This window comes from Hyla sarda, chromosome 4, assembly GCF_029499605.1.
Source record: "Hyla sarda isolate aHylSar1 chromosome 4, aHylSar1.hap1, whole genome shotgun sequence".
NCBI classification, from domain to species: Eukaryota; Metazoa; Chordata; class Amphibia; order Anura; family Hylidae; genus Hyla; species Hyla sarda.
The window spans coordinates 316036315-316263748 of record NC_079192.1 but is presented as its reverse complement, the minus strand read 5'-3'; the positions used below and the strand labels follow the sequence as shown (position 1 = coordinate 316263748).

The 227434-nt window shown below is 43.0% G+C and overlaps 1 protein-coding gene across 2 annotated transcripts; it reads left to right on the top strand.

Annotated features, from left to right (window-relative positions):
• The first annotated feature begins 31913 nt into the window (after positions 1-31913).
• SH3RF2 (SH3 domain containing ring finger 2) lies at positions 31914-177491 on the top strand. Of its 2 annotated transcripts, XM_056574887.1 has the most exons (10): positions 31914-31932; positions 44024-44454; positions 100199-100468; positions 109103-109198; positions 111947-112267; positions 131283-131380; positions 132474-132644; positions 162258-162484; positions 169045-169388; positions 173535-177491. In XM_056574887.1, the coding sequence occupies exons 2-10, from the start codon at positions 44077-44079 to the stop codon at positions 173859-173861; spliced, it is 2232 nt and encodes a 743-aa protein (XP_056430862.1). In that variant the 5' UTR covers positions 31914-31932; positions 44024-44076; the 3' UTR covers positions 173862-177491. The 2 variants fall into 2 exon arrangements, with proteins under 2 accessions (XP_056430862.1, XP_056430863.1); XM_056574888.1 differs by lacking the exon at positions 31914-31932 and having other exon boundaries at positions 43587-44454; positions 173538-177491.
• Positions 177492-227434: the final 49943 nt, after the last annotated feature.

The window sequence follows — 227434 nt, the reverse complement described above, 5'->3', positions numbered from 1 at the left end:
TGCACACACTGATCTCATCCTGATCACAGGCATGTATTAACACGCCTGTGATCAGTGTTATCGGCGCTCCTGCCTGGATCTCAGGCACGGAGCAGTCATTCGTCAATCGGACACCGAGGAGGCAGGTAAGGGCCCTCCCGGTGTCCTGCAAGCTGTTCGGGACGCCGCGATTTCACCGCGGCGGTCCCGAACAGCCCGACTGAGCAGCCGGGTCACTTTCACTTTCACTTTAGAAGCAGCGGTCAGCTTTGACCGCCGCTTCTAAAGGGTTAATACCGCACATCGCCGCGATCGGTGATATTAGCCGCGGGTCCCGGCCGTTGATGAGCGCCGGGACCGACGCGATATGATGCGGGATCGCGCCGCGATCCCGCTTCATATCGCGGGAGCCGGCGCAGGACGTAAATATACGTCCTGCATCATTAAGGGGTTAAAAAGGCACTGATGACTGGTGACCTATCACAGGGAATAACAGACTATTGAGATGATGAAACATCTGTATGAGAATTGTTAGGGAGAGTAGGGCCAGGACAGGTATAAAGTCCCTAGTTGACCCTAATGGGGAGATGCAGTGAGGTCTACCCCTACTCCCACATGTACTGTCGGGGCACTCGCCCTAAAAAGAGCGACCCCTGCCCCGAATTACCCCTTGGACTACACCCTAGAAGTCCCTAGGTGATATTAATTCACTTCCTTGCACTGGTGTCACCCTCCTGCGGTGTTGCTATCAGTGTGTGAGGAGTAGGAGAAGAGGGTTGTATTGACAATCCAACACAATGGGCAGCACATTGAACACATTTTATAAGTGGTCAGAAACTTGTAAATAACTCATGAAAGAATAAAGTTACGTTAAAATCAAGCACATCATTATTTTTCTTGTGAAATTCCCAATAAGTTTGATGTGTCACATGACCCTCTTCCTATTGAAAACAAAAGTTGGATTCAAAATGGCCGACTTCAAAATGGCCACCATGGTCACCACCCATCTTGAAAAGTTTCCCCCCTTACATATACTAATGTGCCACAAACAGGAAGTTAATAATCACCAACCATTGTCATTTTATTAAGGTGTATCCATATAAATGGCCCACCCTGTACTCAGCTGCTGTATGCTCCACAAGGAGTTCTTTTCTTTTTGAGTTTCTTTTCAGCCTGACCACAGGGCTCTCTGCTGACACCTTTGTCCATGTCAGAAACTGTCCAGAGCAGGAGAGGTTTGCTATGCGGATTTTCTCCTGCTCTGGACAGTTCCTGAAAAAGACAGATGTCAGCGGGGAGGACTGTGGTCAGACATAAAAGAACGACTCAACTTTCTGTGAAGCATACAGCAGCTGATAAGTACTGGAAGGATTAAGATTTTTTCATAGAAGCAATTTACAATTTCTGTTTAACTTCCTGGAACCAGTTGATTTGATTAAAAAAAAAAAATAATCCTCCGGAGTACCCCTTTAATGCAACAACATATGTTCCACTTTAAAAATGAGCTTAAGATTTGGGATTTTTTATGTCAGGACTAAATCGTATGAATTGCTCAGTTTTCAAAATTGTAAGCAATTTATAAAGGTCACTGCATGATTTTTAGGTAAATGTTTGAGGTTGCTACCTTTTGACCATGCAGTCACTGGTGGTTCTCCTGCCTGAGGGCCATCTCTGTCAGACCCATGGGTCCTTCTGAAATGGCAAAACTTTCTGTGTCAGGGCCGATATACCAAATAAAACTTTTAAAGGGGTATTACACTGGAAAAGATATATATTTTTTAATCAACTGATGCCAGAAAATTAAACAGATTTGTAAATTACTTCTATTTGAAAATCTTAACCTTCCAGTACTTATCAGCTGCTGTATACTACACAGGAAGTTCTTTTCTTTTTTTAATTTCTTTTCTGTCTGCTGACACCTCTGTCCATTTTAGGAACTGTCCAGAGTAGGAGAGGTTTGCTATGGTGATTAGATCCTACTTTGGATAGTTCATAAAATGGATAGAGGTGTCAACAGAGAGCACTGTGGTCAGACAGAAAGAAATAAAAAAAGAAGAAAACAGCAGCTGTGGAGCATACAGCACCTGATAAGTACTGGCAGGATTAAGATTTTTAAATAGAAGTAATTTACAAATTTGTTTAACTTTTTGGCACCAGTGGATTTACAAAAAAGAGAAGAAAAAATAATAATAATGTTTTCCAGGGGAGTATCCCTTTAAGGATTTGAGAAATATCCCTATCCAAGCAACAGAAAAGGAAGGAAAAAGTTTTTTTTTCGATTTTTTTCTTTTATATATCCTATTTATGTATTCAGTTTGTGTTTATACTGAGCTTTTTGTGTGTTTTCAAGGTTGCCAAACTGCAAATCCACCTTTCATTTTGTTATATATGTAAATGATTGCTCTTCTAATGTCCTGTTTTGACAGGATAGTAACAAAGCACAATATGCTAGTCACCACTAGGGGCCAGTGAAGCTTCACGGCATTCTTTCCTGTTTGAATCTTATATATAAAAGGAGAAGACCTGACTCACTGACTCATCAACGCCCAGCCTAAACCCTTGGACCTAGAAACCGGAATTTTTGCACAGGTGTTGTTTTTAAGACGTAGACAAGGAATAAGAGAGGATTTTTCGAAATTCCACCCTTAGGGGGGTGAAAAAGGGGTTGTTTTTTTTTTTTATTTAAAGTCCCATACAAGTCTATGGGAAATATATGTTACTGCTTAACTTCCAAACGGCTGGAGATATTTCAATAATACTTGGTCACATGTTACTTATATGTACACTTAAAATATAGGATAGTTAATTTAACCCTTAACTGCCCCCATTTGTGAGGGTCAGGTTTTTTTTTAATGTCCCATGCAAATCATTGGGAAATCTATGTTCTCACATAACTTCAGTACGGCTGGAGATATTTCAATACCTGGTACACATATTACTGGTCAGGATAGGAGGTCGAGATAGGAAGTCGAGATAGGAGGACGAGATATGAGGACAGGATAGGAGGTCGGGATAGGAGGTTGAGATAGGAGGTCGAGATAGGAGGACGGGATATGAGGAGGGGATAAGAGGTCGGGATAGGAGGTAGGGATAGGAGGACGAGATAGGAGGTTGAGATAGGAGGACGGGATAGGAGGTTGAGATAGGAGGACGGGATATGAGGACGGGATAGGAGGTCGGGATAGGAGGTTGGCATAGGAGGTCGAGATAGGAGGTCGGGATAGGAGGTCGAGATAGGAGGTCGAGAGAGGTCGAGATATGAGGACGGGATAGGAGGACGGGATAGGTCAAGATAGGAGGTCGAGATAGGAGGATGGGATATGAAGACGGGATATGAGGACGGAATATGAGGACGGGATAGGAGGTCGGGATAGGAGGTTGAGATAGGAGGTCAAGATAGGAGGTCGAGATATGAGGACGGGAAAGGAGGACGGGATAGGAGGTCGGGATAGGAGGTCGAGATAGGAGGATGGGATATGAGGACAGGATATGAGGACTGGATATGAGGACGGGATATTTGGACAGAATATGAGGACGGGATAGGAGGTCGAGATAGGAGGTCAAGATAGGAGGATGAGATAGGAGGACGGAATAGGAGGTCGAGATAGGAGGTCAGGATAGGAGGTCGGGATAGGAGATCAAGATAGGAGGTCGAGATAGGAGGATGGAATATGGGGACGGGATAGGAGTACCGGATATGAGGACGGGATAGGAGGTCGGGATAGGAGGTCGAGATAGGAGGTCGGGATATGGGGTTGGGATATGACAACAATATATGAGGATGGGATAGGAAGGATTAGGAAGGAAAAACCAGGCAACGGGTACTCAGCTAGTATATATATATATATATATATATATATATATATATACCGTATTTATCGGGGTATACCACACACCGGCCTATAACACGCACCCTCATTTTACCAAGGATATTTGGGTAAAAAAAGTTTTTTACCCAAATATCCATGGTAAAATGAGGGTGCGTGTGTGCGCGTGTATACCCCAATACACCCCCAGGAAAGGCAGGGGGAGAGAGGCCGTCGCTGCCGGCTTCTCTCCCCCTGCCTTTCCTGGGGTCTAGAGCCCTGCTGCCGGCCCTTCTCTCCCCCTGGCTATCGGCACCGCTGCCCGTTCTGTCCCCCTGTCTATCGGTGCCGGCGCCCCATTGCCGGCGCCGACAGCCAGGGGGAGAGAAGCGGCGCCGACAGCCAGGGGGAGAGAAGGGGCAGCGGCACCCATTGCCGGCGCCGCTGCCCCGTTGCCTCCCCCCATCCCCGGTTGCATAATTACCTGTTGCCAGGGTCGGGTCCGCGCTGCTTCAGGCCTCCGGTGTGCGTCCCCTGCGTTGTTACTATGCACTGCACGGCGCGGCGCACTGCCGTGCAGCGCCGTGCAGCGCATGGCAATGACGCAGGGGATGCACACCGGAGGCCTGAAGCAGCGCGGACCCGACCCCGGCAACAGGTAATTATGCAACCGGGGATGGGGGAGGCAACGGGGCAGCGGCGCCGGCAATGGGTGCCGCTGCCCCTTCTCTCCCCCTGGCTGTCGGCGCCGCTTCTCTCCCCCTGGCTGTCGGCGCCGGCAATGGGGCGCCGGCACCGATAGACAGGGGGACAGAACGGGCAGCGGTGCCGATGGCCAGGGGGAGAGAAGGGCCGGCAGCAGGGCTCTAGACCCCAGGAAAGGCAGGGGGAGAGAAGCCGGCAGCGACGGCCTCTCTCCCCCTGCCTTTCCTGGGGGTGTATCGGCGTATAACACGCACATAGACTTTAGGCAAAAAATTTTAGCCTAAAAAGTGCGTGTTATACGCCGATAAATACGGTGTGTATATATATATATATATATATATTTAAATCAACCTGTGCCAGAAAGGTAAACAGATTTGTAAATTACCAATACAGGTGAGAAGTGAAGAAAAAACGGAGCACAGACCTTTAGTTGCTGACAATCAGGAACTTCTTTATTGAAGTCTTGGGGACAACATGTGCTGGGGGAGCAGGACGCCGGACAGTTCGTGGGCTACGACCGTATCACGCTTCAGCACTTCATCTGGCCCTGATGAAGCGCTGAAGCGTGATACGGTCGTGGCCCACGAACTGTCCAGCGTCCTGCTCCCCCAGCACATGGTGTCCCCAAGACTTCAATAAAGAAGTTTCTGATCGTCAGCAACTAAAGATCTGTGCGCCGTTTTTTCTTCACTTCTCCTCTGTATTGGTATAACCATTGGACTGCTCTGCACGTATTAGCACGACCGCACACAGTTGTTTCTCTGGGGATTGCCTGACCGAGGATATCCTGATCTGCTGCCACAGACCAGTGAAACTCCGTCCTTCCAGCATCATACCGAGGGAGGGTGCCCGGCCACACTTCTTTTGTGTGAACTGGAGATTTGCAAATTACTTCTATTAAAAAATCTTAATCCTTCCCTACTTATCAGCTGCTGTATACTACAAAGTAAGTTGAGTTGTTCTTTTATTTCTGACCACAAGTGCTCTCTGCTGACACCTCTGTCCATGTCAGGAACTGTCTGGAGCAGGAGAGGTTTGCTATTAGTACATTGCTCTTAGTACACGGCAGGGTGAGGGCCGTCGGGAGAGCCGGGCAGAATAGCGGTGGAAAAATTACTGCTTGTGCCATCTATTTCTCACGCTATTTATAAAGGTGCCTGGCGGCCCCCATAATTGTAAATGGGAGCTGCCATGACCCGTTGTTTTTTTTTACTTTGACGGCCGTTCTTGATGGGAAGCAACGGCAGTGTAAAAGGGGCCTAATAGAAGTTATTTACAAATCTGTTTAACTTTCTGGAGCCAGTTGATTTAAAAAAAAAAAAATTTCCACCAGAGTACCCCTTTAATAGTCAAGGAAGTGTAGTCTGGACTTTCCCCAGAAGACAGCAGTGTGGCTGTGAGGGAGAGGCAAGGGGTCCTTGCAAGGAGCACACATCCAGGCACTGTGAGCAACCCACACCAGTGAAGTGGACTGTGACAATACCAATTAAGTGGACAAACAATGGGTCTTAGAACACACGACAAAAATGGTACCAATAAAAACTACAGACCACGGTGCAAAAAATTAGCCCTCATACATCCCTGTATACGGAAAAATAAAAAAATTATAGGGTCAGAAGATGCCAATTTTAAACATACTAATTTTGGTTCATGTAGTTGTATTTTTTTTTATTAGTATAATAAAATGTAACCTACATAAATTGGTTATCCTTGTAACCGTATGGACCTACAGAATAAATATGTGTCATTTTTACCGAAAAGTGCACTGCGTAGAAACGGAAGCCGCTAAAAATTACAAAATGTAATTTTTTTTTCAATATTGTCCCGACAAATTTTTTTTTTGAGGTTTCGCCATAGATTCTGTGGTGAAATGACTGATGTCATTGCAAAGTAAAATTTGTAGCGCATACAATAAGCCCTCATATAGGTCTATAGGTAGAAAACTTAAAGCGTTATGATTTATAGAAGTTGAGGAGGAAAAACTAAAGTGGAAAGATGGAAAAACGCTGAGTCCTGAAAGAGTTAAAAGATCAGGAGCACAAGTCACAAAGCGTATGTCCCTGTAGACACGCAATATTTGGTAGACACACACTGCTATACTGCTATATAGTTCCCAAATAAAAACCACTATACATAGAGCAATATTCTCACATACAGGAACATATAGTGATAGATACCAGCTATATGCTGACACTCTGCAGACCGAATTAGGCTGGGTTCACATATATCAGGCATCCGGCACAGTTTCCCTCAATTGTGCACCGGAGGGAAAATGATGCTACAACTGATCCCATTCATTGTAATGGGACAGTTCACAATCATTCAGCGTCTCAATTTTGATGCTGGATGGTTGAACACGCCGGTGCCAGAAACAATGGATGCCGGATACCATACAATATATGTATATTCATACACTCATAAGTTTGAATTGCACCCACTAATATATACTACTGTGCATGTCTGTGTATGTATCATAAGAAAGAAAATTATAAATAAATATATATAGATAGATATTTTCCAACCAGAATGTATCCAGCTGTTGCAAAACTACAAATCTCAGGATGTTGGAATTTGTAGTATTCCAACAACTGGAGGCACCCTGGTTGTGAAACATTGATATGTACACACACAGATAAATAAATCAGTGTTTCCCAACCAGGATGCCCCCAGCTATTGCAAAACTACAAATCCCAGCATGCCTGAACAACCTATACAGCTGGAGGCACCCCGGTTGGGAAACACTGATTACGAGATTATATATATACACACACACAAATGTTAGCACAATGAGATTTTGCCACCGCTGCAATATTTGCTGCACTAGGGTTGGGCCTTGTAGGTTTAGTGACAGATGCACCACTGTATATCACATATATATATATATATATATATATATATATATATATATATATATATATATAACTATACATATATACACTATACACACATACATGCAACACATACATACCCACTTACACATATATCATACATGTGTATATACATACATGCATTACACATACATATAGCACACTATACACAAATACATGTAATAGACTGTTTACATCACACATGTACATCTACACATTACATATAACTTATACTTACTTTTATTGAAAGCTAACTGGGTGTAGTAAACACTTCAGGAGCTGCTAGATATTCATGCCTCCTGGTGCCTGCAGACTATCTTCCTCATCCTCAGCCAACAGGCCGCTAAATTGAGCAAAATATAATGGCAAAAGGAGGAGGAGATGGGGAAGGGGGGTGTTAAATGAGCCTCAATCCTGGATGCTGCTGGCTGCACTGCTTCCCTGCAGCTACAAACACTGTAGCAGCCGCAGGGAGCCCTCTGGAGAACGGGAGCCCTGGGCAGTTGCCTTGTTTGCCAACCCTATCGCCGGCCCTGATTGTAAGACATCACAGCTATAAATCTATAGAGGCCAGCCCCTTTAAAGGTCAATACAAAATAATCAGCCAAGAAGGTGAGTTAATAATGACTAGATCACAGAGGACATAGCTGTCAACTGTTAAGTGCCTCAACTGATTGTTTTTTTTTTTGGGTAGAGTAAAAGTTTAATAGGGGCAATTGGAAAACCTTACAGAAGAGTTGATACATTGAGTTTGGGCAGTGGTTTAGTTGTTGTTATCAATGTACCACGCATACATCACAGTGCATACATCTTTTTCAGCAATGTTTTGAGCTAGATGCCCTTCCTCAGGCTGGATGGAAGAAGTAGACTTCATAAGTGAAAAGGCAGCGGGTGTAAGCTGACTACCGCTGTGCTGAGTGTGATGGATGAAGGGAAAGGAGGGAGCATGTTGTGATCTCTGCACAGCAGATATAATAAGGATACACAAAAAGAAAGTGGTGGGAGCCCTCTATATTTGATCACAAAAGTAAAATGAAGGCTCTTAGCACAATTTTTGATCAAAAAGTGTCTCATATCCACCTCGCGGAAGTGGCCTCACTTCGGTTGAGACCCTAATGCGCTCACTCTACTTAACTCTGCTGGGCAAATAGTCTCTGACTGGATACCATTCAGGATCCCCTATCTGTTTTAAAACCTCTATGAGGAAAGGGAGGGGTGCATGGCGAAAAAGTGTTGCCACTCCCCCTCACTTGCAATGCAAAAAAAAACACAAAACAATAGCCAGCACAACTACCAAATAAACGGGTGCATGCTGCTGTGGCAAATAAAACGTACACAAAAAGATTTGAGGCTCATAGCACATTTACTGATCAAAATGTGTCCCCCATCCACCACACAGTTGTGGTCTCACTTCAGATGGGATCCTAACATGCTCACTGTACTCACCTGCATGTCACCCAGTCAGAGGCTATATGCCTAGCAGAGGAGATTAGAGTGAGCGTGTTAGGGTCCTAACAAAAGTGGGGCCACCTCCACATGGTGGATGAAGGACATGTTTTAATAAAAAAATGCACTAAGAGCCTCAAATTATTTTTTATGGATTACAGAGTGCTGCTGCAACTTTCTTTTTGTGTATGTTTTATTTGCCACATCACCATGGACCTGTGTATGTGGTAGTTGTGTTGGCTATTTTGGTGATGTGCGTTTTTTGCATTGCAAGTGAGGGGGGGGGGGGGGGGGGCGGTTTAGCAACCCTTCTTAACCATGCACCCCTCCATTTAGGGTCTCGTCCGAAGTGAGGCCACTTTTGCGTGGTGGAGGAGATAAGTTTTGATCAATAAGTGCTCTTACAGCCTCAACTTTACTTTTGTGATCAGATATAGAGTGCTGCTGCCACTTTCTTTTTGTGCATCCTTGTTACGCCTATATATGCTATGCAGAGCGCACAACATGCTCTTCCTTTCCCCCTGTCATCTATCACACTCAGCACAACCGTAGTCAGCTTACAACCGCTGCCTGTTTACTTATGACGTTTACTTCTTCCGTCCAGTCTGAGGAAGGGAATCTAGCTCAAAACATCACTGAAAAAGATGTATTCTGTAAAAAATGGAGCAAAAAAATCATAAAAATTGAAGGGGAAAAAATAACAAACAAAACATTACACACTTGATAAATCCTTCCCCAATTCAGCACCACTACCCATGGAACAGCAAGAAATGCATCAGTTGAGTTTTGGTTTATTTATTTATTTATTTTTTGCTCTAGTTTCCCAGGGTAACCTTTATTATCCCATGATAACCTTTAAACTGGTTTCACACAAATAATTTTTCTGAAGAGAATGGATGAGATTTTTTTTTATCTGAAAAAAACTATGGAGGAATTTACCATTGTTTGCTGAGTGTCAGACATGCCAACTGTATTGGGAGTGGTATATATATATATATATATATATATATATATATATATATATATATATATTTGTAGTCAGGGCTACATGACACGGCCGTCATATCCTAAACCCTAAAACTTACTTTAAGCAACTACCATTAACACCCAAGTGTGATCAACACATCCTGAGCACTAACTAAGCAGCCTGAGGTGTGCCATAAGTGCTGTGTGAGGGTACACCTAAAAGAGAGTAAATAAAATATGATAATTGAAGTAAACAGAAAAAAGGGAGGGTGGGCAGCTGTGACTAGTGATGTCATGAACATAAAATTTTCGGATCGTGAACGGCGAACGCAAACTTAGGCAAATGTTTGCGAACCGGGCGAACTGCCATTGACTTCAATGGGCAGGCGAATTTTAAAACCCACAGGGACTCTTTCTGGCCACAATAGCGATTTAAAAGTTGTTTCAAGGGGACTAATACCTGGACTGTGGCGTGCCGGAGGGGGATCCATGGCAAAACTCCCATGGAAAATTACATAGTTGATGCAGAGTCTGGTTTTAATCAATAAAGGGCATAAATCACCAACATTCCTAAATTCTTTGGAATAACGTGCTTTAGCCCCCTTTAGGCAGCACATAGAGCCCCCCTTTAGGCAGCACATAGATTTCCCCATATTAGGCAGCACATAGTTAGAGCCCCCCTTTAGGCAGCACATAGGTAGAGCCTCCCTTTAGGCAGCACATAGAGCCCCCTTTAGGCAGCACATAGTTAGATCCCCCTTTAGCAATCACATAGTTAGATCCCCCCTATAGGCAGTACATAGATTTCCCCATGCTAGGCAGCACATAGTTAAAGCCCCCTTTAGGCAGCAGCACATAGAGCCCCCCTTTAGGCATAACATAGATTTCCCCATATTAGGCAGCACATAGTTAGAGCCCAGCTTTAGTCAGCCCATAGTTAGAGCCCCCCTTTAGGCAGCACATAGAGCCCCCTTTAGGCAGCACATAGGTAGAGCCTCCCTTTAGGCAGCACATAGAGCCCCCTTTAGGCAGCACATAGTTAGATCCCCCTTTAGCCATCACATAGTTAGATCCCCCTATAGGCAGTACATAGATTTCCCCATATTAGGCAGCACATAGTTAGATCCCCCCTTTAGGCATCACATAGTTAGATCCCCCCTTTAGGCAGCACATAGATTTCCCCATATTAGGCAGCACATAGTTAGAGACCCCCTTTAGGCAGCACATAGAGCCCCCCTTTAGGCATCACATAGTTAGATCCCCCCTTTAGGCAGCACATAGGTAGAGCCTCCCTTTAGGCAGCCCATAGAGCCCCCCTTTAGGCATCCCATAGTTAGATCCCCCCTTTAGGCAGCACATAGGTAGAGTCTCCCTTTAGGCAGCACATAGTTAGATCCAACCTTTAGCCATCACATAGTTAGATCCGCCTATAGTCAGTACATAGATTCCCCCATGTTAGGCAGCACATAGTTAGAGCCCCCCTTTAGGCAGCACATAGAGCCCCCCTTTAGGCATCACATAGATTTCCCCATATTAGGCAGCACATAGTTAGAGCCCTCTTTAGCCATCACATAGTTAGATCCGCCTATAGGCAGTACATAGATTCCCCCATGTTAGGCAGCACATAGTTAGAGCCCCCCTTTAGGCAGCACATAGAGTCACCCTTTAGGCATCACATAGTTAGACCCCCCCTTTAGGCAGCACATAGGTAGAGCCTCCCTTTAGGCAGCACATAGAGCCCCCCTTTAGGCATCACATAATTAGATCCCCCTTTAGGCAGCACATTGGTAGAGCCTCCCTTTAGGCAGCACATAGAGCCCCCTTTAGGCAGCACATAGTTAGATCCAACCTTTAGCCATCACATAGTTAGATCCGCCTATAGTCAGTACATAGATTCCCCCATGTTAGGCAGCACATAGTTAGAGCCCCCCTTTAGGCAGCACATATAGCCCCCCTTTAGGCATCACATAGATTTCCCCATATTAGGCAGCACATAGTTAGAGCCCCCCTTTAGCCAGCACATAGAGCCCCCCTTTAGGCATTACATAGTTAGATCCCCCCTTTAGGCAGCACATAGGTAGAGCCTCCCTTTAGGCAGCACATAGAGCCCCCTTTAGGGCAGCAAATAGTTAGATCCCCCCTTTAGCCATCACATAGTTAGATCCCCCCTATAGGCAGTACATAGATTCCCCCATGTTAGGCAGCACATAGTTAGAGCCCCCCTTTAGGCATCACATAGATTTCCCCATATTAGGCAGCACATAGTTAGAGCCCCCCTTTAGGCAGCACATAGAGCCCCCCTTTAGGCATCACCTAGTTAGATCCCCCCTTTAGGCAGCACATAGAGCCCCTTTAGAGCAGCACATAGTTAGATCCCCCCTTTAGCCATCATATAGTTAGATCCCCCCTATAGGCAGTACATAGATTTCCCCATGTTAGGCAGCACATAGTTAGAGCCCCCCTTTAGGCAGCACATAAAGCCCCCCTTTAGGCATCACATAGATTTCCCCATATTAGGCAGCACATAGTTAGAGCCCCCCTTTAGGCAGCACATAGTTAGATCCCCCTTTAGGCAGCACATAGATTCCCCCATATTAGGCAGCACATAGTTAGAGCCCCCCTTTAGGCAGCACATAGTTTTCCCCATATTAGGCAGCACATAGTTAGAGCCCCCCTTTAGGTATCACATAGTTAGATCCCCCCTTTAGGGCAGCACATAGTTAGATCCCCCCTTTAGCCATCACATAGTTAGATCCCCCCTATAGGCAGTACATAGATTTCCCCATATTAGGCAGCACATAGTTAGAGCCCCCCTTTAGGCAGCACATAGTGGGATTTGAACCCAAGGCCCCAGCGCTGCAAGGCAGCAGTGCTAACCTCTGAGCCACCATGCTACCCTTACCATACATCTAATATCCACGGTTGCTAAAATGGACAGAGATGTCAGCAGGGAGTACCAGAAAAATTAGGCATGTACACATGGCTCAAAAAAGTGGTATTGTTGCAGCCGCAGCTGTAGCAGCGCCCAGAAAAATTGCAGCAGCAGAAAAAGTGCAGCACAGAGGCCAGAAAAATTAGGCATGTACACATGGCTGAAAACTAAGAACAAGCGCATATCCAAGAGTCCAGAAGACTCTATAATACAGGATGGAGAAACACACAAAGAAATTATTTTCTAAATAAAATGTTTCATCAAATAAAGAAACAGTTCTTCCCTCTCTGTATTTTACTTTTGAAAATTTAAGATAAAAAGTCACACGCAACAAGCGTTCCTTTGTGTAATGGTTAGTACTCTGGAAAATTTAATTTTAAATTATCATAAAATCCAGAAGACTCTATAATGCAGGACGGTGAAAAACACAAAGAAATCCTTTTCAAAATAAAAGGGTCCCTCAACAGCATGAAAGACCCCATTTGCACAAGGACGGATGCCGAGCTAGTCATGTCCCGTTCCTCGTCCTCAGTGATGTCAGGGAAGGTATCATCTTCTTCCCCCCCAGCCATGTACAACATCACGGGAACCAGATAGGTGACAAGGAGCACCCTGGGATGCCTGCTGTGGTTGGTCTTCCTCCTCCTCTTCAAAGCCACATTCCTCCTCTGACTCCTCTTCCTCACAATCCTCTTCCAGCGTTGCCGCAGGTCCAGCAAGCGATGCTGATAAAGCTGTTTCTGGTAGTAATGGTGACCACAACTCTTTCTCTTCACGCTCATCTACAGCCTGATCCAGCACTCTTCGCAGGGCACATTCCAGGAAGAAAACAAATGGTATGATGTCGCTGATGGTGCCTTCGGTGCGACTGACCAGGTTTGTCATCTCCTCAAAAGGACGCATGAGCCTACAGGCATTGCGCATGAGCCTCCAGTAACGTGGCAAAAAAATTCCCAGCTCCGCTGATGATGTCCTAGCACCCCGGTCATACAAATATTCGTTAATGGCTTTTTCTTGTTGGAGCAGGCGGTCGAACATTAGGAGTGTTGAATTCCAACGTGTTGGGCTGTCGCAAATCAAGCGCCTCACTGGCATGATGGACAGAAATGTCAGCAGAGAGTACCAGAAATATTTGGCATGTACACATGGCTGAAAAATGTGGTATTGTTGCAGCCGCTGCTGTAGCAATGGCCAGAAAAATGTAAGCAGCAGAAAAAGTGCAGCACCAGAGGCCAGAAAAATTAGGCATGTACACATGGCTGAAAAATTTGTTATTGTTGCAGCCGCTGCTGTAGCAATGGCCAGAAAAATGTAAGCAGCAGAAAAAGTGCAGCACCAGAGGCCAGAAAAATTAGGCATGTACACATAGCTGAAACGTTTGGTATTGTTGCAGCCGCTAGAAAAATTTCTGTTTGTTTCCCAGCCAGAAAGTGCCCTAAAACATTGCGGCTTGAAGCATAGTTTGTGGCCGATAAGTCATGCAAGTCATCCTTGGTCGCCACCTTACCCAGACGGAACGTGATTGGTCGGATTCTTCAAAAAAGAGTTGCCGCCGATGCCTCTTGGAATCCTCCAAAGAGGAAATACACGTCTCATCCCTGATTGGTCGCCGGCCGGACCTGCCCAGCAGCGATTGGTCGAATTCTTCAAAAAAGATTTGCTGCCGATGCCTCTAGGAATCCCCCAAAGAGGAATTATACGTCTTTAACCTGATTGGTCGCTGCCCGGACCTGCCCAGCAGCGATTGGCTGAAAGATTTGAAAGACATCCTGGCGCCACCAGCGGCAAAGACTTGCAACCTGAACTCATACGTCCCCTCTCTGATTGGCTCACTCGACATCCCGAACAGACAATCAGAGTTAAGCCTACAATCCCCATGCCCATGTTTGGGTGACGTCCCATCACGGACTTTTTCCTATGACAGCGTAACTGTACACAGCCATGTACGGTACGTTCCTGATTGGTGGCCTCCATACCATCCAGCAGCGAGCGACCAATCAGCTTCAAGAGGCCTGTCTTCATTCAAAATCCACCGCGGCAACCCTGCACAGCGTCACCAGGTTTACCCAATGCGCAGTGTAGGTGATATACCTGCCCTGACCATGCTTTGCAGACCAGGTATCAGTGGTCAGATGGACCCTTGCCCCAACACTGTGTGCCAGACATACCATTACTTCCTGTTGCATAATCGAGTACCGGTTGGGGGTTGCCTTTTGTGCAAAGAAATTTTGGCCGGGTACCTTCCACTGCGGTGTCCCAATAGTAAAAAAAAAAATGTTAGCTATTTTTTGAAATTTTTAAAATATTTTTTTACATTTTTCTTTCATTTTTTAAAATAAATTTTTTAAAAGCTGTCGGGCTATGAGTTCAGACAAGCCAGCTGTCAAACGCCGGGCTAGGCGGTGACCAGGGTGTCTCCAGCTGTTGCAAGACACACGGACTGATATCTTTCAGCCCTTTGAATACTGTAGTAGTTAGTTGCTTGAAGGAACTTAAGTTTTATTCTGGAGTACCCCTTTTAACCAACCAGGGTGTCTCCAGCTGTTGCAAGACACACGGACTGATATTTGAGCCCTAAAAAGGGCTTTTTTGGGTGCTGTCCTTAAAGCAGATGTTACACTAGTGTTTTAGGAGTAAACTGGGCCCTGAATACACCACCCAGCAGCAACCTAGCTATCGCTTTCCCTATACAGCAGGAGCAGCTTCTCTGACCCTCCACTTCCTAAGCCTGCAGCATGCCTAATGAGGGTTAAATGGCGTCCGTACAAGAGGTAGGAGGGTCTGGAAGAGAGGGACTGCTGCTGATTGGCTGTAATGTGTCTGCTGACTCTGACTCACAGGGTCAAAGTTTACCGCAATGTTAAAGTATAGGGGGTGGATCGAACTTCACATATGTTCGCCCGGCGAGGCGAAAGCGAACATGCTAAATTCGCCGGGAACTGTTCGCCAGCGAACAATTCGCTACATCTCTAGCTGTGACGAAGAACGTAGTGTAGCAGCCCAGCCAATAGTAAGGCTTATATGGACACTCTGCCCCTCCTACAAATTCAGGCTAACAAGTTAGCCTTCACACTTGTGGTCAGGGCTACATGAAGCAAACGTCGTATCCTAAACCCTAATACATACTTTAAGCAACTACCATTAACACCCAAGTGTGATCAACACATTCTGAGCACCAGTCAGACCTCAAGGCACAGTTAGAAATTGGTAAGTGTATATGTATATAATATAGGGAAATAAAATGTAAAAATATGTGGCTGGTATCAAATATATTATATTCTTTATTTGAATAAAATATGCAATAAAAGCGCTGTGTAATGGCTGGGGGTGCTAGAGAGCCGGTGTGAGGTGGAAAGTTGCGACCCGTGCAGACTTGCGAAGGCAGAGGACACGTCTGCACGGGAGAAAGAAACCACGCCCCCTCTTTTCCCCCTCCTGGAGGACGCTGATCTGCATGGCAGAAAGAAGGCAGGGGAGCGCAGCCAGGACGGCTTCTCAACTCCCCTCCCCCTGCTCTGCCTTCGGACAACGCATGAAGACACTATATAGTAGCTGAATGGCACAGCGTGGAAGTGTTGGCAGCATGAGGACACCATATAGTGGCTGAATGGCACAGCGTGGAGGTGTTGGCAGCATGAGGACACCATATAGTGGCTGAATGGCACAGCGTGGAGGTGTTGGCAGCATTAGGACACCATATAGTGGCTGAATGGCACAGCGTGGAGGTGTTGGCAGCATGAGTACACCATATAGTGGCTGAATGGCACAGCGTGGAGGTGTTGGCAGCATGAGGACACCATATGGTGGCTGAATGGCACAGCGTGGAGGTGTTGGCAGCATGAGGACACCATATAGTGGCTGAATGGCACAGCGTGGAGGTGTTGGCAGCATGAGGAAACCATATAGTGGCTGAATGGCACAGCGTGGAGGTGTTGGCAGCATGAGGACGACATATAGTGGCTGAATGGCACAGCGTGGAGTTGGCTGATGCACTAGCACACTACCCACCAGGGCTTCACAATCCCCCCCCCCCCCAAAAAAAAACACAATATATGACATTTTTGACAAAGATTTCTCATAGGTAGCACCCGCTATCCAAAAATTAGAAATTTCCAGACCCAGGCCCCACCTCTGCGGCATCAGGAACCCATTTATTGCCTGAAGGACACAGCCTGGAGTTGGCTGATGCACCAGTACACACCCGGGCTTCACAATCCCCTCCAAAAAACAATAAAAATTTTTAGAAATTATTTAAAGAAATACCTTTGTGTAAGAATAAGCGCATATCCAACAGTTCACAAGACTCTATAATGCAGGACGGTGGACCACCCAAAGACATTCTTCTCAAAAATAATAAACCACACAATGTTTGAAATTTTTTTACAAAAACTAATTCAATATGTGTGTAAGCGCATCTGTCTCCAAAAGATCAGATCACCAAAGAACTTTTTTCGCCCAAAATGATGAAGCAGAGTTAATCCCTGTCCGTATTTTTTTTTTATTTTTTTATTAAAAAATCACACACAACAAGCGTTCCGTTGTGTAACGATTAGCATTCTGGAAAATTCAATTTTATTACCGATAAAATTATCCTTAAATAAAAAAAAAAACACTACCCAAGAGTGTTTAATTACCCCATACATTACACCAGGAGCAGTCAGGAGTAGGCCTCAGCAGTACCCAAGAGGCTTTAATAACCCCTTACCTTGCCCGATCAATTGCGAGATCGAGCAATAACAGGTGTGTTATGGCCTCAGATGTCTTGGGCCGCACTAGCGCTCCACTGAACGGATTAGCGTGTCTCTATCTTTCATCGACAGGTGCGTGTTGCACGCTGAAACCAGTTCGTGATAGGGATCTGGGATTGCAATTATTTAACCTTAAAACGAGGAATTACCAGTAAGTGAGGGTCATAAGCTGGCGTTGATTAAATCCCTGCCCTTTGTACACACCGCCCGTCGCTATAAGCGATTGGATTAGTTAGTGAGTTGGTTAGTGAGGTCCTCAGATCGGCCCAGGCGGGGTAGGAGAAGGCCCTGGCAGAGCGCCGAGAATTTAACGATCATTGTTGAAATTTGCATTAAGCATGTATTTAGCTACTGCTAAACATCCAAAAATTTAAGGCCCAAGGCCAGAGGCACCGGGGAGGCAAGTAGTTCCTGAAAGACACAGAATGAGTCTGGACCATGCATTTGCAGTACCCAAGAGGTTTTCATAACCCCTTACATTTAAAGATCAATGTTTACATTTGCATTAAGCATGTATTTAGCTACTGTTAAACTTCAAAAAATTATAGGCCCCAGGCCTGAGGCACCAGGGAGGCAAGTAGTTTGTGAAGGACGGCTTGACACCGCGACGCATGTCTCCTCACATTCTTGGCTGCCCATTAGCTGCTGACTGTCCTCTATTACATCGTCCTCACTAAATAGTGGAGCTGAACCCAAAGCATGAGATACTTCTTTGGGAGAGGGAACAGCATAACACAAAGGCAATGGGATTACGGGGACTGCTCCCGGGCCATGCCAACTGAGGGTTGTGTCTGAGGAACCCACCGACTCTTGACTGGGGTTGTGAGATGTCGCTTGTGATGATGGGGATGAGTGTGCAAACCAATTGACGAGGAGAGATGGGTCGATGACACGACCGCTGGGTGTTAACAGGAGCTCAGGCCTATTGCTGCCACTCCTGCTGCCACTCGCCCCAAGTCTGCTGCCAACTCTGCCTGACGTATGTAGGCCTCTGCCCCTTCTCTGTGCACATCCTGGCACTTCCCTGCCTGACATACTTAGTGCGTTTATGAGGGTATAGAACAGCAGCAGGCGATTACTTACGGCTGTCCTTTCAAAGTATATAGGCCCTAGACAGAATAACAGTTACTAAATAGTACACTCCTTTGTTGTATGTATGCCCTTTGCAATGATGAGCGCACTGGTATGCGTATTTCTATGCAGAAAAAACACTTTTTTTTTTTTAAATACACCAGCAGGTGTATACTAATGTGTGGAATAGCACTGAATTTAGCACAGAGACAGAATAACAGGTAGTAAATAGTACACTCCTTTGTTGTATGTATGCCCTTTGCAATGATGAGCGCACTGTTAACCCCTTAAGGACCAGGCCATTTTACACCTTAAGGACCGGAGCGTTTTTTGCAATTCTGACCACTGTCACTTTAAACATTAATAACTCTGGAATGCTTTTAGTTATCATTCTGATTCTGACATTGTTTTTTCGTGACATATTCTACTTTAACTTAGTGGTAAAATTTTATGGTAACTTGCATCCTTTCTTGGTGAAAAATCCCCAAATTTGATGAAAAAAATGAAAATTTTGCATTTTTCTAACTTTGAAGCTCTCTGCTTGTAAGGAAAATGGATATTCAAAATAAAAATTTTTGGGTTCACATATACAATATGTCTACTTTATGTTTGCATCATAAAATTTATGAGTTTTTACTTTTGGAAGACACCAGAGGGCTTCAAAGTTCAGCAGCAATTTGGAAATTTTTCACAAAATTTTCAAACTCGCTATTTTTCATGGACCAGTTCAGGTTTGAAGTGGATTTGAAGGGTCTTCATATTAGAAATACCCCATAAATTACCCCATTATAAAAACTACACCCCCCAAAGTATTCAAAATGACATTCATCAAGTGTATTAACCCTTTAATGTGTTTCACAGGAATAGCAGAAAAGTGAAGGAGAAAATTCACAATCTTCATTTTTTACACTCGCATGTTCTTGTAGACCCAATTTTTGAATTTTTGCAATTGGTAGAAAGGAGAAAATTTTTACTTGTATTTGAAACCCAATTTCTCTCGAGTAAGCACATATGTCATATGTCTATGTTAATTGTTCGGCGGGCGCAGTAGAGGGCTCAGAAGGGAAGGAGCGACAAATGGTTTTTGGGGGGCATGTCACCTTTAGGAAGCCCCTATGGTGCCAGGACAGCAAAAAAAAAAAACACATGGCATACCATTTTGGAAACTAGACCCCTCGGGGAACGTAACAAGGGGTAAAGTGAACCTTAATACCCCACAGGTGATTCACGACTTTTGCATATGTAAAAAAAAAAAATGTTTTACCTAAAATGCTTGGTTTCCCAAAAATGTTACATTTTTAAAAAGGATAATAGCAGAAAATACCCCCCAAAATTTTAAGCCCAATTTCTCCCGATTCAGAAAACACCCCATATGGGGGTGAAAAGTGCTCTGCTGGCGCACTACAGGTCTCAGAAGAAAAGGAGTCACATTTGGCTTTTTGAAAGCAAATTTTGCTCTGGGGGCATGCCGCATTTTGGAAGCCCCTATGGTGCCAGAACAGCAAAAAAAAAAACACATGGCATACCATTTTGGAAACTAGACCCCTCGGGGAACGTAAAAAGGGGTAAAGTGAACCTTAATACCCTACAGGTGTTTCACGATTTTTGCATATGTAAAAAAAAAAAAAAATTTTATTTTTTTACCTAAAATGCTTGGTTTCCCAAAATTTTTACATTTTTAAAAAGGGTAATAGCAGAAAATACCCCCCAAAATTTGAAGCCCAATTTCTCCTGATTCAGAAAACACCCCATATGGGGGTGAAAAGTGCTCTGCTGGCGCACTACAGGTCTCAGAAAAGAAGGAGTCACATTTGGCTTTTTGAAAGCAAATTTTGCTCTGGGGGCATGCCGCATTTAGGAAGCCCCTATGGTGCCAGAACCGCAAAAAAAAACCACATGGCATACCATTTTGGAAACTAGACCCCTCGGGGAACGTAACAAGGGGTAATGTGAACCTTAATACCCCACAGGTGATTCACAACTTTTGCATATGTAAAAAAAATGTTTTACCTAAAATGCTTGGTTTCCCAAAAATTTTACATTTTTAAAAAGGGTAATAGCAGAAAATACCCCCCAAAATTTGTAACACAATTTCTCCCGAGTACGGAGATACCCCATATGTGGCCCTAAACTGTTGCCTTGAAATACGACAAGGCTCCAAAGTGAGAGGGCCATGCGCATTTGAGGCCTAAATTAGGGACTTGCATAGGGGTGGACATAGGGGTATTCTACGCCAGTGATTCCCAAACAGGGTGCCTCCAGCTGTTGTAAAAGTCCCAGCATGCCTGGACAGTCAGTGGCTGTCTGGTAATACTGGGAGTAGTTGTTTTGCAACAGCTGGAGGCTCCGTTTTGGAAACAGTGGTGTACCAGACATTTTTCATTTTTATTGGGGAGGGGGGCTGTGTAGGGGAATGTGTATATGTAGTGTTTTTTACTTTTTATTTTATTTTGTGTTAGTGTAGTGTAGTGTTTTTAGGGTACAGTCGCACGGGCGGGGGGTTCACAGTAGTTTCTCGCTGGCAGTTTGAGCTGCGGCAGAAAATTTGCCGCAGCTCAAACTTGCAGCCGGATACTTACTGTAATCCTCCGCCCATGTGAGTGTACCCTGTACGTTCACATTGGGGGGGGGGGGGGGAACATCCAGCTGTTGCAAAACTACAACTCCCAGCATGTAGGGTCTATAAGTGCATGCTGGGAGTTGTAGTTTTGCAACAGCTGGAGGCTCAGTTTTGGAAACAGTGGCGTACCAGACGTTTTTCATTTTTATTGGGGAGGGGGGCTGTGTAGGGGTATGTGTATATGTAGTGTTTTTTACTTTTTATTTTATTTTGTGTTAGTGTAGTGTTTTTAGGGTACAGTCGCACGGGCGGGGATTCACAGTAGTTTCTCGCTGGCAGTTTGAGCTGCAGCAGAAAATTTGCCGCAGCTCAAACTTGCAGCTGGATACTTACTGTAATCCTCCGCCAATGTGAGTGTACCCTGTACATTCACATTGGGGGGGGGGGGGACATCCAGCTGTTGCAAAACTACAACTCCCAGCATGTACGGTCTATCAGTGCATGCTGGGAGTTGTAGTTTTGCAACAGCTGGAGGTACACTGGTTGTGAAACACAGAGTTTGGCAACAAACTCAGTGTTTTGCAACCAGTGTGCCTTCAGCTGTTGCAAAAGCTACAACCCCCAGCATGTACGGACAGCGGAAGGGCATGCTGGGTGTTGTAGTTATGCAACAGCGGGAGGCATACTACTTTGGCTGGGGATGCTGGGGATTGTAGTTATGCAACAGCTTGAGACACACTGGTTTGCTACTTAACTCAGTGTGCCTTCAGCTGTTGCAAAACTACAACTCTCAGCAGTCACCGACAGCCAACGGGCATACTGGGAGTTGTAGTTATGCAACCAGCAGATGCACCACTACAACTCCCAGCATGCACTTTAGCTGTTTGTGCAAGCTGGGAGTTGTAGTTACACAACAGCTGAAGGTACACTTTTCCATAGAAAGAATGTGCCTCCAGCTGTTGCAAAACCATAAGTCCCAGCATGCCCATTAGGGAATGCTGGGAGTTGTGGTGGTCTGCCTCCTCCTGTTGCATAACTACAGCTCCCAGCATGCCCTTTTTGCATGCTGGGAGCTGTTGCTAAGCAACAGCAGGAGGCTGTCACTCACCTCCTGCTGCTGCTGATCGACGCTGCAGGTCAGTCCCGCAACCGCCGCCGTCGTCGCTCCTGGGGCCCCGATCCCAACATTAATGCCGGGGATCGGGGTCCCCAGCACCCGGGGTCGTCTTCCTGCACCCGCTCATGTCCTCCGGAAGAGGGGCGGAGCGGGTTGCGGGAGTGACACCCGCAGCAGGCGCCCTGATTGGTCGGCCGGGAATCCGACCGACGAATCAGGGCGATTCTGAGGTGGCACCAGTGCCACCTCACCCCTGCAGGCTCTGGCTGTTCGGTGCCGTCTCTGATGGCCCCGATCAGCCAGTAATTCCGGGTCACCGGGTCACTGGAGACCCGATTGACCCGGAATCGCCGCAGATCGCTGGACTGAATTGTCCAGCGATCTGCGGCGATCACCGACATGGGGGGGCATAATGACCCCCCTGGGCGATATGCCGCGATGCCTGCTGAACGATTTCAGCAGGCATCGGGCACCGGCTCCCCTCCGGCTAGCGGCGGGGGGCCGGGAATGGACAGGACGTACTCCTACGTCCTCGGTCCTTAAGGACTCGGAAACGGGGGCGTAGGAGTACGTCCATTGTCCTTAAGGGGTTAAGCGTATTTATACGCAAAAAAAAACTTCTTTTTTTTGTTTCATACACCAGCCAGTGTATACTAATGTGTGGAATAGCACTGAATTTAGCACAGAGACAGAAATACAGATACTGAATAGACAGAATAACAGGTAGTAAATAGTACACTCCTTATTTGTATGTATGCCCTTTGCAATGATGACCGCACTGTTAAGCGTATTTATACGCAGAAAAAAACTCTTTTTTTTTGTTGTATACACCAGCCGGTGTATACTAATGTGTGGAATAGCACTGAATTTAGCACAGAGACAGAAATACAGATACTAAATAGTACACTACTTGGTTGTATGTATGCCCTTTGCAATGATAAGCGCACTGTTAAGCGTATTTGTATGCAGGAAAAACTTTTTCATACACCAGCAGGTGTATAACGTGTGGTATAACACTGAATTTAGCACAGAGACAGAAAAAAAGGTGGTATATGGTACGCTATTTGCTTGTATGTAGGCCCTTTGCAATGATAAGGCCACTGTTAAGCGTATTTATACGCAGGAAAAACTTTTATCTTTCTTTCATACACCGGCAGGTGTATAACGTGTGGTATAACACTGAATTTAGCACAGAGAGTAACAGATGAAAAATGGTAAAAAGGCACTAAAGTCCACACTAATATGACTTATTTCTGAACAGCAGCAGGACCCAACTGGGCAGCACCACCATCTCACATGTGATTCAGGTCAGCCCGCCTACCTTCATTCCCGCCGCTGTTTCCCACCCTCCCATAATCCCCTGCCCCATGTACTCACATGTGGATCCGCCATCTTAGGTCTCCAATAGCCTGGAACGCTGTAAAATGGAGTTTAATGAAGCAATTTGCACGATAGAATCACGGCGATATTCGTTGCGATTCAAATTTTTCATGAAATTTGTAACGAATTCGGGTTCATCAACTTCAATTCGCTCATCTCTAATGTATAGCTTGGAAGAAAGAAGAGACAGAGGTGATATGATAGAAACTTTTAAGCAGAGAGCATATTTAAAAGAAAACTGCCACAAGAGGACATAGTTTTATTAGAGGGGCAAAGGTTTAAAAGTAATATCAGGAAGTATTACTTTACTGACTACTCCAGAGTAGTGGATGCATGGAATAGCCTTCCTGCAGAAGTGGTTGCTTCAAATACAGTGAAGGAGTTTAAACATGCATGGGATAGGCATAAGGCTATCCTTCATATAAGGTAGTGCCAGGGACTATGGATAGGATTCAGATTATTGGGCAGACTAGATGGGCCAAATGCTTCTTATCTGCAGAAACATTCTATGTTTCTATATGTTACTCAATACCTCATCCTGATCATGTACATATCATTTTTATGTGTTTAGAATGTATATATCCCTAACAAATTGCATTTATATGTTGCTCACTTGCTTTGTGTTCTTGCCCTCTGGAGGGGGCGTGTCCGTCTCTCCCTCACTGTGGATAACTCATCTGGGAGAAGCCTGGCAGTCTGCAAATCACTGCACTCTGTAACCCTTTCTTCCCTGGGCAGTCTGCAAATCACTGCACAGTAGTTTTTATGCATACATTTTCTATCTGTTTCACTTTCCCTGCTATTTACAATAATCCTTCATTCACCCCTTATGCTACTCATCCCACCCATGTCATGTGCCCCCCTCCCCTCCCATTCTGTCTGGTCCGTGGGCTCTCTGGATGCTAATCAACATAGCTGTCACTGTATGTGTCATTCAGCTTTCACAGATTCCTGAATGCTTTTTTGTCATTTAGGAGTCAGAGAAAGCTTTAGCTGTTCAAGCATGCTGGGAGTTGTAGTTTTGCATTGCAACAGCTCGAGCTGCAGTGTTTATAACGCACTGGGTTAGAGCAGTGATGCTAATGCCTTTAGCTGTTGCAAAACTATAACTCCCAGCATGCCCACACATTCTTTGTCTGTAGTTTTGCAAGAGCTGGATGGGAGTTGTAGTTTAGGAACAGCTGAAGGCTGTAGTGATGCAGCAGTGATCTTCTATACCGGATACCAACACACTTTATGGCCGGTATCCAGTATGCTGAAAAATACCGAGTAGTCTTTTTGCATAAAGTAGCCCCTAATAGCGGCTATTTTTATTTTAGATTTTTTTGTAAAATATACTTTTTTTTAAAATAAAAGTATATTTAAAAAAGTAATCTCATCAGCAATACTACAAAATATAAAACGTTTTTCATAATGACAGTGTGTCACGATTCGGCTTACAGGTAGTGGATCCTCTGTGTCAGCGAGGGATTGGCGTGGACCGTGCTGGTGGACCGGTTCTAAGAGGCTACTGGTGTTCACCAGAGCCCGCTGCAAAGCGGGATGGTCTTGCTGCGGCAGTAGCAACCAGGTCGTATCCACTAGCAACGGCTCAACCTCGCTGACTGCTGAGAAGGCGTGGGACAGAAGGACTAGGCAGAGGCAAGGTCAGACGTAGCAGAAGGTCGGGGCAGGCAGCAAGGTTCGTAGTCAAGGTGGATAGCAGGAGTTCGGGTAACACAGGCTTTGGACAACACTAAACGCTTTCACTGGCACAAGGCAACAAGATCCGGCGAGGGAGTGCAGGGGCAGTGAGCAGATATAGTCTGGGAGCAGATGGAAGCCAATTAAGCTAATTGGGCCAGGCACCAATCATTGGTGCACTGGCCCTTTAAGTCTCAGAGAGCTGGCGCGCGCGCGCCCTAGAGAGCGGAGCCGCGCGCGCCAGCACATGACAGCAGGGGACCGGGACGGGTAAGTGACTTGGGATGCGATTCGCGAGCGGGCGCGTCCCGCTGTGCGAATCGCATCCCCGACGGCCATGTCAGTACAGCGCTCCCGGTCAGCGGGACCGACCGGGGCGCTGCAGGGAGAGAGACGCCGTGAGCGCTCCGGGGAGGAGCAGGGACCCGGAGCGCTCGGCGTAACACAGTGCCTCATTTTACCACCCAAAAATGTACAGCAGAGCAAAAAAAAAAATTTTGAGGGGAGAAATTGGGGAAAAATAAGCAATTACATTATTATTTATTTATTTATTTATTTATTTTGGGGTGGGGGGGAAAGATTCTACTCAGTGGATTTTTCGATAAAAATAACATTATCATAATTCTTTATTCTTCTGACCCCCATAACTCTTATTTTTCCATTGGGGCTGTATAACAGCAAATTTTTTGCACCATGATCTGTAGTTTTTATTGGTACCATTTTTGTTTTGATTGGACATTTTGATCACTTTTTATAATTTTTTTTATCGTATATGAAGTGAACCAAAAATTTGCAATCCTGCTGTTCGGTATTTTTACACCATTGACCATGTGGTTTCATTAATGTTATATCTTAATAATTCGGACGTTTACAGACATGGCAATACTATGTATGTTTATTTCTGTTTACATTATTTTATTTGAAAATGGGGGGGGAGGGGGGTTATTTAAACCTTTATTAGGGGAGGGGCTTATTAACATTTATTACCTTTTCTTCTAACTTTTTTTTTTACAACTTTTTTGTCCCCGTAGGGTAGTGTTTTCCAAACAGGGTGTCTCCATTTGTTGCATATATACAACTCTCAGCTTTGAGTTGTAGTTTTGCAACAGCTGGAGGCACACTGGAAAACAATTGCATGGGGACTACTACTTGCAAACTTGTGATTGCATACACTGATCATTGCTGTGCCATAGGAGCCTATAGCACAGCATTGATCAATGTTATCGGCACTCCATTACTACAGGCTGCTAACGCCTATCGGACTGGAAGGTGGAGGGTAGGGACCGGCCTTCCTCTTAGTTGATCGGGAACCCACAGGTAACCCTATCAGCTCCACTGAGCTATCAGCACTTATTTTCAGCATTTTAGATGCCACGATCATCTTTGATAGCGGTGTCTAAAGGGTTAATGTGAACATCACCCAGATTGGTAATGTCCAGCATTATTCTCAATAAAGCGAAAGGGAACCTTATATTGAAGATATGATTAAAACTTCACTTTTAATAGTAGCTAATAAAATAACCAAAAAAACAAACAAACAAAACATCTAGTGCATAGATGTTTTGTTTGTTTGTTTTTTTGGTTATTTTATTAGCTACTATTAAAAGTAAAGTTGTAATCATATCTTCAATATAAGGTTCCCTTTCGCTTTATTGAGAAAATTTTTTGGGGGACCTAAACCTTTAGCTAGAAGCTATATCGAGTATAATGTCCAGCATTAGCCACTATAAAGAAAGCTTCGCTCCTGAGTTCGCTTCACAGACCCGCCGCACGGCTGCGCCGTATATCTACGCCAGCCAGTCTTCTAAGGGTTAAAACCTCCTCCCAGCACTTGGCACTGCTGGGATGACAATCAGCGTGCCCCAGTATGGAGAGGCCGGAACGCGCTGCATTGGATTTGGTGCACATTGGTTGCTAAAACTCAGTCAAGTACCCAGCAAATTGCGCTAAAATTGTGGCACATTTGCAGTGGTAAATCTGACCCATTGGCCCTGATTTACTATTGTAAACCCGACAAGCCTTGAATTTGCGCCAGAATTGAAAAAAGCCCGACTAACTCTCCATTTTATTCAGAAAACCCGATTTTCACGAAAACTCAACATAATTACTAAGGTCCCACAGAAAATGTTGTGGATATTAGCTGAGGAAAACCCGACATATCAGAGCAATGTGTAAAAAAAAGCAAAATGGAGGGAAAAGTGCAAAATGGAGGGAAACCTTAGTAAATACTGTGGGAAAAAAAATTGTAGGGAATTAAAACCCACAAAGGAAACTACACTCTACTCTTAGTAAATCAGGGCCAATGTGTTTTAATGTCAGCTGGGACTTAATAGCATTGTAGGTATGATATTCAATTTTAAGTGTTCTTTAGACTCTTGGCTGAAAATTACAGCTGACTGTTGACAGGCTACCAGGGAAAAGGTGTGGTCTGAGAGGTAGGATTTTATCAAGAATTCACTACTTATTATATGTTTGTGCATTTGCCAGCAAGTTATAAAGAATCATTTGCTTGCTTGTCTGAGCATGATTTTTTTTGTAGGCAAATAATTTGAAGGAGAATGAGTAACGTGCATTATAAAATTGTGCACATACAAGTCATCTGAATAGTATACAATAATAAGGCATATAAAGTCACTTCTTTATGTATTTTTAATTAATGTTATTGGCTAATATAGTTATCACAAAACCAACTGTCTGCCGAACCCATTATTGCTGCACTTCATTCCGTTGGTGCCTTTATGACTATATGGGACCTATGGCCTCCCCTAACTTGTCTGCTGTAGTTAATGAGAAAAAAGTTTCCACTTGGTTTTTTGTACTGTGTTTTTTCTTTGTCGCAGCGGGTGTCACTTCTGACACCTGTTGTGATCTGTCTATTAATGCAGGTACTACAGATCCCAGCATGGAGCAGAGTGTGCTCCATGTTGGGAGCAGTAGTACCTGCAGTTAAGGACAGATCACAGCTGCAATCGTCCTGTATAATGTGTAGAAGCGGGCGGCACTGCCACTCTTCTCTGGTCCCCTGCACTGCCGTATATCTATACCTATTATTCACATTTCCAGCAGACAGTTGTGATTGGCTGGATCCATCCGGCCAATCACAGCTCTCTGCGGGAAATATGAATAGGTATATATATATATGGCAGGGCAGGGGACCAGAGAAGAGCAGCAGTGCTGCCCACTTCTATACATTATATAGGAGGATCGCAACAGGTGTCAGAAGTTACATCCGGGGCGATCTGTATTTTTGTACAGGTACTACTACTCCCATCATAGAACAGTCTGTTCCATGCTGGGAGTAGTAGTACTACCTGAAAAATGTAAAACATTAAGAAAAAAAGTGAAAAAAGTAAATAACACATACACACTTTATTAAACACATTATTAAAATACATTACTAATAAAGAGTTTAACTAAATGAATTATAAAAAAATACATTATTTTTACATTTAAATGGCCCCTTTCCACATTTTTATTATTGTGGGCTACATTTTTAGTTCCCTGCCCGCCAACATAAAATGATCCCTGTTTAGAAATTAATTAAAATTTCAATATAAAAAATATAAATTTTGTTAAATAAATTTTTTTCCATACCTACTGTATCTTTTTTATTTTTTAATGGTACCCTACCAAAATTTAATAAAAAAGGTATCTCCATCCCTATTTTGGATCGCTAAAGTCCAAAAAAGAATAAAAACCGCCTGCAAAACACCAAAGTTAAAACTCCCATGGCGTTTTTTTACTCCCATAGATTTCTATGTGAGAAAAACTACACGGATTTAGGGAAAAAAAACGCCATAGGCTCAACATGCTGCGGCTTTGCAAAACCGCCAAGGGCTGAAAAACACCAAAAAAGAGTGAAAAAATGCCAAAAGGGTTTAAAAAAAACCAAACTGAAAAACGCAAAGTGGAGACATAGCCTTATTATTACCAGAAATGTATGACTAAATTGTCAATCGGGTGTTACCAGTCGTGGATGTGCCCCTACACTGTATGGCTCTGTCATCTTTAAATATTAGTGTCTGGAATTATGGAGGAAAATAAGTATTTGGTCAATAACAAAAGTTCATCTCAATACTTTGTTATATACACTTTGTTGGAAATGATAGAGGTCAAATATTCTGCACAAGGTTTTCACACACTGTTGCTGCTATTTTGGCCCATTCCTCCATGCAAATCTCCTCTAGAGCAGTGATGTTTTGGGGCTGTCGCTGGGCAACACGGACTTTCAACTCCCTCCAAAGGTTTTCTATGGGGTTGAAATCTGGAGACAGGTTAGGCCACTCCAGGACCTTAAAATGCTTCTTACGAAGCCACTCCTTCATTGCCCGGGCGGTGAGTTTGGGATCATTGTCATGCTGAAAGACCCAGCCATGTGTTGCCTTCAATGCCCTTGCTGATGGAAGGAGGTTTTCACTAAAATTCTCACGATACATGGCCCCATTCAGTCTTTCCTTTACACGGATCAGTCATCCTGGTCCCTTTGCAGAAAGACAGCCCTAAAGCATGATGTTTCCACCCCATGCTTCACAGTAGATATGGTGATCTTTGGATGCAACTCAGCATTCTTTCTCCTCCAAAAACGAGTTGAGTTTTTACCAAAAAGTTCTACTTTGGTTTCATCTGACCATATGACATTCTCCCAATACTCCTCTGGATCATCCAAATGCTCTCTAGCAAACTTCAGACGGGCCCGGACATATACAGGCTTAAGCAGGGGGACACGTCTGGCACTGCATGATTTGAGTCCCTGGCGGCGTAGTGTGTTACTGATGGTAGCCTTTGTTACTTTGGTCCCAGCTCTCTGCAGGTCATTCACTAGGTCACTAGGTCACTAGGTCCCCCCCCCCCCCCCCCCGTGTGGTTTTGGGATATTTGCTCACCGTTCTTGTGATAATTTTGACACCACAGGGCAAGATTTTGCGTGGAGCCCCAGATCGAGGGAGATTATCAGTGGTCTTGTATTTCTTCCACTTTCTAATAATTGCTCCCACAGTTGATTTCTTCATACCAAGCTGCTTGCCTAGTGCAGATTCAGTCTTCCCAGCCTGGTGCAGGTCTACAATTTTGTTTCTGGTGTCCTTCTACAGCTCTTTGGTCTTGGCCATAGTGGAGTTTGGAGTGTGACTGTTTGAGGTTGTGGACAGGTGTCTTTTATACTGATAACAAGTTCAAACATGTGCCATTAATACAGGCAATGAGGGAGGATAGATGAAACTCTTAAAGAAGAAGTTACAGGTTTATGAGAGCCAGAAATCTTGCTTATTTGTAGGTGACCAAATATTTATTTTCCACCATAATAAATTCTTTAAAAAATTTAATTTTATGGATTTTTTTTCTTATTATGTCTCTTATAGTTGAGGTATACCTATGATGAAAATTGCAGGCCTCTCTCATCTTTTTAAGTGGGAGAACTTGCACAATTGGTGGCTGACTAAATACTTTTTTCACACTTTTTCACACTGGTGTGATGCTGTGCGGCGTCCATTGCTGCCGTGGTGCTGTGTCTGTGGGGAGGTGCGGCCCAGGGACTGGTTTGAGTGGCTTTGGGGCTGCTCTGCCAGAGGGTCATTCCCCCTGTGGTCACTGGTATTGTGGCAGTGGTGGTCGCTGCCAAGTGCTACGCCATTTTATGCTAGGGATGTTAGGGACCCACTCTAAATAGGTCGCCTTTACATGGCGAGTGGGCTTGTACCTTTTGATCAAAAGGTATACTAACAACCTGTTAGTTTTTGAATTTATGCTGAGAAGCAATTAGATCAAAAAACAAAATGTAGATGTGCGACCATGTCTGTTTTCTCTACTTGAATTCACATATTATGGATCCATATTTCCATTATTTCCTCACTGTAGTTTCCATTCCTGGTTTTGGCTTTCAAACTAGAGGACTGCAATGAGATTGGGATCCAGCAGGTCCCGCAGGACCTGATATAAAACTTGCGGGAACTGGAGGTTTTTAGTCTTGAGTGGGCAGAAGTGGGTGGTCAAAGAACATACAGTGGGTCTTGCAAACCATTCTATCCCTGCAAAAGCTGTGATGGAATGTTAGATTTTTTTTACAAGCATCTTTAAATAGTTTTTCATTAGTGGTTTAGTCAGGTATGCTTCGGTGACTTTACAAAATGGTGTTTCAATCAGGTGTGCATCTGTGATATCACAAGTTTGTTTCCATCAGGTGAGCTACAGTACTATGACATCTTGAGAGGTTTTCAGTCACATAAGCTGTTGTGACATCCCAAGTGATTTAGTTTGGTAACTGCTTTTATATTACAAATAAGTCTTTATTAGGTAGGCTGCTGTGACACCACAAGTGAGAGTCTGTCGGGTATGCACCGGTGACATCACAAGTGGGTTTCATTTTTGTGAGCTGCTATGTAGTGTTGAGCGGCATAGGCCATATTCGAATTCGCGAATATTCGCGAATATATGGACGAATATTCGTCATATATTCGCGAATATTCGCGAATAATATTCGAATTGCGAATATTCGCGAGCAACACTACTGCTATGATATCATAAGTGGGTTTTAATCATGTTTTGATATTACGAGAGTGGTTTTCTAGATCTTCTGTCAGAAACATTGTTCATCAAGGAAGATGTCTATTTGAAACGGCCGGCAAGGAAGACCGAGGAAAGCAATGGGGGTGCAGCAGAGTAACAAATACATTTTTGGTATAGAATTTCAGATTTCTGGAAAAATGTACCCAACATTGGAAGACAACAATTATATAAACACCTCTGTATACATTTAAATGCTGTTGTACCTTGTAACACATGATTCAACTAAGTTTCTATGGACATGAGAGCCTCTACCACCAAAGCCTCTGCCAAGAAGTTCAAACCTATACTACTCTGACTGAGTTTTAATAATACTTTAAACGCTGACCTTTTATACAAGCAAAAAGTGAATGCAACAAAATGCAACCAATCTAAAGACAGCACTGAGAGAATACTAAAAATTAAACAAAGCTGGTACTCCGGTAGAAAACATTTTATTCAAATCAACTGGTGCTAGATTTGTAAATGACTTCTTTAAAAAAATTTTAATCCTTCCAGTACTTGTCAGCTGCTGTATGCCCCAGAGAAGGTTGTAAAGTTCTTTTTATTCTGATCACAGTGCTCTCTGCTGACACCTCTGTCAATGCCAGGAACCGTCCAGAGTTGGAGCAAATCCCCATAGCAAACCTATCCTGCTCTGGGCAGTTCCTGAGACAGACAGAGGTGTCAGCAGAGGGCACTGAGGTCAGACTAAAAAGAACTTCACTACCTCCTCTGGGGCATACAGCAGCTGATAAGTACTGGAAGGATTAATATTTTTAATAGAAGTAATTTACAAATCTGTTTATATTTCTGGGACCAGTTGATTTAAAATAAATAAATAAAACATTGTAACGTTTACTCTGTTCATCATACTGGATCACTAGCATAATAGTTTAATAGTTCAGATATTTTCACACACTGAGATACCAAATATGTAAATTTATTTAATTTTTTTTACCTTTTCTTTTTTAAGATGGGAAAAGGGGGGAATTACATTTTTTACTTACTTCTATTAAAACTTTTTTTTTTACACACTTTTAATCCCCAAAGAGGAATATTTTTTGCATATATTTTTTTTAAAAACCAAAGGAAAAAAAACACCTTAAAGAAAATGTGAGAAGAGTCCTGTGGAAATCCTCTCTTCCATAAGAGCTTGAGTTCGGTCAAAACTTTGCTAAAAGTTCAGTCCGGCTATATCTCTTACTTCAGGTGGTTTGGCTCAACAGAACCAGCTAAAATAACATCAGCCACATGGCAAAAAGGAGAAGGAGAAAAGGCTAAGTTTCCACTTGTTTATTTTTCTGGCAGTTTTTGGAAAACTGTCACTGCCATTTTTGAGCCAAAGCCAGAAATGTATTCAAAAGGAATAGGACATATAAAGGAAGGACTTACACTTCTCTTTCCTTATGGATCCACTTCTGACTATAGCTCAAAAACTGCAGTGGCAGTTTGCCAAAAACTGCCAGAAAAAAACCAAGTGAAAACATATCCAAAGAGTCACATGACCCCAGGGAATCCCATAATGCTCTCCCGCCAATCAGGTTCTCTATTGGTAAATCGGATGCCTGTTGTGTAGTGCGTCACTGAAAATTACTTTGACTATAATGAACAAATATATCTATTGCTACATAAGGAAAAGTGCTAAAAAAGTTTTTACTATGTGAAACTATATGATCTAAGCAGTTGTAAGGGTATGCTGGGAGTTGTTGTTTCACTAATCATAACTGCAGAACTGCCTTTCTTTAGGGAGCGCATCAGAATCGGGTTCCAAGCCCCCTTTTTAGGGGGGGGGGGTAGAGAACAAAGCACAAACTAGGGGAAATTGCCCCCTGTAACGACACCATAGTTGAACCCCCAAAAAATAAAGTGAATCATCTACCCCTTTCAATGTCTACAGATGTCCTGGACTCCATACCCAAATAAGTGCTCTCTGTAATTGGCAAAAATGATGGTATAATTTCTTTGTCTTATACATAGCATGGCATTTCAATTACAATAAAGAAAGCTGACAATACTGGCACAAAGAGAGCACATAGTGATCATTGCAGCCAGTGCACAGTATTCTGCAGGATACCTACACTGGCACATATAGAAGCTGTCACTACAAAAGAACTATAGCGCAAGCACTTGCAGGAGCAGTCTGGGGGCTTCCTGATCATCTGCACACACAGCAGTCTGTGTATACACAAGCTAGAAAGTTTTTGCAGAAGTTAGGGAGGACAAGTGTGACCAGAGCTATCTCCCAGCTGCAGTTTTCCCTGTACAGCCTGGAAGATGTGGCAGGCTTCTGCAGGACATCCTCTGCTTTCAATGCCTGCCAGGAATTTCTGCTCTTAGCTCAGGCCTTTCTCTTCTCAGTCAATATAGGCCAGCACAGGCAGTAGAACTGCTGGATATTTGCCACTTGGCTGGTCTAAAAGTACACTCCACCTTTTCTCAGCTGTGTCCTTTATATGAGTGACATCACAGATGGAGGAGGGCCAACATTGTGGACATTGGTTTTGTCATGTGGGTGAACTGGTACAAAGCATGCACTTCTCACCAGTTCCTGCAAACGGGTGAGAACTAGCTGAATGCCACCCCTGAATATAGAACTATGAAAACCTATGCACATAGCTTTAGCAACCATTTTAGAGATAGCAGTTGTTAGGTGAAGATCTCTGTAGGGGACACTAAGCAGTGAACAGCACAGTAGGACCACCCATATATAAAATAGTAGTAAGGCATCTTGTTCTTGCAAGTTTTAGTTGGAAATTAAGTGTGACAGTTTTTTTTTTAATTTGTTGATGTTTTACACTTACTGTGAAGAAGCCAGGCATAGAGTCACTTTTGTGCACTCTCTGGAATGTCAATCCTGTTGCTACTCCCCAAAATGGGAATCATTTTTCACAGCTTGTTAAAAGCCATTGCTTCTTCACTTTCCAGACACAAAACCTGTTGTTACTCCCAAAAAAGGATCTTCTTTTGATACCTCTGGGTGCATATAAACACCAGCAGGATACATTTTTGTACACAAAATTTTAAAAAGCAGTTACCAACAGACACCATCTGTTTACCCATAGTCATACATGTTGTCATAACTTTAGAATTACCTTTGCTTAACCCCTTAAGACACAGCCCATTTTGGCCTTAAGGACAAAGCCAGTTTCATTTTTGAGTTTTTCATTTTTTTTTCCTCCTTGCTTTCTAAAATCCATAACTTTTTTATTTTTCCATCCACAGACCAATATGAGGGCTTGATTTTTGCAAGACCAATTGTACTTTGTAATGCTACCTTTTTATTTTACCAAAATATGTACTTTACGGTAAAAATGACATGTTCTTTTTATTTGGTGGGTCAATGCGATTAAAATGATTACATGCTTTACTATTGTTGTACTACTTAAAAAAAAATCTGACTTTTTAAACAAATATTAGTATGTTTTAAATCGCTTCATTCTGGCCCCTCTAATCTCATTGCATAGGTATAGCACTGATCGGTATTATCGGTGATCTACTTCTCTGGTTGGCTGAACGGCAGACCAGAGAAGGAGACCCGGTGATGACTGCTGGAGCAGATGAAGGGACCTCCGTCTGCCATCTTGGCTAATCTGATCCTCACAGCCATGCGGCAGGCAATCACATCAGCTATTAGAAGCCACGCACTGCTGGAATCTGTATTGATCACTACATCAGAGGGGTAATTGGCGGACATCAGTGTGATGACACAGCAACTTACCTGTATATAATCAGTTTGTGATGTCACCAAAGCATGCCAAAATAAAACTTACTTGTGATGTCACAGCAGCTTACTTAACCAAACCCCACCTTTGATGTCACAGCAGTCCATTAACTGAAACTCTCCTATGATGTCACAGCAACTCACAAAACTGAAACTAACTTGTGATGTCACAGCAACTTACCTGTATAAAATCCATTTGTGATGTCCCTAAAGAATGCTGAAATAAAAATCACTTGTAATGTCACAACAGCTTACTTAAAGGCGTTAAATGGCTTTACATTTTTTTATATATTGAGCCCTGGCCCCTGTGGTCTTCCTGGTTCTTGGGCCCAAGATGTCATCCTGCCACTTAGCCAACCGCTGAATGAGGTAGGACATCAGTGCGCCCAGTGGCAGTCTGACGTGTCAACCGTCAACAATAAAGAGGACCACATTAGAGGACACGGCTGTGATACCGGATACACCAGGATGAGGCAAGAAGTAAGTCTGGGTGTTTTTCTTCTTTTTTCCAGCAGCTGGACATTTTATTTATCTATTTATTTATGTTTAAAGCCACATTACCTTTTTAACTGTTAAACTATAACTCACTTGTGATGTCACAGCTGCATTGGTGACAGAATCTCTCTTGTGATGGCACAGCAGCTTGCTGTACCAGAATATAACTCATTTGTGATGTCACCAAAGCATGCTGAAATAAAACTCTATAATGATGTCACAGCAGCTTACTGGACTGAAACCCACGTGTGATGTTGCAGTAAAAGAAACTCATGTGTGATGTCACTGACTCAGACCTGACTGATCTCACAGCAAAGCAACATACCTGATATGAACCCACTTGTGATGTCACAGTAACTTAGCAGATGTTAGTAGCAGTAGTAGTAGTAGTGGTAGTATTAGATTTACACAGTGTTATATTAATATAATTTGATTCTTTATGTAAGTTGCCGTAATTATAAGCCATGAATGATGATGGGATTTCTGGGCTACAGAACAGTACATTGCTAGGACATGTTTTATTGTGAATGGTACACAAAGAATCTAAGAAATCCTCATATCTAAAACTTAGGTGACTGTGCTGATACTAATAGGAACCGATCCAAGTTTCTCAACTTCCTCTGGGAGTCACGCCAATTATGTAGAAAAGCAATGCAAGAGTTAAAAGGGCTGTGCATGTTGGTAGTTTCAAAGTAAGTTGAAGTTTCATTGCAGCCGCAGCTCCGGGAGCGAAACAGGTTTATCCCCTGAGATCTTACCTGTTGAAAAGGAAAGGTCAGTCACTACAAAGATTCTAGTTTGGGGATCTTATTAGGATCTTCCTATTGTAATTCACACTCAAAAAATGTATTTTCGGTTTTTAATTTTGCACATGATAAACCTGGGTAGGATGTATTTTCTTGAAATGAGATTTTATTGTTTAGGCTTCTTCTCCTTACATTGAATTTAGATGCTGCGGCACAAAACTTTTGATAATATACAATTAGAATCAAACAATAGTCCAAAATTATGGGATTATTGCAATAAGACACAATGTAGATGAAATGGAAATGAAACCATAGTCAATAAAAGCAAAGGATTAGCTATTGTAAACATCTATGTCAGTTCTAAATCAACAGGGGTCTTAAGTAAACAAACAGTTAAGCGAGAAGGCAACATACATATTGATACACGTCAACCAACCATCAAGCCGTGCCGACAAGATAAGCAGTCAGATATCATGATTCTACATTTAGTGGGAAAATAATAGAAGAATGATCGTCATTGATTATTCTCATAAGATCACAATTATTTCATGCCTACTAAGAAATTTTCTTTCCAAGCCATATTTATATAGATAAACAGCTTAATATATTCTATCTCAAGGTCCAAACCTAAACTTCTTAATCATTTTGTTTCCATAGTTGTATAGCCTACAGATCTCTTCTCAGAATAATGTGTTGCGTTTTGGAGTGATGTTGTGTAAATTACATTGGATACCATATGTAGTTTCTATGGCCATCTATAAACTGCCTAGAGGTCAGTGGCCCTTGATTAAGATCCCAGTGCTGAACAGGGGCCCCAACCTTGGGCTCTCCATCTGCTGCAAAACGGTCAGGTTGCACTGTCAGCCTAGGACAGCTGATCTAAACTAAAACATTGCGAGAATGAAACTATAAATATTTTGCTATGGTTTATCTTCTCTTCGATATGTTTTATTTCCACTGTTGCTCATTGACAGATTTTTGCTTCTAGCTGTCAATGTCAATTACTCCCAAAATAAGGTCATAGTAATTATTAATAGGAGTTGTATATAGTCAACTTCTATCCTTGAAAAAGAACCCCTGGGCCGATCCAGAGATTTCCATCATCCTTATCCCAGTTTAGGTGAGAGGCACTTTTAGACTCGATGTACTCTTTAACCCACTTAGTGGGAGAGGGTAACACATTAGACACCATTCTGCGGTCTTGTTGTTCTTTTCTTTTAACCTATTAACGTCCAATCCTATTTACTAACCTTCTGGATTCTAATGATCTAACAAGAAAAGTTGATCATTAAAGGAACAACATAGAAGTCCCCTATTCAGGATCTTCCCCTATGAGCCTACCAGCTTTCACTAAGTTGCTTATTTGAATTACTACCATTCGGTGCTACAATGCACCACAGGCTCATATGCAGCTATAAGCTGTTGATGTTTAAATTCGGCAATTGTGGTGGTCTATAAATATGTTCACTCAGCGGAATGTCCGTTTGGAATTTTGCTGGAATATTCTGCATGGACATTCCATTGCAGCAGAGTCCCATTGATTTCTGAATGGTCCTAGTGCCATCTGGGACTTTCAAATGTGCAGAATGTCTGCCCGGGCGGACATTTTGCCCATTTTACTAATGTGTGAACATACCCTGGAAGTTTTTTTTCCTTTTCTGTGTTTTCTTCAAGCAAATAATTCTGATAACTGCAGATATCTTGAGGTGCCTCCATAATGACCCAATATATAAATTGAATGCAAATAGGCATGTTAATGGGCAGCTTAGGCAATGGTAAAATGCTAAAATCTAATTATTTGGGTGCGTCATACTCTCGGTCAAGTAGGTCAACAATGAATGCTCCAAAGGTGCAGCATTCCTATGTCCATGCCTATTGTAGAACCTTATGTCTGTCACATGGAATTGAAGAATTGTGGCACAATATCTGACATGTCTATGGTCTGGTTTATATTGTACAAAGAGACAGAGATTGGACTCATAAAATTGCAAAAATAAAAGCAATGTAAACACTGGCTTCATGTCTCATTTGGGCATTTACGCAGTGGATATACTATGTGACAATGCCATTGTTTAGAGTGTTTGCAATGTACAGATATTCTTGCATGTACTAGGCAGGGTACTTCCAGCTGTTGCAACTATGACTCCCAGCATGACCAGACAGCCAACGGCTGTCTAGGCATGCTGGGAGTTGTAGTTTTGCTAAATCTGCCACGGAAATTCTGATTCTCAGAAACGTATTGCCGTCTATGGAGATGTCGCATTTCCGAGTGGTCCAAGTACTGGATATTTCGCTGTGTGAACATACCCTACCCAAAAGACTGGAAGGATTAAAGGATGTTGTATTACCAGTAAATGGAACTCTGTGCTGCAGATCTTCATCCAGAATATAATTTTATGTGTATATATTCTATGTGTATTCATTTATCATTGTTTTGCACCAGCTTATTGGCGCACAGTTGTTGCACATTTTTGCTCGATGTTACGCTAATTGCTCAAAAAATGATAAAGGGGGGGGTTGCCTAAAACTTAACTTTTAATACCTATCAATAAGATACACCAAAATGATATAGTGCACAAAAGACCCCAACCAGATCAATACAAACATAGCCGGTTAAAAACCAAGTGCAATTCAGTCTTAAGCATATTAGTAGAAGTATGCAGCCAACCCTAAGGAAGCCAATCAAAATTGGCAGAAACGTGTTGGGATTTATAAATTGTTGGGAGTTGTGGTTGGCTGCATACTTCTACCAATATGCTTAAATGGGCACTCTCATTAAAACTGATTTTTGCTATCGCACTCCTTATGGTAAATGAAAAATATTTCTAATATACTTTGTTTAAAAAAATGAAGTTTTCTATGTTTTATTTGTGCTTAAAAAAGCTCAAGAGCACATTTTCCCCCAACTCATACACAGACTTTGGACGAAAGTCCGAACACAGGAAGTGCCGCCTGTAGTGCTGAGGGGGGGGGGGGGGGGGCGGCAGTCCAGGCAACAGGATATGGCAGTTATGTGTGAGACGAGCTATGATTGGATGAGGCTCGACACCCCCCCCCCCCCCCTCAGCACTCCAGGCGGCACTTCCTGTGTTCGGACTACTTTGGTCCAAACTCTGTGTATGAGTTGGGGGAAAATGTGCTCTTGAGCTTTTTTAAGCACAAATAAAACATAGAAAACTTCATTTTTTTTAAACAAAGTACCGTATATTAGAAATATTTTTCATTTACCATAAGGAGTGCAATAGCAAAAATTTGTTTTAATGAGAGTGACCCTTTAAGACTGAATTACACTTCGTTTTTAACCGGCTATGTTTGTATTGCTCTGGTTGTGTTCTTTTGTGCACTATATCATTTTGGTGTATCTTATTGATAGGTATTAAAAGTTAAGTTTTAGGCACCTCCCCCCCCCCCCCCCCCTTTTATCATTTTTTCATAAAATCTTTTTGCATCTCCTATGCTGGGAGGTCTGAATCATCAGCAAGTTTGTCTGTGTTGCTCCAAAATTCGCAACATTAATATTGCACAGTGAACACTCTCTCTTCCCCCAAAAAAATACAAAAAATAAAATAAACAAAAAAACAACTAAAAAAGAATTATCCCTCATACTGCTGTATCAACAAGTAAAGAAATTCTGCCTTTTGGAATGCATGAATGAAATAAATAAGTCCCATTAGGTCATTAAGCGGTTAAACAAAGCCATCTGTTTTTGCTTGTTGCTGTTGTTTTAATGATTTGTGGCACATGTAAACATTCCTATGAGGTGTGGCATCAAGTTAATTGTTTGCAATACCCAACTAGTTATAGTGTAGATCTAACTTGTAGCAGATAAATGAAACATCTTTGGTTCCTCAATTCATAGATGTTGTGTGCATAAAGGCCCCACATACATTACCGAGAACACCTCCAAAACTGGCAAACTATCTTATGCTTATAGAACGTACAGTCCTCAAATTATCCTTAAATCCTTATTATAGGAACCTAATCCACAATGGAGTATTAGTACTGAATATTAAATAGTTAATATGGCCAATTATAATATAAATAGCCAAATTATAGAAATCCTATGTTAATGGAGGTCTCCTGACTCCCGAAGTTCTCAAAGGGAATAGGCTATTGTTGGAGGTTTACTGTTGTGGTTTATTCCTTTTTGGCCATTGAAAACGAATGCATGTGTATGGGGGTCGGAGGAATAGCTGTCAGCCAAATGCTTAAAGGGGTATTTTAAGCATTTTGTTCCAAACGCTTGGAGGGGGCAGCAGGGTCGTGATGTCATGACCATGCCCCTCCTGACACCACGCCCCCTCAATGCAAGTCTATGGAAGGTAGGCCATCACGACCCCTTCCATAGACTTGCATTTAGGGGGTGTGGCAGGATGTCACGAGGGGTGTGGCAGTGATATCACGACCCCACCGCCCGCACCCAGCATTCTTAATGAACGCCGGGTGCTGCACAGATATTGGGACCCCCGAGATCAGACATCATATAAGATAATGGCCCTCATTTATAAGTTTTAATTAGTGTGAATGTTGTTTCAGACTTGCATGATTTCTCTTTAATTACTATGGGGATTCACAGGTCTGGAAATTTATTTTAGCTTTTTCTTGGTGGGAATTTCCAGCCATTTGTTCTGTGAATTTCTGTGAACTCAATAGTAAATAGGTCAGGTTGTGAGAACACTCCTCTTTCTTGGCCAACCATGCCCCTTTTCTGACTGACAACGCCCCTTTTTGGAAATTGTAGGTTCATTTTGGCAAGTTGCACCACAAATTCTGACGCATACAGAATTTGTGGTGCAATGCAACAAACTGTGCCGCACTGTGCTACATTTTGACGCACAACCTGACATCAGGGCCAATGTGTAAAAATGTTTGTTCCTGTTAGCCCCAAAGATGATGGGCTCTCGAGGAGTTGTATCAAAACCTGTGTAGGGGGAGAGTAGGGCAGTTGCCCAAAGCAACCAATCAGATCGCTTCTTTAAAAGAAGAAGCAATCTGATTGGTTGTTATAGGAAACTGCCCTAGTCTTCCTCCACACAGGCTTTGATAAATATCCCCAAGACTTTGACCAAGAAGAGTATTGCCCCTATTTATCTAACTGTGTGAGAGAAAAAGGGGAGGGATTTTTCCACAGCAACCAATCACAGCTCAGCTAACGAGCTCTGGTAAAGTGAAAGCTGAGCTGTGATTGGTTGTTATGGGAAAATCCCTCCACTTTTCTCTCTCACACAGTTTGATAAATCTGGGCCATACCGCAAGAACTGATTTTAGTTTCAAAATTTAATTCCTCAAAATGATTATGCCTTGTGTGTACATGGGATAGCATTCATGGTAGGAATAAAGGGAGACTTGGTTAGACATAAGAATATGACTAGCATGAATAACAAACTATTGATAGTTCGATTTTTGGGTAGTTTATACATTGTTTTATATGTTTAACTTTACTGGGTCTCAGGAAAGCAAGTCGGTTATTATATCTCTTTATTAAGGAGATCCCTTTGACTATTGCTATGTACATAATAATAGACCCCATTCACATCACATTTTTGGGGTACAATGCTGGTGTACCGGCAAAAAAGTATTATGATATATACCGAAACATTCCTATTGAACCTAGTATTTTTAATCTATTTCCTGCAGAATTTTAAAGAGTCCTCATAAAAGACAGTGGAGGAAATGTTATTAATTTCAGTCAGGACCATAAGATGTCCTTCCTTTCTCCACTGTCTTCTATAAGCTGTCCTCTGGATTCAGCTGCATCTTCATGCTCACTTGTGGACTCATGGCTGGATATCATCTGTGACCGGGACCCAGGCTACATTCTGTAAATGCATAAAATGTATGCCTTTTTCGGTGTTAAGCTTGTAGTGTGACCACTGAAGGTGAGTTGAACCTGTCCTGTGATTTACAAAAATCATTCACCTAGGCACATAGGGGGGGATTCATCAATCTATATAGAGTAATTTTAGGTGTATTTTCTTGCGCAAAATCTTGCGCAAGGATATTTCCTGCGTTCTTTTTGTGCGTCTTTTTTGGTGGAACTTTTTCTAAAGATGTCGTTTTTCCTGTAGACATGAATTTACTAACTACGTCTTTTCTTTTTTGCGCACAAAAAGAACGCAAGTGTAATTTTTTTGTGCAAATATACACCAGCTCTAAGCACACGTACAAGTCTGCCTTATATTTTCTTTCAAGAGCTCAGATGGGCTGGATTCTATTACTGCACATGATTCACAGAGACCCGTGCGCAAGTTTAGTAAATTTTGCGCAGCTAAATGACAAATACATGCAGCAGAAAGGGGTAAAAAAAAGCTCTACCATACACTGATGTTGATTAACCCCCCCCCCCCCCTCATAGGGCACACTTGTCTTTCTGCCAGTTTTCCCTTTATGCTAATCCTTTGCAGCCCTCATTTTGCATGATATTCAGAAAATAGACTAAACATAATAACAAACTACATTCGGTCTGTTAAAGTAAATTTGAGCTCCATGTATGCATCATAATACCTGGTGTCTTGAAGTATACTGATGTTCCCCAAAATGTAATGTGAATGGGGCCTTAAATACACATGCAAACCCATTAGTGTACATTAAAGAAGGGGGGGGGGGGGCATAGCATATATTGAAATGAGCCTCCTATTATGGCTCCCCCTTTCCCACCCGAGTCAATGTTTATTTCCCCTTCCTTTGTATTTCCCCATTGGTCAATACAACCATCTATTTATTTGCTGGCAGTGCAGTGCCCTGGAGAAAAAGGCCCCCTCTCTCCAAGTGCCACTTAGCAGCCGCATGGTCTGCCACTATTGTGTTGTGTTTTGTACTGTATAAACTTTATTAATTCTTTACGAATAGGAAAAAATGAAACAACGTAACTTATTCCTTGCAGTTAGGATGTGTCTAAACAGAAGCCTTGTAGTTGAATGCACAAGGGTAATAGCCATAGTCACCATGAGCAGAGGCTAGGATGAGGGGTCAGTGCTTCTTGAATCATCCTGTTAGCATCAGCTACCTGTTACAGCAACGCAACTTAGACCCTGACAGGCAGATGATGAGAAAGCAGCATTTTATAGCTCCCATTGTATTTGTGAATCACAAATGACTCACTTAGAACTGAGCTGTAAAAGTAAGGTGCACATCTGCAACTGTCTTGTGAGGCATTGCTGTGTAATGTCTGTGGGAAAGCAAAATGCTCTGAGGCTTGAAAATCCATCGACTGGTCTGCATTGAGCCTGCACATTTATATCTTAACTTTTTCCTTTTCCAGTGGGACGATCATGTGGACGTAATCTTCTGGTTCCAAATAACATCCTTGGAAACATGGATGAATTAGTTGTCCTTGACCTACTGAACTGTCCAGTCTGTTTGGGAAAATTGAATGCCACTGCCAAGGTGTTGCCATGCCAGCATACCTTCTGTCAGCCATGCTTACAGCGGATATTGAAAGCCCGGAAAGAGCTGAGATGTCCAGAATGCAGAACCCCAGTATACTGCAGCATAGAGGAGCTACCGGCAAACTTGCTCTTGGTCCGTCTTCTGGAAGGCATAAAGAGTGGGCAAGGCCTGGTGAGAAAGAACTCCTTTCAACGAGTGGGAGGACTGTTTACCCAGGATTCTTTTCGGAAGGGTCGAGAACAGAAGACAAATCATGAATCTTCTTATAGACTGTTTCCAAAGACAAGAATGCCTACAGAAGGGGTAAGGCACTAATAATTCACCATATATGTACTTTATTATATGTACTGTGTTTGTGTGTAAGATATGACTAAGGCTATAAAGGAATTTTCTGCTCGGGCACTGTGCATCTCTATCTATGTTGTTAAGCATATCTGTGTAGGTTTTCCTTCCATATGCAGTTATCTTCCTGTTGTGTATGCTGGCATACAAGATCAATCATTTCTACATTGACACTTTTTTCTTTCCAAAGAGTTTAGGCAATGTCTGATGTGAAAATGTGCCAGACTATGTTTGATTTGGCCCATACTTTAGAGAAACCATTGTATTAAATGGTATTACGTTTTTTTACATGTCTGTGCTTGGAAGGTGAAGTCACCTGAATGTGCAGGGAATATTTGTTTAAACATCAACTAGAATCTTATGAGAATGGGCTGAAATGTTTTTTGTTTTTTTACTTCCCTAATAAGAACAGTAGAATGTTATGTTCATGAACCACAATTTATTACCACACTGTACCTCTGTGAGATAAACCTGAACCAATGGGGGTCTTTGGGGCCTTCCCTAGGTTGTGTTGCAAATGCTAAGTTGTGCCCTGAATGCAAACTTGACAACAGTCCCAATTTTAGCAGGGCAGTCCCATAAACTGGACCTACTAAGAGTTTGGTTCACTGAAGCACTGACCAAAAATGGGCATTTAAGGAAATTTTAGGGACATTCCAAGACATCAGTTGAATGGGGCTTAAACATGCTATTTTTGTCATATTAAATGTTGATAAGCATGTAAATGGAAGCATAGACAAGGAAGGATCGGACCACACTACAGGATGAGTGAGCGGGGCATAGTCCCCATATGACTATATCATTACACCTCTCCTAGGATTACATGGCAGAGCATTATCACACTGCTTGCTATAACCTCTTACATCTGAGAACACAGCACTGTTTTGGAACTGTACAGAGTACTTTTCTCCACAGGAATACAATAAGTACAAATTGCTACATATTAGCACCCTATATCTACTACTGAACTATTGGAGCTGTATCTAGTAATCCCCCCGCACACACACAGGAATACAATTAGTGCAACTGCTACACACGTAGCATCTCTAGACTTTCTTTATTTGGCACCAAATGCCCATTTCCTTTACAGGTTGCCACACAAGGAATAAGCACTTTTTTAAAACTATCTGGATATTTCTAAATTATATTGTTTTTGTACCATGCTTATTTTTGTTTTTTTAAAGGGGACATGTTTTTACATTTTTATAGTTTTTTATAGTGTGCCATTTGTACTTGTAGTGTAACATCATTATATAGTATATAAGTCTATTTGGGAATTTGGCCACAGTCCATCTACCCACTAACCCATCCTATAGTTTATAATAATCTTTACCCCCTTTCTTAGTGGCCAAGTGATCTCTTATTCCTCTTTCTTTTCTTTCATCTTCCCTCTCCTACCCACATCCTTCTACCCATTCCCACCCTTCCATTTACCTTCCCCCCACCACACACATCCCACAAGAGAGAACTTGAGGACTGTCACCCCTATGGTCCTTACACTAATTGTCTGTCTTTAGGCACTCTGGGTACAGTGCCCGGCAGTTAACCTCAGTACTCCCTATAGTAGTTGTGAGCTGCACCACCTCTCCACTTTTCTCTACTTTTAAAAAGCAGACTGACCTCTTGGGCATCTAACAGGTGCATGAGGTTAGTATTTATAGACATCCAGATAATAGATCTCTGATAGTAGATAACCAATGCCTTAGGTCAACGATGGGAATGCTTACTAAAAGATGAAGTGGAAACCAGTACCAGTTTGCTTGTTAGCATAAGGACTGATACATCCCTCAGCTCCAGTGAACTAATTCTTCTATAGAACTATTGCATGAACCATATCAATATAAAAAAAAGTCTATTAGGAAAATTAGTTTTAAATGGTGAGTACCCTATGGAAGTACAGTTTGGGTCCTAAACAGATAATATGTATCTGTATTAACACTGTAGATGCTTGCCTACCTTGTTAAGGTGACCTTCACCTGAAAGAATAAAGAGTAAAAAAAAAAAAAATATATATGTATATATATATATATACTTGTTTTGCTATTTATATCTGAAGCATTTGATCGACTTCAGCATTTCACTATTTCCAATTATGGATAGTATACATTTTAATGAAGTGAGATAAGTTTTTAATTCACTTGTAGGTTGACCTCTGGTTTTATTTACTTGTTGTATACCTAATTCTACTCCACTAGCAACATTAGCTAACTATTTAGTGTTGTTTTTATAAGGTTTTTATGGAAATAGGTGTATCGTTGTATAATGGTAACTGTGTGAGGATCTGTGAACTACTAATTTCCTTAAAGAGTACCTGTCATCAAACCATATTTTCTAAACTAACTCAGAATATGTTCCCAAACTACTCCTAACACCCTTCCTGCCATTTTTTTCCAAGCTTAAAAAGCTCTGTATCAAACCTTTTCCCTTGCTCACATTGTGTGAGCTCCTGGCAGGAGAAAGTGGGCGTTCCCCAGCCGATTCGATGTCACTGAAACCTGCGAAAGCTGTGCCTTGCCATGCCCCTGAGTTTTGTCTCCTGCCAGGCCGGAAGGAGACCAAACTAACTGTTAGACTTGCGTAGGGAACAGAACAGAGCCACCTAGTGGTTGTTTTTTCAATTACATTAAAAACATATAACGTTTGAGAATTTTAACAGTAAGTAAATAGCAAAGTGTCTTATTATTACATAAGGAACAATATATTAAAAGTTTAATTTGGTGACAGGTAATGTTTAAATTATTTTTCATCTTTCAGGGGAACATTCTGCCCTCTTTGCTATCTCTTTACCCACCCCTTTTATCTATATTTTTATTAGTTACTTTAAGAAAACACTCCCACTGAACTTTAGAGAGAACCTGATTTAGTTTGAATGTTTGTTGTTTAGTCTTTAGTAATTCAGTGGTTAAGGTCATTGTGAACAGTACAAGATTATCCATGAAATGTATTAATGAAATGACTAAATTTTTTATGGGTTATATCTCTATATAAATATATTCCTTTGAACATGATAAAAATGCTTCCTATGGATAGACATCCTTTGCACCATGAAAAAATCTGTTGCTTACTTACATCAGAAATGGTGCACATGGCTTCTATTTCAGTATGTGAAATGCCCCCCTTTTTTATTTTATTTTTTTTTATTTATTTTTTTACCTTAAGCAGATTTCGAAAATCCACCTTGAAAAAAGTCCTCTTCCTATAAACTATGGCATAGATTCCCAAGATAATGGGACAAACAAATGGAACAAAAGTGAAAATTTATAAAAGTATTTTCACAATAAATAAGATAAAATATGTGTAATTTCCATCACCAATAACCAAGACCATGGCCCTCATTTACTATTGCAAACCTGACATGTTTTGTTGGGTTGAGCGCCAGATTCTGGCACATTGCGCCAGAATTTGCGCCAGAATTGAAAAAAGCCAGACTAACTCTCCATTTTGCTAAGAAAACCGGGAAACAAGGCCGTGGTCGCCTGGAAAGGGGTGTGGTCACATAAAAGGGGCGTGTTCCTGACATTTTCACCAAAAAACTACATATTTACTAAGGTTTCCACAGAAAATGTGATGGATTTCAGCTGAGGAAAACCAGACAGATCAGAGCATGTGTAAAAAAAGCAAAATGCAGGGAAAGTGGAAAATGGAGGGAAACCTTAATAAATACAGTGGAAAATAAAATGTAGGGAATTAAAACCCACAAAGAAACCTACACAACACTCTTAGTAAATAAGGGCCAATTGGAGATTTCTCATAACCTGTCCAGAGGAAAAGTTGCCCAGTTGCCCATAGCAACCAATCAGCTTGCTTCTTTCATTTTGCATGGGCTTTGTTAAAAATAAAAAAAAGCAATCTGATTGGTTGCTATGGGCAACTGGGCAACTTTTCCTCTGGACAGGTTTTGCTAAATCTCCCCCTTTTGGCCCAGATTTACTAAAGCTGTTGCACCCGAATTTTGTTCTCAAGTGTCCCAGATAAACAGAATGCACCTAAGAAAGCAGAAACTGCACCTCACCCAAAATGGGGTGGGGCTTAGCACAGAAAGGGTGTGGTGTGGGTAGAAAGGGCATGGATTAAACTTCAACGTTATGGACCACAGTTTTAAACTAAAGCAAGCAAGGAAGAAAAAATAAAAAGCGATCTCAGCTTGGATCAGAAGTGAAGGTGGTTGGCATTTATCATGAAGCCTGCCCCTTTTAATAAATGCCAGCTAATGTCAGCTAGCCTGGCACAGCTGCCTTGCCCTTCCTTTTGTAAAGGTTGCACGCCATAAAAAAGTGTGTAACTGCCATATGCACTTTGGATTGTAAATGCAGACAAACGCTGTGCACTGTACACAAAAATATAGGCTTATTAGGGCCTCCTAAGGGTGTGTTCACATGTTCATTTTAATTGCAAATCTGAAACGGAGTAATCTCGGTCTTTCCTTGTCCCTCATTAATGATCTAGTCCTGCCTTTAAATTCAATAATTGCAATTAAAAACCTGAACTCAGCCTGAGTCTAACATAATTAATAATAATTGGTAATTAGAAGACATTTCTTTCTAAGGCTGTGTTCAGACATTGTGGCTTATTAACAGTACCAGAATGAGTTTCCTCATGGATTTTTGCAGCAAATTACTGTAATCACGGAAAAAAATGAGCATCTTACTGTGATTTGAAGAATTTGCATAATTGAAGTAAAACGCGCTAATTTCCCTGTGATTTCGGTAATTCGAGACAAAACTGCATCTGGTAATTAGTTGCGGTACTGATAATTAGCCGTAAGGTGTGAACACAGCTTTATTCAGTATTTGTATAAATTAAATGATGTGTGTGTCACAGGATACCAACATAGAACAACATTACTTGCCCTGCAGCAAAAACAAGTGCTGGGGCCATTTGCAGCTATATCAATCAAAACATTAAAGCTATGATTACTAAAATGCTCCCTTTCCCTTTGAGCTGAGCTAGATTGTAGAGCAGGGTTTCCCAACCAGGGTGCCTCCAGCTGTTGCAAAACTTCAACTCCCAGCATGCCCGGACAGCCAAAGGATGTCCATGCATGCTCGGAGTTGTAGTTTTGCAACAGCTGAGGCACCCTGGTTGGAAAACACTGGTGTAGTCATAGGGGGGAATTCATCAAGCTGTGCTTACGTACACTGTTTTCCATGGTGTAAGTGTTTCTTTGGCATACATAAGCAAAAACCAAGAAATGACTTCAGAACACTTTGTAACACCACCTCTTCTCCTCTGTGACTTTTTTGCTCTAAAGCCGCATTTGTGACAAAAATGTGCAATATATATGTGTTTATTTCAATTTTTGTTACCACTTTTTTTCCCCTAAATGTACTAAACCATTTCTTGTATGGTTTTTTTTCTCATTTCAGTTCCGTGTATACAAAGGACTACTTCGGACTATGGTGACCAGCATTTTTTCTTGACAGGCTTAGTAGTGGAAGCTGTCTAATAGACAGAATCCATTATTAAGCTGGGCTTAATGTTAGCCCCAAAAACAGCTAGCGCTAACCCCATATTATTATCCCAGTACCAACCGCCACATGGGTGGCGGGAAGAGCCAGTACCAACAGGCCCGGAGCATCAAAAAGGCTGGGGAGGGCCAGTAACAATGATCCTAGCTCACCCTGGTAATGTCAGGCTGTTGCTGCTTGGTTGGTATCGTGCTGAGAATGAAAATACGGGGAACCACACACATTTTTTGCATAAACAATTAAATAATAATAAAAAATGCATAGGGTTCCCGTATTTTCATTCTCAGCCAGATACCAACCAAGCAGCAACAGCCTGACGTTACCAGGGTGGGTTAGGACCATTGTTACTGGCCCTCCCCAGCCTAAATAACGCCAGCCTGTTACCGCCTAGGCCCAGGAGCCCCATTTTTAATGCTCCGGGCCTGTTGGTACCGGCTCTTCCTGCCACCCCTGTGGCATTGGTTATCAGGGTAATAATTGGAGGTTAGCGCTAGCTGTTTTTGGGGCTAATGCTAAGCCCAACTTATTAATGGATTCCGTCTATCAGACAACTTCCACTACTAAGCCTGTTAAGAAAACTAAAAAAAATAAAAACACAACACGTTTAAAAAAATGTTATTCCAATAAACACTCCCCCACAAGCCCTCATTAACAATTTTATTAATATTAAACAAAAAAAAAATGCTGGTCATCAACATAATCCACCGAATCAGAAGTCCTCTGCATACACGGATCTGAAATGAGAAGAAAAAGACACGGAAAATATGTTAATACATTTATGGTGCATCCAGCAGTTGCTAAACTACAACCCCCATCCCATGGCGGGAGTTTTCATTTAGCAACAGCGAGCCTACAGTTTAGCAACAGCTGGAGGCACCCTGTTCCTAAACTACAACTCCCATCATGGGAGTTGTAGTTTAGCAACAGCCAGGGTAGCCCGCTTATCTCCCATCCACCTGGCCCGCATGACTACAGCTCCCAGCATGTCCTCACTGTAAAGGCATGCTGGGAGTTATAGTTGTGAGGCGCGGGCTGGTGTGAAATGTGCGAGCGGGTAACAGGGAAGCTCGTCATCCACTCACACATCTCCCACCCGCCTGAGCTACATGACTACAACTCCCAGCATGCCCTTGCAGCAAGGACATACTGGGAGTTGTAGTTGTGTGGTGTGCGGGCGGCGGGTGATAGATGCAGGCAGGCAGTGGGGAGCGGAGCCGGCCGGGAACCATGAATATAATACTACGGCACTGTAATTTCATATTCATCGCCCGGAGCTGTAATTGGCCAAGGGGTCTCGGCCAATCACAGCTTCAGGAGGGAAAAATAAAACTACAGTGCCGTAGTTTCATATTCCTGTGAGCCGGCCGGGGAGCAGAGTGCTTGTCACCTGTGCGCACCACACAACTACAACTCCCAGCATGTCCTTACTGTAAGGGCATGCTTGGATTTGTAGTCATGCGGCACAGGTGACAAGCGCTCCGCTTCCTGGCCGGTTACCATGAATATGAAACTACGGCACTGTAGTTTCATATTTCCCTCCCGAAGCTGCGATTGGCCGAGACCCCTCGGCCAATCACAGCTCCAGGCGGGGAATATGAAATTACAATGCCGTAGTATTATATTTAAGGTTCCTGGCCGGCTGACTCCACTCCCCAACGCCCGCTCGCATCTATCACCTGATGCCCCTCCCCATACACCCACCGCCCGCAGTATGCCACCACATCGCCCCTGCCCCCCATATACCACCCGCCTCCAACATATACCACCCGCTGCCCGTCCACATTTACCCCTGCCAGCTAGCTACTGCAAGACTACAATTCCCAGCATGTCCTCATTGTAAGGGCATGCTGAGAGTTGTAGTCTTACAACAGCGGGTGACGGGTGGTATATGCGAGCAGCCAGTGATAGATGCGGGCGGCGGGTGATCGATGCGGGCGGCCAGCCGGTGTTTGATGTGGGCGGGACTTTACGCTACTTTTTCTAAGCCAACTTTTTTTGGGTGTAGATTTGCAACTTTTTATGCCGTTTTTGTGACTTTTAATCAAAAATCACAGTTAGAAAGTCCCTGCCTACAGCTAAGTAAAAAAACTGATTTTGTGTAAAACAGCTGGATAGTGAGAAATCGCGCAGGCCATAAATCCCTTGATAAAATCCCCCCATAATGCCACACTGTAGAGTTCAGAGCAGAGTAAGGGGGAAGTTCTCCCCAGCAGGGCTTTAGATGATGTCACACCTGCTGGGGAACGCCCCTTCCCAGTCTATGAAGCTGACTGAGACTGAGCAGAATATAAGCTCAATATCAAGGTAAAAAAATAACAAAAATAAAGGCAGGTGGGTTTTTTTTTTATGATGGGGGAAGTTAACTGGGAGGATTAAAATTGATCAAGATCATGGCAAGTACTCTATAAAGTCAAATATGACTAGATCCTTGAGTTGTTGAAATGCTAACAGGCTGAGATGTACAACATGTGATCTATAAGGCCAGATTTGCACTTTGTAGGTATTTTTATATACAGTTTTGTCATAATCCCAACGGTATTTCATTATACAGTAAAATCTCCCTTAGCAGACACCTTCCAATAGGGGACACCTCCCAATAGCGGACAGTTTTTTATTCCCCGGCAGAGTCCCATAAGACTTAATGTACTTGCACCCTCCGAATAGGGGACACTCCCAATTACAGATGCAGACACACCCAATAGGGGACAAAGCACTCCCAATAGGGGCCAAAACACTCCCAATAGGGGACAACCAGGCTTATGTGCTGGCCCAACCTTGTAGACAGGGCCACCGTCAGGAGTACAACCAATACCCCAGTAAGGGGCTCGGGCTCCAAGGGGGCCCTGGCCTCCACTGCACTCCCCCTGCAATAGTGGTCTTCTGTATGTCCACCTGCTACATCATTGGTGCTCCCCCATCCCCCCCCCCCCCCGTGTAACTTTATTCCCCTTGTGTGAATTCATCACCCCATCTTTACCACCCACTGTGCCATTTCTTTCCCCCCTTTATCCCACCTGTGCCATTTCATCTCCCTTTATCCCCCTGTGCCACTTTATTCCCCCTGTGCCAAATCATCCCCCCCACCCCTTGTGCCACACCACTTTTACCCGTTCCTTCTCCCCCTGTGGTTCTTCTTACCTGGCCAGCAAGCTCAGGTGCAGGGACGTTTTCCTTACATCCTCTGTACTGCACTCAATGAGGGCTGTGAGCAGCGGCAGCTGCCAGCAGTGAAGAGTGAAGCTCCTGACGTCACTCGTCAGTGCCAGCAGCCACCGCTGCTGCTCTCAGTAAGTGCAGCACAGAGGACATCAGAAGAACGTCAAACCTGCTAAGAGTTTCTGCACCTGAGCCTGCTGGCCAGGTAAGAAGAACCACAGGGAGAGGAGGGAAGGGGAAAATGATGTGGCACAAGGGGTGAGAGGGGGATGATTTGGCACAGGGCGATAAAGGGGGAATGGAATGGCATAGGGGCAGAGGAAATGGAACAGGGGGTGGTAAAGAGTGGGTGATGAATTTGCACAGAAGGTAACAAAAGGGGAATAAAATGGCAAAGAGGGGGATCAAGGGGAAATTATGTGGCACAGAGGCTAAGGAGGGGATGATTGGACACAGGGCACAAGTTTCAAGGGGGGAGAAATGAAGTGGCAAGGAGGGATCAATAGGGGGAATAAAATGGTACAGGGAGGTGATAAGGGGAGATTAAACAGCACTGGAAGATTCTACTGTAATGTTGCTTTTTATCGTGTTTTATAAGTAATAACACTCTGGAGTGAGTACAGTACAGTATTCATTCATTTAGAAAGATTTTGAGCCTTTTTTCCTAATAGGGGGACATCTCTCAGTAGTGGACACTTTTTTTCCCCCGTGAGTGTCTGCTATTGGGAGATTCTATTATAGAATAGCCAGGGCTGTAGTCTGAACTTAAAAAGGTTCATGTAGTAAATGCTGGTCTTATGTCGCAAGTGAAAAAAAACATTGGTTACATCATAAGGAAGAAAAGTGAGAGAAACTTCTCTGCACCTGAACAAGGCTCTCAATTCATGTCATGGGAAGAGCAAACCACATTTATTTTCTCTGAACACCGACAAGTGCTTGTAAAATCTATTGAGAGGGCTCTTTTTTTCTCAGATCATACAGGCATTTAGACCAATTAGACCAAGTTCTACTGATACTGTAGAACGACAGGTAATGGAATCAGACAGGTAGCGGACATGCTGCTATGGGAAAGCCTCAGTCTGAATTCCAAAGCAGCAAAAATTATTCATATGTATGTTTCCCATCGCGCAGATTTTACTAGTGCTTTTAAGCATAAAATTAATTTTATTGAATGACTAGTTTTAAAATACAGCTTTTCAATGTAATGTCGGCTGCTCAATTTCCACTCTAAGGATGTATTAAATAAGCTGTGGAAGATTTCTTTTGAAGTGGCCTCTCTCTCAGGAGCAATAATAAGGGATATATTTTTAGATGAACACTTCTCCAGAGATATTTCAATGAAAAAAAAAACAACAAAAAAAAACCAAGGTTTGTCAAGCAGTAAATTAACATGAAGTGTAGGGACTTACATAGTGAAGAATAAAGTGCATTTAGGTCAGAGTTTCTACCTATTTATCCTTATGATTATAAAGAATATTAGTTTGAAAAGATAATATAAATATATCAATATAAAATCTCATAAAATATACATGCAAAGAACTTACTCATGCAGTAGTCATACAATGAAACCACTTCAAAAGACCACCACATGGAGAAGACACAGACTTATCCAGACCCCCCCTTATCCATTTTCTGTAAGAAGACTACCACGATAGAAGACCACTTTTCCATGCAATTGTGTCGGCTTCTCAAAGGGGTTTCACAGTATAGTACAAGATGAAGCTCTTCATTGGTGTATCTAATATATACCCTACCAAATGGTGTTATATGTAGGTATTACAGGTTAAATTCTACACAAGGGCGTAACTACAGGGGGTGCAGAGGGTGCAGAATTGGGAATGGGGCTCCACAACTTCAACTTACACCTCTGTCACACAGGGCTACCTATCTGATTAGTGGTTCCTCATCCTGGCCACTGATTAGTGGTTCCTCATCCCAACATATTTATAGTCCTCAGCATAGCTCCCCCTGACATTCCTAGCCCAAAGCATGACTCTTGTCTCATTACCAATCCCGAGCATGGATCCCCATCTGATTCATGGTTCCCAGCATGGCTTCTCATCTTACGCATGGCTCTCATCTAATTCCAGGTCTCACAAATGGCTTCCCATCTTATTCCTAGTCTGAAGCATGGCTCTACATGTCATTCTAGGTCCCCAGCATGGCTCCCTATCTCAGTCCTTATCCACAGCATTGCTCTACATTTATTTCTTGTCTTCAGCATTCTTCGTTCCATCTCATTCTTGGTCCCCATTATGGCACCCCTTCTGATTTCTGATCCACAACATAACCCCCGTCTCATTCCTTCTTACCACTGAAGAATCTGGTCGCAAAAAATGGTCTTTGTTTAGAAAATGGGGTGCTTTGCTTATAGTGGTGCAGCTTCCATATACTACAATGGTAATAATAATAATGATACTAATTAGTCACAGAAAAAAGTGGTCAGGGGGTGGGTATCTTCTTAAAAAGTTGATCTTCTTGGGCAGTTTCACTGTACACAAAGGCCCACATTTATCAAAATGTGTGGGAGAAAAAAGAAGAGTGATTTTCCCTCAGCAACCAATCGGAGCTCAGCTAACAAGCTCTAATAAAGTGAAACCTGAGTTGTGATTGGTTGTTGTGGGAAAATCACAATTTTTTTTCTCTCACACAGTTTGATAAATCTGGGCCAAAATGACTAGGTGTAGTTGAAAATAAGGAATATGAATCTGATTCGTTTTCTGCACACATACTATGATTTTGCAGGCCACAGTATCATGTGCTGTGCTTGTGGGTCCTGGGTGTAACGATGCTGGATGTGGATCCACTTACCTGAATGGCTGATGACATGGGCTATATCCGGGAGCGGAGTCTAAGGTGCCGCTGGTCTTCACCAGAGCCTGTCTCTGTATAGGAGTTACTGAAAAAGCCAAGCAAGCATTCATGTAAAGCATACCCCACACAATACCAATATCCCCCAAAAAATACATCACAATACATTTGGACTGTACAGGTAAAGGAGGTCGTCTGAGGACAATTCTTTTTTTTATAAAGGGTCCAGGTGCTGCAAAAATTAAAAAAAATAACACTTAAAATAACACATAAAATACTCACCTGCTGTGATCCTCCGACACTGACTTTCCAACAGCTCCTGGTGGGTATGTGTTATTTTTTATCTTTTTATTTCGTTTTTGCTGCACTCAACTGTATGCAAACAAATGTATACCTCGGGATGCCAATACTGCTGCATCTGTTTGCTTTTATTCCCTTTATTCACTGTATAAAAAAAATCTTGTATATAGTTGTATAATGTAGATTGCACTTTTTGGGGACACACAATGTACACTTCTGACATTTGGTCCACAGAAACCTATAGGCACTTTACACGATGTTTGAATACTTTTTTTTTTTAATTCTCCTGATGTATCCTATAATCTTGATGTGACTACAGCTTCAGTTACAAGGATAGACCGGTTGAGACTAGAGATGTCGCGAATTGTTCGCCGGCGAACAGTTCCCGGCGAATTTAGCATGTTCGCGTTCGCCTCGCCGAACATATGTGAAGTTCAATCCGCCCCCTGTACTTTAACATTGCAGTAAACTTTGACCCTGTGAGTCAGAGTCAGCAGACACATTACAGCCAATCAGCAGCAGTCCCTCCCTTCCAGACCCTCCTACCTCTTGCACGGACACCATTTTACCCTCATTCAGCATGCTGCAGGCTTAGGAAGTGGAGGGTTAGAGAAGCTGCTCCTGCTGTATAGGGAAAGCGATAGCTAGGTTGCTGCTAGGTGGTGTATTCAGGGTCCAGTTTACTCCTAAAGCACTAGTGTAACATCTGCTTTAGGGACAGCACCCAAAAAAGCCCTTTTTAGGGCTCAAATATTAGTCCGTCTGTCTTGCAACAGCTGGAGGCACCCTGGTTGGGAGGGAACCGCTGGTTAAAAGGGGTACTCCAGTATAAAACTTAAGTTCCTTCAACCAACTAACTACCACAGTATTCAAAGGGCTCAAAGATATCAGTCCGTGTGTCTTGCAACAGCTGGAGGCACCCTGGTTGGGAGGGAACCACTGGTTAAAAGGGGTACTCCAGTATAAAACTTAAGTTCCTTCAACCAACTAACTACTACAGTATTCAAAGGGCTGAAAGATATCAGTCCGTGTGTCTTGCAACAGCTGGAGGCACCCTGGTTGGGGACCACTGCTTAAAAGGGGAACTCCGCTGGCAAGCTTTTTTTCTTTAAAGCAACTAACTACTACAGTATTCAAAGGGCTGAAAGATATCAGTCCGTGTGTTTTGCAACTGCTGGAGGCACCCTGGATGGGGACCACTGCTTAAAAGGGGAACTCCGATGGCAAGCTTTTTTTCTTTAAAGCAACTAACTACTACAGTATTCAAAGGGCTGAAATATATCAGTCCGTGTGTTTTGCAACAGCTGGAGGCACCCTGGTTGGGGACCACTGCTTAAAAGGGGAACTCCGCTGGCAAGCTTTTTTGCTCATTGTCACACTAGTGCAAATCATATGTGCAAATAAAAAAAAACAAAAAAATGTTTTGGCTGTTAAATAAAACCAGTCACTGTCAGTTCACGTCACAGTTGCCATTTTTTTTGCCTGCAGGGCAAATTGTGTCACCCTAGTGCAAATCACATTTGGTGTGACAGTTGTGCAAATTAAAAAAAAAATACCTTTTTTGGCTGTTAAATAAAACCAGTCACTGTCAGTTCACGTCACAGTTGCCAGTTTTTTTACCTGCAGGGTAAATTGTGTCACCCTAGTGCAAATCACATTTGGTGTGACACTTGTGCAAATAAAAATAAAAAATAAACCTTTTTTGGCTGTTAAATAAAACCAATCACTGTCAGTTCACGTCACAGTTGCCATTTTTTTGCCTGCAGGGCAAATTGTGTCACCCTAGTGCAAATCACATTTGGTGTGACACTTGTGCAAATTTATCCCAAAAAAATGACAGGCAGAAGAAGGCCACCCCGCAGGGGCCGTCGTGGTGCTGGGATTCCCATTGGCCGTAGAATGGCCAGTGTTCAGAGGCCACGTACCCTGAACCCCCAAAGTTCTAAGGACTTAGTTGACTGGCAAGACACCCAATCTACTACAGCTTCCGCTCGGAACCTTGACTCACCATCCTTCTCCTCCTCTAGCTTAGCTTCGGGCACCTCTCATGCTACCACTTGCAGCTTTACTTGATCCGTCAGAGGAGTTATTTACACATCAGTTTGAAGACATGAGTGATGCTCAACCATTATTGCCAGAGAATGTAGTTAACAGGGATATGTCTCAGTCAGGCAGCATTACACACATGGACGTACGGTGTGATGATGATGTTGTACCCACTGCTGCTTCCTTTCTTGAGGTGTCAGATAGCGGTGAAGGTGTTGATGATGACGATGTGTCCGTGGATGCCACGTGGGTGCCTGCTAGAAGAGAAAAAGAGAGGGAAAGTTCAGATGGGGAGCCGGAGAGGAGGAGGAGACGAGTTGGAAGCAGGGGGAGGTCGTCGCAAGGAGCTAGTGGCACAGTCAGACAGCATGCATCGGCACCCGTGGTCAGCCAGACGGGATGCCAATCAACGCATGCTGTTGCCACCACCAGAATGCCGTCATCGCAGAGCTCAGCAGTGTGGCATTTTTTTTGTGTGTCTGCCTCTGACAACAGCGAGGCAATTTGCAACCTGTGCCAGAAGAAACTGAGTCGTGGGAAGTCCAACACCCACCTAGGCACAACTGCTTTGCGAAGGTACATGATGTCACATCACAAACGCCTATGGGATCAACACGTCAGTACATGCAGCACACAAAGTCAAAGCCGCCAACCTCCTCCTGGTCCAGCATCTTCAGCCAGGTCAACCACTGCTGCCCTCCTTGCCCCCTCTCAACCATCCGCCTCTCCGTCTCTCGCCTTGAGCAGTTCCTGCTCATCTGCCCACAGTCAGGTGTCTGTCAAGGAAATGTTTGAGCACAAGAAGCCAATGTCTCAAAGTCACCCCCTAGCCTGGCATCTGACAGCTGGCTTGTCAGAACTGCTAGCCCGCCAGCTTTTACCATACAAGCTGGTGGAGTCTGAGGCCTTTAAAAAATTTGTAGCCATTGGAACACCGCAGTGGAAGGTACCCGGACGAAATTTTTTTGCACAAAAGGCAATCCCTAACCTTTACTCCATTGTGCAAAAGGAAATTATGGCATGTCTGGCACACAGTGTAGGGGCAAGGGTCCATCTGACCACTGATACCTGGTCTGCAAAGCATGGTCAGGGCAGGTATATCACCTACACTGCACATTGGGTAAACCTGGTGACGGCTGCCAAGCATGGAATGCATGGTTATGCAGAGGAGATGGTGACACCGCCACGACTTGTAGGCAGGCCTGCTGCCACCTCCTCTACTCCTCCTACTCCATCCTCTTCCATAACCTCCTCGGCCGAGTCCTCTTCCACTGCTGCGTCTTACTCCACATCAACGGCACCCCCCCCCCCCCCCCCAGGGGCTATTCCACATCCCGGATACGGCAGTGTCACGCCATCTTGGGGTTGACTTGCCTCAAAGCGGAGAGTCACACCGCACCAGCGCTCCTGTCGGCCCTGAACGCACAGGTGGACCAGTGGCTGACTCCGCACCAACTGGAGATCGGCAATGTGGTTTGTGACAATGGAACACATTTGTTGACGGCATTGAGGTTGGGCAAGTTGACACATGTGCCGTGCATGGCACATGTGTGTAATCTGATTGTACAATCGCTTTGTGCTCAAGTACCCAGGCTTACAGGATGTCCTGAAGCAGTCCAGGAAGGTGTGTGGCCATTTAAGGCGTTCCTACACGGCCATGGCGCACTTGTCAGATATCCAGCGGCAAACAATATGCCAGTGAGGCGCTTGATTTGCGACAGCCCGACACGTTGGAATTCAACACTCCTAATGTTCTACCGCCTGCTCCAACAAGAAAAAGCTGTCAACGAATATTTGTATGACCGGGGTGCTAGGACATCATCTGCGGAGCTGGGAATTTTTTTGCCACGTTACTGGAGGCTCATGCGTAATGCCTGTAGGCTCATGCATCCTTTTGAGGAGGTGACAAACCTGGTCAGTCGCACCGAAGGCACCATCAGCGACATCATACCGTTTGTTTTCTTCCTGGAGCGTGCCCTGCGAAGAGTGCTGGATCAGGCAGTAGATGAGCGTGAAGAGAAAGAGTTGTGGACACCATCACCACCAGAAACAGCCTTATCAGCATCGCTTGCTGGACCTGCGGCAACGCTGGAAGAGGATTGTGAGGAAGAGGAGTCAGAGGAGGAATTTGGCTTTGAAGAGGAGGAGGAAGACCAACCACAGCAGGCATCCCAGGGTGCTCCTTGTCACCTATCTGGTTCCCGTGGTGTTGTACGTGGCTGAGGGGAAGAAGATTATACCTTCCCTGACATCAGTGAGGACGAGGAAGGGGACATGAGTAGCTCGGCATCCGTCCTTGTGCTGAGTCTTTCATGCTGTTGTGCCTGTTCAGGGACCCTCGTATAAAAAGGATGAAGGTGAACGAGCTGTACTGGGTGTCCACGCTACTAGACCCCCGGTATAAACATAAAGTGCCTGACATGTTACCGCATTACAGCAAGGCGGAAAGGATTCAGCAGGTCCAAAATAAATTAAGAGGTATGCTGTACACAGTTTATAAGGGTCATGTCATAGCATAACAGGAATCTAACAGGGGAAGAGGTGAAAGTAATCCTTCTCCTCCTCCCACGAACACGCCGGCAAGGACAGGATGCTTTACAAACATGCTGTTGATGGAGGACATGTGGAGCTTTTTAAGTCCTAAGCATCGCCACAGCCCTTCGGGGTCCACCATCAGAGAACGACTTGACCGACAGGTAGCAGACTACCTGGCCTTAACCGCAGATATCGACACTCTGAGGAGCGATGAACCCCTTGACTACTGGGTGTGCCGGCTTGACCTGTGGCCTGAGCTGTCCCAATTTGCTAACTGTTTGCTAACTCTAACTATGTGCTGCCTAAAGGGGGGCTCTAACTATGTGCTGCCTAATATGGGGAAATCTATGTGCTGCCTAAAGGGGGGATCTAACTATGTGATGCCTAAAGGGGGGCTCTATGTGCTGCCTAAAGGGGGCTAAAGCACGTTATTCCAAAGAATTTAGGAATAATAGGTGATTTATGCCCTTTATGGATTAAAACCAGACTCTGCATCAACTATGTAATTTTCCATGGGAGTTTTGCCATGGATCCCCCTCCGGCACGCCACAGTCCAGGTGTTAGTCCCCTTGAAACAACTTTTAAATCACTATTGTGCCCAGATAGAGTCCCTGTGGGTTTTAAAATTCGCCTGCCCATTGAAGTCAATGGCGGTTCGCCCAGTTCGCCGGTTCGCGAACATTTGCGGAAGTTCGCGTTCGCCGTTCATGAACCGAAAATTTTATGTTTGCGACATCACTATTTGAGACTATTTTTTTATTTTTTATGAAAGCACTCTTTCTGGTGAAGTCAGGGCAGATAATTTTTCAGAAGGATGTGAAGAATGATAATGCTTTGAGACATTGACCAGCAGTTTAATGTTCTTAGCATTTGTGATTAAAAAGTGTCAATGCACACAAGTTTGATTTATTGTGTAAACATCTAGACTGATTTTGTCGCACATTTTATTTCTGATTTGCTGCAGATTTAGTGCAGCTTTTACCTTCCCCATTGACATAAACTGACATGCTGTAGATTTTAAATCCACATTGCAGGCCTTCTACTGTCAGGAAAATTTCTGTTGTGTGAGCCATGATTAAGAGCTCTCCTGTAGCTCGAAACACGTCAGCGTGCTACTTTTAACTCACCCGGGTGACTTTTTTTTGTTCACCTATCATTTTAACATGAGTTAGTAAAAGCTATGTTTTATTTCTATTTTTGTGAGTTGGATCTCCTCTCTCCTTGTGGTCTCTACATACGGGAAGTGGCCCACACAGTCCAAGCTCCAGTTGCTTCTACACAGCCAAAGTCTTTGCACTACGTCTCCTTAGTGGGTGGTGAGCTGAGCACATTTTTCTTTTCCTTATACTGCACATAGGCTGATGTGGCTGATGTGTGTGATCATAGCAAAAACATAAGAAAAACATGCAGCAAAAAAATGCAATGTGTGAACACAGCTACAGGAGAGTTGTATAACTACTATATATCCTGACTGATCCCATAGGAATCACAGATGTAGCTTGGAGGGTAGGAATAGGGGGGGATCTGCTTGCTAGTAGAAGGGGATCTGGTAGGTGATGGTCATCCTGTAATTTACAGAAAGTTTCTGTCACATTAAGCATTGGATGGTTTGGATTGTGATCACATGACCAAGTTACGGTAGTGAAACGTATAGATGCAGCTGTGCTGGAATAAAACAAATTAGACTGTATGTCGTGATGGTCAGTGTCCATAATATGGTCAGAAAAGAAAAACCTGGAGTGCTTCTTTAATGACAGTGGTCACTTACAACAATAACGTGCCCTGCTTTACTGCAGAAATTGCTCAGGAATGAGGAAGAGTTCAAGATGTTGACTTGTCTTCCAAATTCCCCAAATCTCAATGGCCCAGATTTATCAAACTGTGTGAAGAAAAAGGGGAAAGATTTCCCCACAGAAACCAATCACAGCTGAGCTGTGATTGGTTGGGTGCAGCTCTGGAGGCTAGTGACATCAAGGTCACGCCCACTCGTGACATCACTCATGACAGAAAGGCGTGGCAGTGACGTTTCGAGCCTTCGCCTGGCATTGCCAGTCATCTGGCACGGAGCAAAGTTCACTCCATGCACCTGATGTCTGGGGTGCCACAGCCGAGAACACAGGGGTCCCCAGTGACGGGATCCCCCCGATCAGACATCTTATCCCCTTTCCTTTGGATAGGAAATAAGATGTCTAAGGGCAGAGTACCCCTTTAAAGGATCTGCTGCTAATGTTTTAGTGCCAGATATCCCAGGACACCTGTAGAGGGCCTGTGGAAACCATGCTTCTTTGGGTCAGAGATGTTTTTTGGCACAAGGGTGGCCTAAACATTATAGTGAAGTGGTTGAATGTCTAAACCTTTTTTTTTTTACTTTCTCAACTTTCAAGCGGAGGATTTAAAATTTAAAATATGAAAATATGTGCACAACCAATCTCGGTTCACAAAGCCATTTGTACGTCAATTTCCAAAAGGTTCCCAACGACCACAAAAGGCCAGCTATAGAGGGAAGACCACAATAACAGTTTGTTGCCAATCTGGCTTCACTAAATTGTTATTGAATGTAAAGATACCAATTTGTCTCCACAGCTTAGTAAAAATAGCTTCTAATAGGGTTCTTTGTTGTTGTTGAGGAAAACAAATCTGAGCTCTCTCTATCCACCCATAATGCTTTAACGCTGCTGTTAAATACATCTATTGAAAGTCTTTGATGCAGGTGGTGTGCATGGTCTACGCTAGCGATGATTCATATATCGACTTGAGTCATATTCATAATGACAGGTACACCTTGTTTTGTGCCAAATAAGTGCCCTTTATAATTACTAGTTTGGGTGGATATATCATTAGAAATCTGTCGAGGAGACTTCAAGCTGGAAAGTTTCTAGGTCAGCTATTTTATATGTAATTATAGCACAATAGAATATCATTCATGTCAATCTGGTTTTCAACATATTTTTAGGTTTATTCAATGTAGTCACCAAGACTAAGGAGATACAGGCCTTTTTGCTTTCACTAGATTTATTTTTCACCAAATTAAATATTTATAGCATACTGTTCCAATGAAAGCAGCAATTCCTGCTATGCCAACAGCAACACATAGGGGGGCATATAAAAATGTTTGCATCAAAATTTTGGCACAAAACAGTCATGCTAAATTTTTTAAGGACTTTACACTAAAATGAACAAAAGGTTTCACAATGTACTCCCGTTTTTGTGCAGTATCGTCGGATTTTGTCTAAATTACATGATATTTTCAAAAGTTTTACATGAAAATTCTAGTGGAAATTTACACTACCTTTTGGTAGTAAATTTACTTTACTGGAGGTATGTCTGGCTTTACAGTACCCACCATGGTTTTTACCGTGATTTAGGTAAGTTTACTTAAAAGTACTGCAAAAATTCATGCTGTACCGACTACTAAAATAATCCATGTGTTGACAGTCTCTGGTTTCTGAAGAATGCAATAATAATACCTTGCATATCTCAGTACGTGTGATTTACATTTTCCTGCCAAAATTTCTGGGAATTTTAAATTGCCGCAAAAATGTAAAATTTGAGCCTTCTTTACATCATATTTTAGACAGTAACAAGAAAGTTGGATGTACATGTATTCTAACAACTGTGGTGCTTACGGCAGCTGTTCACCTATCTCTCTCTGTCACCCCATACATAGAATGTGCATATGTTCTGAATGGAGGGAGACTAGTTAGGCTACTGCCAATAAGCTCTGGTTGTAGCTTACCTCATAAAAAAAACAAAAGAAAAGGATCGGGCAGTTGAAAACAAACATGTCTAGTCCTTCTCTTTTGGGTTCTATGTCAGAGGGAGACAATGTTTTGCCAATGTTTACCATGGCTTACTAGTGACTATGTTCGGTCCAAGTTCTGAAAATATACTTTTATTTCCCAGTGTTACACCTTGCACTCCGACCACTTCCCCTGGCCGTGAGCGCACTGTCTCCCTCTCCCCTGCTGCCGGCGGGACTGGGATTCACATCGCGGGACACGTCCGCATGCTAATCCCAGCCCATCACTTCCCATGCTCCTCTGCTGCTTCCTCCTCTGCCTCTCAGTTCTGGCAAGCACGTCCCCATCTCCTAGGACGCGCGCACGCCGGAGCTCTGAAATTTAAAGGGCCAGTACGCACAAAATTATGTGAAACACCTGACACTATTCAATAAGTCCCTGCACTTTCACTCTTCCCTGCCGGATCTTCAGTGCCCCTAGCCTGAGATTAAGCATTCCATAATGTCTGTTTGCCTTGCCCATGTTCTGACCCTTCCACTACGTTATTTGACTACGCTCCTTTGCCGCCTGCTTTGACCTTCTGCTATGTCCGACTACGCCTCTGCCTCATCCTACTGTACCTCGCCTCACCCAGCTACCTGTGTGGTCGAGTCGTATCGGGGGTAGCGACCTGGGTGTCGTCTGCCACAGCAAATCCATCCTGTCACATTTATTTCTTCCAGCTATAATCACAAACTCAAGTGAATTTCCCTGTAACTAAGGCTCTAGTCACATGTTTAAAGGCTTCGTCAGAAGGATATATTTGGTTAACAAATAAACTATTTCTACATTCTGTGGAATACCCACAGGCACCCAAAGTGTGTCCTGGAAAACAGTTCATTTTTTTATTCAGTAAAAGTCAGTGGCTGACAGATCACCTGTGCTGGCACATAGTTTCGTACAGTTCTTTTGCATATAGTTGAAAATACTTTTATCTGTCTCAAGAGTAAAAATAAACAGCAAATGTACTCCCCAAATATATTGTGATGTATTTATGTCATGTATTTATGTCATGTATGTACTGTGTATGGTATCTTGTCAAGGGTAGGGTCACACGTATAGCATTCGCAGCGTATTTTGCTGCATATTTTCTGCTGCTCATTTTCCTGCCCATTGAAGTGGAATCACCAGCAGAAAATATGCAACAAAATATGCAGCACATGCTGTACGTGTGACCCTAACTTAAAGGGATATTCCTGTATTTAAGCATTTATGGCTCATCCACATCACTAATTGCTTGTAACTCCAAAACACCTAAATAGAGAGACTGCATGCAGGAACAGTCTCCTTTCTATTGACCTGTATGGACATGGCAGCAGCCAGAAACCAAATACGATGTGGATATGCCCTATATACAATACAGTCAATGATGACCATGACAGTTATTATCCATGATAGTTATTGAGCCCTCCTCTTTAGCAGAATGTCTCAATGGCACGAGAACTATATGTATGGGACAGATGAGATCTTATTTCCAGTATTGACTGTGTAAAATACTCACCCAGCCATGCTCCAGTTCTGAGACTGGCCTCTCTTTTCTTATGGCACTGATAATGTTTCTGTGTTTCTAGGGCCAGACCGGCCTGGTAACCGGCATCTCCTGCTCCCTAGTGCGCGTCTGCTGGCTACAGTTTTCTCCTGAGGTTTCACTTGCGTTTGTCTGTTGATCTCTGGACCTGTCTTATCTGCCTCTGGACCTCCGGTTGTGTTTTGACTCTGATGTCATTTCCTGCACCTGGGCACTGACCTTGGTATTGTTGTCTTTGTCTCTGACATTGCCCTTTGGCTCTTACCTTGACTTGTTTCCTGCATTTTGCATGGCCCTTACTTTGTCATTGCTGTGTCCTTCTGGTTTTGACCTGGCCTGTCTGACTCTTATTAGCTAGGTTCTGTGCTCGGGACCATCGGTCAGTTTGGGGGCCACCATTTAGGGCAGATCATCCAAGTAGGCAGGAACAGTGGTGCGGGTGGAGATTAGGGCTGCACAGCCCTACAAATTACAGACTGCATATTTTTTTAAACTAATAATATACAATGATATTCGAAGTAACAATTTTTAGTTAAGATGTATCTATTAGATCTAAATCTAATAAATCTAGAATAGATGTAACTATTCTAAATCTCAAGTTTAAATTCTGCTCTGGTTCACTTTATGCTATTTTATGCTATGAAGCTCCATTATCCTGTTACAGTGCCAGATCTCATGTTTCCCTTCATATGTTGCAAGGTTAATAATTTCCAGTGATGCCGGGCTCACTGTTAATTCACTCACTCATGGGAAGACGTGGGTATAGATATTAGGTACTTAATACGCCTTGACAAAAACGTTAATAAACAATTACCAAAAGATATGGGAGCGGTCCTGAGCTGTCACAGTGTCCTGGTTATATGTGATTGGATTCATGTACATACTCGCAGAAAGTAGGCTCTGGGCGGCTTGCCAGTCAATATCAACAAACAGTGATATTTCAGTAGTGTTTGACAATGAGTCACTATTGGGATTCTGTCTGGCCATATTGTTTATTCCATCATTTTTAATCAATATTTATGACTCATGGAAGTTCTTACAATCAAATCCAGAGTTTATAGACATCAACATATGAAAGAGCCACTAAACCTGTATTAAAAGGCTTGTACTATAGAGCATATAGAAATGAGTTAAGGTACCCGGGCACATGGGTTGGTTGTTGACCGAACTTTTGTTAAGATGACTGTTATCTAGTTTGATCCCAACATACACGCTAAATGTTCATGTTCGATGGCACTTAGAACTTCAGAGTGTAAAAACCTGATAAGCACAATCCCCAAAAGATATGCTATTGTTAGTAGTGTCTTTATACAGTATATTTTTCATTAAAGTCAGTATACCATGGCACCAGAGCCATTTAATGTAATAAAAGTATAAATCAATATTCATTGCCACTGCTCCTTTTTTGTGAAAGCTTGTAAAATCAAGCTGCAATGGCTCAGTCCTTCACATGTAATGTGGTGCTGAGAATTAGTTAAAAGGGTATTCCAGGAAAAACATATATATATATATATATATATATATATATATATATATATATATATATATATATATATCTCAACTGGCTCCAGAAAGTTAAACAGATTTGTAAATTACTAAAATCTTAATCCTTTCAGTACTTATGAGCTTCTGAAGTTAAGGTTGTTCTTTTCTGTCTAAATCCTCTCTGATGACACCTGTCTCAGGAAACACCCAGTTTAGAAGAGGTTTGCTATGGGGATTTGCTTCTAAACTGGGTGTTTCCCGAGACAGGTGTCATCAGAGAGGATTTAGACAGAAAAAAGCAACCTTAACTTCAGAAGCTCATAAGTACTGAAAGGATTAAGATTTTTTAATAGAAGTAATTTACAAATCTGTTAAACTTTCTGGAGCCAGTTGATATATATATATATATAAAAAAAAGTTTTTACTGGAATACCCCTTTAAGCCCTTTTATCAGTGATTTTACAACTCAATGTGTACTATCCATCTAGTAGTAGAAATTCATGGCACTTACCAGTCCGAGAATTTTAAAAATGCCTGTTTGCATTATCTATGGGGCATCAGAAAAGCCAACTTTGCAGTAACATTTTCATGGAAAATGAAAATAATACTGGAGGGAATCGGAGAGTAATACTGCCCCAATAGTGGTTAATAGAACAAAAAGCCCACTGGGGAGCTAGGAACCCTTATGATGGGACTCTAAACCAATAAGTGGGCCTCCCTCTTCAGATGCTCTTCACAGGTACTGGCACTAACACAACCCTCCTTCTTTCCCTTAAATGGGTACTCCGCCCCTAGACATCTTATCCCTTATTCAAAGGGACCCCACGATCTCCCTACTGCACCCGGCATTCGTTTAGGGCCGTCACCCCCCCCCCCTCCTATAGACTTGCATTGAGGGGGCATGGCCGTGACGTCACAAGCCTCCGTCCCGCATCGCCAGTCATCTGGCACGGGGGGGCCCCAGCCGAGATCACAGGGGTCCCCAGCATCAGGACCCCCGCCGCGATCAGACAACTTATTCCTTATGCTTTGGATAGGGGATAAGATGTCTAGGGGCGGAGTTCCCCTTTAAAAAGCAGTGCACACCCTACATTTAAATTCTTGTTTAGTTTGCTTGTTTTCACCATATAGTAAACAGGGTAGTCTATTTATTAAGTACTCAGTTTGAGTTGACTATATAGGCACAGCTGGCAGAGATAACATCTTGTATCCTGCGTTGGCACAGTGGGTCCAGTCTCCTCCTACCGGGACCCTGTCCACTGAACTTCTCTGCGGCCCTTCTTACAACTAGAGTGCAAAGGGTGCGGTTGCACCGGTGCCCAGGAGCCTGAGGACCCCAAAAGGTATCTCTTTTCTATAGGAGAAGACCAGTGCTATAAATAAAGCATTTTTAAGTTCTAGCGCTGCTTACAACCTGCTTATGAGAATTGTTCTTTATAATCATTATTGGGGAGATTGATCAAAACCTGTGGAGAGGAAGAGGGGTGTAGTTGCCCATAGCAACCAATCAGATTGCTTCTTTCATTTTCCACAGGCCTCTTTAGAGGCCTGTGGAAAATGAAAGAAGCAATCTGATTGGTTGCTATGGGCAACTGCACCACTCTTCCTCCGCACAGGTTTTGATCAATCTCCCCCTATACGCTTTGCCATTTGAGCTTTTACTCTCTGTATCACCCTTATCAAATATCTATTCAAATCTTTTGGGAATATTTCTGTTCATGCTGTAGTGTCCTGGAACTGAAGTACTTTCTAATCTGACTGCCAACGTATCAAATAGCAGGAAATACATAGATAATATAATGCAGTCATGATCTATTAGCTTTCTCATAAGTCATACTCAGAAGATATAAATGCACCTGTCATAAGCTGCCAGTCATTTCTAGCACTGCCATAGATTTTGCTGTGAATCCAATTATCCTGCAGAGGTCCTGTACGCTAGTAAATGTGTCATGTAGGAGTTTAGCACTGGCTTGAGGCCCTTGCGCTCCATAAATTAGTAGTATTCTACATCATGTCCAAATGCCTCTGGCACCGGTGTCAGACGGTAAAACAGGTATTCTAGCTCCTACATTGTAACCCTTCTCTCATCTGTAGTCACAGCACAAAGCAATAAAACATTTTTACATGCCCCTTGGCAGCAATCTTTTCCATAATTTAGAGGATGCTTATTAGTAATTCTGATAGTAACAATTGAATGCCTTCTGCAATAAAGTCGTTGGGAAATTTTCAAAATTAAAAGCAATTATATAGGAACTTTATTAATAATTGAGGAGATTTCACTTGCTCTGCCAACAAAAGAGTTTAACAATTTCAGGCTTTTTAGTCTCTGCTCAGTTTTGGTTTTACTTTTGCAAAAAAAAAATTGTGTTTAAATCATGTACATAAGATATTAACCCCTTCCCGACCCACCGATTTTTGTTTTGCTGGAACCTTCCTCAACAGGTTCCGTGAGCAAAACGTGAAGCTGAATGGATCATTAAAGGAAATGCTTTGGGCCCTATAGTGGTTAATAGGAGGAATGATCGGCTCTTATAGTGTTAAAACAGTAGTTATTATTTATGTTATTAGTGTATAGGTTGTCATTATTTCCTTACCTGTTTGCACTGGTACTTAGGCATATCTTGAACAGGGTTATGTAGTGAGGCTGGAAGAAGTATTGTGATGATGTGAAATGGGCCGTCGCCTCTACCAAGCCCCCTGCACCCACAAAACTCTCCCTTTCTAAGTCATACTGCTTCAATATGTTGCGATAAAGAGGGCTTGTTGTGCCTGACACAGGGAGTGCTATACTTAAAGGGGATAAGATGTAAGATCGCCGCGGTCCCGCTGCTGGGGACCCCGGGGATCGCCACTGCGGCACCCCGCCATCATTACTGCACAGAGCGAGTTCGCTCTGTGCGTAATGACGGGCAGTACAGGGGCCGGAGCAACGTGACATCATGGCTCCGCCCCTCATGACATCACGGCCCGTCCCCTTAATGCAAGTCTATGGCAGGGGGCATGGCGACCACCACGCCCCCTGCCATAGACTTGTATTGACGGGGGCAGGCCGTGATGTCACGAGGGGCGGAGCCGTGATGTAACGATGCTCCGGCCCTGTATTGCCCGTCATTACGTGCAGAGCGATCTCTCTCTGCGCAGTAATGATAGCAGGGTGCTGCAGCAGCGATCCCCGGGGTCCCCAGCAGCGGGACCGCGGCGATCTAACATCTTATCCCCTATCCTTTGGATAGGAAACTTTAACCTGAGTGCCTAATTGTATTCTTTGTAGTTGCCGTCTTATTATTGTTGATTAGACTTATCCAACCTGTACAATGAGTAAGGTTTTTTTTTTTAATTAAGACTATATAGAAGGATGCTTTATTTTGCATTCAGGAAACAAATCAACTTAAAAAAATAAATAAATAAGCATTATATCACTCTGTAGACTTTCTGTAGATCAGAACACCTTACACTCGGCTCTCTAAGAAGACCCAGGCAGAACCAATTAGAAACTTTGGGGCATGACACCGAGTGCTTGTGTCTCATCGTTTCAACAGTTGATGATGATCTAAGTGCCTTTAATAAAGTTACACACAGATCTTCTTATTGGCAAACATAGATCTTAAAATGGCAAACAATTGAAACACAAAGTATAGTAGAAAGCTGACAATTTTTTATTATACAAGGATTAACCCTTAAATATGAAGGAAATCCCTTTTAAGTTACACCTTGTCTGCTGGTATCAAGTGATTACACCACTGGCCCAGAAAACACCCAGCTTAAAGCTTACATAGCTACTGTATGTCATTTACATTATTGTGTACAGGCTTCTGTGTATAGATGCTTACCTGCTCAAGAATGAGTAATATTACCAGATACTGTCACAGGCTAGATGGCAGGCATCCAATGACTGCAAACCATGGAATGTTTATATATATATATATATATATATATATATATATATATATATATATATATATTTATATAAACATTATGGGTACATTAACATGGGTCACAATTTCTAAACATCTGTTGAATATCTATATCAAAATCTGTAAGATACAGTACAGTGGTCCCTCAAGTTACAATATTAATTGGTTTCAGGACGACCATTGTATGTTGAATCCATTGTATGTTGAGACCAGAACTCTGGTAATTGGTTCTAAAGGCACCAAAATGTCATCCGAAAATAGGAAAAAGTGAGAATTAAAGAAAAATAAGTAGATAACTAATACAGATAAAGCAAATCCTTACATATAAAAGTAAGAAAGATCTGCTGGGGGCTGTAAATCACTGTCTGTGTAAGTGTTTCTCAAGCATGGAGCCCCCAGCTGTTGCAAAACTACAACTCCCAGCATGCCCGGACAGCTGAAGGCTGTCCGGGCATGCTGGGAGTTGTAGTTTTGCAACAGCTGGGGGCACCCTGCTTGGGAAACACTAGTCTATGTAGAGGACAGGAGCTTCTTCAGGGTCCTGTACAGTACACAGTGTCCTAAAAAAGTAACATGGAGCCGCCCGCACCTGATGTCCAGAGGAGCAGGTAACCCTGGTACAGGTAAAGTGTACAGAACATGTAGTACCTCCCTGTACTGTAGGGGGCGCTACCAGACACCAGTCAGTGCATACGCTTCAGTAATACAGGTGTTTTACCAGTGATTGCCCATTCTGATTGGTCGTTTCTTCCAGCCATTGACACGTTTCACAGATCTGGATTGTCCGTAGCATTGTATGTTGAGTCTGGTTTCAACTTACAATGGTCCAGAAAAGACCATTGTATGTTGAAACTATTGTATGTTGAGGCCATTGTAAGTTGAGGGATCACTGTATATCCAAACAGATTATGATGTAGGTTTCCCTGTGGTTAAAAAACAGCTGTTTGCACAGATTAAAAAAATTTACACACCATACCAATATCATGATGCTCCCATGCTGAGGCTTCTGTCTGGTCTTCTGGCTCCAGGGAGTCAACACGTGACTACACCAGTCATCACTGTAGACCAGTAAACATGCGCCAACTGGGGGAGCAGGGAAGCATTGCCGCATCAGCACCAGGGAATAGCATGAGTATAGTGTTTTTTTGTTACACTTATTTTTTTTATTATTAATTTTTATTATTTAAAGAGAATCAGATAGCTGTTCACCCACACTAAACCCAGTATACAGGTTATAGGTTATAGTGCAGGTGAATACCTTTAAAATGAAGGGTAGTTTACATTTTTACATTTGGCATTTCCATAGTTGGGCCCATTATAAGGCCCCTGCACTCCAGCGTGCATTGGATGCAGGGAACCAACTCATGCAGCTCCCCTGCCTCATCAATATGGCACCCCTGGCCCGCCCCTTTCCATGACGGGACAGCCGATTGTAGCAAAGAGCATAGCACCCAAACCTTCCACCACCGGTTCTCACATCATGGAAGGGGCGGGCCAAGGGCAAAATGTTGATGAGGCAGGGTAGCTTGTGGTCTTGGGCATGGAAGACCAAAGGAAGAAGAACCTTGTAGAAAAAAGTACTTCAGTCTTATAAGAGATCTTTGGTAATGATACAGTCCTTTACTTATCTGCACCATCATAAAATAGTTAATTTCTATTAGTGGAGGATACGTTGTAGCTGATATGAACAGTATGATGAAGTCATGGTTTGCCATACCTGCAGAAAGCTTGTGATTTAACCAGTTTTTCAGCTTTGTTGGCAAAGACAAGATTACAGACAGGTAGAATTGACTTGCCCTGACTCAGTCTGACTTTTAAAGAAGGGAGAGAACAGTGAGAGTATTGTCATAAAATAATAATGCAGGAGAATGAGATAAATGGAGGAAAGGAATCATGTAGGAGTTTCCACTTAATGATAACTAGCACATGCCACTTGGGAGTATACCTTGAAAACAGTAGATGCAATCTTAAAGTTGGAAACTGAATTGGTGAACTACGAACTAGCAAAGGAAATGGTACATCCAATAGCACACTATTTTTCATATAAATGAGCCATGATATGACGTGTTATGGGAAACTAGTTTTCTAGTGATGAATACTAGTCCTGAAGCTTTTATTTATTCATTCATTTATTTTTTGTTTAGAAGTAAAAAAAATATGAATTACGGTATGTTTCTGAAAAGTGGAATACAGTGAAAATAAGTAAAGTTCTCTGCTAGATAAATATTTGGTATAGATAGATAGCTATAGGTCTATGTCCTTTTTTGTTTTATTCAAATGCAATATGAGTAAATATTACTGCAGGTTTTTTTTATTCCTTTTTTTCATTGCTTTTATAGTATGTCCTTCATAAGATAAGAATAGCCTTTTTAGTGACACTATGATTGCATATAATATTATAATATTAAAGGGTATTCCGGCTGTTTAAAATAAAACACATTGTTGCTAGTTCTGTGGAAAATAGAAAAGACTATACTTACCTACCCCCAGTCTCTCACTGGTCCTGCTGCAGTTGCCATTCTTCATCTTCTGGTCTACACCACTCATATCTTCAGTACACTTCTAAAACAAGTGTTCAGGGTATGGCCTGCCTGCTCAGCCAATCACTGGCTAAGATGGGACCAATGCTAGTGATTGGCTGAGCAGCAGATCTTGCTCCAAAAGTTCTTCTTAAGAGCAGGTTGAGGAGATGAACAGTGGGGATTCAGAAGCACAGGAGCTGCAGCAGGACCAGGGTAGGTAAGTATAGCTTTTTTTCAGCCCAAACAACATATGCATTTTTGAGAGAGCCAGAATACCTCTTTAGGTGCAGATATCTATTGTCCAAATGACAGTGCTACTTGTAACAGAAGCTGTCGCACATAAATCACTCCCCATTTATTATGCTCTAGGCACTTTTTAGATACACTTCCACTGAGTCTGAAAAGGGGGAACAGCCTAAGTAAAAGGGGGTGTGGTTTTGGAAAATCTGGAACAAATACTGGTGCACATGCAGCCAACTAATACTTTGTCCAAACTTAAAGAAGATATCCCATGCAGCAAAGAAAAAAAAAATACCTAGCCATTCCATAGTATATTCACCTACCACCTCTCTGACATGTTTGTGATTTTTTTTCCGCCCCCCATTCACCGGTTATTCAGCTCATAAATTCCAGTTACTTCCTGGTTATGGTGGCTATGCCTGTGATCTCAAAGACTACATTTCCCTGCATGCACTGCTCACATTTCCTGCTTTCAGCTGCCTGAGCAGAGAACTTGTTACCTCCCCTAACTTATGTTAGTCACTCCTACAGCTCTGCTAGCTCCCTCCCACATAACACTGAGCTCCAATCATAGCCCTATACAGCAGGGTGGCCACATAACACTGAGCTCCAATCATATCCCTATACAGCAGGGTGGCCACATAACACTGAGCTCCAATCATATCCCTATACAGCAGGGTGGCCACATAACACTGAGCTCCAATCATATCCCTATACAGCAGGGTGACCACATAACACTGAGCTCCAATCATAGCCCTAAACAGCAGGGTGGCCACATAACACTGAGCTCCAATCATAGCCCTAAACAGCAGGGTGGACACATAACACTGAGCTCCAATCATATCCCTATACAGCAGGGTGGCCACATAACACTGAGCTCCAATCATATCCCTATACAGCAGGGTGGCCACATAACACTGAGCTCCAATCATATCCCTATACAGCAGGGTGGCCACATAACACTGAGCTCCAATCATAGCCCTATACAGCAGGGTGGCCACATAACACTGAGCTCCAATCATATCCCTATACAGCAGGGTGGCCACATAACACTGAGCTCCAATCATATCCCTATACAGCAGGGTGGCCACATAACACTGAGCTCCAATCATAGCCCTAAACAGCAGGGTGGCCACATAACACTGAGCTCCAATCATATCCCTATACAGCAGGGTGGCCACATAACACTGAGCTCCAATCATATCCCTATACAGCAGGGTGGCCACATAACACTGAGCTCCAATCATAGCCCTATACAGCAGGGTGGCCACATAACACTGAGCTCCAATCATATCCCTATACAGCAGGGTGGCCACATAACACTGAGCTCCAATCATATCCCTATACAGCAGGGTGGCCACATAACACTGAGCTCCAATCATAGCCCTAAACAGCAGGGTGGCCACATAACACTGAGCTCCAATCATAGCCCTATACAGCAGGGTGGCCACATAACACTGAGCTCCAATCATATCCCTATACAGCAGGGTGGCCACATAACACTGAGCTCCAATCATATCCCTATACAGCAGGGTGGCCACATAACACTGAGCTCCAATCATATCCCTATACAGCAGGGTGGCCACATAACACTGAGCTCCAATCATATCCCTATACAGCAGGGTGGACACATAACACTGAGCTCCAATCATATCCCTATACAGCAGGGTGGCCACGAGGAAACAAAATGTAATCTCAGTGCTCAGAGAGAGGGACCCTGGAGTGGAAGCTGCAGTTTTACACTGTAAAATCACTCCCTCCCCCTCCTGCTTTACAGTGGCACAATCACCTCCCCCCCTTCTCTGCCCTGCATTCCTCTCTCCCCAGTGCTCAGTGTGACAGGTCTACGCTGGCAGCTCCCTCCCCTCCCCCCTCTCCTCCGTTCTCAGTGTAAAAACATTAGCAAGGAGAGGGGAGAGAATCAGCCTGTTTGCTGACTCTGCTATGATCTGAATCAGCCGGCATATAGGCAGTGCTGCTCAGCCAATCACTGCAGAACAGAGGGAGGACAGTGTGAATATTCATCAGATGGGAGGGGCTAAGGCCGAGCACAGGGAGCTCTCTGCAGCACAGGGATTTTCTGGGTAATTGTCACGTCACGGCCCCGGGATGCTGCTGATAACAGCCTGAATAGGGGGTCGAAAGTCATGAAAACCTGGAACAGCTGAATTTCCTGTCAGACAGAAGAATGCAGATAAAGCTTGTTTCTAAGCAGCACTGGTAATGGAAGTGATTTACAAACCTATATAACTTTACCTTCTGCACTAAAAGCTGAACAATTGTTTACTGTGAGACTTGTCCTTTAAATTAGACAGTTTTCAGATTTGCCAGATTTATCAATTAGCCTGATACACCATGATAAATCTGAAAACTGTCTAAAGTTTACACTGCCAAAAAATTGAACTGGGCCATTGTGTGAACATAGCCTAATATAAAAAGCAGCAAGGCAAGCTCCATCCCTGAGCAGAAATAAAATAAGAGGCACTAGGAGTTCCAATGTGGATCTATAGCAGTCTAAGGACACTGTATATCATAGAAGCCTAACATAGCTGTGTGTATGAGGCAGAATGGTTTACTCTGGAATGGAAACGTCAAACTACCCAAGCTCGTAATTGGTGTTGACAATATCTGTACATAAAATGTGCTCTTAGACATTTACAGGCAGTAGTTTGTGTGCATTCCAAAGTTTGCCCAAAACACTGAATATTGCACTAAAATATATTACAGTATCAGATAGTGCTTCGACTTTGTATAGGCATGCTTCCCAAATGATATGCAAAATATGAAGAAATGCACTCCTAAAGCTTATTTTACAGTTTCAAACAGAAAGTGCTTGCTTAATTTATTTACACATTATGCCTTGGACAGGCAAAGTAAATTTTATTCCTAGTGCATGCTGGCAGAAACCCCATTTTCAACCTTGTCAGCATCTAGACATTCATTTTTAATGCAGGTGAGACATATCTTGTCTGTGAATCAAGAGGGATTGGCCGTGGTTTTCTAATGATGCGATCTGTGTGATTCTCTTCCTCTCCTGCAGTTATTCCATAAAAACAACAAAATATCTTGTTTAATAAATGATCTCGACATTTTTCATTAATAATCATTGAGTGTCTGTAAAATACCCGCAACAAATGTCTAGTTATGCAGAATGTAAAGGAAGGAATGCCCCAAGGCACTGAATAATGTATGGAAAATACACGTGTGCCGCTGGGATGCAGCTTTGCTCCATACAGTTTTTTCTTTGGATATTTTACTAGTCATATCAGAAATCTGCTTCATAAGACTTTTATGATAAAAAAAACCACTGTGGCCATTTTCATTTACAACATGGAAGATTAGCAAACTTTTTTAATGGGCACTATTGGGAACTTCGCAATGTTAGGCTAGGTTCATATCTGCATCGGAGCTGGCCAGTCCACTGCACAACGGAGCACAAGGGAACCCATTAACTGTAATAGTGTCCGTCGGGTTTCCATCTGGTGTCTGTCATTTTGCTTGATTTTAACCAGACAACTTTTTTTTTATTTTATTATTATTATTATTATTATTGGGTTAATAAAAGGTTTTCCGCAACAAGAACCGCCAAACTGAGCCTCTGGTGTTGATGTGAACCTAGCCTTAGACTATGGCCACATACATATGTCAAGGGACTTTACAAGGTTCTTATGATACAGAGTTCATGTTGGTTTTATCTCAGATTTGCTGACCATTTCACAGCAGACATTTTCCACCATATCTGAACATGACCTATTAGATTTTGCAACTCCAGATTTCTGTACAGTCCAAGGTGTTTGGTGTATTGACATAGGGCAGAAGTGTGCCATATGATTAAAAATGCATAGCAAAGCTGCACATGGTGAATGCTTATGGTTAGTGGGCACACTTTTTATTTTAGTTGAAGCACATTTTTAACATGTTTCACTAGGAAAAAAAATCATGCAGCTTAATAACCACAAAAAAGCCTAAATGTAGGATAAAACATGTCTGGATTTGTTGAGCGGTTCTTGATCACAAGGAACACAACCTTCCACAGGGAATATACCCTCATGGTAACACTCACTAGATTCCAAATCTACTCTATATTGTGGTCGCCCAACTTACAATGGCCTTAGTTGTCAATATTTCCAACATACAATGGTCTTTTCTGGAACATTGTAACTTAAAACCAGACTCGACAAACAATGCTGTGGACAGTCCAGATCTGGCTGGACTGACCAATCAGAATGGGAATTTTACTGGTAAAACACCTGTATTACTGAAGTGCATGCACCAATTGGCTGTTTAGTAGCGCCTCCCAACAGTACAGTGCAGTACAATACAATGTCCTGTACTGCTCTTTACCTGTGCCAGGAGGAGCATCTCATTTGACAGACCCATTTTGTTTTTCTGGTACATAGCATGCATTGTACAGGACCCTGAAGAAGCTCTTATCCTCAACTTAGAAAGTGATTTACAGTACATGCACTATAATGATTTAATCTGTATGCGTTATCTGCCTATTTTTCTTCAGTCATAATTTTTTCTTATTTTGGGGGCTATTGAATGACTTACTAGTTCTCCTTATAATTATGGTCTATAACAAGGGGGCATCCTCTACGTCTAGAGGAAAGAAGGTTTCTACACCAGCACAGACTGGGATTCTTTACTGTAAGAGCAGTGAGACTGTGGAATTCTCTCCCGGAGGAGGTGGTCATGGTGAACTCTGTAGAAGAGTTCAAAAGGGGCTGGATGCATTTTTGAGGAGTAATAACATTGCTGGTTATGAATTTTAGAACTGTACAAAGTGGCACATGGAGGTAATAGAAGTATACTACACAGTATTATAACTTAGTGTTAAGAGCTCAACAGCAGAACAAAAAATCCCGGAATAGCCCTTTAGTCATAAGCCATCAGAATTGTGAATTTAGCCTTATGTTGTAAATTAATACTAAAGCACAGTTTAAAAGGGGTACTCTGGTGGAAAACTTTTTTTTTAAATCAACTGGTGCCAGAAAGTTAAACAAATTTGTAAATTACTTCTATTAAAAAAATCGTAATCCTTCCAGTACTTATTAGCTGCTGAATACTACAGAGGAAATACTTTTCCTTTTGGAACACCGAGCTCTCTGCTGACATCACGAGCACAGTGCTCTCTGCTGACATCTCTGTCCATTTTAGGAACTGTCCAGAGCAGCATATGTTTGCTATGGGGATTTTCTCCTACTCTGGACAGTTCTTAAAATGGACAGAGATGTCAGCAGAGAGCACTGTGCTCGTGATGTCAGCAGAGAGCTCTGTGTTTCAAAAAGTAAAGAATTTCCTCTGTAGTATTCAGCAGCTAGTAAGTACTGGAAGGATTAAGATTTTTTAATAGAAGTAATTTACAAATCTGTTTAACTTTCTGGCACCAGTTGATTTAAAAATAAATAAATAAATAAATAAAGGTTTCCACCGGAGTACCCCTTTAAGTTAAGTAATACAACGTGTTTTACATTTTATATACATTATGGCTATACCTTATGTTCACTGTAAACCTGTGTTTGCTTTATAATAAAGCGGCAAAGGGTCTGTAGTCATTTCAGAGCCTCTAATGCCCATTTAATATTCTACTAATGCTTGATTCTTCTTGTTTATGGCTTTCTTTATAACATTAGCGGTAATGGAAGCAGCAATGCCGCCCAGTTGCAGAAAGTATTATGGAGAGTCTGCTAGTAAATGATAATATAAGCATAAAAGCATCAAATTAAATCTTGCTCCTAAACGGAGTATGTTTTTTGTTAAGGAGGTGATAGAGGAGGTGATAAAATCATCCCGAATACCATGATGTGTCCAGATCTTTGCATGCAGGGGGAGCCGTGCAGGTACATAGCACTTCTGGACATTTTACACAGAATAAATTGCATCGCATCGACTTGACGTACCAGCGCTTTGTTTCTTGCATGTGACACATAAATGAGCAGATTGCAAGCGCACATATAAATCATGTCCTTGATAGCAATTATATGGAGACACCTGTTATTCAGCCCAGGTGATGAATCAGACATGGTTTGCTTCCCTTTGGGAAACGTCTACATTTCATGGCAAAGCTATTTCGAGTGCTATGTCATTTTCTAAGCATGTGCTGTCTAAGCTTGTGATCACCATCTAAATTTATACGCATTCATTCACACACAAAATTGTTTAATCCACAATAATGTTCTGGAAACGGAGATGCTTTCTGGCAAAAATACACGGCTGCTTCATTTCATTAGGCGCGCTGCATCAGGATTCCTTCTGGAGGCGCTCTGTATCCTCACACCACAATGCCGTCCGCGGCACGCTAGATCAGTAGACAAGGCTTCATAGGGTACCATGCGGGGGGGGTATTTATCAAAGGATTTATGTGTTTTTTTTTCCTGTAACTTTGGCGCAATACTTTGGCGCAGTGTCTTTTTGGCGCATTTTCTCCACTGTCCTTTTTACAACTTTCTCAAAATCACACGGTCCTGTGTGTGATTTTTACTTTGGTCAGTAATTCATCATTTGCGCCAATCGAACTTTGACGCAATTTTGCACCTTTAGTTTTTTTTTTTTTTTTTGGCGCAATTCGCCGCCAAGAAATTTTGTACATTGAAAACACACATAGCAATGTCAGAAAATGTAAAGGTGTCAAAATACATTAAAACATTTTTTTGTGAAAGGATCGACACCTCCAGGGCTGCGCAATACTATCCTGCGACATAGTTGTCTCTGAGGGACCTTCACCCTCCATTGAGCCAGCATTGAACATGGCCACACAGGTTCAGGAAAGATAAGCACTAGAGCAGCGGTCTTCAAACTGTGGCCTTCCAGATGTTATAAAACTACAATTCCCAGCATGCCCGGACAGCCAACGGCTGTCCGGGCATGCTGGGAATTGTAGTTTTGCAACATCTGGAGGGCCACAGTTTGAAGACCACTGCACTAAAGTAACCAAAAAGAAAACACTCAAGTAAAAAATAAAATCCATTTCACATGATATATATAAACCCCACAAAAGAAATAACTCACGTCGCTTGCTGATATACTGCAGGAGGGACTCCAAAATGGCTGCTCTACAGGGTAAAATCCGCGTCCTCTGTGGTGGTAAGGCTGCATTCACATCACGAGTTCTCCATCCGACCTGAATACACGATTTTTAGAACTTAAAATCGTATGAAATCGTATATAAAGTCGGATCCATTGACCTCCATTAAAAAATCGGATCCATTACACACATCCGATTTGATCCGCATCCGATTTCACACGATTTTTCGGTTGACCACGATTTCAGACCTGAACAAAAATCGTGTGAAATCGGATGCGGATCAAATCGGATGTGTGTAATGGATCCGATTTTTTTATGGAGCTCAATGGATCCGACTTTATATACGATTTCATACGATTTTAAGTTATAAAAATCGTGTACTCAGGTCGGATGGAGAAATTGGAGAAATCGTGATGTGAATGCAGCCTAAGTTCTGTGTAAAAGACGCTGTGAACAGCTGATTTCAACATTTGAGCCAAAATTACTAACAACTTGCACCAAATGATAAATTTGGTGCATGTCCACGAAAACCAAAGTGAAAAAAAAGAAGAATAAAACAATATGGCTTATAACATTTTATTTACAACTTACTTTAAAAGAGATATATCATGCATAAAAAAGTATCCCCTATCCAGAGGATAAGGGATTAGTTTTAGACCGTGGGGGTCTGACCACTGGGACCCCCCGATCCCCTGCATGGGCCCCCGTGCAGGAGATTGCAGGGGTCACAGCGGTCGGACCGCCTACAAACTAAAACGTATCCCCTATCCTGCACGATACTTTAATGTGTGATACTCCTTCAAAGGGGTACTCTGGTGGAAAACATTTATTTATTTATTTTTCACATCAACTGGCTCCAGAAAGTTAAACAGATTTGTAAATTACTTCTAATTAAAAAAAAATCTTAATCCTTCCAGTACTTATTATCTGCTGTATATTACAGAGGAAGTTGAGTAGTTCTTTTCTATCTGACCACAGGGCTCTCTGCTGACACCTCTGTCTGGGTCAGGAACTGTCTAGAGCAGAACAAATCCCCATGGCAAACTTCTCCTGCTCTGAAAAGTTCCTGACATGGACCGAGGTGTCGGCAGAGAGCACTGTGGTCAGACAGAAAATAACTATAATGTACAACTCCCTCTGGAGCATACAGCAACTGATAAGTACTGGAAGGATTAAGACTTTTAATAGAAGGAATTCACAAATCTCATACACTTTCTGGCACCAGTTGATTAGAATTTTTTCCCCCACAGGAGTACCCCTTTAAACCTTCCGTTTACATTCAAATATATTCCATTGTAATTATGAAACTGTTTAAATGACTCCTTCGTGTCCAAGGAATCTGTCTGGTATTACATCCCAGCCTTTTCATTGTACTTAGATTAAAGGGATATTCCAAATTTTTTTTTTAATCAACCTTTGAGTCCATGAGGACGAGTTATAATGTGTAATATGCTTCTATTAGTTAAGTGCGCCAGTTTGTTCTGTTTTCATGCACAAGACCCGCACTCGGATGTCTCTTTTCCAGCATTCAATATGTCATAAGTCACATGGTCTCCAGGGGGCATGGCTATGCTGCATTGGGTGGGTGCATAGCATTACTTTAGTGAATCCCTCCCTTTTGCTATCTACTCACCCACTGCAGCATAGCTACAACACCTGAAGACCATGAGGTTTATGACATATTGTCTCTGGCTATAGCCCTTTTAGGGGGGCTCTGGTGCATTAAAACAGAACAATGTGGTGCAATGCTTACCTGGCATCATGAATTAAAAGGCTAAAGGGGGAAAAAATGGTATACCCGTTTAAGATTACTCCAAAGATAAATTTTGGCAAAAAAGCTGACCATTTATTCTAATTATAGACATCCCTTTAATTATATATTTTTTTCCTTTAAACTCCTATATTCCAGCTATGAGTGTAATATCATTTGTATCAGAACCACTTTGTGCTCTGTTTATTTATAAGCAGCTATTATCAACTCATTCTGTGTATCCTCTTGTATATCTTCTGGATTATCTCCATTGAATTTGTGCAGCCAGGTAATCCTTTAACCGAGCAAGTCACATGTGCCAACAAGTGTGTTCTTGCCTGTCTGAGCAGAGCCAAATGAAAATAAAGTGATGAGCTGGCAAAGCTGAAGGTTTTGATCCCTGTATATTAACAGGCTATATGCATATGCAAATAGTCATGTCTACAATTTTCTAAATGCCAACTCCAAAATCTACTCTAATTATTACTGCCATGTTGCTTTCTGTAGAACTTTACTGGAAATCAGACATTTTATTAATCCATCCACAGTTTAACCATTTTATTAAGATGAAGATTGGACCAACATGTCAACTCTTAAAGCTAACCATGCAAGCAAAACGTCCAAGCGATCAACTTACCAAGACTGGCCTGACCACTCAATTTTTTTTGTCTATCAGCTATCACAAGGTTAAAGGAAACCTGTCATCAGGGCCGGCATTAAGGCAGGGCAAACTGGGCAATTGCCCAGGGCCTCCATCCCCCAGGGGGCCCCCTGTGGGCTACTCAGTGGCAGATCCGGGGGGGGGGATCCACCACTGAGCAGCCGGCAGGGGGTCTCCTGTCACATTCGGGACATCCCTGTGTCCCTAAGGATCTTTTGGGGACACAAGGATGTCCCGGTTACCTTTCTGCGGCCCAGCGTTAACTTAAAATGCAGGGGCCGCCGGGAGGTTGCGCACTGACGTCCCGTGCATGTGCCCATAGGAACAGAGGATTGGAGTATCGAGGAGGAGGATGCGCACTGGCCGACATGGTAAGTTACCAGCAGCATGTAAGCTTCGGTGCTCCGACCACCACTCCTCCTCCTCCTATAGGCCATAGCAGTAGATTGTGACCCCTGACCGGAGGAGCTTTGAACGGAGCACTGAAGTGGGGCAGTACACAGACATACAGCCTCCAGCCATACACTGTATATGGCTGAAGGCTGTATGTCTGTGGAGGCCACTGCCTACCTAATGTGGGGGAACTACAACCTGATGTGGGGGAACTACAACCTAATGTGGGGGAACTATACTGCCAACCTAATGTGGGGGAACTACAACCTAATGTGGGGGAACTATACTGCCAACCTAATGTGGGGGAACTATGCTGCCAACCTAATGTGGGGGAACTACAACCTAATGTGGGGGAACTACAAATTAATGTGTGGGAATTATACTGCCAGCCTAATGTTGGGGAACTATACTGCCAGCCTAATGTGGGGGAACTACAACCTAATGTGGGGGAACTATACTGCCTACCTACTTTGGGGGAACTATAACCCAATGTGGGGGAACATACTGCTTACCTAATGTGGGGGAACTACAACCTAATGTGGGGGAACTATACTGCCAGCCTAATGTGGGGGAACTATACTGCCAGCCTAATGTGGGGGAACTACAACCTAATGTGGGGGAACTATACTGCTTACCTACTTTGGGGGAACTACAACCTAATGTGGGGGAACATACTGCTTACCTAATGTGGAGGACCTACAACCTAATGTGGGGGAACTATACTGCCAACCTAATGTGGGGGAACTACAATCTAATGTGGGGAAACTACAACCTAATGTGGGGGAACTATACTGCCACCCTAATGTGGGGGAACTATACTGTCAACCTAATGTGGGGAACTATACTGCCAACCTAATGTGGGGGAACTACAACCTAATGTTGGGGAACTATGCTGCCAACCTAATGTGGGGGAACTATACTGCCAACCTAATGTGGGGGAACTATACTGCCAACCTAATGTGGGGGAACTACAACCTAATGTGGGGGAACTATACTGCCAACCTAATGTGGGGGAACTATGCTGCCAACCTAATGTGGGGGACCTACAACCTAATGTGGGGGAACTACAAATTAATGTGGGGGAACTATAGTGCCAACCTAATGAGAGGGAACTATACTGCCAACCTAATGTGAGGGAACTACAACCTAATGTGGGGGAACTATACTACCAGCCTAATGTGGGGGAACTATACTGCCAGCCTAATGTGGGGGAACTACAACCTAATGTGGGGGAACTATACTGCCTACCTACTTTGGGGGAACTACAACCTAATGTGGGAGAACATACTGCTTACCTAATGTGGGGGAACTACAACCTAATGTGGGGAAACTATACTGCCAGCCTAATGTGGGGGAACTATACTGCTAGCCTAATGTGGGGGAACTACAACCTAATGTGGGGGAACTATACTGCCTACCTACTTTGGGGGAACTACAACCTAATGTGTGGGGGAACATACTGCTTACCTAATGTGGAGGAACTACAACCTAATGTAGAGTAACTATACGGCCAACCTAATGTGGGGAAACTACAACCTAATGTGGGGGAACTATACTGCCACCCTAATGTGGGGGAACTATACTGTCAACCTAATGTGGGGAACTATACTGCCAACCTAATGTGGGGGAACTACAACCTAATGTTGGGGAACTATGCTGCCAACCTAATGTGGGGGAACTATACTGCCAACCTAATGTGGGGGAACTATACTGCCAACCTAATGTGGGGGAACTACAACCTAATGTGGGGGAACTATACTGCCAACCTAATGTGGGGGAACTATACTGCCAACCTAATGTGGGGGAACTATGCTGCCAACCTAATGTGGGGGACCTACAACCTAATGTGGGGGAACTACAAATTAATGTGGGGGAACTATAGTGCCAACCTAATGAGAGGGAACTATACTGCCAACCTAATGTGAGGGAACTACAACCTAATGTGGGGGAACTATACTACCAGCCTAATGTGGGGGAACTATACTGCCAGCCTAATGTGGGGGAACTACAACCTAATGTGGGGGAACTATACTGCCTACCTACTTTGGGGGAACTACAACCTAATGTGGGGGAACATACTGCTTACCTAATGTGGGGGAACTACAACCTAATGTGGGGAAACTATACTGCCAGCCTAATGTGGGGGAACTATACTGCTAGCCTAATGTGGGGGAACTACAACCTAATGTGGGGGAACTATACTGCCTACCTACTTTGGGGGAACTACAACCTAATGTGTGGGGGAACATACTGCTTACCTAATGTGGAGGAACTACAACCTAATGTAGAGTAACTATACGGCCAACCTAATGTGGGGAAACTACAACCTAATGTGGGGGAACTATACTGCCACCCTAATGTGGGGGAACTATACTGTCAACCTAATGTGGGGAACTATACTGCCAACCTAATATGGGGGAACTACAACCTAATGTTGGGGAACTATGCTGCCAACCTAATGTGGGGGAACTATACTGCCAACCTAATGTGGGGGAACTATACTGCCAACCTAATGTGGGGGAACTACAACCTAATGTGGGGGAACTATACTGCCAACCTAATGTGGGGGAACTATACTGCCAACCTAATGTGGGGGAACTATGCTGCCAACCTAATGTGGGGGACCTACAACCTAATGTGGGGGAACTACAAATTAATGTGGGGGAACTATAGTGCCAACCTATTGAGAGGGAACTATACTGCCAACCTAATGTGAGGGAACTACAACCTAATGTGGGGGAACTATACTACCAGCCTAATGTGGGGGAACTATACTGCCAGCCTAATGTGGGGGAACTACAACCTAATGTGGGGGAACTATACTGCCTACCTACTTTGGGGGAACTACAACCTAATGTGGGGGAACATACTGCTTACCTAATGTGGGGGAACTACAACCTAATGTGGGGAAACTATACTGCCAGCCTAATGTGGGGGAACTATACTGCTAGCCTAATGTGGGGGAACTACAACCTAATGTGGGGGAACTATACTGCCTACCTACTTTGGGGGAACTACAACCTAATGTGTGGGGGAACATACTGCTTACCTAATGTGGAGGAACTACAACCTAATGTAGAGTAACTATACGGCCAACCTAATGTGGGGAAACTACAACCTAATGTGGAGGAACTATACTGCCAACCTAATGTGGGGGAACTATACTGCCAACCTAATGTGGGGGAACTATACTGCCAACCTAATGTGGGGGAACTCCAACTAATGTGGGGGAACTATGCTGCCAACCTAATGTGGGGTAACTATACTGCCAACCTAATGTGGGGGAACTATACTGCCAACCTAATGTGGGGGAACTATGCTGCCAACCTAATGTGGGGGAACTATACTGCCAACCTAATGTGGGGGAACTATACTGCCAACCGAATGTGGGGGAACTCCAACTAATGTGGGGGAACTATGCTGCCAACCTAATGTGGGGTAACTATACTGCCAACCTAATGTGGGGGAACTATACTGCCAACCTAATGTGGGGGAACTATGCTGCCAACCTAATGTGGGGGAACTATGCTGCCAACCTAATGTGGGGGAACTATACAAAAATATAAAATTGTACTATTCTTATCCCTATAACTCTTTTATTTTTCTGTATATGAGGATTTATGAGGGTCATTTTTTGCGCTGTGATTTGTAGTTTTTATCGGTACCATTTTTGTTTTGATGGGACTTTTCAATTGCTTTTTAGATATTTGTTTATGGTATTTGAAGTAACCAAAAATGTGCAAATCTAGTTAATGCACTATTACGGCTTTTGGGGCCCCACTTTTGATTTTGCCCAGGGCCATGCTAAGCCTAAAACCGGCCCTGCCTGTCATCAATTTCATGCTGTTTGAACCATGAGTCATTGGGTTGGTGCCTTGTGGCTTCTGTCTGCCTAGTTTTCCTCTATTGATAAACCTCTCCCTATACCCAACATGGAATCATCTATCATCAGTCTGCATTAAAGTGATCAACAAGTGGTCTAATCTGCAGGTGTCGTATTGAAGAGCAGGGGAAACTGTGCAGACTGATAAAAAAAAAAAGCATAACTATATATATATATATATATATATATATATATATGTCTAATCTAGGCTTAGAAGTCCTACAGTTATCTGTAAGCACATTGATACAGGGAATGCTGTCAATCACTTGGACTCCTAAGATCTTAATAAGCAGGGATTTCAATCTACAGGCTATACAAAATTTTCTTTACACAACCACACCCCCTAGTGATGTCATACCACGCCCCCTCCATTTATGTCTTTGGGAGGGGGCATGACGTGATGTCTGTCACGATGCCGGCTGGCAGGAGGTGGATCCTCTGTGCCAGAGAGGGATAGCGAGGACCGTGCTAGTGGACCGGTTCTAAGACACTACAGGTTTTCACCAGAGCCCGCCGCAAAGCGGGATGGTCTTGCTGCGGCGGTAGTGACCAGGTCGTATCCACTAGCAACGGCTCACCTCTCTGGCTGCTGAAGATAGGCGAGGTACAAGGGAGTAGGCAGAAGCAAAGTCGGACGTAGCAGAAGGTCGGGGGCAGGCGGCAAGATTCGTAGTCAGGGGAGATAGCAAAGTTCTGGTACACAGGGTATAAACACACAAAAACGCTTTCACTAGGCTCTAGGGCAACAAGATCCGGCAAGGAAGTGCAAGGGAGGAGACTAGATATAGCCAGGAAACAGATGGGAACCAATTAAGCTAATTGGGCCAGGCACCAATCATTGGTGCACTGGCCCTTTAAGTCTCAGGGAGCTGGCGCGCGCGCGCCCTAGAGAGCGGAGCCGCGCGCGCCAGCACATGACCGCAGGAGACGGGAACGGGTAAGTGACCTGGGATGCGATTCGCGAGCGGGCGCGTCCCGCTGTGCGAATCGCATCCCCAACGGCCATGACAGGGCAGCGCTCCCGGTCAGCGCTGACCGGGGAGCTGCAGGGAGAAGGGCGCCGTGAGCGCTCCGGGGAGGAGCGGGGACCCGGAGCGCTAGGCGTAACAGTACCCCCCCCCTTAGGTCTCCCCTTCTCTTTATCGGGTAACTGCCTCCCCTGGGATGAGGACACCGGGAAAGGAAGGAGGGATTCCTCAACGGCAGGCAGAACCGCAGGAGTAGGAATGGGGAGAGAGGGCAGAGGGCGAGACCTGGCACGGGGCAGTGTGACACCAGGACGAGGGCCATGAGGGGACACAGAAGCTTGCCTGGGAGGGGGGGAGGGGCATTTCCTGTGGCAGGCAGAGTCCTTAATGACCTTAGGGGGACCGGATACAGGAGGAACCACAGAGTTACGGCAAGGGTTACTGGGAACCGGTTTTAGACAGTTCTTGGCACAAGAGGACCCCCAACTCTTGATCTCCCCAGTGGACCAATCCAGGGTTGGGGAATGAAGTTGAAGCCAGGGAAGTCCAAGGAGAATTTCCGAGGTGCAATTGGGGAGGACCAAAAGTTCAATCCTCTCGTGATGAGATCCGATGCTCATAAGAAGGGACTCCGTGCGGAAACGTATGGTACAGTCCAACCTGGCTCCGTTGACCGCGGAGATGCGGAGTGGCTTGACAAGACGGGTCACCGGAATATGGAATTTATTCACAAAGGACTCCCGAATAAAATTCCCAGAAGCTCCAGAGTCCAGACAGGCCACGGCTGAGAGGGGAGAGCTGGCTGAAGTGGAAATCCGAACAGGTACCTTGAGACGTGGAGAAGCCGACTTGGCATCAAGAGACGCCACACCCACGAGAGCTGAGTGTGAGCGTGCGTTTCCCAAACGTGGAGGACGGATTGGGCAATCCACCAGAAAATGTTCAGTACTGGCACAGTACAAACAAAGATTCTCTTCCTTACGGCGATTCCTCTCTTCCAGGGTCAGGCGAGACCGATCCACTTGCATGGCCTCCTCGGCGGGAGGCCTAGGCGCAGATTGCAGTGGAGACTGTGGGAGAGGTGGCCAGAGATCTAAGTCTTTTTCCTGGCGGAGCTCTTGATGCCTCTCAGAAAAACGCATGTCAATGCGAGTGGCTAGATGAATGAGTTCATGCAGGCTAGCAGGAGTCTCTCGTGCGGCCAGAACATCTTTAATGTTGCTGGATAGGCCTTTTTTAAAGGTCGCGCAGAGAGCCTCATTATTCCAGGAAAGTTCAGAAGCAAGAGTACGGAATTGTATGGCGTACTCGCCAACGGAGGAATTACCCTGGACCAGGTTCAGCAGGGCAGTCTCAGCAGAAGAGGCTCGGGCAGGTTCCTCAAAGACACTTCGAATTTCCGAGAAGAAGGAGTGTACAGAGGCAGTGACGGGGTCATCACGGTCCCAGAGCGGTGTGGCCCATGACAGGGCTTTTCCAGACAGAAGGCTGACTACGAAAGCCACCTTAGACCTTTCAGTAGGAAACTGATCCGACATCATCTCCAGATGCAGGGAACATTGGGAAAGAAAGCCACGGCAAAACTTAGAGTCCCCATTAAATTTGTCCGGCAAAGACAGGCGGAGGCTAGGAGTGGCCACTCGCTGCGGAAGAGGTGCAGGAGCTGGCGGAGGAGATGGTTGCTGCTGCTGTAGCTGAGACTGAATCTGCTGTAGCTGCGACTGGAGTTGCTGAGTCATGGTGGTCAAGTACGACAGCTGGTGATCTTGTTGGGCAATCTGTCGGGCTTGCTGGGCGACCAGTGTGGGGAGGTCGGCGACAACAGGCAGAGGAACTTCAGCGGGATCCATGGCCGGATCTACTGTCACGATGCCGGCTGGCAGGAGGTGGATCCTCTGTGCCAGAGAGGGATAGCGAGGACCGTGCTAGTGGACCGGTTCTAAGACACTACAGGTTTTCACCAGAGCCCGCCGCAAAGCGGGATGGTCTTGCTGCGGCGGTAGTGACCAGGTCGTATCCACTAGCAACGGCTCACCTCTCTGGCTGCTGAAGATAGGCGAGGTACAAGGGAGTAGGCAGAAGCAAAGTCGGACGTAGCAGAAGGTCGGGGGCAGGCGGCAAGATTCGTAGTCAGGGGAGATAGCAAAGTTCTGGTACACAGGGTATAAACACACAAAAACGCTTTCACTAGGCTCTAGGGCAACAAGATCCGGCAAGGAAGTGCAAGGGAGGAGACTAGATATAGCCAGGAAACAGATGGGAACCAATTAAGCTAATTGGGCCAGGCACCAATCATTGGTGCACTGGCCCTTTAAGTCTCAGGGAGCTGGCGCGCGCGCGCCCTAGAGAGCGGAGCCGCGCGCGCCAGCACATGACCGCAGGAGACGGGAACGGGTAAGTGACCTGGGATGCGATTCGCGAGCGGGCGCGTCCCGCTGTGCGAATCGCATCCCCAACGGCCATGACAGGGCAGCGCTCCCGGTCAGCGCTGACCGGGGAGCTGCAGGGAGAAGGGCGCCGTGAGCGCTCCGGGGAGGAGCGGGGACCCGGAGCGCTAGGCGTAACAATGTCACTAGGGGGCATGGCAACGATGTCACTTCCCCATCTCAGAGGAAGCGTCCGGCACAGAATGCCGGATGCTGTACCAAGATCGCGGGGGTCCCCAGTGGCGGGGATGAGATGTATAAAACTGGAATACCCCTTTAAGATTATACCAAATGTTCTAAACAATGCAACAAATGCTTTTAGCTCGACAATTCAGCAAGTATCTCATGAGACATTAATGTCGGCTGCCGTGAATTCCAGCTTGATTATAGGAAGCCCATGTTACCCCTAAAATAGCTGAATTAGAATTTTCATCCTAAAAATGATAAAATATAACAACTCATGGTATTTGATGGTAATGATCAAATAAAATGATAGCCTTTGCTATGTGGTATGCAACACAAGTACATTATTGAAACAAGATTTTGATTTGAATTGTAATAAATCAATGTAGTAATAATAATAAGAGAAAATACCTAGAACTAAAGAAGCCTTTACGTTCTGCCCGTGTCATGGAAAAGTGCAGGAGAAAATTGGATGATTGGTGGGGGGCAGCGCTCTGTAATCTTTGCCCGCATCTATGTATCACTTTGAGGACACTTCTCTCACATATTCGCAGTAAATGCCTCCCACTTTCCATTTTGTGATTACACGGGCATGTGTCTGCCCGCCAGGTATGATTGCACCCTTGTCATAAAGCATTATTAGAGGGCACCAGTACTTAAGATGACAGCGTATAATATTACCCATCTCCTCTGCAGACTAAGCATGCATTTTCGAAGAAAACTATTTTTTAGTCTTTAGGTGAAACCCGACCAACACTGATGCTCCTTTTCTCTACAGACTTAACAAAATCTAAGAGGCCACTGGCACTAATAGGGACTTTTATCCATGTACGCTTGTAAAGAGCTACTATTCAGGTCAATAGATACTATGTACAAGAAAGGAGGATCAAACCATATGAAACCAAGGCAGAGATGCAGCAATAATCATGAACAATCACTTTCAGCAGGATTTATTAAAGGGGAAATTCATCAAAACCATCTCACATATTATAGCTGGTTATAGATAAAGTCTTCAACATTGGAACTAGCGCATAATAACTAGTCTGGATAGAGAACTTTTGAAATGTATTATCTGATTTTTTTTTATGGCAATATACTCCAATAAAAATCTAGATATGTGCTTTACTTCTGCAGCACTTCTTTAAGCATGGCTTCCTGATGTCTATTGTCATCTAGAGTTGTGTCTATTCTTGCACAATGCCAGGGCCTCATTCACACAACGGAATTTCCAGGCAGAGGAATTTGGCAAGGAAATCTTAGTGCAGCAGCCCCCCATTGTTTTCTGTAAAGAGATGCTCCGCCCCTAGACATCTTATCCCCCAGACATCCCCCAGTCTCAAGCCTCCAGCACTCGAAACGAACGCCAGGTGCAGTAGGGAAATCACGGAGGTCCCCAGCGGCGGGACCCCCACGATCAGACATCTTGTCCCCTATCCTTTGGATAGGGGATAAGATGTCTAGGGGTGGAGTTACCCCTTTAAGATTCTGCTGCACCGTGCACACTGCAGAATCTTCAGGCTCCACGGAAAGAACGAAAATTGTTCTAAGGCTAGGTTCAGACTATGGAATCTCCGGGCAGAAAATTTCCGCCTGGAGATTCCAAGTGCGGTCAGCGTTGACTGAATCAGTCGGCGCTAGAACCGCACGGACACTGCAGTCTCCAATAGACTGCAATGTGTTCCGCGCGGATGTCCGCCTGAAGAAAGAGCAACGCCATTCTTCAGGCGGAAATTTCCAAGCGTATTTTCCGCTCACAAATTCCGCTTCACAAATTCCGAAGTGTGAATTTGTGAACGGAAAACCATTCACTACACTATACATTTTAGCAAGCGGAATTTCTGACTGCAATTTCAAAGCGGAATTGCAGGCGGAAATTCCATAGTGTGAACCTAGCCTAACTGTTGCAAAACGACAACTCCCAGCATGCCTGGACAGCGAAAAGGCTGTGGATGTTGGGAGTTGTAGTTTTCCAACAGCTGGAGGCATCCTGATTGGAAAACACTTCTCTTACGATGAAGAAACAGGTAGAGTTTTATGATAGGATATATAAGTTAATAAAGTACCAATTAAACCTATTGTAGTGCGTCATGTGTGTTTATAACGTTAAATACTAGCTCTAGTAGATGGCCGTGCATGCTATCCAACGTTTCACTTCACGGCACTTTTTTGCATATCCTATTCTTGTGTACTTTATTACACTCGCCTGTATGAGTTTACTCTATATTTAAGCAGATCTATCTGCAAAATTGTCCCTGATCAAACAGATGATACTTGTATTTAATGTGCGAGTACATGTTAAAGGTGTCGGCTACAGCCAGCTTAAGAGTCATTGGTGTGCGCGCCTGCATACAATTCAGGATTTATACAAACTGAAGATAAAGTTGCACTGTGTGAACATGTAAAACCTCTACTGGAAGTAATCTGTCAGGACATGCCATGAGATTCAGTGTCAGGAATGTATTTATTCTTGGCCAGCTCTGCCTACATTCTTCCTTGGCTCTCCCATAACCTATTACTTTATTTAAAAAAATGTTTGCTAGTTCTTTGGAAATGTAATTGCTTTATTTTTAGAACATTCTGAGACTTCCCCAAAACCTTCTGCTTCATTTAAGTTTTACTATTGTTGTGCCTGATTTTTTTTTTCTTTAAATTTTTTTTTTTATTAAAGGAGTACTCTGGATTAGGGAAATGTATCCCCAATCCTAAGGATCCTAAGGATAGGGGATAAGTGTCTGATCTCGGGAGGTCCAACCGCAAATTCTTGGTTCCTGGTGATTACATAATAAATTTTGAACAAGAAAAACTGTGAGAGGGTGGGGGGGTTCCACTCAAGTTTGTACATTTATTAGATAGATGGCATAGTGATGGGCAGGATGATTACCTTGGTTCAGTTGGGCTTAAAAAAGCTATGTTAAAGGAGTACTGTATATACTCGAGTATAAGCCGAGTTTTTCAGCACGATTTTTCGTGCTGAAAACGCCCCCCTCGGCTTATGCTCCGCCTGTCAATCCCTTCTCATGTCATCGGCTGTCCGGGCATGCTTGGAGTTGTAGTTTTGAAACATCTGGAGGTCCGCAGGTTGAAGCCCCCCCCCTTTAGTTTTCTACTCACCTCCCCTCGGTGGGAAGGAAGGGTGAGCTGGTCCGGGCCATCTATGCTGCAGGGACCGTCCGGTGGGGAGGGTTAGTCGTTGCGGGCTGTACATTTTCACCGGGAGGCCCTCTTCTCCGCTCACTCCAGGCCCGCGCCAGGCTAGTGACGCTGCCTTCACGAGTACGCACAGGGACTTTCATGCACATGAACGTCCCTGTGCGTCATCGTCAAGGCAGCGTCACTAGTCTGGGGCCAGCGAGCGGAGAAGAGGGCCTCCCGGTGAAAATGTACAGCCCGCAACGACTAACCCTCCCCACCGGACGGTCCCTGCAGCATAGATGGCCCGGACCAGCTCACCCTTCCTTCCCACCGAGGGGAGGTGAGTAGAAAACTAAAGGGGGGTCTGGATGATGATGAAGGCCCGTGCAGTGGTCTTCAACCTGCGGACCTCCAGATGTTTCAAAATTACATCTCCCAGCATGCCCGGACAGCCGATAGTCTCATGAAAAAAAACGTATTCTGCGGATAGGGGATAAATTTTAGATTGCGGGGGGGGGGGACCAAGCCAGGGGGCCCCCGTGATCTCCTGTTCGGGGCCCCCGGATCTCCCCTTGAGCAGCGTGCCACACTGCCACGCCCCCTCCATATATCTCTATGGGAGAGCTGAAGATAGCCGAACGGCTTTCCCATAGAGATGGGGGGCGTGGAGGCAGGCGAGAGCCAGGGGGTCCCAGTGCTCAGTCTGCCCACTCCCCAATATCTCCTTTAATGGAAAAGTACATCAAATTAAAGGAGTGGGGATGGTAAGAATCAGATCAATTCCGATATATCAACCATGGGAGGTAAGGCTGAGTTTATCTACTTTAAAACAATGTTGGAAGTTGACTTGAGTTGAGGGTGCAGCTTGTTTAATAGATTTCTCTTATATCTATGGGAATGTAAGATAAACTGTAATTGTGTCAGTTGTGTAAGAACTCAGCCCTAAAAGACAATGAAAAATGAGCAATAATATAGCAGCAGAATTTATATCGTATTTATAAAGTGAGATGGAGCCAGCCAGGTATAAAATGGAGCAATTAGAATATAGGGTGGTAGTAAGGGCATGATGAATTGTCAGCTCTCCTTCATATTTCATATCCAAACATGAATTTTATTGCTGTATTAAAGCATGGAGCTCTCGTCTATCCCACAAGACTTATAGAGCACAATATAATTCTTGTTCAGAACAAGAGGAAGGGTTGTTACAACCTGTCTAGTCTTCACCACCCAGCACTTACGGTCCTGGGAGTACCCCCCCCCCCCCCCCCCCTCGCTTAGAAACCAGCCTAAAAAACCATCACAGCATTTATTTTTGCTATTTGCATTATTATGTTGTATATTTGGTAAACAACAAAAAGAGAAGTTTGTTTAATCTCTGGAATGTGTTCAATGTTTTTTCAACTGTCTTTCTCACACAGTAAAGTCAATATGAATGCCCTATTGTAAGCATAGCAGCCAATGGCAAGTGACATACCGTACTTGATGTGTTGTGTCTAGCACAGAAAATAATATATTGTAGTATCATGCATGCAAATCCATTATTATTCCAGGTATTCCGATGGAAAACAATCTTTTTAAAATCAACTGGTACCAGAAAGTTAAACGGATGTGTAAATTACTTCTATTTTACAATCTTAATCCTTCCAGTACTTATCATCCACAGTATACAGAGGAAGTTAAGTTGTTCTTTTCAGCAGAGGTTGCTCTCTGCTGACACCTCTGTTCTTGTCAGGAACTGTCCAGAGCAGGATATGTTTGCTATTTGCTCTTGCTCTGGACAGTTCCTGACATGGACAGAGGTGTCAGCAGAGAGCACTGTGGTCAGACAGAAAAGATATAAAAAAAAGCACCAATTGATATGAATTTTTATAAGAGTATTTCCAGAAAAAGACACTCAAGAGAACCAACTATGGGGCGATCTTTCAGTAGTCTACACAGACATTACTACTTATGTTGCTCCACTGGACACTCTATTTCTCCATATGACAGCTACTAATGATAGTTATTACAGTAGAATAGGGATAGTCATTCAGCTGTCCACTCACTTTGAATATAAAATATATAGGCACATAGTATTGTGTTCTACGTGAGGTTTCATTTCACGTTAAATGGAATCTGCTAAAAAAAAAAAAATACGGCATGTGTAGGGTCACACATGCCGTATGTTGATGCATATTTTGCATTGTTTGCTATCCATTAAAGTCAATGAGTAGCAAACTCTCCTGCAGAAAATACGCAGGCAAAATATGGCATGTAACTGTATTTTTAGACAGAGGTGTGCATGAGTATATTAAATATGTTTCTAAATATGAAGGTGTGAATGGCGCCTTTCTTTGCTCCTCTTGCTCCTTGTATACATCTGGAACCTCCTGCACATTGGTAGTTATGGAATTTTATTTATGGAAAAGCAATAGTGCATACAATTTATGGTTATGTTGATAGGGAATCCTACATTGCATAGAATCATTGAAGGACAAAGGACTTCTCATCACTCAGCGATACTGTCTAGTTGCAGTAGATCATGATTTGCAATTAACGCTAAAATACTCACCATGCAGATATAAGGCGAAGGCTATTTTTCCACACAGCTTATTTCTGGCATTCTTCTTTTACTGGCATTATGTGTGTCATTTTTTTAAGCATTTGCTTTCAGAATAGTTTTTTTACACAGAAAAAAGGGATCAAGTGTGAAAAAAGAGTGAAACTAATTTTTTCCTACATTTTTTTTATTTTTTTTTATAACAGTTCTAAACTGTCTGGTTTTCCAGGGCTCAAATCTACCATAGTTTATGTGGAAGCCTTGGTAAATATGTCAGGGACACACCCCTTTTGTCTGGGAAACACCCCTTTTGTCTGGGAAACACCCCTTTTGTCAGGGTCGTGCCATTTTTGTGGGGATATGCCCTCTTTGTCAGGGACATATAACTTTTTTGTTTTTGAAAAATGGAGTGATGGTTGGGTTTGATGGGTTCTTTTGGATGCAAATTTTAGTGCACATGACATACGCCTAAATTCAGCTGCAAAACCCCACACAAAAAAAACATCGGAAGCACAGTAAATAACCCCAATTGTGTTTAATTTTTTTCCTTGTAGAAAAGTCTGTGGGAGAAAAAATACCAAGATTTACAGATAAAACACCATAATCTCAATAAAAAAAAAAAAATTAAAAACATCAAAGGAAAAACATGCTAAGTGGATTTGGCATTTCATATTTTCCTGTTGGCTACGATTTTTATGTTGTTTTTTTTAGGGGGGGGAGGGCATTTTTGCCTAAAAAAACATGTAGAAATCCAGCATAAGAGCGGCATACTACCTGTGACATTATCTACAGTACATGACTTCACAGCCCAATGCCATCCAACAATTCATCCTAAACAACGTTGAAGATATTATCCAAACAATTATTTAGTATTTTCAATTATATTTTAATCCACTCCCTAACCTGGGAAGGATGGTAATATAGGAACATGACAGGTGGGGAGATAATCTCTGTAGCATTGGCTTTGTCATTCCAAGTGCAATGAGTCAAACTGTGACAAATCTGATAAAGTCCTACACTATGTTATGGAAATGTAAAATATTCACTGTTCTACTTCTATGCAGCTTGTGAAACCCTTGACAGGTACTTGCTATTATAAAAAAAATGACAATAATAAAATCCTGGCATTTTTCAGTCATAAAGAGTTCCCTGTAGTCATTGGATTTCTTTTAAAGGGGTACTCCCGTTGAAAACAATTTTTTTTTTTTTTTAAATCAACTGGTGCCAGAAAGTTAAACAGATTTGTAAATGACTTCTATTAAAAAATCTTAATCCTTCCAGTACTTGTTAGCTGCGGAAAACTACAGAGGAAATGGTTTTCTTTTTGGAACACAGAGCTCTCTGTGGACATCATGACCACGGTGCTCTCTGCTGACATCACTCTCCATTTTAAGAACTGTCCAGAATAGAAGAAAATCCCCATAGCAAGCATATGCTGCTCTGGACCATTCCTAAAATGGACAGAGATGTCAGCAGAGAGCACTGTGGTCATGATGTCAGAACATTGTGGTCTGTGTTCCAAAAAGAAACCCATTTCCTCTATAGTATACAGACCCTAATAAGTACTGGAAGGATTGGGATTTTTTAATAGAAGTAATTTACAAATCTGTTTAACTTTCTGGCACCAGTAGATACAAAAAAAAAGTTTTCCACAGGAGTATCCCTTTAACCCAGCTTGCTGGATTGACACTACTTATTCTTTGCAATGTTAAGGCTGAACCAGGGGAGTAGTGTGTCTCCTTGAGCCATGCAATGCTCCATGGGAAAAAAGTATGCAAAGTAGCTCATTTTCAGAAGGAACACTTACTCTCCAGTGTCATCTACTGGACATAGCTTTCCTATAAATCAATATTTGATCCCTAGAGAGCCTTAAAGAATTAATTATGTGAAATTAAACTCCAAAAGAGTAGTTAGGTGTTAGGCCACATTCACATATATCAGTTGTCTGGCAGTTTTTTTTCTCCGGCGTGCATCGGAGGGAAACTGATGGTAGAACTGATCCCAGTCATTTGAATGGGAAATTTAACAAGCATCCGGTGTCTCAATTTGGACGCCGGATGGTTGGACATTCTGGACCGTCGCATCTTGCTGTGTTCCCCCTGTCCGGCTTTTGGCAATAATGGACGCTGGATGCTAAACAACTGATGACAACTGATGCACGTTGTCATCAGTTGTAGCATTAGTTGCAATGAGTTTGAGGCTGGGTTCATGCCTGACATATGTGAACCCAACCTAATTTGCCATTCATTTTTTGGCTACAGACCTTTTTAGGGAATAACTCTAAAAGCCCTTAGTATAACACAGGTGTCCATTGTTGTGACAGAAGAAACAATGGAATATGCAATAGAGGCTCATGCAGTTTTGGCAGTTTTAACATGCAGTTTTAAAAAGAGCAGAAGCAGTGCCTCTTGTTGAATTTGTTCCATAGAAGGGCATAGCAGTGCATTCTGAAAATCCATAACAAGATATCCTTGCTACAGGTTCACAAAACTATCAATTAGTGGTATACAATAATGTAATCAAGTAGAATCCAAAAACATAATAAATAATATTATGGGTGGTGACGCATTTCATAGTCTTGGAATAGCTTGGGCAGATTATTATGAATGTAAATATTATGATTTTACAATATACAGTAAATGCTGCCAATGTCTTCTTATCCATGCTATAGATATTATTTGCCTTAAATGTATTATTTATTATCATTGCACAATTTTGTCTGAAAAAAATGTGGCTATTGGATAGGCTGTCCAGAAAAAAAACGGAAAAATCAGGTAATCTTAGTAATCTTGACTGCACATGGCAGAGTGATACGCCGATACAGCGGGGACAAGCAGTAATATGGAACATCCGCATCGTTTTCAAACCAGATTTTAGATATAGACTTTAAAAGCTGTGAAAAAAACTGAGAAACCATGAAGCCTCCTTGGATAACCTGTTTTTTTTTTCTGTTCTATAGGTGCCATGTGCTAAAGCTGTGTCAAGCTACAGAGGACAAACCCCATGTGACCTTTCCTTTAGTAAAGGAGACATTATTATCCTGCATCAACAGCTGGATGACCACTGGTATCAGGGAGTAGTAAATGGGGAATCTGGTGTGTTTCCAGCAAGATCTGTGAACATTTTACGAAAAATAGACAAGCCTCCAGCTCTTTGCAAGGCTTTGTACAACTTTGAATTGAAGGACAATGGCAGAGGAGAAAACAAGAACTGTTTGAAATTTGTAAAGGTACAGTATGGAAGGGACACACATCAATCTGAAGTATAATGCCATGTAATGCCCTGTTATAGTAGTATAGCTGTATACTATATGAAACATGTAGCCTAAATATAACTGTACTGTGAGCAGAGGCTTTATATATTACTAAATCCAAACAAGAGAAACAAACAGTGGAACCGATACCTTAAACCCTCTACAACCACGAGATGGATATACTCACACTAGGTAGGAGACCATTACAAACCAAACACGGTGGTGCTAGGACAATTCAAACAGAAGTCATCAATAGGAAAAATGAAGAAAAGGACAGTCGTCCTGCACTCACCGCGTAAGACCTGGTCAGTCGGCTCCCGGCCGGACGAAGCGCATTCATTGCGTGAAACCGCCGGCAGTTGCCTCTGAGCGCCCCACGCTGTCTTGAAGACCCCTCCAGAAGAGCAACCCGAGATGGGAGCTGACTGACCAGGTCTTACGCGGTGAGTGCAGGACGCCTGTCCTTTTCTTCATTTTTCCTTTATATATTACTCTCGCCAAATCTTGGCTTATGTTCAACCTCAGACACTATTTACAGTTGACATATACAACTTGAATGTTTGTTGGCTTTTTGCAGTAGTTGGGGATCAACTAAAACTTTTTTTGAATTGTTGCAAAATATTTTGCGCAATCTTACCCCAGCCTATACCCCATTTACAAACCTGCCTACATCTCAGCTACTTTTCTATTTTTGAAGAATGTGCACCTTTTTGATAAATGTGGGGAAAGTACACATGAGTTATGGTCAGGCAAACAGGGTAAAAAGAACTTGATTCATCCAGACGATGATAAATTCTCACTATTATGCCAAGTTATAATCCTGTGTAATATGCTTATATTACCTCCATGTGCTGCTTTATCCCATTTTCATGCACAAGATCCATAACTGGAAGTGCGGAAGTGCAAGAGTTTTTATTTTACTGTGTCTCTGACCTTCCCGAGCATTTCATGTGGCCAGAGACAATATGTCATAAGTCACATGGTCTCTCAGTAGGATGTGGCTATGGTGCAGTGGATGGGTGGATAGCAATATTTCAGTAAATCTCTTCCACCCTGCCATCCACCTACCCACTGCAGCATAGCCACGCCCCCTGTAGACCATGTGACATATGACATTGTCTTTGGCCACATGGAATGCTGGGAAAGGTCAAAGACAACTATAAAATAAAAAGACTTGAACTACAGCACTTCTAGGTTTGAGTCCTGTGCCTGAAAACAGGACAAAGTGGTGCATGAAGATAGCTGAAGCATCGTACACAGTATTATAACTTGGCATCAGGGGCTCAAAGGCTGGGGGGGGAGATCCGGAACACCCCTTGTAAAGGAGTCTGCCAGAGGGAGGAGTGGAACCGTACCTGTTGTCTTGGTCATGTAGACTGCATGACCAAAAATAATGTTTTTTAATGTCCCAGTCTGCATCCAGGCGGGAGACTTTTCCTGTTTGGAGCATAGAGTTCACTGTATTGAGAGCTTTTCCAGGGCCTCCTCTCAGATATTATTGACAGCTCCAGCTGTCTTCTGATTCAATGCTAGAGCTGTCAGTCATAGCTTAGAGGAGGGTCTGTGGAAACTCACTCCAGTAAGCCCCATGCACCAAGCTACAGAGCAGCCGTCTCCAAGGGTCTCCAAGAAGACCCTACAATCTAGACACTTCCTGAGGTGGAGGGCAGGACCATAAATATATTTTTCTCTGTCATGTAAGCTGCATAACCAAGACATGAGTAAATAATTGCACTCCCCTCCCCAACATCTGTATAGGGCTATCAGCAGTTTTGATGGCTCCATAGAGAAATAGGTTGCTATTATTATATTTAAAGATAAAATGCTATGAGTGTTCAGGTATATATGTCCCTTCTGATATGCTTCTGAAGTAGACTCGGCCATCATCTAACATGCGGGGAAATATGTTACAAAAAGAGTAGCCTCGGATTTACCTCACATACTTTTTTTAGCTGTCATGAATGCAGATTAGCTAATTGGTGTCTTGTGCTTTGTCTAGTGATATATTTGGAATAAATGAAGTGTCACTTATATGCAAAATATCCCCCACAATTTACAGTGTGAACTGCGCGTTGCATATTCCCACTGAAAATAATACGTCATACATTCAAAGCATTTTTGGTTCTCATTTTTGCGCATGATAAGTGCTGAAAACCCAGTGAACCCAGCTTTACAAGGTCTATTGTAAAGCTAAACAAAAGCGGACTTCACTTCCATTAGACGATTTTAAAGAACACACAACCAAAACTGAAACCAAAACTGCCTGGTGTTGTCCATAACAACCAATCAGAGCTCAGCTTTTATGTTACCAAAGCTTGTTAGGATGACACACCTAAGCTGTGATTGGTTATTATGGGCAAAGCAAGACCGTTTTGGTTTCAGGCAGATGGATAAGTTTGGGCAGAATACAGTTGTACAGAAAAGACATAGCAAATTTGCAAGGGAGTTAGATGCACAATTCTAAAGTCACTGAAATTGTGACCTGTTCACATGCAGCAGATTCATTGCTGAAATTTCTGCAATCCATTCTTTACAGCTGAATAAAGCTTTCTGCGGCATGTGAATAGATTTCTGCAAGCCCCTTCAGTTGAATAGAAGAGTCACAGAAGCTTCTACAAATAAATCTGCTACGTGTAAGAGCCACAGGCCAACATTAGCCCAGTATCCAGTGCTGATCAGCCATATCAACGCTCATTTACAGAGCCTTTACAAGGGGCACTCAGCCATAGGGCCCATTAAATTCATTGTTACCAGCCATAAATCCCCTGTATATGTCACAAGGCAATGTGTGGATGATAACTATAATTTTGGGGAATTTTGGGAACGCTCATTTGCCCAATAACCATCCTGTGTAAAAGGGCCTTAAAGGGTACCTCTCATCAAAAAAACTTTTGATATATTATAGATTAATGTATGCAGAATAACTTTACAATTGCATGTTATTAAAAAAAATATGCTTCTTTCTATTTAATTTTCCACTTTGAAGAAATGACCACTAGGGGTCTCCCTACCAGTCCTGGCAGCAAGCATTTCAGACTCATGCTGGAGTCCTAAACACTACGAGCTGCCAGTCTGCTTTGTTCACAAAGGAGAACACTCAGAGCTGCCAGCCTGCTTTGTTCACAGCCTGTTTGGCTGTGAACAAAGCAGGCTGGCAGCTCTGAGTGTTTAGGACTCCAGCATGAGTCAGAAATGCTTGCTGACAGGACTGATCGGGAAAAATACAATAGAAAGAAGCATATTTTTCATTAACATGCTATTGGAAAGTTATTCAACATTCATTAATCTAAAATATATCAAAAGTTTATTTGATGAGAGGTACCCTTTAAATATAACACAAGACCTCAATTAACATGAACGCCTAGGGGTGTAAATCTGTAAATCTTTGTTGTAAACAACCTTTGATACAATGTATTCATCGTCACTGATTTTTTAAATAACTTGTCTCAGATCTACTATATGAGATGTAGATATGCTATGCAGTTCATGAAAAGGTTCCAGCTTTTTAAGATTCCAGAAATCTATGACATGACCTACTGCGTAAGACATGTAGTTGCTTATTCCCTATATGTGCGCTAATTATTTATGTTATGGATGCAGAGTTTTATAGTGATTTACAAGATTAGCTACCGGATACATAAATGATGACGTCTATCCGTGTGTAAATCACAGTCTGTCTCTATGTATGTCTCATTTACTCTCTCATGCTGTATTTTGTTCAGAAAGCATATTTGTGCTAGTTCAGCAAGGACTGGAAGGGTATAAGTGCAAAGGAAATATGATCCTTTTCATTCATTGGGGTCTGAGTTGGGGGCTCATCGCAGATCCTGTCATATTTTACAGGATTACAGGAAGAGTAAGGCAGCGTACAGCATTATTCTTCCCATCAATATGCTGAACACCAAGAATCAATGGAGTCCATAGGGTGATGCTATTGTCAATTCCATTTTATGCTCTTTCATGTTGTTTGACATATTGCTTTTTTGTGCTACAGTAATAAATATATAAATAAATATATATTGTACTCACACCTTTAAAGGGGTATTCCAGGAAAAACTTTTTTTTTATATCAACTGGCTCCAGAAAGTTAAACAGATTTGTAAATTACTTCTATTAAAAAATCTTAATCCTATCAGTACTTATGAGCTTTTGAAGTTAAGGTTGTTCTTTTCTGTCTAAGTGCTCTCTGATGAAACCTGTCTCGGGAAACGCCCAGTTTAGAAGCAGATCCCCATAGCAAACATCTTCTAAACTGGGCGTTTCCCGAGACACGTGTCATCAGAGAGGACTTAGACAGAAAAGAATAACCTTTACTTCAGAAGCTCATAAGTACTGAAAGGATTAAGATTTTTTTATAGAAGTAATTTACAAATCTGTTTAACTTTCTGGAGCCAGTTGATATATATAAAAAAGTTTTTGCCTGGAATACCTCTTTAATCCTCAAGAGGTCCTGTGCTGCGTAGTCTACTGATTTTGTGGTTTTGTCAATCACTGTCCTCAATGATATAAAGCACAAAACCACCGACATGGAGTATATGTCACTAAAGGTGACTGGAGGAATAAATATAGCCTCCTTTTATTTATTTTTTATTTTAACTTAAACAAGAGGTAGGAAAGAAATTTTAAAGGGGTCCTCTGAAAAAAACAAAAAACAACATAGGGGCAGGGATTGGGGGTTGAATAAAAACCCCTATACTCACCCCTTCGGTCAGTGATCCAGAGATAGGCTGCTGCGGTCCACCAGAGAGGCTTAGGATTTCATCAAGTTGCTTCCACTGAGAACTCTGAAACAGTAGCAGTGCTGTGACAGATAGGGTGGGTATAGGTTCTATCCTCCCTTTTCCTGCACCTTGACAATTTATATTTGAAATTGGAAACCCTCTTTAACCACTTTATTTTTGCAGCGCTACAAATTTAAACCTTCACACGTACAGGATCTGCTGCAAATTTTCTGTGGAAAATATGCAGCAAAATATGCAGCAGATCCTGTACATAAGAATGTACCCTTAAAGGGGTTCTCTGGCGCTTAGACATCTTATCCCCTATCCAAAGCATAGGGGATAAGATGCCTGATCGCGGGGGTCCCGCCACTGGGGACCCCCGTGATTTTGCACACCGCACCCCGTTAAAATCAGTCCCTGGAGCGTGTTCGCTCTGGGTCTGATTACTGTCGATCACGGGGCCGGAGCATTGTGACATCACGGCTTCGCCCCCTCAATGCAGGCCTATGGGACGGGGTGTGATCACCCCTGTGATCAGGCATCTTATCCCCTATCCTTTGGATAGGGGATAAGATGTCTAAGTGCCGGAGTACCCCTTTAAACTTAAAGGGGTACTCCGCCCCTAGACATCTTATCTCCTATCCAAAGGGACCCCTGCGATCTTGGCTTTAGCACCCCAGACATCTGGTGCACGGAGCAATCTTTGCTCCATGCCGTATGACTGGCGATGCGGGGCAGCGGCTCGGGACATCACGGTCACGCTCCGCTCGTGACGTCACAGCCATGCCCCCTCAATGCAAGTCTATGGGAGAGAGTGTGACAGTCATCACACCCCCTCCCATAGACTTACATTGAAGGGGCACGGCCGTAACGTCATGAGTGGGCCAAGGCCGTGATGTCACAAGCCCCTGGCACTGCACCCAATGCTCTAAATGAACGCCGGGTGCAGCAGGGAGATCATGGGGGTCCATCAGCAGCAGGACCGCTGAGATTAGATATCTTATCCCCTAAGATGTCTAGGGGCGGAGTACCCCTTTAAATTTACTGTGTATGTTTATTTTTTTGTTTTTTGTTTTTTTACAAAGAATATATTAATACATTTGAAATGTTAAAGCTTGGAACCTCCAAATTTCCATAAGTAATGTGACAAACTCACATACAAGTAATGCTTACAAATATATAGTACTTATGTATCATGTAATGTTATAAATGAAATGAATGTTTTCAATCAAATATTAAAGTGTTACTGTCATTAAAAACAACTTTTGAAATGTCAATCATGTAAAAATTTGTTGAACGTACCGTGTCTCACACTGGCATTGCACTCCGCTCCCCGACCAGCCGAGATATCCGTACGTTCCTCTTCATTGACGTCTATACAGAGAAATGTACTCCTGTGTCCTCCTGGGCCATAGAAGTGTGATGAGGCATCTATTGTGACTTCTATTGGGAGTATACTCCAATTGTAGAGCATATATGCAATAAAAAAATGTCCAACATGTTTACAAAATAGGATATGTCAGGAGAATACAAAAAAACAATCTCTTCTTAGGCAACTGTAAATGTATATTAGATGTCCTGCAGACAGGCTATGCATCCCTATTACATATAATGCTTATTGCAAGTTCCCTTTCTGTACATATACATATTTATGATAATAACTGTGCTGAGTAGGTTGTCTATTCCTGGTGTGGATATAAAAGTGACTGTTGTCAGACTATAAAAGCGGCTTTAGGTTTTGGACTAGAAAGATTTTACTTTTTCGGGCATTTTAATTTTTTTACATACGGAGCGCTAAGAAATCAGTGTGTATGTTATAGTCTATAAATAGTTGCTTCCATATTGTTTGTTACGCCTGCCTGATATAGAATGTTATCAGCAAATTCCAACAAAACACGACACTTGTCTGAGGAGTCACATCATTATAAAGGGGTTAACAGCTTTTCAGTGCTCCGGAGAAATCTTCATGACCAGTCATGACCAGAAATGTCATTCAGACATAATAACTAGCTGCATTAAAAAACTGGGCATGGAAAACGTAAGAAAATGTCTGCAGGCTCAAAATGAGTCTCAAACCACAGTGTATGCACATAGCCTTACTCACATCGCCTATTCCATATATCAGTCTATCATTGACAGGATTTCTCTAGTGACTACGGCCAGGGGTGAAGCTATAGAGGTAGCAGTCATACCAGGGCCCTGGTGCCTAATGGGGCTGCAAAACACATCTGCCCCATAAGAGACCAGTACTTTAATTGGCACATGGGACCCTGTTGCAGATTTTGCATCGGGGCCCAAAAGCTACAATCTACACCTCTGACTGCGGCCACTTTAAATAAAACTTTTCCCTATTTGAAGTTTAAATGGAACCTGTCTTATTGAAAACACAGTCCAGTCTGCAGGCACCATGTTTAAGAAGGAAATGAGTTAAGCAGATTGATAACATTTATTGTACTGAGTAATTAACAGCAGTGTCAATCACTGATAGGACCACCCACTGGACTCCTAAGCCTATAGGTCGCACAACCTGTATACCAATCTGTTCACCTTGTCTTTAATAACTTTATGCCTGCATATTGAACTGCATTTTCAATTTGACAGGTTCCCTTTAGCCCCTTAACGAACACGGACGTAAATGTATTTATTATTTAAATATATTTACGTCCGTGGCCGGCTCCTGATCTGTGAAGCGCGCTCAGAAGCTGACCACGCTTCGTATCTGTGGGGTCCCGGTTAATACCGAACATCGCCGATCGGGCTGATGTCTGGTGTTAACCCTTTAGATGCCACAATCAAAGTTGATCACGGCATCTAAAACGGGAGAGTATGCTGCCGGTTAGCTCAGCGGAGCTGTCCGTGACTGCCGCGGTGAAATCGTGGCATCCCGAACAGTTGAGAGGACAGCGGGAGGCTCCCTACCTGGCTCCACGCTGTCCGATCGGCATTTGATTGCTCCAAGCCTGAGATCCAGGCTTCAGCAATCAAGCGCAGATAACACTGATCAATGCCCTATGGGGGCTACAACATTGCAAAAAAAAAGGGCAAAAAAAGAGTTAATAAGTGGGATTTAACCTCTTCCCTAATAAAAGTCTGAATCCCCCCCCCTTTTCCCATAAAAAAAAACTGTGTAAAAAATAAAACAAACATATGTGGTATCGCAGCATGCGAAAATGTCTGAAATATAAAAATATATCATTAACTGCACGGTCAATGACGTACGCGCAAAAAAATTCCAAAGTCCAAAATAGCGTATTTTTTATCACTTTTTATATCATACAAAAATGAATAAAAAGCGATCAAAATGTCCGATCAAAACAAAAAATGGTACCGATAAAAACTTCAGATCACAGTGCAAAATATGAGCCCTCATACCGCCCCATATGCAGAAAAATGAAAAAGTTATAGGGATCAGAAGAGGGCATTTTTAAACATATTAATTTTCCTGCATGTAGTACAACAAAATCAAACCTATAAGAAGGGTTACAAAATGATGTTTTTTCTTCAATTTTGACGCACAATGATTTTTTTTTCAATTTTGCCGCAGATTTTTGGGTAAAATGACTGATGTCATTACAAAGTAGAATTGGTGATGCAAAAAAAAAGCCATCATATGGATTTTTAGGTGCAAAATTGAAAGGGTTATGATTTTTAAAAGGTAAGGAGGAAAAAACAAAAGTGAAAAAACTGAAAAATGCTTGGTCCTTAAGGGGTTATAGAATGAAGATATATCATTTTTCTGGCTTAACAAAATATAGATGTCAGTCTAATTCCGTCACTGTATATTTACATATTGCTACTTATGTGAAAGGGTTTGTGTCCTATCTATTACACTTCCTTTATAATAATGTGTTTTCATTTTTGATTAATTGTTACTAATCTGTTATTACAGGACGATATAATCAATGTAATCCGACGAGTAGATGACAACTGGGCCGAAGGCAAGTTGGGTGATCAAGTAGGAATTTTCCCACTTCTCTTTGTAGAGGTACGAAACACAAACACGCATGAAGTTTGAGATAGTAGTAACATTGGGTCCAATCAACGGCTGGGTTCATATGCAACAGTAGTGGGCGTGCAGTTTGATTATTGGTCATGAAGATTTACAATAGCGCGTTTCACATTTGCAAAACCATTGCAAAGTGCATGTGGCTTTTCCACACAGTAATTGGCACACTAGGTACATGTGAACCCAGCCTTATTATTTCTACCAAATGTGAACCAAATGAAATTCTACTAAGCAATAATTTTTCCAATTCACGTATCATACACTCTGTATTATAAGTTAATTTTAGACTTTCGGCTAGAATGGACAATTTCGACATGTTGGTAATTTAGTAGCCAATAATAAATCTACCTCATATAGGTATTAACCATAATCCTACAAGTGGGTCTACTTCTCCCAGCTATGAATTACCAAAAATTAGTACTCAAACTATCATCTACAGTACAGAGGGGGAGGTGCCTAGGCCCCCCTCCCTACTGTACTGTAGATTATAGTTCAAGTACTAATCTTTGGTACTTTAGTAGCCAAAAATCAATTAACAGGCTCCTTTAAAGGGAACCAGTCACATTGAAAATACAATCTAATCTGTAGGTGTGGTGTCAGCGCGGTGCAATGCAGGGTAGCTGTTATAACCCTTGGGGCAGATGTTATTAACCCCTTCTTGTCGTGATGCCAGGGTGTGGTTTAGCCTTAACCACCCGAACGTAATACCGCTGGTCCTCGGCTAGGCACCCCCTGTGAAGACACCGACGCCAAGTTACGGACAACGGTAGCATTACTGAGGGTAGACAGATGATACAGTCTATGCAGTACAGCCAATATCCCAAGGAGGTGACCAGTGACACAGGGGGACCTCGCAGGCTTGCTGACTATATAGAAGACTTAACTTGACTGACTCAACAGTTGAAATGAAGATGACTTTGAGCTTACTTGAGCTGACCTTGTGGCTGCAGACTTTAGGCTTGAGGCCTCCAATGCTGTGGACACACTCTGATATGACTGCACTGGACCTCAGCAGGAACAAGAATGCTGGAAGAGAGAGATGGCAGCCCCTCCCCTGGTTATATAGGGGGCTGTGCATGGAGCCCATAGGTCACTTGAGGGGGGGTCATCTGGTCACCTGGGTAACAATCACATGGTAACAGCTATTCAAGAAACAGTACGTTTTATTATACAACTTATGTACATAGGGGATAACACATAAAGGGGGCCCTTGGGACATGGAGAGACTCTGCCTGACAGGGCAGGAGAAGTATGGGGACACACCATCCCTTACTAGAACAAATTGATGTATAGTGTTTTGGGGAAAAGTTCCAGGATAACTTGTCATTTAATTATTCTGCTGATTTTGGGCGGTCCTACTAAATGTTAAATACTTAGCTTTTTCTGCTTTATAACATGATGCCTGCAGATTGGATGGCATTTTTTATGTGACAGGTTTCCTTTAGGCCACTAACTACCACCATGCCATTATGCCGTAAAAATTGTCTATTCTGGCATTATGTCTAAAAAAAGACTCATGGTACATTGTATGTAAATTACCGTAAAGTCATGTGGGCATTCCCAATCTCCTGAGGTGTCTTCTAGTCCAGACATGATTGACAGCCTGCAGGCTGGCATACATAATTTTAAGCCTGCTCTGGTGATAGACGGGGCATGGGCAACAAAGCTTTATCTCCACACAGCTCATGTGCCAGATGCTGCCTCAGCTGCCATTTCATGATGTATACCATCCTGTATCAACCTGTGACATCAACATGACTGCATGACTCTCAGAGGACTAAGATTGTCCAGATGGGTCTTCATGGGTAATTTATGTATAACACATTTAATATTGTAAGTTCTTTTTATACATAATGTTGAAATGAACACTTTAGCCAGGATCCCATATAGAAAGCTATTCCATAACATTATACTGGTGACTTAGTTATAATGGTGACATAGTTACATAGTATGTAAGGTTGAAAAAAGACAAGAGTCCATCGAGTTCAACCTAAAACCTTACTGTGTTGATCCAGAGGAAGGCAAAAAAAAAAGCAAGAGGCTGATGCCAATTGGCCCATGACAGAGGAAAAATTCCTTCCCAACCCCAATATGGCGATCAGAATAAATCCCTGGATCAACGTTCTATCACCATAAATCTACTATCCATTACCTGTAATATTATTACTCTCATGAAAAACATCCAACTTGTTTATTGAGTCAGACCTCACATCATGTGGCAGAGAGTTCCACAGTCTCACTGCTCTTACAGTAAAGAATCTCTGTCTATGATGATGGTGAAACCTTCTTTCCTCTAGATGTAGAGGATGCCCCTTGTCATGGTTAGTGGCTGAAAATTTTAACAGGTTTCCTTAATAAAGCAAAGGACCCCTAGACAAGTATGCAAGATATCTTCTCCTCAAAAAGTTAGACAACTGTATCTGATTCAACCCAAGCCATGTTTCTAGACTCTTTAAATCAGTTACATGCCATTTATATGTGGTGCTGGAGGGATGGGTATCTTGCTTCTGGAGCTATTATTTAGAATAAATACAATCTAGTCATTTCAGGCTACATTCCACCGAAACTAAGCAATACACTATTAAACAGTAGGGTGGTATTTTTTGAAGACTAAATATGTAACTAAAATTCCTTGTAAGTGATCTTGTATGATCATCATGTTGTGTAAACTCTTTTCTTTAGAATTTTGTTTTCTGTCAATATGCCAATGAAATATTTTACTTGCAGCTAAACAGCACAGCCAAGCAACTGCTGGAATTAAACAAAGCTAAAAGAAAAGATGTAAAGAATTTGCCTTTTTCTTCTCCACTGAGGAAGTCCCCCTCAAATGTTAAGTCTTCTGAACCAGAAACAATGCGACGATTACCAGATGGAAGACGAAAGACCCCCAGGCAGTTCGTTCTTACCAGTGCTCTAAATGCATTAAACAGAATTGTACATTCTCCGTCGGGTAGACAGACTCCAGAGATCAGCAACCCCATACTGATCAGCTCAAGTAACACAGCCCTAATTGAGAAGGCCAGGTATTTACCAAGCTCGCAAAATCAGGTAAGTTAGTAAGTACATATGTTTGTCTGATCCTGTATTAACAGCCAGTAAAACTTCAAAACAGACAAAAAACAGGATTCTTACGGCGCTGACAGGAGCAGGACATCAACGGTGATAGAGGTAAGTAGCTTTATTAATCGACATGCAACATGTTTTGCTGCGCATACGCAGCTTCACCATGCCTGATGAAGCTGTGCATGCGCAGCAAAGCACGATGCATGTCGGGTTAATAAAGCTACTTACCTCTTTAACCATTGATGTCCTCCTCCAATCAGCACCATAAGAATCCTGTTTACTCTTGTACAGGAAGGCCGCAGACAGGATTACAACTCTACACATGTGTTCCATTGTTGTGTATGTGGTTACACAACTTTGGTAAGTGGTTTTCATCATTCCTCTTACTATTGTATGGGTTATCATTCATCATAAAGCACCTTTTCCTCTTATTTTAGTTGGTCCTGTATTAAGGATTTTGTAGGAATGTGATCTTAAAAGCTGTCAGATCCCACAAAAATATTAAATTAATATGTTACTCAGTACCTAATCCTGACCATGTATATATATATCAAGCCTCTATCACCTATATTTATTATTTAAAAAAAATCCCTCTTTGTAGTAGCTCACAGTGTTAGAAATCCCCTCAGGGGAAGGGGGCGTCTCCCTCCTTGTGGTGGTGGGAGGTGATTGGTGTGTCTGTTTATGCAGCCTTGTCCATGGGTCATCTCTTCTCTATCACTCATGGACAAGCTGATGCTGCTGCAGGACTGGTTAGTGTCCCAGTAGGTATGTGGACCCCTAGTGGTGGGATTTTCAGATGTCGTTTTCTTTATTAAATATTCAAAAAAAAATTGATAACCATATTATAAAAGGTCTTCATCAGTAACAACATATAAAAGGTTTTTTTGATCTGGCAGTGCCCATTTAAAGGGGAACTCTGGTGGAAAACCTTTTTTTAATGAACTGGTGCCAGAAAGTTGAATGAACTGGTGCCAGATTTGTAAATTACTTCTATTAAAAAAAAAAAAATCTTAACCCTTCCAGTACTTATTAGGAGCTGTATACTACAGAGGAAATCCTTTCCTTTTGGATTTATTTTCTGTCTGTCCACAGTGTCCTCTGCTGACACCTCTGTCCATGTCAGGAAATGTCCAGAGCAGCATAGGTTTGCTATGGGGATTTTCTCCTGCTTTGGACAGCTCCTGACATGGACAGAGTTGTCAGAAGAGAGCACTGTGGACAGACAGAAAAGAAATGGAAAAGATATTCCTCTGTAGTATACAGCTGCTAATAAGTACTTGAAGGATTAAGATTTTTAAATAGAAGTAATTTACAGATCTGTTTAACTTTCTGGCACCAGTTGATTTTTATTTTTTTTCTATTCACCGGAGTACCCCTTTATGCATAACCTACTATCTTTTGAAGCCGTTCCCTTTAAAATATGTTCTCCAGAAAATCATTTTTTGTAGATTTGAAGTAGATCTGTAGTAGATTTGTAGATCTGAAACAGAAAGGCTCCAGTTGTCTTATTAGACAAAAGATGGGTTTATTCATACAATTATCACAGTTATCTGGCAGTGCTTAGATGTATGCCCTCTAATAGAGTAAATCTTTTGAGGTCTAAATTGGAGGTTTTAATGTTGGCATTTATAATCTCAAAGATGTTTTTTTCAGCTATTGAGCCATTTAGCCTATTTTTTTTAACCACTATATACCTTTGGTAAGCTCCTTTGGGAGATTCAGAGAGGCGTACTTCACTACTGTCCTTTTTTAGGTCTGAAAGCTGGGGAGGTAGCCTATAAAGAAAAGTCTGTTTGTTTCTCAGGCCTACTAATCCAGAGCTAAGATTTAGTTTTATTCTAGGGTGTAGAATATCACGTGCCCAAAACACTCATATCTTTTTTGGTTCTTCCATTAACCAGTTTTCCCATAGATATTATAAGGTATGATCAGACTGAGTACTCATAGCATTCACCACAATGGATGATAGATTTGTTGGTGAACATTCATAGTATGTAATTATGGTAGGTTTTTATTATGGGTGTTCCACTGGTAATGAAGACAGATGTTTTAAAGAGAAGAGAGAATAAAAATCCTTAGTCTAAATGGCAAATAAGCTTAAGTATACACTAAGTAGCATTGTATTGTGTGTTTAATGATACCATAGTATATGTGCCGTCGCCATAGCATTGCAAGAACAGGTTTCTAAAACATACAGCATAACAAATGCATCTATAGGCTTTAATTGACCTGGCACATACAAAAGGGTGTCCCTTGGCAGACACTCGGGTGGTACCGTATATACTCGAGTATAAGCCGACCCGAGTATAAGCCAAGACCCCTAATTTCAACCCAAAATCCCAGGAAAAGTTATTGACTCGAGTATAAGCCTAGGGTGGGAAATACATCATCCCCCCCTGTCATCATCCAGACCCCCGTCATCATCCAGACCCGTCATTAACATCCTCATCATCATCACCGCCTGTCATCATCCAGACCCTCATCATCATCACCTGTCATCATCCCCTTGTCATCATCCCACACATCCCCCCTTCATCATCCACTTGTCATCATCCCACACATCCCCCCTTCATCATCCCCTTGTCATCATCCCACACATCCCCCCTTCATCATCCCCTTGTCATCATCCCACACATCCCCCCTTCATCATCCCCTTGTCATCATTCCCACCCCCCTTCATCATCCCCTTGTAATCATCCCACACACCCCCCTTCATGATCCCACCCCCCCTTCATCATCCTCTTGTCATCATCCCACCCCCCCCCCCCTTCATCATCCTCTTCTCATCATCCGCCCTCAGTGGTCTTCAACCTGCGGACCTCCAGAGGTTTCAAAACTACAACTCCCTGCAAGCCCGGGCAGCCATCGGCTGTCCGGGCTTGTTGGGAGTTGTAGTTTTGAAACCTCCGGAGGTCCGCAGGTTGAAGACCACTGCGGCCTTCGACATCATCCAGCCCCCTCTCACCCCCTTTAGTTCTGTACAGTACTCACCTCCGCTCGGCGCTGGTCCGGTCCTGCAGGGCTGTCCGGAGAGGAGGTGGTCCGGTGGGATAGTGGTTCCGGGTTGCTATCTTCACCGGGGGCGCCTCTTCTCCGCGCCTCTGGCCCGGAATAGAGGCGTTGCCTTGACAATGACGCAGAAGTACGTTGGCAATGAACGCACCTTTGTGTCGTTGTCAAGGCAACGTGACTATTCTGAGGCCGGGCCCGAAGCGCTTAGAAGAGGCCTCCCCGGTGAAGATAGCAGCCCGGAACCACTATCCCACCGGACCACCTCCTCTCCGGACAGCCCTGCAGCACCGGACCAGCGCCGAGCGGAGGTGAGTACTGTACAGAACTAAAGGGGGGTGAGAGGGGGCTGGATGATGTCGAAGGCCGCAGTGGTCTTCAACCTGTGGACCTCCGGAGGTTTCAAAACTACAACTCCTAGCAAGCCCGGACAGCCGATGGCTGCCCGGGCTTGCTGGGAGTTGTAGTTTTGAAACCTCTGGAGGTCCGCAGGTTTAAGACCACTGCGGGTGGAGTGTTCACTCGAGTATAAGCCGAGGGGGGTGTTTTCAGCACGAAAAATCGTGCTGAAAAACTTGGCTTATACTCGAGTATATACGGTAAGTCGACTTTTCTTTTCAATAAATAAATTTAAAAAAAGAAAAGTAGTGCACAGTTTATTATTTTTAAAGAAGACTTGTGATCAACCCGAAATAAATTGAGTTTGTATTATCATTAAGTTCCCCAGGGTGCCCTTGTTACAGTTATTTGATGTGCCGTCCCATTCCTGAGATATGGGGGTTTATAGTTTGTTTGACAATTCAGGCAGTCAGTCAATTGGTCGTGAACTTCATTTTAACAATGGGAGGGAATATCATGTGATGGGCGGGGTCATACAGTAAGGGGGTGTGTATTAGACATACACGCCTGTCAATGTACAACATTTACACCCCCTGAATGTGACAGTTTATTACTGGTCATTTCCAATCTTTGTATGTAGCTCTAAATGAATTCTGGGGACCTATTTCACAGTAGCTGTAAGGCTATCTGCTTCCTATCCTACAATCATGTGATCACCGGGTAGCTGCAGGAGCTGCTGGATCTCAGCAGCTTGACAATGAATGTCAGAGGACTGTATAATATGTCACCCCTCAGTTCTTTGCTATTCTGTCTCCTCCCCCATGTGGTGGCCTATGACATGCACCATCACCACAAGGCTCCCCAGTCAGATAAGACAGGATGGGGATGATGATAATGTTATAGATACTTAGCTGGTTGTCAGGTTCGTGATGCCAGAAGTAGGGTTGGGAATGTGATGTATGAGGGTTGTAGTGTCAGGTGACTGGAGTGTAGAAATCCTGTAGTTAGATGACAGTTCCCACTAACCACTACTTCAATTAAGTTGCTATCCATATCAAGGCCCCGGCAAATGAACACCGCAAAAAATTTGAAATTAATAAATAACAACTTGTCCTTTACTGGTGAACACACTTAAACAGTACTTTATATATGTTACGCCGAGCGCTCCGGGTCCCTGCTCCTCCCCGGAGCGCTCGCGGCGTTTTCCTCTCTGCAGCGCCCCGATCAGACCAGCTGGCCGGGAGTGCTGCACTGTCACTACCGGCGGGGATGCGATCCGCATAGCGGGACGCGCCCGCTCGCGGGTCGCATCCCAATCTGCTCACTTGTCCCGTTTCCCAGCTGTCACGTCCTGGCGCGCGGCTCTGCTCTCTAGGGCGTGCGCGCCGGCTCTCTAAGATTTAAAGGGTCAGTGCACCACTAATTGGTGCCTGGCCCAATCAGGGTAATTAGCTCCCATCTGCTCAGGCTTATTTAAACCCACTTCCCCTTCCTGTCCTTGCCGGATCTTGTTGCCTCAGTGCCTAGTGAAAGCGTTTCTGTGTATGCCCTTACCAGTGTTACCAGACCTTCTGCCGCTGCCCTTGACTACGAACCTTGCCTCCTGCCCTGACCTTCTGCTACATCTGACCTCACCTCTGTCTAGTCCTCCTGTCCCACGCCACTCTCAGCAGTCAGTGAGGTTGAGCCGTTACCGGTGGACACGACCTGGTTGCTACCGCCGCAGCAAGACCATCCCGCTTTGCGGCGGGCTCTGGTGAAAACCAGTAGCAACTTAGAACCGGTCCACCGGTACGGTCCACGCCAATCCCTCTCTGACACAGAGGATCCACCTCCAGCCTGCCGAATCCTGACAGTAGATCCGGCCATGGATCCCGCTGAGGTGCCACTGCCAAGTCTCGCTGACCTCGCCACCGTGGTCGCCCAACAAGGACAACAGCTGTCACAGTTGTCCGCCATGCTACAGCAGCTTCTGCCTCTACAGCAGCAACCATCTCCTCCGCCTGCTCCTGCTTCTCCTCCGCAGCAAGTTGCCACTTCCAGACTCCGCTTGTCCCTTCCTGACAAGGTCGATTGGAACTCTAAATTGTGCCGTAGGTTCCTGTCCCAGTGTTCTTTGCACTTAGAGATGATGTCGGACCAATTCCCCACTGAACGGTCTAAGGTGGCTTTCGTGGTCAGTCTCCTGTCTGGAAAGGCCTTGGCATGGGCCACACGGCTCTGGGACCGCAACGATCCTGCCACTGCTACAATCCAGTCCTTCTTCGCTGAAGTTCGTAGTGTTTTTGAGGAGCCAGCCCGGGCCTCCTCAGCTGAGACTGCTTTGCTGAACCTCGTCCAAGGGAATTCTTCCGTAGGCGAATACGCCATCCAGTTTTGTACCCTCGCCTCTGAGCTATCCTGGAACAATGATGCCCTCTGCGCGACCTTCAAGAAAGGCTTATCCAGTCACATCAAAGATGTGCTGGCCGCACGAAAAATTCCTGCTACCCTATCTGAACTTATCCAGTTGGCCACCCGCATTGATATGCGTTTTTCTGAAAGACGCCAGGAGCTCCTCCAGGAAAAGGACCTTGATCTCTGGGTACCTCTCTCCCAGAATCATCTGCAATCTACTCCTGTGCCTCCCGCCGAGGAGGCTATGCAAGTGGATCGGTCTCGCCTGACCCAAGAAGAGAGGTCTCGTCGCAGAGATGAAAATTTGTGCCTGTACTGCGCTAGTACCGAACATTTCCTAGTGGACTGCCCTATTCGTCCTCCGCGTCTGGGAAACGCACGCACCCTGTTCACGTGGGAGTGGCGTACCTTGGCATACATTCTGCCCCTCCACGTCTGACTGTACCTGTGCAGATTTCTCCTTCTGTTAACTCCTTCTTCTCTGCTGTGGCCTTCTTGGACTCCGGTTCTGCAGGAAACTTTATTTTGGCCTCTTTCGTTAATAGGTTCATTATCCCAGTAACCCGTCTCGTCAAGCCACTCTACATTTCTTCTGTCAACGGAGGAAAATTGGACTGCACTGTGCGTTACCGCACAGAACCCCTGCTTATGAGCATTGGACTGCATCACGAAAAAAATGCATTTTTTGTTCTGCCCAACTGCACCTCTGAAGTCCTCCTCGGTCTGCCATGGCTCCAACGTCATTCTCCTACCCTTGACTGGACCACCGGGGAGATCAAAAATTGGGGTCCTTCTTGTCACAAACGATGCCTAACATCTGCTCCCACTTGTCTTACTCCTGAGGTTCCACCCTTACCGGTACCTCCCAAGGCTTACCAGGACTTTTCTGATATTTTCTGCAAAAAGCAAGCAGAGATCTTACCTCCTCATAGCCCCCTTCCTGGTACCACTCTGCCCCGTGGCAAGCTTCACCCTCTGCCCCCCCTCCCCATTCCCACTTCTTCTGGAGTTCCTGCCGTAGATGAAGTAACCCAGGACTTCTCTAAGGAGACTCAAGAGTCTCTCGCACTGGCCTCGTCTCGTATGAAGGGACAAGCAGATAAAAAGAGGGGGAGACCTAAGGGGGGGGGTACTGTTACGCCGAGCGCTCCGGGTCCCTGCTCCTCCCCGGAGCGCTCGCAGCATTCTCCTCTCTGCAGCGCCCCGGTCAGACCCGCTGACCGGGAGTGATGCACTGTCACTGCCAGCGGGGATGCGATCCCAATCCCATCCCAATCTACTCACCTGTCTCGTTCCCCGGCTGTCACGTCCTGGCGCGCGCGGCTCCGCTCTCTAGGGCGCGCGCGTCGGCTCTCTAAGATTTAAAGGGCCAGTGCACCACTAATTGGTGCCTGGCCCAATCAGGGTAATTAGCTCCCATCTGCTCAGGCTTATTTAAACCCACTTCCCCTTTCTGTCCTTGCCGGATCTTGTTGCCCCAGTGCCTAGTGAAAGCGTTTCTGTGTATGCCCTTACCAGTGTTACCAGACCTTCTGCCGTTGCCCTTGACTACGAACCTTGCCGCCTGCCCTGACCTTCTGCTACGTCTGACCTCGCCTCTGTCTAGTCCTCCTGTCCCAAGCCACTCTCAGCAGTTAGTGAGGTTGAACCGTTACTGGTGGACACGACCTGGTTGCTACCGCCGCAGCAAGACCATCCCGCTTTGCGGCGGGCTCTGGTGAAAACCAGTAGCAACTTAGAACCGATCCACCGGTACGGTCCACGCCAATCCCTCTCTGACACAGAGGATCCACCTCCAGCCTGCCGAATCCTGATAATATACACTTCAGAAGATAAGAAGTAACTGGTTACTTGTCACTGTCGCAGTCCTGGAGTAATTTAACAGGCTTGAGAATTGGCACTGTGTGACTTGTAGTCCTCCTGATGTATGCAGGTTCTCTATCCCTCGTGGTATGTGCAAGGCTCAGAGGCGTGCGGCTGTCCTGGTCTGTTCTATACTGCACTAACAGGATGAGACTTGACACTAAAGACTTGAGACTTTACTAGACTTGTCACTACAACTGAAGACTTGACTTGACTTGTGAGTAGACTTATATCTCCCTTGTAGCATGAGACTAGCTCAGTAGCTTATGGGCTTTCTGCCCTAGCTTGTCCCTTACAGTACTCTAGGTGCGGGCGGCAAGAGTCGTTACATCACGGCCACACCCCTCCTGATGTCACGCCACGCCTTCTCAATGCAAGTCTATGGGAGGGGGCGTGGTGGCCGTAATGCCCCCTCCAATAGACTTGTATTGAGGGGGAGTGTCGTGATGGCTCAAGTGGCGTGGCCATGACGTCACTATCACGGCCACCCGCTCCAAGCGAATGCTGGGGCAGTGAAGTTCCTCTTTATTCCAAACTTGTGTGAATGCTTCAGGGGTCTTCACGAGGTTGTCCATGGTACACTGTGCATAGATTCCCTCCCTCACCTACATTTCATCACATACTCCGAGACACCATTATTTATAGTATTCAGAATATCTCTGCATGCATTATATCCACCAAAATCACGAGTACCATCGAGGTACTCAGGTCTATTGGTCAAATAATGTGCATTTAGAAGAAAAAACTACCTTTGGTTGTAGGGGGAGCTCTGCCAAGATATAGTATATACATTCGTAGGTGTATACTCTTCCAAGGGGGGGCGTGAACATATCACAACCTCCCCCTTCCACATCCACATGTCTGGATGGTAATATTTGGATGGTGATTTTATTAGATTAATTTGAAACGGAATTAACGAGTGGCTGATGAGAACTGAATAAGGATTTGTGAGACATGGAAGGGAAAGGTTTTGATTATATGTTCACACACCCCCTTGGAGGAGTATACACCGGTAAAGATATATATTATATTTTGGAAGTCCTCTCCACACATCCAATGGTTGTCATTTTTTCTATATGCACATTATCTCTCCCTAGATGGAGAAAAAGTTAAGGTTAAACCCTGTTTAAAGCTACATATGTGTCTGGAATACTAGTGCTGCACGAACCATCATGGGTACACCCTCCACAACTCACCAAGAGTACCTTGGGTTCAAAGGAATTCCTAAACTGTGCTGGACCCACCCTAAACAAAGTTACATGGGCTCATATGAGGACCCACCAGGTAAAACCACCCAGCCATATGTGACACTACTATAGGCTTTGACTGGGAAACTACTACACTTAAATGAGAACCATCATGCATAGAAATGTAAGTCCTACGGTCCTCCTTGGGAACATGTTGACCGCCACACAAAGCGTTGGCCAACGCGCCCCCTCCTATCTCTGCAGGAGAGCCGGAGATACAGCATTCATAGAGATACATGGATGTCGGCCACCGCTTCATGCTGGGGTTGACATGCCACATTCTAGGGAGAGCCAGGGTCCCGTACAGGAGATCGCGGGGGTCCCAGTGGTCGGACTTCTTGCTATCAGACACTTATCCCCTAGGGGATAGGTGATAAGCTGTCCTGCTTGATAATTCTCCTTTAACTGCCCTCGACTACCATTCTTTATTATTTTTTTGCATTTTTTAAAGTGAAGCAAAATGCTATGACAAAAGTAAGTGTGAATGAAGCCTAAGCCAAGTGTTTATACACCTATCAGCCATAGCATTAAAACCACTAAAACTTCTGCATTCACTTCTGCATAGCAGAAGACAGGTTGTAGACCCAGAGATGTACCTACAATGGGCACATGAGCATCTGAACCAGACAATGAAGTCATGGAATAAAGGTAGTCTTCTTACTTAAATTTTTAAGATCTCAATCTAATCCGTAGTCTGTGTGCTAGAAAAACAAGTCCACAAAACTTTTATAGAGGCTTCACCTTGCATCTTGGTGCCAGATACAACAGTTTACATTTAGAGGTCTTGTGACACTGTTCTGGAGGCACAGGGTAAGGGGAACTACACAATATCAGGCAAGTTATTTTAATATTATGGCTAACTGTGAATGCAAATAAAAGCTTAAGGTTTGGCAATTATCGTTTTAGACTAGGCCTCTCCGATGACATAATGTCACCTTTGAGTCAAGGAAAATTTGTGGAATAACCGTGACAGAAGCTAAACTTCAAGCAGCCAAGGATCATTCAAAAAATATAACATTGTGACAGATATTTTGCAATGGCCTCAAATTTTAATGTGCAACTTTTTCCCTTAAGGAAACATTGAGGTTGCAGTTATTCAAGCTACTGAGCTGTGAACACTATCCCTACTTGATATTTAGGCACTTTTCATACATAGAACTCCATTCTTTCTGGTCATATCATAAAACAATTCTCATTTCTCTACTCCACAATATAAATATGTTTTCACATGAAATATTGGATTGGGATTTACATTTATTTTTAGAAGAGCATGGCCTGTGCTCAATAAATTCACAATTGTAATAACTTTATGTGCCATTATAGTCTTCAAAAAAGCATTACAGTCCACAGCCCAGTGGTTTTGGCTTGTAATCTTTCCTTCCAGCTGCCAGGCTGAACAGAGCATGCATGCAGCAAGTAGAGGGTTAATAGCGAGCTAGGCTGCTTGGTATGTTGGCTTACTTCCTGCTCCTGAGCTTGGCTAATAGGTGTTTCTAGAAACCTCAGTTACGCTGTAAGAGTTCTAATTTCACGCTGCAAGCTTCCTAGGCGTAGAGGACAGCTCATCGCTTCTATCAACCCCAAACAGCTTGGGATGAAATATAGTGCAGCATACCATAGGCTAGTGCATTTACAATGAATAATGCACATACAATTATGACACCGATTAACCAATTTTACATATATTCAATGTTTTGGCAAGCAGCCATAAAGAATAGTCTAGCGGTTCATCATTTGTGATGTGAGTAACCTTTATGAAGCAATGTTAATCGCTAGGATCGATTCTTGACCTTAGTTAATGGCCGGCTCACCAAACTACTTGAGCCATTAGCATCCAGTAATGATCATTCATTTAAATGGCCATTAACAAGCAGCACAGGCTAATGTGTTTTTCTGGTCCTTTAACTACACAATGAGTCTGTCACAAGGACTAGGAAGAAACAGAAATGAAGTTACTGAAAAGGTACACTTAGCCTACATGTACGTATGCTCTGAACCAACATTCTGGAGAATACGGTTTATCTGTGCACTTTGACATTAAATAGGTTTTCCCCTGAAAAACACCCATCCCCTAGTGTCTGCATGGTGTTGGTCCAACCACTGTGACCTCCACTACTGATTATAACAGAAGTCCTGTATTTCCCTGTTTGAATGGAAATGGGGTCAGACATTAATGCTGCCACTCCATTCAACTCTTTTGATCTCACCATAATGTTGCATCCTATGCCACATTAGTGTATGTACCTATATCCCATAGTCAGGTGCTATTACACCACCGAAAAGTTTTAAGGAACTATCAGATATTCTGGATTAAAGATTGACAATACTACCTTTATTGCACCAACCCTGAACTATGCCATGAATATTACAACCCTTTTACAGAGCACCTACTGCTACAATGGATATTCTGGATTAAAGATTGAAAATACTACCTTTATTGCACCAACCCTGAACTATGCCATGAATATTACAACCCTTTTACAGAGCACCTACTGCTACAATGGATACTAATGATCTGCTTGGTTTTAACGTAACTTTATTCTTTCATGATTTATTTACAAGTTTCTGACCACTTATAAAATGTGTTCAATGTGCTGCCCATTGTGTTGGATTGTCAATGCAACCCTCTTCTCCCACTCTTCACACACTGATAGCAACACCGCAGGAGAAATGCTAGCACAGGCTTCCAGTATCCGTATACACTGCTTTATACTACTATATACACCGCAGGAGAAATGCTAGCACAGGCTTCCAGTATCCGTAGTTTCAGGTGCATATCTCATATCTTCACAGCATAGACAATTGCCTCCAGATGACCCCAAAGATAAAAGTCTAAGGGGGTCAGATGGGGAGACCTTGGGAGCCATTCAACTGGCCCACGATGACCAATCCACTTTCCAGAAAACTGTTCATCTAGGAATGCTCGGACCTGACCATCTTGCTTACATTATGGGTGTCATGTATGAGCATTCCTAGATGAACAGTTTCCTGGAAAGTGGATTGGCTGTCGTGGGCCAGTTGAATGGCCCCCAAGGTCTCCCGATCTGACCCCCTTAGACTTTTATCTTTGGGATCATCTGAAGGCAATTGTCTATGCTGTGAAGATACGAGATGTGCAGCACCTGAAACTACGGATACTGGAAGCCTGTGCTAGCATTTCTCCTGCAGTGTTGCTATCAGTGTGTGAAGAGTGGGAGAAGAGGGTTGCATTGACAATCCAACACAATGGGCAGCACATTGAACACATTTTATAAGTGGTCAAAAACTTGTAAACTATTCATGAAAGAATAAAGTTACATTAAAACCAAGCACATCATTGTTTTTCTTGTGAAATTCCCAATAAGTTTGATGTGTCAAAGGACCCTCTTCCTATTGAAAAAGCAAAAGTTGGATTCAAAATGTCCGACTTCAAAATGGCCGCCATGGCCACCACCCATCTTGAAAAGTTTCCCCCCTCACATATACTAATGTGCCACAAACAGTACCACCAACCATTCCCTTTTTATTAAGGTGTATCCATATAAATGGCCCACCCTGTACAGTGTTTCTCCATTCAAACTGTGATTGATGGAAACCACCAAGTACAGTGCTCCAAGTTGATCAATCATGTAAAGCTGCACAGATCTTCCATGCACTGCGGTACAAAAGCTAAGCTCTGCCATGTGCATGAGACATTAAACCTGTTCTCCAGAATGTTGATGCATTAAAAGAAACAAAAAAGCTGTACTCACCTGCTCGATCCCCCGCATCTGCTATTCCAATGAAGACTGGTCCCCTAAGTTTACCCCTTCCTGGTCCCTGCCTATATGCAAGGAGGTGCCTACTCAGACAATCACCAACAGATATCCAATGGTGTCTGTAGGCCTTAGCAGCAAATACAGTCAACAGATTCCCTTAGGTAATATAAAGTACAGCAACAGACGAAAGGCAAGAAAAGCTCCAAATAAAAAGCTCCATTATATCTAAGATCTGCATGATTATCAGACTCGAGATGAGAATTGCACTGCTCAGTTATGTTTTTAGGGTAGAAAAAGGGAGTATATAATATAATAGGCTATATTCAATACTATACCACCTTGCCGAACCTGCATCTTTAAAAGACAGGCTGCCATTACAAGGTATTTATTTTTAGCAGTGAAGAAATAGCTTATCGCACATAGACGTCTTCATGGTCACATAACTTTTATTTGTTGGTTACACTGTTGCAGAAGAAACAGTATCTCTCTTTCCATTGCTTCGCCACAGCTTTGATGTTATTTTTAACATGCTCTACCCTGTGAAGTAGCGATTTAAAATGTGTATGTGATAACGCTGAAATCTGTGCAGAGTAAACAGACATTTCCTAGTTATCAACCAGCACAGACTGTGTTGCCAAAGGCTTTGTACCTTATCAATAGCACCTGGGGTCGAAGAATACAAATAAGTCTGTTACCACAGGAAAAGCCTACTCTGTAACATTCTTGGAGAAATCTGTGCCTAATATATATATACATATTTATTATTATTATATTGTGTGTATATATATATATATATTATTTTACATACAAGAGGATAACAGCAGCACACTACTAGCGCTAAGCTGTATGTGAAATATGACATGTTTTATTTTTGCAATACTGCTATGGTGAAAAATAGAGGTTCTTAGCTTACAATTTGGCATACCATCCCACCACGGTAAGGTGACCTAATTTGGGACGGACTCTACTCTATAAATATGCCTCTCCTAGGCTAGCAGTGAGCCTCAATATCTGGGAATGTAAGGTCTAGCACATTTCTCACCCAATGCAATTAGTGAAGTGCACGAACCAAGATGGAGGCAGCTACTCCCCCCCCCCCCCCCCCCCCGCATACGTTACATAAAAAGCAATAATTGGTCAGCACATCTTAATACACAAGTATTGTATGAAATAAGTATACAGGTACAAGCTGTCATCTGCAGCAGCGTGCACCTGTATACTTATTTTAAACAATAGTTGTGTATTAGGATGTGCTGACCAATTATTGCTTTTTAAATATTATTTTAGCTTTAATTTTAGCTTTAAGAATGCTTGTAAATGAATAAATAGTTTACAGAATGTGTAGTGTAAAATGACTCTTCTTGCTCTGGATGGCCTGAGGTGGGAGGCTAACTATGGTATCCAATTCATATTAATGATAGCATGGTGTGTAAGTGAGAGAAAGTAATCTAGCTTGTACTTACTTATACAATGCTATATGTGTACTAGTTACTGGAGGAGATTTATTAATACTCCAACACCTTACGATAGTGCAGCGGGCAGCAGACCAAGACACCACTCGTTGATTTTTCCATGACAAGCCATCTCTGCAGGAACTGCCTGCTCAGTCAATAACTGGCTGCAGCAGTGTCCTACCTCTGTCCATAAGTGGTTGTATGGGACAAGTCCTGCTGAAACAGCTCATCTTTGAAGAAGCAATGAGCAGTAACCAGTGACAAACTGGAAGGAGCTGGAATGGGAGCTGTGGGGGATCAGAGTAGATAAGTATGATTTATTTTTCATATTCACTGCTCCCAAGCTTACTATAAGAAATTTTATGATAGCGGAATACCCATTTAATCCACAATTGATATCAGACATACTGTAGTCAAATAAGAATGCTGTAAAAGCTTAAGTCTCCTTTTTCTAGACAACCATACAGTGTTATAAATAATTAACCCATCTATCAAATGATTTTCTAATGAGAAAAAAAACTGTTGTAAGAGGCGGCACACCTATTGAGTCCCTTTAAGAAATCTTCCACTGGTTGTCCTCATTTGTAGAAGCAAGAAACCTAAAGGGAAGATGGTGTGACCAATATGCGGCACTTACACATATACTTCACTCATTATTTTATTAGTCTGCTTAATGTGATAATATACAGTATTTATAGTTATATAAAGCCCTAATGATAAAAATGTATAAACTACGTATTATGAATATAGGTTGAAAACTGGGTACACAGTCAAACTATTGGCCCTCTGTGGTGTTCAGGACACAAACTACCAATACTGATTGTTTTCATGGTTGACAACTCACAGCACAGAGTGATATCTAGGTATTGGGAGTGGCCTTCTAAATCTATGTTTATTGACAATTAATGACACTCCACAGAGTTTTAATAAAAGATGCTATTTCCATGGAATGGTTCCATGATCATGCAACCATCCCACTACTGCAAGTGGTGTGCACGAGACCCTCACAGTAATCCCACAAGGGATGACGTCACCAATGACCCCTAGGTAAATCACTATTCTGCCATTTCTTGAATGTAGAATTGTAGATATATGTGTATGTCACCTATCATTGTGTAACTGGACCTGACAAAGGGAGGAATAGTCCAATGTGTTATCCCTACTCTCCTAATAAACACCTTTATTTCTTCACGATCTCTAATGCACCTTGTTATCTATTCTTTGTACCCAATTTGGAGATGAATGTATGGAGGGTGGAAAATTATACCACGATACTTATAGGTTGCCCGTGGGTAACCCCAAAAAAAACTTATATTTTCCCATACACCCTATTCTTTTTGTTTATTTTAGTGCAATATTTAATATTTATATTTCGCACAATACACTTAGTTTAAAAATCATCATCCGCCTAATCATGTCCTGATTGAGGATAAGTAAATTGACCAGCCGGTCTATATTTATGTTCACATCAAGTAGTGCAAGGTGCCTGCAGTTACACCTGCACTATGTGTTTACAGGACAGGGCGTCTGTATTAAAAATTAAACGGCCCCCCTCAACATGTTTCACTACCTAAGTAGCATTGTCAAGAGGCTAGTGGGCACTGACTAAAAAACACTGTGCTGGGGGTTTTATCACCTCCCCTCATGAGATCACAGGAAGCTGTACTCAGCAGATCCAATGGGATTAAGTAATTTGTATTGATAGCCATATCAGCCAATCACTATACTCTTGCTGACAGCCTATCAAATGAGCTCTACTGCAATCTGCCAATCATGGGGAAGAGCCCCATGACCGGCAACAGCAGCTGCAAATCGGTGTCCGGATCCCTTGTGTGGTCCGTCACGTCACATCCTGCTGTGACGTCTTGCGCAGGAGAACAGATCTGATGCGCTCTAGATCTTATATGCTCATGCGCCATCAGCTGCCTGTCATCTGCGTACTTCCGGCTGCGCACAAGCTTATGCGCTGGGACTTAGACAAGATGACAGATGCGCAGTGGAGAACTTAGTAACAACAGGTAAGTTCTCCACCAAGGTCTTGAGGTTGCTTAATGACAACTTCACACTGGAAGAGACTATTGGGCATATTCTTATGGTAAATGGTAAATTTTTACCCCGATTCTTAAGATTACTTTGAATAAAGGCTTGAGACAAAAGGTTATTGTGGCTTCTTTTGGTTATTTATTATGCATATTACATTTTTAATTTTGATTTCAATTTCAATCACAAAACCAGGATACTTATAATCTTTCACCCCGAATCTCCTCATACTTATGACCTCAGATTTAGTTGTTTTCGACCATTTATATTAGGTACTTTATGAGACCACAATAAGTGTTAACATCCTGATGTTACAAATGTCAGGGTTAGATGGCTAAGGATAGTCATCTGGTTGATGATCATCAGGGGGATTTTTGACGCATCCTGATAGGCTGGATTGATTTTGATATGTTCGAGTCTACTAGACTTGAGTAGGCTCAATTAATCCTCTCTGGATTAAAAATTCTCCATGATCTCAAAACGACAAAGGTGCGAACATTGGACAATAGAGGATGTAACAAAAGATGTGAAAAATTATTATAAATATTGTTTGGCCATGGCATATTTTATATGAAGGGACTAAAGGTAAATCCCTCATTTAGACCTAGAGGGGACAAGGATTTGAACCTATAGATCCGTTTAGCTTCTTCGCAAAGAATCTTTTTATCCAGGTTACCCCTTCTCAGGCCCGTGTATACTTTAGTCAATCCGTAAAATTTGAGAGTCAACCAATCCCCTCCATGTTGCGAAAGAAAGTGCCTCACTAGAGGTGTGTCTGCCCTTGTACAAATCGTACTTATATGTAGGGAAATTCTCCTCCGAAGTTGTTGTGTGGTTTTCCCAACTTAAATCCTTGGGCATCAACACTGTACAATGTAAACAACACCAGTTGTTAAACAGTTAATAAATTCCCTTATTTCGTATTTTCGTCCATTTATTGGATTCGTAAATTCTTTTGTTTTGGTGACTAAATAACAAAAGGAACAGTTACAGCAAGGGAAAGATCCAGTGATACTGGACTTCAGCTAAGTGCCTCTAGGGGTATCTGAATAGTAGCTTTTGACCAGATGCTCCATAATGTTATCTATTCTTGGAGAGTGTTCTAAGAGTCGAATCCCAAGGGGAATTCCCTACGAGGAACACCCCACTAATCTTCTTACTCAATAAAGAATTTTCTAAAACACTTGTGTCATGATAACTGGCAGGTCTTCTTTTAAGGACTCCAGTATGGCTTTTGTATAGATGTGGGTTGCAGGAGTTTTCATATAAAGACAGGCACAATTATAGGGTTTCTCTATGTCATCCCACACTGATTACAAGTAAAGAACAATACAAGTAAAGAACAAACAATAAATAGTGAGTAAGACTGTTGAAGGTGAAAGTAGGCAGATCTGAAAGAAACCATCTACCCCCCCCCCCCCTCCCCCACTATGTTAACAGTTAAATGACCAGTGTTAACCTTAAATCCTTCCATGTCCTTCAGATCATACATTTAAGCTCTTAGGAGCTCCTGATCCCTCTACTTTTTACGTTTCTCTCAAGAAATGTGCTTATTTGCATACAGGTTGCTTGCTTGGAGAACAGAAGAGTGGAAAAATGAGGTACTGTGGATGATGCTGATCTTAAACATTATCCTCAGATGACTTTAAAGTAAGTAATAGTATCAACAACTTATTGACACATAAAATAATAAAAACATCTACAGTGGCAATGACATGTTTTGGGAGGTTAAGCTCACTTCCTCAGATTGCAGGTAGATGTTTTTATTATTTTATGTTTCAATAAACTGTTGTTATTATTACTTTGAAGTCTTCTGAGGATAATTGTTAAGAGCAGCATCATCCACAGTACCTGCTTTTCTCTACTCTCATTCCTCTGCTGATCTTCTTCTGTCTTTCCCTTTACTGGCTACCCAGAGATTTCATTTCAAAATGACACAACAAGCAAGACAGTCCTTAACCTTTTCCTTTCATACAATTCTGGCCTAATTTTCTGTTACTTAAAGTGTCCCTGTCATTAAGAAAAACTGTTGACACATCACAGAGACATGTCGAAGGTTTTAATTGGTCGGGGTCATGTCAAAAGCTTTTCTTTAACTTTTTTTATTTCTATTTTTGCTATCCCTTTCCTCTGCTCCTCCCATCTTTATCTCCTCATCCATCACTCATTGAGCTAATGATTTCTGTACTTTCTGGCACTTTACAAGAATTAATAATATTTCTGTCAAAGCCTCCTCAAGGAGTACTCCGCTGGAAAGCATTTATTTTTTATTTATTAATTTTTTTGTCGACTGGTGCCAGAAAGTTAAACAGATTTGTAAATTATTTCTAATTAAAAATCGTGATCCTTCCAGTACTTATCAGTTGCTCCACATGACATTCTTTTCTTTTTGAATTTCCTTTCTGTCTGACCACAGTGCTCTCTGCTGACACCTCTGTCCATTTTAGGAACTGTCCAGAGTAGGAGCAAATCCCCATAGCAAACCTCTCTTGCTCTGGACAGTTCCTGATATGAACAGAGGTGTCAGCAGAGAGCACTGTGGTCAGACAGAAAGGAAATTCAAAATGAAAAGAATTTCCTGTGGAGCATACAGCATCTGATAAGTACTAGAAGGATTAAGATTTTTAATAGAAGTAATTTAGAAGTCCGTCAACATTTTTGGCACAAAAAAAAATGTTTTTCAGCAGAGTACCCTTTTAAGGATAAATACAATGTAATGCATCTGTTTTCTATTGTCTATCTATGGAGATTATAATATCCTATATTTCAAACACTGCATAATATAATCAAAAATGATGTTCATCTTATATCATGTGAATATATTGATTGCTTCTCTAGTCAATTTTTTTTGTTTTGTTTTAGTTGTGTTTTTTACATTTTGAATGTCCTTTTTACTTTTTAATACTCTTAGGTCAATGATTCATTTTATTATGCCACACTTGGACCACAGGGGACAGGACCCTCACTGGTGGCATTCCCAAGTTCTCATCAGAGTATTCTAGCTAATATGTAAGTATATGAGTAAAATTTGAATAGATTTGAATATTAGTGATTTTTTTTTTGTTTACTTTGTCGTTTCACATTACATTATTTTTATGGGTTTGTTTATAACACTTCTGCCATATTGAGCAGCGGAAATGAAGACGGAAAACTGAAGAAAGCGTAAATTCATGCATATATCTCATTGCAGTTCTGTTCATGATGTAAAATACATGTTATGTTTTTGATTCAGATGAAATTAGATGTTTTCATAATATACAGTTGTTGTCGACATTATTGAAACCCTTGGTTGTTTAGTATAAATAAGTCATTATCTTAAAAAATAAATGGATTTGTATCCTACGAATATTTAAGTAACTAATTTTTGTACTTTTTGATATGCATTTTGAGTGCTGTAGGACCCATTTTGTTAGTCTTATGCTTAGCTTTCCTTGGCTCCCTTCACATATAGCTGGTGATCTGGCCTAGTTTCCAGTAGAAAAGCACTGGAGGGAAATTTAGCGGTAGAACTGATCACATTCATTAAAACGGGACAGTTCACATTCATCTGGTGCCCCAATTTGGATGCTGGCTCACCAGACAAGCTGCACAATGCAAATGGGGGAACGTTTTGGTAGAATTTGACTGGTAACTGTTGAAGTTGAGATGTCCGGGTCTTTTTACGGTAGTCTGATTTTAAACTGGAAACAATGGCCCACATGTATCAACTTGTTAGAGACAAAACACTGGTGTATTTTTCCATAGCAACCAATTACAGCTCAACTTTCATTTAAACAGAGAGTATTAACGTATAAAAGTTGAGTGTTGATCAGTGGATATAGGCAAATCACTCCAGTTTTTGTCTTCAATTGATAAATATGGTCCAATTGTTTTTTTGTTTTTGTTTTTTCCCTGTCAGGTGTTTATTTTCTTGGTATTCTGTTCTGTAATCACTTAATTTTAAAAGATATTTTACATGGTTTACTTAATATTAAGAGGTTCAGATAATGTTGACTTCAACTGTATGGTTATATAGTTAGTTTACATTGAGATCTGTAAAATCACTAGAACACAAGTGTACGAGAAAATTTCTTAGTATTTGTCATTTTTGACTCTTTGGCAGGTGTGTAGCTTTTTATCCATACACAGCTCATGGTCCAGATGAGATAGACCTCCAAAAGGGAGAAGGTGTCCGTGTCTTAGGGAAATTCCAAGAAGGCTGGCTACGTGGGGTTTCACTAGTTACTGGAAAAATTGGAATCTTTCCAAGTCATTGTGTTAAACCTGTGTACAGGTTAGTATAATCTGACTGAAGTTTGCTTTTCAATTCTAGAGTGCACAACTTCAACACTGTAAGTTTTATATGCATAAAAGGGTTTTCCTACAAATGGCCTTAAAGGGGTACTCCGGTGGAGAACTTTTAACTGAGTTAAACAGATTTGTAAATTACTTCTATTAAAAAATCGTAATCCTTCCCGTACTTATTAACAGCTGTATACTACAGAGGAAATTCTTTTCTTTTTGGATTTTTTTTCTGTCACGACCACAGTGCTCTCTGCTGACACCTCTGTCCATTTTAGGAACTGTTCAGAGCAGCATTTGTTTGCTATGGGCATTTTCTCCTGCTCTGGACATGTCCTGACATAGACAGAGGTGTCTACAGAGAGCACTGTGGTCGTGACAGAAAAGAAATCCAAAAATAATTTCCTCTGTACTATACAGCCGCTAATAAGTACTGGAAGGATTAAGATTTTCTTAATAGAAGTAATTTACAAATCTGTTTAACTTTCTGGCATCAGTTGATAAAAAAAAATTAAAATAATTCCACCCGAGTACCCCTTTAAGAATAAAAATTGTATAGTTTTTATAGTTTCTGTCAGCCCGTTAGACTTTCAATAAAGCAGCAGTATGCATACACCACTGCTGTTCCATTTTAACAAGTGGGATCATATTAAAGTGATTCCTGGGGTGTCCCATCATTGTGATAAATGTCATTTATGAGAAAACTCCTTTAATAGCTTATTACAAAAATTTGGGTAGAAATAATTAAAATAACAATAACATAGAATTGGATGAAAACACAATATGATCTTGTATTTAATAGAAGTGTTGTGGTTCTGTGGTTTAAAATGTACCGTAAGCATCAGGATAACTTTATGAAGGAAATATTTTTAAAATGTTGTTGGTTAAGGCCAACAGTTTTTGTAAACTTTTGGGACTTCGTTATCATCTGCAATATTATTAACCACTTAAGGACCAAGCTCATTTTGACCTTAAAGGGGTTGTGCGCTGCCCTGCAGTTCGGAGCTCCGCTCACAGCGCCCGGAAGTTCATTACTCCGAACGCTGTGTGCGAGCTTCTGTGTTCGCAGCCGCCGGGCATGACGTCACGCCCAGCCCCTTCGTGACGTCTCGCCTGCCCCCTCGTGACGTCACGCCCGCCCCCTCTACCAAAGTCTATGAGACTTTCGTTGAGGGGGCGGGCGAGATGTCACGAAGGGGCCGGGCGTGATGTCATGCCCGGCGGCGGCAAACACGGAAGCTCGCACACAGCGTTCGGAGTAATGAACTTCCGGACGCTGTGAGCGGAACTCCGAACTGCACAGCAGCGCACAACCCCTTTAAGGACCAGGCCATTATTTGCACATCTGACCTGGGTCATTTGATGCATTAATAACTCTGGGATGCTTTTACCTATCATTCTGATTCCAAGACTGTTTCTTTGTGACATATTCTACTTTAAGATAGTGGTACATTTTTGTCAATATTTGCATCATTTGTCCGTGAAAAAAATCATTAAAAATTTTGCATTTTTCTTACTTCGAAACTCTCTGCCCAAACTTTTGCAGATGCAATTTTTTGGTTTTCTGTTATTTTGAAAGTGTAAATGATGGAAATAAAATCTAACTTTTGTTGACATATTATAAGAATGTCTAATCTGTAATTTGATGCCTTGTGGAGATTTTTCCATCTTTCCTTGGCTTCTTTATGCACATTAATACAAATTTTTACCTGGGGTGCCCAAACTTTTGATCCCCACTGTACATCGGAACCACTGCAACTATTAGCCATTTCAATGCAATTTTGGCCTCAAATGTACATATCTCCTTTTACCTCTTGTGAAAATTAAAAGTAAGTGGCTACACCGGCATGTTAGTGTATTTTTTTTATTATACTAACATGCTGGTGTTGCTCCCAACTTTTCTTTTTCATAAGGTGTTAAAGGAAAATACCCCCCAAAATTTGTAACACAATTTCTCCCAAGTAAGGAAATACCCCATATGTGGCACTAAACTGTTGCCTTGAAATATGACAGGGCTCCAAAGTGAGAGAGCGTCATGCGCATTTGAGGCCTGCATTAGGGATTTGCATAGGTGCGGACCCGGATGCAAGCATGGCATTTGTCTCCTTCACCAAAAATATCCTACTGCAGTGTTTCCCAAACAGTGTGCCTCCAGCTGTTGCAAAACTCCCAGCATGCCTGCACAGTCAATGGCTGTCCAGCAATGCTGGGAGTTGTTGTTTTGCAACAGCTGGAGGCTTCATTTTGGAAACAGTGCCGTACAAGATGTTTTTAATTTTTATGGGGGGGGGGGGGGGGGTAACTGTGTAAGGGTGTGTTTATGTAGTGTTTTATTCTTTTATGTAGGTGTAATGTAGTGTAGTGCTTTTAGGTTACATTCGCACAGGCGGGGGTTTACAGCAAGTTTCCTGCTGGGAGTTTGAGCTGCAGAGGTAAATTTGCCACAGCTCAAACTTCTAGCGGGAAACTCACTGTAAACTTCTGCCCATATGAATGTACCCTGTACATTCACATGGGGGATGGGGGTGCACAGCTGTTGCAAAAGTACAACCCTGAGCATGAACTGACAGTCCGTGCATGCTGGAAGTTGTAGTTTTGCAACAGCTGAAGACTCACAAGTTGGTAAACACTGAGTTAGGTAACAGACCCTAACTCAGTGTTTTCCAACCAGTGTGCCTCCAGGTGTTGCAAAACTACAACTTTGGCTGTGCATGCTGGGAGATGTACTATTACAACAGTAGGCGGCACACAGGCCTCACCTCCCGTTGTATTCCTCCCCCGCCTCTGCGGCCCCACTGGTGCCTCCCACCAAGGGATCCCTGCTGCCCACCGGACCCCACCTCAGTCCTGCTTAGCAAGGGTGATTGGTGCTGTCTCGGACAGCACCAATCACACTTTTTTTTCTGGGTCACTGGAGATCCGATTAGCCCAGAAAAGCCATAATCAGTCCTGACCGGCAAAATATGGGGGGGTCATGGGGGGCTGATATGGGGGGTCTCAGGACCCTCCCATGCATTGTCACGGGATGCCTGCTGAACGATTTCAGCAGGCATCCCGTTTCGTTCACTGCCCATGTACCGGAGGTGAACGGAAACGCAGAGGGTGTACAGGTCCTTAACTACCATCCTTGAAGTTTATGCCTCCTTTCCTGGAGCTGGAGCATTTCTGTTGCAGAAGAATTTCAGTGGTAAATTTGACACTTGGAGTTTCTTTTCTAAACTTTTCTTTCCTGCTGAGAGGCAGGCTCCCCGTCACCTCAAGACAAGGCCAGTGGCTACCTAACTCTAGCCGCCTTACACCAATTGAGGAATTACACCATTTTAGACAGGGAATTGCTTGCAACACAAATCATAAAAACTTGCAATTTGCTCTGCATTTTTTTTCTCAACAAGCCAGGTGAGCTTCACGAGATTGAGCTTTCTCCTGCAGGCAGATGTTGTCTCCTGTTCTTTTAAATTGGCTGACTAGACTGAAGAACTTCATCATATTACTGACCCCATTTGTCTGGTTTCTGTGGCTCCTATTCTTCCCCCTGGGAAAACCTTTGTACCCCCAAGAATAAGAAAATACTCACCTGGGGACATTCTAAGTGTGCTGGTCACCCTGGGATCCATAAAACTCTTTTTGCCATTATTGGTGGCCTGCCCTGCCCACGAATATCTGGGACTTTGTATCATGATGTACCATTTGGGCCCACAACAAGGTTTGCAGAGCCAAAACTGAAGGGTTCCTGCCCAGATGTGCCCTGGCAACATATCACTGTGGATTTCATAACAGGTCTGGCTGGCAGTTCCATAATCTGGGTAGTGTGGATCACTTCTCCAAAATGGCACATTTTGTTACCCTTACTGAGTTGCCCTCTGCTACTCGCCTTGCTCATCACTTCAAGTAGCGCATATTCCGTCTTTGTTGGTTGCCTCTCCATATTGTATTGGAATAAGGGGTCCAGTTAACATCTAAATTCTGGAAAGCACTTTATCAGCTCGATATCAAGCTGTACTTCTCCCCTGGATTCCCTCCACAGAATAATGGACACAGAGACCTTGTGACCCAGATCCTAGAAAGCTGCCTAATACACTTTTTCTTCTCTGCATGATGATTTGCTACTGCACTTTCTATTGGCAAAGTTTTCTACAACAGTCACTCTGGAGAATCTACTGGAGCTTCCCCCTTTCTACTATATGGTCTTTATCGATGTGTTCCACTGACCATCCCAGCAGCCTCAGATGTACTTGCTCCAAATTCCTTCTTCATAGCATTCTTGAACATCTGAAAGCAGACCATATCATCTCTTTCTCTAGCGGTGTCCCATATGAAGAGGAATGAAGATGGTAAACAAAGACCTCCACCTTATTTTACTTCGGGGGTAGCGGTCTTCAAGAAACATCTGCATTAAAATACTCATTACAATTTAATTCCTCAGTTCCTTTGGCCATTTGAAGTCTTGAAGCAAATTAACCCGGTCTCCAACAAACTCTGGCTGCCTCCTTCTCTTCAGGTACCACCACTTTCCATGTGTCGCGTTTGAAACCTTAAATTCTTAACAGATATTCCAAGTCTTCTTCCTCCTTAAAATATGTTTCTGCAGAAGCTGACTCTGAATTTGACCTCTAGAGTGTCCTCAATTGCAAGAGAGTTGGTGGAAAAAAGTATTTCCTGGTTGACTGGACTATTCATAACTATTGTGTTAAATAGGGATATTGGGAACAAGAGGACAATATCTACTCCTCTACCCTCCTAAAGAAATTATCTTGTTTTTGATCCTAGAATTGGGGGGGGGGGGGGCATTTGTCATTTTCTGGCATGTGATGTGTCCTGCCACTCACCACATTGGTTGTTCTAGCTGCAACCCCATTGGTCCAGACTTTCTCCTCTAGCCTCTCCCCTACTTCCTCCTCTATGGTCTTAGTGGGACAACAGTTTTTTATGAGATTACAATTTAGCATGATATGTATTCCCTTCCAGGGTCCCCTGCATGATATTATTTCAATTGACAACATTATGTTCTGTGAATTTTGATTGATATTAATACCAGCCCAGTTTCTTATGTAAGTAATTTCCGCATACTGCACACAAGTGCTAGTGGTGGACATAGTAGGTGCCATATTACCCTTATGTATACTTTTTCCCAATAGCGTACTGCTGTAGATATACATAGGTCAATTTATACAGAGAGCCTGCTTCCAGAGAGATACAAAAAGCCTTTCTGCTACATATGAGATATGTGAGAGTTGAGATATCCTGGTATAGATGTTGCCCCAGACCCAATGAACTCCATGTAATACCTCTGGTTATACCATGTGCAAAACCAAACTAGATGAGCAGTCCTGTTAAATGGGCACTGTCACTAAACATAATTTTTGCTATTTTATTCCTCTAGTGTATTAATTAAACTTGCTAATGTATTTCATGCTAAAAAAATTATGAATAATTATATTTTTTCTTCAGCCGTGAAATTGCAGCCACTAGGGGTCTCCCTTCAGGTCCTGCCCACATTACCTGTCTCTTCACGCTGGGGTTTTGGTGTCCTGCTGGCCTGACAAGAGACCAAAATGAATAAATGCAGGCGAGATCTGATCTAAGCACAGCGCTTGCTCTCTGCCCAGTCAATCATGCAAGGTAAAGTGAGTGCTGTGTGCAGCAGCGCAGCAGGTCTGTTCCGATTCTCCTCCTCTCTGTGTTACAAGTACAGAGAGGAGGGGATTGAAGAGCAGCCTGCCACAATTGGCTTCCTCTTCTATGCTGCACTTTGTAGTGCAAGCGCAGTATAGAAGTGAGAGGGCAGAAGTTCTCCTGGCAGGGCTTTAGTTGAGGTTGTGCCAGCTGGGGAATGCCCCCTCAGGAGCCCCAGAGCTCACAGACAGTGAGCCGAAGATAAATGGAAATATTAATGTAGTAAAAATGAAACACAACTAAAATAAAAGCAGGGGATTTGCTATAAGGGTGGGGGTTGGGGGGAATGAATAGGGAGGGGGGGGGGGGGATTTCATAATAACAAGTACTCTTGTTAGGTTTGGCCTTGTGCTTCTTGGAACAGTTATGAGCCTGGGCCCAACTTGATATATCTGGCCCAAGATGCTGTGTGGTCTAGGCCTAGAAAATGTGCTAAAATACTTTGAGTATCTCTATTTAACTTTATTTCTCTCTTCAATTTTCTTGTCAAATTTTAGCAGATTAAACTTTTGAATCACAGTTATTTATCTATTTGTACTTTTATATTTAGACTCTACAAACCCCTATGCATTGAAAAGCTTGCATGGCTGTTAGACTTTGAAAATGTCTTTGAATGAATATGAATGTAACCACTTTGAATTGCTTTCATGCTACATACTAAAATGTGTAGAAATTACATACTTGGCTTGTGTAATTATAGAGGTTGGCTCAGTGCTTTCTGGAACAACATTGATTCTTTTGTGCTCAGCTAGAAATGTAAGTTTATGGGAAGAACCAGGCTTTATCCTGTGAAAATGCTTAAGGAATTAAATGTGAAACATGAAATTGACAGGAAAGAAATGCATTAGATGGATTTAAGTGGTTTCATTACTAGGTGGAATGCTGGGTGTTGGTAATGTAACACTGTTGTTATAATTGCAAACAACTAGTGGTAGCGGAGGTAAAGTAACTTTTAGTCTTATAAAGGAGAGTGATTCCTAGGAGATGAGAAGAGGATATCAGCAAGACTAAACTAAAATAGTGTTCATTTTTATTTTTTTTATTTAAACGTCTTCTTAGGATTGGGACATTTATAATAATAATAATAATAATTTATTTATATAGGGCCTACAGATTCCTCAGCGCTTATTTTGATTAGTTCTTCTAACCATAATAACTTTTAGTTGTTCATCATACTTATGCTTGAATTACCGTATATACTCGAGTATAAGCCGACCCGAGTATAAGCCGAGACCCCTAATTTCAACCCAAAATCCCAGGAAAAGTTATTGACTCGAGTATAAGCCTAGGGTGGGAAATACCTCATCCCCCCCTGTCATCATCCAGACCCGTCATTAACATCCTCATCATCATCCCCTTGTCATCATCCCACACATCCCCCCTTCATCATCCCCTTGTCATCATCCCACACATCCCCCCTTCATCATCCCCTTATCATCCCACACATCCCCCCTTCATCATCCCCTTATCATCCCACACATCCCCCCTTCATCATCCCCTTATCATCCCACACATCCCCCCTTCATCATCCCCTTATCATCCCGCACATCCCCCCTTCATCATCCCCTTATCATCCCACACATCCCCCCTTCATCATCCCCTTATCATCCCACACATCCCCCCTTCATCATCCCCTTGTCATCATCCCACACATCCCCCCTTCATCATCCCCACCCCCCTTCATCATCCCCACACCCCCCCTTCATCATCCTCTTCTCATCATTCGCCCTCAGTGGTCTTCAACCTGCGGACCTCCAGAGGTTTCAAAACTACAACTCCCAGCAAGCCCGGGCAGCCATCGGCTGTCCGGGCTTGCTGGGAGTTGTAGTTTTGAAACCTCCGGAGGTCCGCAGGTTGAAGACCACTGCGGCCTTCAACATCATCCAGCCCCCCTCTCACCCCCTTTAGTTCTGAGTACTCACCTCCGCTCGGCGCTGGTCCGGTCCTGCAGGGCTGTCCGGTGTGGAGGTGGTCCGGTGAGGAGGTGGTCCGGGCTGCTATCTTCACCGGGGGCGCCTCTTCTCCGCGCTTCCGGCCCGGAATAGAGGCGTTGCCATGACAATGACGCAGAAGTACGTTGGCAATGAACGCACCTCTGCATCGTTGTCACGGCAACGTGACTATTCTGAGGCCGGGCCCGAAGCGCTTAGAAGAGGCCTCCCCGGTGAAGATAGCAGCCCGGAACCACTATCCCACCGACCACCTCCTCACCGGACAGTCCTGCAGGACCGGACCAGCGCCGAGCGGAGGTGAGTACTCAGAACTAAAGGGGGGTGAGAGGGGGCTGGATGATGTTGAAGGCCGCAGTGGTCTTCAACCTGCGGACCTCCGGAGGTTTCAAAACTACAACTCCCAGCAAGCCCGGACAGCCGATGGCTGCCCGGGCTTGCTGGGAGTTGTAGTTTTGAAACCTCTGGAGGTCCGCAGGTTGAAGACCACTGCGGGTGGGGGAGTTCACTCGAGTATAAGCCGAGGGGGGTGTTTTCAGCACGAAAAATCGTGCTGAAAAACTCGGCCTATACTCGAGTATATACGGTACAAACCTATTAAACTGGCACTGCCCCCTGAGGTCACGGCATTGCTTTACAAGCTAATCACCATGGACATAAAGAGGACCATCTACAAATTAAGCTGGGTTCACACCACGTTTTGTACTTACGGTTCCTGTATACGGCTGGGAGGAGGGGGGGGGCTTAATCGCGGCGCCCGCACTCAGCCGTATAGGGGAACCGTATTTAATGCATGTCTATGAGCCGACCGGAGTGAACCGCAGCCTCCGGTCGGCTGCGTTTTCGGCCATATGAGGTTTCTCGACCGCAGGCAAAAACGTGGTCGACCGTGTGTTTGCCTACGGTCGGGAAACCGCATACGGCCGAAAATGCAGCCGACCGGAGGCTGCGATTCACTCTGGTCGGCTCATAGACATGCATTAAATATGGTTCCCCTATACGGCTGAGTGCGGGCGCCGCGATTAAGCCCCGCCCCCCCTCCTCCCAGCCGTATACGGGAACCGTAAGTACAAAGCGTGGTGTGAACCCAGCCTTATGGCTCTGCTGCATTGTTATTCACACTCCGCTTTTTCTATTATTCTAGACAGTGTCCATTTGAACTGACATTGCAGCTTTTATCCTTAGCTGAATATATTCCATTGACCATATAAACCTCTGTATGTGGTCACTAGCATAATTTGTTCTTTTGTGTTTAATTTATATCAATTTCAGACATCATTTTTTTTTTCTTTAAGGACAAAATTTGGGCAAACTGTCTACCGGAACAAAACTGTAAAAACCAATGCTAGAACTAGATACTGTTATGTTAATGGGGTTATCTAGAAATAGAAAAACGGAGCAAATTTCTTTCAAAAACCACTTCTCCGTCTGTCTCCAGGTTGGGTGTGGTGTTACAACTTGGCTCCATTCACTTCAATGGAACTGAGCTGTCGAACCACACCCAACCTGGAGACAGGTTTTTGAAAGAAATTAGCTCGTTTTTTTTTTTTTTTTTTCCTGGATAACCCCTTTGTGTCCAAGACCATTTGGGCCTTTTTGCCCAAACTATATATATATTTTTTTATTGCACTGTAAGAGCTATAACTTTTTAAAAATGTATAGATATAGCCTTATATTGGTTTCTTTTTTATGGGACAAGCTGTACTTTTTAAAGGCACTATTTTGGGGTTCATTTAAACTAATTATTTTATTAATTGTTTTTATTGGGGGGGTGGTGTTAATGAAAGAAATGGGATTTTATCTAATCCAGTCATCTAGCCATCAAAATTTGGCCTTTGTAAAAGATCCTTCTGCTTATACTTTTTCCTGCATTCAACACATAAGCTTTTAGAAATGACAGTTCTCATGTTGCATATATCTCCTACCCATTGACAACTGCCTTTGTAAATGAGATAATTGATGTTATTTATATCACTTGTCAGTGGTTTTAGTAAAGACTGATCAGTGTGTATATATTGTACCATGTAAACAGTGTGCACAATTATTCAGTGAATTCTACCTAAGTGAATTGAACATATCAAAGTTTTTATGCATATTTTCCAATTTAGGTTGTATAAACTTAAAGAGTACCTGTCATCAACAAAAACTTTTAATATGTTGTTCATAATCATTAATGAAGACATATTGTAATATATCTTCATTAAAAAATATTAATATTTATACCAGTTTTTTCATTTTATACTTTTGGCCACTAGGGGTCTCTCTTCTATGCCTGGTCTGCAGGTAGCTTCCTGTGCTTTTCATAGTAAGTGTACAGCTTTTAGGACTAATGCTGAAAGGGCTCTGGTCCTTCCACCGGAAGTTCAGTACTCTCAGCCTGGAGCAGCACTGTGAGCTACAAGCCTGTGAGCTGAGAGTACTGAACTTCCGGTGGAAGGACCAGAACCCTTTCAGCATTAGTCCTAAAAGCTGTACACTTACTATGAAAAGCATAGGAAGCTGCCTGCAGACCAGGCATAGAAGAGAGACCCCTAGTGGCCAAAAGTATAAAATGAAAAAACTGGTATAAATATTAATATTTTTTTATGAAGATATATTACAATATCTCTTCATTAATGATTATGAACAACATATTAAAAGTTTTTGTTGATGACAGGTACTCTTTAAATGCTTATTGGATTAACCATATCAGGTGATGTGTTTTTGTGTACTGATAAGGGGGAGGGTCTCAAAAGATAAACCCCTTTGGGGGTTCCCCTAAAGTTCTTGTTACATTGTTATTGCCCTGGCACCTACTGGGGTTTTTGTTGTTATATCAGGAGGTAAACCACCTTATATCAAGGGAAGTCATCCCAGACCCATCAAACAATAGTCAACGGATTTACAAGAAATGTGCTGAGAAAGAAATGAAAATTACCTGCAAAAGATATGATAAGAATCAAATGTAAAACTACCAGGAACCCATTATCTTCCAGTGGTGTCACATTCCAGAACTGCTACCTACCTGGGTTAGCCAGAATTACGTGTTCAGAGATGGTACGGACGGTTCAGAGATGGTACGGACGGCTATAATCCAACCCAAACAAGATGCATAAGATGAACTGTCAAGGCTGGGCCAAAAAAAATCTAAAAACAGGTTTTCAAAGGTTTTATGGACGGATGAATTGAGAATGACTCTGGATGGTTAAGATGGATGGGCCCATTGCTGGATCAGTATCAGGCAAAGAGCGCCACTTTAACTCAGATGCCAGCAAGATAAAGTTGGGCTACTGGTTTGGGCTGGTATTATCAAAGATTTAATTAGATCTTTCCAGGTTTAAGAATGTCCCAAAATCAATTCCCAAATCTACTGCGAGTTTTTAGAAGACACTTTATTCAAGCTGTTTCACAGGAAAAAGTCTCTATCTTTGAAAAAGACAATGATTTTTATTTATTTCAATGCTCCATTACATGCATTAAAGGGGTACTCTGCTCCCTGTTTGCAGGGCAGGAAGTTCAGTAGTTATCCCTTCCTGTGACTATCGCCCACCAGGTCCGCCATGTTTTTTCCTTCTTGTGAACAAGATGTCTGGTCTGTGGGTGTTGCTGGCGACTGTCTCCCTCCTCCTGTGCTCGCTGGTTTCCCCGCCCACCTAAGTAATATTGCATTCTATTAATTTGTGTCTGGCTTTCATTGGCCTGCCAGCCTCCAGCTCTGGACCTTTTTCTTGCCCTCCACACCAATTCTTTTGGTCCCCATACGCATGCCTGTTTGCATGCTTTCGGCTTTGTGACGCTGTTCATGCACATCCAGTGGCAAAGTTGTCTGACAGGCAAGCGGCAACATCACATGCCGCAGACTCGGCTGATTGGTGGAACAATTCCACAGAAACATACAGTCTCCATTCCTCAGCAGGGCAGACATCCAAATCACAGGGGGCCAAACAACCTAAATAGCTGGGCGGGAGATGGACGTGACAAGCCAAAAAAGGAGGCTGAAGCTGGGCGGACACTACATGCACAGGGTGCCAGAAAATGGGTGAAAAAAAACAGGCCAAGCATGCCGCAAAGACACTCTGGAATAGTAGTTAGGAAACAGGGCCTGAAGCGGAAATCAACACGAACGGCCCATGCACTCCTCACCAAAAAGAGGGTAAGGAAAAGACGCCAGACACATCCAGAAACAACAAGGAGGAGAAGGATACACAAGAAAAAGAAAGCGTCCTGCTTGTCCTCCCTGCACAGAGCCCTGCTTTTTCTCAGTGCACAGAACTCTGCTTGTACACCCTGTATATGGTCTCCTCATAGAGATACACAGACACTAGCTGCAGGGACAAAATATATACAATGTATATTACAAATATACATTTAATGTTATTTTATTCATTATATAAAAAGTTTTTCTGGATTTTGGATTGACAAATAGCACTGTAGTTGTTCACTAGCAAAATGAATCCTCAAAAATACAACTTGCCTAATAATTGTTCACAATTTATATATTATCATTGTTATTCTGATAGCAAATACATTTTAACTACTTCTGTTATTAAAGGCTATGACAGGAAAATGCACGGACGTGATCGTAAAACACAATTTTCCCTTTGATTTCTGTAGACTGGTCGCTGTGCTGTTGTTTACAAGAAAGTCTTCTGATAGTAAATCTCTTATGCATTGTACATAATTACATTCCTTTAAGTCAGCAGAACACTTCTTTCTCTTTTCCTATTCATGTGGTTATGCGCCATGAATTCTCATTGACTAGCATACTTGAAATATTCCAGCAAGGGAATGGAAATTGAGGTTTGTGTTCTTAGTGCTCATTTTGCAGCCTCTTCATTGTTCTACCCCAAACCATAACAATAAAACGTAACTACAAGAGGAGACATAAATAGCACTATAATAAGGAGTACAATGCAGATGCCGAGCAGGCAGATCTACATCACTGAGCCTATTCCGTACTCTCTACTAATGAAATGAATTGGTGTGTTGGGTGCTTTGCCACAGACTAGCGATATTATTAAACTATAAATCAGGCTCACTAGGCAATGGCATATAACACCAGCCAAGAAAGTGTGAAGTGTTCCATATGGCATCGTTTCAGTTGAGTTATTACAAGTTGGGTTCTACCTTCAGGCTTCGGGGACAGAGACATGTTTGTGCATCTTTACCAGGAATGCATACAGATGACTCCTCCTTTAATTAAAATGCTAAATATGGTTTAACTGTCTAAAGGGGACGCTTAGCTGGATTGTATCAATCAAGTTTAGAAAAAAAAAGTATAAAAATGATATACACATACTGTTTCATATTATTTTTTATTATTACTGTTAAACATATTTTACTAGACTGGGTTCATGCTTGCACTTTATGCTTACCATTGCTATTTGCAATGTGGCTGAACAGGTGTCCCAGATGTACGCAACAATATGGCTATATAGCTTCACACAGCTGTGGTTTGTAATGTGCTTTTGCGTTTTTTATTTATTTTTTAAACATCAAGTTATCATGAAAAGTACACTGCTCAAAAAAATAAAGGGAACACTTAAACAACACAATGTAACTCCAATCACACTTCTGTGAAATCACACTGTCCACTCAGGAAGCAACACTGATTGACAATCAATTTCACATGCTGTTGTGCAAATGGAACAGACAACAGGTGGAAAATATAGGCAATTAGCAAGCCACCCCAATAAGGGAGTGGTTCTGCAAGTGGTGACCACAGACCACTTCTAAATTCCTATGCTTCCTGGCTGATGTTTTGGTCACTTTTGAATGCTAGTAGTGGTTTCACTCTAGTGGTAGCAGGAGATGGAGTCTACAATGCACACAAGTGGCTCAGGTAGTGCAGCTCATCCAGGATGGTACATCAATGCGAGCTGTGGCAAGAAGGTTTGCTGTGTCTGTCAATGTAGGGTCCAGAGCACTACGAGTTGCTACCAGGAAACAGGCCAGTACATCAGGAGACGTGGAGGAGGCCGTAGGAGGGCAACAACCCAGCAGAAGGACCGTTACCTCCGCCTTTGTGCAAGGAGGAGCACTGCCAGGGCCCTGGAAAATGACCTCCATCAGGCCATAAATGTGCACGTGTCCACTCAAACGGTCAGAAACAGACTCCATGAGGGTGGTATGAGGGCCCAATGTCCACAGGTGGGGGTTGAGTTTACAGCCCAACACCTTGTAGGAAGTTTGGCATTAGCCAGAGAACACCAAGATTGGCAAATTCGCTACTGGCGCCCTGTGCTCTTCACAGATGAAAGCAGGTTCACACTGAGCACATGTGACAAACGTGACAGAGTCTGGAGGCACTGTGGAGAATGTTCTGCTGCCTGCAACATCCTCCAGCATGACCAGTTTGGCAGTGGGGCAGTAATGTTGTGGGTGGCATTTCTTTGGGGGGCCGCACAGTCCTCCATGTGCTTGGAAGAGGTAGCCTGACTGCCATTAGATACCAAGATGAGATCCTCAGACTCTTTGTGAGACCATGTGCTAGTACAGTTGGCCCTGGGTTCCTCCTAATGCAAGACAATGCTAGACCTCATGTGGCTGGAGTGTGTCAGCAGTTCCTGCAAGAGGAAAGCATTGATGCTATGGACTGGCCCGCCCATTCCCCAGAAACTGAATCCGATTGAGCACATCTGGGACATCATGTCACGCTCCATCTACCAACGCAACATTGCACCACAGACTGTGGAGGAGTTGCTTTAGTCCAGGTCTGGGAGGACATCCCCCAGGATACTATCCGCCACCTCATCGGGAGCATGCCCAGGTGTTGTAGGGAGGTCATACGGGCACGTGGGGGCCACACACACTACTGAGCCCCATTTTGACTTGTTTTAAGGACATTACATCAAAGTTGGATCAGCCTGTAGTGTGGTTTTCCACTTTGATTTTGAGTGTGACTCCATATCCAGACCTCCATGGGTTGATAAATTCGATTTCCATTGATAATTTTTGTGTGATTTTGTTGTCAGCTCATTCAACTATGCAAAGACAAAAGTATTTTATATGATTAGTTCATTCATTCAAATCTAGGATGTGTTATCTTAGTGTTCCCTTTATTTTTTGAGCAGTGTATGTGCTTTTCATTGCAGCTGTGGAAAGGTGTACTGATCTGACATATACCAATTTTTAGGAACACAACTTAAAGAGGTACTTCGGTGGAAAACTTAAAAAAAAATTAAAAAAAAAATGGTGCCAGAAAGTAAAAAATATTTGTAAATTACTTCTATTTAAAAATTGTAATCCTTTCAGTACTTATTAACATCTGCTGCAGAGGAAATTCTGTTTTTTTTTTTTTTTTGTCTTGTCCACAGTGCTCTCTGCTGACACCTCTTTCCATGTCAGGAACTGTCCAGAGCAGTACAGGTTTGCTATAGGGATTTTCTCCTGCTTTGAACAGTTCCTGATACAGGCATCAGGTGTCAGCAGAGAGCACTGTGGACAAGACAAAAAAGAAATTTAAAAAAAGAAAATAATTTCCTCTGTAGCATACAGCTGCTAATAAGTACTGAAAGGGTAAAGATTTTTAAATAGAAGTAATTTACAAATCTGGATAATAGGATGTGTAGCTCACTTAAAGATAAAGATAAGGAGAGTGTTCAAGGTTAAAGGTGATGCCTTCACCCAATCAGGCCTAGTCAAAAAATGGGAAAATATATGTATATACCAGTCCTCAAGAACACTAGGGATGTGTAGAATAAAGAGAAAAGAAAATAGTGGATCTAATAAGGATTTTTTAATATATGTATATAAGTATGTAAATGCAAATAAATCACCAATCACTCTGCAGGGCCCTTGCAGGAATGAATTGGTAATAATCAATATATAAATAAAAATGCAAATGAAAATGCAGATAAAAATGCAGATAAAAATAATATAGCAGAGATGCACCAATGTCCACTATGGTGGTTAGCAACGTGTCTCTTTTGGTTAGTAGTCAGTCTTGGTCACAGTTAAGTCCAAGGATATCCAATTAAAAGAGTCACAGTTCAGTAATCAACTCCTATGATACTGTAGCCAAATATAGCAATAGTGGCGATAATAGCAACAGTTGTAGCAATTATGGCAATAGTTTGTAGAGTATCGGTGCACAGCACCACTCACCCTTCTTCTCGGCTGTTAGCGATCCCGGCAAGCAATGATGTTCACAGGTAGCGATTTCGGCAGACCGCGATGTCCTGTAGGTGATAAAAGCTGTTTGTATTGCCGGTCTGGATCGTAGCCTAGGTGAGTGGTTCTCCGGTAGGCTGTAAGTATCCTGGGCTGGCACGGGGAGGCGTCCGGCCTAGGGAGAACGTGTCCAGGAACTCTGCCGTCCGGGGCTGTGAATGGAGATCTGTGAGCAGCTGCGTGTCTGAATGATGCGCTAGCTGCGCGCGTGTTGCAGTGGTCCCAGTTCTGTGAGCATCCAGCAGTTGCTAGCCAAAATGTGTGGATATAGTCTCTTTAGAAGTGGTATAAGGTGCTTTTGCAAGTCAGACGCGTTTCAAGGCCTGCGGGCCTTTTCTTCAGTGACAGTAAGGTAATTTCCTTACTGTCACTGAAGAAAAGGCCCGCAGGCCTTGAAACGCGTCTGACTTGCAAAAGCACCTTATACCACTTCTAAAGAGACTATATCCACACATTTTGGCTAGCAACTGCTGGATGCTCACAGAACTGGGACCACTGCAACACGCGCGCAGCTAGCGCATCATTCAGACACGCAGCTGCTCACAGATCTCCATTCACAGCCCCGGACGGCAGAGTTCCTTGACACGTTCTCCCTAGGCCGGACGCCTCCCCGTGCCAGCCCAGGACACTTACAGCCTACCGGAGAACCACTCACCTAGGCTACGATCCAGACCGGCAATACAAACAGCTTTTATCACCTACAGGACATCGCGGTCTGCCGAAATCGCTACCTGTGAACATCATTGCTTGCCGGGATCGCTAACAGCCGAGAAGAAGGGTGAGTGGTGCTGTGCACCGATACTCTACAAACTATTGCCATAATTGCTACAACTGTTGCTATTATCGCCACTATTGCTATATTTGGCTACAGTATCATAGGAGTTGATTACTGAACTGTGACTCTTTTAATTGGATATCCTTGGACTTAACTGTGACCAAGACTGACTACTAACCAAAAGAGACACGTTGCTAACCACCGTAGTGGACATTGGTGCATCTCTGCTATATTATTTTTATCTGCATTTTTATCTGCATTTTCATTTGCATTTTTATTTATATATTGATTATTACCAATTCATTCCTGCAAGGGCCCTGCAGAGTGATTGGTGATTTATTTGCATTTACATACTTATATACATATATTAAAAAATCCTTATTAGATCCACTATTTTCTTTTCTCTTTATTCTACACATCCCTAGTGTTCTTGAGGACTGGTATATACATATATTTTCCCATTAATTTACAAATCTGTTTAACTTTCTGGCACTACTTTAAAAAAAAAATCTTTTCCACCGGAATACCCCTTTAATGGTAATAGCCTCTAGGCACATTGGATTTGGGAATATCATACAGTTTATTTTACGTCATGTGATGTGAACCTAGCACAAAGTAAATAATTTAAATAGCCCTCAAAGATCCTAAGGCATCTGTCCTATATGCATTTGAAAATCAAAAACATATGGCTTTGTGCACTTTACAAAAAAATACCCTTCAGCAAATGTAGCAGCAATTCTGTTGGTAGCTTCAGATTTCTGCTGCATATTTTCACACTTTTGATTGCTTCTGTCGTCTTAGTTTGGACACAGATTAGCCACATTCATTGGGCTGATTCTTATCTAGGTTAGGTTTCCAGATATGCTTTCCACAAAGAATATGCATTGGATATGTAAGTATCCTGGCATATTTAAAAAAAAGGTATAGAACAAAAATACATTGCTCAAAAAAATAAAGGGAACACTAAGATAACTCATCCTAGATCTGAATAAATGAACTAATAGTATGAAATACTTTCATCTTTACATAATTGAATGTGCTGACAACAAAATCACACAAAAATGGATATGGAGTCACACTAAAAATCAAAGTTAAAAACCCCACTACAGGCTGATCCAACTTTGATGTAATGTCCTGAAAGCAAGTCAAAATGAGGCTCAGTAGTGTGTGTGGCCTCCACGTGCCCGTATGACCTCCCTACAACACCTGGGCATGCTCCTAATGACGTGGCAGATAGTCTCCTGAGGGATGTCCTCCAAGACCTGGACTAAAGCATCCACCAACTCCTGGACAGTCTGTGGTGCAACGTGGCGTTGAAGGATGTAGCGAGACATGATATTCCAGATGTGATCATTCAGATTCAGGTCTGGGGAAAGGGCGGGCCAGTCCATAGCATCAATGCCTTCCTTTTGCAGGAACTGCTGACACACTCCAGCCACATGAGGTCTAGCATTGTCTTGCATTAGAAGGAACCCAGGGACAACCGCACCAGCATATGGTCTCACAAGGGGTCTGAAGATCTAATCTCGGTGCCTAATGGCAGCCAGGCTACCTCTGGCAAGCACATGGAGGGCTGTGCGGCCCCCCAAAGAAATGCCACCCCACACCATTACTGCTCCACTGCCAAACTGGTCATGCTGGAGGAAGTTGCAGGCAGAAGAACTTTCTCCACTGCGTCTGCAGACTCTGTCACATCTGTCACATGTGCTCAAGTGTGAGCCTGCTTTCATCTGTGAAGTTTTAGTCACTTTTTAAAGCTGGCGGTGCTTTCACTCTAGTGGTGGCATGAGACGGAGTCTACAACCCACACAAGTGGCTCAGGGCCCCAGTGGCAAATTTGCTAATCTTGGTGTTCTCTGGCAAATGCCAAACCTCCTGCATGGTGTTGGGCTGTGAGCACAACCCCCACCTGTGGACGTCGGGCCCTCATACCACCCTCATGGAGTCTGTTTCTGACCGTTTGAGTGGACACATGCACATTTGTGGCCTGCTCAAGGTCATTTTGCAGGGCTCCTCCTGCTCCTCCTTGCACAAAGGCAGAGGTAGCGGTCCTGCTGCTGGGTTGTTGCTCTCCTATGGCCTCCTCCATGTCTCCTGAGGTACTGGCCTGTCTCCTGGTAGCGCCTCCATGCTCTGGACACTACGCTGACAGACACAGAAAACCTTCTTGCCACAGCTCGCATTGATGTGCCATCCTGGATGAGCTGCACTAACTGAGCCACTTGTGTGGGTTGTAGACTCCGTCTCATGCCACCACTAGAGCGAAAGCACCGCCACCTTTAAAAAGTGACTAAAACTTGCTGCTGTTCCATTTGCACAACAGCATGTGAAATTGATCGTCAATCAGTGTTGCTTCCTGAGTGGACAGTGTGATTTCACAGAAGTGTGATTGACTTGGAGTTACATTGTGTTAAGTGTTCCCTTAATTTTTTGAGCAGTATGCAAACTTACATTCACAGTTTGAACTATAGTACTTTTTTCTCCAAATGTCTTTGTAAACTTTAATAGTGCTTTATAGCAGTTGCAAATAGACAGAACACAATATAATACTGGTCTTGGACCAATTCACATCATCAGAGGCATAGACAAGGCCCCAATGTGAAATGGCCTTAGACCAGTGTTTTATCATGTCCTGTTTCTATATTTGTACCTGCTATGAAGCACAAATAAAAATTGCAGAAAGATTCAGTAAGTGCCATTGACTTTTTCACTTACTGGATTTACTTGCATTGAGCTTTACCTGACACTGAGCACCTCCATTTAATAGCTGCTTTGCCGTGTAACTACATGTGCAATTTATCATGAAGAAGGAAGGTGCTGACCTGATCCCATGTGAGAACATGCCAAACTTATTCAGATGCTATATTCTTTATTTCCCCCCCCCCCCCAGTGCCATAGTTTTGATAGCTTGCACTCTTTAGTCCACTATGTTCGGAATCTCTGTCACTCACATGCGCTTTCTGTGAAAACTCTGCATACACATAAATCCATCAATGCTTGGTGGGTGAGCCATCAGGATCAGCAGATCACTAATATTACATACTAAAGAACATGCACTTGCTCTTTTGTCTAAGGTAATAAGCCTATAGCTATACACATGAGCTTAATCCCCATTGATTCTGGACAAAAAAAGAAACTTCTAATTAAGTTTTTATTTGTATGGGGGGATTGGGAGACATAGCTGTTGGCTGAGAAATAGCTGTGTATGGCTTCTTTAAGCGATTCTCTACAGGATGGTAGTCAGTTGTCAGCTATGAGTGAGTACTGGAAGGTAAGCAAGGTAGAAAATATTTAGAGAGCATAAGGCTAGGTTCACACTGAGAATGCTGAGATTCCGAGTGTGCCCAGCGCCGACTGAATTAATCGTTGCTAGCACCATGCTGAAATAACCATCCCCATGAGTGTGATCATTCTTTTGGTGTCAGAATATCCGCCGCTGAAATTCCGTAGTGTACTATGTAGCAGAATCCCAATGCCAGCAATGGGATTTTGCTGCACCGAAATTCATGGCTTAGATTCCTAGGTGAGGAACTTAGAATGTAAATTATGTAGTATGAACCTAGCCTTAGACTGTGTTCACATTACAGAACTTCCAGCCAGACAAAATCCAACCAGAGATTCTGAGTGTGCTCTGTGCCAACTAAATCAGTGGGTGCTAGGACCACGGGGACGTTGCTGTTCCCATAGACAGTAATGTCTGAAGTGCAAATTCCGCCTAAAGAATGAGCAAGCGGAATATAAAATTCTATAGTGTGCACAGTGCAACAGAATCCCATTGCCAGCAATGGGATTCTGCTGCACCGGAATTTGAGTAGAATTCCGCTTGAAATTCAACTTGGAAATAGTTTAAGATGACAAATCAAAGGGGTAAGACATGAGGCAAGGGCCAGAGAAGATAAAGAAGTATGCAGGCTAGAGGCAGAATCCAAAAACAGGAACTGATACTCATGCAAGTGTCCGGTGCTCTTGTCCGCTTTAAATAGGCCACCACTGGACACCTAGGTTAACAGGGTTATTGGCACATACCAGAGCAGGGAGGGGTATGTAACATATCCAATAATCCATTGCAAACTGGATGCATATATGAGTTAAATTTTTTCAGTTGTGAATCCTTTCCAGCAAATGTTCTTTAATACACTGTACACTATAAATACTCCATATATATATATATATATATATATATATATATATATATATATATATAGACAAAGAATAAGTCAGCCAGCACTTTAGTTGATACCAAACTATTATATGGACCTGGCCTACAGGTGCACGATATATATACACATATATATATATATATATATCAAAGAAAACCTGGCTGTTTTACATGTATTTCACAGTAAATAACTAGATAACCTCAGGAATAAACCTCTACTGTAAATAAATATTTAAAGGATACAGGGAAAAAATGATTGAATGTATGGTCAAAGACAATGTCACAAATGGGAATTTTAGAAGTGTACAGCATGAGCAAAAATAGTAGATTTTGTTAAAAAGCAACCCTTAAATACTAGATACAAAAGCATTAAAGAAATCTACCATTCATTAAGTCAATGTAGAAACTGGAGGGGGTAAAAAATGCATAGAATAAAGCAACGATTATGAATAATTTATTAAAACACCAAACTATAAAAAAATGTATCATGATGTGTCATTGCTCATATTAAATCTATATTATTAATGTAGCCAGGCGTGCATAATTTCCAGTTTTATACTAGTTCCTGCCTCAATAAACGCCCTTCTCTCTTTCTTGCGGAAAATTCCACTTCTGTAAAAATCCATTTCTACATGGATGAATGAACAGAGACAGAAATTGATAAATGTATATAAAATGAATAGATAATACAGATAGACTTTTTGGCATTGATAAATATGGATTGATAGATCGGTAATTCAAATAAAGAATTCTCGCCATGTCATGTGAATAAGCATTCATATGTCTTGTACACCTTTGGTTTATGGAAGCTTAAAACCTGTATAAAGCCTGAAATTGTATTCATATAACATGCGTGAATAAAGGAACCCTTCATCTGCATTTCTTCTATGTTACCCTGCATCTCTGTGCATCCTTATTACCAGTGACTGCTGTGGTTCCCAGCCAGAGTAACCTCTACAATCAGCTGGTTTTAGGGGGGACCTGCAATTTGTACAGTATAATCTTTTATCCTTAAAAGGGGAACTCTGGGGAACTAAACCCATAACACATCCTTTTCCTCCCGTCAACCTATTGTCTAAATATTATTCATTAGCTATATCTAGAGCAGTTTCTCCTCTTTGGTTGTCACTTACATGCATGAAGTGAGAAAATCATCCAGTCATCCACTCTGTCCAAATCCCTCTCTGAAAGCAGCCCCCACCCTGCTGAGAGACACAGACCATGTAGTTTCTTCCCTGCACTGAGGAGTCATGCTCTCTTCATGCTCTGAGAATCGGGAGGCGTGTGCAGCCTTAGACAATCAGATACTGAATCTCTTTCTGCTGAACAGAGCAGGAGGGTGGGGGCTGGCAGAGCTGCAATGATTGCTGGGAGATGTAGGTAAGGGGAGAGAAGGATGGCAAAGAAGATCAAGCAGCCAGAGAAGACAACAAGGGCCACAGGAGCCATGCATATCAGGCAGAATTATTTGCAGGAAATATATATCCAGGCAGGTAGTGTGGTGGCTTTTTTTTTTTTTTATTAAATATACTTCCCTGGAGTACCCCTTTAATGTTACCATTCATTTGCCATTCTTGGGTACTCTTAGGGTGCGTTCACACGGAGTAAATCAAGAGGAATACACGCCCAAAAAATTACGGATGGAAAAAATAATTTTATTTTCACGCAAAATTTGCACAGAATTGCACACGGAATTGCACGCAGAAATTCCGTGCGAAAACTATGTCAGGCGGAATTTTTTTTTTAACCATTCCGCTAGCGGATTTCTGATTTCTGCTAGCGGATTCCGCTTGAAGAATGACCATGTTCTTTCTTCAAGTGGAATGGAATTCAGCGTCGGAATTCCACTAGCAGAATTTCCGCAGTGTAAACAGGACAGCGGAAAAACATTAAAGTCAATGGGCAGAGGAGATGTGCATTAATTTCAAGCAATTTTTTATCAACTGAAATGTAAATTGTTAAATCATTAATAAAATAATTAAATATATTGGCTATTTAATAGATAGTTATCTCTGTAATAATTGAAAGACATTTGCATGCTACTTTTCATTATCAAGCCCGGCATAAGTACACATTCAGCTATTAATACTTGTTTATAACAATGATATAGAGATATGGTGATAATTGGCTGGGGCAACACATTTACATCTATCTTAGCTAAGCTAGTTTTAATATCATCCTTTTCTATTAAATATTATGAATGCTCTGGCAAATTCTCAGGATTTCCAGGCAATGTAATGGGCCTTTGTTTTCAGGAAGGCTGGTAAAATGCTGCCCTCCTACAACTGATGTCTCTATTATAAGCATAACTCCTCTTCTATGATGGACAACATTTTCAAGCATCTTCTCATGGTCAAAACGTTTTTTAAACCTACATTTTAGTATCTAGAAAAACCTACCAGTTCGAGTGTGTAAAGCTGGTAAGTGAATGGTGTGTTTTATTTTTAGATTAAACCCTTTAGGACCACGGGTTTTTCCGTTTTTGCACTTTCGTTTTTTCCTCCTCACCTTTTAAAAATCACAACCCTTTCAATTTTGCGCCTAAAAATCAATATGTTGGCTTATTTTTTGCGCCACCATTTCTACTTTCCAGTGACATCAGTCATTTTACCCAAAAATCTACGGGGAAACGGGGAAAAAAAATCATTGTGCGACGAAATTGAAAAAAAAACGCCATTTTGTAAATTTTGGGGGCTTCCGTTTCTACGCAGTACATTTTTCGGTAAAAATGACACCTTATCTTTATTCTGTAGGTCCATACGGTTAAAATGATACCCTACTTATATAGGTTTGATTTTGTCGTACTAAAAAATCATAGCTACATGCAGAAAAATGTATGTTTAAAATTGTCATCTTCTGACCCCTATAACTTTTTTATTTTTTCACATATGGGGTGGTTTGAGGGCTCATTTTTTGCGCCGTGATCTGATGTTTTAAGCAGTACCATTTTTGTATTGATCGGACTTTTTGATCGCTTTTTATTCATTTTTCATGATATATAAAGCGACCAAAAATACGTTATTTTGGACTTTGGAATTTTTTTGCGTGTACGCCATTGACTGTGCCGTTTAATTAATGATATTTTTTTATTGTTCTGACATTTACGCACGCGGTGATACCACATATGTTTATATTTATTTTTATTTACATGGTGTTTTTTTTTTTATGGGAAAAGGGGGGAGATTTGAACTTTTATTAAGGAAAGGGTTAAATCACATTTATTAACTTTTTTTTACACTTTTTTTTTGCAGTGTTATAGCTCCCATAGGGACTTATAACACTGCACACACTGATTGCCAGCGTTGTTCACTGCAAAGCCATAGCTTTGCAATAATCAGCATTATCGGCGGTCGATACATGCCGGGACAAACCCGATATGACGCGGGGTCACCGCGTGACCCCGCGTTATATCGTGGGAGCCCCGCCAAGGACGTAAATATACGTCCTTGCTCATTAAGGGGTTAAAAGGGTTCTTGCTTATTCTAAATAAATAAATATCTAAAAAATAAATATATATAGTATATATATATATATATATATTATCACAAATTGTGTGCTTTTGCATGATTCACCCCTATGAGGAAGTTGTGTTCTTCTTTCATTGTTTGTTAGTATTGTCCCCAGCTACAATTGCTAAGACAATTCCTTCCCTCCAGGACAATGCATCATCCTCTGCTGTCTCAGGAGTTGTGGCTGGATCTTGTCTCTGAGCCCAAACCAGCTGATTTCACCACCTCTGACCGGCCCCTACAGCCTGCATCACCATCTCCCTGTCATATATACCTTTATTGGGACAATACCACAGGCAGAGATGGAGACAGGAAATGAATAGCAGGATAGGGGGATGTGTCTGATTGCGGGGGATCTAACTATTGCGAACCCTGGGATCTCCTGTACGGGGTTCTGACGTGCTGGGGCCTCCACCTTCTGAGATGAGCGTAAGTGACAGTCCACCCACCCAGCCAATCACCGGCAGAGACAGGGGTCCCATCTCAGCCACGGATTGGCCATCACTTGCGTACTTCTGCTAGGGTGGGGGTCAGAGCGCACCAAGGACAGGTAAGTAATAGGGCCCCATGGAGGAGATTGCAGGGGTCCCAGCTGTAGCATCCCCTGTGATACAAAACTTATCCCCTATCTTGTGGATAGGGGATAGGTTTCAGTTCCCTGAAGTACCCCTTTAAAAACTGGAAGTCTCCACAACAAACATACAGAAAAGAAAGGAATGTAGCATCAATATGTACGCATTTCTAGCCTCTTAGGGCTCTTATTCATAGTTAAAGGTTGATCTGGATTATTTCCTTAGAAAACTAAATCAGAATTTTATGACATATCTAATAGGGGTCACTAAACAATGACATGACTGCAATGTCACAGGACTGACTAACTAACTGACCAGTACTGCCAGTTGACTAATGGATAAAGAACTGGCCAATATGCCTTGTGCTTATGTCCCTCATATCATGTCACCATAGTGGGACTTTCGATACACTGTGGGAATTATTGATCTTATCTCTTAAACAAACCATATGTAGCTCATAGCTGAGCCTTTTGTATGTTAGAAAAATAAGATTGTGATACTTCGGTGTGTGGTTATAGTCTGTATACAGCCAAGGTAAATATGTTATGTAACATGTAAATGGTGATTCTGTTTTACTCAAGTTTAAGTTGTTAAAGCTGAAAAAGGTTTTAAAATCCTAATGATTGATTTTAAGCCATTCAGAAAAGGTAGATGAGATTCTTCCTTGTTTAATATTGCATGGTAGAATGAATGCTTGAATTGCTAGTTGTCCAGAAATGTCTGTAAATAACGCCCATGCCTTGTCAAACGTAGGCTTAACTTAGAGCAGATGATTATGGTACTGGGCTTTGTTTCAGTCAGTTGTATGTGGATTTGCGGTGTCAAAACAGCAGAGAAAGCTTAAGATTAGTATTTAAGACACATTTGCATTGCACTTCAGGACCCTTTTTCCTCATCCTACATCCATGCTGAGTGATACACAACTGATGAATCATATCTATTGTAACATATGATGAATTTAAAAGTTTATGATTTTAATGTACCATTCAAACTAATGGGGTCAAATAGAGGGCAAAAGAGTGTATACAGTCATCAGACTCAGTGTTATACTTTGATTCATTGTCTATTTTATTTTCATATGTTAATATGCACATTTCTCATGAATGTAAAGACTTTTATTATTACCCACCATTACATACTGTGGTGGCCCAGTACGGGAGGTGTTGTCCCGTGCTCCTGCTGTCCTGTCAGGCAGCCTCCTTAAGTGTCCCCAAGGCCCCCTGCACTTGTTCCCCATTGTAAATATGTTTTAACATGTAAAGTGTTATAAAATGGAATGTTTCTTTAAGAGTTATACCAAGTGATATGTCATGTGATTGTTACCCAGGAGGTACCAGTGACCAGGTGATCCCAAGAGTGACCTATGGACTTCCTGTTAGTCTCCCCCATATGGAGCTAGCTTCTCTCTCTCTTTTAGCTCTGCTCTTCTGCTAAGCTGAGGTCCAGTGCAGTCATGCCCAGTGTGTGTGTCCAGAGTGTTGGAGACCTCAAAGTCAAGTCCTGTAGCCACCATCATTTCAAGTAAGCTAAAGTCACAGCTTTATGAGCCAAGTCAGTCCCTGTCCTCTGTCAAGTCTGCATTCGATTGTCCCGTCCTACTACAAGTCCCAGCAAGCCCTTAGGGTCTCTGTGTCACTGGTCCCATCTTTGGGACCTGGCTGAACCGTATAGGCTTTATCAACTGTCTACCCTCAGTAAAGCTACCGTTGTCTGTAACTTGGCATCGGAGTCTTTATTGCCCCCCGTGCCTAGCCCATGATCCAGCAGTATACCTTTAGGTGGTTATAGGCTAAAACACGCCCTGGCGTCACGAATACAAGGGGTTAATGCCATCTGCCTCTATGGTTACAACATCTGCCCTGCACCACACACCCGGCTACCACAACTTTTGGCATCCTATGAACAGGATACAGGTGTGCCCCTTATGCCACAAGTCCTCCCCTAGTCTAAACTGTGTCTAGTATTGTCAGAAAATCGCATGCCGATGCAAATAAAATTTGCGCCAGAAAGTGTACGGGACTTTATCAGTGGAAAGTGTTATACCAGAGGCGCTTGTGAAATAGAGGGGGAGGTGAAGAAAAGACTGTTGTCCACCATTGTGAAACATTTAAGTACTGTGTCGACCATGTGCAAGATCAGATCAGAAGCTATGTTATGTTGTCAAGTATTGCCTGTACCTGCAAGGGTTAAAGATGTGCTGGAGAAGCACGCGAAAATGTCCCACACTGGTCAGCATCCTGTCCCTGGGCATGGAAATCATGTTGCTGTATCGATGCCGAAGTGGAACTGTAAAGATCTGCCCCTTGTTGCCGGGGGAGTGGAAGTCAGCACTGCACCGCTGACGCACTTCCGTCCGGCGGCCATTTTCCTGAAGCCCTGCATAAAAGGAGCAGCTTTGCCAGATTCTCCCAGTTTGCCGGTAGTCAGCAAGTGGAGCAACATGGCGGAACATGCAAACAAGTGTGCAGAGAGTCCCAAGATGGCACTGGAGGCCCGGAAAGTCTCCACTGCACACATGTTTCAAGAGTTAGCTGACTATCTCCAGAAGATCTCCATCGGGGATGAAAAGGCCTGCTACCAAGTCCCGCTGCTCGAGGACGATGGAGACTGATCAGAAAGCATGCAGAGAGTCCCAAGATGGCGCCAGAGACCCGGAAAGTCACCGCGGCACACGTTTCAAGAGTTAGCTGACCGTCTCCAGAAGATCTCCATCGGGGCCGAAGAGGCCTGATACCAAGTCCCGCTGCCCGAGGACAATGGGAATGCTGGCATCTTCCCCGTGTACCATAGCCAGCAATGCTGTCTTCTCACCACTGGACCTTTGAGTCCTCGCCCAAAATCCACACCGAAGAGTCAGAAGGGAGTACCCCGGCTGAGGCCTCTTTCTCTACCCCTCCTTCTACCTCTAGCCCTGAGCAAACCCCCCGGGTCTAGAAGTCTGCTGTAAGTCGCCGGTCACCACTGTTGCCTAAGTGGTTGTTTGGCGATGAGCCTGGACTGATACAATACATGAGGGAGCACCTTCTTCCCCTGCCAGGGAAGTCCCATCCCCCAGTTCCAACGGTCCAGTCCGAGAGAGCCCGAAGAGAAGCCCAGGTGGCTGAGATTGTAGAGGGCCCAAAGAGTGGAAAGATATGGGCCGGAGCTGCCACCAAACGTCAGAGGTACCATCCAGGAGGAGTAGGTCTACATGCCCAAAGTGCCTGTCATGGCACCAAAGTATCTACCACAGTCATCTGTGAATGTGTCCAGGCCTACTCCTGTGGTCGAGGAGGTTTGGCCTAACCAGCGGGCACGAACTGAAGTGCCTCGGCCTACTCCCGAAGAGGAGGTTTGGCCGGCCCAACAGGCACCAACTGCTGCTCCCCAAGTGGCGCAAGCCACTGCAGTGCAAATGGTGGTCACCATCAGCCACACAATTAGAATCCATGTTGTCCCGGGTGAACTGGAACACCTGATTGAGTCCCTTAGATAAGGCACAGTCCTGTGGACCCCATTACATGTCCCAGCCTCGGAAGCAGTCCGACCGGATATTTTTGCTCATTCTTCGAGGACTACTTTAATTAAGAAGGGGAGTATGTGGTAGCCCAGTACGGGAGATGTTGCTCCGTGCTCCTGCTGTCCTATAAGGCAGGCTCCTTCAGTGTCCCCAAGGCCCCCTGCACTTGTTTCCCATTGTAAATATGTTTTAACATGTAAAGTGTTATAAAATGTAACGTTGCTTTAAGAGTTATACCATGTGATATGTCATGTGATTGTTACCCAGGAGGTACTAGTAACCAGGTGATACCAAGAGTGACCTATCGGCTCCCTGCTAGTCTCCACCATATAAGCCCTGGTTGGAGCTAGCTTCTTTCTCTTTGAGCTCTGCTCTTCTGCTAAGCTGAGATCCAGTGCAGTCGTGCCTAGTATGTGTGTACAGAGTGTTGGAGACCTCAAAGTCCAGTCCTGCAGCCACCATCAAGTCAAGTAATCTAAAGTCACAGCTTTATGAGTCAAGTCAAGTCAGTCCCTGTCATCTGTTAAGTCAGCATGGTCTGCATTCAATTGTCCAGTCCTACTACAAGTCCCAGCAAGCCCTTAAGGTCTCTGCATCACTGGTCACCTCATTGGGCCCTGGCTGAACAGTATAGACTTTACCAACTGTCTACCCTCAGTAAAGCTACCATTGTCCGGAAATTGGTGTCGGAGTCTTTATTGCCCCCGTGCCTAGGCCAGGATCCAGCGGTATACCTTCGGGTGGTTATAGCCCAAACCCCACCCTGGCATCATGAATACAAGGGGTTAATACCACCTGCCCCTAGGGTAACAACATCTGCCCTGCACCACACACCCTGCTACCACAATACTAAATTGGAAACTTTTGGGTCAGTAACATTAAAGGGGTATTCCCCCGAAAAACTTCTTATGCCCTATCTAGAGGATTAGGAGATCAGATGTCTGATAACGGGGTCTCGCCGCTGGGAACCCCGCGATCTCGGGTCCGGCAGAGGCAGCGTCTGAAACACGGAAGCTTGGAGCTTCCGTATTCGTGACGTGACACTACGGCCCCTCTATTTATATCTATCATCGTCATGCCTCCTTCCATAGACATGAATGAAGGGGGCGTGGCGGCTGTAGTCATCAGTCATCCACATATGACTGGGGTGCCGCGCCAGAGATTGCAGGGTCCCCAATGGCCGATCAGACATGTTATCCCCTATCCTTCGAATAGGGATAAGATGTTTTTCGGATAAGTACCCCTTTAACTCTTATGTGATTGGGATTTACAGTATATTCCATGTTTTAATCTCAAGTATGTTTCCATTTCTTTGCAGAAACTCAGCAAAATATCCTGATCCAAGGCTACCTTCTCATCAGAGCAACTGGATCTCAAGCAATGCCTCAGTCTCCTCACAGGGCAGTGTGTCCGAAACTGGTATAACTAGACCTGTTAGGTCTTTCTTTGTGCCAACTGCTGTAGTGGAACCAGTGAAAAAGAATTCACCTAACCCTTCAGCTCTTGTACCTACTCTTCACCGAAGGCATGGCAGCTTCAAAAAAAGTATGTCCTAACTTTAACACTGAAGTTCCAAATAACAGTTGTTTGAAAATATTTACTATGGTGGTATTCTATTATCTTTACATGAGATTTCAAGTTTTTTTTTTTTGTATGTAGGTTGACACCCTGGCATGTTGGTGTTCATGTTCTAACTTGCCATGTAGCAGCCTATTTATATATTCCACATACTGTGTATCACAGTAACTTTGTCTTTTCACCTGTAGCTATTTGTGGATCTCAGTTAACGTCTGTATATCATTTTATTTATGAAGTTACATTTGTGGGTCATTGTTTTTATTTTTATGGCTGTGATATTTCTAATCTTGTATTCATCTCAGCTTCCCTAGTGCACATAGCAGTAATGCATTTGTATGACAAGTTTCTATCTCTTTTAAAGTGTACCTGTCATTTAAAAAAGCTTTTATTAACTATAGACAATTACATTATATGTATATTTGTAGTATACATTGGTTAAAAAATGTGTATATTTTTTGGTATAAAATCCTGGTTTGTTTCTACAGCTATTGCCTGTGTGTCCCTGTGCAGAGATGAACTACAGAAAGTGTGGGCAAGTCAAGCAGGGCTCTGTACACTGAGAAGGAGCAGGGCTCTGTACACTGAGAAGGAGTAGGGCTCTGTGCAGTGTGGACAAGCAGGGCTCTGTACACGGAGGACAAGCAGGGCTCAGTACAGTGAGGACAAGCAGGGTTCTGTGCATTGAGGACAAGTGAGGCTCTGTGCAGTGAGGACAAGCAGGGCTCTGTACACTGAGGACAAGCAGGGCTTTGTGCAGTGAGGACAAGCAAAGCTCTTTGCAGTGAGGACAAGCAGGGCTCTGTACAGTGAGGACAAGCAGGGCTCTGTGCAGTGAGGACAAGCAGGGCTCTGTACATTGAGGACAAGCAGGGCTCAGTACACTGAGGACAAGTAGGGCTCTGTGCAGGGAGGACAAGCAGGGCTCTGTGCACGGAGAACAAGAAGGGCTCTGTACACTGATGACAAGCAGTGCTCTGTACAGTGAGGACAAGCAGGGCTCTGTACAGTGAGAACAAGCAGGTCTCTGTACACTGAGGACAAGCAGGGCTTTGTGCAGTGAGGACAAGCAAAGCTCTTTGCAGTGAGGACAAGCAGGGCTCTGTTCACTGAAGACAAGAAGGGCTCTGTGCAGGGAGGAAAAGCAGGGCTCTGTACACTGAGGATAAGCAGGGCTCTGTGCACTGAAGACAAGCAGGGCACTGTACAGTGAGGACAAGCAGGGCTCTGTGCAGTGAGGACAAGCAGGGCTCTGTGCACTGAGGACAAGCAGGGCTCTGTACACTGAGGACAAGCAGGGCTCTGTGCAGTGAAGACAAGCACGGCTCTGTACACTGAGGACAAGCAGGGCTCTTTGCAGTGAGGCTGACTGATGAGCCAGGAGCCTGTACAGAGCCCTGCTTGTCCCTCCTACACTTCCTGTATATTGCATCCGCACAGACACTTACAGGCAATAGCTGCCGGAATAAGACAGCATTTTTTCACACAAAAATATACACATTTTAAGCCATGTATATTACAAATATACATATAATATTATTATACCTTGCTAAAAAAAATAAAGGGAACACTAAGATAACACATCCTAGATGTGAACTAATGCTCTATCGTATGAAATACTTTCGTCTTTACATAGTTGAATGTGCTGACAACAAGATCACACAAAAATTATCAATGGAAATCAAATTCATCAACCCATGGAGGTCTGGATATGGAGTCACACTCAAAATCAAAGTGGCTGATCCAACTTTACAGGCTGATCCAACTTTGATATAATGTCTTTAAAACAAGTCTAATTAAGGCTCAGTAGTTTGTGTGGCCTCCACGTGCCCGTGTGACCTCCCTACAATGCCTGGGCATTCTCCTGATGAAGTGGTGGATGGTCTCCTGAGGGATGTCCTCCCAGATCTGGACTAAAGCATCCGCCAACTCCTGGACAGTCTGTTGGTGGATGGAGCGAGAGATGTCCCAAATGTGCTCAATCGGATTCAGGTCTGTGGAACGGGCGGGCCAGTCCATAGCATCAATGCCTTCCTCTTGCAGGAACTGTTGACACACTCCAGCCACATGAAGTCTAGCATTGTCTTACATTAGGAGGAACCCAGGGCCAAATGCACCAGCATCGTAGGGCTCTCATACCACCCTCATGGAGTCTGTTTCTGACCATTTGAGTGGACACATCCATATTTGTGGCCTGCTAGAGGTCATTTTGTAGGGCTCTGGCGGTGCTCCTCCTTCTCCTCCTTGAACAAAGGCAGAGGTAGCGGTCCTGTTGCTGGGTGGTTGCCCTCCTATGGCCTCCTCCACATCTCCTGATGTACTGGCCTGTCTCCTGATAGCACCTCCATGCTCTGGACACTACGCTGACAGACACAGAAAGCCTTCTTCCCACAGCTCACATTGATGTACCATCCTGGATGAGCTGCACTACATGAGCCACTTGCATGGGTTGTAGACTCCGTCTCATGCTAACACTAGAGTGAAAGCACCGACAGCATTCAAAAGTGACCAAAACGTCTGCCAGGAAGCATAGGAACTGAGAAATGGTCTGTCACCACCTGCAGAACCACTCCTTTATTGGGGGTGTCTTGCTAATTGCCTATAATTTCCACCTGTTGTCTGTTCCATTTGCACAACAGCATGTGAAATTGATTGTCAATCAGTGTTGCTTCCTAAGTGGACAGTGTGATTTCACAATAGTGTGATTGACTTGGAATTACATTGTGTTGTTTAAGTGTTCCCTTTATTTTTTTGAGCAGTGTATAAAAAGTTTTTGCTAATGACAGGTACACTTTAACCTTTGCCTTTGATATATGGGTCTACTAGTACATTATGATCTAAACTTTTCTAACTTGTCTCTCCCTGTTTTATTTTTTGGAGTAAGAAGAATACTGCCACAGATTTTTACTTTCATGGTTACATTTCAGACATGGCTTTTGAACATGTGCATTTACTGCCAGAAACGAGGGTAAACTAATTAATAAAAGAAAGCCAAGGGCTGTCATGAAAGGAAAACTGACAGCGGGGTCACCCTTACTAACATGCTGGTACTGGGTTATTATTATGGCTGTAAAGTAATTGCCATGCCCTTTTTTTTTTTTTTTGCAAATTACAGTTAAAAGAAAAAAAAAACATTTGTGATGAGAAAAGTGTATGTTTTTTCCTAGCAGATGTAGTTTTAATCACATAGCACAATTGTTGGCATAGATCTACCACTGTTCATGACAGGTTTAGGTCTGATTCTCTGACTCTTAGACAGTTCCAAATACCGTATATACTCGAGTATAAGCCATTCCAAATATAAGCCGAGGCCCCTAATTTCACCCCAAAAACCCAGGAAAAGTTATTGACTCGACTATAATCCTAGGGTGGGAAATACATCATCCCCCCATGTCATCATCTAGACCCCCATCATTAACACCCCCGTCATCATCCCCCCTTCATCATCACCGCCTGTCAATCCCTTCTCAGTGGTCTTCAACCTGCAGACCTCCAGATGTTGCAAAATTACAACTCCCAGCATGCCAGGACAGCCATCGACTGTCCGGGCATGCTGGGAGTTGTAGTTTTGAAAATCTGGAGGTCTGCAGGTTGAAGACCACTGCAGCCTTCATCATCATCCAGACCCCCCTTTTGTTTTCTACTCACCTCCCCACAGTGGGAAGGAAGGGGGAGCTGGTCCGGGCCATCCATATTCCAACACCTATGCTGCAGGGACCGTCCGGTGGGGAGGGTTAGTCGTTCTGGGCTGTCCATCTTCACCGGGAGGCCCTCTTCTCCGCTCCGAGCCAGCCCCGGACTAGTGACATTGCCTTAACTACGACGCACAGGGACGTCCGTCCGCAGCAGACGTATGTGACATCCTGGCGCAGTGGGGTCAATGCAGCGTCACTAGTTCGGGGCCGGCCCGGAGCGGAGAAGACAGATGGTTGTAGTTTTGCAACATCTGGAGGTCCGCAGGTTGAAGATCACTGTGAAGGGATTGATAGGCTGAGATGGACGGCCGGGACCATCCCCTCACAGCTAAAGCCAGAAACGTTTTTTTGTTCACTCGAGTATAAGCCGAGGGGGGCGTTTTCAGCACGAAAAATCGTGCTGAACAACTCGGCTTATACTCGAGTATATACGGTACACCAGAAAAATTTTCTGGTATGCGCATTTTTATGATTTTTACTGAAATTTTGCAAACTATCTTCTTTAGTGGTATAAGATATGCCAGTTTTAGTAAATGTGGGCCTATGTGTCAGGATTCGGCAAGCTGGAAGTGGATCCTATGTGTCAGAGAGGGATTGGCGTGGACCGTGTCGGTGGACCGATTCTAAGTTGCTACTGGTTTTCACCAGAGCCCGCCGCAAAGCGGGATGGACTTGCAGCGGCGGTAGCAACCAGGTCGTATCCACCGGCAACGGCTCAACCTCTCTGACTGCTGAGATAGGCACGGTACAAGGGATTAGACAAGAGCAGGGTCGGATGTAGCAGAAGGTCAGGGCAGGCAGCAAGGATCGTAGTAAGGGGCAACGGCAAGAGGTCTGAAACACAGGCTAGGAACACACAAGGAACGCTTTCACTGGCACAATGGCAAAAAGATCCGGCAAGGAAGTGCAGGGGAAGTGAGGTGATATAGGGAAGTGCACAGGTGAAGACACTAATTAAAACCCATGCGCCAATCAGTGGCGCACCGGCCCTTTAAATCGCAAAGACCCGGCGCGCGCGCCCTAGGGAGCGGGGCCGCACGCGCTGGGACAGCACAGACGGGGAACGAGTCTGGTATGCGGATTGGGATGCGCACCGCGAGCGGGCGCGTCCCGCATCGCGAATCGCATCCCGGCTGGGGACATTATCGCAGCGCACCCGGTCAGCGGGTCTGACCGGGGCGCTGCGAACAGGAGAACGCCGTGAGCGCTCCGGGGAGGAGCAGGGACCCGGAGCGCTCGGCGTAACAATATGTACAGGATATCACACCTTAAAATTGTGAGAAACATTTTTGTCCTATAAAACTTACTAAAAAATGTGGCCTGGTTTAAGTCAACAATATTTTGCATATTGCAATGTTTTTTAAATTATGTAAACCTTTTCTTACAAAAAATTTGGAAATGTCCCCATGGCTATTTCATATTCATCACTGAAAAAGCTGATTCATAAAAAATCCAGAAAAAAATTTATACATTGTAATCACCCAAATTAAAAACGGTGTCATCATTTGTAAAGAAAAGGAACAGAACTGTATATGGCTAAGGCTGAATTGACACCACGTTTTTGCAATACAGTTCCCGTACACGTTTTCAATTTGAATACCATACGGAACCGTATTGAAAACCGTATGCATTGACTCTCCATTGAAAACCGTATGCCAAACGATGCATCAGGTTGTGTCCATTTTGCATCCTGGACAGTTTTGTCAGGTTTTTTTTTCCGTACCCAAAACCGTAGCCTACCACGGTTTTTGGTCCAGATGAAAAACCGTATTGAAACGTGTACATTTTTATTTAACATGGGAGTCAATGGGAACCATACAGAACTGTATGTGCGTACGGCTCCATCCGGTTTTCACCATATGGCTTTTGACTTTGCACAGTTTTTTTCTTGGAATTTCAATAAAACAAGTAAAATTTTAACCGTATAGGGATTAAAATTTGTTCACACTTTTTGATACAGTTTAGTCAGGTTTTGAGTAATCGTTTTTTTTTTAATCAAAAACCTGATACGGGAACTGTATTGCAAAAGCGTTGTGTGAATGCAGCCTTAAAGAGATGCCTCTGAGGTGTCCCGGTGTGGAACACACCTGTCTTCCTGGCCTGTCAAGTGGATGTCACCTAACATGTCCACTGCTCAGGTTCACCTGTATAATGCCTTATGATTTATTGTATTGTGTAATATACTGTCAATGCATTTTTATGCTCTTGTGCCCTAAGGGGTGAACTCGTTTGTGTAGGAGGTTACCAAGGGGATCACATGCTTGCTTCAGCCAATTAGGGCTGCGGTTTTGCCGCCCCTAAGTCTTTCTAGACAGGGTGGAGTTAGTTCAGTAAGTGTTCAGGAGCAGAGGAGAGTTGAAGTCACCTTTAGACCTCTGCTGTGAAACTGTGCCTCACCACAAGAGGACAGGCCTAAGAAAATCCAGTTGCAGCACTAATCTGTTCCAGGACCCCCTTTAGAGGGTCCTGCCGACCAGACTTTGTACTGTATAATTCAAGCTCAGGCAAGTCAAGTTCCGAAAGGACAGCAGGAAATAGAAAGCCTCGGGCAACTTCAGTCCAAATAGGACCAGTCTGGAGGTAAGCCATGATACAGGATTCCTAAGTGGAGAGCAGAGTCAGCTGCTCCTACTTACAACATTCAGTCTCATACAAGGTTTGAGGCAAAGACACTGCAGCTGCATTCCCCTCCTCTTTCCCCATCTAGAACTTACTTTTTCTGTTTACTGATTTCTCTGAACATGTACAGAGAGTCACTTTCTCCTAACAAGATGTATTACAAGTTTTATATAGTTTTATACTACATTTTGACATACAAACATTTTGTTTTCCTAGGTATACCTCCCCAGAAGATTGTACAAACTAACACAACATCACCGGCTGTAAGCACCCTGAGTAGACCATCATCAGGCATTGTTCAACCTCAACAGCTGTTCATCAATGCTACTTATTCCAACGTAGGAGCCAGCCCTGATATCCGAGTGAGGCCCAGCTCATTGTGCGATGTTTTGCCCCTCTATAGTAGGCCAGTGGATTATAGGAGGTACTCTGCTGCCAGTTCAATCGCTTTTGAGGCCAGAGAGTTCCCAGTTAAAATTGATTCACCATCAAAACCACCAGCCTCTGCTCCTCCTTCTATACTGGTGAAGCCAGACACAAATAAAAGTAGTTCGGACAAGGTAACTATTGTAAATGCATGAGTAACTTTTATAAATAACACAGTGAATCTAAATTTATGCTTGTTTTTTGCTATGTTTTCTATGCTAGTCTTACTTCAGGTATGGTGGGTCGATACAAAAGACTACTTTCTATATTCTTCTGTAGCATATGTAGAAAATAGAGGGGGTTAGGACCAATTTTTGACAGTTGGAACATACATCATTGCACAAAGTATCTCTTTCTTTATATCAATGGTTTAATCCAGATGTTGCACTTCAACTCCCAGATACAGTCCAAAAATAACCTGACCGGAGTAACTAGCTGACTCCTTCAGGCTCGTTGAAATAAATGAGGTACAACACCGGTCCATCAATAATGCTGCAGCAGCCAGTTTTCAAATTCCCCTGCCTGTTCCAGCTGCCATATGTAGTTTCACAACCGCTGGAGGCACACTGGTAGCGAAATAGGGGTCTACTATGTTATTCCATTTTTTGTTATATTTTTACATATACCCACCACTTTTGACCTCCATTTACTTTTAGAGAATTTTAGCATGTACATTGGGAAGCTTGTGAACCCAGCCTCTCAGTAAACATAAAATAGATGTAAAATAGATGCATAGCTCTCGCTCCTCTGTCAATAGTTTGCTACAATGTATTTATATAGGCAAATCCTATAGCTTTATCAGTATATAAAGGGGTACTCCGGCCCTAAGACACCTTATCCCCTATCCAAAGGATAGGGGATAAGATGTCTGATCGTGGGGGTCCCGCTACTGGGGACCCCCGCAATCACTCATGCAGCACCCACCTGTCTCAGCTGCAGGAAGCGATGATCGCTCCGTGTTTGAATCCTCATGACCACGGGGCCGGAGTATAGTGATGTCACGACCCCGTCCCCTTGTGTCATCATGCCCCGCCCCCTCAATGCAAGCCGATGAGAGGGGGCATGACAGCCATCACGCCCCCTCCCATAGACTTGCATTGAGGGGATAAGATGTCTTAGGGCCGGAGTACCCATTTAGACATTTTACTTCCATGTTTTTTTAAGGACTAGTTGTTTGTGAAGCAAGTCTTCTAAGGCTTCATACATTTATGCATATTATCTAAATAATGCTGCAAATATGCAATTTAAAGGGGTACTCCGATGAAAAACTTTTCTTTTTTTAACCCCTTAAGGACCGGGGTTTTTTCCGTTTTTGCATTTTCGTTTTTTGCTCCTTGCCTTTAAAAAATCATAACTCTTTCAATTTTGCACCTAAAAATCCATATGATGGCTTATTTTTTGCGCCACCAATTCTACTTTGTAATGACATCAGTCATTTTGCCCAAAAATCTACGGTGAAACGGAAAAAAAAATCATTGTGCGACAAAATTGAAAAAAAAACGCCGTTTTGTAACTTTTGGGGGCTTCCGTTTCTACGTAGTACATTTTTCGGTAAAAATGACACCTTATCTTTATTCTGTAGGTCCATACAATTAAAATGATACCCTACTTATATAGGTTTGATTTTGTCAGACTTCTGGAAAAAATCATAACTACATGCAGGAAAATTAATATGTTTAAAATTGTCATCTTCTGACCCCTATAACTTTTTTATTTTTCCGTGTATGGGGCGGAATGAGGGCTAATTTTTTGCGCCGTGATCTTAAGTTTTTAACGGTACCATTTTTGCATTGATAGGACTTATTAATCGCTTTTTATTCATTTTTAAATGATATAAAAAGTGACCAAAAATGCACTATTTTGGACTTTTGAATTTTTTTGTGCGCACGCCATTGACCGAGCGGTTTAATTAATGATATATTTTTATAATTCGGACATTTCTGCACGCGGTGATACCATATATGTTTATTTTTATTTTTATTTACACTGTTTTTTTTTTTATTGGAAAAGGGGGGTGATTCAAACTTTTAATAGGGGAGGAGTTAAATGATCTTTATTCACTTTTTTTTTTCACTTTTTTTTTGCAGTGTTATAGGTCCCATAGGGACCTATAACACTGCACACACTGATCTTCATCATTGATCACTGGTTTCTCATAAGAAACCAGTGATCAACGATTCTGCCGCATGACTGCTCAGGCCTGGATCTCAGGCACTGAGCAGTCATTCGGCGATCGGACAGCGAGGAGGCAGGTAGGGGCCCTCCCACTGTCCTGTCAGCTGTTCGGGATGCCGCGATTAGCCGTGGCTATCCCGAACAGCCCGACTGAGCTAGCCGGCCACTTTCGCTTTCACTTTTAGCTGCGCGGCTCAGCTCTGAGCGCGCGGCTAAAGGGTTAATAGCGCGCGGCGCCGCGATCGGCGCTGCGCGCTATTAGAGGCAGGTCCCGGCTTCACTATAACGCCGGGCCCACCGTGATATGACGCGGAGTTACTGTGTAACCCCACGTTATATCAGGAGAGCAGGGCCAAGGGCGTACCTGTATGCCCTTGGTCCTTAAGGGGTTAAATCAACTGGTGCCAGAAAGTTAAACAAATTTGTAAATTACTTCTATTAAAAAATCTTAATCCTTCCTGTACTTATTAGCTGCTGTATACTACAGCGGAAATTCTTTTCTTTTTGAAACACAGAACTCTCTGCTGACATCCTGACCACAGTGCTCTCTGCTGACATCTCTATCCATTTTATGAACTGTCCAGAACAGCATATGTTTGCTATGGGGATTTCCTTTTACCCTGGACAGTTCCTAAAATGGACAGAGATGTCAGCAGAGAGAACTGTGCTCATGATGTCAGCAGACAGCTCTGTGTTTCAAACGGAAAAGAATTTCCACTGTAGTATTCAGCAGCTAATAAGTACAGGAAGGATTAAGATTTTTTAATAGAAGTAATTTACAAATCTGTTTAACTTTCTGGCACCAGTTGATTTAAAGAAAATAAGTTTTTCACCGAAGTACCCCTTAAACATTGAGGCACGTTTTGTGGCAAAAAAAAAAAAGTAAGGTGACGTGACCAATACTGCACCTTGTGAAAATGTAGTTGTTACGGCTGGAGGTGGAAAAGTGGATCCGCTGGACCTGTGTGGATGATGGCGTGGGCCGTACTATGGAGCAGAGTCTAAGGTGCCTATGGTATTCACCAGAGCCTGCCTCAAAGCGGGATGGACTTACTGCGGCAGGCGGCACCCAGGTCACTACCCGTGATACGACTCGTCCACACAGGTTGCTGAGGTGTAACGTGGCGCAGAAAGGATGAGACAACTCGTAGTCAGAACAAGCAGAGGTCAGGGCAGGCGGCACAGGAGTGTGGTCATGAACATAACAAGGAGGTCAGAGGAGCAAGGTCAAGTCACAGAGCAAGAGGTCAGGTACACGGCAAAACTAAACACTAGAAATGCTTTTGCTCAGGAGCACAAAGATCCGGCAAGGCAAAAGGGGAAGTGCTGACACTTATAAAGTCACCAATTAGCAAAAAACAATTAAAGGCGCACTGGCCCTTTAAGTTTCTGAGAGAAGGGATACAGAGGGAGCAGGAGTGTGAAGAGGTAAGTTATGGGCCAGCGGATGCCTGCGACTGCATCCCGACATGTTTGGCCGCAGCGTAACCCCTAACAGTAGTCTGAGGTTTTCTCAGACTACAGGGGATCAAATAATGTTTTCCTTTATTGTAAAGTCACTAACCTTTGATATAATTCAATTTCCTGTCCATGGTTAGTCTCACATTAAAGCATACCTTTCAGATCCCACAAAAAAAAAAAAGTTATTCAGTACCTAATCTTGACCATGTACATCTTATTTTTATGCCTCTATCACCTATTTATTATGAAAATACCCCTTTTCATTAGATCACAGTATTAGAAATTCTCTCATTGGAAGGGGGCGTGTCCCTCCCTTGTGGTGGTGGGAGGTGATTGGTGTGTCTGCTCATGCAGCCTTGTTTATGAGTTATCTCTTGTCCATGACTCATGGACAAGCCTGATGCTGCTGCAGGACTGGTAAGTGTCCCAGTAGGTATGGGGGACCCCTGGTGGTAGGATTTCCAGGAGCCGTTTTGTTTATTAAATATTCAAACATTTTTAAACAACCATATTTAATTTTCATCAGTAACAACATATAAAATGTTTTTGGATCTGGCAGTGCCCATTTAAGTTACATTAGGTAAATGAAGCATACTTTATATTATTTTGGTATAAAGGTGAATGATTTTCTCTCTTTTTTTTAGCAGGTGAAGACTGTAAGATTCATGAATTTTAGTCCACCTACATTGAAACGTCAGAATTCTCATTTTGATGACAAAGTGGAGCAGTTATCCAACCAGCCAGCCAAGCCAGAGAACTCCTCAACACCAGACACTATGTTGACTATCCCTCTAAGATCCAACCCAAGCTCAGCTCAGCCAGCAGAAGGTCGGAAAATCCAGAAGCTGAAGAATGCATGCAATGACCTAACTCCACAATCAACCTTGTCTTTTCCCAACAAAAAACCTCTAAGTGATAACTCAAATAGGTGGAGTGCAATACATCAAACCCAGGATGTCCTGTCATCTTAGCGCCTCTGCCTTGAGCTCTGCTTTTTTCCTTGCTTGGCACGTTAAATTAGATTCTGTGTCTGAGATTTTCTCTATAATTTTTTCATCAATCCATTTTGTCATTTGAGACAGAGTTACTATGACAAACAAAGGATCACTGACACCTTCAATTATGAATGTCTCTTTTACCCCTTATTCTTATTATCAAGACAGGTTTGTGTCAGACAGCCTGTCATGCTATTCGCCATATGAAGATATATAGCGGAGATTTTTGACACGTTGACTGTGTTATTTTTCTCTTTAGGAAATAAGGTCACTTACTCAACAAAGTGAAAGACAGAAACGAGTTTGATGTTCCCTTCCATAGCTTAAAGGGGTACTCCGGCCCTGAGACATCTTATCCCCCCAATCTTGTATTCGCCACCCACCTGTTTGAGCTGTATGCCGTGGTGCCAGCTCTTAAATAGCCGGGTGGCAACCACGGGGCCGGAGTATCGTGACGTTACGACTCCGGCCCCGTGTGATGTCACCCCCCGCCCCTGCTATGCAAGTCTATGGGAGGGGGCATGACGGGATGCTTTTAGTTTTTTTTTTTTTTTGCCTTGCACTTTTATTGTAAATATTATTGTTTTGTTTTACTGACTATGACTAACACTGACTATGCTGGTCGGGGTCTATAGCACTGTGTAACAGCACGTCTCCATGCCTCCTTATTACACCGTGTGATGACTGAACTCTACTAGATATCTTGTAAAATGCCCATAACTGTATGTACTGTACATTAGTAACAGTGTTAATAAGGAAAGGCTGCCATCCCTTCAAGCCTGCCATCTTAGACTCTAGAGGTGTCTGGCAGCCATCTACTACACACACGTGATAGGTGAAGTTTATGGTTAGCTTCATCTGATCTATTTGCATTGATTTACATGTAATGATTTTTGTAGAAATAATGACTGATCATTTGGTCAAAAATACTTCGGCCCATCATTATATGAACAGAACAGCAGATACTTCATTACTACAGTTGGATCATGTAAGAAGTGGAGGCAATATAAAGCTATTATGGGGGATAGCATAGACTTGTTCTGCAACAATAGTATCTTTTTCTGTTATACTCCAATATATTTCTTATATCTTGTCTGAAGTCACAAACAATGTCGGCTTGTATAGTATACTTGATGTGTAAATCTGGCCTCTTATATGACAGTGCTTATAATATGGTAGTTCTCAACTCTAAATGGTCCCCCACATTACACCATTGTCCTCTCTTTTACATGACTTTGCATGCAAGCATATAGGAAAAGGTCAGTGAAGATTACAAAGGCTGCTGCTTTTCCTTGGCGACATCTGTTATATATACACTGCTCAGAAAAATAGAGGGAACACTTAAACAACACAATGTAACTCCAAGTCAATCACACTTCTGTGAGATCACACTGTGCACTCAGGAAGCAACACTGATTGGCAATCAATTTCACATGCTGTTGTACAAATGGAACAGACAACAGGTGGAAATTATAGACAATTAGCAAGACACCCCCAATAAAGGAGTGGTTCTGCAGATGGGGACCACAGACCACTTCTCAGTTCCTATGCTTCCTGGCTGTTGTTTTGGTCCCTTGTGAATGCTGGCGGTGCTTTCACTCTAGTGGTAGCATGAGATAGAGTCTACAACCCACACAAGTGGCTCAGGTAGTGCAGCTCGTCCAGGATGGCACATCAATGTGAGCTGTGGCAAGGTTTGCTGTGTCTGTCAGCGTAGTGTCCAGAGCATGGAGGCACTACCAGGAGACAGGCCAGTACATCAGGAGACGTGGAGGAGGCCATAGGAAGGCAACAATCCAGAAGCAGGACCGCTACCTCTGCCTTTGTGCAAGGAGGAGCAGGAGGAGCACTGCCAGAGCCCTGCAAAATGACCTCCAGCAGGCCACAAATGTGCATGTGTCCACTCAAACGGTCAGAAACAGACTCGATGAGGGTGGTATGAGGGCCCGACGTCCACAGGTGGGGGTTGTGCTCACAGCCCAACACCGTGCAGGACGTTTGCCATTTGCCAGAGAACACCAAGATTGGCATATTCCCCACTGGCACCCTGTGCTCTTCACAGAGGAAAGCAGGTTCACACTGAGCACATGTGACAGACGTAACAAAGTCTGGAGACGAAGTGGAGAATGTTCTGCTGCCTGCAACATCCTCCAGCTGACTGCCATTAGGTACAGAGAGGAGATCCTCAGACCCCTTGTGAGACCATATGCTCGTGTGGTTGGCCCTGGGTTCCTCCTAATGCAAGACAATGCTAGACCTCATGTGGCTGGAGTGTGTCAGCAGTTCCTGCATGAGGAAGGCATTGATGCTATGGACTGGCCCGCCCTTTCCCCAGACCTGAATCTGAATGAGCACATCTGGGACATCATGTCTCACTCCATCTACCAGCACCACAGACTGTCCAGGAGTTGGCTGATGCTTTAGTCCAGGTCTGGGAGCACATGCCTCAGGAGACCATCCGCCACCTCATCAGGAGCATGCTCAGGCATTGTAGGGAGGTCATATTTCCATGTGGAGGCCACACATACTACTGAACCTCATTTTGATTTGTTTTAAGGACATTACATCAAAGTTGGATCAGCCTGTAGTGTGGTTTTCCACTTTGATTTTGAGGGTGACTCCATATCCAGACCTCCATGGGTTGATATATTTGATTTCTATTGATAATGTGTGTGATTTTGTTGTCAGCACATTCAACTATGTAAAGACGAAAGTATTTCATTCGATTAGTTCATTCATTCAGATCTAGGATGTGTTATCTTAGTGTTCCCTTTATTTTTTTGAGCAGTGTATATGTCTATTGACATCAGCAGTCAAGCTGATGCTTCTGATGCCTGTTTTTTTTTAACCCCCTAAATGTCACGTCCAATAGCAATCATGACAATTAGGAGGTTGTCTGGCAGGTGGCCACCCTTGCAGTGCAATCACTAGGTGCCGATTTGTTACCATGAGTAGTGGAAGTGATGATAAGTGAAGATTGACATTACAAAGTATAAATATATGTTGTACAAGACGAGGGACAAAAAAAAAGAAATGTACAAAATTAAAACTGGATGCGTACTCAGGATTAAAGGTTAATGATGTAGTCCCATTACCGAACTGTGGTTTTACTCCTTGTACAACCTGTGGCTGAGAGCATCTCAAATAGTTGGCTCTGTTGTGGCTGCTTGATTTACACTAGAACCATGATTTCCAAACTTTGGTCCTCCCAGATGTTGCAAAAAAAAAAAAAAAAAAACTACAACGCCCAGTAAGTCCAGAGTTGTGGTTTTGCAATGTCTGGAGGGCCACAGTTAGAAGACCAGTGCACTAGAACACTGTTGAATTATAGGTTTTATTCTTGTCTGAATGTAATATTTGGCCTTGTAATAAAATCAGAAGCTGCATTTGGGGCCCCCATAAGGTGGCATGTTGACCACTACTTATGTATTCTAAATATGCTGCCAATTTTGCTATTATGCACTTAATATTTAGAAAGAATTATGATCTTCCATTTATGGTATTTATGAAATTTTTCTGATGATAAAAATCACATGAATTTATGAATGTATAGTATGTTATCGCTACTAAACTGCACGTCAGTATTGACTTTTTAGTAAAAATAAATCTTTGAATTTTGGATAATAACTTCATGATTAATATTTTTTAGTTGCATAGTTATTTGTGTGGAGCAGGATCATGCACTGTTAGTATGTGTCAAAATGTACAATATCCAATAGCTTTAGGCCTTATTTAGATGGTTTGAATGCAGACACATTTTAGTGTTTGTATTATATAGTTCAAGAGAACTAAACTTAGAATTCTACAAAGACCTAAGTTTGGTGACTGTATCACAGACAGTAGAATGCTGCCATATCATGGCCGTCTGAATGAGGCCTAAGGCTATGTTCACGTGGTGGAATGTCTATACATTCCACAGACAGCAGAGCGCCGGCAAAACATGCTGGCGCAAGGACCGCTCGGAAATGCGCCGTCTCATAGAGGGCAATCAATTTTCAATGTTTAATCATGTTCAATGTTTTTGGGGATGCCGAAATCAGGATTTTAACACACTTGTCTCAGAATTTAGATGTTAAAGGGGTTATAGGGTATTTATTTATTATTTTTACTGTGCTCCTGTAAAATATAAAAAGGTATACGTCATACTCACCTATCCAGTTCCCACAGAGCTCCCATTCCTGTGCCTTCCAGTCCCCAGCTGTCTCTCATGCCTGCTCAGCCAATCACTGACTGAGGTGGGATACTGCTGCAGCTAGTGACTGGCTGAGCAGGCAGGTCCTGCTTGATAGCAGGAAAAAGCAGAGACAGTAAAGGCGCTGGAATGGGAGCTACATGGGATCTGGATAGATGAGTATCACTTATTTTGTTTTCTTGTTATTATTCTGTGACCCAGCCTTTTTTTAATTTATTTATTTTTAATCTGACTCTTGCTTTGCGTCCATTTTTTTAATTTATTTCATTATTTTAGTTTTTTGTCCAAGCAATAAAATAGCAAATAAATACAACAAGTACAGCATTGGATACAAAGCATACATCCTATACCACTACCATCCCCCCCCCCCCCCACACCCCCCATTCCCACCCTCCCATCCCTGTGCGTGGATGGAGGAGAAAAAAAAGTAAATACATAAATACCAAAATTCTAGGATCTAGCTTAAGCCCACAGACACCAAGAATTCTCACACAGCTTTTTCTTTTTCTTTGATTTTCCCACTTTGTATCTTTCAAATTTTTAAACCTGATCTACAAGGTGGAGCCATACCAACCATTCCAATCTCGGTGCTGTGAGGTTCAAACCATTTGCACATTATTAGATGTTTTGCCAAAATGAAGATTTTCAATACAAGAACGTTTAAGAAACCGACCTCTGTTATGTTACCAAGCATTACAGTTTTAATCGTAAAGGGGAGCCGAACATCAAACCTATCCTCATTATACCCAATAACCACTCTCCCAAAAAATTTTACTTGGATAAAATTTACATTTAATATGCCATATATATGGCAAGAAGAGTCATACCTACATTTGATCTTCCAAAGTATTAGGGGAGAGTAATACAGACGATAATAAAATTTAAGCTGAACAAATTGAAATTTCTTATTTGATGAAACTAATATAACATTCCTCATAAGTTAACCTCTCTCTATCTGTTGTGCATTTTTCCGCTTGCATTATTTGATGACACCAAAACACCTTATTAGCCTCCAATTCGTAAGAAGCCGACAATACCTCAAAAGCTATTAGCTTCCCCTGATTGAAAAGCTATGCAATATATTTAAAGGGATTACTCCGGTGGAAAACGTTTTTTTCTTTTTAAATCAACTGGTACCAGAAAGTTAACAGATTTGTAAATTACTTCTATTAAAAAAACTTCATCCTTCCAGTACTTATTTGCTGTTGAATACTACAGACGAAATTCTTTTCTTTTTGGAACACAGAGCTCTCTACTGACATCATGACCACAGTGTCCAGAGTAGGAGAAAATTCCCATAGCAAACATATGCTGCTCTGGACAGTTCCTAAAATGGACAGAGATGTCAGCAGAGGGCACTGTGCTCGTGATGTCAGCAGAGAGCACTGTGCTCGTGATGTAAGCAGAGAGCTCTGTGTTCCAAAAAGAAAAGAATTTCCTCTGTAGGATTCATCAGCGAATGAGTACTGGAAGGATTAAGATTTTTTAATAGAAGTCATTTAAAAATCTGTTTAACTTTCTGGCACCAGTTGATTAAAAAAAAAAAAAAAAGTTTTCCACCGGAGTACCCCTTTAATACCTCGCTGTGACCAAAAAGTGCTATCAATACCTTTATTAAATTCTACAAAGTTATTGTTCCCCCTATAGTGTCGAGCATTCTAAACAAGTCTTAATATTACAAATACATTGAATTTCTTTCCAAACTTTATAATATCAGTTGAGATAAGAGAACTATTTCAAGGCTTTATTCTGTGCCCGTGCTTCCAATAATTCTGAAAACACCCCAAAAGTGCCACAAAAAAAAAACCTCAGCATATACTCTATCATTACATTACTCCTCCCATATTTAATGTCTTGTGCTTTGGCAGCAAGTAAGTAAAATTTGAAATTGGGTAACCCCCATCTGCCTCTTCCCTCTGGCAGTGTCAGAAAGGAATATTTCATTCTGACTCTGCCACGACCCCAGATAAGTTTGTTTAATGAAGCCTCCAATCCTCTAAACCACTTTTTTAGAATCCAAACAGGTGAAGCTCTATTAACATACAAAATTTGTGCAAGAACCACCATTTTCAAACTGCGACCCTGTCTGCCTGGGCAAGGGGAAGCTTCCTCCAAACCTCTATCTTTATTATGTTTCTTTTTCGCAAAGCATTCAAGTTAAATCTGTTGTAAGATTTCTTCCCTCACCCAATCTCTACTTCCAAATATTTCAAACTTTCACCCTCTTGTAAAATAGTCATTCCCTCCACCTTTGGCCTGGATCCCTCCATGGCAGGTAAGTGAAAGGACTCACTCCAATTTATTTTTGTTCCCAAAAAGGCTCCAACCCCATGAATTAATCGCATGACCCTTGGGAGCATCATTGATCTTAGAAAAGAAGAATGTCATCAGCAGAAAGGATCATTTTGTTTTCAGCACCCCATAATGAGCGGCTCCCCTGATATCGGACGCCAATAGCTCTATACATAAAATAAACAAGAGCGGCAATGCGGGGCAACCTTGTCGGGTTCCTCTCGATAGAGGTAAGGGATCAGCCGGTCTACCATTAATTATAACACTAGCAACTGGGTTGTTATACAATACCTCAATCCAGCTAGTCAAATTTTCTCCAAAATTGAAACGCCTCAAAATCCTCCAGAGGAACCCCTCATAGTATTTAGTGACAGGATAGAATGGTGGGAATGTCCTTCAATCTGGTGGCTGGCCATTTACTTGGTCAAATTGTCTTGAATTAGTCTACCAAGGACAAAACCAGATTGGTGCCTATGGATCAGCTCTGGAATTGCTCTAACCATTCTAAATGCCTATATCTTTGACAAAAGTTTAACTATATGGTGTCCCGGTACCGTTTGCATCCGGTACCTAGTGTAGAGGTCCCCAAAGTCAGAATAACTAGGTTCAGGTAGGGTTCCTCAGGTGGGACAGCCCCTAGTCGCCTCGCCTTAAGTTTAACTGTAGTATTAATAAATATATATATTTAATAATTATAGCTATATTCTATAGTAATGTATAGCACTTACCTTGTTCAGCGTCGCAGGACCTTCGGTCTTGTGACCATGCTAGTAAACCTCTATGGTATGTTGCAGGACCATAGGAGGTCCTTGGGTCATGTGTTTACCCACAAATCTCTGTAATGGTGATTGACATCCATTTGGACCAATTATAGCATTAGTCCAGCCCCTGCCCATATAAGGGAGCTGCGTCCAATTATTGCTCTCTTGGGTTACTGCTCTTGTGGAAGCCGGACTAACAGAACGGTGTGCTACGCAACTTTCAAAGACATGCTAGGCCTCAAATCCTACGGCCTCAGCAGAACCAAAAATCGTGAATTTACTCTAATTCCTGCTAATGCTAGCGTGACTACTGGACCGTAACTAATTCCCTAAAATCCAGTGGAACAGCGCAATAGACTAAAAGACTCTTAAAGCTAAAGTCCCAACCATTGTCAATCTCCAAAGGAAGCTGTTGTTATACTAAGAGACTGTTATGTTGATGAAGTGTACAGAAAATGTTCAGTAAAAGTTAATGCTGTTTACAGAAGCTTTCTGGTTGTGGAAAATTCATTATTATCTACCTCAAACCCTATCATCATTCACCTCCCTATCATTCCTGGGAAGGGCGGCGGTAGGAAAAGAGTTAAAGAGGAGCCCTTAACTTGGCATCATGAAAAGCAAGGGTTAATAAGCACCCTTTCATTACCACACAGCTACACTCCCCATACCCTACACCCCACAGGCTATCACAACTACATTTAACAAAGATATTGGACTAAATGCGGCAGGCTCCACATTTACCTTATCTTTTTTGGGAATCAAGATAATGTCAGCCTCCATCATCAAAGGGGGAGGGCCCAACTTTCAAAGGGTTCATTTACAACAAGATAGGTATAAGAACCCCCTCCCATTCTCTGTAAACTTCCCAAGGGATTCCATCAGGGCCCAGGGCAGATGACCCAGAGGAGGATGCTAATGCACATTTTAGTTCCTCTAATGTTATGAGATTATCTAACTGTTCCCTTTTTGAATCAGATAACTTTGGAAAATCCCATTTTGCCAAAAAGGATACCATCTTATTGTCAGAGAAGTCTACTTCCGCCTTATAAAGTTTGGAGCAAAATTTGCTAATGCAGTTCCAAATTTCACTGCTCTGGGAGGTGATCCTTCCATCAGGTAGATGTAGATTACTAATCTAATTATTAACATTTTGTACTTTCAGCAGATTAGCCACTGAAATACCTGGTCTTCCTCCCTTTACGAAGTGTTTCTGATTGAAAAAAAAACTTTTTTGAATATAACTTTAGTAAGTTGGTCCTGACCTTCTTTCATGCACTTATAATTCCCTTTGGATGGATTTCTGGCAAAATCTGCCTCCAATTGCATAGCCTCTTCCTCCAAATCTTTTTCCCTTTTACGGAACTTTCTCTTCTTGAATACAATTTCCTTAAAAAAAGCTTTCAAAGAGTCCTATACTATTTGGATGGAGGCGAATTACCTATTAACTTCCCAAAATTCCTGAATTTTGGGCTTCAATCAGGGACTTTCTATCTAAAATATTCAGCCAGTGTGGATGAATACGATAATTCCTCACTCTACCCATAATTTCAGATTCCAATTTAAGATCAGTCACTTTCATAGAGTGGTCTCAAATGCTTTTAGCATGATATTTCATATCTTTGATCAAACGAAAACCTTCATTGTTACAAAAACATAGATCAATACGGGAAGCAGATTTATGAGAAGCTAAAATACAGGAAGAAGACTCATTAATGGGGTATAACTGTCTCCATGTATCAATTAAGCCACTCATTTTGAAAGGGGGGTTTGAGGGTTTGTTCCACTATTTATCTGGCCATCAGTCCTCCTCCTAACTATATTTGGATTCATGACCCAATTGAAGTTACCCCAGGCAAACATAGGTAAGACCTCTCTGCCTTTTAAGGGAGGGATATAGATATAGAAAAAGCCCCATATCAACTCATATTCATTTACCGTAACATGTAAAAATATGAATCTCCCTTTGTGATCAATCACAAAATTTGCAAGTTAATGGGGGAGATTTATCAACACTTTTACAGAGGAAAAGTTGCTGAGTTGCCCATAGCAACCAATCAGATTGCTTCTTTCATTTTTCAGAGGCCTTTTCAAAAATTAAAGAAGCGATCTGATTGGTTGCTGGGGGCAACTCAGCAACTTTTCCTCTGGACAGATTTTGATAAATCTCCCCCAATATGTTCATGAATATACAATGACACTCCCGAAGAAAAACTAAAAAAGTAAGAATGAAGTATTCGGTGGGGAAAAAAGTATTTAGTCAGCCACCAATTGTGCAAGTTCTCCCACTTAACCCCTTAAGGACATAGCCCATTTGGATCTTAAGGGCACAGCCATTTTTTGCAAATCTCACCACCTTCACTTTATGCATTAATAACTCTTAGTTGCTTTCACTTATGAATTTGATTCAGAGATAATTTTTTCGTGACATATTCTACTTTAATATAGTGGTAAATTTTCATCGATACTTGAATCATTTCTTGGTGAAAAATTCCCATATTTCATGAAAATTTTTTAAATTTAGCATTTTTCTAACTTTGAAACTCACTGCTTGTAAGGAAATGGACATCCCAAATAAATTATACATTAATTTACATATACAATATGTCTACGTTATGTTGGCATCATAAAATTTACACATTATTACTTTTTGAAGGCATTAGATGGCTTCAAAGTTTAGCAGCAATTTTCCAAATTTTCTCGAAAAATTAAAAATCTTAATTTTTCAGGGACCAGTTCAGTTTGAAGTGGATTTGAGGGGCCTTTCTGTGAGAAATCCCCCATAAATGACCCCATTATAGAAACTCCACCCCTCAAAGTATTCAAAATTACATTCAGAAAGTTTGTTAACCCTTTAGGTGTTTCACAGGAATAGCATCAAAGTGGAAAAGAAAACTCAAAATCTAAATTTTTTTGCAGTAACGTGTTTTTTTTTTTTTTTTCATTTTTACAAGGGCTATAAGGAGAAAATGCCCCCAAAATTTAACGGAAATGGCTTTTGGGGGGCATGTCACATTTAGGAAGCCCGCATGTTGCCAGAACAGAAAAAAAACACATGGCACACTACCTGGGAAACTATATCACACAAAGAACGTAACAAGGGTAAAGTGAGCCCTAACGGCCCACAGGTATTTGATGAATTTTTGGTGAAATAGGACGTGAAAATGAAAAATGTGATTTTTTTCACTAAAATGCTTGTGTTACCCTAGATTTTTCATTTTCACAAGGGGTAATAGAAGAAAAAGCCTCCCAAAATTTGTAACCCCATCTCTTCTGAGTATGGAAATACCTCATATGTGGACGTAAAGTGCTCTACCAGCGCATTACAGGGATCAGAATAGATGGAGCAAAATTTGGCTTTTGAAGAGAGAATTTTGTTGAAATGCTTTTTGGGGGGCATGTCGCATTTAGGAAGCCCCCATGGTGTCAGAACAGCAAAATGCTAATGCTAGCATGACTACTGGACCATAACTAAATCCCCTAAATCCAGTGGAATAGCGCATAATACTTAAAGACTCTAAATGCTAAAGTCCCAACCTTTGTCAATCTCCAAAAGAAGCAGTTGTATGCATAGAGACTGTTCTGTTATTTAAGCTTGCAGTAAAAGTTAAAATCTTCAGTAAAAGTTAATTCTGTTTCAGAAAACTTTCCGGTTGTGGACAATCTATTATTATCTACCTTTCTATCGCTCTTGGGAAGGGTGGCGGTAGGACAAGCATTACTGAGGAGCCCTCACCCTGGTGTCACGAATAGCAAGGGTTAACAGGCACCCTTTAGTTACCGCACAGCTACACTCCCCATCCCCTACATCCCCCAGGCTATCACAGGAGTTTGGAGTGTGACTGTTTGAGGCTGTGGACAGGTGTCTTTTATACTGATAACGAGTTTAAACCAGTGCCATTAATACAGGTAACGAGTGGAGGACAGAGGAGACTCTTAAAGAAGAAGTTGCAGGTCTGTAAGAGTCAGAAGTCTTGCTTGTTTGTAGGTGACCAAATACTTCTTTTACTGAGGAATTTACCAATAAATTCACTAGAAATCCTACAAAGTGATTTCCTGTATTCTTTCCCCCATTCTGTCTCTCATAGTTGAAGTATACCTATAATGAAAATTACAGGCCTCTGTCATCTTTTTAAGTGGGAGAACTTGCACAATTGGTGGCTGACTAAATACTTATTTTTCCCCCACTATAATTTTCACCCATCTTCTTCCTAGTTTTGGGGTAGCATCTTTAGTTATGTGAGATTCTACTAAACAAATTAGAGCATGTAGATATTTTTGTATGCGGTCAAAACCTTTGCCAACCTTTTCCGACCATCCCCCATTACCCTCACATTCCACATAATTACCTTAAGAGACATTAACTACCAAAAGAAAAAAACATAACTCCATCCCCCGCACTTTGCCCACCACACCCCTCCCCGCATGATCCGCCATGCTAACAGACCTCTTACCATATCCATCTTAACCTCCTCTCTTACACCCCCCAACCTCACCTACTCCCCCTATCCCACTAAGAAGGAGAAACATGATTTCACTAATAATACTCTAGGCTCCCCTTCTATAAATCCTCTTTATCCATCCAATCCTGGACTGCACCTCAATAGCTAAAGAAATAAGTATTCCCCTTAAAAGAGACCCATAACTTTGCAGGAAAAATGACAGAAAATGGCATCTTTGCCTCAGACAGTTTCTTTTTAACCTCCCTATGAGAGGCATGTTGGAGTTGTGTAAACCTAGAAATTTCAGCAAATGCCATGATTTTTGTCCCATTATATAACTGTGGGCCCATTTCCCTGGCCCGTCTTAATAATAAGTCTCAATCTGCTGAACAAAGAAATTTCATCAAGATGGTCCTAGGGGGCCTACATGGCGGGGGCCTTTTAGATGGTACCCTATGTACACGTCCCAAGGCAAACATTGAGTAGCCTTGTGAGCCAAAAGAATCTTGGATCCATTTAAGAAAAAAAGGCTTTGATGTCATCTGAATCTTCCGGCATCCCCACCAACCTTACTTTATTTTGCCTTGAGCGGTCTTCCATAGGGGTTATTTTCTCCCTTAATTTATCAATTTCCTTTCTCAACCAGTCAGAGTCAGAACGTAAGTTTATAATTTCCTTCTCAATTGGGGTGTTCGTTCTATAATTTTATTAATCTCATCTCAGATGAGCCTTACTTAGAGGATAGGAAGCCAACTTGCATATTAAGACTTCCCAGAGTAGTATTACATTGCTTGACTTCTTTTAAGATTGTATCCAACACCACTGGATTCCTAACTTTTCTAAGTTCTCCTCCTCACCTCCTGAATTGCCTCCTATATTACTGGCCTCCGCCAGCACGGAGTAGCGTGACCCAGTAACACCCAAGGGGTTAGAGGGCTTTGAGTACTTTTTGGCGGTACATTCCCCCAGGCTAGCGCATCAGTTTAAGAAAAGAACTGCACACTATGGCCAAGTCTATGACCTAATTGGAAACCTGGAGAGGAACAATTAAGTAGATCCAATCACAGTCTGTGCTGCTGCTATACTAACAGCCGCTAACCTGGGGGATAGATAAAATAGTCATAAGAATCTACAGAGACTTCTCCATGGCCCCAACTATAAATAGGCCCATATAATAACAAAAAGAAACACCCCAATATGTCTCCATTTTGTGGATTGCTTTCATGTCCATGCCAGAGACTAGTTCATTTGTCGCCATCATCTTCTCGATAGCAGTACAATAGGTATAGAACACAAAATATATTGAACATATCCAACATAGTAAAACCTATGCTCCCCCACTTTCGCCCAGATGAAGCTCCTTCAACAGCCTTCAGGGGAGGGAAGGGTCACTCCAGCCATATTGTGAGCAAAAGGAGACAAAAAATTGTATAGCATCTTCATCACAGCAGTCAGTCACTTCCTTACCCTGGCTTTTTCCGCTGGCTGTACTGCCAGCTGTTCCTGAACAGGGCGAGGACGAGCATGTGACCGCATCAGCGATCACATGATGCCCCTCTGCCCTAAGTTCTGATGGGACATACTATTATGTTCTGGCTCACAGGTGGAGTACTGTCCGCCGGGCAGCTTTAGGATGCAGCCTTCCCTCAAATCTGCTGCTCTCCCACGAAGGGACCCCGGACAGCCCCATGGGGTACACCATCAGAGGACTCCGGGCAGTGCCACAACTCCCAGCCCCCAGCTTTATTGTCTGGGCCATCAACCGTCTTGCCGTAGGACATGCCTGTGGCTCCTCTTCTCTCCCCCTCATGTTTGCTCCCTTGTACCTGGCTCCCTGCCCATGGATGCCTGAATCTTTGAATGTTCGCATTTTGTGCAGTTTACATCAAATTGATAACAACAGTGCCTGTTGGTTGACAATTTAGTGCAAATCACACAATAATAGGCATTTGTTCCTTCCTTTCCCATTTCATGGCTGTTATGCATGTACACCAATATTATGCACCAAATACATATGGTGCAAGTCTGGGAGAACTGTGCCACTACCATTGTGAGTTGTTTTCCATTCCCCATAAATATTTTTTTGAAATCTGGTGTACCCATCCTAGTACAAGAATAGAAATGGCTTTGTCCACTTTGTCCTTTTTTTCTAATCTACATTACTGTGGTGTCCCGGTACCGTATTTTATACGTTACCTTTGCAGAGGTCCCCATAGTCAGAGTCCCTAGGAACGTCGGGGTCCCTCTCCTATAGTTATCCCCTTGTCACCACTCAGTTAGTCTGTGACCGTATAGAAGTTTTATTAAATATAAGTATAGATATATGTATATGGTTAATTGCCTACCTGTTCAGGCGTAGCAGGACCTGCGGGTCACGTGATTAGGTTAGAACTCTATGGTTTTGCTACAGGACCTTTGGAGGTTCCCATGACGTGTTCACCAACAATGCAATGTAACGGTGACTGACAGTTGTTATGGACCAATCCAAAACAGCCAGCCCCTGCCCATATAAGGGACCTGCGCCATCTTGATCACTCTCTTCTCTCTTGGGTTGCTGACTCTGGAAGAGATAGGACCTCCGCAGCTTACAAGATGAATTACTAGGCCAAAGCCTTGTGGCCTCGGCCTCTAACATAGTGGATGTACTAAGCAATTCCCCGCTACTCACCGCAAGATCACTGGACCTAAACGCACCCTTAAATCCAGCAGATCTATGCTACAAAATCCCTAAGAGGCTAAATTGAGCTTATCTGATCCCAACCAACTGTCAATCGCTGCTCAGCTATATCTAAAGAGACTCTGTTATCTGGACTGTTACTATTGTTGCATGTACAGAAATTCTTCAGTAAATGTTCCAGCAAGTTTTCAGTTAACAGTGGTTGTGGACAATCCTTTATTCTATATTCACCTATTGGTCTTGGGAAGGGTGGCAATAGGCCTATCAAGATTACAGTATTTAACCCTCACCCTGGCGTCACAAGTGACAAGGGTTAACAGCGCCCTTTATTATCCCGAACAGCAACACCCTAACTACCCTACACCCCCACAAGGCTTGCCACATAATCCAGCCACCACAAGCCTTTTTGGAGTCGCACAAACAGGATTCGGGTGTGTGCCTACTGCTGTTGCCACTAGTGAAACTGTACTGCCCCCCAGAAAGTAACGGACTTTATTCATGTGTCGCAGACCGCATTACAGTGTACAAGAGTGGTGCGTGTGGTGCAAGTTGCAAGGGGGCCATGCGAAAAGTAAGGGGGGAGGCGAAAATGTATGCGCAGCAAGAATGTGTAAACTGCAAAATGAATTCATGCTACGATCCTCTGGTCTGGTTGGCACAGGAAGAGTTGACCTGCTACCAGTGAAGCGCGCGAAAAAGGCCCACGCTGCGCCATGTCCCGCCCCTGGGCGTGGCTGCCAAGTTGCTGTGTCGCAACCGAAAGGGAACTTGGAGACACAGGAGTTGTTTCTGGGAGGATCGGAAGTCGGGGCTGCACCGATGATGTCCTTCCTGCCGGCCGCCATTTTGGGGAAGTCCACTATCAAAGACACCATGCACAGCGACCTCTTCAGTCTGCACAGGGAGCCGGAGAGTACAGACATGGCGGAGAGCAGCGTTCCATGTGGTGAAGAAAGCAAAATGGCACCAGAACAGCGGAAAGTTGTGGCAGTCGCAGCTCGACTTTTCCAAGAACTTGCTGATCGTCTGCAGCGGTTGTCATTAGACGAAGAGGGGGCCTGCAATCTTCTCCCACTGCCTGATGATGACGACGATTGGCCAGACACACCTCCAGCAGAGAGCGCAGGGACACCTGGAGGTGCATCGCCGGTGAGATTGTCCCCTCACCACAGAACTTGGGGCTTGTGGGCCGAAATCCCATCGGAGGAGTCTGCAGTGAATACACCGCCAGAGGCGGCCTTTTCTTCCTCCTCCAGCCCTGAAGCTAAAATACCCCTATCTACTTTGCCAAGTGCACGACCGTGCTCACCAGAGTTGCCCCAGTGGATCTTTGGGGAAGAGCCGGGACTCATCGAGTATATGCATGCGGTTCTACAACCCATACCTGGGAAGTCACTTCCACCAATTCCAGCCGCACAAAGGGAAAGGGCCCGTCAAGAAGCTGAGCTGGCTGAACTGATGGATAAACTAAAGGCCTGACACAGAGAACTGTACACCCCTAAGCATGTGCATTTGCCTCCTGAGGAAAGAATTCGTTACCAGGAGAATACTAAGGAAATGGAAGCACTATTCATCCGCAAACGGGACCATCCCCAGAAAGGGGAGGAGCCTCAAGAACGACGAAGAGCAACTGTGGCCAAGTTCGACAAGGTCAGAGGTTATGGGACACTCCTAGATTGCCACACAGGGCAAACCATCCTCGTAAACCGGCGAGCAGTACAGAGGCCATATCTTCATAAAAAGTTCTACTCCTTGGAGGTGGGTGAAATTGTGGAGTACACCCCCGTCCAGAGCCTGCGTGGAGAATGGGCTGCAGCCGTCACAAGACCAACAGCCCCAACACAGCTTCCCTTCAAATACTTTCCGTCTACAAATTGGGAATCGGATCCATTCAACCTGAGGCTGAAATCGTCTGCTCCTGATGCCTCTACCAACGTACTCAAGGAGGAGGAGCCTCTACAGCGTCAATCATCTTCTGTGTACAGTAAAGTGCCAAGTCCTGCTCAAGTTCAAGAAAGCAAGCCTAAACTGCGAGCACCAAAGTCCATACCTAGGCCCTGCACAGGTACCAACATATGTACCAAGGCCTTCTTCCGACGTGGAGAGTTTGCCTGCTTCCAGGGTACCGTCAAAAGTGCTTTTGCCCACTCCTGATATGAAGATGGTGCTAAAACCTTATGCACTCACTTTGATCCTGGCCAGTAAGCCTCTGGTCACTTTGAATCCTACTGTTGCCCATTCTACTCTCACCAATGTGGTGTGGGAGAGTCACATTAACTCCTTGCCTGCCTTAGATGTTGCGAGGTATAGAGGATCTACAAGAGACACAAGAAGATTCCAGAGAAATGTCTTTTGAAGGACTATAAAGTAATGTTTATTGCTTTTCTATGCTAACCACTTTTGTTGTTCAGTAACCAAGTTCAAGACATGTGCCTAGCAGAACTGTGCTAAGATTGTTCCAGTTTCAAGTTCAGCAACGTAACCAGCAAGCTTTGTGCATGACCATTAGGTCAAGAGACTCCTAGTCAGTAGGAGATTCGCAAGTTTTGTGCCAGGCTGATTGTGGTAAGGCCGTGTTTCCCATAGACTCCTAGTGTAGGTGGACTGCAGATCCTTACACGTCCGTTCTATGTACATAACCCTATATTCATAGGACTCTCTTGCCAAAGTTTGCACTTATCAGGTGTATGCGCCTGAACCTTGTTGGAGTGATAATAAATATGAAAGCTTGTATAATAAAAATGTATATGGTTCCTGTACAGGAAAAAAAAATAGCTTTGTGTCTGTGTACATAAAAAGTAAGTAAAGGTTGTACACAGAAAATTGTCCGCTAGATGCATGTGTACACCAAAAACAAAAAACGTAAATAATTCTTGTATACATGTACATACAAAGGTATAAAAATACTAAAAAAAAAGGTGCTTTAGTAGTTGCTAAATAGGTGACTCTCCCTACTCCTCGGAGAGTAGCATTCCAGTCGCCAATCGCTAGAACCTGTCTCAATGAAAATAACAGGGTAAACTACCCTTAAGGTACCACAATTCACATTCAGTACCTGCACACATAGTACCTTCAATGACTCAATTCAACGTACTACCTATATCTTTTCAGTACACCAAATGACTCACTTAAATGTACTACCTCATTCTTCTTCAGTACATACACAAAACAAAAATATATCCCACATTCTTTTCTCTGTGTTACGTGTGTGAGATGCTCTACCTGGCCAGTAGATGCTCTTGCGAGCTTAGAATTAAACACGTATTTCTAAAGGTAACCTAGGTAGGTTATACTGTTGTGTTCTAGGGGTAAGTAGCGTGTAGCCGATAGACCCTAGTAGCCATCCTTATTGGTAGAGAGCCTCAGGAAAGCCAATATACCCTTCTGTGTACTAACAGGTGACTCATCGTGGCAAAAAGAAAAATGTGGTGAGATTTCCAAAATGTCTAAACTGCTTGAGACTAAAGGTTATAGAAAGCTGTATATAAATGTTATAGAGAGCTATAAAAATGTCTAAGGAGCTAGAAACTAAAGTTTGGATAGCTTCAAAATGTCTAGATAGCTTCAAAATCTCTAGATAGCTTCAATATTGTCTAGTCAAGATACTAGTCATAGTAAGAAGCAAGTACAAATGTGTTTAATGTTTACTCAGGTTTTGTCAAGATGTATAAAAAGTATTAATGATCCTGTCCTAGTCCTAGTTCCTCTGCCGTAGGGGACAGGCATTGGGGTCGACTTGTTTTAAGTAAGGGGGTTTGTGGTGTCCCGGTACCGTATTTCATACGTTACCTTTGCAGAGATCCTCATAGTCAGAGTCCCTAGGAACGTCGGGGTCCCTCTCCTATAGTTATCCCCTTGTCACCCCTCAGTTAGTCTGTGACTATATAGAAGTTTTATTAAATATAAGTATAGATATATGTATATGGTTAATTGCCTACCTGTTCAAGCGTAGCAGGACCTGCGGGTCACATGATTAGGTTAGAACTCTATGGTTTTGCTACAGGACCTTTGGAGGTTCCCATGACGTGTTCACCCACAATGCAATGTAATGTAATGTGAGTGACAGTTGTTATGGACCAATCCAAAATGGCCAGCCCCTTCCCATATAAGGGACCTGCGCCATATTGAGCGCTCTCTTCTCTCTTGGGCTGCTGACTCTGGAAGAGGCAGGACCTCTGCAGCTTACAAGACGAATTACTAGGCCAAAGCCTTGTGGCCTTGGCCTCTAACATACTGGATATACTAAGCAATTCCCCGCTGCTCACGGCAAGATCATTGAACCTAAACGCACCCTTAAATCCAGCGGATCTATGCTACAAAATCCCTAAGAAGCTGAATTGAGCTTATCTGATCCCAACCAACTGTCAATTGCTGCTCAGCTATATCTAAAGAGACTCTGTTATCTGGACTGTTAATATTGCTGCATGTTCTGAAATTCTTCAGTAAAAGTTCCAGCAAGTTTTCAGTTAACAGTGGTTGTGGACAATCCTTTATTTCTGCATCCCCCTATTGCTCTTGGGAAGGGTGGTAATAGGCCTATCAAGATTACAGTATTTAACCCTCACCCTGGAGTGACAAGGGTTAACAGCGCCCTTTATTATCCCGAACAGCAACACCCTAACTACCCTACACCCCCACAAGGATTGCCACAAAATCCAGCCACCACATTACCTTATTCACATTCTTTGCAGCAGCATATTAGGATGTATGGTCAGAATCTGCACCGGAATTCTGACAGAATCCTCTGTGTGTGAATTCGACCATAGACACCTTATAATTAGTGTTGAGCGGCATAGGCCATATTCGAATTCGCGAATATTCGCGAATATATGGACGAATATTCGTCATATATTCGCGAATATTCGCATATTCGTTATCTCCTCGTTTTATTTTCGCATATGCGTAAATTCGCGTATGCGAAAATTTACATATGTGAAAATTTGCATATACAAAATTAGCATACGCAAAAATTCGCATATGCGAAAATTAGCATGTGCTAATTTTCGCATATATGAATTTTCGCACGGCAGTCTCACACAGTAGTATTACAGCCTTCTTTACACCACACAAGCTGGAAGCAGAGAGGGATGATCACTGTGATGTGTACTGTGAAGAAAAAAATAAAAAAAAAAAACAAAAAAAAACGAATATTCGTAATTACGAATATATAGCGCTATTTTCGCGAAATTCGCGAATTCGCGAATATGCGATATTCGCGAATAATATTCGAATTGCGAATATTCGCGAGCAACACTACTTATAATACTGAATCTGTTTTGTTTTACAGCTCCCAGCATTATTGGTGCTCATAGCTTTGGCTTTTACTTACAGTGTATGGCTCCTAGTGTCAGCCACATGTGAACTCTTTGAGCTCTACATCACCTGATATGTTATCTCACTGTCACGGACATGTGCTGAGCCAGTAGGGTAATAGTGTCTGGGGTGTTGCAGTGGTATTGCAGGGTCTGGTGGTATTAACCCTTAGATGTCGTGATGCCAGGGTACGGTTTCCTTAGTGGTAATGATCCTACCGCCAACTGGCCCAGAAACGGTAGGGAAAAGAAATGGAATGTCGACAGCAGATTTTATGAATAAACTGAAGAAACTATACTTGCAGCTTTTATGCAACGATATTGAACATAACAGTCTTTCAAGAGTGAACCGAGATACAGGTTCCTCACAGGTTTGCCGGGACTTGGAAGCAATGAGCTCTTGATGCTAGCCACTGTGCTACTAATTATAATATTTGAGCTTGTAGTAGTCACACAGGATTTGATAGATTGAGCTTTGATTAACTCACATTTAGTGGCTGTAGGTTCTTAGGCTTTGGCCTAGATGACTTGAATTGATGCTGATGAGATGATGAGATGTGCTTGGCTTTGTAGTGCAGGAACAAGAGCAGGAACTAAGAGAGCGAATTGATTGACTACAGCCCTTTATATAATAAGGGGCTAGACTAAGCTCATTGGTCAGCAAACCTGTAAGTCCTGACCCAGTGAACCCTGGGTACATCACATGACCTTGTAAGGTCCTTAAACCCTAGTACAACACAATTAAAGGCACGTGACCTGCTAAGGTCCTATACATAGACATTTCCCATATATCAAATATATATATATATATATATATATATACACATTAAATAACACATTTATATCAGGTGACTAGGGGTAAACCCTACAGGAGAGCCCTATGAGAATGGAGGGACTCTGGCTTAGGGGACTTTAGACAGGCACAGGACCAAGTCCTGTACCAGGACACCACAGACAGTATTGTGAAGACTTTCTATACCTATAGTCACTAAATATTGCCAAAATATTCCAGAGTGTTCCGGTGACTAATACTCTCTGGCAGCAATTCCTGCAGAATAGTAGAGGAAGAGAATTCTAACCAGTTAATTGAGTATTTTATTATGCATACCACTATAGGCATAAGAAGATTTATTTACCACACCCTCATTTTACAATTCTGTTTGTGTGCTAGAATTTCGCTCAGCCCATTAACTCTCAGTCTAATAGTTCTCCTACGTGTCATCATTCAATGGTCACATTCCATTGAGACTTAATGAAATTGTAGAAAAGTAAGAGATTCATGCTTGCTTGAAGAATTGCACTTGCAGAAACATAAAGAAGATATGTGTGTGTGTTCCTGAAGCCAAATAGAGGCAAATATACAGAGACATTTCCTGTCATGCTGTCGCTGATTCTCCAGGTTTTTATTTTTGTTAGCACCTCACTTCATTTCCCTAAATTTATGGCATTGTTTGTGCACAATGGTCTCATCTCTGTGATATCATTATTGTTATGACAGATTAATATTGCACTTTATAGGGTGAATTTCTCGTGTTCAACTCAAGTTAAAACTGTTCTTTTCTGCAGTTTTTTTTTATTTTGTGGAAATAGCTCGATGTTGAGAAATATCAGTCCAAGGAAATATTTTTTTTTTCCTCTGCTTGCCATCAGGTCATTTCAAGTGGGTCCATAAATTGTAGCCTCTGCCCCTTAAAACTTTTCTGTGTACATAAAAGGACATTGTCTAAGGGACATGCAAAAAGTTTTGTTCCGTCTGGGTCTTAGTGTTGAACGAGACGGGAGAAGTCTGTGCTATGTGGGTTCACTCCCGGATCTGTGTCACATAACTAGGACTGTCTCATAATGCTCACAAAGACACAGAGCAGGGAGAGAAGTGTGGTGAACCGGTACAGGACTTGGTCCTGTCCCTCTGGCTAAAGTCCCCTCTGCCAGAGTCCCTCCATGCTAGTAGGGCTCTCCTGGAGGGCTAACCCCTAGTCGCCTCATATTAATGTGCATTGGTGTATATATTTATATATTTAATTATAGTAAACCTCTGTCTAGGACCTTAGAGGTCATGTGCCTTTAAATAATTTATGTTATGCTATGGTTCAAGGACCTTTGGGTCATATGACATTCCCATAGTTTGTTAGGTCAGAACTGACAGATTCTGCTGATCAATGAGCTTTGTACCTGCCCCCTCCATATATAAGGGACTGCTGCCACTTAATTCGCTCTCTTGGCTCCTATCTCTTGGTCCCTGCACTTCAAAGCAAGCACATCAATCTATATCTCATCATCAATTCAAGCCAGGCCTGAAGCCTGATCTGCCGCAGCCACTAAAACATGAGTCATCCAACTCAAAACTACTAAAATCCTGTGTGACTACTGCAACTCAATTATCATAAAATCAGTAGCACAGTGGCTAGCAAATCAAAACTCATTGTTCTCAGAAGTCCCAACAAACCTGTGAGGAAACTGAACTACGGTCCTCTATAAAGACTGTTCTGTTATCTGCAGTTGCATAAAATATGCAGTAAAGTTTATTCCGGTTTCATCAAATATCTGCTGTGGACATTCCGTTATTTCTACCTACTGTTTGTGGGACGGTTGGCGGTAGGACCCTTTACCTAAGCAAACCGCATCCTGGCGTCACATCAATTAAGGGTTAAATACCAACAGACCCTACACCATAACCTGCACCACCTAACCACCACGAGTCTTTTGGCGTCTCCCGAACAGGATACGGGTGTGTGCCTACAGCTGTTCAGCCACCATTATTGCAAGCAAGAGTACTCCCCCCTTAAGAACTCTGTTAAGGACTGATTTATGTACTGTGTGGAATTTTCGCATGCTGCGAATACTTATGCGCATAGAAGTGTACAGGACTTTGCTAGTGATACTGTGTGTGAACGGTGCGCAGAAAAAAGTAAGGGGAGGCGAAGATTTGTTCGCTGCAGAGATGTGTAAAGTTCGCAGCGAAGCCATGCTGCGATCTTCGGGGCCATTCACGCCTGAAAGGGATAATTACTTGACTGAAAATCACGCGAAGAAGTCCCACGTTGCTCCACGACCCGCCGCTGGGCGATGACATCAAGTACGCGTGTCGCAGCCGAAGTGGAACTCGGATTCATTGCTGGTGTTAGCCGGGGGACTGGAAGTCGGGGCTGCACCGATGACATCTTTCCAGCCGGCGGCCATTTTGGTGGAGCATCATATAAAAGAAGCACTGCAGCGTGACCTCTTCAGTTTGGAGAAGGAAGCAAGGAGTACAGACATGGCGGAGTGCAGTGCTACATGTGAGGAGAGTCACAAGATGGCGCCTGAACAGCGAAAAGTTGTTGCGGCCGTAGCGCAACTTTTTAAAGACTTGGCTGATCGCTTGCAGCAGTTGTCCATCTGCACCTAAGGTACCTGTGACCTACCACCTCTGCCTGAGGACGACAAGTGGCCGGCTACCCCGGAAGGGGATCACATGGGACATCACCAGTGAGACTGTACCCTCACCAGCGGACATGGAGGATTCAGACCTGAGTAGTCCGGCGGAAGCCGCGTTCTCCTCCTCTTCCAGGCCAGAGCCATATTTTTTAAATAAAGTTTAGGTAGACAAACAAAAAAGTCCCCTTAACCAGACCAGATATTGTGTGACAGATTTTCAGTTCACCATACATTAAGCACAGTGGCCATTTAGAAAGAAGAAAAAAAGCCCACCGCCATAGAAGACCACTTTTCAATATAATTTTAGGTTTCATCTAGCCAAGTTGTAAGGACTAAGCTCTGTTTTTTTTCCTGAATAGCACCTTTAACCCCTTAAGGACTCAGGGTTTTTCCGTTTTTGCACTTTCGTTTTTTCCTCCTTACCTTTTAAAAATCATAACCCTTTCAATTTTCCACCTAAAAATCCATATTATGGCTTATTTTTTGCGTCGCCAATTCTACTTTGCAGTGACATTAGTCATTTTACCCAAAAATGCACGGCGAAACGGAAAAAAAAATCATTGTGCGACAAAATCGAAAAAAAAACGCCATTTTGTAACTTTTGGGGGCTTTCGTTTCTACGCAGTGCATATTTCGGTAAAAATTACACCTTATCATTATTCTGTAGGTCCATACGGTTAAAATGATACCCTACTTATATAGGTTTGATTTTGTCGCACTTCTGGAAAAAATCATAACTACATGCAGGAAAATTTATACGTTTAAAAATGTCATCTTCTGACCCCTATAACTTTTTTATTTTTCCACGTATGGGGTGGTATGAGGACTCATTTTTTGCGCTGTGATCTGAAGTTTTTATCGGTATGATTTTTGTTTTGATCGGACTTTTTGATCACTTTTTATTCATTTTTTAATGATATAAAAAGTGACCAAAATACGCTTTTTTGGACTTTGGAATTTTTTTGCGCGTACGCCATTGACCGTACGGCTTAATTAATGATATATTTTTATAGTTCGGACATTTACGCACGCGGCGATACCACATATGTTTATTTTTTATTTTTTTTACACTGTTTTATTTTTTTTATGGGAAAAGGGGGGTGATTCAAACTTTTATTAGGGAAGGGGTTAAATGACCTTTATTAACACTTTTTTTTTACATTTTTTTTGCAGTGTTATAGGTCCCATAGGGACCTATAACACTGCACACACTGATCTCTAATGCTGATCACTGGCGTGCATTAACACGCCTGTGATCAGCATTATCGGCGCTTGACTGCTCCTGCCTGGATCTCAGGCACGGAGCAGTCATTCGTCGATCGGACACCGGGGAGGCAGGTAAGAGCCCTCCCGGTGTCCGATCAGCTGTTCGGGACGCCGCGATTTCACCGCGGCGGTCCCGAACAGCCCGACTGAGCAGCCGGGTCACTTTCACTTTCACTTTAGAAGCGGCGGTCAGCTTTGACCGCCGCTTCTAAAGGGTTAATACCGCACATCGCCGCGATCGGCGATGTGTGGTATTAGCCGCGGGTCCCGGCCGTTGATTACCGCCGGGACCGACGCGATATGATGCGGGATCGCGGCGCGATCCCGCTTCATATCGCGGGAGCCGGCGCAGGACGTAAATATACGTCCTGCGTCGTTAAGGGGTTAAAGGGGTACTCGAGTGGAAAAAAACATTTTTAATCAACTGGTGCCAGAGAGTTAAACAGATTTGTAAATTACTTCTATTTAAAAATCTTGACCCTTCCACTATTTTTCACTGCTGTATTCTCCAGAGGAAGTTCTTTTCTTTTTGAATTTCTTTTCTGTCTGACCACTGTGCTCTCTGCTGACAACTCTGTCCATGTCAGGAACTTTACAGAGTACAAACAAATCCCCATAGCAAACCTATCCGGCTCTGGACAGTTCCTGACACGGGCAGAGGTTTCAGCAGAGAGCACTGTGGTCAGATAAAAAAGAAATTCAAAAATAAAAGAACTTCCTCTGTATTATATATGGTGTCCCGGTACCGTATTGCATACAGTACCTAGTGTAGAGGTCCCCAAAGTCAGAGTAACTATATTCAGGTAGGGTTCCTCAGGTGGGACAGCCCCTAGTCGCCTCTCTTTAAGTCTAACTCTAATGTTAATGTGTATCTATATTTAATAATTATATCTATATTTCATAGTAATGTATAGTACTTGCCTTGTTCAGCGTCGCAGGACCATGACCATGCTAGTAACCTGTATGGTATGTTGTAGGACCTTAGGAGGTCCTTGGGTCACGTTTTACCCACAAATCTCTGTAATGGTGATTGACATCCGTATGGACCAATTAGCGTTAGTCCAGCCCCTGCCCATATAAGGGAGCTGCGTCCAATTATCGCTCTTTTGGATTGCTGCTCTTGTGGATGCCTCACTAGCAGGACGGATTTTCGCAACTTTCAAAGACACGCTAGGCCTCAAAACCTACGGCCTCAGCAGAACCAAAATCGTGAGTTCAAATCTAAATTCTTGCTAATGCTAGCATGACTACTGGACCACAACTAATTCCCCTAAATCCAGTGGAATAGCGCAATAGACTAAAAGACTCTGAATGCTAAAGTCCCAACCATTGTCAATCTCCAAAGGAAAGCTGTTGTTATGCTAAGAGACTGAATGTTGATGAAGTGCACAGAAGTGCACAGAAAATCTTCAGTAAAAGTTAACACTGTTTACAGAAGCTTTCTGGTTGTGGACAATCTATTATTCTCTACCTCAAACCTATTATCATTTACCTCCCTATCGTTCCTGGGAAGAGCGGCGGTAGGAAAAGCTTTATTGAGGAGCCCTCACCCTGTCGTCACAAATAGCAAGGGTTAACAAGCACCCTTTGATTACAGCACAGCTACACTCCCCATACCCTACACCCCCAGGCTATCACATATACAGTAGCTGATAAGTACTGGAAGGATTAAGATTTTTAAATAGAAGTAATTTACAAATCAGTTTAACCCCTTCACGGAGAATACCGTATATATACGGCAGATTACGCCATACCTTTGCACATTCCGCTTTATATATACGACGTTCAATAAATGCACGATCCCGCAGCGCTGATCAGGTTAATTAGCTAAAGTCCCGGTGTGTGACATGCCCCCCAAAAAGCCATTTCAACAAAATTTGCTTTTCAAAAGCCAAATGTGGCTCCTTCTCTTCTGAGCATTATAGGGTGCCCGCAGAATGCTTTACATCCACACATGGGGTATTTCCATACTCAGAAGAAATGGGGTTACAAATTTTGGGGGGCATTTTTTCCCATTACCTCTTGTAAAAATAGTAAATTTGGGGGAAAAAAACAGCATTTCAGTGGATTTTTTTTTTCTTCAAATTTACACTCTCCAATTTAAAGAAAAGTCGTCAAACACCTGTGGGGTGTTAAGGCTCACTGTACCCCTTGTTACATTCATTGAGATGTGTAGTTTCCAAAATAGTGTGCCATGTGTTTTTTTTTTTTTTTTTTTTTTTTGCTGTTCTGGCACCATGGGGACTTCCTAAATGCAACATACCCCCCAAAAGCCATTTCAGCAAAATTCACTCTCCAAAATCCCATTGTCGCACCTTCCTTTCTGAGCCCTCCATTGCATCCGCAGAGCACTTTACATCCACATATGAGGTATTTTCTTACTCGAGAGAAATCGGGTTAAAAATTTTGGGGGGGCTTTTTCTCCATTTACCCCTTGTAAAAAAAAAATGGGTCTACAAGAACATGTTAGTGTAAAAATGTAAGATTTTGAATTTTTTCCTTCACTTTGCTGCTATTCCTGTGAAACACCTAAAGGGTTAACAAACTTTCTGAATGTCATTTTGAGGGGTTTAGTTTTTTATAATGGGGTCATTTATGGGGTATTTCTCGCAGAAAAGTCTCTCCAATTCACTTCAAACTGAACTGGTCGTGAAAAATTGGAAAATTGCTGCTAAACTTTGAAGCCCTTTGATGTCTTCAAAAAGTAAAAACATGTCAACTTTATGATTCCAACATAAAGTAGACATATTGTATATGTGAATCAATATATAATGTATTTGGTATGTCCATTTTCCTTATAAGCAAAGCGTTTCAAATTTTAAAAAAATGCTAAATTTTCTAATTTTTCATGACATTTTGGAATATTTCACCAAGAAATGATGCAAGTATCGCCGAAAATTTAAGACTAACATAAAGTAGAATATGTCACGAAAAAAACATTCTCAGAATCAAATTCAGAAGTTAAAGCATCCCAGAGTTATTAATGCTTAAAGTGACAGAGGTAAGGTTTCCAAAAAACGGCTGCGTCCTCAAGGTCAAAATGGGCTGTGTCCTTAAAGGGTTAACTTTATGACACCAGTAGAATTAAAAAACTGTTTTCCGCTGGAGTGCCCCTTTAACAGAGATCTTCACTTACTATAAAGAATAATTGACGAATATTGCAAAATGATTATGTTAAATGTGACAGTTTTCCTTTGACGCTTACTACAAGGTATATGTATGTCACTGTACGTGTTAAGGTTTGGCTGGACTGTGTTCATTTTCTGACCGAGAAGTATGATGAGCCATAAAGATCTTTCTTCAGAATACATAATATTTTTATTGCACTAACTACTGAGCTTTAAATGAAGAGAAATGATTTATCTGGAAGTCAAGCTGCTTTATTCTTGCCACATGGCTTGTAACTAAATATGTCTCTCTGCATGAAGCGATTGTTTATGTACACAATGATCAAGTAATGATCTCCCGCTCTTCATCTCAACTGGTCTGGTGGATAAAGAAGAATGATAAAGAAGTGTGGTTATCACCTCTGTTTCTGTCAGGTCTCATAAAGTGGGTTTCTCAACTGGGACATTCATAGCATATTCACTGGATAAGCTGTAAATGTTCCAAATATGTGGAGCCCACCTATGGGACCAACATCTATCTTTTTTTTATTTTTAACATGAAAATTGCCTGTGGTTTTACATACATTTTCAGTCGTGTCACCCAAATTTTTTATTTTATTTTTATGGTTTTTGTCTTTTTTTTTTGTTTTTTTGTTACTGTCCACATAAAAATATATCTTGCAATGTTACAGTTTTTACATTGGTCACTAGAGCAGAATCGGTAGATTGACTCTTCCTGTTTCCTGTCGCTCATTTGTTAGCTTTGTTGTGTAGCTTGGGACAGAATGAGCAAAGTCATCTCATTATTAGAAGTTAAAACAGGGTGACCGTAAGTTCAGGAGTTAGTGCGGCGCAGAGAGGAACCATCAGGGAGCCAGATAAAATCAATGGATTTATTAGATGCAACGCGTTTCGCTGCACATGCACAGCTTCATCAGACAGATGATGCCTGATCGAGCTGTGCATGCGCAGCGAAACGCGTTGCATCTAATAAATCCATTGATTTTATCTGGCTCCCTGATGGTTCCTCTCTGCGCCGGACTAACTCCTGAACTTACGGTCACCCTGTTTTGATTCTACTTCTACCCAGGAGGGCTGCAGTGGACCTTTACTTATATTCATTCTACACTTTACCTTGTTGTGTGTGGGCGCACAACCAACTTTGGTAAGCGGCTTGGGAATTACCGTCCCCCACCCCCACTAACAAGATCTGCTGATCCCGCACATGAGGTGCCTTCCTTCCTCTCTCTACATTATTAGAAGTTGGGAAGGATTTAATGATAGCTCTGTTATGGTGCTGTTATGGTGTGGCCTAGATAATGCAGAATGGCAACACTATGCACAAATAAAGCTTTATATGCATCTCTGCTATCATGGGAAAGAGGACTGTACGCTAGCACTTCCTGGAGAATGTAAAAGTCTTTCCCTTTTCAGCTGGCACAAAGTGTGCATACTCTTTTGTACTTACATCTAGTTTATTATACTAAAATAAATACAGTAGTGACAAGTTCTATTGAGAAGCCTACAGAGAAAAACATCTAAAAAATACTTCTAAAAAATACTATACCTTTGTTTTGTTAAAAATGTTACCAACTCCAAAAACAACAAAAATATCACAAATTTAAAGTGCTATGAATTTAGACATTTTTCATATTCATTTATACATTTTTCTGCAGGATTTTAGTCCCCTAAAAGGCAGAATAATAGGCCTAAAACTTCAAATTTATAAGTCAGAGATGAGATGCCTTGACATAAACCAATTTTGCTATTTGGCAGAAAAGGTGTTAAAAGTCGACTACAAATGACTCCTTGGCAATTATATGTTTAATGGAATCATTTACTGTGACCTACAAGTAAAAGCATTTTAATCATTTTTTCATCATTCTAGATTATGTTTCTATGACAACATAAACTAGCGAGAGCTCGACGCTCAAGCTGCTACACAGCGTGCAATGTTACTATTGTAGAGTCGAATGTGACTTAACCTTACACAGTAATTCATCTTATTCCCCTTATGATAGTGGCATCAGGATGGCAGTAATGATATTTAATAGCACATTGATGTAGCAGGATTTGGCCTATTGTTTGTTAAGCATTAATGACATTTTTCTGTCAGTTCTAAATTAGGGTTCAGAAGAAAGGTATCTATAGTATCTGTCATATAATCCTGGACCTTTCAGTTCTGACATCTCTGTTAGAAAATATTCCCCATATTGACAAGAAGAAAGAAACAACCAGTTCTTAATTTATACATACATTCCAGGAGGAATAACAAAGGAACAGCACAGTTCTAAAATAAAATGCAGCAGAGTTGTTATTGTAAGAGGAAAACAATTTAAAGGGGTACTCTGGCGCTAAGACGGTGGTGGGGGTCCCGCCGCTGGGGACCCCCGTGATCTTTCACACAGCACCCATTTACCATCAGCCCCCAGAGCATGTTCGCTACGGGTCTGATGACTGGCGATCACGGGGCCGAAGTATTGTGATGTAATGGCTCCGCCCATGTGTGACATCACGCCCCGCCCCCCAATGCAAGCCTATGGGAGGGGGCGTCAGCTGTCACGCCCCCTCCCATAGGCTTGCATTGAGGGGCAGAGCGTGATGTTACACGGGGCGGAGCCATGACTTGACAGCTGTCACGCCCCCTCCCATGGGCTTGCATTGAAGGGGTGGAGCATGACGTCACACAGGTGCGGAGCCATGACTCCACAATACTCCGACTCCGTGATCGGCAGTCATCAGACCCGGAGCGAACATGCTCCGGGGGCTGATGGTAACTGGGTGCTGCGTGAAAGATCACAGGGGTCCCCAGTGGCAGGACCCCTGCGATCAGGCATCTTTTCCCCTATCCTTTGGATAAGGGAAAAGATGTCTTAGTGCCGGAGTACCCCTTTAAAGTGTCCTTGTCATTAAAAAAAAAAAAAAGTTTTTATCGGTTCAGACCAATCGCTAGAATGAGCTGGAAGTAGTACATGGCCATGTGCTTATCTCCCAAGCTCACTGCTCTCCTTGTCTCGCTGCAGAAGATGGATTTAGTCAACGAAGCTCATCTACTGCAATAAGGGAGGAAGAGAAGCATACCTGGGAAGGAAGCGCTTAGCCAAACAATTCTTCTGACTGACTAGAACTTTTCGCATATATCAATAATGTTCCTGTCAGCAGGAAAAAAGGGGGTTAAATAAGCTGTTAGCTGTCAGGGCATGCTGGGAGTTGATCTTGAGGGCCATAGTTTAGAGACGAGACAGATCTTGTCATCATGATTTTTAGTATATATTTTTTTTTTATCCCCATAGCCCTTTTCAGCACAGGATATAATCCTTGTTGACTACAAGAATCTTGTGGACTGGTGGAAACTGGTGTAGATCATTCAGTGCACCTTTTCATTGTATTTTTTCTGTGTATAAATATACAGCGTTCAAATTAAGAGAAAATTAAGTGGAGTTTATTCCAAGTGCTGTAATCTTAACAATTTTACACTACCCCAACTGCTGATGTGATTATTTGGAAGGCAGCCGCACACAACAATTGGTCACCCCAGTAGTGATACAAGGCACACTAACAGATATGTGCAGAACATCCTGCGGCCACATTTGTTGCCTCTCATGACAGGGCTTCTGACTTTTTCAGCAGGATAATGCTCATTTACACAGTGCAAGGGTTTCCTAGGAATATCTCCGCCAGGGTGCAACACTTTTTTGCCCTAAACAGTGCTACACTTCGTGCTCCGGCCACTGGCGCTGGCCATGAGCACATTATCCCGTTTTCCCCTGCTGCCGGCGGTGCTGAGATTTGCATCTCGGGGCACGCCTGCATGCGAATCATAGCCCGTCACTTACCTCAGTCCTCCGCTGCCTCTTATTTTGCCTCTTAGCTCCGGCGCGCGTGTCCCCGCCTCTTAGGGTGCATGCGTCAGAGCTCTGAAATTTAAAGGGCCAGTACACGTATAATTATGTGTTACACCTGACACTAGTCTATTTAGTCACTGCACCTCCCATTCTTCCCTGCCGGATCTTCAGTGCCATTTGCCTGAGATTAAGCATATCCTTTTTCTGTTTGCCTAGACAGTGTTCTGACCCTTCCGCTATGTTATAGACTATGCAGCTTTGCCGCCTGGCCTGAGCTTCTACTAAGTCCGGCTACGCCTCGCCCAGCTACCTGTGTGGTCGAGTCGTATTGGGGGTAGCGACATGGGTGTCGCCTGCCGCAGCAAGACCCTCCTGCCTTGCAGCGGGCTCTGGTGAAGACCAGCGGCACCTTAGACTCCGCTCCCCGATGCGGCCCATGTCATCAGCCGCACAGGTCAGTGGATCCACATTCAGCAACGTTACACATAGTCACCACATTTATTGACAATTCAGCATTCATGGTGAGCCAGCTTTGGCAACCTACAAGTGTGCAGGATCTACAGGCCCGGCTGTTACCTCTGTGGTCAAATGTGCAAAAGGATGGTATGGAGAACCTCCATGCCAAGCATATCTCATCTTGTATCCAGACTAGGGATGGCCCAATAGGATACTAGAGCCTCCTTGTACTGTTTTTCCCAATAAACATATGCTTTCGCTCTAATATTATAATCCCATACATATATTATGACATTTACATGTAGCATTTTAATTTGATTCCAACAACTCATTCTTGGTGTTATTTTTTTACATTAAATATGTAAAGACATTCCACAGAACATTTTTTTTTTTTGTGAATATCAGTAAAAGATGTTCACTTGGAACCGAGGGAAAACTGACCGGTCGGTCCCTTTGTATGTGGTCCGATGTCCCGTCTGATTAAAAGGCCCGATACTGCTGTTGCGCCTGTTGTCCCAGATCCCCAGACATGGATGCCTACCTACAAACCTGGCTAGCTAACTACATTTATACCTGAACTACATACTTGGCTGCCTAACTACCTACCTGCATACCTAGCTACCCAACTACCTTCATGCCTGGCCACCCAACTACCTTAATACCTGGCCAACATACATGGCTGCCTAACTACCTACCTACATACCTGGCCACCCAATTACCTTTATACTTTGCCAACATACCTTGCTCCCTAACTTCAAATCTGGCTACCTAAATACCTTCATACCTGGCCTACATACCTGGCTGCTTAACTACACATCTGATTACATAACTTCCTACCTACATATCTGGCTATGTAACTACCAAGCCACCTACATACCTTGATACCTAACTACCTACATACCAGGCTGCCTAACTACTTACCTACATACCTGGCTGCCTAACTACCAACTTACATACCTGGCTACCAAACTACTAAGCTAACTCCCTAGATACCTACATACCTGTCTACCTATATACCTATTTACATACCTACATCCTTGGCTACCTACCTAGCTACTTACCTACATGCCTGGATACCTAGCTACCTGGATATTTACCTACCTACATATCTGGCTACCTAACTACATGGTTAGCACCTACCTTCCCTTTTCTGTGCAGGATACCAAGGACTACATAATTAAAGTTTAAGGCATATTGATGGGGATAGATTGTGCAGAGGTGGGGGGTGCGCACTGGAAAATGCTGATTCTAAAATATTTGCCCTGCAGATGTTAAGATATGGGTTTTGGCTGGAAGAAGTCGACATGGTCGTCTGATGCGGACAGAGAAGAAAAGGAAAGAGGACGCTGCCTATCTGAAAATACATCTATGAGTTCCCTAGATGTAGCTGTAATCACTTATATGTATGGTATAGTGATCCTGTGTACAGTTGGTACCTATCTCTATATGGTCCTCTATATAATCACTTATATGTATACAGACACTGTGTACAGCTGGTATCTAGCTCTAAATGGTCCTGTATGTAATCATGTATATGGTACACAGATCCTTTGCACAGCTGGTATCTACCTCAGTATGATCCTGTATGTAATCACCTATAGGAAGTCCAAGGCTACAGAACCAGTAATGGAAAACTCTGTAATGTGTCAAAAAGCTGTAAATTATTTGCAAATAACACCTGCAATCCATGCTTACCTACTGCTGTTCGGGTCCTCTTCCTCTGTCAGCTCCCTCTGCACAGCCTCTTCTTCTCTTCTTTCCTATTTCTCCACGCTCCAGTGACTGATGACTTCACTTGTGTGCCAAAGTGCAGAGGAAGGGCTCAGCCTCTTGTGTCTGCTGGCTTACTGCATCCATGGCCACAAGAGTGAAAGATAGGGTGAAGCTCTTCACCCAGTTAAACTCAGCACATTTAACTGTAGATGCCTCATAAGAGGCTTTTGCAGTTAAATGTGGGACATGTGGGGGCCATTCCGGGACAGCAGGATCACCCCAAAAGCGTGAATGTCCTGCCGGATCTGGGACGATTGGGAGGTATGCTTATATGGTATACAGATCCTGTGTACAGCTGATATCTACCTCTATATGGTGAATGTATGCTATCACTCATCTGCAGATCTTGTGTACAGCTAGTATATACCACTATATGGGGAATACTGGTCTGTGTTTAGTGGTTTCATTCAGTACAGTAAGGTGGTATTATCCAGTTATTATGTGGTGGTATATATTTATATATTTCCTCCTTGTATACCAGTATTATTGGTCATGGAAAATTATCTTACCTATGTTAACATTTTATAAATACACTTAAACAACACAATGGGAGGGGGGGGGGGATTTATCAAAGTTGTCTATTTCCTGCATCAATATAGACCAACCTACAGAGCGTCTAGGCGCTTAATTTATCAAAAGTCACACAGCTCTTGATAAATTCTGCGCACGGACTTCGGAATCTACAGTTTAGATAAGGGCGTTCTGTTACACGCCTGAAACGCGTAACCCTGTATTTACCGTTCCTGTTTTTATCCATATAATAAATCGGGGATCCGCTATACCTCGCTGGCATTTCTTCCTTGTTTCTGCATTCGGTGCTGCCATACACCTGCCGTGCGTTGGTTTTGGGAGGATGGTCCGGTGGTAGCTGATCAGCTCGCACTTTACCTACAGTTTAGATTGTATTTAAACCTACTTCAGTATGCTCTGACATTTCAGCGTACTTTCGGCCAATGCGACTTTTCGCTCAAAAGTCGCTATTGATAAAATCAGCACCAATGCATTTTTTTTGTCTAAAATAGACTAGAATGCATCATGTTCTAAAAATCCTCTAAAGCAAAAGTGGCGAAAAAGGTGCACATATTTAGTCTGGGACTTTTTGTGCGACAAATTTAGACAGGAAAAAACAGTCTAAATCACATACTTGTGAAATCACACTGTCCACTCAGGAAGCAACACTGATTGACAATCAATTTCACCTGTTGTGAAAATGGAACAGACAACAGGTGGAAATTATAGACAATTAGTAAGACACCCAATAAAGGAGTGGTTCTTCAGGTCGTGACGACAGACCGCTTCTCAGTTCCTATGCTATTCCTGATGTTTTGGTCCCTTTTGAATGCTGGTGGTGCTTTCACTCTAGTGGTAGCATGAGACGGAGTCTACAACCGACACAAGTGGCTCAGGTAGTGCAGCTCATGCAGGATGGCACATCAATGCGAGCTGTGGCAAGAAGGTTTGCTGTGTCTGTCAGCGTAGTGTCCAGAGTATGAAGGCGCTACCAGGAGACAGGCCAGTACGTCAGGAGACGTGGAGGAGGCTGTAGGAGGGCAACAACCGAGCAGCAGGACTGCTACATCTCCCTTTGTGCAAGGAGGAGCAGGAAGAGCACTGCCAGTGCCCTGCAAAATGACCTCCAGCCGGCCACAAATGTGCATGTGTCCACTCAAACAGTCAGAAATAGACTCCGTGAGGGTGGTATGAGGGCCCAATGTCCACAGGTGGGGGTTGTGCTTACAGCCCAACACCATGCAGGACATTTGGCATTTGCCAGAAAACACCAAGATTGTCAAATTCGCCACTGGCACCCTGTGCTCTTCATAGATGAAAGCAGGTTCACATGTGACAGACGAGACAGAGTCTGGAGACACCGAAGAGAACGTTCTTCTGCCTGCAACGTCCTCCAACATGACCGGTTTGGGTCAGTAATAGTGTGGGGTGGCATTTCTTTGGGGGGGGGGGGGGCTGCACAGCCCTCCATGTGCTTGCCAGGGGTAGCCTGACTGCCATTAGGTACTGAGATGATATAATCAGACTCCTTGTGAGACCATATAATGTTGCGGTTGGCCCTGGGTTCCTCATAATGCAAGACAATGCTAGACCTCATGTGGCTGGAGTGTGTCAGCAGTTCCTGCAAGAGGAAGGCACTGATGCTATAGGCTGGCCCGCTCGTTCCCCAGACCTGAATCCGATTGAGCACATCTGGGACATCATGTCTCGCTCCATCAACCAATGCCACATTGCACCACAGACTGTCCAGGAGTTGGCAGATGCTTTAGTCCAGGTCTGGGAGGACATCCCTCAGGAGACCATCCGCCACCTCATCAGGAGCATGCTCAGGCATTGTAGGGAGGTCATACGGGCACATGGAGGCCACACAAACTACTGAGCCTCATTTTGACTTGTTTTAAAGGACATTACATCAAAGTTGGATCAGCCTGTCGTGTGGTTTCCCACTTTGATTTTGTGTGTGACTCCATATCCAGACCTCCATGGGTTGATACATTTGATTTCCATTGATAATTTTTGTGTGATTTTGTTGTCAGCACATTCAACTATGTAAAGACAAAATAATTTCATATGATTAGTACATTCATTCAGATCTAGGATGTGTTATCTTAGTGTTCCCTTTATTTTTTTGAGCAGTATATATATATATATATATATATATATATATATATATATATATATACATACTTTTTTTTTTTTTTTTTATTGTGTGAAGGGGTGGGACATGAGGGTGGATTTGGGTGGAATGGGGGTGGGACAGAGGCGTGGCCAGAGATGGAGTCTCGCAAGGGGCCCTTTCTTTATTTGGTCCGTAGGCCCTGAGTGTTGTCAGTCTGCCCCTGCGTGGAACCACCTAGTATGGAGGTATGGAGATGCAGGAGCACTCTAGTGGTGATGAGATATATGCAAGCAATGAATATTTTAACTAATTTAAACTGCATCACTGCTATACTTATGGAATATGTGTCATATGTCAGCCTTCTGGACCCGTGTGTCGTGCAGTCACATGTATATTTAGATTAGGATTTACATTCTAGGTGTGGAGTTTTGTGTTTCCTTTCAACTTATTATTACACAGAGTTATTAGATGTACAGTAATAAAGAAGTGACTTGCATTAAGCATATTCGGCTCTTAATCTGCAGAGGATGTGCTAGAAGGAAGCTTAGTATGCAGATTTTTGTGCCTTTGTATGTTAATACTCCCAGTATGGACTTCAGTGCCTATGGCCACCGCCCTTCATGACTAACTGCATACTGTACATAAAACTGCAGCTAATTTCACAGTAACACCCTGAAGTAATTATAAAAAAAAGGTATTGATTTATAAGAGATCCGTGTTTATACATTTATTAAAAGCACATTAATATAACGCTATTTTTGTTTTGGCGTTACACTCAGCAGTGTATAGACTAATGGGCTGCCATTACTATAGCATCTGTGTAATGTGTCACTTCACAACACCTAAACCGATGCAGTCCGGCACATACAATGCATAAGAGAATTAAAGGGGTTGTGCTCTGCCCTGACTTTCGGAGCTCCGCTCACAGTGTCCGGAAGTTCATTACTCCGAACGCTGTGTGCGGGCTTCCGTGTTCGCAGCCGCTGGCCCCTCGCGACGTCTTGCCCGCCCCCTCAACGAAAGTCTATGGGAAGGAGGCACGAGATCACGAGGGGCGGGCGAGACGTCGCAAGGGGCCGGGCGTGACGTCACGCCCGGCGGCTGCGAACACGGAAGCCCGCACACAGCGTTCGGAGTAATGAACTTCCGGACGCTGTGAGCGGAGCTCCGAAAATTAGGGCAGCACACAACCCCTTTAAGACTGCTTCTATCCTTTTTACTTACAGTCATGGCCGTTAATGTTGGCACCCCTGAAATCTTTCTAGAAAATGAAGTATTTCTCACAGAAAAGGATTGCAGTAACACATGTTTTGCTCTATACATGTTTATTCCCTCTATGTGCATTGGAACTAAACAAAAAAAGGCAGGAAAAAAAGCGAATTGGACATAATGTCACACCAAACTCCAAAAATGGGCTGGACAAAATTATTGGCACCCTTAACTTAACCCCTTCCCGCAGAATGTCATATATAAACGCCGGGTTGTGCAGTGCGTTCGCGCATCCCGACGTTTCTAAATGACATTCAGTTAACCCGGCGATGCGCAGCATCGCACGGGTTAACCAGCAGAAGTCCCGCTGTTTCCAGCAGGAAACAACTTTTGCTTCACCCCCCAGGACCATCCATTGATGGTCCTGGTCAGCGATCACTGTGATTGGTCTCTGTGGACCAATCACAGTGACCTGGGGTGAAAGTTCAGATCCCCCGCACTGCCCGCCCCTGGAAGTCGCGCAGAACAGGGGAAGATGGCTGCGGGGGCTCGCGGCCTTACCTGGAGCAGCGGCGGGACCGAGGAGCAGCGGCGGGACCGGCCACGTGGGGGAGCAGCGGCGGGACCGGCAGGTAAGTACATGGTCCTCAGAGGCAGCAATGAAGATCTTCACTGCTGCTTCTAGGAGTCTGAAAACTACAACTCCCAGCATGCCCAGAAAGCCTTTGGCTGTCTGGGCATGCTGGGAGTTGTAGTTTTGCAACTTCTGGAGGGCCCCAGTTTGGAGACCATTGTATAATGGTCTTCAATCTGTGCTCTTCCAGCTGTTGCAAAACTACAACTCCCAGCATGCACTGACTGTCCAGGCCTGCTGGGAGTTTTAGTTCAGCAACATCTGACCCTTCAGATGTTGCCGAACTACAACTCCCAGCATGCCTGGACAGTCAGTGCATGTTGAGAGTTGTAGTTTTGCAACAACTGGATACACACTGGTTGGGAAACATTGTCTGTTTCTAACTCAGTGTTTCCTAACCTGTGTGCCTCCAGCTGTTGCAAAACTATAACTCCCAGCATACACTAACAGACCATGCATGCTGGGAGTTGTGGTTTTGCAACAGCTGGTGCACCCCCCCCCCCCCCCACATTCACATGGGCGAGGATTTTACAGTGGGTTTCTCGCTGCAAGTTTGAGATGCAGCAAATTTTGCGCTGGGAAACTCGCTGTAATCCCCCGCCCGTGTGACTGTACCCTAAAAACACTACACTACACTACACCACCACAACATAAAATAAAGTTAAAAACACTACATATACACATACCCCTACACAGTAACCCCCCCCCCCCCCCCCAATAAGAACGTCCGGTACGCCACTGTTTCCAAAGCAGAGCCTCCAGCTGTTGCAAAACAGCAGCTCCCAGTATTGCCAGACAGCCATTGACTGTCCAAGCATGCTGGGAGTTTTGCAACAGCTGGAGGCACTGGCGTAGAAACACTGGCGTAGAATACCCCTATGTCCACCCCTATGCAAGTCCCTAATTTAGGCCTCAAATGCGCATGGCGCTCTCTCTTTGGAGCCCTGTCGTATTTCAAAGAAACAGTTTAGGGCCACATGTGGGGTATCGCCGTACTCGGGAGAAATTGTGTTACAAGGTTTGTGGGGCTATTTCACCCTTCATGAAAAGGAAATGTTGGGGTCTACACCAAAATGTTAGCGTAAATTTTTTTTATTTTTTACACTAACACGCTGGTGTTGCCCTATACTTTACATTTTCACAAGAGGTAAAAGGGAAAAAAGCCCCCCAAAATTTGTAACACAATTTCTCCTGAGTACAGAGATTCCCCATATGTGGGCACAAAGTGCTCTGGGGGCGCACAACAAGGCCCAGAAGGGAGAGTGCACCATGTACATTTGAGGTGATTTGCACAGGGGTGGCTGATTGTTACAGCAGTTTTGACAAACGCAAAAAAAACCAAAAAAACCACATGTGACCCCATTTCGGAAACTACACCCCTCACGGAATGTAATGAGGGGTGCAGTGAGAATTTACCCCCCACAGGTGTCTGACAGATCTTTGGAGCAGTGGTCCGTGAAAATGAAAACTTTTGTACAGCCCACTTTTCCAAAGATCTGTCAGACACCAGTGGGGGGTAAATGCTCACTGTACCCCTTGTTACGTTCCTCAAGGGGTCTAGTTTCCAAAATGGTATGTCATGTGTTTTTTTTTTTTTTGCTGTCCTGGCACCATAGGGGCTTCCTAAATGCGACATGCCCCCCGAGCATTTGCTCTCAAAAAGCCAAATATTACTCCTTCTCTTCTGAGCATTGTAGATCGCCCGTAGTGCACTTCAGGTCAACTTATGGGGTGCCTCCATACTCAGAAGAGATGAAGATACAAATTTTGGGGGGTATTTTCTGCTATTAACCCTTGCAAAAATGTGAAATTTGGGGGGGAAACACATTTTAGTGAAATTTTATTATTATTTTTTTTTTTACATATGCAAAAGTCGTGAAACACCTGTGGCGTATTAAGGCTCACTTAATTCCTTGTTACGTTCCTCAAGGGGTCTAGTTTCCAAAATGGTATGCCATGTGTTTTTTTTTTTTTTTTTTGTTGTCCTGGCACCATAGGGGCTTCCTAAATGCGACATGCCCCTCGAGCAAAATTTGCTCTCAAAAAGCCAAATATCACTCCTTCTCTTCTGAGCATTGTAGTTCGCCCGTAGTGGACTTCAGGCCAACTAATGGGGTACCTCCATACTCAGAAGAGATGGGGTTACAAATTTTGGGGGTATTTTCTGCTATTAACCCTTGCAAAAATGTGAAATTTGGGGGGAAACACACATTTTTGTGAAAATTATTTTTTTTTTGTTTACATATGCAAAAGTCATGAAACACCTGTGGGGTATTAAGGCTCACTTTATTCCTTGTTACGTTCCTCAAGGGGTCTAGTTTCCAAAATGGTATGCCATGTGTTTTTTTTTTTTTTTGCTGTTCTAGCACCATAGGGGCTTCCTAAATGCAACATGCCCACCAAAAACCATTTCAGAAAAATGTACTCTCCAAAATCCCCTTGTCACTCCTTCGCTTCTGAGCCCTTTACTGCGCCCGCCGAACACTTTACATAGACATATGAGGTATGTGCTTACTCGAGAGAAATTTGGCTACAAAAAAGTATACATTTTCTCCTTTTACCCCTTATAAAAATTCAAAAATTGGGTCTACAAGAACATGCGAGTGTAAAAAATGAAGATTGTGAATTTTCTCCTTCACTTTGCTGCTATTCCTATGAAACACCTATAGGGTTAAAGCGCTTACTGAATGGGGCATTTGTGGGGAGTTTCTAATATGAAGACCCTTCAAATCCACTTCAAAGCTGAACTGGTCCCTGAAAAATAGTGAGTTTGAAAATGTTGTAAAAAATTGGAAAATTGCTGCTGAACTTTGAAGCCCTCTGGTGTCTTCCAAAAGTAAAAAAAAACTCATCAATTTCATGATGCAAACATAAAGTAGACATATTGTATATGTGAATAAAAAAAAACATTATTTGGAATATCCATTTTCCTTACAAGCAGAGAGCTTCAAAGTTAGAAAAATGCAAAATGTTCACATTTTTAATAAAATTTGGGGATTTTTCACCAAGAAAGGATGCAAGTTACCACAATAATTTACCACTGTTAAAGTAGAATATGTCACGAAAAAACTATCTCGGAATCAGAATAACTAAAAGCATCCCAGAATTATTAATGTTTAACCCCTTAAGGACCAGGCCATTTTACACCTTAGGACCAGAGCGGTTTTTGCACATCTGACCACTGTCACTTTAAACATTAATAACTCTGGAATGCTTTTAGTTATCATTCTGATTCAAGATTGTTTTTTCGTGACATATTCTACTTTAACATAGTGGTAAAATTTTGTGGTAACTTGCATCCTTTCTTGACGTGTTTTTACTTTTGGAAGACATCAGAGGGCTTCAAAGTTCAACAGCAATTTTCCAATTTTTCACAAAATTTTCAAACTCACTATTTTTCAGGGACCAGTTCAGGTTTAAAGTGGATTTGAAGGGTCTTTATATTAGAAATAACCCACAAATGACCCCATTATAAAAACTGCACCCCCCAAAGTATTCAAAATGACATTTAGTAAGTGTTTTAACCCTTTAGGTGTTTCACAGGAATAGCAGCTAAGTGAAGGAGAAAATTCACAATCTTCATTTTTTACACTCTCATGTTCTTGTAAACCCAATTTTTTAATTTTTACAAGGGGTAAAAGGAGAATATGTATACTTATATTTGTAGCCCAATTTCTCTCGAGTAAGGACATACCTCATAGGTCTATGTAAATTGTTCGGCGGGCGCAGTAGAGGGCTCAGAAGCGAAGGAGCGACAAGGGGATTTTGGAGAGTACGTTTTTCAGAAATGGTTTTGGGGGGGCATGTTGCATTTAGGAAGCCCCTATGGTGCCAGAACAGCAAAAAAAAAAAAAAAACACATGGCATACCATTTTGGAAACTATACCCCTTGAGGAACATAACAAGGAATTAAGTGAGCCTTAATACCCCACATGTGTTTCACAACTTTTGCATACGTAAAAAAAAAATGTTTTCACTAAAATGTGTGCTTCTGCCCAAATTTTACATTTTTGCATGGGTTAATAGCAGAAAATACCCCCCAAAATTTGTAACCCCATCTCTTCTGAGCATGGAGGTACTCCATAAATTGGCCTGAAGTGCACTACGGGCGAACTACAATGCTCAGAAGAGGAGGGATATTTTGCTTTTTGAGAGCAAATTTTGCTCAGGGGGCATGTCGCATTTAGGAAGCCCCTATGGTGCCAGAACAGCAAAAAAAAAAACACATGGCATACCATTTTGGAAACTGGACCCCTTGAGGAACGTAACAAGGAATAAAGTGAGCCTTAATACCCCACGGGGGTTTCACGACTTTTGCATATGTAAAAAGAAAAAAAAATTCACAAAAATGTGTGTTTCCACCAATATTTCACATTTTTGCAAGGGTTAATAGCAGAAACCCCATCTCTTCTGAGTATGGAGGTACCCTATAAGTTGACCTGAAGTGCACTACGGGCGAACTACAATGCTCAGAAGAGGAGGAGCACCATTGAGCTTTTGGAAAGAGAATTCGTTTGGAATGGTAGTCAGGGGCCACGTGCATTTACAAAGCCCCCCGTGGTGCCAGAACAGTGGCAGTGAGCATTTACACCCCACTGGCGTTTGACAGATCTTTGGAACAGTGGGCTGTGCAAATGGAAAATAAAATTTTTCATTTTCACGGATCACTGTTCCAAAAATCTGTCAGACACCTGTGTGGCGTAAATGCTCACTGTACCCCTTATTACATTACATGAGGCGTGTAGTTTCCAAAATGGGGTCACATGTGGGGGGGAGGGGTCCATTGTTCTGGTACCATGGAGGCTTTGTAAACACAAGTGGCCTTCAATTCCGGACAAATTTTCTCTTCAAAATCCCAATGGCCCTCCTTCTCTTCTGAGCATTGTAGTGCACCCATAGAGCACTTTACATCCACATATGGGGTTTGTTCTTACTCAGAAGAAATGGGGTTACAAATTTTGGGGGGCTTTTTTCCTATTTTCCCTTGTGAAAATGAAAAATTTAGAGTGACACGAGCATTTTTGTGAATTTTTTTTTTTCATTTTCCCATCCAACTTTAATGAAAATTTGTCTAACACCTGTGGGGTGTTCAAGTTCACTATACCCCTTGTTACGTTCCGTGAGGGGTGTCGTTTCCAAAATGGGGTCACATGTGGGTGTTTATTTTTTTGGGTTTATGTCAGAACCGCTGTAAAATCAGCCACCCCTGTGCAAATCACCAATTTAGGTCTCAAATGTACATGGTGCGCTCTCACTCCTGAGCCTTGTTGTGCGTCCGCAGAGAATTTTACGCCCACATATGGGGAATTTCCGTACTCAGGAGAAATTGCGTTACAAATTTTGGGGGTCTTTTTTTCCTTTTACCTCTCGTGAAAATAAAAAGTAAAGGACACCAGCATGTTAGTGTAAAAAAAAATTTTTTTTTTACACTAACAGACTGGTGTAGACCCAACTTTTCTTTTTCATAAGGGGTAAAAGGAAAAAAAGCCCCCAAAATTAGTAGTGCAATTTCTCCCGAGTATGGAGATACCCCATATGTGGCACTAAACTGTTTCCTTGAAATACGACAGGGCTCTGAAGTGAGAGAGCGACATGCGCATTTGAGGACTATAATAGGGATTGCATAGGGGTGGACATAGGGGTATTCTATGCCAGTGATTCCCAAACAGTGTGCCTCCAGCTGTTGCTAAACTCCCAGCATGCCTGGACAGTCGGTGGCTGTCCGGAAATGCTGTGAGTTGTTGTTTTGCAACAGCTGGAGGCTCTGTTTTGGAAACACTGCCGTACAATACGCTTTTTATTTTTATTAGGGGGACAGTGTAAGGGGGTGTATATGTAGTGTTTTACCCTTTATTATGTGTTAGTGTAGTGTTTTTAGGGTACGTTCACACCGGCAGAGGTTTACAGTGAATTTACCGCTAGGAGTTTGCGCTGCGGCGAAAAATTTGCCGCAGCGCATACTTGAAGTAGTAAACCTACTGTAAACCCCCCAGTGTGAATGTACCCTGTACGTTCACATGGGGGGGGGGGGAAACCTCCAGCTGTTTCAAAACTACAACTCCCAGCATGTACTGACAGACCGTGCATGCTGGTAGTTGTACTTTTGCAACAGCTGGAGGCACACTGGTTGGAAAACCTTCAGTTAGGTTCTGTTACCTAACTCAGTATTTTCCAACCAGTGTGCCTCCAGCTGTTGCAAAACTTCAACTCCCAGCATGTACTGATCGCCGAAAGGCATGCTGGGAGATGTAGTTATGCAACAGCTGGAGGTACACAACTACAACTCCCAGCATGCAGAGACAGCTGTTTAGGCATGCTGGGAGTTGCAATTTTGCAACATCTGGAGAGCTATAGTTTAGAGACCACTGCACAGTGGTCTCCAAACTGTGGACCTCCAGATGTTGCAAAACTACAACTCCCAGCATGCCCAGACAGCAAACTGCTGTGTGGGCATGCTATCAGTTGTAGTTTTGCAAGATCTGGAGGTGCACAGTATAGAGATCACTGTGCAGTGGTCTCAAACTGTAGACCTCCAGCTGTTGCAAAACTGCAACTCCCAGCATGCCTAAACAGCTCTCTGGGCATGCTGGGAGTTGTAGTTTTGCAACATCTGGAGGGTTACAGTTTAGAGACCACTATAGTGGTCTCAGACTGTAGCCCTCCAGATGTTGCTAAGTAACTCTCCGGCTTCCGTCGGATCCAGAGAGCTGAGTCATCGGCTGCCGGCGCCGATCGGTAAGTGGATCTTCGGCGCCGGTCCCTGTCGATTTCCCCGTCCTGCCCCGCCTATTGTGGGTGGGCAGAACGGGGAAACCGAAAGTAAAGCCCCCGCCCCCGATCTGCTATTGGTGGTCGCGTCTAGACCACCAATAGCAGAGATAGGAGGGGTGGCACCCCTGCCACCTCACTCCTATTGCTTCAAGGGGATCGTGGGTGTCTAGGACATCCGCGATCCCCTTTATTTTGCGGGTCACTATAGACCCGTATGACCCGGAATAGCCGCAAATCGCAAGTGTGAATTCACTTGCGATTTGCGGCGATCGCCGACATGGGGGGGTCTGATTACCCCCCTGGGCATTTGCGCGGGGTGCCTGCCGATAGATATCAGCAGACACCCCGGTCCGGTCCCCGCCCGGCACGCGGCGGGGACCGAAATTCCCACGGGCGTACAGGTACGCCCTTAGTCCTTAAGTACCAGGGAGCAAAGGCGTACCTGTACGCCCTTGGTCCTTAAGGGGTTAAAGTGACAGTGGTCAGATGTGCAAAAAACGCTCTGGTCCTTAAGGCCAAAATGGGCTTGGTCCTTAAGGGGTTAATATTTGGTTGCACACCCTTTGGAAAAAATAAATGAAATCAGTCGTTTCCTATAACCATCAATAAGCTTCTAACACCTCTCAGCCGGAATGTTGGACCACTCTTCCTTTGCAAACTGCTCCAGGTCTCTCTTATTGGAAGGGCGCCTTTTCCCCACAGATGGGATTTAGATCTGGACTCATTGTTGGCCACTTCAGAACTCTCCAGCGCTTTGTTGCCGTCCATTTCTGGGTGTTTTTTTTACGTATATTTGGGGTCATTGTCCTGCTGGAAGACCCAAGATCTCGGACGCAAACCCAGCTTCTGACACTGGGATGAACAGTGCGACCCAAAATCCATTGGTAATCCTCAGATTTCATGATGTCTTGCACACATTCAAGGCACCCAGTGCCCGAGGCAGCAAAACAATTCCAAAACATCATTGAACCTCCACCATATTTCACTGTAGGTACTGTGTTCTTTTCTTTCTAGGCCTCATTCTGTTTTCGGTAAACAGTAGAATGATGTGCTTTACCAAAAAGCTCTATCTTGGTCTCATCTCTCCACAAGACGTTTTCCCAGAAGGATTTTGGCTTACTATCTGCAGAATGACCCGGTGCGATCTGCACCTCAGCCCCTGGACTATAACTCCCTTCATGGACAGAGTCTGTCCATGATGGGAGTACTAGTCCTAAATGTCCCGCAGCTAGGGAATGTGAAAGTGCCATTCCTCAGCGCTGCGGTACTACAACTACTCCCATCATGGGACAGGCTCTGTTCCATGATAGAAGTAGTAGTCCAAGGGCAGAGGGACAGATCTCTGTTCACATTATGCGTTTTGCATAATGGGAACAGAGCCTTTATGGCAGTGTGTTCCCTAACAGGGAGACTCCAGCTGTTGCTTCACTACAGGCCCGGTACCAACAGGCCCGGAGTGTCAAAAATGTCTCCTGGGCCTAGGCGGTAACAGGCTGGCGTTATTTAGGCTGGGGAGGGCCAGTAACAATGGCCCTCACCCACCCTGGTAACGTCAGGCTTTTGCTGCTTGGTTGGTATCTGGCTGATACTAAAAATAGGGGCAACCCTATGCTTCTTTTTTTTTTTTTTTAAATAGTATGTGGTTCCCTAATTTTTTTAGTATCAGCCAGATGCCAACCAAGCAGCAACAGTCTGATGCTACCAGGGTGAGCTAGGACCATTATTACTGGCCCTTCCCAGCCTAAATAATGCTAGCCTGTTACCGCCTAGGCCCAGGAGCACCATTTTTGATGCTCCGAGCCTGTTGGTACCAGCTCTTCCTGGCACCCCTGTGGAGGTGGGTACCGGGGTAATAATTTGGGGTTAGCGCTAGCTGATTTGGGGGCTAACGCTAAGCCCCAACTTAGTAATGGATTCTGTTGGATTCTGTCTACAAGACGCCTTCCACTACTAAGTCTGAAAATTCAATTATAAAAAAACACAACACATTGAAAAAATTATTTCATTTAAAAAAAAAACACTCCCCCCACAGCCCTCTTTAACCCTTTTATTGACATTTAAAAAAACGCTGTTCATCGTCGCAATCCACAAAATCTGACATAGTCCTCCGCATTCAGGTATCTAAATTTCGAAGAAAAAAAAGAACAAAAAGTTTAGTAAATTTTTCTGTTTCCACACACCAGCAAAAACGCAAGAAAAACTGAAAAAAAATGCAGGAAAAAGCTGGGACAGTTTTTCTGGCGTTTTTTATGATGGACAAAAAACCTCAATGGAATCCGACTTCAAAGCAATAAAACAAAATCCCTACGTCCACTTTTCCTGTGAGATAGAGAAGGAGTGTCCGGTAGAGCGAGGGGGGGGGGGGGCGTTTCTATATTTGCACAAGATTTATCAAAGGAAGTGTACAGCCTTAGTAAATTCTGATCAAGAATGTGCAATAGACAAGAGTGTAAAGGGGTAGAACTGTGTCTACAATAGACAAATAATGATAAATCTCCCCATAATGTTATTTTCTACATTCTATAAAAGGTTTTTGTTAATGACAGGTGCATTTTAATAAAGCAGCAGTAGGTACAGACCAGGGTTGGGACAAGGGGTTGTTAGATCAGGCAGCTGCCTAGGGCCCTAGTAAAGGAGGTTCTAACATTATAAATGAATATAGCACTATAGCATTGGTAATAGAAACATCTCAGTAGCACCTTCTATAGGGCATTCATTGAGTGCAATATTTGATGGCTCATGCCAAATCTACTTTCTACTACCATAGTGTAGAGACTGGATTAAACTCTATGAACACTGCACATCCCTATCAGTTCTTTTTTATTCCCAAATTTACAAAAACTACTGAAACAGCCTATTTAGGGCCAGCCTGGGAATGTCAAATTAAAAGTAATAACGTTACAGAAAAATTCACATCTGTGAGCAAAACCAGCATCTCCCCGTGTTGTCTTAAATAATTATTATTCATAAAAAAGTGATATAAAACCATAAAAAGCACAGAATCTTGTTGTAAGGTATTTTAACTTTACTCATGGGTCCTTGAGATCAGCGAGTGATCTGCCTAATGCCAATAATATTCTTATTGCTATGCCTATATTTATAGTGATAACTGATAGAAAGACAGCGGAGCTCATACCTTACTCATGTGGGCATTAGCTCATTTACTGTGGCTGCAGCCAGTCTTTTGCTGCCACCTAGAGACCAAGTACAGCACTGAAACGTTCTAGTCATTGTATACAAATTACAATAAGGTTGTAAGAGTCAGAAAAATTCATTAAAAAAATCAGAATAACTTTACAGATCTGGTGTTATATATTCCTTTATGGTACAGATTGGTGCTCAATTAATTCTCTTTATATGGAGGTCAATCACTATAGGGCCTCTTATTGCACCTAATATGACCAAGGATCTTCAGGCTCGCTTAAAGGGGTACTCCACCCCTAGACATCTTATCCCCTATCCAACGGAAGTCTGTGACGCCACAACTCCGCCCCCCCATGTGACGTCACGCACCGTCCCCTCAATGCAAGTCTATGGGAGGGGGCGTGACGGACGTCACGCCCCCTCCCATAGACTTGCATTGAGGGGAGGGGGCGTGACGTCACACGGGGGCGCAGTCGTGACGTCACAGACTTCCGTTCCAGTGGTCGGGACCCAGATCCTCCAGCGCTTCCGGAGCAGAAACATGAGGGTGCCGCATGCTATATTGCGGGGGTCCCCAGTGGCAGGACCCACGCAATCAGACATCTAATCCCCTATCCTTTGGATAGGGGATAAGATGTCTAGGGGTGAAGTACCCCTTTAAGATGGGGCATGTTTTTTAAGAGACACCTGGATAAACAACACATTTAGTAAACTATTTGCTCACCTTTGTTTTTTGAGTATTATAAAGTACTCTAGATGTCAGGTCTACTCATCTGGGAAGGAAAAAAAACTTTTTCTTTTTAATTCAGTAAATACAATTTATAAAGGAATGTGAACAGATCCTAGAACACAAAGGATGTACGATATGACTGCTACATTGATTTGCTAAAAATGACATATCCTTACTTTCTTTTCATGTACTTTGAGAACGGCAGCAATATTTTCTGGCGTTTTAGAATGTCAGTAATATTTGGGGTAATGAGAGAAATACTATTGGGGTAATGACAGTAATAACCCATAGGTGGTAGAAATCTGCTACTTGGACACACAACAGGACTTGGAAGGGAATCTTTAGATTTTTTAGTAAATTTGCTGAAATGTTTTTTGGGTGCCATGTTACATTTGCAGAGCCCTTGTTGATTCAGTGGTAACCCCACAGAAGTGACCCCATTTTAGAAACAGCGCCCCACAGTAAATTCATCTAGGGGTGCAATGAGGCTTTTGAACCTACATGTGTTATCCGGAACTCTAGAGATTAAAAAAAAATAATCAACCGGTGCCAGAGAGTTATGCTAATTTGTAAATTATGTCTGATTAAAAATCTTCATCCTTCCAGTACTTATCAGCTGTTGTATGCCCGAGAGGAAGTTGTATAGTTCTTTCCAATATGACCACAGTGCTCTCTGCTAACACTTCTGTCCTTGTCAGGAACTGCCCAATGCAGGAGCAAATGCCTAAAGCAAACCTCCCTTCCTCTGGAGCATACAGCAGATAATAACTACTGGAAGGTATAAGATTTTTAAAATAAAAGTAATTTACAAATCTGTATAATAAATCTGGCTGCCTGTTTGGTTACAGAAAATATATTTAAAAAAATGTGGGAGCTCAACGTAAAAAGAGAAAACCTATACCGAGGATACTGCGTTGCACATACCCATGTGCCAAGAAAGAGTACTAATAGTGTAAAAAGGGGAGGCAGTCCTGCTAGGCTAGGTCAGGGTAAAAGATATAAGGTTAAAAAAAAAGAAAGAGAGAGAGAAAAAAGAAAACGTGTCTAAAATAGCATAAAATGATAACATTTATTTGGAAAAATTATGTGAGGTCTGCGGCAGGGCCCTTGTTGCAGACTGGTCACTAGATAAAATGGTTACAATGGTATAAAATGCTAAAAATATATAATATACACAGTGGTATTGCACTTCACTAATTGGACAATGAGACAATGAAAGTGGGGCAATGGGACAGTGCAAACAGTATCTGTTTAGTTATACTGTAAAGTCATATTATAAGAGCCAGGATTAATCCAGATGAAAATACATAGCAAAAAAGTTGATAATCCAATAAGGCAAATCTTCAGTAGCTCTGGAGCCTCCCAGATTGGGGCCCACTATAAACGTTTTTAGGTGCAGAGATACAAGCGATGCCCTCTCTACCCCGACGGCACGGGGACTGAATGCAAGAGGGCAATCGCTATACAGTTCAGGCACTTAGTGCCTCTTACCGGCTACAGTGTGCACGGTCAGATGTGTGCGGCTGTACTTTCGATCCGGATACACGTCCCTCTGTCCCGGCGGCACGTGAGAAATGTAGGAGGGGTGATATGATCCGTGCTGGGGGTCAGAGATGATGGCTGGGAAGCAGCGTGTGGCAGCGCTGTGAAGCCTAGCGGTCGTAGCAGCGTATGGCAACATCTACAGTCTTCCTGAACCTCCACCATTGAAAAAGGGGACGCAGTTCCCCGAAACGCATCTGGTGTTAAGACAACCCTGCACATCATCTGAGACAATCGTTACCGCATTGCCGGTCCTCGCCTACTCTCTCACCTGCTCCCCGTGCCGTCGGGGTAGAGAGGATACCTCCAGCGTTGCCATACGCTGCTACGACCGCTAGGCTTCACAGCGCTGCCACACGCTTCTTCCCAGCCATCATCTCTGACCCCCAGCACGGATCATATCACCCCTCCTACATTTATCCCGTAGGAACGTGTATCCGGATCGCAAGCACAGCTGCACTCACCTGACTGTGCACACTGTAGCCGGTAAGAGGCACTAAGTGCCTGAACTGTATAGCGATTGCCCTCTTGCATTCAGTCCCCGTGCCATCGGGGTAGAGAGGGCATCGCCTGTATCTCTGCACCTAAAAATGTTTATAGTGGGCCCCAATCTGGGAGGCTCCAGAGGTACCGAAAATTTGCCTTATTGGATTATCAACTTTTTTGCTATGTACTTTCATCTGGATTAATCCTGGCTCTTATAATATGACTTTACAGTATAACTAAACAGATACTGTTTGCACTGTCCCATTGCCCCACTTTCATTGTCTCATTGTCCAATTAGTGAGGGGTGAACTTTTACAAATGTTTTATTTTTTTTTTTTGCAGATATTCAGTTTTAACCATTTTCTCTGAAACATAGCAGGTGCTAACAGAGAAATGGAACTCAATATTGATTAAAGTGATTCTGTAGTTTTTAGAAATATCCCATATGTGTCCTTTAGATGCTACTTGACTTTTGGGACTCCTTTTTTTGGGTGTTTTTCTGGCACAAATGTAGGTTTGTGAAGGCTTCAAGGTGCCAAAACATAGGAAAGATTCCCCATTTGTGAAACTGTACCCCTCAGGGAATTCTTCTAAGCGAGTAGGTGTCATTAAATTCTTTAGCTGCTCTTAAGTAAATCTTGTAGGTCAGTTCTGATTTACAAAGCATTTACACAGCTTGGGCGAGGAGAACCACACAAACAATCACTGTCTGCAAATGATAATTCCCCCTTTTATGGGGCCTTATAGAAAACACACTCTGTACCATTTTAAGGAGCTTCCCTTCTTTGCAGTCAAAGGGGTACTCAGGTGGAAAACTTTTTTTTTAAATCAACTGGTGCCAGAAAGTTAAACACATTTGTAAATTACTTCTATTAAAAAATCTTAATCCTTCCAGTACTTATTAGCTTATTCTTTTTGGAACACAGAGCTCTCTGCTGACATCTCTGTCAATTTTAGGAACTGTCCAGAGCAGCATATCTTTGCTATGAGGATTTTCTCCTACTCTGGACAGTTCTTAAAATGGACAGAGATGTCAGCAGAGAGCACTGTGCTCGTGATTCAGCAGAGAGCTCTGTGTTCCAAAAAGAAAATAATTTCCTCTGTAGTATTCAGCAGCTAATACGTACTGGAAGGATTAAGATTTTTAATAGAAGTAATTTACAAATCTATTTAACTTTCTGGCACCAGTTGATTTAAAAAAAAAAAAGGTTTTCCACCGGAGTACCCCTTTAATGGAACATCCGTGGGAAAGTGTTGCCCTAGTACAATACAGACTGCCTTGCTTTCATTCGTACTGGGGCCCAACCCCTTCATGGTTCACATATATAAGGGCCTTGAAATTCGCCTCCTGCAACTTAAAGGACAGACAGATCGTCAAGGGACTTGCAAATAGAAGATTTTTTTTTTTTTTTAAACAGTAAAGAACCTGAGACCTAACAGCACATGGCTAGAGAAAGTTCCTCCCAAATAAGCATTAATGGCACAAAATTTCGATTTATGGGTGCTGAGCTTGGGCCCTTGTCAAAACTTTGTAGAAACTGAGGGATAGCAACAACAGAACTGATAGGATAAGTATTGGAAGCACACCAGCCCTTAACAATTTTCCAGGAGCTTCCAGGTTCATCAGAGCATCCTCAGAGGTCTGGACTAATGGATGATCCCTTAGCCCAGACCTCTGAGGACGCTCCTATGAGTGAAACATGTCAGATAGGCTAAATTTGCCTTTGTTTTAAAGTCTGTTATTGCCACAGTAATGGTGGACAGCCACTGTGCATTACACATTCTAAGATTCTGGTAATATTGGGGGAGATTTATCAAAATCTGTGCAGAGGAAATGTTGCCCAGTTGCCCATAGCAACCAATCAGATTGCTTCTTTCATTTTGAAGAGGCCTTGTTAAAAATGAATACACAAGGAAAAAGAAAAAAAAAAAGTGAGACACACAAGTGCCCCTGGTGAAGTACTGGTGAGGGTAATACAGGATAAGAACACTTACCCTGTATCTGTATACGTTTATAATAAATGCTGGAGTCCTGCAGCTTGATTCCTCATGATTCCAGGTTGCTCCTGGTTCAGTAAATGGTACGCAAAGGTAAAGCAAAAATTTAACTTTTTCAAGTGCCAGAACCAGTGGAAATGTCAGCTCACAAAACTTTTGAGCCAGGTTAAATGAATGTAATTTTACTAGAAGCACATATCAACATGTTTCTGGCCCGGAGTGGGCCCTTCTTCAGGAAAAGGTGCTGATACAAAAGTTAGGAGATGCAGGCTATATACACACACACACACACACACACACACACACACACAAGAATTCACTTCAAACAAGAGTTACATCAATTAGGGTATTCGCAAACACCTATTAGGCAAATAACATAACTACCATAAAATTAAAAACTAAATACATGTCACACTACATTGAAAAAGACAATAGTTATAAAAGTCATAATATCAACAGGTTACTAAAACTAATTTATTAAAATAAATATACTGTTTGTGCTAGGAAATACCTCAAAGAAGTAACGTAACCCCTCGTGGATTTAGTATAGAAGCGCAACTGCCCGAGAGTTCCGGTATTCAAAGCGCTATGTTGTGGGAGCTTCTGCTTGCGGAAATTCAGAAGTGTGATTGGGAGTGCAGAATCCCATTGAAGTCTATGGGCTTAAATTTGAGGCAGAATTCCGTAAGCGGAAAATCTGCCATGTAAATAGACCATTAGACTTTCTTTTCCTCTTTACATCAGACATCTGCAAGACACAACACATGTTAAACTTATTATATAGTTACCACAACTGACGGCACAGGTGGACAAATACAATGTACGGCCACAGTGTTTAAAAGGAGTGCACTTTCATCTCAACAATTTTC

Excerpts from the sequence above, each read along its gene's own strand:
- SH3RF2 (XM_056574887.1), top strand. The coding sequence starts at position 44,077 with ATGGATGAATTAGTTGTCCTTGACCTACTGAACTGTCCAGTCTGTTTG. Across the intron at positions 162,485-169,044 it reads GCATGGCAGCTTCAAAAAAA|GTATACCTCCCCAGAAGATT; the intron begins GTATGTCCTAAC and ends TTGTTTTCCTAG. Across the intron at positions 169,389-173,534 it reads ATAAAAGTAGTTCGGACAAG|CAGGTGAAGACTGTAAGATT; the intron begins GTAACTATTGTA and ends TCTTTTTTTTAG.